Genomic DNA, 243,793 nt, shown 5'->3' with positions numbered 1-243,793 from the left:
GATTAGATTTGATGAAGAGGTGGATAGTTGTGGAGTAGTATGATTAGACAAAAGGGATATGATCCAGTGGTAATAAACCGGAGAGAACTTAGCAGGGTCTACTTGTTCAGATTCTTTGCTATGTCCCTGTGTCTTCAGAGATAAGGATGTTCCTTTCCTTCGGGTGTAGGGAGAGCATCTCTCACATGAGGATCTTATGAACTGTTTCGGGGGAGAGGGATGAGAAGGTGAGAGTGACATTTCTGCTTCTGCTGTTTTCTCAAGTGTCGAGTTGTCATAATTTGGGGTAGCGGGTCCTGAACCCCATCACCTTCATGACAAAATTAAAATATGCATAAAACTATAGTTTTTATGACAAAATATCAGATAGCTGAACTTAATGATTGTATATTGTCTAATGATATTGTTCTACGATGGCCCAGATTTGCTTGGATGAAAAATCATATTTAGATATACAATTCATAAATTATTGTATATTTATTTCATAAAATTTATTTTTCTTCCCTTCATTTCAGCAAAATCCCTATTTTTATAATCAAGATTTTCACATGACTTGTGTTCTATTGACAGTAATATCAAACCAGCCTGTCTTGGGTCATTGTAGTTCTTGGATAGAATTTTTAAATAATCTTTTCAGGTTTATTGAGGCATAATTTATATAAAGGATAGTTTTAAAATACATTTTAAATTGGTGACATTTTGCTTTGTTGAGGAAGTAGCAATTGGAATTATCAATAAAAGTTTTAAAGTAGTATTTAGATTCAGAAATGAACCATGAATTTTACCTATTGGGTTCAACTGTAATAAAGTTGCATATAGTAACATTGTTACTGCAAAAAACATTACAAAATAGTTTAAATTTGTCCTAACAATTACTATCACCTATTTTGGGATTTTTTCACCATCTCTTAAAACAGTTATCTAGATCTATAGAGTAATATAAACAATTGGTACCACACTTTACTCATGTTATATCAACACTTATTTTAAAAGAGTAATTTAAATTGCAAACTGCATCTGGAGAAGTCTCTCTGCATTATTACGGCTCTAATTAATAAGGCTATTAATGAATACAATTATTACTTCATTTAATCAATATTGGAAAACCACATGTATTTACATATGAGGGATATTCAAAAAGTTCATGGAAAGGGCCGGCCCGTGGCTCACTCGGGAGAGTACGGTGCTGATAACACCAAGGCCCTGGGTTCGGATCCCATATACGGATGGCCGGTTTGCTCACTGGCTGAGCGTGGTGCTCACAACACCAAGTCAAGGGTTAAGATCCCCTTACCAGTCATCTTTAAAAAAAAAAAAAAAAAAAAAGTTCATGGAAAGATCTGTATTATCTTTTATTTTTCCACAAAATTTTTGCAGTACCCTTGCATAACACAATTTGTCATTAAAATGATTTTAATATAAATTTAGATTATTTCCTCAGAAGTTCCTCAAAATTTTATACCTCAAATAAAAGTTCTAGATGATTTGTACAGGTATTTCCTTTCACATGTAAAATTTGATAAAGTTTGTTTTCAGGCTGTCAGTGTTCTTCTTCAACCTCTTGAAAATGTACTCAAGTTCTCATGTAAGAAAGTTCTCATGTGTTTTTTCCATCTGTAAATGCCTCTGTGATGCACCTTGATAATACTCTGACACATAATGCTTAAATAGGATTCTGAAACTACTGTTCTAGGCTGAATAATTAAATCTATCTTCATCTTCTCTTTAACCACAATATCATATGTTTATGAATGACTTGGCATACTGACCATGAGTTGTTAAAGGATTTGGGCTATAAAGCTGAATTAATATAAAAATGCACCTACTTTCAAAATATCTTTTTTATTACTAGAGCATAAATAATAGTAATGCACAATTTTTCCATAGCCTTCCCCTAGTTTTTCCAATCTCTGCAAAGTTATAATTAAACCACCTTTAAACAGATACAACTTTTAGAAAATACACCAAATGCTACTTAGGTAAAAAGTTTTATGGTGATTCAATAGACAGTCAAAATCATTTTGAAAGTTCAGTAGTGAATAAGTTTAAAAATTAGTAAAAAATTCTCAAAAAAAAGTTTTAAAAAATTGTTTCAGATTCTCATCAAATGAATAATGTGAGATGTTACATGGCAGGAAAATATGAGCTCCAGTATTTCTGTGAAAAAACCCCACATTTATTTGATGCCTAATATGTTGTTATGGGCTCGTTTCACAAAAACAGTGTGGTCTTAATTAAGTTTTTAACTAACCTGCTTTGATTATCCAGTGATGAAGAAATTTTACCAGATGAATTAATGCAGGAAGTTTCCAATTTTAGTGAAATGTCTTCAGTAAAGTGTAGTAGAGAGCTACTAGATAAAGATTAACGTTTATTTCTGTTGTCTTGTTATCTGGATCTAGAGACAAAAGTACAAGCAAGAACCTGGAACAGAATTTGGATTCTGTCTTATTATGGATTAACTTCTATTAACCTTAACAAAAATACAAGGAAGGAAAGGATTAAGTCAACATTTAGACTGTCAAAAGTAGATGGATAAAAGATTTTAATTATGAAAGGAAATAAAAGTTTTAAAAAACCCAACCTAATATATTATTTGGTTAACTACAAATGGAGATTTATGGCATATGACCATTTGCTAAGGGGAAAAAAATGTAACAATGTGTCTGAGGTGGCTTTAAAAGTCTACATGTGTTGTTTTATATGACAAAAACTGGCCAATTAATACAATATTTATCTTAGTCACACAGGATTACAGAAGAAATTCTGTTCATATGAAAAAGAAACAGTGACCAATTATTGTGGGAGCACATAGGCTTGAAAAAGAACAGGGAGTGCACAAAGGGCAAAAGTCTTAAGTGCATTTATGCAGAACTTAAGTGCTGGAAACAGCAAGTAGTTTCTGCTAGATAAGGTAAGAATATTAAGGTCATTTCTTATCCAGCTTCACTCCCTTTCCTTTGTTTCTCAAGATGTTTTCCAGAGATTGCCCCATAGCCAATTTCTTTTCATTCCTTTGATAAATGATTGGTTAAGTTGTTTTTTTCCCCTGTATTTCCTTGTCTTTATAATAAAAGCTGAAGCAAATACTGACTCGGGGCTGTACCTTGTCACTCCCTTCTTGAGGGAGTTGTCTCAGGGCAGTCCCTTTGGGCTTCTCATTGCTCTTTATATTTGTGCTCTGAGTAATCTTTGTATCTCTATCATACAGTGACAAGTGACAAATTTTCTGCTTAACAAAAACTGTATTGAATCCTTTGTCTGTGCTCGCTTCGGCAGCACATATACTAAAATTGAATCCTTTGTCTACCCAAATAACTTAGCCAAGGCCAAGTTCTAATCAGCCTCTATGAATTGAGAACTACAAATCAACTGAAGAACATAATAACATTTTTTATTTGATTCAAACACATTTTCATATATAATGCTAATTTATTATGTACAAAATAAATGTACATTCTTAAAAACTATTAGAGTACAAATTTCCAAGGGACTAAAAAAAAGTGCAAAATTTCCATTATCATCTTCAATCATGCTATACAGAAATCAAACAGCTCATATACACACACTGAATTTTTTAAAAACAGCACTTTATGTAACAAAACAAAACATACATCTTAGATTTTTAATTTTAAAAAGATGGGGAAGGAAAGAATGTATTGCACCAAACTAACAATAACTTCATTATAATGAGAATACTAATCAAAATTATTTATACATCTTTATTGTCTAAAACTTGCTCAACTTTAAAACCCTTTTTTTTTTTGGCATATAAATATCCAGTAAGTCACAGTTTGCACAGTCAATAATTAGATATAAATAAGGCTTAATATTCTTTTTCATGGTCAATTCCAGTAGAATAAATGAGAAGGAACATTGTAAGATAAATACACAACTTTTTGAATTCCTTAAATATTTAAGTAGCAGCACAATTTCCAAGTAATTTTTTTTAAAGTCATTTAAAATTTTCAGCTATGCTCCTCTGAATTGACTATGTGCACATACATGTGTTCAAGTCCCTGTTACCCTGTATAATACTGAATTGCTCCTAATTAATCTGCGTCCCAGAAAACCTGACAATACAGAAAAATCATATATGTTTGATATTTTTCTAAATGGATTCACTTCTATAGCAATGAATCTGATAGAGAATGGCTGTCTGGCCAGATATCTGATTTCTTTTTGCTAAATTTTTTGCTCCAATTCTATAAAAGCAAAAAGTTGAGGGCAGGAAAGCCATACCTGTTAAAGAGTTTCTGAATAGAACAGATCAGCTACATGGTTTTTTAATCAGTTGTCTCACATAAAGATAACATAAAATAAGTAGTAGCCACAAAAAATGTCTGGTGATGGTGTTTATGAATCAGTCTTTCAGAGTAGAAAAAACCGGACTGGAAAAAATAGTTTAAAAATAAAAGATCTTTAACAATAAGAGCTACCATAACATGCCATAATTTTGGAAGTAGTGTAGAAACTATAGTTAAATCACTAAAAAGTTATCTAAGAAAAGAAATCAAAATTCCAAAAGAAGAAAAGAGTTATTTTCTTTAATCTCTATGCGAAAAATTAAGAAGCTGAAATTTTTTTCAGCTAAGTATGACTACTTATATTTCTTTACCAGAACCATTTCTTTCTTTCTTTTTTTTTTGACCAGTAAGGGGATTGCAACCCTCAGCACGGTGTGGTGTGCACCACGCTCAGCCAGTGAGCGCACCAGCCATCCCTATATAGGATCCGAACCCACGGTCTCGGCGCTACCAGTGCTGCAATCTCCCGAGTGAGCCACAGGGCCGGCCCGAGCCATTTCTTAAAGTGTTTATTGAATAATATACTTTTAGCATTCTGAAGAGCAAAATAATCATGTCTATTACAGATAAGCATTTTTTCCTTCAAAATATAAGAGTAGAATTTATGAATTTGTAGGTTGAGCCTACTAAATCATACAACCCATTGCTTAGTGTGGGAAAATGTTACCAAAGAAAAAATATCAAAAATAGCATTTTAATGTTGACTCATACACTGACTAACAGAGAACCTTTAGTTTTAATACATCTTAAGTTGAAATATATTATTACCAAAATAAAATTTAAAGAGGACCAACTGGAATAAGACTTTTAAAAAATGATTTATATTATAATCAATAAAATAATTTTTTCAATCCCACCTAAATCCTAACTTTTCTTAGTCTCACATTACAGTAGTATATTGTAATAGCATCACAAGCACAGCTAATCATGTGATACACCAAATAGTTTAAATAATAAGAAAAAAATTTTAAATAATGAGATAGCCATCATATAAGTGGAAACACACTCACACAAACATACACCTCCACTAAGAGTCAACTTTGAAAAATGAATGGGTAGTTTTTTAAATGACAAAATTGTGGTGGTGATATCATTATTATGGTTATATTTGTAAAATATAAGCTTCCAAAGACACATATGAAAACTGTATCATGAAAAATAAATGTTTAATTAGTGACTTTCTAACTGTTCTTTTCCTGCTCAGTTTTCAGTTCATAAGATTATGAACATTAAGACAAAAGTAAATACTACTGAGTCTGTGTCCCACTTATCTATATAGCTCTTAACTCCACAGTTCCAAATCCTGCGATGTGTTTACAAATCACCCACATGTGACAAATGTCAGTGAGATAATAACCTAAAAAAATGTCTGATGAATTACCACAATCTATCAGAAAAGTATCTGTTAATATAGCCATTTTTACACAAGGTTCTTATACTGAAGAAAATCACATAACTCCTATATTTCAGACAGCCTTATATTTTAACATGGAAAACAGAATCACTTCCAATTTAGGACTAAATATCTTATATGTTAATGCTTTAATCCCTATAACACCTATGAAAAATTGAAGATTATTTCCATACAGAGGCTGTTCCTATGAAAGTCATCAGAAGTACTTAGAGAATTTATCCAATACTTTTCAACCAGGAAAATTCTATTGATTACAAGCTTCAAGGCTACAAGAGATCTAATTTTATATTTGAAACTTAGCATTTGTTACTCATGCTTTTTATTCCTTAGAATGTTACCCAATTCAAGTGTACAAAATATTCACCGATAGTCATTAGGAACTAATATTAGCAAACAGACACTTTTTTGGAGGTAAATATTAGTTAGAATTTTCAAATGTGAAAGTTCTAAAGAGGGTTCATGATAAGAATAATGCAACTGAAAAGGAAATCTGGTTATTTCTGTGGCATGCAAAACAAAGATGATAAGGTCATTCCAAGGATAATAATTAAGCCTATTTTCAAATAAGCCAGTGAATATTAGATATGTTTTAAAAATAAATGGACATAACTTCTACAGAGGAAAATATTTTAAGATATATAATAATCCTGAGACAAATTTTTTATACCAAGAATATCTAATAGATTCAGAAAGTCCAAAGTAGTGTATAGACATCTGTGTATTTATAAAACTCCATGAACAAGTCTGATCTGCAATCGCAATCAAGAATCAATGGCCTATAAAATGCTAGATTTAAATGAAAGAAATAAGGTTGTGGCCCACATTTGCCTAATGTCATCAAGAAAAGCACCACCACAACTCTGATAAACATAAGAAAACTCTACAGAACAATGATATGGATGGGGTCAAATTTGAAACAAATCAAATGTTGAGTACAAATGATATATGAATTAGGCAAAAAGAATATTCAGAATGAATATTTGCTGAGAGTGATTTGGGAAATCTTTTGGGAAAGAACAGTTTCAGTGGATGAAAGGGACAATATTTAGGACAAGCTATAAGTCTGGCTGACAAATAAAAACAACAGATTAGAATTAGAGTAAAAATAATATATTTCATTTCTTATATTGTAGTCAAAAGCTGTATCTTGGAGAGAGGTTTAAGAACCTATTTATGAAAGATAGGTTTAATAATATATTTGAGGAGGCTAACCTTTACACACACACACCCACGTACACCCACACCCCCATGATATCACATATTATATGATATTATTTAATACTATAATATTTATATTTAATATAGTCTAAGCGCTTATATCTTTTCATTGGAAAGGTGATAAATACAATGCTTATTTTATAAATATAAATACATAAAAGGAACTAACCTCTTTAAATTTAATTAAAAGATTTCGTTACTGATTTTTTGGTAATAACAATATAAAATATACTTGAAGGCAAATGCCATATATCTATCACCACTAAGTAAAAATCTGGTATTCAAATTAATTTTTCTGCCTACTCCCATTCAAGCAAACTATAAAGTCTTAGGTTAAGATTTAAATTTCAAACCTAAATTCTGAGTGCACACTTATTCCTTACAGAAGCATAAAGCTGATTTTCAAAACCAGTTCTTCGAAGGATAATTTTGATATGCCCTAAATAGAGGGAAAAAAGGAAACCTCACTGATGTTCCTTGCTAATGACAAAATGAATACTTGGCATTTTTCTCCTACAAAAGCATGCAGTGTGACCTAAGGAAATTCATAGATAGAAACTTCTTCATAGCTGACATGAGCTTCAAAGGATAAAAAGAAAAATACTAAAAACCAACTGGCCAACCTTCATTTTTACATGCTTTCCTGATATTCATGTACTGATCTATTTTTTCTTCTCTCTTGCAATTGTGTCTAAGTGATAAGATTAGGGAGAGTTGTAAAAAGTTCTGGAAAGCTGCTTTATTCTCTAAGTGTGCACACCTATTACATGTTTTAATACTTGATCTCACTTTCCAAAAGTAAAATCATTATCTTAGTATAAATCTCTCCCCATCAGCAGGATGCTAAGGTTTTTATTTCCATCAGCATCTGTGTCAAGAAACAAAAGCAGATATAAAGTTCTGTAAAGATAACAGACTTTATAACAGCCAAGTTGAAATACCATATTCATCAGCCAAAATGCCCACATGTTATTACATTCTAATGATACTGGTAATTTCTCCCATTATACAATAGAGAAATAATTTCTATGAATAACATCTACATATACCAGAATCCCCAAAAGTACATCTTTCCAGTGATTTTAAATTCAGTGGCCTATACTATTTAAATGAGGAATATATTATTCAGCTAATAGTTCTACCATATTTACTTATTTTAATAGATAAAGTTTAAGTTCCATTCTTCTAGACCGTTGCTAGTATTCTCAAAGCTTTTCCTCAAACTCTGTATTTTTGGTTTTTACTTTCTGGAAAAAGTAACATAAGGAATAATTCCACTACCCTGAACATTTAGTATTAGTCTAGGTAGAATACTTATACTGTGAACAAAGCTTCTTCTTACGTTAGCTATAAAATGAATAGTGCTTGTTCAGCTCCTCCATCTAAAAAGCAGCAGAGTAAAAAATGATAAATTTAGAAATTTTTCTGATTAAATTCTTATAACTCATAAACATCCAAAATAATTTCCAAACTCAATATCAAATGACCTTAAAAATAAAGAAAGCATCCTTATATCAAAATCTCTGGATAAATAACCAGAAGAAAAATTTACAAAGTTTTGATTTAGAAAAAGTTTATCAAAAAAACTATATATTAAAAACCAAAAATCAATCATGTTGGGTTCTACAGACTTTAAGTCTCCTAAAAAAAAAAGAAGATAAAACAAGATGGCCATTGTGGCACCATGGGTAGAGAACTGGAGTGGGAGTTAAAAAATAAAACAAAAGAATAAAGATAAACTAATGGAAGCAATAAGTCTCACTTATAAATCATAATTATCTGTATTGCCTTGTTTTGAGACTTTTTTAAACACAAATTCCTGAAGTCCTCAGAGAAGGAAAACTTCACATTTACATATGTGCTATTTTATAATTGCTGTGCCAGTTTATTTCAGTGTTATTTACCTAAAACATAGCTATTTTTTCCTGGATGAAACAGGATTTAAATTTATTGGAAAGGAAATTCTTCTATAAATTTAATTAGTCTTGACTCAAAACAAATCATTTCAAAAGTTTCCCTAAACAAAATCCTTTATTTAAAAAAAATTTTTTTTACTTACTCATAGGTTTGTATTAAAAAGGGCATTGGAAACTGTAGTCAACAGGAGAGAGAAATTACAAAGGAAAAATTTCTCCAAGATTCAATTAAGACAACTGGATGTAAGGAAATCTATAATTTGTGAAATGAAAAAGGAATATTATTATAAAAATAATAACAGAATCTGTAATTATAGTCATTCCTTTTTTTGTTTTTTTTGTTGTTGTAGACCCTTTTAAGAAAGCCATGCAACCATTTTTTCCTGCAAATGCACTTAACATACAAAATTTACACACACCCACACACATACCCACACACAGGCTGGCTGGTAAGCTCAGCTGGTTAGAGTGTGGTGCTGATAACACCAAGGTTCAGGGTTCGATACCTGTATTGGCCAGCAACCCAAAAAAAACCCCAAACAAACAAACAAACAAAACCACAAAAAAGGAAATTTCCACACAATTTCAGGGGATTCATAAAGTCTCCAAAACCCATGGAATCTCAGATTAATAACACTGGTAGTTGTAAAAGCTCTGTGACCTAAGTCAAAGTGGATCTCATAAAAGAACTAAGTTTAACAATTTTTGAATTCCAAATTAAATCAATCAGCCTTTTACTTTAAAATCCTGAATAATAAAGCATAATGTAACATTTAACCATGTATAATAAAATTAACTGTAATCCTAAAAGCTGTACATAACATGAAATAGAAACGTGTTTTTTAAAATTAGTATATCCAAAGGACTACTTTAAGTTATACATATCTTTTCAATTCATTCTTCAATCACATGGGTATCCTAGGTAAAATGTAATATATTTGGGCATTATTGCTAACTGTTCTAATTATTATAGGAAAACATAGTATTTGCTTAGTAAAGAAAGCCAAGAAATTTTGAACTTTGCAGATGCAAATTGTGCTGCAAATGCTACTTAAAGGACCCAACTGTCAAAATCACAACTAGCATTTTTGCTTAATTATACTATTAATGAAATACATCTGTAAAATATATCTCTAGTTTCTCTTTTTCCTACCAACTCTGATTATTTAAGGATAATAATGCATCTCGGTAAATTCTCATTAGTAATATGCTAAGTGTTAGTGGAATGAATCAATGTACCAGTTTCGATATTCTTATTTTAATATTACTATGCAAACCTGGAACTTTTTGTGTTTTGAAAATCCAAATGTGCATCAGATGCCCTTAAAATATTACCTTCAATCAGGAGTTCTGTAAATAAATTGATATTTATATGGTAGTCAGTAAATAGGAAAATGATTAAGTAAAGAATGTATTAAAAGCCATGTCTCTCAACGGTCCCATTATCTGTACCTTAAATTTTGCTATTAACAAGCAAACGGAACCTAATTTCTTCATTTTGAAAGTTTGTTTTTGCAAATGAATCTAATGATCTTTAGGAATAGGCCACTAAATGGAATCAAATATATTTTCTCAAATCTACTTTAGTGTGGACTAAGAATTAGATAGTAAGATGGTACTCATTAATGTGAACCAGAAATTTTAAAAGTGAATAACAGTACAACTTATGTCTTTACATATGTACTATACCAAATTGTGGTAATCTCTAAATGATTTTCAGGGATAAAAGCCTTGAAACATTTCAGGAAGTTGAGAGATGTGGTTTAAGTGACAAAGCAGTAAATCAAGTTTCAGTTATCTATGACAGAAGATGGAAATAACAATCACTTGGAATCTTGAGTATTATATTCAGTTTCTCCAGCTGAAATCTGGCTGAGCCGCTTGCTAGATCCCCATAATTTTCGAGAAAGCTGACTTGAACGCATCTGTTTAAAGTAATCCAGAGAAATAAAGAATAGATATTAAAAAAAATAATAATATTGTTATATGAAACGTTAATTTTGTAGAATGCAAAAGAAATGTTTTGTTAGCAAATTCATTAACATTTTAAAGATTTTTGATTAATAAAGAAAGGCTCTATACTGATTATGTCTTTCAGCTGAAAAAGGGCTAATGCTAATGTGTAAATTTAAAAATTAAATGTCCCAGTTATTTGAAAATTACCAGACTCCTTTATTTTATATACTAACAAAAATATGTATCACTTCATTAAAATAAGCTTCTCTAACTTAACGTAGCTAACAAGACGTATAGGTTTGGGAATTTTCTTTTCTTGCAACTGCAGTATATTAATGCCAATCATAAGGATAAAGAGAAATTAAAATGATGATTTCATGAAAAGAAATTTAAAAATATTTTGATATAAGAATTTCCAAACATAATATTTAACAATAGAATGATAAAAAGTAGTTTAGAAAATAAGAATAGCATAAGCCCTTTCAAGGTAAGGATCACAGTTTGTTCACCATTAAATTTGCACCACCTATCACTCTTCACAGCATAAAGTGGACACTAATTAAATATTAACTGAATCACTGAGTAAATGTCCTTTAAAAGTGCTTATACATCTAGATGGGGCAAAACCCCCACATGATTTGTTGTAATTACTTTCCCAACTGCAATCTACATTTTAATGATGATTCCTCTGCCGCCTTTTTTAACAGTCACTTTTCTAGGGTACATTTATTGGAGTGACAAAAGACAAGCCTCATACAGACACTAGTGGCTCTGGCATGCTTGTTTTGCATTTTCATTTCTAGATGTATTGTCTGAAACATTATTTCCATTAACCTATTACTATTTTTTCATCTAGTATAACTGACAGTAATATATAAAACTGGTATATGATTTAAAAATACACATTAATCAAGATTTTGATATTTTAGATAAAAACAGATCTTGAAATAGAAATATCTTTTCATAACTAAACATAGATCTATTTCATATTCTACTATCAAATTTATGGAATGAATTACATTTTAAATATGCAGGATGCTAAGTATCCAATTTTCTAAAGCAGATACATAATTCAGCTGATACATTCAAAGATGTAAAACAGACAATACTTTTATTCATAATTCAGATTCTATGTGTTGTAGACCTATCATTCTATATACATTTTTCAATGACGGCAAATTACCAAACTGATTTGATAAATATCACAAAATATTAATTTAGGTCTATCAAATGAAGTTGCTTAGGTGTTTTTTCCAATCAAGTTTTATAAAGGAAATGTATGCACATAATGGTCAGTTCATTAAAAAAATTCAGTAAAATCAGAAACTGACAAACTTACCTAAGGTGAGGGGAGGGCAGGCAAATTTAAAAGACACTTGAGTAAACCAAACAAAGTGAAACACACTCAAAGACCAAGTTTGAGCAGAATTCTTATGTAATCATCAGATTAACAGAGAACAGAAGGGCAGCATTTATTTGACAAATTTATTAATGAAGAATCTCAGCGTTGAATGGAAACATATGTAAAATGTCTTAAATATGAGTGAAATACTGAGATACAGAGTTATTAACATGGTTTGGGGGAATGTTACATCTGAAACTAAATTTTCCAGTCATTTAATTTAGTAAGATCTCTTTTTTGTTAAAATAATATCTTGAAAAGAGTCTAAGGACTAAAAAAAAAAATCATAAAATATTTGTAAAACAAAAACAAAAAGTCTCTTATGATCTATAATACATTTATTATAACCACTGACAGAGTGACAGTAATTTCTTCCCTTGAAAAAAATCCCTATAGATGCTATATTGCTAGATTTCTCAGGAAAAGACCAATGATGACTCTAAAAAAACTTATAATACTCTCTTAAATTCTATGTAATAAAATAAATTTTTTAAAAGAATCACTAACTTACTTGGAGAACAGCCACTAAGCTTTCCTAGGAATAAGAGTTAGATTTATGGTATCTGAATATTCAGTAATAAACCTTTAGCAAATAATTTATAGTAACGATAGGAAACTCACTGAGAATAAGCATGTTATGTGGGGATATTTGCAGTTCCAAGTAAACGGTCATGCTTTTACAAAAGGACAACTGACATACACTCATGCTAGGCACTTGTTAAAGTTACTTTTACTGTTTGTGCCTATATTTGATTTTTTTTTTTTTTTTTTTTTTTTTTTTTTTTTTTGCGTTTTTGTGACCGGTAAGGGGATCACAACCCTTGGTTTGGTGTTGCTCGCACCACGCTCAGCCAGTGAGCGCACCGGCCATCCCTACATAGGATCCGAACCCGTGGTGGGAGCGCCGCTGCGCTCCCAGCGTCGCACTCTCCCGAGTGAGCCACGGGGTCACTATATTTGATTTTTTATAAAGGCTTTTATGTATTGAAAATCCAAGCAGTGGTTTTCTTATTCATATCAAGTGGTAGACGGAAACTGCCACATGTGTGCTTTCAATTATATGATAATATAAACATCATTCTTGAATAATAGTTTTATTCTCTCTTTTCATTTACTGCCCTCTGAAAAATCAAATTTGTTTTTAAACTTGCCTATCCATAAGTGAGACTTCTGATTCAGATGGAACGAAGGAGAGCCAAAGGAATCCCCAACAGTATGGAAAATGAAATTCTTAATGCTAGGTTTTACCTCAGCTGGCTTGCCAACACCAACTACAATCAATTTGCCATCTTCTAAACCCACAAGAATATGGCTATATTCTTTGGTTACACAAACACAGTGGATAGGCAATCGCATGGCTAACGGGTTGACACTGAGATTCAAACTAGAAGAGAAATAAAAAATACATACATAATTACACAGACATATAATTCACAAAATGTTATACCTGGAAGATAACTTAATGATCATCTAGTTCTGTATTCTAATTTTACTGATGTGGGAACTTAGGTTCAGAAAGTCAAAGTGACACAAGGACTGATGTAGCATTAATTAAAATACTTGAAAAATAGATCTTCTTCTCTAGTCTCAACATGTCTCTCTTCTTTTTTTTTTTTTTTTTGTCGTTTTTCCGTGACCGGCACTCAGCCAGTGAGTGCACTGGTCGTTCTTATATAGGATCCGAAACCGCGGCGGGAGCGTTGCCGCGCTCCCAGCGCAGCACTCTACCGAGTGCGCCACGGGCTCGGCCCAACATGTCTCTCTTCTAACCATATGTAATAAAAAAAATTAATAAAGCAACCATCAACCTAATGTATAAGAATTATTTTCCTTACTCTCTTGAGAACCTTTCTTTCTTCAATTTTCCAATCCACTCTACTAATACAAATCTTTCTGATTCACTGTTTATCTAAGACAAATAGACTGTCTGTTCACTTGACAGAGGGATGTTGGTGGGATTAGAGGGAAGGTGAGAGACAAAGTATGGAAAAAAAACAGGTAGATAGGATTCTATGTGAATATTAACTAGATTCTTGTCCTTAGTGTCCTTCCTAAAACAGGTGGAAATAAAGTTCTTGCACCACAGTTCAGTCACCATTCTCTGAGCCTCATATTACCAGTGGGTATTTGTTCTAGCCTTGCCTTGACTTTATCCCGGAAATCCAGCATAGTACATACCATGCTCATTGCCATCCCTGTGTCTTTGTACTTTATTTTCTCTCATCTTGGCTACCTTCACCTCCAAAAGAAGGCCCTCCCTCTTTCTTTCTCCATTTCAATTCCTACTAATCCTTCATCAAGATTCCTCTGACTTCTCAGAGCCATAGTAATCCTTAATGTCTGTAAAATTCCTCCTGGACATATAATTAGTGCCACACAATTTAGTTTTTAAACTCTTTTAATTACTGTAAAAATACTGATATTTTCCCCTCAAAAATATCAATGTTTAAACCCTTCAAAGTCAGTTATTATGAATAAACATCAAAGTACTGAGCACACAGGCACTATCATTAAATGCTTTTCACCTTGTGGATTAGTAAGTTAAGTTTGGGTAAGAAGGCCGAAAAGCTCAAAAAGCATGGCTGTGGGGGGAAGAGAAGAGGGGAGGGAATAAGGTAACTAAAATTGGTCTATTTGCATTGTCTAATATTCCATTATGAAAAATGCCTGTGCTTGTTCACTGATTTGTGAATAAAGAATCCTACGATGCACATACTATGTTCTACGGTAAATTGCTAAAAGATCCCACTGATTTTTCTAATTTGAGATTCTCCTAACAGCACCCTGAAACCAAGGTTGTAAAAAAAATGTTGAAAAGATACGATTAGAATGGGGACTCAATGTTCTGCCATGGGACAAATAATGAAAAAATAAGAAGGAAAATACAAAAATAGGGAAGGGATTTTGGTACAGAAGTGAATCTGATATGAATGTAGAAAGAACACCCTGGACCAGAGTGATTTTTAAGAAAGGTTTTTTGGGGAGCCCAAGATAGTTTGAGCAGTATAAATAAGTCACAATAAATTTTTTTAAAAGGGAAGAAAAGACTGTATTTAGGGCACACATGTGTTTTGTGTATTTAAGCTAGGAATAATAGTGTTTTGTGTATTTAAGCTAGGAAATATGAAGAATACCAAACTAAAAACATCCAGGCTGGCCAGTTAGCACAATTGGTTAGAACGTGGTGCTGATAATACCAAGGTCCAGGGTTTGATCCCTGTACCGGCCAGCAGCCAAAACCAATAAAGCAAGCAAGCCCATTATTGAAAAGATTTTTTAAAAAAAAATCCACTAATCAAACATCCCTCTCCTTTACTGGATTAAATAACAAAAGATCCCCCTACCAATTTTATACACACATACCCACAATACACATACAAATACATTAACCTTAAAAATACTTTAGTATGTTTTACCACAATTTAAAAAGAAAAACTTTAGTTTGTAAAAATTAAATATAATTTGAACAAATTTCCAAAACCATAATCCAGGTGTGGCACTATAAAAATTTTTTTTCTGGTTCTACATACTGAAAAAAATTTTAATAGTGGTACAATATACATAACATAAAATTTCCTACATATTTTAAAATGTACATATATGTTTCATTTACTAATCCAGGAATACTTTAGCTTCCCCAATTTAAAAAATATTAGATTCCTGATTTCCGTACCAGGCTGGAAGTACTGCCACCTTAAGTGATACTTCAATAATTTTTACTATTTACCTGTGGAGATTTCTTATAGACAGGAACCCTTGTATGCTGCCTGTGACAATGTGTTCTCCAATTACACATATATCTGATACTTGTTCCTTCAGGACTTGAGTCCCTAGATACTTGCCATTTATAGAAAACAGATGTAATGCATTTTTATCCTGCAAAAAATTGATGAGGAAAATTTAATGATCTCAAATAAAAACTGAGTTTTAGTTTTTTGGTTCTTTTGGCAGCTTGCCGGTGCAGGGATCCAAACCCTTGACTCTGGTCTTACTAACACCACACTCTTAGTTTTTATATTATCAGTTAAAACTATGACTATAACAACAGAATAATCATTTAGTTTAAAATTTTGTAATAAAAATATGGTTATATTTAAAGAGAAAATGTGCAGACAATATTATTAAAGTGATTTCAAATCACCCTGCCAAGTTAATAAATATAAAAAAATCTCACCTTCACCAAAAGAATTAAAATTCCATACAGTCCAAAAAAACCCCCTACATTCTTAAAACTAAACAAAAGAAAAAGATTCTCTTAATATTTAAAAAGCTTTTGGATCCTCATCCTGACCAGCTGCCCTACCGCAAAAAAAATTAAAAAATAAAAAGAGTTTTATCACCAAAAGTAAATATAAAATTCAGGGCTTTTTTATTTATACCCTGCCTCGTGAAAAAAAAAATTCGACTTGGCTACCATTTCCACTTAAGTTTATGAAGTCCACATAATCAATAAATTATTTTTGAAATCATATATAGGCCAATAGAAATCCCCAAAATAAAATACAGATGTGAGGCCAATATTGTGAAGTCCATCTAGTGGTAAGGAATGAACAACTGAATGATGAAAGGAAAACATCTTTAAAATATGATATTCTTTCCTTCCTCAATGTGCCTCATATATAATGTGGGCAGAGAAACACACGCTATTGGTAGTCTATCTCGACTCTATAAAGTGTTATATACCTTGAGGGTGGTTTTTTCTTCAGTACTGGAGTAGACGACAATATGTCCTTCCGATGATATAGCCAGATTGGGAATGGTCAGATACAGAGAACTCTCACAAGGTGGCCGTAAAGTCCTCATGTACTGACCTTTCTGAATGGTATGTATAATCACAGTGCCATCCTACACCCAGAAAATATTAGAAAATGGAAAAGAACAGAAAAAAAGAAGAAAGTAAAGTGAGCCAGCTAAAGAAGTGAGAGAAAAAAACTGAGACAAATGATTATTCCACTAAGGATACATGTACCTTGGGAAAAATTTCAATCTTGAAATTTCAAATAATATTTTATTTCATAGAATGCCCTCTTCCCTCAACTAATAAGTCCAATAAATAAAATCCCCAAACATAATCCAGTGCTTTGAAGTTTTTTTCCTTCTGTATTATGCCACTTTTGTAAAGTCCTACACAAATATGGTATTAGATTTCTATGCTTTTACCAATTCCCCCGGAAAAGCTTCTTTAGATATAAATATTGCTACTGAATTTGTAGAAAAAATAATCAGTATTTCTTAAAGGTGAAATCTTACCCTTGATCCTGATACTGCCATGTCGAGCTCAGTGCTGATGCTGACACTCAATACCTCATCGGCATGTCCATAAAGAATCTGAAAAGGTTTAGACGCTAAGCCCACAGGAACACCTCCCTAATATTAAAACAGAAAAGCAAAGGTAAAGGTGTTTTCTTGCTGCCTATAAAAAGGTTTATAATTCTTTAAACTCTTTTTTTTTTTTTTTGTCGTTTTCGTGACCGGCACTCAGCCAGTGAGTGCACCGGCCACTCCTATATAGGATCCGAACCCCCAGCGGGAGCGTCGCCGCGCTCCCAGCGCTGCACTCTCCCAAGTGCGCCATGGGCTCGGCCCCCTTTAAACTTTCTAATCACAAACTAACATTGCAACTAGTTTTCACAAGTCTATTCATAGCAGTACTCATTCTTTCTCCTTGGATTCCTGAATTATTTTCAGTCTGTTGAAGCTCAAAAACTTGATGTGAATGGTCCCAATGTTGATTGTCTTGGATTAATTTTTCCAGGTATGTTATTTGCCCTCTTAATCTACAGATTTTTTCTTCCTAACTTCAAAGAAACATTTTGTATTATATCTCTGAATACTTTCACTTTTCCATTTATTGGAGTCTCTGCTTCAGGGACATCAATTATCTTTATGCTGATTTGGCTTTAATTTCTATATTTATCATTCTTTCTCTAATGGCTTTAATCTTTTTATCTTTTTCATTTGTATTCACTTTGATTACCTTAAATTTTTCTTCCATGACATTAATTTGGTTTGCCACCACATCAAATCTGTTTCTTGCTGTTTCTGCTTTGGGTTTATTTATATTGGTAATGGTATTGGTGTCAATCCGTTTAATTCTTTTGCAACTTCTCTTTTCTTTTTATTATACTATCTTATCATTTCATCTTTGAGTTTCTATTTTATTGAACAGCAATTCTTACTATGTTCTTCTAATAACACAATTTTATCTCAAAAATCTTAGTTTTCTTTCAGAAGAAGGAAGAGTCTCTCTTTGTGTCTTTAGCATTCTTTGTATATTACTTCATATAATATAAAATGTTTGAATAGTTGCCACGGTGTTTGTTTATTCATGATTATCCTAGACAACCCTGCCAAAACATTTTATCTGTATAGTGTGCATGACACTCCACTACATGGGACACATATCTTCCCCTACAAGTGTCAGTCTGACATATTTTAAAAATCAGGTAATTCTTGGCTTCTGGTCAAGATGGTGGAATAGACAGTTCCCAGAGTAATCCCTCCCTATTAAAAAGCAATGACAGCCCAGCTGCAGCTGCTATAGCTCAGGAGAAAAGGAGGAGAAAGTGATAGAGTTCATGAAGGCAGGAGAAGCCACAACAAGAGAAAGGATTGCTTTATTTCATGCTCCAGCTGCTTCAAGTCTGGAGCTGGTGAGCACACGGAGCAAGGGCTGGCAAAAACTGCAGCTGTGCCCTTCATATGAAGCTGCTTGGAGGTGGCAGGGGAGAAGAGGGCCTTGGTGGCCCTCAGGCCAGCAACACCACTAACAAGGTTCCTGTGGACCCACATAGGAGAAAGGAGCCACAGGCAACAGAAAAAAGGAGCCTCTCAGAGGCTGGTGAACCTTGGCAAGGTACCAGCGCATGGTCCATCCCATAGGAACTGTTTGGAGTACAGATGGTGGGGGAGATAAGCCCACCAGAGGAACACTGGGGCCCAGCATGGACAGCTGATCTGCCCTCCAATCAGCACATGACACCCAGTGGAGACTGATCAGGAATAAAGAACTGTAGGGGTGCAGTTTGCTGAAAAGACTCAGGCCCAGACCAGAGTTTCCAGACAATCCACTTGTAATGGACCTCACAAGACCTAGTAGTACATATGAGGTCAACAATTAAAACCTGAGCTGCACAAAAAGACTTCCCCAGGGAATCAGCAGTAATGAAGCAATTTAGTTTAGCTCAACTATGGATTTCAAGTGCTGGTTCCCACAGGAAGTTCCTCCACTTTAGAAGTAAGCAAAGGACAACAAATTAGTTCCAGTGCAGAGTTTAAGTGGTGGGAACAGCAAATAATCCAACACAGAACTGAAAGAAAAAACAAAACACCCAGATCAAACCACAGATCAAAGTTTGATATCAACTAGTAAAGGTCTAACACCACCAAAGAACACATATAAAACCTAGAAGGACCAGAAGCCCCCTGGGGTCCCAAGCCAGAGAGGGGGGAGGGCTGAGGGCCTCAGCCACACACCCCTGAGAGCCACAACCAGCCCAGTGACAACCACCAAACCAACACAGAAAGTGCCCTGGGCTTCTGAGGTGGGGTGGTAGGCGGCTGAGGGCTTCATCCACATCCCCCTGACATCTACATCCAGCCCAGCAATGACTGAGCCACCATTGGAAGCCCCCTGGTCTCCCCTGCCGGAATGAGGGGGGTGCTATGGGCCTCAATCATGCCCCCACTTCTTCCTCCTTTGTACACCCTATTTCCCTTCCCCTTCCCACCTCCCCCACAACTGCTCCACAACAACATCTTAGAATGAGGCATGGAGCCGGGGAAAGCCGAACCCAGACGCAATGAGGCAAGCTGCCACCACCAACCCAGGGCCCCACCAGGGTCCTGAGGTATGGAGCCAGGAGAAGCTGAACCCAGCTGCAACCACATAAAGAGCACACCAAAAACACCATTTCCAGGTGGGTAGCCCACCACAGTCACCACAATTGCCATGGCTGCTGCAAAAGCGGCTAGTCTCTACAGCAGCAGTCACAGCCACCGTGCAGATGGCATGCCAGACTCTCAACTGCACTGACACAAGGACAGGCACCAGCTGAGACCAAAAAAAAAAAAAAAAAAAAAGAAGACGAAGAGGTCTTCTTTCTCCACAAAGCACACTCCAGAATAAGAGAAGCATCATCTGATTTATGATAAGAGGGGAGGACTTGATCACACCTGTCTCAGTACTGGACAAATCATCTAGGCAACAAACCAACAAGAGGAACAGTTAATCTACCAGATGGAGAGAACAAATCAATAGTTATTAGAGGGGGGAGGGGAAGGTATTCTTAGAAAACACACACTGAAGTGATTAGGGGTAAGGGAACATGATGTTGCCAACTTTTATGGCTCAGAATAAAAAAAAGATGCTGAAGGAGAAAGACACTGGGAAAGAATGCTAAGACAAATGGTACAAAATATACTATTTTTGCAACTTTTCTATAAGTTTGAAATTTCATTAAAAAAAAAAGTTATCAAAAGAAAAAAAAAAAGATGGTAACTTCTTAAATGTAGAAAACATGACTAGTGAAACCAAGCAGCAAACACTATACTAAATGGCAAAAAAGTGAATGCACTTTCATCAAAATCAGACATAAGGCAGGGATGCTCATTATAATTTTCTTACCTTACTGCATTAGCTAATAATTGGATAGGAAAATGAAATAATTAGTATAATGAAAAAGATAATCACTTATTTTCAGATCACATGATTGTATATCCACCTTATTTTCAGAAAATCCAAGAAATACTAATAACTATGAGAGCTGGATAAGAGGACTTGGTGCAGTGCTTCAATACAAGATAACTGTACAGAAATCACTCAAATCACTGTACAGCTTTTCTTTATACTAGCAATAATCAATTAGAAATGAACATGATTTTAAAAAAATCCATCAAAATAGAAATAAAATATGATAATTAAAAGTAAACATAGTAAGGTACAGGACCTAACTGGAAAAAAGTTATAAAGAAATTTTATCAAAGGACATAAAAAAGACCCAAAACAAAAATGGGAAGACATGTCCTATTCCTGGATAAGAATAATTATAAAAATGTCAGTCCATACCAAATTAATATATAAATTAAATACAATTTCAATAAGACTAAAATAGAGTTGTTTTTTTTTTTTAGGATATGGTTAAAATATTATTAAAGTTTATATGGAAGAATAAATGCCCATATAAAACTAGCTGAGAACATTTTTAGTAAAGGAAACACAGTGTGTGTGTGTTTGTGTGTGTGTGAGAGAGAGAAAGAGAGAGAGAGAGAGAGAGCGCAACCCGCCTTACCAAATATTAAACTACCAAAATAAAGACATTTTGGTATTGTCATAAAAATAGATAAGTGTAGAAGAATGGGAAGCCTAGAGAAAGATCCATTCTAGTAGATAAAGGTTGTTTACTTAATAATTTATTCTGGCATAAATGGCTTTCTACTCAGAAGTAAACGAAGTTTTATAAAATGTAGAAACATAAAACAAGAAAAATTCTAGATAATATTTTTATAAATACGGGGTGGGAGACAGTCTGTTAAACAAGGCAGAAAACCCTGAAGCCATAAAGAGAAAACATACTTACTGAACTAATATTATGAGTGCAATAGTCAATGAAAATCATAAATCCATAGTTCCTAGTAGTTCCACCAGAAAGGTAAGTAGGAATATTAATATGCTATCAAGACAATAAAAAATAATTACTGTTTTCCTAGGAGAGAGGTTAATATGGAGGAATTTTTGGAAAGTAATAGGGGATAAGTTAATGAATCAGACAATAAACCTAGGAAAATCGTGGTGATTAGGATAGGACAGAATATGGGTAAAAGAATGTAAAGGAGCTCAAACAAGTCACTCACTGCCAGAGAAAAATTCATTATCCTATTAGTACATGTCAATAGTATTCTCAGGGTGAATCTCTGATCTAAACCAAGAACATTTAAAGTGTGACTACCTGTTGTGTTATTTGCCATATCATGCATGTTGTATCTCTTGAACCAGAAATCAAATGTATTCCACAGTAATCTGTAGCTAAGCAAGTCACAATATCTGTAAGAAAAAGGAATTAAATAAATGAAATTGGCTTGGTTTTGCCGGAGCAGAACTTTAAGAGTAATTTTAGTCAATGTTTCAACTATTACTAAATCAGTTATTCTAACAGGGAGGAATGTAGGAATGGCGTTGGAAAAGCATTGGGAAAGAGTGACACAGGAAAGCAGCAGTATCAAAATCACTTAGGAGAGCTTTATTTGAGAACACCCTTCTTTGAGTGTGAGGAGTAGAGCGGGACATAGGGAATATCTATCAGAGTCTTGGGAGGAGACGACAGCTTGAAATGGATCCCTGATTAATTCTGATAGGCTTCTCTGCTCTCTCATCCCCATTCATCTTCTACTCCCTTTGGGAATTACAATCCTATAGAATATGTGTGTCCTTAAGAAAAAACAGTACATATTATACTGTAAATTCACAATATACAATATACTTTTCCTGAACTATAAACAGCCGAGATAAGTGACATCTTAGGAGTCACTGGTACAGAAGTAGCTAGCGGCAGACTCCATTTCCCTTCCCTACCGGCTTTATTAGAGAAAACCTATTCAATGCTTTATTCTTATACTAAGAAGGATCAGGTTAAACTAGATGCAACAATTTTATCTTTCTCATGTTTTACTGTTAACATAGTAATTAGCTAGTTGATGTCTTATTTAATGACGACAGATTTTTTGTCTTAATATTCTAATTTTTAACACACAATATTTTTTTTAAAAGACTTAGCCTAACATCTTCCAGACACTATGAAGCTATATTTAATTTTTTCTTTTTTTTGTGTGTGGCTGCTCAGTACAGGGATCAAACCCTGGACCTTGGTGTTATGTATTTAATTTATATGGTGCTTTAGTATACCCAAAATACATGACAATCCTATAGAAAGCATATAATATTTACAATATTGCACTATCAAAAAGGTCACTCAGCTTCAAAAGTAAAATTTAATGCTCTTTACAAGAAGCAAGTCCTACTTTTATGGTTTTAGAAAAAACAGAAATTTTCTTTTTTTTTTTTTTTAAAGTTAATACTTACCCATATGTCTGATATTGTGTGAGATAATTTTGTCTTTTGTAAGTGACATCACTTGAATGCTATTATCCCAGTGTCCAGCACTGAAGAGTAACTTTGCATCATGTGATACTACAAACAGCTTAGAAGTGACCTCCAGCCCTGGAGCAAAAGGACCATTCATACTACGTTGGGTTCTGTAAACACAAATATTAGACTTTTCCTTAAAAGATCACTTAGGCCAATATCAACTCTTTCCTAAAATTTCTTTAAAAAAAAAAAGAAAAATAAGTCCCAAATGTTCTATTTAAAATTTCCACTAGTAAATGATGAAGACTTTCAAAAAATACATTAATCTTACTTTATTCATATTTTTTGTAAAATAAAAATATATACAACAAATAGTGTTAAGGATTAAACATAAAGAAGTTAGACCTGTGACAGTGTAAAATGGGTTTAAATCTTGACTTTCAAAGCCAATTTAATAAAATATTGGCAATTCTGTAAATGGTAGTCTCAAAGTATAAAGACAAGACAGGATATGTCAGGACCAAAAAAATGAGAAATAAACTAAAACCAGGTGTCTTCTACATAACGTGATGAATAGGAGATAAATCAGGCAGATAAACACATCTCTAACAATACTCATGTTGATTGTTTTCCATTCCAACCAAAGCAAACATGGATTTTATCTGCTTTCAATTGAAATACCTGTGAGCTTAGCCAATCTAGATTCTGTAGAAAGATACACGTGATTGCAATTTAGTGTGTGTACAGTAAGTGAAGGCTAATTCTGACACTTCAGCTCCAGAACTTTATTATTCAATTTTAATTTGCTGAGAATACGCTTTATGCAAAGTGCAACAGTACTAAGACCTATGTGGAATAACTAGAAAAAAACCACATTACACCTGATTTCATGGAGTTTTATTCTAGTTGAGGAAGACAAGAAAGATACAATAATAATATCATTTTAAATAGTTTTAAAATATATGTGCAATTTGATCCTCAAAAAACACTGAATGTGATTTAAGTAGAAAAAAATATAAACAAACATATAGCTAAGACAACTAGAGAAAGAAAAAGATCGTGTTAAATTAGAATGTAACTTTGGAGACTAAAAAAAAAACTAAGCTAAATACTAAATTCTTGTTATATAAAACACATAGGGGTTATTTATTAAAAAATAAGGTAGAATAAAACACAATTAAGTCTACTATTCCAAATGTAATTTTTGTTTCCACAGCTGATATTACAGAAATTCAGCTTTGTCTTTAAACCAATATCATGTTAGGACATAAAAAGAGGGGAGGGGAGGGAAGTGGGGGCAGGAGGAAAGGGAGGGAAGGGAATAGGGAGGGAAGAAGTGGGCAGGGAAGGCAGGGAGGAAGGGAGGGGAGGGAGAAAGGAAGAGAAAATCTGGATCTCAAAATATTTCTTTCAAAATAACATGAATCAATTAATCTAGCTGTTTTTCCTGGCAATAAGGTATTTGCTGCAGCTGTTTTGCTTTACATGTTCATTGCTTACTTTGGATTTGTCACTGTTTGATCCTTGAAGAACGTAAAGTAATTAGAAATGTTTCTGTCATAAGGCAGCCATCCATGGGTTCCGATAACGTAATTCATGCTTACTGTTATCTGGAAAAGAACATAGGAAGACTCAAATTAAGTGAAAGACTTAAAAAAGCAGCATAGAATAACCAGATGCTCACCTGATGTTAGCATTTCTCATTTAGGGAATACTATTGTGGGACTGTGTACTTAAAACATGAAACTCATTAAGACAGTCTTAAAATAATTCAAGTGGAAAAAGCTCTTTGTTTATCATAATATCAGAAAACTGTCAAATATATTATTCATCAGTAGTATTACCTTCGTCATAATTTCTCAAAGTTTGTTAGCACCCCTTAGTTGGTAGTCTGAAGAAATTCAGGGTCAAGTCTTACCATAAAAATGTGATATATTATATCATTTAAACATACATCAGAAGTAGAAATTGAAATGTTAAGATCTCCCTGCAGTGACAGTCATAGTGAATACATTCTTTTCAAAATAAACAGCTTGATTATAAAAGTAATAGGTTACCACCATCCCCCTCCCTGCCCAAATTCAGGTAACTTTAAAAAATTCAAATATTAAGATTGAAAATCACAAGAATTCCACCACTCAAAATATATTATTATTACTTTTGTATTTTTTTCCTAGACCTTTTTTCTAAGTGAACGTAATAAGCATACATATAAAAAATAAGTGTAGTTCTGGAATCTCTGCCTACTGTGCTACACTCCATTTAACATTTCCAAATTACAAAATTAAAATAAGACAGACCTAGGTTTGGTCCATGTGCCAAGGTCCTGTATCCCTTACTTGCTAGCTCTGTGACCTTGGGTAAGTTACTTCTCTGAATTTTAATTTCTTATCTGTAGAAAGGAAATAACAACAGTAGTGCCTATCTTACAGGACTGTTAGATGAAATGAAAAATTAATGTAAAATACTCATTAAAGTGCCCTGCATGTATACCTTATTACATTCTTTATTATTTCTCATTATCATTATTACAGCTTTATAATAAACTTGCATATAAGATGTTATCTTCTATTTTTCTTGTAAAACGTTTCCTAGTTGTTTTCACATATTTATTCTTTCAGATAAACTTTAGAATTAGGAGACTAAGGAGAGGGAGGGGTAAGATGGCCTACTAGAGTTGTCTGGTGTCCCCTTTCCTCCATGCAAAAAGAGACCAAAACAACAAACAACTATATTTTGACTGGAATGACTGAAGAAGTACTTTGTAGAGCACCAAGGGACAGACAAAATCCCTGTGGGGTACAGAAGACCAGGATAACACCAGACAGCAGAGCAAAGCATCCTGCCTCTGCTACACTGCCTCCCAGCAGTGACTGGCTGGAAGTCAGGGAAGATTTCTCCTTATGGAGAAAAGGTAAGCTGGAAAAACCTGGTTGTTTCCCCTGCTGCCACAAACACCAGCAATTCTTGCCAAAAGAGAGTCCCCCAGTCCTCATAGACCCCAAATCCAGTTTGGAGATGAGCTGGGAGTTTGTACAGTTGCATGGCCTCATAGTAACAGCCCAGACAGAGCAATTCCCACCTTCCTGACCTAAGCGGTTATGGCACAGACCTATCTTGAAACCTAATCCACTGCAAGAATGCATCTTGCCCTGAGGGCCAGTGGAAACTGACCTTCTCTATCTTTAAGGCCCCACCTTCATTCTACTATGTTCACACAGGTGCCTACAGGACCATGATCACAGCTGTATGGAACCTAGGAGGCCAGACAGAACAACCAAGACCCCAGCATCTGAACCCAGGCAACACCCCCACACCCCAGGAGAACAGGCAGACCTTCCCAGTGGGGAAGCCACTAATCAGCAGCAGTTCAGCACATTCACATATACCCGCCCTGAAATGCCCACTGAGTCCACAGGTGCAGGCCAGCCTGACATCCAGTTTGGTAGATGCTCAGCCTTCCCTTGGCGGTCCTCCATAGGGCTACTGGATGTTGCTGCACACAGTGCTCTCTGTGCACACCTGCTCCCTCAGGCAGTGGCTGAGCCTCTTCTGTGTAGGCTACCATGGAGCTGCTGGGCTCTGGTGAACACTTGCAGAATTGCTTCAGGCTTAACAGTCTCCTACAGAGCTGCCAGACCCTGCTGCAATGGTGCACACCTGCTCCCTGCCTGACAGTGGATCAGGTGGTGACTCTGCCTCCTCCAGCAGGTCTCCACAGAGGCACTGGGCCCAGCTGCACCTATGCAGGCTTGCAAGCTCAACAGCTGTTCTGGCAGCCCTTCACAGAGTTTCCAGGCCCTGCTGCTCTGGTGCACTTCTGCTTCCTGCTCAACAGCAAAGTAGGCAGTGGCTCCACCTCCCCCTCGCAGGCCTCTAGAGCTGCACAATCCTGCTGCACTCCTGCTGGCTTGCTCCAGGCTCAACTGCTGATCTGGTGGCCCTCCACAAAGCTGCCATGCACACCCGCTCCAGGCTTAACAGCTAAATGAGCAACAGCTCCACCCCCCTTTGGCAGACATCCACAGAGCTGCCCTACCCTGTTGCACTGGTGCATGCCTACTCCAGGCATGAGAGCTGATATGGCAGTGGCTCTGCTTTCTCCAGCAGGTCTCTGCAGAACTGCTGTGTCTTGCTGCACCTGTGCATGCCTGTTCCCTGCTTGAGAGCAGATACGGTGATGGCTTTGTCTTCCCCAGTGGGCCTCCATAAAAACACCTGGCCTTGCTACATCTACATATGCCAACTCCTGGTCAGGCAGAGGCTACACCTCCCCTAATGGGTCTTCACAGAGCCATGTGACCCCCCACCCCATGCCCAGGCTCACTTGCTTCCAGCTCAGGGAGCACCCCCTGCTCCCCTCTGAGGAGAGACAACCTCAGAGCTAAGTGCCCATGCCTGGCCTGACTGCTGGTTGGGCAGTGACTCTGCACCTCAGAGAGACTACCAAATAGCCTATTGGCCCTCTGTGCCCACACACACCTGGCCCAACAACTAGCCCAGAGTCTTTGCCTTCAGCAAAACAGTGTCAGTACTGGCACAAAGTCGCACTGTCTAAGCCACTGAGGCATTTGCAGAAATCACTGAAGAGGATTAAAACTGAAGAAACTACATGGAGACTACACTACTGAGTCTACTCAAAACCAAAGCCAATGCAACATGTCCAGCAGACACCCTAGGACCCACCTAAAGAAAAAACTCATTTCTACATAATCTACTCCATAAACTGAGAAAAGCAACTACTCCATTAGATGCACAGATATCAATGTAGGGACATAAGAAACGTGAAAAACCAAGGAAACATGATGCTTCCAAAGGACCACAAGTCTCCAGGAACAGACACAAAAGAAAAGAACAAGCATGAAATGCCTGTAAAGGAATTTCAAATAATGATCTTAAGGAAACTCAATGAGATACAAGAAAACACAGACAAACAATTCAATGATATCAGGAAAACAATTCATGATCTGAATGAGAAATTTTACACAGAGACAGATATAATAAAGAACCAAACAGAAATCTTAGAGCTGAAGAATTCAATGAATGAAATGAAAAAATACAATTTAGAGCTTCAACAATGGACTAGATCAACCAGAAGAGAGAATTTCTGAACTTGAAGACAGATCTTTTGAAATAACCTAGTCAGAGAAAAAAAGAAATAAGAATAAAAAAGAATGAAGAAGGCCTATGAGAGCTATGGGACACCGTTAAGCAAATGTTTGAATAATAGGTGTCCCAGGGGGAGAAGAGATGGAGAAAGGCACAGAAACCCTATTTAATGAAATAATAGCTAAAAACTTCTAGAGATGAGAGATATGAACATTAAGATTCAGGAAGCTTCAAGTTCCCCAATTAAACTCAACTCAAAAAGATCCTCTACAAGGCACATCATAATCAAAACTACAAAAGTCAAAAACAAAGAATTCTATAATCTGCAAGAGTAAAGTGTCAAGTCACATTTAAGGGAATTCCCATTAGATTATCAGAAGATTTCTCAAAAGAAAGCTTTCAACCAGAAGAGAATGGGATAATACATTTAAGGTGTTGAAAGAAAAAAACTGTCAACTGAGAACACTTTATCCAGCAAAACTATTCTTAAGAAATGAGGGGGAAATAAAGACCTTCCCAGACAAACAAAAGCTAAGGGAATTTATCACCACCAGACCAGCCTTACAAGAAATGCTTAGGGGAGTGCTAAAACTGAAACGGAAAAGGCAATAATTAGTACCACGAAAACTAAAAAAAGTACAAAACTCACCAGTACAGGTAAATTCATCATTCAAACACAGAATACCCCAGTGGTGCTATGTAACAACAGCTACAATTAGTGGTTAAGGAACATATAGTAGATACAAACAAATCAAGGCAAAACCCATAAATTATGTGTGGGAGGAAGCCGGAGTATTTTTCACGTGACAAAAGTTAAGTTGATATTAGCTTAAAATAGACTTTTTATGTTAGCCCCAAGGTAACCACAAAGAAGAAATTACAACAGATACACAAATGAGAAGGAAAAAGAAAACAAAGCTTATTAGCACCACAGAAAACCACTTATCGAGAGGTAAATAACAAAAGAAAAAGAAAGGAACTAAGGATCTTACAAAACAACCAGAAAACAATTAAAGAAATGGGAGGAATAAGTTCTCACATATCAATAATAACCTTGAATGTAAATGGATTAAATTCTCCAATTAAAAGATATAGAGTGGCTGAATAGATTTTAAAAAACCAGACCCAACTATTAATATACTCCCTACCAGAGACTCACCTAACTATTAAAGACAAACCTTCACTAAAAGTGAAGGTCTAGAAAAAGATATTCTAGGCAAATGAAAACTAAAAGTGAGCGGGAGTAGCCATACTTATATCAGGTAAAATAGACTTTAAATCAAAAACTGTAAAGAAAAAAAAGGGGGATTAATTCAACAAGAGGATATAACAATTGTAAATATATATGTACCCAACAGTGGAGCACCCAGATATATGAAGCAAATATTATTTGACCTAAAGGGAGAGATAGACTTCAACTATACTAGGGGACTTCAACACCCTGCTTTCAACAAAGGACAGATCATATAGACTGACAATAAACAAAGAAACATCTGACTTAAATTGCAGCACAGACCAAATGGACCTTACTGACATTTACAGAATGTTCCATCCAACAGCTGCAGTATACACATTCTTTTCAACTGCACACAGAACATTTTCCAGAATAGATCATATGTTAGCCCACAAAACAAGTCCACACAAATCTTAAAAGATAGAGATCATATCAAGTATCTTTTCGAACCACAATGGTATAAAAGTAGAAATTAACAACCAGAAAAACTTCAGAAACTTTATGAATACATGGAAATTGAACAACATGCTCCTAAACATAGGTCAATGAAGAAATTAAAAGGGAAGGGGCCAAGCCCGTGGCACACTCGGGAGAGTGTGGCGCTGGGAGCGCAGTGACGCTCCCACCGCGGGTTCGGATCCTATATAGGAATGGCCGGTGCACTCACTGGCTGAGTGCCGGTTATGAAAAAGACAAAAAAAAAAAAAAAAAGAAAAAGAAATTAAAAGGGAAATTAAAAATTCCTTGAGGCAAACAAGAATAGAAACATCATACCAAAACCTATGGGATATGGCAAAAGCAGTTCTGAACAGAAAGTTTATAGCAATACATGCCTTCATCAAAAAGATGTAGTAAAGAATCTAACAATACATCTTAAGAAACTAGAAAATCAACAACCCACTAAACCCCAAATTGGCAGAAGGAAAGAAATAATAAAGTTCAGAGCAGAAATAAATGAGATAGAAACTAAAAAAACAATTGAAAAGATTGGCAAAATGAAGAGCTGGTTTTTTGAAAAGATAAACAAAACCGATAAACCTTTAGAGCTAGACTATAATCAAGAAAAAAATAGAAAAGACTCAAATAAATATAATCAAAAAAGAAAAAGGAGACATTACAACTGATACCACAGAAATACAAAGGATCATAAGAGATTATTACGAATAACTATTCACAAACACATTTGATAACACAGAAGAAATGGATGAATTCCTGGACACATACAACCTATCAAGATTAAATTATGAAGAAATAGAAAATCTGACCAGACAAATAATGAGCAAGAAAATTGAATCAATAATACAAAGTCTTCCATCAATGAAAAGCCCAGGACCTGATGGCTCACTACTGAATTCTACCAAATATTTAAAGAAGAACTAATAACAATTCTCCTGAGAGTATTCCAGAAAATTGAGGAGGATGGCATTGCTTTCCAACTCATTTTATGAGTCCATCATTGCTCTGAGTCCAAAACCAGACAAGGATACAACAACAACAGAAAAGAAAATTACAGGACAATATCTCTCATGAACATAGGTGTAAAAATATCTCAAATGTGATATTAGCACATCAAATCCACCAGCTCATTAATAAGATCATTCACTGTGATCAAGTGGAATTTATCCAGGGATGCAAGGATGATTTAACATAAGCAAATCAGTAAATGTGACACACCACATTAACAGAAAGACAGACAAAAACCATATGATCATTTCAACTGATGCAGAAAAAGCACATGACAAAATTTAACATTCTTTCACAATAAAAAACAAACTAGGTATAGAAGGTATGTACCACAACACATTAAAGGTTACATACGACAAACTCAAAGTTAACATCATACTGAATGGGGAAAAGCTGAAAACTTTCCTCTCAGATCAGGAACAAGACAAGGATGCTCACTCTTGCCACTTAAATTCAACATAGTACTGGAAGTCATAGCCAGACAATTTATAGAAGAGAAAAATAAAAGGCATCCAAATTGGAAAGGAGAAAGTGAAACTGTCCCTATTTGCAGATGATATAATTTTATAAAAAGAAAACACTAAAGATTCCACCAAAAAAAAATTAGAATAAATGAATTTAGTAAAGCTACAGGTTACAAAATCAACATACAAAAGTCAGTAGCATTTCAATATGCTAATAGTGAACTATCTGAAAAAGAAATCACGAAAACAATTCCTTTTACAATAACTGCAGAAAAAATGATACCTAAGAATAAACTTAACCAAGGAGGTGAAAGACCTCTACACTGAAGACTATAAAACTTTGAAGAAAGAAATCAAAGAGGACACAAATAAATGGGAAGATACCCCATGTTCACAGATTGGAAGAATTAATATTGTTAAAATGGCTATTCAGCCCAAAGTGGACTACATATTTAATGCAATCTCTATCAAAATGCCAATGACATTCTTCACAGAAACAGAAAAAACAATCATAAAATTCATATGGAACCAAAAAACACCCCAAATAGTGAAAGCAATCCTGAGCAAAAAGGAACAAAGCTGGAGGCCATCACACTATCTGACTTTGAATTACACTATGAAGCTATAGTAACCAAAATTGCATGGTACTGGCACAAAAACATAGATCAATGGAAAGAATAGAGAGCCTAGGAATAAATTCACACACCTAAAAATAAATAAATAATAAATTCACACACTTATAGCCAACTGATTTTTGACAAAGGTGCTAAGAACACATATTGGGGAAAAGATGGTCTCTTCCATAAATGGTGCTGAGAAAAATGGATATACATATGCAGAAGATTGAAAGTTGACCCCTCTCTCTCACTATACCCAAAAATCAACTCAAAATGGATCAGAGACCTAAGTTTAATACCTGAAACTATGAAACTACTAGAAGAAAACATAAAGGAAGTTTCTTAGGACACTGGTCAGGGCAATGATTTTATGAATAAGACCTCAAAAGTGCAGGCAACAAAGCAAAAATAGACAAATAAGATTATATCAAAATAAAAATCTTCTGCATAGCAAAGGAAACAATCAATAGAATGAACAGACAGCCTACAGGATGGGAGAAAATATATGCAAACTGTGGATCTGACAAGGGATTAATATCCAGAATACATAAGAAATGCAAACAACTCAACAGCAAAAAACCCGATTTTAAAATGGACAAATGATCTTACCAGACATTCCTCAAAAGAAGACATACAAATAGCCAACAGGCATATGAAAAAATCCTCAACATCACCAATTATCAGGGAAATGCAAATCAAAACAATGAGATACCACCTCACTCCAGTTAGAATAGCTATTATCAAAAAGACAAAAGAGAACAAGTGTTGGTGAGGATGAGGAGAAAAGGGAACACACTGCTGGTGGGAGTGTAAACTAGTATAGACATTAGGGAAAACAGTATGGAGGTTCCTCAGAAAATTAAAAATAGAACTACCATTTGATCCAGCAATCCCACTACTGAGTATTTACTCAAAGGAACTGAAGTCAGTATGTTGAAGAGATATCTGCTCTCCCATGTTTACTAAAGCACAATTTACAACACCCAAGATATGGAATCAACCTAAGTGGCCAATAACAGATGAATGGATTAAAAAAATGTGGTAAATATATACAATGGAATACTATTCAGCTATAAAAATGATGAAATCTTGTAGCTTGTGGCTACATGAATGGACCTGGAGGACGTTATGTTAAGTGAAGTAAGCCAGGCACAGAAAGAGAAATACCATATGATCTTACTCATAAGTGAAATCTAAAAAAAAAAAGTTGATATCATACAGGCATAGAGTAGAACAGTGGTTACCAGAGAGGGGAAGGGAAAACAGAGGTTGACCAATGGGTACAAAATTACAATTAGATAGGAAGCATAAATTTTGGAGTTCTATTGCACAGTAAGCTATGGTTAACAGTTAACTTTCATCCATTACATGATAGAGAGGCTTTTGAATGTTCTCACCACAAAGAAATGATAAATGCATGATGCGATGGATATACTAACTACCCTGACTCAAGTTTTATACAATATATATATATATCAAAATCTCAGACTGTACCTCATAAATATGTACAATTATGATGTGTTAATTAAAATATATTTAAAAAATTAAAAAATAGTAACTACTTAAAAGCTGTGTAAATAGAAGATATGTTTGTGTACTTGGTCAAATTAATTTTATAAAAGTTTTCTTTATTATTTTTAAAAATGGATTTCTAAAAATGCTATTTCCTCATTTTTTTTTTTTTAAGTTGTAATGGATATATACATGGCAGTGTGAAAAAAGTATAACTTGACTTACCAGTAACTCAGGGCTGCCTTGAGACATAAAAGAACGAGTCTGATTTTTGGGGACGATGGCCTTTAACAGTGGAATACCATCACTAATTCCCTATAAAATAAAAGAGGTTTAGTGGATGGTTTGTACCTTTGTTAGGTACAAATTATTGGCAGCTTCTATTTCTTTAAGGAAGGATGAATCAATCCTGTGATACAGCATTTTATTCTACTGAAGCACTCAATCATTTAATTTAAAATGTAGGAAAGGAATCATATACCATGTTTGGATGGCATACCTGAAACTTCTAACTACTCTGCTGTTGAACAGAGATGTAGATTTCAAGGAGTAGCAATCATTTACATTGGCCAGTGATTTCAGATCTTTCCTTTTCCTTGGCTATACTAACTTGAATATAGAGTAGAAAATATAGATTATATAAGAATATATTTCTCAAGTAAGTCAAATGGTGAAATCAGTAATAATTTATAGAAATTTTCTTTTGGGCCTAACTTTCAAAAAATAGACCTATTCCATTAATTGAGGTACTCCCTGAAAGCCACAATAGGACCAGAACATAAAGACAGTTCTCAGAAAACATCTGCCATTATCTTATTACAATGTGAAAAAGAACAATGATTTGAACTCAGCTCCTTGATGTGACAATAGTTCAGAAATGATACCTAACATTTATTAGGTAAATGATAACCTAACATTATTGGGTATGTACTATGCACAAGGTGTTGTGTTCTAAGAGCTTTATAGAAACTAAATAATGAATTAAAAAATTCATTATAACTTAAAAAATTATAAAAAGTTAGTGCTTATCTCTTTACAATTAATTAATCAAAAGAATGACTTGCATTTGAACAAGGCTAAATGAAAATGGTGTCTGAAAAATATCCATCTATTAAGCCCTTGCTTTTACTACCACCTTCATTTTCTTTACCACTTTAACACCTAGGAAGGCCATCTCCTTTCATATGAATGTATCAGGAAATGCCTCTTGAGATGATGAAAAAGGATTAACAAGTTATTGTTACCCAAGGATACCTATAGTGCTTTTTATCCTACTCCACATACTGGTCCTAGGGGAAGCTACAGTGTGACATCGTGGGTACAGAGAGGGGCAAAGGTGTCACCACACTACAGACAGGACTCAGAATGTATAATCATATAAAAACAATGTCACAAATGATTACACATGGCAAAAATAGTTCTATAAGCATTACACAATAAATATAGTATTACATCTCTTTGGATTCCCTTACTGGCCAGATGCCAAAAAGTAAAAAAAAAAAAAAATAGCCTGTTTGCAAAGTTGGCTGTTATATAAAAAATATATATATACATAGTACTGCATCTCCATCAGATTAAGGGTCAAATAGGGTTTATGAGTTGCCTTATGTGCAGTAAAGAGTTAACACAGCAAGTATGAGGCTGCTATCTTTAGAAAGCCTGTTTGCAAGGTTGGCCCTTGGCTGGCATCTGGGGCTTGGCTGGCAAATAGTTCCTTACACTAACATAAAACTTTCCTTCAATGATTAATGGGGGTTCATCACATCTAGACTGTTTGCACAAACAATATGGTTTATGCAGAATACCTGCTTTTCTTCTGACATCTGGAATTTTGGTATGTGCTAGGCAGAGGGGTGCATATGCTACCAGTCTTCAATAAAAACCTTGGACACTAAGTCTGTAATGAGTTTCCGTGGTAGACAAAAATGTGTTTTCACATTTCATTACTGGAAGAATTAACCATGTCCTGTGTGACTCCACTTGCAGAGGACTTTTTAATGCTTGTGCCTGGCTTCTCCTGGACTTCATCTCATGTGCCTTTTCCCTTTGTTGATATTGCTTTGTACCCTTTCATTGTAATAAATCTCAGCAATCAGTGCAACTATATGTTGAATCCTGTGAGTCTTGCTAGCAAATCACTGAAAATGGGGGTGGTCTTGAGGACCCCCACCACATCCTGGAAATTAGTTTTCATTTCTTTTTTTTTTTCTTTTTTAATTCAATTTTATTTTTATCAAAGTAACATAGACTCTGATGTGATCATTTAGTTTTCACTTCTGAGCATTGTTTCTATGTGTTCTGAGTTCTAGACAACCAACTTAGATACTTTTGGAAAACAACCAACTTTGTAGAGTTTGTACTGGTAAACATTAAATAACTATCTCAATCAACATGAATCTAGAAAAAGCAACAGATTAATTCTGAAGTGCTTTCACAAACATGTGAAAATATATCTATACTTCTTACTATGACATTGTTCATTTGAGTAAAATTTATTACAAAGCTGTAACTGTTAGAAACCTCATAAATTTTTTTTACACTAAATTACCAGAAAAATCTGTTGCATTTTCCCATGGTATTGAACCTAAGAAACACATTACATCGATGCTCTAATGCAGGGTTTTACAAACTATGGCCTAGTGGGACCAATCTAGTCTTCTACTTGTTTTGTAGGCAGTGGGTAAGCTAAGAATGATTTTTGGATTTTTAGATGGATACGTTTAGAATGGTTATATACGTACCTACTTAACATCCTTGATTTTTCCTCCACAAAGCCCAAAATAATAACTATCTGACCCTCACAGAAAAAGTTTACCAACCCCCTGCTGTACTGCATGAGAGATTTCTTGTTCTACGCATGTCTCCAAACTATTCTTAATAACCTTTTATCTTCCTTTTTCTTTTTATGAAAAGAGTTAACATTATGTCCTAACCAAATTCATAGATATAAATGCATTTCATAATTACATTCTGAACTATTCAGAGTAATTCAATGTGTATATTTAAACGTATGAATTTTTAATTTGAATTTGAAGGTACTCTTTTTAATCACAGTATTATTTTACTTGACCATTTCTTCTGATACTATCAATTGACAATGTAATTTATTAGACTATATTTTATAGATGAACAGACATTATAATTAAAAGCTATTAAAATGTCATCTCCTTCTACATACAATCTCAACTGACAGAAAAATAATTCTCTTTATTTTAAAAAATTTTTCTTAACTTTTTTAATAGACTTTATTTTTTTGAGCAATTTTAGGTTCACAACAAATTTGAGAGGAAGGTAAAGATTTCCCTTATTCCTTCTACCCGCACACATGCATAGACTCCTTCATTATAAACATCCCGCACCAGAGTGGTACATTTGTTACGACTGACGAACCTCCTGACACATCATTATCACCTATATTCCACAGTTTACATTATTTAGGGTTCATTCTCGCTGTGCACTCTATGAGTTTGAACAAATTTATGACATGTTTCCTCCAGAGTAGTTTTGCTGCCCTAAAAATCCTCTTTGCTTTACCTATTCATCCCTCTCTCCCCGCTAATCCCTGGCAACCACTGACCTAGAAAAAGCACTTTAAATCAATTTATTTTTCCTTATCAGGAAAATGTGAAGTAGAAGAAAGCAAGCCAAAGGAACAGTCTAGATTACCACTCAGCAGCAAAAAAATCTTTCAATAAAAATGTTTTAAAAATCCAACAACAGATTACTGCAGTATAATTTACTATTTTGGATTAAATATAATCCTCCCCCTCCATTAAAGAATAAAATAAACTTTAGGGTATATAAAATTTACAGAGAAAGCTCTTCGATATTACCGCATTGAATATTACCTCTATAAAAAATGACTTGAGTTCAGGGAGGTGTTGAAATAGGTTTAGGGTTGAAGTGTCTGTTTTGGTCTGCTTCTGCACTGCTTCCTCTGCTGATAATCTAGGAGGGTGTGGTTCCTTGAAAATAATTTTAAGAAAAAATAATTCCATAATTATATTAAAACATCTCTCACTATGTTCATTCATACACATTGGGCTCTAGCAACAATGGATTGCATATCATGCACTGTTGACAACTCCAGGCCTTGGCTCAGGCTATTTCTTCAGCAGATTCACTACCCTCTTCATTTTATCAAAACCTGCTTCTACTTTAAAGTTTTTCTTATTGAGATCTCCCCTAAATTTTTAAGTCATAATTTATTATTTTCTTTTACTATTTTCATTAGCAAATTACTTTAGTATTTTATTTGGTACTCATTTCTTTCTGCATTGGATTACATATAGTTGTTTATGGTCTGTCTTCCCCAATGAGGTTATAGGTATCTTAAAGCCAGAGATAAAAATCTCATTCATTTTTGGATTCTCAACATGTAGAACAAAATCTTAAACATGGTAGATGCTTAGTAAATGTTTACCAACTTAAATGCATTAATCAAAATTCAAAATTTGAATTTGGGTGAATCTTTAATTCCTGAAATAAGAACAAAATATCAATACTGTGAGAATCAAATTATGGCTATTGCTGCATAATTTTCAAATAAATTATTATTCTTCCTTAACTTTCATGTCAGAGACACAGAACAGTACTACCCATATAAATAAGAAGAAAATGACAAATAAAATTAAAATTCCAAATTCCAATGGAACAGTTAAAATACAGTATAGAATTCTATCTAAAGGGGATTCTTTCATCTCTACCACAAAATATTACATTGTAGGCAATAGATGTGACAGCTGTAAGTACTTAAATATTTATCTTTTTTTTTTTTTGTCTTTTTCGTGACCGGCACTCAGCCAGTGAGTGCACCAGCCAGTCCTATATAGGATCCGAACCCGCGGCGGGAGCGTCGCTGCGCTCCCAGCGCCGCACTCTCCCGAGTGCGCCACGGGCTCGGCCCTTAAAATATTTATCTCTTTATATCACTTTTTATGACAATAAAAAGTTTTATACTCTTATAAAACAAAAGAAAACTAAAGGTGATGAAAAAATATTATAGAATCAATTTCAGAGCCCAAGAAAGTGTTCTGTTTTATTGTTACTTTTGCTTTCTCACTATACCAGAAGGTAAGGGATAAAACACTGATTTCCTATATGATTATTTTATAAAAACCAATTTTGGAGGTTCCAAGTAAACCATAGCTAAGGAACAGTAACGATTATAAAGCTTAGCTTGATTACTGATTTGATATAAATATATCTATAACCTAGAGCTTAGATATATATACTACTGCCATAACATCTGTGGAGATTTCTGTTCAACAAATAGTTACTGTCCACATACTACATGCAAGAAAGATGCAAAGATGATTAAGAGAAGGTTGCTGCCTTTAAGATATTTACAATTTAGTGAGGCAAATGAATAAATATACAACTAACTAAGGCAAAAAGTATAATAATTAGGTTATAAATAAAGTCCCATAAGAACACAGAATAGAGATCTAGTTTAACAGGGGGCTTACAGGTACTAATTGAGAGAAAAAATATGGCATGGTAGAAAGGCTTTGGAATTAGATGGCCGTTAATATAAATCCTATTCCAGTCACTTTCTAGTTGTGTAAACTTAGAAAAAGTATTTAATTTCTCTAAGGCATTGTAGGCTAAGATATTACTTTCTATGAGGCTTGGCTTTATCATCTAAAAAATGAGGATAATTGGATATTTACTGTTTGGGTGAGGTAAAGCAGCTCACACAGTGACAGTGATTGCATAAGAATCTACTTAATAAATGGTATATTATTGTGTATTTCTCATCTCTAAATCCATATACTAACAAAAATCAAGACAAATTAACGTTAGATTAACTTTTGTGAGTCTAAACCTGTGTGCAATCAGGAAGATTTAACTTCAGATACTAATATGGGGAAAAAAATAGTAATTTTTAATAGTTTGATTCTTCATTTTATATATTCTATCATTTCATTCTTAGGACTAGGTTTGGGCTCTGGATGGTTAAGCGCCTTTTCAGGCAGAGGTCAGCTACTAGAAGTTTTACACACAGAACAAGTCCCAATTTAAGGAGTTTTAATGGCATACTCTAATATTCAGTTTTTCCTCCCTCAGAAATAATGTATGGTGACTGGCTTTCTGAGTAAACAAAATCCTTCTATGACTTAGAGTAATTGGCTATAAATGTGGATTTGACTGTAATATTTTATTTCAAAACAGGAACAATAACTTAAGTCTATTTATTTTTAAGTGACAGTATAATTTTTTCTAAATTCTAGATGATACTTCTGAGATTTTTTGTTTGTTTGTTTTTTAAAAGATGACCAGTAAGGGGATCATAACCCTTGACTTGGTGTTGTCAGCACCACGCTCTCCCAAATGAGCTAACTGGCCATCTCTATATAAGGAGCCAAACCCTTGACCTTGGTGTTATCAGCACCATACTCTCCCACGTGAGCCATGGGCAGGCCCTGAAATAAGGTTTTAAATCATTAAAATCCTTAAAGATACTGGTAATACTATTCCTTAGCAATTCAATTCTAGACTCCTTAAATTGTCAGTAACTTATATGTTTTACCTTTAATAGCTGACAAGGTGTTTGCCCAAAATTATTAATCATCCCTTCTAAGGCTTTTCTTTCCTTTTCATCTGTTAAGGAATCCAGATCCACAGCTCCTAAAATCAGGATAGGTAGTCAAATCACTATAGAGTGAAAAAAATCAGCAATCCACACCACTAATCAATATATCAGAGACAAATTTGCATATTTCCAACAAAATATTATTCCATTCTTCAATTTATAAGAACTTTGTGAAGAGGTAATTAAAAAAAAAACAAAACAGTAAATCTTCAAACATTAAATATGTCTAAAAATATTTCCACTCATTATTTAGAACTAAAATATCTTAAGTAATTAAAAGGTATTTGGTATTCTACAAAAATTTCTCTTGGAAAAATATAAACTATACTCAAAAGTACACCTACTTGTTTTCTTCATGACAGTCAAGCTCAAACAAGAGTAATAACCACAACAATACTGTTTTAAGTTACTGCTTAAAAGGTTGGGGAAGGTGATATTCTAGTTAACTGATCACAGACAGCCACACCTAATGTGGATTTGTTACATGGTTAGTAACTGGCCAAAGTAGTTTAGCCCAAGCTCCTAACGACCATGCAAACCTACTACTTGAATGGATATGACATGGTAAAAATATGCTTGTTTGTTTACCAAAAGTCATGTGGGCTCTGCTCAAGTTCACATAACTTTACACTATTTACAAACTTTAAAACTATTAACTCGGGCCGAGCCCATGGCGCACTCGGGAGAGTGCAGAGCTGGGAGTGCAGCGACGCTCCCGCCGCGGGTTTGGATCCTATATGGGAATGGCCGGTGCACTCACTGGCTGAGTGCCGGTCACGAAAAAGACAAAAAACAAAACAAACAAAAAAAAAACTATTAACTCTACTTAAGAATTAGGAAAGAAAGAACTACTTTTCAGCCTTTCAAAGCCATCAGAACATGTCCTTGATCTGGAGCTAAATAATGTCACCTTATTTATCATTTGTAGAATCTGTTATTTGTAATTCTAAAGGCCTTCTTCTCTTTTTTCAAAGCCCACTAACAATTTAATACTGAATATTTCATGTAGGACCCTACTGAACAGGACACATATGCCAGAGATCAAAAACTTTTATAACACTAATAACTGACATTTATAATTAGATTTAAATATATACACTATTTTTATCTTACCTACTATTTCAAAAAAGTTCCCCAGCAGTTTCTTAATCTTTCAAACAGAAGGCTGTTTTTTGTGTGGGGGGGTGGCTGGCTGGTGCGGGGACCTGAATCCTTGACCTCTGTGGTTTTTTTTTTTTCTTAATGTAGTCTCTCTCATATTAAATAGTTAGGCCCAAGACACCATATGTAAACACATATTAAACAACAGTTTCAAAATAGAGCAAGAGAAAATGTATATAGACTTATACCTTCATAACTACAGTAATAGAAAACATTGAGTGCCTCCACTGCAGCTGGCCCCCTCTGTTTATAGCCAAAAATCAGATCTATCCATTCATGAAGATGAGCAGAAACATATTCAGACTCCTAGAAGAAGAACAAATTTACTAATTAATACAGAGATACCTTCCAACTACAATATAAATTCAGGTTCTTTAAAAAAGTAAGAGCAAATGAAACATTTCTATACACAAATCTTTCCCCTGTAAATAAGATTCCCTCAAAATCACACATTCAATATCTATTACATATATTAAATTCATATCTACTATAATGTAGACATATTTGTTAATATTGACATGCATCTCCTAATGGGTGAAGAAAATAATAGAAATATGCTAATATCAACAAAAAAGAGTTAATGATAGTTGTGAAATTCATCTTTGTGGTGAAATTTCTATTGAAATAGTTGTCTAGAAATTCAATTCAAGAAAAAAAAAGAAAAGAAATTCAATTGAAAGAAAAAATGAAACCACACGGGGATGGAAAAAATGGCTGCAAATCACACTCCCCCACTCTACCCACCCACCAAGAGGTAGACTCAGTGGCAGGCAGAGACCTCATAGAGCCCTGTTAGTGATGACCTGAAAGGCAGTGAAGAAATTGTTCCTGGAGACAGGAGAAAAAGGGACTCCTGTTTTAGTTACATGAAAGATAGCAAGGGTTTCTTACGAACTTGTGGATCTTGGTGTGGAGACTTCCAGACAGAACATTTTAAAGTGGCAACTGGCTTCTTTTAGCTGCCTATGATGTAATGTGGGCGGAGTAAGATTGGTGAAAAAATGAACTATAGTCATGTGTCGTTTAACAATAGGGATACTTTCTGAGAAATACGTCATTAGGCAATTGTGTCTTTGTGCCAACATCAAAGAGTGTACTTAGCTATATGGTATCGACTACTACACACCCAGGCCATATGGTATTGCCTGTTGTTCCTAGACCACAAATCTGTACAGCATGTTACTATACTGAATACTGTAGGCAACTGTAACACAATTCTAAGTATTTGTATATCTAAACATAGAAAATGTACAGTGAAAATACGATATAAAAGATAAAAAATGGTACACTTGTATGGAGCACATACCACGAATGGAGCTTGCAGGGCTAGCTGCTCTGAGTGAGTCAGTGAGTGAGTGGTGAGTGAAAGTGAAGGCCTAGGACATTACTGTATACTACAGTAGACTTTATAGCACTGTACACTTAGGCTATGCTAAATTTATATAAAAATTTTTTTCTTTCTTCAATAAGTTAACCTTACCTTACTATAATATTTTTACTTTATAAACTCTTTAATTTTTTGAAACTTTTTGATTCTTTTGTAGTAATACTTCGCTTAAAACACAAATACATTATACAGCTGTACAAAAATATTTTATGTCCTTATTTTGTAAGTTTTTTTCTGTTTCTAAAATTTTCAACTTTCTTTTTCACTTTCTAAGCTTTTTTAAAAAAACTAAGACACAAACACACACATTAGCCTAGGCCTACACAGGGTCAGGATCATAATTATCATTGCCTTCACCTCCACATCTTGTCCCACTGGAAGGTCTTCAGGGGGAATAACACACATGGAACTATCATCTTCTATGATGACAATGCCTTCTTCTGGAATACCTCCTGAAGGACCAGCCTGAGACTCTTCTTGAGATGGTGTTACTCTTTTCAGAAATATGTCCATGGTGGTTTGCTTGGTTTCTTTTTTTTTCCATCACAGATTTGCTTATAAGCAGATAATGCACCATGAACATTCCTTTGTACTAATGAGAACCTTTCGGTGTTGGGGTCCGTGTTTTCAAACTTTTAAAGGAGCTTGTTGAGGTCTGCAAAAGGTTCTGCTAAATCCTTCACTGAGAATTTTCTTGGGGGGCTCCTCTTTCTCTTCTCCTGCAGTTTCCTTTTCTCTTGTCTCTTTTTCAGCTATACATTCCCGTTCCATTTCCAACAACTCTTTAATTCTTCAGGAACCACCTCTAGGAGCTCCTTGTTGTCATCTCCACCCACACCCAGGTTAAAGTCATTTGCCATCTCAGTGACAGCTTTATTGATATTTACAACCTCCTCATCCTTAGCAAATCCTTGAAGTCCTGGACGAACTTCTCGAATGTCTTATTCCAGATGCCATGCATACACTCCTTGGAGACATCACCTCAACCCCAAGCAAGGTCTTTGATGTTGTCATAGATGTTGTAATCCTTCCAATTACATCAATGTCTTCCTCAGTTGTAGCAATAGCCTGTGTGAAAGTTCTCAGGTAGCAGTTCCTAAAAGCTGCTATAACTCCTTGATCCACTGTTTGCATCAAAGAGATGGTGTCTGGAGAGAGAAACACCATTTTGACATTGGGATGGAGAGCCCCAATAAAAGGAGGATGTGTGGGAGCATTATCAACAATAAGCAAAATCTTGAAAGATATGTTATTCTTCAAATAGTACTTCTCCATTTCACTGACAAAGCAATTCGGGAGGATATCTTGGAAGAGAAGCTGGGGAATGCATGATTTCTTGCTCCTACAGAACACTGGCAGTGTGCACTTATTTATATGTTTGTAGGCCCTGGGGATCCCACTGTGCCAGATTACAAAGGGTTTCAATCTATAGCCTGCAACACTGCCCCCAAGCAAGATTACTGTCCTGTCCTTAAAAGCCTTAAAACCTGGCACTGACTTGGCCTCCCTCTGACTGAAAGTCCTTTCAGGCATCCATTTCTAGAACAGGGAGATTTCACCCATATTGAAGATTTGCTCTGGCAAGTAATTTTCCTCCATAATCAGCTTTTCTCGAGTTTCCAAAAATTCTTCAGCTGCCTTCCCATCAGCACTCAGAGACTCACCACTCACTTTCACGTTATGTAATGAATAATGATTCTCAAATTGTTTACACCAACCAGAGCTAGCAGTAGAGTCAACATTGTAGTCTGGTCCAGCCTTTTCTTTCAACAAACTTTGCTTTGACTATGATCATCATGGTGCTGTTTGGTCTCAACCCAGAGCATTAGATGTTTCTCCATATCTGATATAGGTCCTTCTTGAATTTTTGTAGTCTTGTTGCCTTCGATGAAGCATATCCTTTAACAATTTCCATCACTTTGTTCTTGTTTTTAAAGATTATAGCTATGGTGAAACGGGACATGCCTGACTTGCAGGAAATAAGCTTCAGTGATTTTCCACCTTCATAGTCCTTGATCACTTTAAATTCATTTCCAGGGCAGTCACTCAATGTGGCCTCTGACTGGCAACATTAGCAGTGGATTTTGAACACTTAGGGGTCACGATAAAAAAAGGCATGAGATTAAATCGAGTACAAGAGAAAATGATACAAACAATAGACATGTATGAGGCTGCTGTCAGTGTAACCTGGCATACTGTTTTAGAGTTAACTTATTTTATAAGTAGTACACTCTAAAATAATGACAAAAAGTATATATAGTAAGTACGTGAAAGAGTAACATAGTAATTCATTGTCATTATCAAGTAGTATGTATTGTACATAACTGTATGTGCTATACTTTTATAGGACTGGCAGTGTAGTAGGTTTGTTTATATCAGCATTACCACAACGCATTCACTGCACTAAGAGGATGATGTTACTTTGGCTACGGAGTCATTAGGCAATAGGAATTTTTCAGCTCCATTACAATCTTATGGGACTACCATCATATATGTGGTCCATCACTGAATGAAACATTGTTATGTGGCACATGACTGCATTTGATTTTTAAGCATAATTTAAATAAAATATAAAGTACTCAGGTCTTGCTGGGCTTTAAAATCAAACAATTTCTTATTCCCAGCATCTCTAGAGAGCAAAGACTCTCAAAATCAGAAATGGCCTAAGACAATGATCAAATGTCACCATTAAAATATGGCCTCAGGCAAAAGTTGAGTTCAAGGATTTGGCTATAAAACAATCTGTTGAGACCTCAGGAAGATTTAAGGCTATGCCTCATAGACCCACTCAATTAGAATGTAGAGCATCTAAGAATCTTAAGGGCATTTTTCCATGGAAGCCTTCCATCCAGTCCAAATTAGAGAAGGGACTGTTTTTAAAGTAATCCGGTATGGCTTTTATCCAATAGAGTTGATACATAAGAAACCCATGAAGTTTTAAAAGGAATTATACGAGTTTAACTAAAAGAGAACTGTTCAAAAAAAGGAAAGACCTTTGGCTCCCAACTTACTATGGTTAGGAAAGAGACTGACAAGGCCGGCCAGTTAGCTCAGCTGGTAGAGCATGGTGCCAACAACACCAAGGTCAAGGGTTCAGATCCCCTAAGCAGCCAGCTCCCCTCAATCCACCCCCAAAAGAAAGGAGCTGACAAAGATAGTCATGTAAATGAAGTTTTTTTGTTTTTTTTTTTTAATGGAAAAGAAAGAATGACTGAGAGGGGAGAGCCAAAAGCTCAAAGGTAGAACCAAGAACCTGAGAACCACTCTTAGGAAATAAGACTGGGCACTACTAATAAAGGATCTGAGAACACGTCCCTACTGGAATTCTGAACTGTTATAAATCAGTGACTTCTAGAAGCCTTCTGTTTTTCTGCCCCTTTTCAATGGAAGTATGTATTACTGTTTTGTCCTGTTATACCACTGTTGTTATATGGGGGCAGATAATTTGCCTCTTTACTTCACAGTCTTCACATCCAAGAGGAGTGACACCTGAGTAGTTTCATCCACATGTAGACTTGATTTAGATAAAGAGATCCCGGACTTTAGGCCTTAAGCCTTAATGCAGAGGAAAGCAAACTACTCCTGTGGGTCAAATCTGACTTGCTGCCAGATTTGTAGATTAGCAGTAGAACAAAGCCACATCGATTCGCTTTTGTACTACAATGGCAGAACCGAGTAATTGTGACATAGGCCTTATGACATACAAAGCTGAAAGTATTTACTATCTGGCCCCTTATAGAAAAAGTCTGTCAGTCTCTGCCTTAATGAGATGAGACTTGTGGGGGAGGAGAGAAGTGAGTATATTTTGCACCTAGGAGGAATGTAAATAATTTGTGGACAGAGGGCAGACTGTATGGTAATTAAAGATTGCTGCAAATTCTTTCTCACTCTCATCACTGAGGTGGAGTTTACGTTCCCTCCTCTTCAATCTGCATTGATACTCTTACTCTTTAACCATTAGCAGTTGGCAGAACTGATGCTATGACAGTTCAGAACCTTAACCCTTAAGAAAGTATGGAAGCTTACACTTTTACACTTTTGGAGAGTCCTTAGTTGCTATGCTGGAAGTCTGGCTACCCAGCTGGAGAGACCATGTGGGAGGAGATATCCTGAGACTACATGGAGAAGGAGAAAAGTCTGCATCCCACTGTCTCAATGAAGCCTCTAGTTGACTCCAACCCCAGCTGCCATATGACTGCAACTGCATGAGAACCCCAGCAAGACCAACAGAATCGCTCATTAGAGACCAGTCGACCCACATGACTATGAAAGATATAAAATAGCTATACAGATGGTCCCTGATTTATGATGGCTGAACTTAATTTTTTGAGCAAGTGATATCCACTCACTCAGTGAAAACCATACTTTGAGAATGCATACAACCACTCTGTTTTTCACTTTCTGTACAATATCTAATAATTACATGAGATATTCATGCTTTACTACAAAATAGGTTTTGTGCTACATGATTTTGCCCAACCGTAGGCTAATGTTAGTGTTTTGAGAATGTTTAAGGTAGGCTAGGCTAAGCTCTGATGTTTGGTAGCTTAGGTGTATTAAATGTGTTTTCTACTTAAATATTTTCAATTCACAATGGGATTATCAGATGTAAACTCACTGTAATTTGAGGAGCATCTATACTTTAAGCCACTGAATTTTGGAATAGTTTGTTACACAGCAATACATAACTAAAACATATATTTCTAACATCTTATCAATAGGGTGCATGTCTTCCTAAAATCGTGGACTACTACCTCAGGTCTTAGACAGTATAGTAGAAAAGGTCCTGAGTGGACTGATCAGTCAGATCAGTTGGTTGGTTAGAGCATGGTGCTAATAACACCAAGGTCCAGGGTTCAATCCCTGTACCAGACAAGACAGCCACCAAAAAAAAAAAAAAAAAAGAAAAGAAAAAGAAAAAAGGAACCAAGTAGTTCCTGGCTAGCTAGCAGGTTATTTTTCAGAGTTGCTTTTATTTTTCTAATTCCTTACTTGTCAGGTCCGCTGCCAGCCGACCTGAACAGCCCTAGCCTCGTCAGTCTCTCCCTTGGTGGGTGAGTGAATTGCCCGGATTCCTCTTTCCCCGTTCTCCATTGGGAGGAGACGGGGGAAGAGAGCCGTGAGGAGAGGTGAGCACAGCCGCCGGCCCCAACCAGCCCATTAAAGAACACTCAGACGCGGCAGGGGTTCTGTCAAGCAGTTCCGTTTATTATCACACAAGTACTTGCTTTTAAAGGCAAATGGGGAAGGGAGGTTTTTTACATCCTCCAATCAGCTTAAAGATTATGAGAGCATGCATCCTGTCTCAATGCCTAGCTATTGCAATCACGCAGTGTTCATGAGCACGGAAGCACGTATTTGGCCAATAAGGGCTAAGGCAATGTTCCCACAGACACTCCCACCCTACTTCCACCCTGCGCCCTCTTAGGCTGCCACGTGAATACGCCCTTGTGGGCCCATAATGGCACCGCTTGTAATGTCACTTAAGTTGGCATTTTTTAAGGCCCAACACTTATTCATGCATAGGGTTATTGCTTGTAGATATTAAAACCCAATTCCGAATTTTGTAAATTTGGCAACCATGTACTAACTAAAGACAAGGAATGTTTCCAAGTACTGGCCTATTTCAGAGTCTGCAACATTTCAGTTTAGATAGAGAAATAACTGGGCTGCTATTGTGGGGAAAAAATAGAGCCATCAGCATCATTTGCAAGATAGTAACACAATATAAATGTTAAACTAACCTCACTGGTCCTTCAATTGCAAATTGGAAATTGAACTAAAAACTAGTAAGTTGTTTTTTTTTTTTTTTAAATATTCATATTATCTTTTAATTCTATTTTTCCACAACCTTTTTATTTTTATTTTTTGTCTTTTTTGTGACCGGTAAGGGGATCGCAACCCTTGGCTTGGTGTCGCCCACACTGCACTCAGCCAGTGAGTGCACCAGCCATCCCTATATAGGATCCGAACCTGCAGCGGGAGCGCCGCTGCGCTCCCAGCATCGCACTCTCCCGAGTGCGCCACGGGGCCGGCCCAAACTAGTAAGTTTTTTAAAGTGGCATTTAGGATATAGCTATTTTTCTTACTAGAAACTTGGTGAAATCCTTCAGAGAAAACAAAAACGTACTCATCTTTGTTAGATCTGAAATAAATGTGGGAACTGCAAAACATCAAATTATACCAGCTTGGTGACTGGGATAGTTACACATACAGCAGGCAGACATCTCATAGAACTGAAATATTTAATATTTTGCTCTATATTCATGTGACTGCACTATATTCTCACTGTATCAGAAGATTCATATCCTCAAAGTAAATTACTATATTGTACTTTCTAAAACAGCAATATCAGCCTTATCACACCAAGGTCACAGGTTTGGATCCCTGTACTGGCCAGCCACAAATAAATAAATAAATAAACATAAAAACAGCATATGTAATAGATTATAAAATAATCTAGAAAAATAATAGATATGCTTCATCCCATTCTCTGGAAAACACATCTTTAATATTATTAATCTATCTATTAACTAAACACAAAAATCTTACCAGAGCTTTCCTATGTTTATAGATGAAATCTTCAGCTGACTTTGCCCATTTGGGGAGAATGACATCATCTACTAGTTCTTTGGAAACTTGTAGACGACCCAAGTTAAATTCTAAAACACATAAAAGATAAATGTATCAAATCATTTCAGATTTAAATAAATGAAGTAAAACAAATACAAATGAGGGCATATTCCTAAGCAAAACAGATGGCTTTTTTTCTTTAATTCTTACTTATTAGAGCACATTCTATTAGTTAATTAAAAAACAAATAAAAATAAAACAGTTTAAAATTAGTTAATACAAGGTAAATCAGAATAAAAGTTAATTTTTTTGTATTGAGAAAAGTGGGAGAAACTATAGCTACAACCCTCACCTTAATCTGAACAAAAATGTAGTATGTTTATAATTTTTAGTGTAAGAATACTTAATATTGCATTTTTAAACAATTTTTAATGTAAGAAGAATACTTAATATTGCATTTTTTTTTTACAGTTTTTAGTGTAAAAATACTTAATATTGCACTTTTGTTCAGCTTAAGGTGAGGGTTATAGCTATAGCTTCCCCAACTTTTCTCAACAAAAAATTAACTGTACAGTTAATTTACAAAATATAGCTCCTTAGAGCTTTCTGGTGTAACTTATACCTTAATCTCACTCATTGGAAGAGTTGTATTTATCTAATAAAGTATAATGTATTTATATAACACTATTCTAAGTAGAAACTTGAACAATAAAAATTTGCTCATATAATTAATTAGAACATGGCATTTTGACAAATTTTCTCCAAATACAAGGTTTTTCTCCTTCATACAGTGTTGGGAGGAAAGTGCTAACACAAAAGACCTTCAAAAAAAGGTCTTAAAATACCAATCTTTAAATACCACTGTGTTCCAAGTTGGAAAGTGTCCTAGAATAACAGAATGTACAGGGTCTTTGGCTTTACATTAGCCCAATCACTGTGTAGCAGATACTGTTCGATAGACTTATCTGACATTTTGAAAATCTCCAGTTCTGCCTGCCTTACTCTGAGAATCAGATGCCCTACCTCCAACAGCCTGTTCCAGAGTGCATGATCAAAGTGACACTAAGCCCTGGATATTCTCTCCCCAGCATGACAATAATTCTACTGAGCAAGCAAAGGGTTAAACATTAACAGTACGTGTCAGGGGAGAAAAGAGCAGTTGGTAATGACCCTTTAACACTGTGGAATCTCCCTAAAGAACATCACAGAGTTAAATACAGTCTTTAAAAATATTCAGAGCAGGCTGGTTAGCTCAATTGGTTAGGGTATGGTGTTGATAACATCAATGTCAAGGGTTCAGATCCCTGTATCAACCAGCTGCCAAAAAATAAAATAAAATAAAAATAAAGAAATGATTTTTCTGTGAGGTAGTTTCACATTTATTTTTAAGCACAAATAAAGAAATTGATAAGATTTTTTACTAGAATAAATATTTTCGGCTTTGTGAGCTATATGGTTTCTGTTGCAACTACTCAAATCTGCCGTTATACTTTGAAAGTAGCCATATATATAGATGATATGTAAATGAACTGGCTAGCTGTGTGTTTTTTTTTTTTTTTTTGACTGGGAAGGGGATTGCAACCCTCAGCATGGTGTGGTCTGCACCGCACTCAGCCAGTGAGCGCACTGGCCATCCCTATATAGGATCCAAACCCGCGGCCTCAGCGCTACCAGCGCTGCACTCTCCCGAGTGAGCCACGGGGCCGGCCCATAGCTGTGTTCTAATGAAACTTCACTTATAAAAACACGGATTTCTAAAATGTGGTGCTGATAACACCAAGGTCCAGGCTTTGATCCCTGTACTGGCTAGCCACTAAAAATAAAAATAAAATAAACATGGATTTGGTCCATGAACCTGTAGTTTGCTGACCCCTGGTCTAAACTCTCATCTAACTCAAAGACTTTTACCCTAAGTAGGGTATATGACTGAAACAGCATATGGCCATTTTTGCTACTCTAGCAAACACTGAACTCTGGTAAATTCTCTTACCAATTCAAATTTCACTCATTTATGTTAGTTCCCTGTAACACTTCCCTGGAAGGTAAGACTGGTATCATCAGTTAAGCCCTGTTACTGAGTAATCCATAGACAGAATGAATCTTAAAACAGTCTACCACACTGTCCTGAAAGACATTTTTCAGACTCCTCCATTGGGACCTGCTGAATCTAATTCTGAATACCCTATTTCTTACGATTTTGATTTTCCAAAAACTCTGGGAAATAGAAAAATTCAGGAATAAGTTCTTTCACATCATATGGATTATCCATGAGAGTTTGCCAGGTAGCAGGGATGGAATGGAACTGTCGATCTGCGCAGTCAAACCTGCATGTGGAAAATGAAAGAGAACAATAAGTACTGAAGGAGAACAACAACAGGGCCTAAAATGAAAGCTTTAAACTCCCTTCAGGTTTCCAATGATTAGAGCTATTCTTTTCTTAATCTTCCTTTCTAATATCTAAAAACCAATTTGCTTTCCTTATTATGACAATCTATCTTTCACATTTTGTTGTCAGGAATTAAATATTACAATTTTAGTCACCAATATAATCTTAGTTAAGAAGTTAAAAACCAAATCACACTGGAGAAAAATTTCAAGTAAATAAACTACATATAATCTTAAAAAATAAACAAAAAAGGGCATAATTTTTGCTGAGTAAAACTTATTACAGAAAGTAAGCATTATTTGGATATTTGAAAAATCAAAGAGCTTGAATTTAACCCTCAATATTACATGTTAATATACCTGGTTAATAGATCTATAGAAACACTTCTAATTTAATCCTCAATACATCAATATCTTTACAAATATCTTAGCAGAACTTTGAATTTAATTATAGACAGACATTGTGTCATCTAAAAAGTTTAATGGTGGTATAGCCACATTCAAACAGCTCTTTAATTGAGATAAAATTAACATACCATATAATTTGCTCATTTTAAGTGGACAATTTAATGGTTTAATTTACTATATTCACAGTTGTGCAACTATCACCACAATCAATTTTAGAACATTCTCATCACTCCAAGAAGGAATGCTGTATCTATTAGTGGTCACTCTCCATTCACCCGATCCCCATCCCTGGTAACTATTAATCTACTTTCAGTCTCTACAGATTTGCCAACTTTGGACATTTCATGTAAATCATGCAATATGTAGCCTTTTGTGTCTGGCTTATTTCATTCTACATAATATTTTCAAGATTCATCTATGTTGGAGCATGTATCTATACTTCATTCCTTTTATTCATTCATGGCCAAATAATATTTCATGATATGGATATACCACATTTACTTAGTCATTTATCGGTAGATGGACACGTGGGTTGTTTTTACTTTTTGGTTATTAAAAATAATGCTGCTATACACATTTGTGTACAACTTTTTGTGTGAATATATGTCTTCAATTATCTTGGATATGTATCTAGGAGTGGAATTGCTAGGTCATACAGTAATTCTGTGTTTAACCTTTTGAGGAACTGCTAGACTGTTTTTCCACAAAGACTGCACCATTTTTCATTCCCACAAGCAGTATATAAGGAAACATGCTCATCAACACTACTTATTATCTATTTTTCTGATTATAGCTATCCTAGTGGGTGTGAAGTGATATATCGTTGTGGTATGCATTTGCATTTCCCTTTTGACTAATGATGTTGAGCATTTTTCATGTGTTTCTTGGACATTTGTATAACTTCTTTGGAGAAATGTCTATTTGGATCCTTTATTTTTAAATTATTTGTCTTTTTATTACTTTGATGCAAGCAGTATTTATATATTCTAGATACAAGTCCCTTATCAGATATATGGTTTTCACTTTCTTCATGGTATCCTTTGAAATATGAACAGAATTTATTTTTGAAGCTTTGTAAAAAATCATTTATTCAAAATATCATTAAATACTAAAAAGATCCTGTTATTCTTTACAGCTATCATGGTAAATATAACATCTAGGGATGTTTAGTGATCTTGGGCACAGAGACTGTTCTTAAAAGCCAACGTTTATTGTACTTAAGACACAAGTACGGCACCCAGGCTAATTGTTAAAGATAGGGGCTACATGGAAAGAAAAGAGAACAGGCAATGTTTACTTAACTCTTGATTGGGTGGGGAAGGCAAAATGGTAATGTTAAAGAATAAGACAACATGGAGACAAAACATGTATAAGTAGGGAGGTATCTAAAGGATATATTGAGGAACAGAGGATTCATGGAGAAGTTTCTTAGTATTATTAGGAACATGTGAAACATAGGTAATTTATAACACTCTCAGGTAATGTTAATACAGTGGTATCACAGACCTGTTTGAGCTGCTGCTATAATTTAAGAGTCCCTGATTCCCTCCTCTTTCTATTTCTCTTGATAAATATTTTTAGGAGTAATACATAGGCACTGGTTAGGTTTGGCTCTCTGGTAGATGTCTTAGATTTAACTCTAAATAAAATCTAATTCTAAATCTCTAATAGATTCCTCAAAACAGTAAGAATCACAAAGGTAAACTGGGATAACAGTGAAAAAGGAATTCTCCATAAAAGTCACTTGTGTGAGTCAGTTTGATTGACTCATTCTCAAACCTGTTGGCTATTTTTATCTGTTTTTATTTTAAAACTAATTCGAGGAGATTAAAAAAGTCATGGCCCTGTTATACACTACATGACATGAAAGCAAATAGTTTTCAACACTATCATATGGTCATAAGAAAATAGCTTATTTAACTCAAAACATACCTTCCACTCTGAAGCTGGATGTGGAGGGTGGTGAACGGTTCTACACGAATGAGATAGTGTATGACCCCCGCAGGATTTGAATAATGAGTACCATAATGAAACTTATCAATAGTTCCCATAGGGTCCTCAAAATTTTCATATCTGAAAAAACAAACTAAAGGTTGATAAACACAATAGTAAAATTACATAAGGGGGTATAAGTATGTATTATATTGCTGAAAGCCCAGTTTTTAAAGTCAGTCCTAGTGCATAGGCTTCATTATCAAACTACGTATTTGTATCATCACACCATATTAATAAATGAAAAAAGTTTTATTCCTTAATACTTTTTTTCTAAACAGTGAAATATCACTGATACTGGATTCGGAAACAGTTCTGTATTATGTAATAACAATACATGTTCACTGTGGAAAAATTAGAAAACACAGAGAATTAAAAGAAGAAACATAACATCAACTATAATTTCACTTACGGGAAATAATATTAACTTTTTGGTTAATATCTGTTCATACTGATGTAAATTAATATACAAATATCTTTTAAATAATTTTAAAAATTAAAAATAATTTTTAAAATGCTATACGTAATATAGTGTTCACAACTTCTTTTTTCTTTTTTTTTTTTTGTCTTTTTGTGACCGGCCACACTGCGCTCAGCCAGTGAGCACACGGGCCATCCTTATATAGGATCCGAACCGGTGGCGGGAGCACTGCTGCGCTCCCAGCGCCGCACTCTCCCGAGTGCGCCATGGGGTCGGCCCTAACACAACTTATTTTTTCATTTAACAATTTTCCATTCGCATATTTCCAAATGATTGCATAATCTATTTTTAATAGGTGCATGGACATTGCACTGTCTGGATCTGCCACAATATAACTATTTGTTTACTTTTAGACATTTAGGTTGTTTCCATTTTTCTGCTATTATAAGCAGTGTGATAATTAGACATCCTTTTGTGACCAAGATAATGGAAAAAAATATGGAGGACCAGTCAAAAATTGTGGAAATGAATGCCTAATAATCTAAAGGTAAAAGAAAAAGGAGGTGGTGGGTAGGAAAAAGGCCTAAACTAGATTATTAGCAAAGCGTACATAGTGATTTTTCAAGCTCTATCACTGATACACGTAAAATTGGTCTGAATGGTGACATCTGAATTAGTGTGTATAAAATCTGAATAAGAATGAATAGTTGTTTGGAGGCAATAAACACTGAATTTTTTAAACTAAAATACTAATTGGTTTATCAAGCTGGGGCCAATTTCCCTTTACACAGTAATTGTCAATTTTCAGGGGAATAAAAAAAGTTTTCAGGTCAAAGTCATTTTTATCTATAAAAAATATACCATTAAAGTATAAAACAACTTGTATCTTTGACTACCAATAAAATAGGCTATTTATATAAGTATTTCCTGTGTAACACTGTTAAAAAAAAAAAAATCTTTTTTGTTATTGCCAGAGAAAAAGCTTGACTAATGGTTGTGACAAAATACATGTATATAGAGCAAAGTTTCACTGGTAAATCAAACAAAGTATCAAGCATAGCAAAAAGTCCTGGGGAAGATTTGCAAAGAAGCAGTAAAAAAAAAAAAAAAAAAAAAAAAATTAAATATATAATCTACTTTCAAATATTTGCAAAATAGTTCTTTGTCTTCATTATTAGAAATCATAACTGAAAAGTCATCCGCAAGTTTATATGGAGAAAAAGGGAAATTAAAATCAGATTGTGAGAAGCTGATAGGGTGGATCATAAATAAACAGAACTATAAAAATGTCTTTTTCTTTTTAAAATGACATTTTCTAAATTTCCATACATTTCATTGTTCTTTATTCACATTATTGTTGAGTAATAGATCAGTATTATTAATTTTATGTCTACCAAGATATAAATATTAGATAGTTATTTTTATATGTTAGATTAGTAGGTCATGAAGTCTAAAATTTCTAGGAAGAAAATTTCAAGAACCTATTACCCTTCAGCACATACTTAATTACCATGAGGTAAAAAGAAATTCTAAGCAATATCAACTTAAATTTGGCAAAGAAAGGAAATTAACAGGCAACTAAGTCATTTTCATGAAAACTTAGTGAAGCAATTATCAGACACTGATGATCAAAAGTAGTTGTGCATTAAAAAAACCCAAAAACATTTGGTTGGCCATATTAGAAATCAAATACAAATACAAACAAACCATGGGTATCTTTAAAAGGAATAAAAAGCACTTACTTTTCTCGCATAGCTTTGGCATTTTTATCATTAACTACTCCAACTGGTTTGGAAAGATCACGAAACACAGCTGGGTTATTAAGGTCCAACTCTTCTGAAGTGTAATCTTGTAAAATCCAGGGAAACTAAAAGAGCCACAATTTACAATTTAGACATTCCTTCCTAGAGATGCTAATATCCCCATATCTAATATTAAATGCTTATCTAAAGACAAAAAAGGATAGTCTTTTAAAATATTTTCCCTGTTGCACATATTTATTCATCTTTAGTTTAATAACCAGAAGCATTATTTCCTATAAATCCCCTGTAATATTTTCAATCAAGTAAAAAAAAAAAGACTTTAATTTTTAAATTACTCTTCATGTTTATATTCTTCTTGAAAATAACAGGGTAGAAAATATACAGAAAGGCAAAAAGGATTTATATATATTTTAAATAAAAAATAAGTATCCTGCATATACTTCTGGGTATGATAAAACTATAAGACAACTGCACATTTAGGAGACTTACTTAAAACTTACCACAGGATACTGTGCAAGGTCATTATAGGTTCGTCCTGCCATTGTATTTATCTGAACGAGGTAGTCAAAATTGGATATTTCTCTGTTCACCCATTTCTAGACAGCACACAAAAAAGAGCAATATCAAAATTAATTTACATCTCTTAGAAACTGGCAACTACTACTGACAGAAACAACAGTCTTCTGTAATCATTATTACTATCATCTCCATAATCCAAGGATTGGGCAAAAAAAAAAAAAAAAAGGTTTAACAGGGAGATAAATCAATATATCTTTCCTAAATTCACTTCCTTTTAAAAACTGGTTTCTAGAAAAGGAACAGAAAAATCAAAATAATTCTTAAACTACAATCTAAAGGGTCTGGATAAGAATTAAGTCTTTCTTCAATTAAATATTTTATCTGAATACCTTAACAATTTAAATTCTAGGACTATTCCACTTTGAAAATGTTTTTATAAGTTGAGATTTTCACAAGTATACATATTAAAAAACAATACCTTAATATACTAAAACTATCCAAAAATTTTAGCAAAATATTACATTAACCATCCTTAGAGAACCATGTTTACAGAGCAATGGTGGATGGGATTTTGCTATATTAGTTACAAAATTTTCTAAAGAAAGAGATAATCATTATTTTCTATTAATCACCTCATTGTACCTAGCCTTCTAATTACTTTACATAGTGGGAGTGTGCTCCAGAATTTTGCTGAGAGATTAACATTCACCTTTAAATTTATTGTGTGCCTCAAGCAAAACATATACCTATGGGGAAGAGTGAGAAATGAAATTATATATAGATTTTATAGAAAGCTCAAATGTCTTGAGTGCCAAGTTGAAGTATCAGCACTTAATGAATAAACTTTATTGCACAGCAGCAGGGAATGTACTTGATTAAACAAAGCTTGTTTCACTAGTAACCCCAAAGAATTGTTGATGGCTCTTGAACAAGAGCAACACTTAAAAGATTACTGCATACATGGGAGGAAAGAGAAAGCCAGGAGGCAAAGACCCTGATTAAGAGACTACTAACCGTAAAACAATGACTTTCCTTTGGGTCCCAGTGGTACAAACTCAAGAGATGTTGGGATGTAAGTCAAGATATAATTCATAAGAGCATTAATTAGCTTTGACTGGGATTAGCAATTTTTTTTGCCTTTTTCCCAGGTAGCCTTTTGTATTTCCCTACTTTTTTTTTCTCCTCATGCATAGATTATTTTTATTATTAAGAAAAAAGCCACATGTTATTTTTTAAAAAGAGAAAATTATTAAAGGATATACCCAGGAACAGAATGATATGGGAGGTTGGGGGAGGGTATTGTGAGTGTGAGGGAAACAAAGGAAGATTCAATGATAACTCAAAAGATCAGACTGAATGGAAGAATAGCAGCTGTAATAACCAAAAGAAAATAATCATAAGAAGTAAATTTTACTTTTAAGCAAAAGTCAGAGATATAAAATGAACACCAAAACAGTGACTGTTAAAATTTCCTACCTGTGTCAATCCTGATGCTTTGAATAACTCCTGTGGTGATCTGGTTCCGTAACTATTTGGAGAATGAAGTGATAGAAGCCTGCTGTATACTTTGTTTCTAACCTATAAAAAACATAACATCATTTTATAGTTTAAAAATTGATCAAGACCAGCTTGGATCATGATCTTTGTAACAGCTTTATTGAGATATAATTCACCCTTTTAAAGTATACAATTCAGTGTTTTTTAGTATATCCACAGAGCTGTGCAACTATCACCATTATCTAACTTTGGAAAATTTCTGTCACTTCAAAAAGAAACCACATACTCACTAGCAGTCACTCCCCAATTCTGCCTCCTTCTCATTCCCTGACAACTACTAATCTACTTTCTGTCTCTATGGATTTGCCTATTCTGGACATTTAATATAAGCAGTGGATTATGGTTTTAACTTCTCTACTATACTTGATGAAGTCAAGCTTTGTATCTTTTGCAAAAGTTATAATGTATAATGGAAAGCTCATTAGACTTTGAATCAGAAAACTTGCTAAAATCTAGTTCAAATTTCATCCTGCTTATTAGACTTTAATGGAAAGCTCATTAGACTTTGAATCAGAAAACTTGCTAAAATCTAGTTCAAATTTCATCCTGCCGTTTACTAATCATCTTGGCAAATCAATTAATTTATTGAGTTTCATTTGTAAATTAAACATAATCTCTAGTCTTATAGTGTTGTGAATTAGCTATACAAATATAAAGTAATAAAATTCACTTGTGAATTTTAGTTTCCTCATTTATAAAAAAAATGGAATATGCCATATTTAATCTCAAGGTTATAAAGATTAGATACCATATACAAATGTGCTTTAAAAACTGCAAAGTTATACAAATGTACAGTATTCAGCAGGGGCAGACTTAGTCTAATTACATGATACAGCTTTCCATAAAATACATGATTTGTCTTTTCCTATGAAGAAAAATTTATTTTTAATAGAAAAATATCCTTTTGTAAAAACAGAAAAATGCTCTTTAAACATCTGAATTAAATCATCTAAAAGTAAACCCGGGTCCTACAGATGAACATAAAATTAGTTGTTGTCTGTGCTAATCTGGGTCCTCTATGAAGCAGATGTCAAAACAGAATTAAACATACTAGGATTTTATTAGGGCAGATGCCTATGAAAGAAAATGGGAGAGCTAGGTAAGGTGGGGAAAGCCGTCAGACTGTAATACAAGTTGGACCCCAAGTAAATGAGAGAGCAAAGGTTGGGGCCAACCGTCCTAAGTTACATGCTCAAGGTTACACAGACATGGCTAGTGGTGAAAATAGTACAATTAGCCCTCCATATGTTCACAGGTTCCAAATCCATGGACTCATCCAACTACAGATTGAAAATATTAAAAACGGAAAAAAAAGCCAAACAATAAAAAAACAATAAAAAATAATACAAATAAAAAACCTACGTTTACAAAAACAGAAAAAAAAATACAATTTAACAACTATTTACATAGCATTTGCATTATATTAGGTATTATAAGTAATGTAGAGATGATTTAAAGCACACTGGAGGATGTGTGTATGACTGTACTTGGATTCAGGTAATCTGATCTCAGAGCCTGTGCATTTAACCACTTAGACTATTTAAGAATTTACTGCATTTCTAGAATAGATGCCCCATGATTGTTGAATTTGAACCCAACCTAGTTTAATAAATTCAGTCATATCTTATATATTGCTTATTACATCACAATTGGATACTGTGAGGCACCTATTGGTTGATGCTAGACATTCTTTAACTACATATATTTTTTAATGTACACACACACACACACACACACACACACACAAACTGAAAACCACCACCCTCCAAAAACTCAAACATAAACAAATCCCAGTGAATATTCATAGACCGATTAGCCCTCAATGTATATATTTTTTCCTCTAATACTGTTTCTTAACAAAAGTCAAAATTTCCATCACAGCTCACTAGCTGGAAAATTATTTCAAGCTAATACTTCAGGATTTCCAGAAAGGTAGCATATTACATACCTCTTTTTTGAAATTGAGAAAGTAGTTGGATTGGTCAACATGAAAAATCTCAAGGGCTGATCTCCTTAAGTTGTAACGCCGTAGGTGAATCTCTCGAACTTGAGAATGAGGCCACTTGAAATCAAAGCCTACTCCTGAAAACAGAATACCATATAAAGTAACTCATGCTATTCAGAAAATATCTCCGAAATTCTGACAAAACTAGCATTTAGGGAAAAGGAATTCCATTTCTACATTATAAAAACTATTTGTTAAAATTACTGGATCTGTAAACTGTTTTAAAATTCTACAGCTATTCTACTTCCTTCCCATGAGGATAGAGAATAATTGTGCATATTGCATCTTAGAAACAGTTTTCCTTTTTCTTTATGTTGGCATCATAGATTTAATAGTCCTTTTATCATCACATAAAGGATTAGGTGAGAAGCCTATAAGAATAAGTGTACATACAAAGGTATGATAAAATTAAGACTGCATTTTATAAATTCATAGCAATCTCCTCTAGCCAAATCTCTTAAAATACATTAATATATTTAACACAATACTGAGTTTCCATTTCTCCTTTTACATGATAGACCACAACTTCACAGTCTTATCTTACTTGCTTTCTTCTTCTTCTCATTCATGACTGATAAACTGAAACTTAATTACTGAAAAAAAGAAATTATTTTCCCAGAACTCCTCACCATCTTCTTTTTCAATGCTGCCATCGTAGAAATAAATGTGTTGAGTAGTGATGTCTAATCTGCCAGGAATTACATCAATTATTGTAATGAGTTCACAGTCTTCTGTCAATATCAATTTTTCTTTTTGATCCTGTTCTTCTTTCTCATCACTGTTACAACAAAAACAAACAAAAAACAACCAACAATTTATTTGGCTTAAATGGAAAAGAATACCATATTCAAATATAAATCTCATGTCTGTAAAATTAATATCCAAGAAAGAGTATTTGAATAACCTTTGAGAAATATGTGACTCCATACTAAATTACTTAGTGTCCAAATATTTTTATTACCCAATGATTCAGTTTCTTAAAAAATATGCTTTACATTTAAATTTTATATGATCCCTTAAAACAAAACATATTGAATCTTTAATACAACTGACAGATGACAGTTAAAAAACGCAGCAATATTGGTCATGTCATTTTAGTTATAGTCTGGGAGATATGAATTGACCCAGTGAATATATGAATCTGTGGATAAAAGATTGCATTATTAGTGGTGCTCTGTAAATCACTATTAGAAGTACTAATAGATTCTTAAAACGTAAAATGAGACTTCAAGAGTGACTGAAACTAGAGCATCACAATCACAGCATCCTCATGACAATGGAACTGGAGATAATACAAAGAGCTGCTATTGCCATACTTTACTTAAAGTGAAGTCACCTTGTATTAGGAGGAATGTTATCATTTATATTTGTTGCACGGAGTAACTGGAAAAGGACAGTCTTCTTGTGGCCTAGGTGACGTTAACTGACAAACACAGAAATAGGAACTCCTACCACTCACATGATGTTATTCAAGTAAATCTTTTTAGACAGCTGCTCTCTGGTCCTAGATATTTCACATCTCCTTTATGTCCAGGATAGCAATGACTAAGTCTAATTATGTTTCCAATGGATTTCGATGAGTAAGCTCTGCAAGTAACACCAACTTAGCTGGTAATATTGCAACCCTTAAAGCTAAGCTTTAAAAAAAAAAAACAGGAATTATTGGAAAGAAGTTTTACTAAATAGAGAAATTCCAATATTTAGAGTGATAAATGTAGCGATGAGTAACCTAAGAAAAAGCTTATTTATAATCAATGATAGAATTGTTCCTTCAGTTTAAAATGAATGAGCCTAACAATCATTAAATTCATTAGTCACTGAAGAAAGGAAAAAATTTCAGTCAAAAGCCTGACTAAACAACTAGCCAAGATAGTTCCTTATATAACTACCCCTACCCCATATCCCTGAAAATAATCAAGAAAATCTAAAAAAATTTTAAAATTATATCAACAAAAATCCTGGTTATGCCAGCAAAGGATACTAGTGAACCTGGTCAATTTGTAACATTAAAGTTCGTTCTAAGGAAATAGCTACCACATGTAGTTTATGTTTAGGACATAGCTACTCACTCTTGACTGAATATGAGGCTTTACAAACACATAAAGTAAACATCAGGGCAAATATATAAATCATGAACTTTGAATGCATTCCCTAATTCACACACAGATCCATTGGCAAAGGGTGGCAGTCTTACTGGATCAAAGTGTTGAAATACAACCTCTAACCAATCATTGGCTGACTACCAAGTTATGCTGACCCAGAGATAATCCCTATTAGGCCAGGTTTTAAAACAAAAACCAAAACAAATGCCAATGAAACAGACATCACTGGTAACACACTGTAGGTAAAACAGACTCCATAGAATTAGTCTAGGAAAGTCACTAAGCAAACAAACAAAAACACAACAGCAACTACAACACAACATCAAAGGAGATCAGAAACCAGACTGGGTAAAATTTATTATCTAAAATGTATAGTTTTTACAAAAACTATGGGACATACAAAGAAATAAGAAAGTATGAACCATAAACACTAAATCAGCAAAAAGGAACTCTCTCTTTCCACTTAGCACGCAAAGACTTCAAAGTAGCTATCATAATACATCATAGGGATGAAAGAAGACTAGTTTAAAGAACTAAAGCAGGGTATTTGGAATATGGCGGTGGCTGCGGCGGTTGGCGCGGAGTAGCTGAGGTGGAAAAGGCGGCCACTGGGCCTCAGGCAGCCGGGAAACTTGTGGACCTTCCTCTTGCCATCTCTTAAGGGAGGACCGTTGCTGGTGGCCGGTCGTGGGGGCTGACCGCCACTTTGCCCTTGGCAGGAGAGGCTGCCTCATTTATAGGCAACAGCTTTGAAGTATGGAACAGGAAAAGAACTGTTTCGTAGCGGCAAAAGCGAGTCTCTAAACAGGGAACATGGCGCCAGGGCTGCTGTGGATGCTGCCAGGATCCCGGAGGCCGGGGCCGTGCTGAAGGTGGCCAGCTGCCCTATTCATGATTCAAGGTTTCAGGCTGGCATAAAAGAAGATTCCTGGGAGCCCCCAAGCCGCGCCGCGGGACTGAGCAAGCACCCCTAGGTGGCGGGAACCGAGAACGGGGAAGGCGACAAACCAGAGGCAGAGAGTGAGCGCCCGACCTGGCACAGCCCTGTGAGTGACCCCTGGCCCGGCCCTGTTCGGGGGGCCAACGCCCACCCGGCTTCCGCCTGCATCACTGGGCCACTCACTGCCCCGGGGCTGCCTCCATTTTTCTCAGGTGGTGGCAGCTCCGGCCCAGCTTGGCTCCTCACTGAGCCTTCCCACTTGCTTGCCACGGCACGGGGCTTCCCAGGGCCCGTGGGCTGGCCTCCCCTCCCACTCCCTCCATGGTTCTCTGGAGGGGCTGGTGGTGTGGGGCATCCCCACCCAGTGTCGGGAGGGCAAGGAAGTATGGGTGGGGCGGACTGTCACTCCACCACACCCTGGACTCCGGCCCCCGGTAAACTTCCTGTTACTGGGAGGCAGATACCATCTCTGCGGCCACCAGTTCGGAAAAACGCCTAACCAATTTCTGGTTGGGAATAGTATGGTAGGAGAGTTCCCAAGTCCACCTGAACCTGCCGGAGAGCTGACTGCAGGCAGGCACTGGACTCAGTTCGTGCCGGGGGGATACAAAGATGAACCGTGTGCTGCGGTCTCCTCCCCTAAGGAGCTCACACTCTGGTGTGGGAGATAAGACAAGTACACAAATAACCGCGATACCAGGAGGAAGATGATAAGTCCCGAGAAAGATCTACACAGTGCTACAAAGACACCCAGAGCGACTGGTCGTCAGTGCCTAGCAGAAACCTGGTAGACTTCCTGGGCGAGGCGGTGCCGAGCAGGGTCTTGAAGGCCCAGCTGATAGACGAGGGTTGCAGAAGACACGCCCCAGCCCAGCCCAGTACGCACAGAGCGGGGAGACGTGCAGCCAGGGAGGCGGAGACTAGAAAGAAACCACACACCCTGTGGGGTCACCACTGCACGATTCAACAGCCGGGCCAGAGCACATAGAACAGGGAGAAGTCCTGCACAGGAAGTGAAACCTCAATAGTGATCACACACCCTGTGGTACGTGATCCAGCAGCCCAGCAGAGTCCAAGCTGACCAGAAAAGTGGCACCCTGGAGAGGCCCAAGACCCGAGGCAACCATACACACAAGGCACTAGAGGCCAACTGAGCAGTCACGGAGGTAGCCATACCAAATTGGCAACCACAGCAACATCTTAGTTAGTCAATAGTATCAAACCAGTGGACTGTGAAACCCCCTGCCACAATGAATAAACATCAAAAAAAAGATACCAGAAATACAAAAAATCAAGAAAGTACACCACCAAAAGTTAATAAATCTCAAACTCCAGATCCTATAGAACAAGAAGCCCTTGAAATGACTGACAAGGAATTTCGAGTGATAATTCTAAGGAAACTGAATGAGATACAAGAAAACTCAGCTAGACATCATGATGAAATGAGGAAAAGTATACAGGATCTGAAAGAGGAAATGTACAAGGAAATCAATGTCCTGAAAAAAAATGTAGCAGAACTTACTGAACTGAAGAAGTTATTCAGCGAAATAAAAAACACAACAGAGAGTTTAACCAGCAGGCTTGTCGAAGTTGAAGAGAGAACCTCTGAACTTGAAGATGGGCTGTTTTAACACAAGCAGACAAAAAGAAAGAAAAAAGAATCAAAGACATTGAAGAAAATCTGAGAGAGATATCAGATAACCTTCAGTGCTCAAATATCCGAGTCATGGGTATTCCAGAAGGGGAGGAAAAAGGAGATTGCATTGAAAATATATTCAACAAAATACTGGCAGAAAACTTCCCAGGTATAGGAAAAATCACAGATCTTCAGATCCAGGAAGCTCAACGATCTCCAAACGTATTCAACCCAAAAAGGCCTTCTCTAAGACATGTTATACTCAAATTGGCAAAACTCAGAGACAAAGAGAGAATCTTAAAAGCTGCAAGAGAGAAGCGTCAAATCACCTATAAGGGAGCCCCAATCAGGCTAACATCAGACTTTTCATCACAAACCCTAAAAGCTAGAAAGGAATGGGATGATATACTCTGAATACTAAAAGACAAAGATTGCCAGCCAAAAATACTCTACCCTGCAAGGCTATCCTTCCGAAATGAAGGGCAAATAGTATATTTCTCAGACAAACAAAAACTGCGGGAGTTCACTACCACATGACCACCCTTACAAGAAATCCTCAAGGGAGTACGGGCTTTGGTTCCTGAAAAATAACTACCACTGCCATAAAAACCCAAGAAAAATCAAAACCCACTAGTATAATAATAATGGCATTCATGAAGAGAAAACAATCAAACAAAAACGCTATCTACAACCTAAGGAACCAACAAACACAGAAACCAAACAGTAAATCAGAAAGCAAGGAACAAAAGACACCTAAGACAACCAAACAACCAATAAAATGCTAGGAATAAATCAACACCTTTCAATAACAACTCTTAATGTAAAAGGCTTAAATTCCCCAATCAAAAGACACAGACTGGCTGACTGGATCAAAAAGGAGGACCCAACTATATGCTGCCTACAAGAGACCCACCTCACCCATAAAGATTCACACAGACTAAGAGTGAAAGGATGGAAAAAGATTTACCATGCAAACAGAAAAGAAAAACGAGCTGGAGTAGCTATTCTTATATCTGACAAAATAGACTTTAAACTAAAAACCATAAAAAGAGACAATGAGGGACACTACTTAATGATAAAAGGACTGATCCATCAAGAAGACATAACAATCATAAATATGTACGCACCCAATGTTGGAGCAGCCAGATTTATAAAACAAACTCTATTAGACCTAAAGAAGGAAATAGACACTAATACCATAATAGCAGGGGACCTGAACACCCCACTGTCAATATTAGACAGATCATCTAGGCAAAGAATAAGTAGAGAAACACAAGATCTAAACAAGACTCTAGACCAATTGGAATTGGCAGATATCTACAGAACATTCCATCCAACAACCTCAGAATATTCATTCTTCTCATCAGCACATGGATCATTCTCCAGGATAGATCACATATTAGGTCACAAATCAAGTCTCAACAAATTCAAAAAAATTGGAATTATCCCATGTATTTTCTCAGACCACAATGGATTAAAACTAGAAATTAATAAAAAACGAAACTCTGGAAACTATACAAACACATGGAAATTAAACAGCATTCTACTTAATGACATATGGGTCCAAGAAGAAATCAAGCAGGAAATCAAAAAATTTATTGAAACTAATGAAAATAATGATACATCATACCAAAACCTGTGGGATACTGCAAAAGCAGTATTAAGGGGGAAATTTATTGCATTAAATGCTCACCTCAGAAGAATGGAAAGATGGCAAGTGAACAACCTAACACTTCACCTTAAAGAACTAGAAAAACAAGAACAATCCAAACCGAAAGTTAGCAGACGGAAAGAAATCATTAAGATCAGAGCAGAACTGAATGAAATGGAAACCCAAAAACAATTCAAAAGATCAATGAATCAAAAAGCTGGTTTTTTGAAAAGATAAATAAAATTGACAGACCATTTGCATGGCTAACAAAAAAAAGAAGAGAGAAGACTCAAATAACCAAAATTAGAAATGAAAAAGGGGATGTTACAACGGATTCATCTGAAATACAAGGAATCATTCGAGACTACTATAAACAACTATACGCCAACAAATTTGAAAATCTGGAGGAAATGGATAAATTTCTGGACACACACAAGCTCCCAAAACTGAACTATGAAGATGTAGAAAATTTGAACAGACCAATAACAATAAAGGAGATTGAAGCTGTTATCAGAAGGCTCCCAACAAAGAAAAGCCCAGGACCAGATGGATTCACAGCAGAATTTTACCAAACATTCAAAGAGGAAATGACACCAATTCTTTACAAACTATTCCAAGAGATTGAAACAGACGCACATCTCCCAAACTCATTCTATGAAGCAAACATCATCCTGATACCAAAACCAGGTAAAGATATAACCAAAAAAGAAAACTACAGGCCGATATCCTTGATGAATATAGATGCAAAAATCCTCACTAAAATACTAGCAAACAGAATACAGCAACACATACGTAAAATTATTCACCACGATCAAGTGGGATTCATCCCAGGGATGCAAGGTTGGTTCAACATATGCAAATCAATAAATGTGATACACCATATTAATAAAATCAAACACAAGGACCATATGATCATCTCTATAGATGCTGAAAAAGCATTTGATAAAATTCAACACTCATTCATGACAAAGACCCTCTATAAGTTAGGTATAGAGGGAAAGTATCTCAACATAATTAAAGCCATATATGCCAAACCCACTGCCAATATCATCCTGAATGGGGAAAAGCTGAAAGCTTTTCCTTTAAGAACAGGAACTAGACAAGGATGCCCACTCTCACATGATCCTATATATTGAACAGCCTAAAACCTCTACAAAAAAAACTGTTGGAATTGATAAATGATTTCAGCACAGTAGCAGGATACAAAATCAACACAGAAAAATCAGTAGCATTTCTTTTCTCCAATACTGAACATGCAGAACGAGAAATCAAGAAAGCCTGCCCATTTACAATAGCCACCAAAAAAATAAAATACTTAGGAATTGAGTTAACCAAGGAGGTGAAAAATCTCTATAATGAGAACTACAAACCACTGCTGAGAGAAATTAGAGAGGATACAAGAAGATGGAAAGATATCCCATGCTCTTGGATTGGAATAATCAACATAGTGAAAATGTCCATACTACCCAAAGTGATATACAAATTCAATGCAATCCCCATCAAAATTCCAAAGACATTTTTCTCAGAAATGGAAAAAACTATTCAGACATTTATATGGAACAATAAAAGACCACGCATAGCCAAAGCAATGCTGAGCAAAAAAAATAAAGCTGGAGGCATAACACTACCTGACTTTAAGCTATACTACAAAGCTATAATAACCAAAACAGTATGGTACTGGCATAAAAACAGACACACTGACCAATGGAATAGAATAGAGAATCCAGAAATCAACCCACACACTTACTGCCATCTGATCTTTGACAAAGGCACCAAGCCTATTCACTGGGGAAGGGACTGCCTCTTCAGCAAATGGTGCTGGGATAACTGGATATCCATATGCAGGAGAATGAAACTAGATCCATACCTCTCACCGTATACTAAAATCAACTCAAAATGGATTAAGGATTTAAATATACACCCTGAAACAATAAAACTTCTTAAAGAAAACATAGGAGAAACACTTCAGGAAATAGGACTGGGCACAGACTTCATGAATACAACCCCAAAAGCATGGGCAACCAAAGGAACAATAAACAAATGGGATTATATCAAACTAAAAAGCTTCTGCACAGCAAAAGAAACAATTAACAGAGTTAAAAGACAACCAACAGAGTGGGAGAAAATATTTGCAAAATATGCATCTGACAAAGGATTAATATCCAGAGTATATAAGGAACTCAAACAACTTTACAAGAAGAAAACAAGCAACCCAATTAAAAAATGGGCAAAAGAGCTAAGTAGGCATTTCTCTAAGGAAGATATACAAATGGCCAAGAGACATATGAAAAAATGCTCAACATCACTCAGCATCCGGGAAATGCAAATCAAAACTACAGTGAGATACCATCTAACCCCAGTTAGGATGGCTAAAATCCAAAAGACTCTGAACGATAAATGCTGGCTAGGTTTCGGAGAAAAAGGGACTCTCATACATTGTTGGTGGGACTGCAAAATGGTGCAGCCTCTATGGAAATTGGTATGGAGTTTCCTCAAGCAATTGCAGATAGATCTACCATACGACCCAGCTATCCCACTGTTGGGAATATATCCAGAGGAATGGAAATCATCAAGTCGAAGGTATACCTGTTCCCCAATGTTCATCACAGCACTCTTTACAATAGCCAAGAGTTGGAACCAGCCCAAATGTCCATCATCGGATGAGTGGATACGGAAAATGTGGTACAGGTACACAATGGAATACTACTCAGCTATAAAAATGAATGAAATACTGCCATTTGCAAGAACATGGATGGACCTTGAGAGAATTATATTAAGTGAAACAAGTCAGGCACAGGAAGAGAAATACCACATGTTCTCACTTATTGGTGGGAGCTAAAAATTAATATATAATTCACACACACACACACACACACACACACACACACACAACCGGGGGGGGGGAGAAGATATAACAACCACAATTACTTGAAGTTGATACGACAAGCAAACAGAAAGGACATTGTTGGGGGGGGAAGGAAGAGGGAGGGCGGTTTTGGTGATGGCTAACAATAATCAGCCACAATGTATATTGACAAAATAAAATTAAAAAACAAAAATAAAAAATAAAAAATAAAAATAAATAAAAAATAAAAGAACTAAAGCAAATTATGGCAATGAAACCTAGTCAAATAGAGACTATCAATAAAGAGACAGAAATTTTATAAATTAAAATAAAAAAAAAGAAACAAATGGACATTCTAGAGTTGAAAAGTGCAATAACCAAAATGAAAAATTCACCAGAAGGAGCCAACAGCACATTTGAATCTGTAGAGAAAGAAGCAAGGCTCTTGAAGATAGATCAATAAAAAAATGGTCCAATCTGAAGAACACAAAATAAAAAGAATCAAACAGAATGAAAGAGCCTCAGAGGGTCACCATCAAGTGAAACAACATATGTGCAATGGGAATTCCAGAAGGAGAAAAGAGAAAAAAGGGCCAGAAAAAATATCTGAAGAAATAATGTTTGACAAATTCCCAAATATGATGAAAAAACTAATCTACACATCTAGAAAGGTCAATGAAGTCCAAGTAGGATAAATACAAAGATATCTACATGTGGACACATAGCCAAGGTCGAAAGCCAAGGACAAAAATAATCTGAATGTACCAAGTGAAAAAATAACTCATCACACACAGAGAATCACAGTGAGATTAACATCACACTTCTAATCGGAAACAATGTAGGCTGAATATATTCAAAATGCTGAAAGAAAAAAAAACCCTATCAACTAAGAATTCTATATCCAGCAAAACTGTCCTTTATAAATGAAGGTCATGGTGCTGGAATAACTTGATAATCTCATGCAAAAGAATGAATTTGGACCCGTACATCACACCATATATAAAAATAAGCCTCAAATGGATCAAAGGCCTAAATGTAAGAGCTAAAGTATAAAACTCCTAGAAGAAAACAAAGGAGTAAATCTGCATGACTTTGGATTAGGCATTCGTTTCTTACATCTTCACCAAAAGCCTGAGAGACCAAAAAAAAATTAGATAAATTGGATTTCATCAAAATCAGAAACTTCTGTGCATCAAAAGACATCATTAAGAAAGTGAAAGACAATCCATTCAATGGGAGATAATATTTGCAAATCATATATCTGATAAGGGACTTGTATCTATTATATATAAAAAGTAGAGCTCAATAATAAAAAGATGAATAACACAATTTAAAAATGGGCAAAAGATATGCATAGACATTTTTCCAAAGAACATATATAAATGGACAACAAGCACATGAAAAGATACTCGATATTATTAGTCATTAGGGAAATGCAAATTAGATACAACTTCAAACTCTCTAGAATGGCTACAATTTTTTTAAAACACAAGGAAAATAACAAGAGTTGGGGTATATGTAGAGAAATTAGAACCCTCACACACTGCTGGTGGGAAGGTAAAAGGGTGTGGTCATTGTAAAAAAAAGTTTGACAATTCCTCAACAGGTTAAACGGAATTACCACATGACCCAACAATTCTACTCCAAGATATATACCCAAGATAACTAAAATCATATGTTCAAACAAAAACTTGTACATGAATATTTATGGAAATAGTATTCATAATTGCCAAAAAGTGCAAACAACCTAAATACCCATTGACTAATGAATGGATAAACAAAATGTGGTATATCCATAACTAGAATATTATTCAGACATAAAAAAGAATGAAGTACTGTTAAATGTTATAACATGGATGAACCTTGAAAACATTGTGCCAAATGAAACAAGCCAGACACAAAATGCCATATATTGTAGGATTTATAGGATATGTCCAAAATAGGCAAATATGCAGAGACAGAAAGTAGATCAGTGGTTGCCAGGGCACGTGGAGGGAAGGGGTAGGATGGGATTGACTACTAAAAGGTACAGGATTTCCTTCTGGGGTGATAGAAATGTTCTGGAATTAGATAGTGATGATGGTTGCACAACCTAATGAATACATTAAAAACCCACTGAATTATACACTTTAAAACGGTAAATTTTATGCTAGGTGAAGTACATCTTGATTTAAAAAAAAAAAAAAAACCTCAGATAACAGACAGAATTTGTGGCTATCAATCCTTCCTTATAAGAAATAAGAACGGAAGTCTTTCAGGGTGAAAGGAAATGATACCAGATGGTAACTGAATGCACACAAAGAAAGTGCACAAGTATGGTAATTATGTAGGTATATATAAAAGAAAGTATAAGTAAATATATATTTTTCTCTTTTCTTCCCTTAACTAATTTAAAGACAACTGCATAAAACAGTAACAATAAAACTGCATTGTTGGGCTTATAACACATAAAGGTTTAATATACATGACAAAGTAACACAAAAGAGAGATGAGAAAATGAATATATTTTATATTTGCTTAGGAGAAGTTTTTAAACTAAAAATTCAGAATTTAAAAATCTATCTAAGGCTATTCAGGTTATTTATTCTTCAGGGAGGTTGGGTAATTTGTGTCTGTCTTTCAAGGAATTTATTTGTCCATTTCATTTACGTTGCCAAAGTTATTGGCATAAAATTGTCATTAGTGTTCCTTTTTAATCATTTTAATGTTTGTAGTTATATCTGTCCTCTTTCATTCATGATATTGGCAATTTTTGTTGTCTTTCTTTTATTCCTAATCAGTCTGGCTTGAGGTTTCTGTTTTTTGTTATTTAATAACCAGTTTTTATTTTCTTCAATCTTTCTTTCTGTTTATTGGTTTTCTCTTTCATGGATTTCTTTTATCTTTATAATTTTCTTTCTTCTGCTTAAAGGTTTATATTTCATGATGTACATTTTTATCTAAACATAGCTTCAGCTGCATCTCACAAATGTGATATAACGTTTTCTTTATGATTAGGTTCAAAATATTTTGTAATTTCAAGGTCTACCTCCAAGTTATCCCAGTTCTGAGAAGCCTTCTTCAGTAATCTCAGTTAACACTGATAGACTCCTAAAAACAGATATAGAATTAACTGTCGGACCTTGGAAATACATAGCATTAGAATTTCAAGCCAATATCTTCCACAGTTTTATAATTCTATTTCTCAGAACAAAATAATTTAAAATTCTTTCAAATACTTATACATACATATTTACTCTGGCTGTTATGTCCTCTTCTGGAAGGTCTAATTTATCCTCCTCCATATCACTAACTTTTACTTGTTTTACTACTTCCAAAAGCAGTGAATCACTGGAAGGCTGTGAGTGTTGGATACCTGTTTAACACAAAATATCTATTAAACACAAAGTAAAAAATAATGTTATAGCCCTTCTGTAATTTGACTGTTAATTATATGATAATAATAAGTGTATTATAAGTAAAGAAGGTATTTTGATTTAGAGTAATCTATGATGTTTGATGATAATTTAAAAAATTGCTATACATGTGGTAAAAGGAATAAATGTTTTAAAAATATAGATATTTAAAAATTTATATTTTTAATGATGGCATTATTTGTTTCAGAAATAGGCCAAGTACTCTCTTTAATCATATTTAATTCTAAAGCATGCTAATAATTAAGTAAGGGAAAGAATTATTCTCATCGTTTTAATGTAATAGAACTATTTTTTACTGTGCATTTGTACTAAAGAAATACTAAGAAAGAACACATGATAAGTTGTCTTTAACTGGAAGATAATACATAGACTAAGAGCTGAAGTATTACTTTCTAGAGCATATGGAATGTAATAGATAATTCTGATGTACGTGCAATAAATGTAACATATTTCATAAACTAAACATTTTGTAGGAAGGCAGGGCTGGAGTAATGGAAATGATATGGGCTGTGAAATGATAAACCTAGAGTCAATTCTGTTCTGCTATTTATTAGACATATGACTCCTCTGAATCTATGTTTTCTTAACTGTGAAATGAAGAATTCATCACAGGGTTCTTATGAAAGGTAATACATGTTAAATACCTGGTACACATTAAATAAAAACAAATGGTAGCTATCATTATCATACATTTACCCACTATCTAACTGGCATGAGAACAGTAATACAAATATATTCATAATTTATATATAGGACTGGAAAAACATTTTATATTTAACTACGAATAGACATTTCATTTATGAGAAATAAAAGTAATTCATAATAAATAACACTGCAACTGCAAATAACTATAAATAACATTATAAATATAAATAACATAACACTACAAAGATGACAAATCCTTAACTTATCAAATGGAATCAATGCTAACACATAAAATTAATCAACCTAATGTACGGGTGCATTTTTCTGTGTAAATCTGCTTTGATCACATCTTCTACAGTGGGAAGTACCAGCTCACACTTTCCCTAGAACAAGTTAGTAACTACTTTTACTGAACACCATCATTTATAAGGCGAACAGGATAAAGGTTTTAGAAAAAAAGACTAAACATTAGTATGAAAAGTAGGAGGTTACACAGCAGAGATAAGAAAGAAATACACTTACAGTGGAGGGTAACTACTAAATGCTTCAGAAACCATGGAAGTAATGGGAGAACTAAAAATAAGTGGTTAAATTTGGCAGTCAGAAAAGAGCAAGTCTAATGAAGAAGTATGGACAAAAAAATTTTCTTAAACCAAATATTTTTAATAATACATTTAAGAATATACTTTCTTTTTGACTATTCAAGGGGGTGTGTCCAAAAATACTTCACAAATCAAATGTTTAGAATTCATAATGGATTTTCCATCAAAAATAATATTATGAATAATGGTAAACTTTGTAGGTTAACCCATAATGTACACTATTCTGTATTTTTGCAATGGGTTGCTTACAAAGCAGTTCTGGGGTAAGTGAAACAAAACAAAACAAGAAAATATTTTTTTTAAAAAAATGACACCATGAATTCTAGCAGCTAATAAGAAATACTTATACAGACACACACACAAAAAGAGTAGGTACAACATTTGGCAGTTAATTCTGAAGTGAAATGCATTTCAGGGAACTTTAAAGGTTTTAAAGATTGATATCACTGTTTTTTGTTGTTTTTTTTTTACTATTTCCGATTTCACGTTGAGATGTATATATTTTTTGTTATATACAGTTTTATTATCACCATCATACTTTGGGTAAATTTTTAAAAGTGGTAATGAGAAAAACATAAAAAAAGAGAAAGGGGAGTTCCAGTCAAGATGGCAGAATAGACGGTCCCCAGCATCACTCTCTCCCACGAATCAACCAATTTACAGCTATAAAAATGTAACAACAGCCAAGCTGGGGCCGCTGGAGCTCAGCAAAAGAGGAGGAGAGACCTACAGAGTTCAGGAAGGTGGGAGAAACCATGATGAGAGAAAGAAAAAACTGCTCGGAGCCTTTTCTGCTGTGGCTGCTTTAAGGCTGGAGCTGCTGAGTGCATGGAGCAGGAGCTGGCAAAAGCCTCAGCTGTGCCCTTCAGATGGAGTTGCTTGGAGGCAGCCGGGCAGAAAAGGGCCTTAGTGGCCCTCAGGACAGCAAAATCACTAATAGTGTTCCTGTGGACCCACACAGGAGTGAGGAGCCAGAACAAATGAAAAAAGGAGCCATTCAGAGCCCAGTGAGTCATTGCAAGGGACCGGCACAGGGCCTGTCCCATGGAAACTGTTTGGAGCACAGGCCATGGTGGAGATGGGCTCACTGGGGGAACACGGGGACACAGCAAGGTCAGCTGATCCACCCCCCAGTGCAGGACCACTCAGAGGAGACTGGTCAGGAATATAGAATTGCATAAGGTGCAGTCTGATGAAAAAAAGACTCAGACCCAGATCAGAGTTTCTATACAACCCAGATGCACCGATTCTCTGGAGAGCCAGAAGTACCTATAAGGTCAACCATTAAACCCTGAGCTGCGCAAAAAGCCTTCCCTAGGGAAACAGCAGCAAAGCAGCAATTTAGCTCAACCACACAGCTCAAGTGCTGGTCCCCACAGGAAGTTCCCCCATTTTAGAAGTAAGCAAAGGAGAAAAAATTAGTTCCGGCCCAGGCACACCACTAGCACCTCAGGGCCCGCCAGGGGACCTGAGGCATGGAGCCAGGGTCTGGACCCCCTCACAACCAGGCACACCACCAGTGCCAAGGAGCATGCCAAAAACATCACCTCCACGTGGGTGGCCCACCACACCCACCGCAATAACCATGGCTGCCGTGAAAGTGGCTAGACATCACAACCACCATGCAGATGATCCACCAGCCAGTGGAGTGCTTTGACAGAAGGAGAGTCACCAGCAGAGATAAAGAAGAGGATGTCTCTCTCCACAAAGCCCATTTCAGGGTGACAGAAGAAGCATCTGCTCTATGATAATATTGGGGGACCTGAACACACCTCTCAGCATTGGACAGATCATCTAGGCAACAAATCAACAAAGTAACCATTATTCTTTCAGAGGGAGAGAAGAAATCCAGTATTATCACTGGTGGGAGGGGGGAGGAAGAGGAGGATAGGGAGAGATTGGACAAGGGGCACAAAGAATAAGTACAATTTGTAACAATATACATACTAGTAATATTGATTTGATCAACATATGTCAACATCAAATCCCCAAAATACGTATAATCAACTATGATTCAATTAAAAAAAAAAAAAAGAGAGAAAGGACATTGGTTTTCCTGGACATAAAACAATTGAGACCAAGAAAAAGAGACATAAAATTATATCTGTATGTATGTGTGGAGGGATAAGAAGGAGAGGAAGAGGGAGAGTTAATTTTCTGGAGTGGGATTTCTTGGAAAGTCAAGAAAATAATAGAGAACACTATTCCTTAATTACTAGTTTAAAGTCATTCATTAAAAGACGTTTGCTAGGTGATAAGGATAGTTAAATTTCAAGGAGGAGAAAAAGTATAAGAGTGTCAAATTACTTATAGAGAGGAGAAGCTACAAATAATTGGCTATTGCTATGCAATAAACACTCAAAGTTAGTGTTTATATTGAACAGGGCCATTATTTTGCATTAAGAAAAAAATCACTTACTGTATCTGATTTATTTTCGAATGTAACACCCTATATGGCAGGCATCATGGCTCTTTCAATTAATTTTATGGCATCAAACGCATTGACCAATATGTTAAGACAATTGAAAAAATAAGACCTAAAAGTTAGTACTCATTTTATCTATAATCTAGTCATTGAATATAAGGTGCAGAGGTGGCTATGGTATAGTAACGACAATTTAGCACACATATGACTTGCCAATGACTCTTTTTTTTTTTTTTGGCAGCTGGCCAGTAGAAGGATCAAATCCTGGACCTTGGTGTTACTAGTACCATGCTTAACCAACTGAGTTAACTGGCCTGCCCTACCAATGACTCTTGACAAACAACATTTTGGGGAATTTCACAAACCTATCTTCAAAAAGGGATAGATGACAAGTGAGATGGTTAGAAAGTAAGGGCTTCCTAAAGAGTTGTAGAAACCCCTTAAAATCTGTTTTGAAATCTTGCCAGGCTAAATATTTTAAAGTATTTTTTTCTAGAAAAAGGCATTGGCCCATTTAGGATACTAAGGATCGAGAGTTCTATAAAAATAGGTTAAAAAAGAAAGGCTCGAAGGATTGCTAAGAATTCTAATTATATCTAACATTAACATTAGCCTCAGTCTTGAATGAGCAAAAAATACTAAGGGAAAAGGACATTGTTTCACTATAAGAGACAGAGCAATTCATATGAAGTACAGTATAATTTTATAATTAAAAAAATTTTTTCCTTGCAAAATTACAATCAATGGAAATACGATGCCATCCTAGATTTGGGCCAAATGTAACAGGACTGAACACATAAAACCATTTAAATATCAAGTATAAAATGACTCCTTTCCTTCATAAGTAAACAATTTTAAAACAATTAATAAAACAACAATAACCAACCCACCCAACACCCTCACTATCTTCAACAAATAAACAATCATTGGAACTCACCTAGATTATCTCTTAAGGCGCTAGCTTCTTCATGGGTTTTGAAATTATAATTCGGCACCAGTTTAAGTTTCATGCGGGAATAATTTTCTATATTAGCTAGTTTCCAGTGAACTGGATTCTGTTTTCTAAGAATATTCATAAGCAAACAAGTAAAATTATTAAATTACAAAGACTGGTTGACTGAAATAGTGTAAGAAAGTGTCAGGTACACTACATTTTTTAGCATGATTTTATAAAAATGTTCACACTTATTATCTCATTTTATCCAAACAACTCTGAAAAAATCAAAGTGAGTACGCATAGCTGCAGTTTCTAATGAGGAATCTAAGTCAGGCCAACTTATTTGCCCAAGGTGTCACAAGGCTTATAGGTAGCTGAAATAAGATTTGAACATGAACTTTGAGACTTACGGCTTGATACCTTTACTCTAAATGGAAGTTATTAACTAGCTATACAATGAATTTATATTTCTAAACACAGTTTTCAAAATAAAATAATGATTTTACTACAAATAAAGATAACATAACTGCAAATGGATCCAAGATCTAAATATAACAGATAAAACTCTTAGAAAGACAGGGATAAATCTTCATGACTTGGACTTGAGAATGATTTCTTAAGATATGACATCAAAAACACGTGCAACAAAAGAAAAAGATAAGTTGGACTTCATCAAAATTAAAAACTTTTCTGAATTAAAGGCTACTATCAAGAAAGTGAAAAGATAACCTACATGTTTGTAAATCATATGCCTGATAAGGGTCTATTATTGAGAATATACTAAAAAAACTCTTACAACTCAATAAAAAGTCAAATAACCCAATTTAAACATGAGCAAAGGATGTGAGAGACATTTCTCCAAAGAAGTTATACAAAAGGCCAACAAGCACATGAAAAGATACTCCATATTACCAATCATTAGGAAAATGGAAAATCAAATCATAAGATATTACTTCACACCCACTAGGAGAGCCATAATAAAAAAACCAGAAAATGACAAGCAGTGGTAAGAATGTGGAGAAACTGGAACCCTCGTACATTGCTGTTGGGAATATAAAATGATGCAGCTGCTACAGAAAACCGTATGGGGATTCCTCAGCAAGTTAAACAGAATTACCACATGACCCAGAAATTCTACTCATAGGTATATACCCAAGAGAATTAAAAACAGGTGTTCATACAAACACTTGTACATAAATGTTCATAGCAGCACTGTTCACAGTAGCCAAAAAGTGAAAAATAACCTAAATGTCTATCAACAGATGAATGGATAAACAAAAGGTGTTAGGTATATCCACAACTATTATTCAGCTGTAAAAAAGAATAAAGTAACTAATACATGCTACAACATAATGAAAACATTATGCTAAGTGAAAGAAGTCAGACACAAAAGGCTACATATTGTATGATCCCATTCATATAAAATATCCAGAAAAGGCAAATCACAGAGACAGAAAGCAGATTGGTGGTTAAGGAAGGGGGTAATGTGGAGTGACTAATAGGTATAGTGTTTCCTTCTGGGGTGATAGAAATATTCTGAAGCTAGACAGTGGTAATGATTGTACAACATTATAAATGTACTTAATGCCACCAAATTGTACATTTTAAAATGGTAAATTTTATGTTATGTGTATTCTACCACATTAAAAAAGGGCTGTAAATAAAAAGACAATATCATTCAGCAAAACAGAAGTGACTTAGGATCAATTAAATAAACTGTAAAATATTTATACACACAGCATCATTAAACCTAGCTCAAAGAGGTGGTGTCGGAAAGACAGAAGTACACTGGTTCCACACTTACTAAGAGTCTAAAGGCCAATAAACTTTTTATCACAGCATAAAAGGAAGGGAAGTAACTGCATGATGAAAAACACACATAAACCGCTAATGATCCCAGACCTGTAATTCTCAAAGGACAATAAATTAATTAAAAGCAATCATAAACATTGTTAAAAATGGAACGAAGAGAGGATTGGCTCAAAAAGTCCTAGACCAGAGTTCTAAAGAAAAAAGCGTAATTAATAAATAATATTATTATTATACCTTTCAGCCCAAGGTCCCCTTTCACATGTAAGATAGAGCTTTATTGCCTTCCAGCGTCTAAGAGTGGCTAACTGTTGACTGCTAAGTTGTTTAAGCATATTATTATACCTCAAGTTCTCTTGGCGTGCTTTTCGATTAAATGGCTCTACAAAAATCTCCTGAAAGAAACAGCAATAAATAAGAACATTAAACCATATATGTACAGGTATATTTATGTTTTAATACCATAATTTAAAATATTTGACAAAGTCATGCAGTATGGGGAAGAAGCTGGTAACTAACAGGCTATTGTTATTCTATTAGAATCATTTTATTTGATAAGCATGATATAATTCTAGCTACAATCTATTTATATTTTTCAAAAATTAAAAAAACCCAACAATAAATATGAAGAACTTAAAAACAGAAAATGCCTCAACATGGGATTCTTAAACTCAGGATAATTAATTTCTTACAGTTAAGTGAAATAATTTTCCTTTGGGATCTTTTGATTTATAAGGCATCTGGAATGAGACTCAAGTTCACAGAAAGTAGAAAGGAGAGAAATCACATTGCATATTGATACTGATGGCCCAAAAAGCAATGCCAAAGACAAAAGAAATCTGTATAGGCAACTCTTTCACAATGAAAAATTTCATCATTTAGACTGCTGCTCTCTTAATGAATTCATACACTTATTCCAGTTTTCAGGATAAAACAGACTTTGATAATAGTTTCTACCAAGACATAAATTTAAGCCCTGAAATTAAAAATTTAGAGCTTTCAAAGAGACTCTTGGTAAGACTGGCTTATCTAACTCACACTGACATTCATCTATTAGGAACTAAAATGACAACATTAAACATTAAACATTTCAAACAAATCAACACTGAATACATTAAAAAGAACAGTTAAGGACACAGATTAAACAATTTTAGAGGCAGTATATAATGCATGGTTAAAAATATAAGCCTTGGAGTTAGACCGGGGTACAAATCTTGGGTAATTCTCTTAGCTAATTCCCTCTCTGAAGCTCAGTGTCTTCATCTGTAAAATGAGGTGGACAATAGCTGTCATCATAAAGATTAATATTTAAATTGCTTAATATAGTGCCAGAAAAACAGCAAGCTTTTAATAAATTGTAGCTGTTATTGTTATAATTGTTATTGAAACTATTACTAGATTTGTAGGAAAGCAATGATTTGGGATACAATGTTATCAAATATTTAAGACAGATGATTGCTGAGAAAATGAGTAAGTCATGACAGCTCCAAGATAATTAAACACCAGTTTCACAGTTTTGCAGTTCAAGCATATAAGGATATTCTTAAATTAGGTATTTCTAGAACTAGAAAACCTAAAGGTGAAGTTACAGGGTAAGTGTTCCTAAGAAAATAAACTGGTAGAACTTCCCTGAGGGCAATATAACAGTATCATAAGCACTACCTACACTTATCCTAGGGAATTCATCCTGGATAATCACAAAAATATAACTATAGGGATGTTCAATATTGCTTATAATAAGAAAAAAACTAGCACGAGGTCCAACAATGGGAAGTAGATTTAAATATGTTCTAACACATAATACAATGGAATACTATGCAGACATATAATGACATGGAAAGATGTTCACAATATACTTGAAGAAAGGAATAGCAAACGAAACTGCCCAATTTTGGCTTAATCAAATACATACATAAAAATACAGGAAAGATATATATGAAAACGTTAATAGTGTTAGAATTTCAAATATTTCTTTTTATATTTATTTTATGGAATAAGTGTTTATTTAGTAGGTGAGAAGATAAAAGATCATGTGTAGAATAAGGTCATATATCTGTCTAAACACACACACACACACACACACACACACACAAACACATACACAGAGCATAAGAGAAAAAAGATCACAAGACAGTATTCTAAAATATTAACATCATAATTACTATGGGAGTTGGATAATAAATTCTTTCACTTAATATTTTCTTTCCACACTTCTTATGAATATACATTGCTTTTATAACCAGAAAAATAATATTTTTTAAATCATATAACTTTTAACTTCTGAAATTATTTAAACTTAAGTAACTTGCCTAACAATAAAAATTAAGCAATTTTTGGACAAGAAGGGGCATTAAAGATAATCTGGTTCAAGCTCCTTGTTTTACAGATTTGGAAACAAGCCCAAAGAGATTAAGTGGTTTGCCTCCATGATTATTGAGCTAAATAAGTATGATAATGGTACTATAAATCAAATTTCCCAACTCTGTGCCTTCAAATAGACATGGGAAACATAACAGAAAAACTGAATGATAAACTATTACTTTTAAAAGCCTTAGAGACAATAAAAATAGATAAATGGCAAAGAAGATTTTCCTATTTATTTATTTATCCTGTTAGTTTTTGGACTATACCTTCTTTTTTATTTTTCAATGCATCCTACTCAACCTTAAATAAGTATTTTTACTACTTCCAAAACAATGAAAGAAACAACAGCTTAACTCCATTTATCTTTTTAATCTTAGATTTTGTGTCACTTTCATATACTTCTACAAACATTTTAACCCCACAACCCATTATTACTGTTGTATTTAACTACTGCCATTTGTTTACATCTACTTAAATACTTCTTTTCCTGAGCTCTTCCTTCCTTTTTGCAGTTCCATGCCACTATTTGGGCCTAAAGAAGGCCCTTTAATATTTCTTGTAGAACAAGTCTACTGTTAACTTCTCTCAGCTTTTCTCTGTATGAAATGACTTTGTTTTGCTATAACTTTTTTTTTTAATGCAAAATATTGCTTTATAATATAGCAATATTTAACATAAATTTAACTTTAATTGCTTATAATTACAGAAAACATTTTGGATAATGTTATTTAACTCTACTTAAGTTTGGGGAGAAAACCTTCACAAAGATGTAGGTTTGAATGTTTGAACTATATGCACATGCTTTTGATAGAGGTTGTACTTTCATTTCATAAACAGTTTCTAACTATTCTAATAAACTGGACATGCTCAAAGCCTTTTATTATCTAAATAATGAATTTCCTACTTCTCTAATACAGACTCTCACAAAATCCCTAACAATAGTTCATAATGATAAAGAGTAACTGTTTCAGGCCTAATTACTTTTGAGAGTCAAGCCACTTTTTTTTTTTTTTTTTTGTCTTTTTCGTGACCAGCACTCAGCCAGTGAGTGCACCGGCCATTCCTATATAGGATCCGAACCCGTGGTGGGAGTGTCACCGTGCTCCCAGCGCCGCACTCTCCCAAGTGCACCACGGGCTCGGCCCAAGTCTAGCCACTTTTGACAAGAAGAAACTTTATGGGGCAGCCAGACCAACCCCTAAAAACTAACTATGTCATTCAAAATGAACTTCTTTAAAGGCACTTCCAATAGTTATTTCCATTTTGAAGGCTGGATGAGAAATGAAGCCTTTAAGCTGCATGTCTTCAGCCTTAAAGTTCCCAGTTATTTCGAATACTGGAAGATTTTTAGCTTGGTCCTTGCTTAAGCACTATCCATTGTAACTCACAGAAAGACAAACACCTCCAAAGGTATATAAATGTTCACTGGCTTCATGCATGTTACTTAAAAAGTCATGTAGGTGATCTGGGAGCAGACAGTAATGTAAGGCCAATGTCTCTTAATCTCTGCTACAGCTGGTAGGACAGCTCACTGTTCACTACACAAAACTGGCAAAGGACATGGCACAGATGTGGTACCATCAAAGAAAGATATTCTGGATTCTAAACTCATGTAATGATTCTTTTGCCATTAGAGTTGATTTTGATCATGTCAATAACTTGGCAGTTGGTTTATTACTAGAATACAATAGTATGAATTCATTTTTTTGTATTCTCCCCTAGAGTATCTCCACTGAAAAGCCATAAGCTATGCCTAAATGTTCTGCTCTGAAAGAAAATAACAGGCCGGTAAAAAGGTTTCGGAACCACTGATCCTCAAGATTTTTATTCTCTTGGAAGAGCATTCTTTGGTATTTGTGGATCCCTTCATATAACAGAAAAACTCCTCCAAAATACTCTTCTAGAATATGTATCTGAATGGCAGTAAAAGCAAACAGCAACTATTCTCTCAGGTTGAAGCAAGCTTACATGCCAAGACAGAATGCTGTTACTGGCTGGATCCTCATTTTGGCAACTGCAGCAGAGGATGTACTCTATCTGCTCCATATTCTGTAGCCATGGCTGTGATATGAATCTGGTCTGCAATTGAACTGCCAGATGCCCCCGAGTCCACACACTGCTACTTGGGTGGCAGGTAGCAACAGCATAAAGGGTGGTTTGGAGCAAATGGCAGCTCCATGGTATAGGTGCTGAAGCTGCTGCTACAGCCATTGGTGGTGGGAAAGGCCTAACCTTCATTTTTGAATGTTATTTTTGCTAGGTATAGAGTTCTACATCAGCAAGGTTTTTTTTCCTTTCAGCACTGAAAGGATGCCATTCCACTGTCTTTTAACTTGCATAAATACTCTCGAAAAGTCAGTTTTACAGGATTTTACACTTGATATTATGAGTATTTTTAATATCAGCCATTCTAACAGATATGTAATGTTATATCCTCATCATCTTAATTTGTGTTTTCCTAATGACTAATAATTTGAATATCTTTTCATGGTCTTATTTGTCATCTGTATATCTTCTTTGGTGAAGTGTCATTTCAAATATTTTGCCCACTTTTTAATTGTGTTGTATTCTTATTGGTGAGTCTTTTGGATTCTTTATATATTCTGGACACAAGTCCTTTGTCCACTGTTATTTGCAAATATTTTCTCCCAGCCCATGGCTTGTTTTTTTATTCTATGATAGTGTCCTTCAAAGAGCAAAAGCTTTTTAATTTTGATGAAGTTCAATTTATAAACTTTTTTCTGTTATGGATCATAGCTTTGGTGTCTTATCTAGGAACTCTAACCTAAGATCACAGATTGATTTCTATGATTCTTTCTAAAAGATTTAAAGGTTCAGATTTTACATTTAAATTTATAATCCACTTTGAGTTAATTTTTATATGTGTTGTGAAGTGTAAGTCAAGATACTTTAAAATATAGATCAATAACCAATTGTTTCATCATCATTTGTTGAAAAGAATGTTCATTCTTCATTGAATTGCTGTTGTATGTTTATCAAATATCACTTGATCATATTTGTGTCTCTATTTCTGGATTTTCTACTTATTCCATTGGTCTATGTGTATATTCTTTGCCAATTTCACCCTGTTAGGACTAGTGAAACTTTATATTGTATCTTAAAATAGTAGTGTAAGTTCTCCAATTTTGTTCTTTCCTAAAATTGCTTTCGTTATTCTAATTCCTTTTTCTTTCCATGTAAGTTTAAAAATGAACATGTCTATATGTATAGAAAATCCTCTTAAGATTTTTATTGGACTTGCATTAATTCTTCTGATCAATTTGGGGAGAATTTATATCTTAAGATGACTTAAGACTATTGAGTCATCTACTTCATAAATGCAGTGTCTCTCCATTTATTAAGGTCTTATTTCATCAGCATTTTATAGTTTGTGGCACATACATAAGTAATACCTAAGTGTTTTACTCTTTTTAGAGCTATTCTAAATAGCACTTTTTAAAAATTTCAATTTCTAATCATTCATTGCTATTGTATAGAAACATAATTTAATTCTGTATATTGATTTTATGTCCTACAAACTTGCTAATTTCACTTATTAATTATAGGAGGTTTTTGGTAGATTCCTGGGATTTTCTACATACAGAATTATGTTATCTGAAAAGTTATACTTCTTTCTTCCCAACATGAATGCCTTTTAAAATCTTTTTCTGTTCTTATTGCATTTGCTAGGATTTACTTGTACAGTACAATAGTGACTAGGAATAGAGAGAATGGACATTCCTGCATAGTACCCTATCTTAGGGGAAAAGCACCAAGTTTTTTAACTCTAAATACAATGCCAGTTTTAGGATTTTTGTAGAAGTTGAGGTAGTTCCCTTCCCATTCATAGTATGCTGAGAGCCTTGATTATGAATAGATGTTGAATTTTGTCAAGTACTTTTTCTGTATCTACTGATATGATAATGTAGTTTTTCTTGATAAGTCTGTTAACGTGTTTCACTATGTTGATTGAATTTCAAATGATGAACCAGCCTTGCGTTCCAAGGATAAACTACATTTTTTGTGTGTGATATATTTTTCTCTATTGTCTTTCTGTTTTCAGTTTCACTGATTTCTGTTGTTTCTTACTTCTGCTTGCTATGGGTTTAGATTACTTCTCTTTTTCTACTTTCTTACAGAAGAAACTTAACATTTTTAATTTGAGGACTTTCTTCTTTTCTAACATAAGCATTCAGTGCTATAAATTTCCCTCTAAGCACTATTACATATCCAGCCTCCTTACAGGCATCTACTCATGTACTATCAGCTTAGTAGACTTTTTACATAATCACTATGCATAGAACATTTTACTATTAATATTTTTTAGTTGTTACTGATCAGCTGTTTTTCTCCCAATTCTGAAATAATCTTCAGACAAACAAGAGAAATACAAGGTTACTTCAAAAAGTTTGCAGGAAAATCGTGTTAAAAGATAATATAAACCTTTCAGTGAACTTTTTGAAGTACACTAATAATATTTATTTTCAAATTTCAGGCTGGGTATTACTCTCATTGAATACTAAGTGCTTGAAATCAACATGAAAAGCTGGATATTAAAACATTTAATACATTTTACCTGAAATTTGAGCTTGCTTTCCCCTCCTTCCCGGTCTCGTTTATGCATATTCACCATTAAGGCTTCATAACAATCCTTCCAATACAGTGCCATGTTCTCATGACCATCATAAAATGTATGGGTTTCATATTTCTTCATATAAGGTACAATCTTATAAAAAGAAGAACATACAAAATTTAATATATACTTCTACAAAAATGATGTTAGAAAAATCTTGCTCAAAAAAGACAAAACTTACATATTTTTCAATATAAACTTGCCATTCATTTGAATTACAATATTCTTGAAAATCTTCAAAAAATGAAGAGCTACCATCAGTAAAAGGTAAAGAAGGCAGGTGTAAGCTCATGAAGAGAAGCTCGTAAATTTTGGAAAGCAGGGTACGGACAAGGGGAATCAAAAATGAATAGATTTCTGTTTGTTCCTTGATTGATTGACTTAGAACATGTTCCAGCTTCCCTAAAATGTAACATGCTTCATCCTGATTTTCAATCACTTTGGTCTGAAGAAGGGTATTCAGCTTAGCTGACGCCATTGCACAAACCTGGAGGAGAAGAGTTTAGATGAGAAAGAGCAGACTAAAGCAAACATTTAGTGACAGCAAAAGTTCTGCCTGGCTCTGCAAGTTCAGAACTTCTATACAACAACTGTCAAGAACTGTGAAGGGTCTCAGATCCTACCTTACTTCCAAGCTAAGAAAGTTGTCTGCCACAGTTACATAAGATGTTGGCAGAAGACATGAGAGTCCTAAGTCACAGATAAAGATCTACAGCGATAGCAACAGACAGAGTATCACCATTTGCACTGGTTCCCCAAACTACAATTCCCACAGGGAGAGACAAAAAGGACTAAATGATGCCTCCATATGCAGTGGTTGCATTACAGATGAGGAACCCTGAGCACAGGGAACACAAATCTTTTACATTGGGCAGTAAGGGTATCTGATCTTTGCCATGGAGGGAGACATTTTTATTATACTGGACAGTAAACAAACATGCCTTTTGCTCTAGAGGGAGACATGACCTCTGTCTTCCAAAGTTGTTCACTATATAAACAACCTCAAAAAGATAGTTCATAACAAAGGCAGTCAGAGTCTCTAGTCACAAGATACACAGAAACACAAGAGACCCAATGAAAATGGTCTATCAACAATGAATGACTGTAGGAAGAAGCACTCTCTTTCTCTGGATATGAAAGAGGTAGCATATAGTCCCCGTTGCTGTTGGCAGCTATTTTGTGTCCATAAGGGAAGTCAGCTTAAGACAAGCTGACACAAGATCGAGTGGTACTGTCAGAACAGCAAACAAATGGAACTGTATCTCTGACTGAATTCTCTCTTAAACTCATCTTAACTATGGAATTCTCAATTATAGGAGCCAATAAATCTTAACTAAGTCAGTTTGAGTTGGTGTTCCTGTTATTTGGAATCAAAAGCATTCTGATACATAAAGACAGGTATATAGAATTTCAAGTCCTTGTTCAGAAACCTAACTAGTCTTTCCATGCAATCTTAATAAAGTAAACAGCACTGGGAGGAAACAATCTCTAAGATGACTCAAAGCTTTAACTTCTCTATTAGAAAGTGAAGCTTTTTCACCTTCCTCGTATCTTCCCACAACTCCTTCCCCCAACTTTAGTATTTGAATTTGACTAAAAGAATTTAATTTCAATAGAGGCTAATAAATGAAAGGAAAAAAGTCATAAAATTCCTATGTGCAGGAAATACCAATGCTAATATTCTGGTCTTTTCTGCTATATGTATTTAAAAATAGTTTATATAAAAAGTTGAATATATAGTGCTTTGCTTTTAAAACTTAATATCATGGCATTAAAGAAACTTTAAGCTTTCACATTTATTTAAAAGTATAAAGATACTTTTAATGAATACAAAGTAATTTAGTTGATCATGGCCTTAATGCTAGATACACAGATACCACATACACACATGTTCCTCCCACTGATACTGCATTAGGGTCACCTGAGGAATTACAAAAAATACAGATGCTCTAGTTCCCCATTCTGAATTAATTACTATGGGTGATGCCCTACATAGGTATTTCTGAAAAGATGATTTCATGTGCAGTCAGGGATGAAAATCAATGGCTGAGCTAAGACAACTGAGGAAGTAGGAACCAGGCAAACTGGAGACCGTAGCCTGCATCTAAATGAATGAACCATGCAGTCCTATTTTTGAGGCAAGCTGGGAAATCTTGGTTTTTATATGAAATCTCCTAACATTTAATTAAATACTGGCAATTAATTAATATGTATAGGCCAAATAAAACAAGTTGGCTAGCCAGATTCATTTTGCGGGCAGCTCTATTACAACCCCTATAAAGAAAGAGATTTCTGTCCCAGCCTTTAATGTGTACAATCTCAGGGAAATATGCTTTTATTTATAACAGAGTGAACTTAAGCAGGGTAGGGAGAAACGTTTTATGTCACTAGTTACTGGTAGAATCAGTCTTTTCTGTAGGTGCTACACTCATTCATTTATTTATTAAATGAGTATTTATAGAGCCCCTACTATGAGACGAGCACTGAATATTTAAAGATGAACTAAACAAAGAGACATTTTGTTTAGGGAAATTTCATTAAATGAAAAAACAACGAGGGTAACTATGAGTTGAACAAAAAGAGTCCTAATATTTAAAATAAGTAACTACCTGGTATGTCAGCTGAACTGCTTTAATAGTCGTTAGGCTAATGTGAACAAAAAAGCTAAAAAAGCTATCCTCTTTCTATTCCCAGGTGGAGGAAAATAAGAATACTATGATGAACATTTATGTGTATAAAGACTGTTCTGAATTTTAGATTATTATCTTAGGACATAGTTTCAGAGTAGAATTACTAGACAAAAGCTATAATGATTTTTTAAAGTTCTTAGTTCGTACATTTTCAAATTGCATTAAAAAAGCTGTACAATTCAAACTTCCACCATCTGCCTGTCTTAATGACCATTTTCTTGTTTAGCTTTTCTGTATTTTCCAAGTTTTCCACAACGTGCTCCTTTTATGACGAAGGGGGAAAAACCATATTTTTAAAAAGTTAGTAACATGGGGAAATGAATTTTATATAACAGTAAGAGAAAGAAAAGAACACAAAATTACCCAAATATATAATAATTTCAATAATCTGAAAAAATATATTCATAGAAAAAAATGACAGGAAAGAAATAATATACTAAAATACTAACAGTTGTTTTCTGTTAGTATATGGGATATTGAACAATTTTTTTTCTTTTTATGCAATTATATATTTTTTATAAGGAGCATTGTTACTTTTATGATCAAAAAGAAATATCTATTGAAAAAACAATCATAAAATTACTATTGTCTTTTAAAAATAGGTCAGCCTTACGTAAGAATTTTAACCTCACCGTGTTCTTATCAATACTATATCTACTTTATGAATACATTAGAAACCAGTTCAACCCCTGACCCTCTGCATCAAATACAAAACTTGCAACATCAAAATATAAAAAGGACCAGGTAAATAGCTGTGGGATACTTAACAGGACTAAATGCAGGTTCTTGCAAGTATCCAATGCAAATAGAAAAATGACACACTAAAATTCACATGGAACTTTCTCAACCTTCTAAAATTCTAATTTAAAATAGAAATAATCAATATTCCTTGCAACCATATTTTATTTTTATTTATAAAACCCACCACAATGCTTAGTACTTAGTAAGTAAGGAGTTAGGTGAATGAAAAAAAATGAGATAGAATGTAAAACTGTGGATTAGTAAAGTAGCAGAAAAAAAATTTCTTTTTGGCTGCTGGCCAGTAGAGGGATCTGAACACATTACCGAGAAAAAAATTTTGAAAGAAACAATTTAAAAAGTAATTTTCCTAAAAATAAGCTCTAAAATGCACATATATGAATAATCTATGCAGGTTGTCTAGCACCTAGCTAGCTACAATGAATATAGATAACATGAGTAATATTTTTAACATAAGTTATGTGTAAATACCCTGAAAGGAAATCTTAAAATTATAGTCATAAATATCAGGAAGAAATAATTAATTAGCTGCCTCTCAGGCTCCCTTTTGATCTCACAAAACTTCAATTTCAAGTGAAATGACGGATATTTTTTTGGAACTATTAAAAAAAATTCAAATACCAAAAAGGCATTAGGCATTATCATTTTAGTTATTACATAAATAATATCTATGCTGCATGCAAAAATAGAAAATAATGTAAAAGAATTGACAAACCTGCAGATTACCCCTTCCAATGAATCCTAGAAGCAACTGGATCTGAATTTGAGAGAGTTTCACCCATACTGTACTTTCAGAATACCAGACTGACAGACAGTCAAAGAGCAGCACCATATCCTCTAAAAGCTATCACAAAGGAAAAATTGAGAAATAAAAACACTCAGTTTTATAATTTACTCATGATGAACTTTCTCCAACACTAATACAAATCATAAATACTTCAAAACTAGTGCAATGTTCAGTGCAAAAGCCAAAAGAATCATCCTAGTAATAGCTAACAAAATCTGTGACTATTTTCCACATCTTATCCTTGTTTATTGCATCTGATTAAGTATTAATGCTCTAAACGAGGGGGGGGGCAAAATTTCTTTCCTTGAATAAAGTCCTTAACTACCTAAAACATACTTTCAAAGGAATATTACTGTACCTTCTCAGTCCACATGTTTGAATTAACTAGTCCTTCTGACTGCAGAAAGTCCTGTATGATCAGCATGAGTCGGAAGGCGTTTTCAGCAGTTATTGGATTAGTTTTTGCTTCTCTGTTTTCTGTGACTGCCCATTCTAACATCTTCTGTAGTAAACTAAGTATAAAACAAAGTCCTCTTAAAACCATTGTAAGCTTAGAAAGATAGTAAGACATGGAAAAAAAATACGAAAACAGCTATTTATTAGTAGCATTGTATCTCCAAAGATATGCTATCACTGGCAGGTATCACTAAGACATTATGGATGGAATTTAATAACAATAGAGCAACTTTTTAATGTTTGGAGTATCTCTCTTTAATATATCTGATACTAAAAGTCAAAGTAAGAGTTACCTATTTTACTTGATTATAAAAAAGCTGGGACAATGACTCATATTCCATTCTCCCTGAGACACTTAAAATAGTTTCTTTAAAACTGGAAATTGGGAAGGTTAGGGAGAAAGCCTTATTATGCCTTATAGAGGGCCTAGCTCTGTGGAAAAACAGGTAATTTTTCCCTCATATGCTATTGCTTTAGGGTCCTATCATCTATAGAGAACCTTAAATGACTTAGAGAAGCAACATTCACGAAAATACTACTCCTTTCCCTTAGCGTGTGCCTTGAGTTGAATGTCCCCCCAAAACTCAATTCCCACTGTAACTGTGTTGAGGATGGGAAATCCTATTATGGTAATTGAAAGGTGGGGCCTTGAAGAGGTGTTTAGATTAGAGGACCGTGCAGTAGTGAATGGATTAATAATGGTGGTCAGGGGTGTGGTTCTGAGGGCTTTAAAAGGAGAGTAGTGATTCTCTCTCTCTCTCTCTCTCTCTCTGCTCTGCCATTTTGCAATTGTGATACTCTGCCGTCACTGAAGCCACCACCGAACAAAGCTTTCACTAGATGTGTTCCCTGGACTTTGGACTTCCAGCCTCTGAAACTGTAAGCAACAAATTTCATTTTCTTACAAATCACCCATTTCCATGTATTTTGTTATAAGCAATAATAACAGACTAATACAGCATGGAAATACCCAAATTTGGACAAGCCTGTACAATACAATGCATTGAATCCTCAGATAACAGCAAAAAACAGTTTTAAAAAGGAATCTGTAATCATTTACTTTTATTTTTTATTTTTATTTTTATTTATTTTTTTTTGTCGTTTTCATGACCGGCACTCAGCCAGTGAGTGCACCGGCCATTCCTATATAGGATCCGAACCCACGGCAGGAGCATCTCTGCACTCCCAGCGCTGCACTCTCCCAAGTGTGCCACAGGCTCGGCCCTCTGTAATCATTTAAAACCCCAATTTATTTAAGATTTAAATCTCACATTGGAGTTACTTTTGGATTTCTCTCCAGATCCTACTAAAATGGCAAAAGATTGGAAAATAAACTGAACACAAAAATTCTCCTTTTCTCCCTCTATACCCACTGAATACCGAGTAAGTGTTCAATAACTAATATTATTTCAGAATCCTGCCCACTCCAAAAGGAGGGTGGAAAATCACTTACATTAATTTTATTTCATCTGATGGTCGAAGTAGCTCACTGGATATTCCTGGTTTGGTTAGCGCCGAAAATACTTGTCCTCGTTCAATCCAAGTATCATCATCAGCCTTTTCCAGTCCCTTACACATGACATAATTCAAAATATTCGTCAGTAACTGAAGAAGCTCCTCCTCACATCTCTACAAAAAAGATAAAATAATAATAAATTGCAGGGAGGAGTTGTCAAAAGGCCATCATAAGAACCAACACATAAACTGGAAGAGCTGAGAAGCAGCCTCAGAACCATGGTCTCTCTGACTTCCTCCTGGCCTCCTGCCTCTTGCTCCTCGTTCTACCCCAAAGCAAGTCATAGAAACGGAATTCCTCTTCCCCAAGCCTGATCATAGAAACTAAACCCCTCTCCCCTGAAGCCAGCCATTAAAACTAGAATTATTACTTTAATTATTATCCGCTTTTCTGTCTAGGAGCTGGCCATAAATTCTGTGACCTATTCTTATCTGATAGTAGGTCATAAGACCCTCATTCCAGAGGGGTCCTGCTCTGTATCCCAGAGGAAAGAATGATACACAGAGAGGCCAAGAGAATATAAACAGACAGGCCTTGCTGAGTTTCCCTACCTCAGTCTACTAGCATTAGCTTAGACGCTTTTTGTCCAATCATATTTCTACATGGCTGTCCATTCTTCATCGAGCCCAAGCATAAAAATAGACAGTTTTCCCTGTATCTGTGGGTCTTCATTCTGAAAGGTCCCACATCATGCAAAACTCTTATTAAATAAATTTGTTATACTTTTCTTAATTTGTCATCTTTGTTATAGGAGTGTCAGTTGTGACCCTTATGATGGGGGAGGAAAGGTATTACACCCTTTCTTCTCTCACTTTCTCAAGATACTCAAAATCTAGTGACTTCTAGGTTTCCAAACAAGATCACAAGAGTTAGAATATGGATATAATATGAAACTGTTAACAAATGCTCCCAGAATTCTAAGGATTATAAGTATATAACAGCCATATGAAAATAAAAACAACATTTGGAAAAATAAGGAATTTACCTCTTGGTTTTCAAATAAAGAGATATCATCACTAAAGCCCATATCATTTGTGATGCTGCTTTCTTTGTCAGACTGCACAGAAAATGACTTAGTAGACTCTATTGGGGATGGCGTACTAGGCAGGCTATCCGGCATCTGACTCCCACTATCACTCAGTTCACATGAGTCAATTCCACTGAGATCTAAACTCAAATGTGAAGGGTTACTATGCCAGAATTCTTCTTGATTCTCTGATTTGAAAGACAATTCTCCCACAGAGCTATCTTCTTGAAAGAATGCTGTGTTTGAGTCTAGAGAGTGTCTATCTTCCAAACTCCACTGATCTGAAGACGCGTTAGCTGAGGCAAAAGAGTTGATTTTTTCCTCATCTGTCTTTTCATCGAAATTCCTCTTAGTATCTTCAGTTGACATATTTTTATCATTGTCTTTCATTAAAATAGCCCTACTATGCTTTGGAAGAATATTTCCATTTCCAAAATTTGCTTTTAAAAAAAGCCTAACTAAGGTATCTTGCCAACCCACTTGTTGTGATATTTGATGTGCTGCATCTGGCTGGGACTGCAAAATCTGTAAAATCTGCAGAGATTAAGAATACAAAATTCATCAAAAAGCACATAGTACTTCACATCAAAAATAGCCTCTTTTCAGTTATTTTAATGACAAAGTAATTTAATGAGTAACTGTGGAAAGATACTTTCAAAATATTATGTTCTTAAATAAATTATAAACTATTTGGAGAACTGACATTGTGTTTCCAACTAATCTGCATATTACTCACTGTACAGATTTGGATGTACTAAAATATTTGCTGAGAGATATAAAAGGGAAACTAAAATGACCCTCCACATTCCAAGACACACATTATTAATTTAATTTGGTCAGACCAAAATATAAATAGAATGATGGTATATATAAAATGTAATAAAGCGATGTCATCTCAACTAAATACTTTCCACGAGCCTACTACATTTGTTCAGCAAATATTACTGAACACCTACCATGTGCCAGGCATTGTTCTAAGGACTAGTGTTACAGGAGCAAATAGGACACACAAGACACTTTGATAAAACCTGGGTATACCAAGAATAATGTTTCCCGTCTTTTTTTTTTTTCAGGCAAAGTTAATGACTGCTTTTGCAAAAACATTTTTTTTTTACATATGTCTACATTGTACAAACAAAACTAAAATTTGATTCCAAAAAATGAATTCCAAAAAGATAGATGCCTCTGCTTAGCTGGAATAAGAAGTAGAAATTAAAGAGTAGACATTGACATGGTGATGTGTATGACCTCTATTATTCAACTGATTTCAATCATTTTGGACAAAAACAAGTTCTTAAAAACTGTCAGAAATTCAGTTAAGATCTTTAAGACATTTTTATCACAAAGCCAATAAAATTCTACATAGGTGAAAACAACTTGGGCTCCCAGGGTTTTGAGTATCTCTCTTAACAAAAGTTATATCTTGGACAAATTTCATAGCAGGAGACAAATGATATAGTAGAAACTTCAATGTTAATAGTGTTGATGTATGCAGATATAAAAACAATGAGTCACAATACATGTGAAGTTTTTTCTTCACTAACGATATCAATCAGTGACTTACCCTTACTCTATTGGTACAGAATATCAATTTTGTCTCCTTCCAGATTAATCTTTGCTTGACAAAGAAACATTTCATTTCATAACTTTAAAGTTTTCATAAAATAAGACTTATTTTATCTTTATTTTACACACATAAAATGGATAAAAACCAAGCTGCACTGAGACACTGTTTCTACATAATTGCACACTGAAGGGAAAGGATCAATTTACATGATCTGCTTCAAATTCTCAGGGTTGGGTATGCAGGGAATGAGTCACTGTCACACACTTTTTGTAGAAACGTAAACTGGTACAGTTATTTTGATGGACAATATGGCAAAAATCACCAAAATGTAAAATGTGAATACCCTTTGACATAGCCATTCTATTTCATGGAGAATGCCCTATAAATAACCACAAATAAGCAAAGATATACATAAAAAGATGTTCTTCGCAGTAGAAACAGTGTAAATATCAATAAATGTCTATCAAATAACCAGATAAAGGTTAAATGTGTACTTAAGACAGACCATTTTAAAAATACTCATAAACAAATTATTGAAAAAAAATTTCCACAAAGCTCAAAAGATTCAGAAATTCAAAAATATGCTATATGAAGTAGAAATGTCACAATCACTGAAGGTTCCTGATAAAGTAACTATTTTCTGGTAATAAATTTTTGACTCCGGAAAGGGTTTATTTCCAGGAGACCATGTAGGGCTACAAAGAACAAATTCACATGCTGATTTCTTGGGATTACATGAAGTTAACTTCAAAAGGAAATTGTTTATAAAATTATGTCATTTTTAAAATAAGAAAAATTAAAACTTCTATCTGCTGCAAAATACTCAGTACAAAAGTTATTCACCATATAATGATGAAGCCACGTTAAAATATATCTTAGACTTTCAGCCAAGATGGTGGAAGTCACTCTCTCCACAAATCAACCAATTTACAACTATAAAAAAGCAATGACAGGTAAGCTGGGGCCACTCAGAGCTCAGGGTAAGAGGAGAGACCTATAGAGTGCATGAAGGCAGGAGAAGCCATGATGAGAGAAAAAGAAAAGACCACTCTGACCATTTCGAACCCCAGCCACTTCCAGGCTGGAGCTGCCGAGCGCATGGAGCAGGAGCTGGCAAAAGCTGCAGCTGTGCCCTTTGGATAAAGTTGCTTGGAGGCGGCAGGGGAGAAGAGGCCCTTGATGGCCCACAGGCCAGCAAGACCATTAATAGGGTTCCTGTGGACCCACATAGGAGCAAGGATCCACAACAACTGAAAAAAAGGAGCCCCTCAGAGACCAGTGATTATCGCAAGAGACTGGTGCACAGCCTGTCCCATGGGAAGTGTTTGCAGGATGGGCAGCGGAGCAGGTGGGCCCATTGGGAGAACACTGGGGCACGGCAAGGACAGCTGATCTGCTCCCCAATCAGCACAGGACTGCTCAGAGGTCAGGAATATAGAATTGCATGGGGTGCAGTTTGATGAAAAGACTCAGGCCCAGACCAGAGTTTCTACACAACCCATGTGCACTGGATTTAACCAGACCCAGAAATACCTATAAAGTCAATCACTAAAACCTGAGTTGCACAGAAAGCCTTCCCTAGAGAATCAACAGCAAAGCAGCAATTTAGCTCAACCACACAGCTCAAGTACTGTTCCACACAGGAGGTTCCCCCATTTTAGAAATAAGCAAAGGAGGACAAATTAGTTACTGTGCAGAGCTTAAGTGGTGGGAACAGCAAATAATCCAACGCAGAACTGAAAGAAAAAAGAAAGTACCTGAAACCAGAGACAAACTTTGATATTAACTAGTAAAGGTCTCATTTCACCAAAGAACACCTGTAACACCTAGAAGGATCGGAAGTCCCCTGAGCTACCAAGCCAGAAAGCAGGGAGGGCCAGGAGCCTCAGCCAAGCCCCCAGACAGTCCTGAGGGTGGGGAATGAGGGCCTCAGCCATACACCCCCAACATGTGAAGCCAGCCCAGCGGTGATCACCAAGCCACCACAGGAAGTGCCCCGGGCTCTCTGGAGCCAGGGCAGTAGAGGACTGAGAGCCTTGGCCATGCCCCCCTGACATGTGCAACCAGCCCAGTGGACGACCACCAAGCTAAAGCAAGAAGGGCCCTAGGTTCCCAAGCTGGGTTGGTAGCAGGCAAGGGCTTTTGCCACCCCCCCCTGCCATCTGCACCCAGCCTGGCAATGACAAAGCCACTACTGGAAGTCCCTCAGTCTCCCCTGTGGGAATGAGGGGGTGCCACAGGCCTCAATCCTGCCCCTCCTTCTTCTTCCTTCTTCCATCTCTCTCCCAACTGCTCCACAACAACATCCTAGAATGTAAAAAAATAATATTAATAAAATAAAAAAGCAATTAAAAAAAGTTTACTAACCTTTCTGCAGATGACAACTCTAACATTTACAGATGCTCTGTGAGATATATATACCACAGATAACAGATCTTTAAAATTAATAACAGGATCTATAGTGGGGAAAAAACAAAAAGTTAAAATTAAACTCCAGAGATAACCAAAGAAAGAACTATGGGTATTACACAGGTTCAGTATCCCTTATCTGAAATGGTTTGGACCAAAAGGATTTTGGAATACTTGCATGCACATAATGAGATATTTTGGGGATGAGTCAAGTCTAAACATGAAATTCATTTATGTTTCATATATGTCTTACACATAGCCTGAAGGTAATTTTATACAATCTTTTAAATAATATTGTGAATGAAACAAATGAGGTCAGGTGTGGAATTTTCCATGTGTAGCCTCATGTCGGCACTCAGAAAGTTTTGGATGCTGGAGCATTTCAGACTTTGGATTTTCATATTAGGGATGTTCAACCTGTACTTGTAGAAATGCTGAAAAAAACTGTTTTGTTTTAAAATAAAAAATACAAATATGTTCAAATTTAAAAAAAAAGGTTTAGAATGTTTGACATCCTCCTGAAGCAAATTAAATAAGTGCTCATTTCTTTTGACTGCCTGAACGTACTGTGCATTCTGCATGGTTCTTACACATTACTTATCTTTTCATGTACATGTCTTGTTTTATCAATGAGACTGTAAACCACTCAAGACAAAGGACCTTATCTTATACCCCAAAACTCCCAGCATCTGGCACAAATTCTACAGTTTGTAGTAAGTACTGGAAAAAAAAAAAAAAAGAAATAAAAAAGAATATCTGAAATTAGTTTTAATTTTGCCTTTAAGAATTTAAGCTCTTTAAAGAAAAAGAATCATTTGTACATATTTTCTCTAACATCCTTTTCTTTTTATGTAGACTCAGTTATTAACTTAATCACTCAGTACATAAACATTTACTGAGTACGGCACTGTGCTATGCCCCAGGGCAGACAAAAAAACCAAAAGTACATAAGACAACACCCCCCAAAAGCCCTGTTAAACCAAATAACAGGTAGTTTAAAAAGCAACGTGAGAAAGGAGGGGAAAAAAACTTCCTAGAAAAAACATTTCTTAAATGTATAAATGTATTAGTACTATCAGCCGTAATCATACCTGTATTTATAATTTGATTGGTGAGGTTTTCAATGAGAGAAGTATTAACAGGTGCTTCATTTAGAAGGAGTCCCAATCCTGAGTAGCCAACTTCTCTGAGTCGAATACGTTGTTTATTACGTTCATAAACGTTGGTACATTTCAACATTTGTTCCATAACCTGGTCATGACAAGTAATATATTCTTCTCAGTACAGACAACTAAGAACAGTATGACACTTAGGTTAATACTGAATAAAATATTATTGTATATTGCTTTTGGAGCATCATTTAATTCTGTAAGTATTAAAAAAAAAAACAACCCAGCACTAATAGGAAGGAGCATTCCATATTATACTATCAAAAAATGGATTAAAGAACAAATTAGACTAAAGTGCATCTGAATTTGATTAATTAATATGCTTAAAACTCAGTTTAAATATGACAAATGAAAGAGAAATAACTGAAGTTTTTCTTTCTTAATAGATAAGGCTACAAACCATGTAGCTTCCAAGAGGAATAAAAGTGTGTTAAGACCCCTCTGGATCAATCTAGTAATCCATTTATGTAACTGTTTTCAAAACAATTTTCAAGGACAAGGAAACATTTGTGAAGCAACCCATCCATATACTAAAACTGGGGACTGAATTAGTAACCCCATGCTTCTTGAAGTGAGATCAACATTTTTCGAGCAAAATACTGAAACCTTATATGGGAACGGTAATCTTGGCAGGATAATATCATGAACAATCCCTGCAAGGTCATTTTTAAAGAAATAACATTTTGGTTTATTATTATTATTATTATTATATTTTTGTGTCTGCCTGGTGCAGGGATAGAACTCTGGACCTTCGTGTTATCAGCACCACAATCTAACAAACAGAGCTAACCAGCTCCACAAAGGAACCCTTGTGAGGGCAGATGCTTTAAAGAGCAGCCTCAAGCCGCCAACATAATCAAATAAAGAGAGAGACCATGCAAGACCATTTTTACTGCATCTTTGCTTTCCAGAGTTTAGGGATTAAAAACACAGGGACTCCTAACATACTTGGACTTTATATGTAACTCTAGCAATATAAGAACAAGAACTGTCACCAGCCAAATAAATAGGCATAATAAACAGGAGAATACCTTGTGAAAACAAAACGTATTTGGCAGTTGAAATATGACTGACTCCTCTACTTTTAGTTAACAAAAAGATGGAGTGGGTGCTTCAGCAAAAATTCAAAGTTTTGAGTATTTAGGATAGCTTAATAAAATATATTTTATATCCTTTGATACGTTACTAATCTCTCTGGCCTCAGTTTCTTCATTTGTAAAATAGGGAAACTAATAATACCCACTTCATAAAGATGTTGCAAGTATTAAGGAAGCTAATATATGAGCAGAACCTAGTGCCTGACATACAGTGGGTGATGCACAAGGTTAGCTATTATTATTCACTGTCGAAGTGTTCTGAATTGCCACATAGACCCGCCATAAATCAAAAAGGAGATGAAAGGTTTTATACTGAGGATAGTATGACAAAGCGGATATTCCACTGAGATGATTTATCAGGTTACAATATAATTAATTTTTTAAATGTGCAACCAACTAAAACATTAAAAATATATAAAAATAAACCGAATAACTTAAAATTAGAAATAGATATGAAAAAATAATTTACAGTCATAGAATGTATGTTGCAAGCAAATTCATATACCCACAAATGCCCCCAAATATCAAGATGCTTAAGAAATGTTTGTACCTTAAAAATGATTTCTCTTAGCCTGTCAGAGTACTTCTGATTTAAGAGCAAGGCATAAAGTATGTCAGCATTTCCTGGTTCAAACAGCAGTAAGAAAAGCTGACCCCTAGTTGGGCTAGTACGTAGGAGACTCAAGAGTACATCCAAAATTCCAAAGAGCTTTTAAAAATAAACAACACAATAAAAACAAATAAATAAATAAAATTAAACAACACAAAACGAACTATACACACTCATATATACAAGCACAAATAAAGTCATAAGCCATAAAACAGTTATTTAACTAAATCCTACATACGCTAATGTTTTAGTTTAACTGCATTATCTGATGTCTTCTGAACCAGTCCTGCTTTTTCCCTCTGACATGCTTTTGACTTATTCCACTTCCTTCTGTATATCCTCTCACTAACCATATTCGCTTACTGAAACCATACCTACCCGGCTTTGTCCATATGAAAAGGCATCTCTTCCATAAAGCCTTTCCTGGTCTCCTCAACTGGTAAAACCCTCCTACGAAAAACCTCATAGAATTCTATCTCTCTTATAGATATTATCATACTCTTCTTGATTTCATAGTTATTTGTAAACCTCTCTGACTGACCCCGGCCCTCATTAGGCTACATTCATTCATCAATGTATTACCTGCAATATCTAATATTATTCTGTGTGTATAGTAAGTTCTCAAAAAATAACACTTTGACTGAACTAAGAAAATATCTTTGGCAATGAATCTTAGACACAGCTATCATGAAATAAGAGAGCTATTCATCATTCTAAATAAAGAGAAGCCTTTAAAGCAGTACAACCTAACAGGACAATAGCTTAAGTTAACTCATCTATATAATACCCATTATGAAGTCATGTTCCATCAAATCACAATGAATACTGCATATAGAAGGCAAAATATTTTAGCCAAAATAAATTAAAGCTGCTCAAATTTGTGGTATTCACAGCATTACACAGAAAGCACAGAAACAGCGGTAAATACATTCGGGTTCTTGTTCTGTGTTTATCAGCTGTGTGATGTTTTAAGTTAAGTCACCTAATCTCTCTGAACATGTATTTCCAAAAGTATAAATGGGAACAGTAACTCCTAGTCCGAATACTTTATAATGGTGTTTCTCAAATTTTATCATGCGCACCAGAATCACGTGGAGGGCTTGATTCAATAGGTGAACCAGTAATATGTTTGCCTTTCTAGCAAGTTCCTAGGTAAAGCTAGTCAGGAACCATACATTAGAACCATTTCCTTTAAAGAGTACTTCTGAGGATTAAATGGGATAATGTGTATAAAAGTATTTTTAAAATAAAAACATATTCACAATTTACTCTTTATGCAACATTTTTACGAACCTATGTTATGTTAAAATTTGTTAGAAATCTACCCAGTAAAAAAAAAAAAAAAAAAAAAAAAAAAGAAATCTACCCAGTAGGGCCGACCCCATGGCTCATTCGGGAGAGTGCTGCACTGGGAGCGCAGCGGTACTCCGGCCGCGGGTTCGGATCCTATATAGGGATGGCCAGTGCGCTCACTGGCTGAGCGCGGTGCGGGCGACCCTGAGCCAAGGGTTGCGATCCCCTTACCGGTCACACACACAAAAGAAGAAATCTACCCAGTAACTTTGATGGTAAGTAAATACACACCATGAAGTCTTCAGAAGTGCCAAAGAAACTATTTCCACATGCTACATTTTCCAGCTAACTAAAAAATTAAATTACACTGCCATCTATTTTATTAAACTTTCAGTTAGAAGATAAAATTTACTTCTTTAACTGCACAATATTGTATGTGACACTACACTCATTTTACTCTTAAAATGTTTAATTATACAAATACGTAAGTTTATAAGAAGACGTTATAGCAACTTAAATGTTAAAAGGAAAAAATAGATTTATCTCAGGCATAATACCTGTTCTTCTTCATTAGTAGCAGCTACGTAACCCACAATACTTTGTATCTCTTCATGAGTTCCACCTTTGCACAGAAAATATTTAATTAGTCCATACAAAGAAGTCCTTATTGTGCGAATATCATCTAGAGATAGCTCATTATATTTACAACCACTCCTGAAAGAAGAAAACAAAGGTGCAAGAAATAAAATTTGAATTTTTACATTTTTATATTTTTTATGTAAAAGAATTCATAGTTTTAAAAAATCTTACAATGTAATTATTAGAATTCATAGTAACTTTGGCTTCTTTTAAGAAAAATCTCATGAAGTGTTTCAGTGACAAAAATTAAAAATATTAAAACAGATTATTTATACAATCCTCACTATGTAGCAGTGCTTTAAACATTACTACTCATTTAATTTAATACTCAAAATCACCATGAGGTGATAGTTTTATTATCTCCTTTACACAGACGAGGAAACTCAAACACAGAGAAGTTGAGTAATCTGCCTACAGCTGCACAATTAATGAAACCAAGTTTCGAACCCAATATATGTGATCCATTGTTCATCACTTTAACCTCCACACTATCCTGCCTCTCTGAAGTTAAAGTATAGTAGAATTGTTGTAAAGAGAAAATCTACACGTTCCAATCAAGTAGCAGACAGAAAACAACATATCAAATAGAAGGAGCAAGTACACCATACCCGTAATAAATCCTAAGTGTATCTAGGAGAAACTGTACACCATACTTCTTTCGGAAAAATCTCCTGCTGTCTTTAATGATGGTCGAAAGATACTGTATATGACCTAAAATGTAAAGTTCACTCATAAATAATATATCTAAAATAAATTTGCATAGGTTGTTAGAAATGTCTAAAATGACTATAAAATTTTATCTAACAGACTGCTCTCACCAATTCGGAAGGGAAAATCTCCACGGTTCCAAATACGGAAGTCAAAGAGTAAATACTGATACATTTGTTGCAGAAGCTGCATATTTTTCTCTAATGATACCTGTTCAATTAGTAATTGAATTGCCATCAATACGTTAACATCCATCAAAGTGCTTGGCAACTGAAATCAAACAGAAGAGGGTTCCACACAGTTCAGTTTTAATAATTGTCACTAAGCTATCTTTTCAAATCTTTAATTCAGAACATTTACTAAATATAAAAATATAAAAATCTAGGTCAGAAAAATATAAACAAACTAAACACTAATTTTTCTGATGTAAAACTAGAACATATTCTCCTTATGTCATATTCCTAAAACTGAGTCTTACATTTCTCAAATATCCCAAATGCCAAAGCTAATAAACAACGTCATATACATCCAAAATTATACACTCTTACATAAAATAAGTAATTCTTGTATAAGATGATTCCATAAAAGTTTTTAAAGCTGCCTGTGAAACAAATTATATCCATTAATATAACTGAAACTGTAAGAAGGAAATCTTTAAAAATACATTTATTTAATAGGAAAAGAAAAACCCCAACACCAACTGCTAATTACAATCATTAGCTACAACAACACAATGTTAGACTGGCTCACCTTCTGAAGTAAGGCACCAAGAGTAGCAACTCCATGGGAGTGAACAAGATTGTCCTGGTTGACAGGATGTCTCTGAATAAAGTGTTTCACAATTAAGATAAATGTTGCAACCAGATTTCTCTCTAGTCTTGACTCTGTGGGATCCGGAACATGTCATTATCATAACAACTCTAATCACTTTTAAATCACATTTTCTATGTATTAATGCATATTGTAACAAAGAAGGAAATCTGGTTCAGCAGCGTGCTTCCAAGGCTCACTTGTACAGCAGAATCAGAAAAAGCAGCAATTGCATATTGTATACTTATATGCACATGTAAATATTTTCTCTACCACAAATTTAACAATGTGGTCATATTTCCACTAAGGTTATAAAGTAAGGATAGTCAAGAGTAAAACCAACATGTTTAGTTTTGGGACCAAGGTATTATAAACTTTCTGAAATATATTAGTGAAATTAGAGATAGCTGCTATAGCTACAAATAATTTTCTTCCTAACTGTGGTAAGACACTTTATTTTTCAATTAAGTCTCAAAATTTTCAATGACTATTTTGTGTTAATTTCATCTTAATACCTGATGCCTTTGTGGAGGTCAATACCATCCAATCTCCTTCTACAGGTGTTATCAATTCTGGAACTGTGTTTTCATTTATTCCTTCATGAATCTGTCCTTCACTAGAGTGGCTGATTTGTTCCAATAAAGGAAAGAGTACATTTAATCCACCTATGCAGTTTATGATATCCTGAAAAGAAAATTATAATTTTTTTATCTTTTAAAACAAGGGCAATTTTGTCATTTAATATCCGCAGAGCATGTATAAAGTTACAGTCTGCTAAATAAACCTTTAAGCAATGTATAGGACAGCTGAAGTTGAAGGAAGCATTTTACATGGGAAGATGCTTGCGTGGGAACAGCAGCCTCAAGTGTCACCATAATCAATACTCAGGAGAGACTATGCAAGACCATTTCTACCACACCTTTGTTTCCCAAAGGTTAGGGATTAAAAACATAGGCAATCCAAACATATTTAGACTTTGTAATATAACTCTAACGGTATAAGAACAAACAACTGTCACCAGCTAATTAGGCATAATAAACAGAATACCTTGTGAAAACAAAATGTATTTGGCAGTTGAAATATGACTGACGACTCTACATGTAGTTAACAAAATGATGGAGTGGGTGCTTCAGCAAAAATTCAGTGTTTTGAATATTTTGGATAGCTTAATAAAATACATTCTATATTCTTTGATAAGTTGCTAATCTCTCTGGCTTCAGTTTCTTCATCTGTAAAATAGGGATACTAATAATACCCACTTCATAAAGTTGTTACAAGTATTAAGTAAGCTAATATATGAAAGGTGCTTAGTGCCTGACATACAGTGGATGCTGTACAAGATTAGCTATTATTATTCACTGTTGAAATGTTCTCAACAGCCACGTGCACCCAACTTAAGTCTGTAAACAATCTCTTCATATTCTTAGCCTGTTTTTTTAAAAATAAAATTTACTGTGTATATTTGAGGATCAAAACATGATGTTATGGGTTACATAACACACAGTAAAATGGTTATGATAGTGAAGCAGATTAACATTCATTACCTCACAGTTACTTTTTTGTATGTTATGAGCAGCTAAAATCTAATTTAGCAAAAATCCCTAATAAAATTTTATTAACTATAGTCCTCATGTTGTACATTATTAGGTCTCTAGACTTTTCATCCTTCGTATCTGCAACTTTGTTCTGCCTGTTTTTCATACTGATTTTTAAGAGCTCTTTGTATAGTAAGTAAATTAACTTTTTGATGACAAATATTTTTTCCCAGTTATCATTTTATTTAATTTTCTTGTCTTTGATTTTGAGCAGTATAAAAATATAATTGTCTTTCTCTTGATAATTCTGTTCCTTGTTTATTTCCACATCAGGCAAAAGTTTAACTAGTTAATCCACATAGCTGTAACCCAAGGCACCAAACACTGCTTTGATTTTTAGGTATGTATGGCACAAATAATCAGGTTTCTATGTATAATATGGTAGTTCCCCCTTATCAAAGGTTTCACTTTCTGTGGCTTCAGGTACTCATGGGTCAACCATGGCCTGAAAATATTAAATAAAAATTTTAATATTTAAAATTTAATAACCTGGAGGAAATGGATAAACTTCTGTATACATACAATCTACCAAGACTGAACCTCAAAGAAATAGAAAACCTTAACAAACCAATAGCAAGCAACGAGACTGAAGCAGTAATCATCTGCAGTCTCCCAACAAAGAAAAGCCCAGGACAGGATAGCTTTACTGTTGAATTCTACAAACCTTGAAAAAGGAATTAATACCAATTCTCTTCAAGCTTTTCCAAATAATTCAGAGGCTACTCTCCCAAACTCATTCTATGAGGCCAGCATTACCTTCATACCAAAACCAGACAAAGATACAACAAAATATGAAAACTACAGGCCAAAATCTATGATAAAAATGGATGCAAAACTCTTCAACAAAATACTAGCAAACAGAATATAGCAACACATCAAAAAAATTATACACCAGGATCAAAAGGGATTCATCCCAGGGAGACATGGATGGTTCATCATACGCAGGTCAATAAATGTGACACACCACAACAACAAAATCAAGGACAAAAACTATATGATTATCTTAATAGACAGAAAAAGCATTCAACAAAGTTCGACATCCCTTCATGACAAAGGCTCTTAGCAAAGTAGGTGTAGAAAGAAAGTATCTCAACACAATAAAAGCCATATATGATAAACCCACTTCCAATATAATCCTGAATGGGGAAAAACTTTCAGCTTAAAAGCAGGAACAAGACAAGGATGTACACTATCATCACTCCTATTTAACATAGAATTGGAAGTACTAGCCAGAACAATCACGTAAGAGAAAAAAATAAAGGGCATCCAGATTGGAAAAGATGAAGTAAAACTGTCCCTGTTTGCAGATGACACAATTATATATATGGAAAAACTTAAAAAACGCTACCAAAAAATTCTTAGAGCTGATTAACAATTTCAATAATTCTGCAGATACAAAATCAATGCCCCCAAATCAGTAGCATTTATATTCTCCAATAACAAACTAGCAGAAAAAGAAATAAAGAAAGTAAGCCCACTTACAATAACCACCAAAAAAATACAATACCTAGGAATCAATTTAGCCAAGGAAGTGAAAGATTTCTACAATGAGAACCACAAATCACTACTGAAAGAAATAAAAAAAGGCACAAAAAGGTGGAAAGACATTCCATGCTCTTGGATTGGAAGAATCAACATTGTGAAAATGTCCATACTATCCAAAGTGATCTACAGGTCCAATGCAATCCCCATCAAAATAACAATGACATTCTTCACAGAAATAGAAAAAACAATACTAACATTCATAGGGAACAACAAAATTCCCCAAACAGCTAAAGCAATCCTGAGCAAAAAAAAAATAAAGCTGGAGGCATAATGCTACCTGACTTCAAATTATATTACAAAGCTATAGTTACCAAAACAGCATGGTACTAGCATAAAAACAGACACTTGGACCATTGGAACAGAATAGAGAACCCAGAAATCAACCCATATACTTAAAGCCAACTCATCTTTGACAAAGGCAATAAGAACATACACTGGGGAAAAAGTGCTTCTTCAATAAATGGTGCTGGGAAAAGTGGACATCCATATGCAAAAGATTAAAACTAGACAAGCACCTCTTGCCATACCCCCAAATCAACTCAAAATGGATTAAAGACTTATATAAGACCTGTCACTATAAAAATACTAAAGGAAACATCATGGGGAAACACTTCAGGAAGCAGGACTAGGCAAAGACTCTATGAATAAGATCCCAAAAGCACAAGAGCTAAAGAAAAAATAAATAAATGGGATTATATCAAACTAAAAAGCTTCTGTAAGCAATGGAAACAGTCAACAGAGCAGAAAGACAACTTACAGAATGGGAGAAAATATCTGCAAACTATACATCCATCAAGAGATTAATACACAGAATATACAAGGAACTCAATTACACAGTAAGAAAACAAATAATCTAATTAAAAAATGGGCAAAGGAGCTGAACAGACATTTCTCAAAGGAAGACATACAATTGGCCAGCAGGTACTTGATAAAAAGCTCAACATCACTAGTCATCAGGGAAATGCAAATTAAAATCACATTGAGATACCATCTCACTCCAGTTAGACTGGATATGACTGAAAAGATGGAGGATAACAAATGCTGGAAAGGATGCAGAGAAAGGGGAACTCTCCTACACTGTCTGTAAATTAGTACAGCCACTATGGAAAACAGTATGGAGGTTCTTCAAACAGCTACAGATAAATCTACCATACAATCCAGCAATCCCACTTCTGGGTATATACCCAAAGTAATGGAAATCATCATATCGAAGGGATTATATGCACTCCAATGTTCATTGCAGCTCTATTTACAATAGCCAAGATATGGAATCAACCTAAATGTCTATCAGTGGACAACTAGATAAGGAAAATGTTGTAGATATACACAACGGAATACTATAGCCATAAAAAGGAATGAAATTCCTCCATTCATAGTCACATGATGTGCTTGGAAAAAATTACATTAAGTGAAATAAGCCAGGCACAGGAGGAGAAATATCGCACATCCTCACTCATAAATGGGAGCTAAGAGAGAAAGAAGGAAGAAAAGAAAGACTACAGTGGTGCATTGGACTTGCAGAGGGAAAGAACAGAGCTAGGGTTGCTGGGCCAGGGTTGGGGGAGGGGGGTTGGGAGGTGGATATAGGGAATAATTGCAGTCTGAGGTGGTGGGCATGCTGATAATGGTGATCTGATCATCACATCTTGGGCATAGGTGCTGACAGTCAGCTATATGCCCCAGGAGTATGTATTATAAATCAATCAATAAAATAAAACGAAAATAAAAGATGCTCATTTGATAATAAATAAATTAATAAATAACTTAAAAGTAGAGCAATGAAGTAAGACAACATATTTTTCCTAAGGGGATTGTTAGGCTGATGCATAACTTACAAAGGTAACTAAGTTTCAAGCAAATCAGTTATTCGACTACTGTAGTTGGTCAGCTACTTGTTCATCCTTCAAATTGTGTATCTGCATAACATTTTAACTGAAACCTGTTATTCAGATTAATCTGGTGGTACTTAAAAGACAAAATCTTTAAGAGGATCAGTAAACTTACATAATATGTTGCCGATCATTTATTATTCATTTACCTTAATGTCCCAGTTCACTACTTTGTTTCCTGTTAATCTTCCATGCAAACAATTAGTAGATAAATCAAGACAGATTGAATTCTTACAGGCCTAACAATAAAAGAAAAATATGGTAAACTAAGTGCAATGAGAACAAAACATAACTTTACCCATATATGGAACATTTTGCCATAACTTAAACATGTATATAGTATAGTAAATGATATGACGCCCACCACATGAATTTTAGTATTATTATTCTGATTGTCTCTTAAAAGAAAAAATCAAGGACTAGATTCTAAAGCACTCATTCATCAAAAGCAGGTCACTGCTATATGTCATTTGACAAATGAACTATAGATAGAATTTATTCTCCAGTCTCAGAGTTTTAAATTTTTTCTCTTTTAAACCTATATACGCAAACAGATTTTTGGCCTTTTTAAAAACTTCGATGTTTTACTTCTGTTAGTACTACCCTACACACAATTACATGATACACTCAAAATGTGTGATTAAAGTGAAATAGAGACATCACAGAACAGAAAAATATATAATAATATGAAAATCCAATTACAGGCATAAAACACTATTTTCCCTCATGTTTCTGACAGACAATTTTGGCTTTATTCAGATTAAGAGCTTACTCTGCAACTCTAGAAATAGGTGAAGTTGTTAGTTAACCTCCATTCCTAAACTTCACACCTAGGTTGTGAATTTACAGGTAATGAAGCATCCTTGAATCTAATACTTATTCCAAATGAAAATAAAGATATTAGCACACATTATGCAGCTATTGCTTTCCTCTTAAAACAATTGAGAAAAATTGCTTTAATAAAACAAAAGATATTTAACTTAATGTAAATTATATCAGTCTCAGAGACAGAAATGTCTTCTTCAGCTTGGGCACTGTGTTTCTATGACCTGTCCTAACACAGCAATCTGCTAATGGTATGACTGCCTCCAGTCTCCTACCTCTCCAATCCAAGTTTCATACTGCAGCTTGAGAACCTTATTTAGCCTGGCATAGGAGGTTTGCTATAATCTGGCCTCTACTTGCTCTCTAATGTCATTTCCTGTCATCATCTCTTCCTGCTCAGTGCCCTACCCAAATACATGTAGAATCCAGTTTCACAGTCTATGCCTTTGTAGATGCTGTTCACTGTGCATTCCTCCTCAACCCTGCCTTTTAAAACACAAATCAAACCATCTTCTCTATGGTCTTCCAACAAGCTGGGTTCTAACTCCAACATTACCATTCACTAGAATTATTAGGCTAGGCAAGTTACTTATTTTTACTGAGCCTCAGAAAACTAAAGCTTAGAAAAGATACAGATAATACTGTGTACATCTCAGAGCTTTTGTGAAGATTAAGTGAAATAAAATACATGAAGAACTTAACATAGTGCTTAATATATTGCAAACATCCAATAGAAGCTAAAAAGAGAAATAAATGCTTATAAAATTATACTCTACTTTTTTTTTTACATATTTATTTTACTTTAGATTATAAGCTTCTTAAAACTAGACTTTAATTTATTCATCTTTGTATCTCAAGAGTTTAGCACAATTCTTGGCACAAAGAAGATAATAAATTTTAAACAAATGTATGACCAAATACCTCCTACAAATGAGTACAAAAATGAAAAACTGTTGACTGTAAAAAAAAAAAAATCCTCACAGCAGCTTTTTCCAATCTAGTATTTGTTAAACATAGAACAAAATGTGTTCTATGCTCAAAAAACTGGTGAAACAGTAGGATAAAACAAAAGTAAACTAGTTTCTTTATAGTAGGATTTTTAAAGTGTATGAATCTCCAAGGGGAATATAAAGAATGCAACAGTCCCCCAAACTTATTTAACCACAGAACCCTTGTATCATGACATACCACCAAGAAACATTCCTTCAGTAAACTGTTTTATTGTATATTTTGATCCTATTGGTTTCCTGGGGAAAATCAATAAGGCAATAGCTATTTTTTTTAATAGTACAGGATTTTTTAAGTTCAGTAGTAAAAAAAAAAATCGAAACTTAATGTTATGAAGTTCAAACTAACTTTGTAAAAAGAATATGATGACCATAATGTCAAAAAGACCAGTTGGCCACCACATGTCTAAAACATGCCACTAAATATATTATTTGGATTAAATCCAATTATTTCCTAATTACCATTCTACATAGTGGAGAATGAAAATAAGTATAAGATACAGTGCTTGCCAAGAAATAATATAAAATATAGTTGAATAAACATATATCTTAGGAAAGAAAAGTTATGAAAACACAGAGACACTATAACATGCAATGCATGAACACTGACTGAATCCAGTGTAAGTTTTTAAAGGGCTAGATAATATTTTTGAAAAACTTTGAATATACATTATATATTACACGAATTATGGATCATTTTCCTAGGTAGGTAAACATATAGAAATATTTAGAGATGAAGTCTCTTGATAGCTACATCAGTCTGCTTTCACAAATGATTTGATAAAGTCAGCAAGTAAGGCAAAATGTTAATAATTGATGCATTTAGGTGAAGAGTATACAAGACATTACTTTATAATTCTTTTGACTTCTCCCTAGGTTTGGAATTGTTTTATTAAGCTAATTTAATTAACATTTTCACATATGGGTAAATAAAAGGTGAATCTCTGGCATGATTCTTAAAAGATGCATTGTGGGCTTATCAAAATAAAAAGTTGAGGAAAAATAAAACTGATAAGTAAATTTTATTAGGTAAGATACAGCAAATAAATATTCAAAAGTAATAAGTTATGATCATGTACCTTCTGGCTAAACTAGAAAAACATATTCTAACGAATAATCTCACACAATCAAAGCAATACATGTCACAAGCCAAATGAGTCAATCATTGTAACATTAACCATAATGAAGACAACTGATACACAGGCCACTTCTCCTTGTTCTTCCTCTTATTTATTTATTTATTTATTTTTATTTTTTTTCATTTTTTCGTGACCGGTCAGTCCTATATAGGATCCGAACCCACGGCGGGAGCGTCGCTGCGCTCCCAGCGCAGCACTCTACCGAGTGCGCCACGGGCTCAGCTCCTTGTTCTTCCTCTTAGTTCTACCTTTCATCATCTTTCTCTCAGTTTTTGCTGACCACAATTACTTTCACTAGATAGGTCCTTTCTATCTAGGAAAAAGGTCTGAGCCTGAGATGCATATAGGTAGCTTCTTTTTTCTCCCTCTGAAGCAAACATTTTTCTTTCTTTTCTCTTCTTGCTACATCATATTTTAAAAACAAACATAAGGTTGAGCACAATCCTGTTTGACCTCTCCTTCCAGTAAACTAGGAGAACACAAGTTCAAATAGTTTCATTCACTGAAGTCAATTCATTAGTACAAATTCCAACAACTATTTCTATTCATACAATTGGGATGACATAATGACAACATGTGAACACTAGTTGAGGAGGTGCATATCTTAAATTTTTACTGCTTCTCACTTTCCTTTGAAAATTCATAATTTTTTAAAATGGCAATTCAAGACCCTCCTTTTCAATTACCCACTGAAATGACAAAAGGGATAGAAAAGGAATTTTAGTTCACAGCATAGTAATAACTAGATGGACAGTCCATGCATTTACTCTGACCTTTGCTGTGTAGTGAAGAAGGACGTTACCAGGCAGGTCGGCCATGTCAGACTCTTGACATTTCCAAGGGTGTAAACAATTTGGACCTGAAAATTATTTATACACATACACACACATCATTGAATACATATGGCTTCCTTGGTTCTGTGTTATCAGAACAAAATTTAAAATTAAGCTGTTTCAAGCTACTCAAATAACACAGTTGAAACATACTAGCTAAAATGTACATTAGTTTTTATATCACCTCTGATTTATCCAAAACCTATAAAAGTTGGGGAACAGATCGATTTCTACTAAAGAAAGAAAATTTTATACGTGGGAGCACATAGGCTTGACAAAGAACAGAGAGTGCACCAAGTGCAAAAGTCCTAAATGAACTTATGCAGAACCTAAAGTGCTGAAAACAACATGTACTAGAAACAGCAAATAGTTTGTGCTAGATTAGATAAGAACATTAAGGTCATTTCTTATCCAGCTTTACTCTTTCCTTTGTTTCTCAAGACGTTTTCCAGAGATTGCCCCATAACCAATTTCTTTTCATTCCTTTGATAAATGATTGATTAAGTTGTTTTTTCTCTTGTATTTCCTTGTCTTTACAATAAAAGCTGAAGCAAATACCAACTTGGGGCTGTGCCTTGTTTCTCCCTTATGGGGGAATTTTCTCAGTGCAGTCCCTTCAGGCTTCTCACTGCTCTTAATATTTGGGCTCTGAGTAATCTTTGTGTCTCCATCACACAGTGAGAAGTGACATTTATATAGCATTAAAAAACTGCTATCAAATTTAACAGTCTATTTGTTTATCTAATAAAAACCAATTAAAATGTACAAGATAAAATAGCAAAACATTCAATCAATAATATGAATAGACATCACAGAAATGGAATAACAAACGGGTAGGAAAAAATTCTTGACTTTACTAAAAATCAAAAAAACACAAATTAAAACAAGGTTCCATCCTACATCTAATAATGGAGGAAACATCATTGACTATTCCATATTATTGAGTCTGTGGTGACACTGGTACACTTACATGTTACTGGTAGGCATTGTGAATTGGTATATTCCTTTTGGAAACTGATTAGGCAACATGTATTGAGAGCCACAAAAATATTCACACACTTCAAATATTTATCCTGGGAATTTATCATTAAATCCATCAAAGTAAGAAAAATTGTAAATTCAAACATTTCATATTTAAAATTTGAAGTTTATATCAACATCAAAAATTGAAAACAACCTAAGTTTTGAATCCAGGGAAATATTATGCATCCATTGGAAATGATCATTTATGAAGACTATATTTATAAGAGAATTACAAGTAGGAAAAATTGTAGGAACAAAACCTAAACTACATAGCTGTAATGTAATGACTACACTAATTGACTTATGGTTAACTTGGAATTTATTTAGATTACAGATCACTTTCAAATGCTTTGGTGAATTTCAAAGAAATGATAATGTTCTAATATAAGCTTGGAAAGTCTGGACAGTCCCATTCATCTCAAAATCCCTAATCTAGAACAGATATCTTGACAAATGATAAGCTATACTGCTGAGTTAGTGTACATGACTCCTGAACATCCTGCTAGAATACAGATATAATTTTGAAAGTAGTTAGGATCCAATAATAACAATCAGTGTGTATGTTTAAAATCAGAGCCAAAAGAAAAAGCCAAAATAAAAAAGTTTGCAGTCTTCCCAAGTTCTCCTAATTCTACTGCCTTCATGAATTCTTCAGGAATATTAATATATCAATTGTAAAAATGACAAATTTTGGAATAAGAATCATGATTTTGGAATCAGTTATACAATTTCTTATGGAGACAGGCTTATATTTTGTTTCATCAATTCATTAAAATCTGTCAAAGTACTGGAGGTTGTATGGACTGAATGAACTGTGTCGCCCTATAATTCTTATGTTAAAGCCATAACTCCCAAAGTGACTATATTTTGAAACAGGGCCTTTAAGGGGGTAATTAAGATTAATAATGTCATAAGGATGGGGTTCTAATCTAATAGGGCCCCTTATAAGAAGAGGAAGAAACACCAAAATCTCTTTCTCTGTCCATGTGCACAAAGAGGAAAGATCATGTGAAGACACAGAGAGAAGGCAGCCATCTACAAGCCGGGAAGAGAAGCCTTACTAGAAACCAATCCTGATGGCACCTTGATCTTGGACATCTAGCTCCCAGAACAGTGAAAAAATAAATTTCTGTTGTTAAGGGCACTCAGTCTGTGGTATTTTGTTATAGCGGCCCTATCAGACTAATATAGACAGTATTATGGATGATATTTGAAATACTTCCCAAAGGCTTGCTTTATTTATGCCTACAAAAAATGTATGACATGTGGTGGTCTTTATCTTTCCTTTTACCTTCAATTGAAACAAATACAGTCATCCCTTGGCATCCATGAGGGATTGTTCCAGGACCCCCCCAGATACCAAAATCTGCTCATGCTCAAGACTTTTATATAAAAAGGCACAGTATTTGCATATAACCTAGCACATCCTCCTGTATACTTTAAACCATCTCGAAGGTATTTGTAAAACCTAACAATGTAAATGCTATGTAAATAGTTATTATACTGTATTTTTTCCTTTGTAATATTTTTTATTGTTTTTTTTCCCTCAAATATTTCTGATCTACAGTTGGTTGAATCTGCAGATGTGGAACCCATGAATATGGAGGGTCCACTGTCACTCTTCAGATCAAATTTATTTTTCAAAATATATTTATCTACTTTTTTTCAGAATATATGTAGACAACAGAAAAAACTCTAAACTTAATTAAACATTATGACTGTACATGCTTACCTGCTAAATATAATGCCTTCACCTGAGGAGGCTGTAGTGCTTCATAGAAGATGACAACAGACCCTAGCTGACCCTCCAGAGATGTGGGACATCCCCATTCACTGTCTTGGGTTCCAGCTGATATCAATTTGGTAATCAATTTTGATTTTTCGATTATTCCTCCCCAGGAGGCCGATGATAGAATTCCACCAAATGATGTCCGATGAGGGGTAACGGGAGAAGAAAAAGGTGGATCTGGGATTTGGGATGGTGGAGGAGTTGTGGTTCTCTGCCCAGCTGAACCAATACAACAGGAAGTAAAAGGCTAAAAATTAAGGGAAAAAAATTACACCATTTTAGTTAAATATCTGTCCTCATACTTAAATGAAAGGGCAGGGCTGGCAAGCTAGCTCAGCTGGGTGGGGCACAGGTTTATAACACCAAGGCCATAGGTTCAGATTCCCCCTACTGGCTAGCAGCCAAAAAAAAAATAAGAAGAAATTATTAGTGAAGGTACTTTTGGCCAATAAAATTTGGAGGTGTTACTGTTATAACTCACTTTATATCCTTTTTTAAATTCTGAATTTTTAAATGAGCATATACTATAAAAACTTAGTATAAAATAAAATTTTTTTTAAACTTATTGCTTTATAAAGTTGAGAAAACTACTTTTCTCCCTTAAAATCTATAAACAGAAATTTACGCATTAGAATAATGTTAATTACAGGCAATCCTAAAATGACCATGAAAAGCAACAAGAAATTACTCGAATATTAGGACTTCAGAAATAACCTACTCGATTCCATTATTTTCAGGAAAAGCCCTCTCAAAATTACCCCAAAATTCTCAAAGAACTTTTACACCTCAGTAAATAAATTCTATCTCATACCCAACTACAATGTGAGGATTTTGAGTGTATTCATTATTATTTCAAATTTAATAGAAATGGAAAAGGGTCCATCATAATATTCTAAGTATTTCAAATACTTGACGAGCTTTATTAAACGATACTTTGGTCTGCTCTATTCATTTCTTTGGCTTTCCTTTTATAAGTCTTCTTTTCCAAGACTTTAATAACATTTGTTTCTTCCTTGAGTTTTCTTTTTCACACACTGTCTGACTTCATCTAATAATGACAGACTAACAGAACTGAATATTAACTTACTGTGTCTTAGTATATAAAACGCACTTTAAAAATTTGAGGCACATATTTAGAGTAAATAGAACTTTCCACATTAACTGAAAATTTTCAACAGTTCTCAATCAACTGGGCCTGTAAAGAGTAGGTTAGATATGCTTACTTCATTCGTGGCAGGAAATCTGAGAGGGGCAGAGACCTTCTGTTGTCCATTGTCGTAGATACAGACAAGGCTCTGACCAAAGGGCCTTTTTCCAGGCATGTGAACAATGGTTATGTTGTGCTGATGAAGTAAAACATACATTAAAAGGCTAAAATTACATTGTCTTTGGAATGACAAATCTTTTCAGCGTATTAATCTATAACTAGTTTATGAAGAGTAGAATACTAAGATTAAGCATAAATGCTGATTAAAATGATGTTCTCAAAGTAACAAACTTTTCTGTAGTATTACAAAAGCACTGAAGCCTATTCTAAAAAACTTACACAAATCAACACAGTATCTCTTCTGCATTTTCCAAGGCTATGAGCATTCTTTAGAATCAATTCTTCTAACAAGAAGCATTTTATATTTTAGAAAAGCAATAGAAATGCATTGTTTTTAATAACCTATCATTTCATTTGAAATTGAAATTCAAAATCAAGTTTGTTGCTTCTACAAAGCCTTAAAAGAAATCATAACATTTCATTTTTATTTCTTAGCAGAAAAATAATTACTGCTGAATTTGTGATGACAATGGTAAACAGTATTAACCTCCTTACAGATAAACTTCAATATGAACAGAGAGCTTTAAAGTGAAAATTAATTGATTCTCAAAAAGCATTATGAAAACTGCTCGTGTACATACACCAAACTGTGTGTTTTTTAATGGAAAGAACCAAGAATTTAAATGTGATGCCATAAGGCCTTACCCAAAGGGAATCACAGAAACTGTGGTCAGGAAGCATAACTGTTGCATATTCTCTTTTTGTGCACACTGCCACAACCAACATACCTGAATGGGTAATAAAAGCTTCAAAACCCATGCCACTTCCTGTAAAAAAGCTAACAAAAATATATATTATCAGAACTTTTGAAGTCATTTGTGCAACTTCATCATCACTGAAGCACACAAAACCATAAAGCCATCATGAATATCTTTACCAACAACACTATGGCTTAAATTTTATTGCCACAAATCAGTGCAACCTTGTTTCAAGGACACTTTTTAAAACCTTCTTGGGCATAAGAGTTTAAAAAATGATAAAAGACAGACTTATAAGTGGAATTCCATTAGCAAACTATAGTAAAACTATAAATTCTCAATGGAATAATACATTCAAAATGCTAACAGAAAAAAACTGCCAGCCAAGAATACTGTACTCAGCAAGGCTATCCTTCAGAAATGAGGGAAAAATAGTGTTTGCCAGACAAACAAAAACTGTGGGAGTTCACCACCACATGACCAGCCCTGCAAGAAATCCTCAAGGAAACCGAAAAATGATAATCACTCATCTTACCAGCTATAGTTCTGTTCAAACTTTTTTTTTTTTTTCATAAGACAATCTGGGTAGGTGCTGTGTTTCTAGGAATTTATTCATTTCATCTAGATGATCTAATTTGTTGACCAACAATTATTCATAGTATTCTCTTACAACCCTTTTGATTTCTGTATTGGTTGAAATGACCCCTCTTTCACTTCTGATTTTAGTTGTTTGAGTCTTTTTTTTTCTTAGCCCATCTAGGTAAAGGTTTGTCAATTTTGTGGATCCATCAAAGTACCAACTTTTGGTTTCACTGATTTTTTTCTATTTCTTTTATCTATGCTCTAATTTATATTATTCACTCCCGTTGCTAGGTCTGGGCTTAGTTTGCTCTTCACTTTCTAATTTCATAAGGTGCAAAGGTGATTGCTGATCTGAGATCTTCCTTTTTTAATGTATACATTTACATTAAATAAAACTCCCTTTTAGAAAAAAAATTATTTAAAAAAATTTTGTTTTAGTCTTTTTTTGGAGGTATACCTGGAGTTTAAACATGCCTAGTTATTTTTAGTGCAGTTTTTCATCCTGCTTTATTGCTTAATATTACATCTTGAAAATTTGTGTTAAATACTCTACAAAATTATGATTTTAATAACTGCATTTTATTACATTTTATGGAGGTCCATAATTTAGCCATTCTCATATTGTTGGACATTCAATTTATTCCCAATTTTTTACCTTTATAAAACTGCCTTTCACATTTAAAAAATATATATTTTCTTTAATTATTTGCTTACAATTTCAATAAGTTAGATAATTGGTTGAAAGTGTATGAACATTTTAAAGACTTTTTTTTGTGAATCCAATCTGCTCTTCAAAAAAGTTTTACCAATTTATACTTATACTAGAAGATTTTGACATTGTTTCTCTCAAAGCACCAGTGTTATACGGTATCGTATTTTTTCAGTTTGAGAAATAAAAAATGTCATTTTTCTGTTTTAATTTCCATTTCTATGAACATCTTAGAATAGTCACTTGTGTTTCTTTCAGGTGTATGATTTGTCTACTCATGCCCTTTACCAAATTTCTGTTAAGATTTTTCTAATTCATTTTTAAGAGCTTTTTATGCATTAAGGATGTTAATCTTTGTATGTTAAATCTGTTCCTTATCAATTGACTTTAAATTCAATCTGTGATGTTTTCCTGAGTTTGTATGTTGAGAAAATAATTTTCTATCTAAACATTAAATAAAAAAAATTTTTAAAAATCACACATTTTTGTGGTCAAAGGACACAAAGAATGATTGCATATTGTAATGATGAATAAGCTAACTATACTGATCTAACCACCACACATTCTACACAATTATTGAAACAATTATTGAAAATCAACATTGTACCCACATGTATGTATAATAAAAATATACATATATTTTCAAATCTTCAACATTCTTCCAAATGAGATTCAGAAAGCACAAATAAGGGTGTTAAAAATCACATGGTATATTAAAAATTATTAGCTACTGAAGTCTGGACGTATATACACATAAGTTTCTGGCACTTCACATAAGCATATGGCACCTCCAATGGAACACAGAGATCATCATTCATTTTCAAGTTTATTATCCCTTTTCTTCCCACTTCTACATTACTCTTAAGAAGGAACCTTATTTCCAAACTAGCCTCAGAATTTAACCAGCAAAATATTTGAGATATACAATTATTATTATGAAAGCAATAAAACACTTATAATTAAACTGTGTGCAGTCTAAGGATGAAGAGGCTTCAGATAAATTGTTAGACACTTAAAAACTAGGGCTGGCTGGTAGCTCAGTTGGTTAGAGTGCCACCTTGTAACACTAGGTCGAGGGTTTGGGTCTCCTTATGGGCCGGCTGCTAAAAAAACTCCACAAAATTATCAGAGGCCATTTAGGATTTAGCAGTCCTTTCTTGGACTGATAGCCAAAAAATAAAAAAATAAAAATTAGATGCTTGAAAAGGCTTTGTCCTGTTTAAAAATCATAGCATATATCGTTATAACAGTATTCATTTATATTCCATAACTTATACCAGTACCTGTACAGCTGTTTTCTTTTTCCTCCTTTGTTAGCAACGTCAAGAGTCAACTGATCCTGATCTAAGCAAAACCAAGCACTAAAAGAAAAAGCAGACCCCGGCCATTTCTGTATGGGAGGCACAGAAATTCCTGCCATACTATGTGACAAATCAAAATATTGCAATGCACTCTCTAGACTTAATTTTCGAGCCATTGTCAGGATTGCTCGAGTCACAGGAGTGGTATAAGGGTGAATATACTCAGATTCATCTACTCTAAGCAATCTTAGCAGTCGACGGATTTCTTCTGAGCTCACCGACTGACTACCCAAGGAACCATGGATTGCAATCAAGTTCTCAGCACAAGTTCGATGGAGGGAAGAATGGGAATGAAGGGTATCAATTATTCTAATTCCCATGTCTGCATTGACACAAGTAGTTCGACTCTGCCTATTAATACAACAAATTCTTTTCAGCCAATCAGAGGTGAAGATTTGCAGGTCATGGGATTCTAGCTCTGGAAGCCACTGGATAAGCAGCAAGAGAGGCTGGACATTACTAATGCCCAAAATCCCAACTGAAGTGTGGTCACCCTCTACAGCCTAGAAAGCAAAATAAAAGGTAAAAGGTTAGTTACTATTTTTGAAATGAATATAATGGATCTTTTTTAAATACAGATTGAAATCTCACCATATTCATAAGTTCTTTAAGTAGTTCCAGTGGTGGCTGACCCAGGGATTTTAATACTTCAAACATATGTGTATAACCAATTCTTTCTTTAAATACTTCCTACGGGAAGGAAAAACAATATATCAAAGTACATTTTCAAAGAATGAATTTGTTGGAATATTAAAAGTATTGAATAATGCCCATTTAAGCTAATTAACTTGATATTAAACAAAGAAAAAATTATGAATTGAATGTTTTTTAAAATCACGTAGCTTCACCTTAAAGTAGATTCCATATGCCTTCTGGAATAATAAAGTTACAATAATCTATCAAAATGCAAAATATGTAAAATTAGCAATGTGTATTATAGAATTATTATATTATTTGCAGATTAAGGCATATGTCACTTCCTTTACTTTTTTCACCTGACTTGTAACAAGTAGAATATTAGGTGAAACCAAAACAAAAATAGAGAAAAAATGAGGAGGCTTTGAGGGTACGAAGAGTCAGACATCAGTCTCAAAGGACTAGATTTAAAAGTCCTGGCAATTTTTGAGTAGTGGCCTGGAGAAAACTGAGTACAAAGAGTTTTCTCTCTGCTCTTTATATCTAAATGGTCTGAATTATCTGGAGCATCAAGCTCATTTTAGGAAGTTCTAAGTCACAGGTATTTTTGAACCAACAGGCACCCAACGCCATAAAGTAAAATATAAAGACAACCAAAAAAACCTAGAACAAAGTAAATTGGTCCATTAAAGTAGGCAGAAATATATACACTCATTATAAAATCAAAAGATTTAAACAAAACCAGTAAAATTGGTCATCTCTGAAGAGGGGAAATAATCGACTGTGGGCCAAGGATAAGAAGGGTATCTTTTTTCAAAAGATATATTTGTTATATAACCTTTTGAATTTTAAACCATGCTAGGTACTACATAGTTTAAAAATAATCTCTTAAAAAGACTAAACACATTTTTAGTGTTGAATTTCACCACATAGTACAGGCAACCTGTTATACTCATAAACCAATTACCCAGACCTTAAAGTGATTTCCTCCTCAACGAAATTATTATTAAATGGAGATTAAAGTCTAATTAGAGAGTGTAAAAGCCTGTTAGATAGGAACCTAACTCTGACTTATAGCAACACTTCTAGGGCAAAAGTTAAGAGACTCCTACACAAACCAATGGAAACTAAGGAATACACCTAAAGCATGGGTAGGGAACAGGGAGTAATTAATTCATTTCTTGTACCAAAAAGATGAGGCAGGAAGTATATTAGGGATGGCAGATAAGAACGTAAAGTGGTAATAATAGTAATAGCCACTGACCTTAGCAGCTGGAGATTTGTTCATCACTGCTGTCAAAGCCTGAATGGTTGATACAGCCAAACAATCCAATTGCCCCTGAAACACCTACCAGGGAAAAAAACAAAGCAAGAACTTAACAAATGTGCTTAAGATTTTTACTTAGTTAGGAAACCTTTGTTCTGAAAACCTGAAAAAATAATTACTTAACATGCATTACATTCCTCTTCCAATGAAATGGATTTCTGAAATCCTATAACCTGCAAGAAAAGTTACCTACTTTTAACAGAAAATAGCCATGTGCCAAGAAAGATAAGGCAACATTCAGTCATTACATCAAAATGTTCTGAGAAGAAAACACCAAGCTTAATACATGCTTTCTGTAAATAATGGACAATCTCAAGAGGAAGGGAGAAAGGTCTATCGTTGGAAATTCTATTATGTTTTAATTTCCCTTCAAAAATATATTTAAATTTTTGAGGCTTAAATTCCATTAGCATGTATAATAGCATAGCTAAAATAATCTTATTTACTTAGTTTCCAAACCCTGTGTTAAAACTAAAATGGTATGTGCATACACATCAATTAATCATTATACTTGTAAACAATAAGGTGTATCTATTTTTACAGAAAATGCAAAACTTGAGACACAGCAAATGAAATATGTATTTACAAGCACTGTCATGTTTTTGAGAAGCAGCCTTTAATGCCAAAAGTTTTAAGAAAAAATAAAAACTAGCTCCATTTTGTCTATGACTGTTTATGCTTCATCATAAAGAAGAGATGTGTTAAATTTAAAGGCAGTGCATTTATAGCAAAACCCAAAAACTAATGTCAACAATGTTAAAAAACTGAACATGACTTGTTTTATCAGGCTTAGTCAATCATGAAAGCATAGAGTGAGGACCAGGAAGTAGTAGAATCAAACAATCCTGAAAAATATGCTTTCAGGAATATATCACTATGATAAGAAGCTAGTCACTCCACAAATAGGATTTCCCTTTCCTTCCCAGCAAAACAGATTTGAATACAAAGGGAACTGCTTATATCTTTGTAGTAAACTAAGTTCTACCACTTTTATGCAAGTTATTTAATCTAGGGTACCGGTTTTTGTTGATACTGCTTGTTAAATATTACATAGAATAAACATATTACATATGTAATAAACATATTAAAATATGCATTAAACATTCTGCATACAGCAGAATTTCATACAAATAAGATCTGTCCTAGACTTTAACCAAAAGAAGTAGGCCAAAAAGGCCTCACTTCATCTACGATTTGGAATTGTAACATAAACCTATAAGAGACTATTATAATTGTTTGATTAATCTACATAAGTAGGCCTTAAGAGGACTAATACTTATAGAGATCTAAAACAGTTCTCTGTAAATTTGTATTTCACATCCAGAATAGAAAATAATAGATTACAATGTCTCTTTTTATACCACAGCTCTATTTATAAACCTGGCCATTAAGATAATGTTATAAAAGATGTCATGTAAATTCTCTCACAAGCATTTTAAGAAAGAAAAATAACAAAGCAATTTTTATAGATTTTTTTAAACCAAATTACCTAAGGTATTGTGAAAAGCAATATAAATTACATTTCTTGCTTTATTATATGCATATAGAGTTCAATTTTTAGAATAGAAAAAGTTACATGTTATGCTAAATTAACACTCAAAGAGTTCAGCATCTTCTTCCCTTCCTCCAAGATTCATGTTGTCCATTGAATTATAATCATTTCTTTTCAATAAAGAAGCAAAGAATCAAGATATTAACAATGACCATACATATTCACAGAGCCCTAAGGTTCCAATACATCACAGTGCTTAGAAAAGGAAGCCCCCAAAATATGAAGTCATCACCAGGTGGACAGCATTGATATTGGGATCCCATTCCTGTACTTTGTATCTAGCCAAACTGAAAATAATACATATACAAAGATGGAATTCTATTGATTGTTTATATCAACCACCAAAATACTTATCTCTTAGATGAAGGCAAATTTTTTAATTTTAATTTTTTAATGATTTTTCAAAAGTTAATGAATATTAGAATTAGATGATATTTACGTATTTTAAGACATAAGAAAAGTACAGGAATAGTTATTCCCATTGACTGATTTTGGACGTCAGCTGAAACAAGATGCAGGCTTTGTAGATACCTGGTCCTCATTCATTTCTGTCAGTAATTTGTTGGCAAGGTCTTTCTCGTTCTTGTCTGCCACTTTATTGTTAGCATTTAAAAATAGCTGTTAAAAACAGAGACAAGAATAATGGAGAAAGAACATTAAATTGTTACCTATAAGCAGCAATGAATCTTAAATGGATTTCCATGTCTCTTGAAAATAAATCCAAGAATCCACTTGTGAAGTATACCACTTTTAAAAATTGAAGATTATTTGCTTTTTGGATTACAAATTAATACTAGTTTATATACATACTGTATAATTAATTATTACATATTTCCCTCTTGGAACTCAAAGTTACTAAAATAAGAAACAACAGCAACAATTAGGATTAGTTATGATTCCCAGATTCTTACAGAATCCGCAAAGAATGTCTCACAGAAAAGAAGGAAATCTGCTACTGAGATAGACTAAAGATACTGTAGTAAATAATATACAATAAAGGTTCTGTAGTCAAGTAAATTTGTGAAATGCTATTAAACTAACTTTAAAAAGGGTTCTTTCCAGAAATACTTTTCAGAGTCTCAAATATGCTAATGTGCACTTTGACAAGGAAGGTCAGTATGCATTTCCCAAATTTATCTGAACACCCATTTTAAAACACGATATAATGGTATTCTCCAAAGTCATCAGGAGTTGAGCTTAATTTATAACATTAGTTTGTATTCTGGAAAGGGAGATTGGGATTATCTCTAACATACATGGAGATTACCCTCTTCTGAATAAAATGAAGGAATCAAGTATTTTAGTTTCAGTATACAAAACTCAGTATCATAAAAGCCTTGGCCTCAGCCACAGTTTTGGTAAAGAGAAAGATAATTCAAATGAGAATGAAAGTGAGAAAAAGTTAGATTTGTAAAGGAATTTATTGAGAACATCCTAAGAAGAAAGTTCTTAGGAAGTTCTATAGTTTCAGAAATTAAAAGACAAAGGTTCACTTATGTGCTGAAATAATGCAATACAAAATAAACTGGATAGAGGAATGGTATAATATGGTGTGTAAGAGTATATGTAAAGCTTAACACAACAATATATTAGTGTATACAATATAGCTTTGGAAACAAAAACCTAGGTTTGAATCTTCATTCAGCTACTGATTAGCTGTCTGATTTTAAGGAAAGCTACTTAATTTCCTAATTAAGTAGCTTGTTTTCTCAAAAATGGGAAGAATAACACTTCAACAAATAGCTGTGCAGATTAAATGACACAGTCCATACTAGTTTATTAGCACAGTTCAGTATCTGGCACATAACAAGTACTTAACAAAATCTAGTATTATTATTATCAGCAAAGATTTAAAAATTAATAATAATTCATATTATCTAAGTATAGGGAAACAAATGTTTGGACAAAGCTGACGAAACTAAAAACGAGCAAAGCCTTTCTAGAAAATAACATAACAATCCATATGAAGAATCTTTAAAAAGTTCTTATTCTTTAAACTGGTAATTATATTCCTAAAAATCCACCCTATGAAACAGAAAACACCAACATTTTAGCGGAGTCCTAAAGTCAATGTAATGATTTTGAATCTCTCTCCTTCTGACTAAAGAAACTTTGTTTTTCTTCTCATATATCTTTGGACAGCTTTTTAAAATTTTGCATTAATTCAAATAATATCCCTGAAATACAGTAAAACAAAATAACTGTTAAATGTTTAAGATTCATCATACCTATCATAAAAGTTTGTATGATTCTGTGGAATCATATTTTAAGTACTGTATAGTATGAAGAAACTCATTTTGCCAAGCCCAGAAGCCTTTACAAAAATACTTAATGAAATTAATGCATACTTAAAGTGGTTATTGAATCTCATACAGAAATAAAGAATGGAAAGTGCAGCAGTCAGCTTAAGGTTTTCCCATTTGATTCATAAATTGTTTACCACACTTCAAGCTTTAGCTGCCAATGTTTCCAAAGAGTTTGAATGTTTAAACAGCAAAATTGTCTTGAGTCTGTAGTACTGTATAAAATGCAATTTCATTCCTTACTAACAAAAAATAATTTAAACAGAAAGTAATCATAGACATCCGTGGCACCATGCAATACATATGGGGACTTAAGTTTTCAGAAGATTCCAAAGATTTTTATATCACAAATCTATCAACTATGTTCATTAAATATGTTTGTATATCAATAAGACCTTAAATTCACTTATATTTAATGAAGAGAAACATTTTTTCTATTGATTAAACAGTGACCTTACTAGATACCTTACAGATAATAAAACTAGAAAACTACATATTACAATGGACTTAGGGTAAGAAAACCTGGGTAAGAAATCCTAGTTCCATTAATTATTAGTACTGACCTTGGGTTAATCATTTAATCCCTCGGGACATTTTTCCTCATCTGTATAATGAAGAAGTTGGGAAGCTTATTTTAAAGGTTCTCTCTTGTTTTAAAGACTTAATGACTCTAATGTACAGTGATGAATCTACAGTGACTCTAACAAAAATATTCCTGAAATAAGAAAGACTACTGCCAGCAGGAATGTCCCAGGTCCCAAAGTCTGGTATCCTCCCCTGAAATGGGTTTCTTCTCTACCATTTCCGGCTTCAAAACAAAATGAGATAAGTGGTATCACATAATTAACTTTGTTTTGTTTTGGATGGCTGGCTGGTACAGGGATCCAAACCCTTGACCTTAATGTTAATCACACCATGTCTAACCAACTGAACTAACTGAACTAAATATTTCTAACCATTATATTTTATTCTTTTTAAAGTTAAAATAGAAAATGGAAGGAATCACTTTCAGAAAAGAGACAAAAGCAGAGATGTCAGTTAATTTATACATCTGAACACAAGCATTTCATCTATTGTAACATCCATGATGTCCTAAAGAAAAATGTAGAAAACATTTGATTCTGCAAACGGAAGTAACGATCTTAAAAGAGGTGATATCAAATTATAACATATGACTGACCCCAGACTCTTAAGACCTGAAAAGCTCAAAGTACTTCTTTTGAATTTTAGAGCTTAGGTTTGTTAATATGATCCCTTATTTTCAAATTAATCATGTTCCAATACACATCATACTAGGCAATTCAAAATTTGTCACATATTTATACTTAAAAGGAGGATAGTTTCCAATTGCCAATTCCAGTTTATATCATTTAACATATGATGTAGCTATTTTAATACTTTTTAAATACCTTGAGTTTTAGTAGTTGAGAGTTATGTACTACAATGGTGAGGATGAAAAAGGAGGAAAAGCATTTCTGTACTCCTTTTTGGCAGTTATGCAGCCAGGCAAAATTTCAAACTAAATACACTTTGTTTCTGTTATTTATGCTGTTCCCCCACCCTAGTGTAACCCTGCTGTTCTAGGTCCCCAATTGTAAAATTAATCAATGTAACTTTATTTATTAAGCTTCTACTGTGTGCCAAGGACCTTGTAATGGGAAAGAAGAAATTAAAGTCAGTATGCATGCCTTCAATAGTCCAGTGTTTAGTATGAAATACAAAAAGTCTAAGTGTTGCCCCATGGACTCGTAAAAAATATTATGGGGGCCAAAAATATGTATCTATCTGAATCTGGCAGAACCAGCCCCCCCGCCCCCCAAAAAGGAAAGAAAGTCCAAACATTTCAAGTAGCTATAAAAGCATCAAGTAGACAAAGAACCAAGAATAAACAAGGCTGTGACTGGTCGTAAGACAGACTTAAGAGGTAGGATTGAGCCTGAGCCAGATTTCTTAGAGCCCTGTACAAGTTATGGTAAAGAGATTTAAAGATCACTAGAATATTTTAATGTTTTGGAGAGGACATTTTAAACAAAGAATTGATATAATGACATTGATGTTTTAAAAAATGGTTTTGGATTCAGTGTGAAGGGAATAAGATTGAAAAATGAAAACAGAGTTAAGAAAATATTGCAATAATCTGGCAAGAAATTAGACCCTGAAATAAAGTAGTGACACTGGGAATAAAAGGTATTTGAGAGATGATTAAAAAGCAGACCTGCAGAACTTGCTAGGATAAGCAGATGTGGAGGATGAGATAGCTGGAAAAGTCTAGATTGATTTCCAAGTTTCTCCCTTGAGAAACCAGGTAGATAATGGTGCCTCTGACTTACACTGGAAATATACGGAAAGCAGTTGCAGGGATGAGACAGGAGAGGGAAGACGATAGTGAGGGATGATCTGTTCCATTTTAGATGTAGTAAATTTGAGATTTCTGAGACATTCAGGTGGAATTCCTCAAGACAGATCTGTACTAGAATCAAGAAATGGGATTACAGATGATATCAAAAGCCACACATATAGTTGAGACTATTCAAAGGGATAAGCAAATCAAAAAGAAAAAAAAGCCTAGGACCAAACAGGGAATGTCAGCATTTTAGAGAGGGGAATATGCCAGAGACTAAAGAGTGGCCACAATGGAAGATAGAAAAAAAGATGAGTGTGGAAAACAAGATTAGTGTGTTGATATTTCAGAAACAAAATATTTTTAAATGTTTCAAGAGGGGAATGATCAATAGAAAATGCCAGCCAAGATAAAAACTAGTGTGCATTACACCTAGAAATATAACCTTGATTAAAGACAGTTTCAATGGAGGTGCAGAGGCAGAAGCCAGGTATAGACTGAAATTAAGGAACTCCATCTACCCTACCTTTCAAAATGCTCCAGACCCAATAACCACACATATTATCATACTCTTGTAGCTACAGTAGACCTTACCACACTTAAGAATTAGGAAGAGAGCAATCTCAGTTAGGTCTTACCCATTATCTCATAGTTCCATATATTTTAAGAGCACCTTTGGTTGAAAGCACAAATGAATTTCTATTTGGAGGAAACTGCGCCAGTATGAGAAAACCAAGAGCAAAAAACAAGAAACCCGGAGAAGGAACACTTCAGAATAAAGAGCCCAACAGCGTCAGAGTTGGCTTCTGGAGTGCCTGAGTATTTTTCATTGCCTTTCTTTTTGCTTCTAGTTGATTTATATAACTGGGTGCTCTGGAGTTGGGTGTGTATATATTTGTAATTGTTACAGCCTCTTGTTGAATTGATTCCTTTATCATTATATAATAACCTTTCTTGTCTTTTTTTAATTTCTTTGGCTTCAGGTCTATTGTATCCGATATAAATATAGCTACTCCTGCTCTTTTTTGTTTTCCATTTGCATGAAATATCTATTTCCATCCCTTCACTTTTAGTCAGTGTGTGTCTTCATTCATGAATTAAATTTTTTACAGGCAGCGTGTTCTTGGTTCTTATTTTATAATCTATTGAGCCAGTCTGTGTCTTTTAATTTGGGCATTTAGTCCATTTACATTTAGAGTTATTATTAATAAATAGGGACTTGTTAATGCCATTTTGTTCTATTTATTCTGGTTGTTTTGTTAATCCTTTTTTTCTTTTTTCTGATCTTACTATCTTCCTTTGTGATTGAGTGATTCTCTTTAGCAGTATATTTTAATTTCTCACTATTGTCTCTCAAAAGTTTTTGTGTTATGGTTACCATGAGGTTAAACAAAAAACTTCTTACTATTATAATAGCTTATTTTAGAATGATAACAACTTAACTTTGATATATAAGAAAAAAGAACCAAAGCCAACTCTATGCTTTGGTGTTGTTCCCTCTGCCCCTCCCAGCCCCCGCTTTTTAACGTTTTATTGTTACATCTTTTAATATTGCTTATATCTTACACAGTTGGATTTGTTGTTGTCTTGTTAGGTTTGTCCTTTAGTCTTCATACTAAAGATGTAAATGGTTTATTTGCCACCCTTGCAACATAGGAATATTCTGAGTTTGTCTGTGAACTTACTTTACTAAAGAGTTGTGTACCTTCAGATGTTTTCTTCCTGCTCCTCAGCGTCATCTTCTTTCAGGTTGAAGAACTCCCTTTAGAATTTCTTGTAATGTGGGTCCAATGTTGGTGAATTCTCTTGGCTTTTGTTGTCTGGGAAAGACTTTATTTCTCCATCATATTTGAAGGTTAGTTTTGCAGAATAGAGAATTCTTGGTTGACAGTCTTCTTCTTTCATCATTCCAAGTACATCATCTCATTCTCTTCTGGTGTGTGGGGTTTCTACTCAGAAATCCACTGAGAGACATATTGGGGTACCACGGAATGTTATGTTTCTTTTGCTGTTTTCAGTATCCTTTCTTTGTCTTTGGTTTTTGATAATTTGATTATGATGTGCCTTGGGGTGTTCCTCTTTGGGTTGAATTTGATTGGTGACCTCTGAGCTTCCTGTACCTGGATGCTGTCATCTTTGTCCATACTTGGGCAATTTTCACCCATTATTTCCTTCACTATGCTTTCTACATGTTTTCCTTTTTCTTCTCCTTTGGGCATACCAATTGGGAGGTTATTTTGCTTGAAGGAGTTCCACATTTGCTGTATTTCTGTTCCATTTTCTCTTTTTCTTTTTGCTCCTCTGAGTTGATCATTTCACATCTTTTATCTTTGAGTTCATGGTTCTTTTCTCAGTTTGATTAAATCTGCTGTTGAACCTTTCTATTAAGTTTTTCAGTTCAGATAAGGTATTTCTTATTTCTAGAATTTTTTTAAAAAAATAGATTCCATTCTTTTGTCAAGTTTTTCATTTTTCTCCTGGATTGTTTTCCACATATCATTTAATTTTCTATCTGTATTTTCTTGTGACTCTGTGAACATCCTTAAGAGAGTTATTCTGATTCTCTATCAGACATTTCATAAATCTGCTGTTCTTTTAGATCCATTATTGGTGGTTGCTTTATTTCCTTTGTTGGTGGCATGTTTATCTATTCTTTCTTGATCTTTTTTTTTTTTTTAAATTTTATTTTGACGATATACATTGTGGCTGATTATTGCTCCCCATCACCAAATCCTCCCTCCCTTCTCCCTCCCCCCTCCCCCCAACAATGTCCTTTCTGTTTGCTTGACGTATCAACTTCAAATAATTGTGGTTGTTATATCTTCTTCTCCCCCCCCAGTTTGTGTGTGTGTGTGTGTGTGTGTGTGTGTGTGTGAATTTATATATTAATTTTTAGCTCCCACCAATAAGTGAGAACATGTGGTATTTCTCTTTCTGTGCCTGACTTGTTTCACTTAATATAATGCTCTCAAGGTCCATCCATGTTGTTGCAAATGGCAGTATTTCATTCGTTTTTATAGCTGAGTAGTATTCCATTGTGTAGATGTACCACATTTTCCGAATCCACTCATCTGATGATGGGCATTTGGGCTGGTTCCAACTCTTGGCTATTGTAAAGAGTGCTGCGATAAACATTGGGAAACAGGTATACCTTCGACTTGATGATTTCCATTCCTCTGGGTATATTCCCAACAGTGGGATAGCTGGGTCGTATGGTAGATCTATCTGCAATTGTTTGAGGAACCTCCATACCATTTTCCATAGAGGCTGCACCATTTTGCAGTCCCACCAACAATGTATGAGAGTTCCTTTTTCTCCGCAGCCTCGCCAGCATTTATCCTTCAGAGTCTTTTGGATTTTAGCCATCCTAACTGGGGTTAGATGTTATCTCAATGTGGTTTTGATTTGCATTTCCCAGATGCTGAGTGATGTTGAGCATTTTTTCATATGTCTGTTGGCCATTTGGATATCTTCCTTAGAGAAATGCCTATTTAGCTCTTTTGCCCATTTTTTAATTGGGTTGCTTGTTTTCTTCTTGTACAGTTGTTTGAGTTCCTTATATATTCTGGATATTAATCCTTTGTCAGATATATATTTTGCAAATATTTTCTCCCACTCTGTTGGTTGTCTTTTAACTCTTTTAATTGTTTCTTTTGCTGTGCAGAAGCTTTTTAGTTTGATATAATCCCATTTGTTTATTTTTCCTTTGGTTGCCCGTGCTTTTGGGGTCGTATTCATGAAGTCTGTGCCCAGTCCTATTTCCTGAAGTGTTTCTCCTATGTTTTCTTTAAGAAGTTTTATTGTTTCAGGGTGTATATTTAAATCCTTAATCCATTTTGAGTTGATTTTAGTATACGGCGAGAGGTATGGATCTAGTTTCATTCTCTTGCATATAGATATACAGTTATCCGAGCACCATTTGCTGAAGAGGCAGTCCCTTTGCCACTGAATAGGCTTGGTGCCTTTGTCAAAGATCAGCTGACAGTAAGTGTGTGGGTTGATTTCTGGATTCTCTATTCTATTCCATTGGTCAGTGTGTCTGTTTTTATGCCAGTACCATACTGTTTTGGTTATTATAGCTTTGTAGTATAGCTTAAAGTCAGGTAGTGTTATGCCTCCAGCTTTATTTTTTTTGCTCAGCATTGCTTTGGCTATGCGTGGTCTTTTATTGTTCCATATAAATGTCTGGATAGTTTTTTCCATTTCTGAGAAAAATGTCTTTGGAATTTTGATGGGGATTGCATTGAATTTGTCTATCACTTTGGGTAGTATGGACATTTTCACTAGGTTGATTCTTCCAATCCAAGAGCATGGGATATCTTTCCATCTTCTTGTATCCTCTCTAATTTCTCTCAGCAGTGGTTTGTAGTTCTCATTATAGAGATTTTTCACCTCCTTGGTTAACTCAATTCCTAAGTATTTTGTTTTTTCGGTGGCTATTGTAAATGGGCAGGCTTTCTTGATTTCTCATTCTGCATGTTCACTATTGGAGAAAAGAAATGCTACTGATTTTTCTGTGTTGATTTTGTATCCTGCTACTGTGCTGAAATCATTTATCAATTCCAACAGTTTTTTTGTAGAGGTTTTAGGCTGTTCGATATATAGGATCATGTCATCTGCAAACAGGGACAGTTTGACTTCATCTTTTCCAATCTGAATGCCCTTTATTTCCTTCTCTTCTCTGATTGCTCTGGCTAGTACTTCCAACACTATGTTGAATAGGAGTGGTGAGAGTGGGCATCCTTGTCTAGTTCCTGTTCTTAAAGGAAAATCCCCATTCAGGATGATATTGGCTGTGGTTTGGCACATATGGCTTTAATTATGTTGAGATACTTTCCCTCTATACCTAACTTATAGAGGGTCTTTGTCATGAATGAGTGCTGAACTTTATCAAATGCTTTTTCAGCATCTATAGAGATGATCATATGCTCCTTGTGTTTGAGTTTATTAATATGGTGTATCACATTTATTGATTTGCGTATGTTGAACCAACCTTGCATCCCTGGGATGAATCCCACTAGATCGTGATGAATAATTTTTCATATGTGTTGCTGTATTCTGTTTGCTAGTATTTTAGTGAGGATTTTAGCATCTATATTCATCAAGGATATTGGCCCGTAGTTTTCTTTTTTGGTTATATCTTTACCTGGTTTTGGTATCAGGATGATGTTTTCTTCATAGAATGAGTTTGGGAGAGTTGCGTCCGTTTCAATCTTTTGGAATAGTTTGTAAAGAATCGGTGTCAATTCCTCTTTGAATGTTTGGTAAATTCTGCTGTGAATCCATCTGGTCCTGGGCTTTTCTTTGTTGGGAGCCTTCTGATAACAGCTTCAATCTCCTTTATTGTTATTGGTCTGTTCAAATTTTCTACGTCTTCACGGTTCAGTTTTGGGAGCTTGTGTGTGTCCAGAAATTTATCCATTTCCTCCAGATTTTCAAATTTGTTGGCGTATAGTTGTTTATAGTAGTCTCGAATGATTCCTTGTATTTCAGATGAATCAGTTGTAATATCGCCTTTTTCATTTCAAATTTTTGTTATTTGAGTCTTCTCTCTTCTTTTTTTTGTTAGCCATGCTAATGGTTTGTCAATTTTATTTATCTTTTCAAAAAACCAACTTTTTGATTCGTTGATCTTTTGAATTGTTTTTTGGTTTTCAATTTCATTCAGTTCTGCTCTGATCTTAATGATTTCTTTCCGTCTGCTAACTTTAGGATTGGATCGTTCTTGTTTTTCTAGTTCTTTAAGGTGAAGTGTTAGGTTGTTCACTTGCCATCTTTCTATTCTTCTGAAGTGAGCATTTAATGCAATAAATTTTCCCCTCAATACTGCTTTTGCAGTATCCCACAGGTTTTGGTATTATGTATCATTGTTTTCGTTAGTTTCAATAAATTTTTTGATTTCCTGCTTGATTTCTTCTTGGACCCATATGTCATTAAGTAGAATGCTGTTTAATTTCCATGTGTTTGTATAGTTTCCAGAGTTTCGTTTGTTATTAATTTCTAGTTTTAATCCATTGTGGTCTGAGAAGATACATGGGATAATTCCAATTTTTTTGAATTTATTGAGACTTGATTTGTGACCTAATATGTGATCTATCCTGGAGAATGATCCATGTGCTGATGAGAAGAATGAATATTCTGAGGTTGTTGGATGGAATGTTCTGTAGATATCTGCCAATTCCAATTGGTCTAGAGTCTTGTTTAGATCTTGTGTTTCTCTACTGATTCTTCGCCTAGATGATCTGTCTAATATTGACAGTGGGGTGTTCAGGTCCCCTGCTATTATGGTATTAGTGTCTATTTCCTTCTTTAGGTCTAATAGAGTTTGTTTAATAAATCTGGCTGCTCCAACATTGGGTGCGTACATATTTATGATTGTTATGTCTTCTTGATGGATTCGTCCTTTTCTCATTAAGTAGTGTCCCTCATTGTCTCTTTTTATGGTTTTTAGTTTAAAGTCTATTTTGTCAGATATAAGAATAGCTACTCCAGCTCGTTTTTCTTTTCTGTTTGCATGGTAAATCTTTTTCCATCCTTTCACTCTTAGTCTGTGTGAATCTTTATGGGTGAGGTGGGTCTCTTGTAGGCAGCATATAGTTGGGTCCTGCTTTTTGATCCAGTCAGCCAGTCTGTGTCTTTTGATTGGGGAATTTAAGCCTTTTACATTAAGAGTTGTTATTGAGAGGTGTTGATTTATTCCTAGCATTTTACTGGTTGTTTGGTTGTCTTAGGTGTCTTTTGTTCCTTGCTTTCTGATTTACTGTTTGTTTTCTGTGTTTGTTGGTTCCTTAGGTTGTAGATAGTGTTTTTGTTAGCTTGTTTTCTCTTCATGAATGCCATTTTTATTATACTAGCGGGTTTAGATTTTTCTTGGGTTTTTATGGCAGTGGTAGTTATTTTTCAGGAACCAAACCCAGTACTCCCTTGAGGATTTCTTCTAAGGGTGGTCTTGTGGTAGTGAACTCCCGCAGTTTTTGTTTGTCTGAGAAATATACTATTTGCCCCTCATTTCGGAAGGATAGACTTGCAGGGTAGAGTATTCTTGGCTGGCAATCTTTGTCTTTTAGTATTTTGAAAATATCATCCCATTCCTTTCTAGCTTTTAGGGTTTGTGATGAAAAGTCTGATGTTAACCTGATTGGGGCTCCCTTATAGGTGATTTGACGCTTCTCTGTTGCAGCTTTTAAGATTCTCTGTTTATCTCTGAGTTTTGCCAATTTGACTATGACATGTCTTGGAGAAGGTCTTTTTGGGTTGAATACATTTGGAGATCGTTGAGCTTCCTGGATCTGAAGATCTGTGATTTTTCCTATACCTGGGAAGTTTTCTGCCACTATTTTGTTGAATATGTTTTCAATGGAATCTCCATTTTCCTCCCCTTCTGGAATACCCATGACTCGGATATTTGATCGCTTATGGTTGTCTGATATCTCTCTCAGATTTTCTTCCATGTCCTTGATTCTTTTTTCTTTCTTTTTGTCTGCTTGTGTTATTTCAAACAGCCCATCTTCAAGTTCAGAGGTTCTCTCTTCAACTTCGACAAGCCTGCTGGTTAAACTCTCCGTTGTGTTTTTTATTTCGTTGAATAACTTCTTCAGTTCAGCAAGTTCTGCTACATTTTTTTTCAGGACATTGATTTCCTTGTACATTTCCTCTTTCAGATCCTGTATACTTTTCCTCATTTCATCATGATGTCTAGCTGAGTTTTCTTGTATCTCATTCAGTTTCCTTAGAATTATCACTCGAAATTTCTTGTCAGTCATTTCAAGGGCTTCTTGTTCTATAGGATCTAGAGTTTGAGATTTATTAACTTTTGGTGGTGTACTTTCTTGATTTTTTGTATTTCTGGTATCTTTTTTGGTGTTTATTCATTGTGGCAGGGCGTTTCACAGTTCACCGGTTTGAGACTAATGACTAACTAGGATGTTGCTGTGGTTGCCAATTTCGTATGGCTCCCTCCATGACTGCTCAGTTGGCCTCTAGTGCCTTGTGTGTGTGGTTGCCTCGGGTCTTGGGCTTCTCCGGGGATCCACCTTTCTGGTCAGCTTGGACTCTGCTGGGCTGGTGGATCACGTACCACAGGGTGTGTGATCCCTGTTGAGCTTTCCCTTCCTGTGCAGGACTTCTCCCTGTTCCGTGTGCTCTGGCCCAGGCTGTTAGATCGTGCAGTGGCGACCCCACCGGGTGTGTGGTTTCTGTCGAGTCTCCGACTCCCTGGCTGCACGTCTCCCCACTCTGTGCGCACTGTGGTGGGCTGGGGCGTGTCTTCTGCACCCCTCGTCTATCAGCTGGGCCTTCAAGACCCTGCTCAGCACCGCCTCGCCCAGGAAGTCTACCAGGTTTCTGCTAGGAACAGACGACCGGTCTCTCTGGGTGCCTTTGTAGCACTATGTAGATCTTTCTCGGGTCTTGTTCACCTTTGTATCCCCCCGGTATAAACCGAGTCTAGCGCCCACCTGCAGCCTGGTCTCCGGCAGGTTCAAGCGGACCTGGGAACTCTCCTACCACACTATTCCCAACCAGAAATTTGTTAGGCTTTTTTCCAAACTGGTGGCCACAGAGATGGTATCTGCCTCCCAGTAACAGGGAGTTTACCTGGGGCTGGAGTCCAGGGTATGGTGGAGTGACAGTCGGCCCGCCCGTACTTCCTTGCCCTCCCGACACTGGCCGGGGATGCCCCCCACCACCAGCCCCGCCAGAGAACCGTGGAGGGAGTGGGAGTGGAGGCCGGTCCGCAGGCTCCGGAAAGCCCGGCGCCAGGCCAAGCAAGTGGGAGGGCTCAGTGATGGCCGAGCAGGGCGGAGATGCCCGCACCTGGGACAATGGAGGCAGCACCGGGCGGTGAGTGGCCTGGTGGTGCAGGCGGGAGCCGCGTGGGCATCCACCCCCCCGAACAGAGCTGTGCCAGGAGTCACTCACAGTGCTGTGCCAGGTCGGGTGCTCGCTCTCTGTCTCTGGTTTGCCGCCTTTCCCAGTTCTCGGCTGCTGCCGCCTCGGGCTGTTCAGTCGTGGCGCGGCTCAGGCGCTCCCAGGAATCTTCTTTAATGCAGGCCTGAAACCTCGAATCCTGAATAGGGCAGCTGGCCGCCTTCAGCGCGGCCCCGGCCTCCAGGATCCTGGCTGCATCCACAGCAGCCCTGGCGCCGTGTTCCCTGTTTCGCGACTCGCTTTTGCAGCTAAGATACAGTTCTTTTCCTGCTCCACACTTCAAAGCTGTTGCCTGTAAATGAGGCAGCCTCTCCTGCCGGGGGCAAAGTGGCGGTCACCCCCCATGACCGGTCAGCAGCAGCAGTCCTCCCTTAAGAGATGGCGAGAGGAAGGTCCACAGGTTTCCCGGCTGCCTGAGGCCCAGTGGCCACCTTTTCCACCTCAGCTACTCCGCGCCAGCCGCCGCAGCCGCCGCCATCTTGAAAAACTCCAAATTTGTATTTCTGAATCAACTTTGCCATAGAAAAAGTTGCATACATGGTGGCAAAGTTCCATGTTTCTTGTGCATTACTATCTGCCTCAGGGACATAAAAGGTTAAGTAGGCTTTCATGAGCTCATTTGAGAAACTGGTGAAGAAATGTACTATTTTATCTACGAAAAAGTGAGGCCTGAGTTTCAAGCAACCAGTTCACCAGGCACTTGTGAGACACAGACCCTTTCTTGATCTTTATGTCTTTACATTGATGCTTTGGCATTTGAAGAGACTTCTACCTCTTCCAGGATTTATAGGTGTTCTTTGGTGGTGTTAGATCTTTACTGGTTAATATCTAATTACTATTAGACCTAACATGAGAGATAGACTCCAACACAATAATAGTTGGGAAATTTTAACACCTCACTTTCAGCAAAGGACAGATAGAAAATTAATCAGGTAAGATCAGAATTAATCTCTACTCTAGACTGATTAGACCTAACACATATATAAAACACTTCATCCAACAGCTGCAAAATACACATTTTTCTCAGCAGCACATATAACATTCTATAAAATAGATCATATGTTATGTCACAAAAGAAGGCTCAACAAATTTTAAAAAACTGAGATCATGTCAACTACCTTGTCTGACCACAATGGAATAAAAAATAGAAATCGACAACAAAAGGGACACTAGAAACTGTACAAATACATAGAAATTAAACAACATGCTCCTAAAGAATGAATGGGTCAAAGAAGGAAATTAGAACACTCCTGGAAACAAATGAAAATGAAAACACAACATAGCAGAACCTATGGAATACAGCAAAAGCTGTCCTGAGAGAAGTTTACAGCAATAAATGCCTACAACAACAACAACAAAAAGCAAAACTTCAAAGAAACAACCTAACATTACACTGTGAGAAACTGGAAAAACAATAAACCAAAGCCTAAATCAGTAGAAGGACAGAAATAAAGATAAAAGCAGAAATAAATGAATTAGAGATTTTTTAAAAATACCAAAGATTGATGAAATAAACAGTTGTCTTTTTAAAAGATAAACAAAATCAATAAATCTTTAGCTAGACTAATGAAGGGAAAATAGAGAAGACTCCAATAAATAAATGATAAATGAAAAAGGAGACATTACAACAGATACCACAGAAATACAAAGGATAAGAGACTACTACCAACAGCATGTGAAAAAACTGGAAAACCTATACGAAATGGATAAATTCCTGGACAATTAAAACTTACCAAGGTTGAATCATGAAGAACTAGAAAACCTAAACATACCAATAATGAGTAATGAGACTGAAGCAGTAATTAAAAGTCCCCCAACAAAGAAAACTCCAGGACCAGAAGGTTTTACTGCTGAATTCTATCAAACATTTACAGAACAACTAATACCAATTCTTCTCAAACTCTTCCAAAAAATTGAAGGGGAGAGAATACTTCCAAACTCATGTTACGAGGCCAACATTAACCTTATACCAAAACTGGAAAAAGATAAAACAGAAAAAGAAAACTACAGATCATTATCCCAAATGAACACAGAAGTGAATATCCTCAATAAAATACTAGCAACCAGATTCCAACCACATGTTAAAAAGATCATTCACTATGATCAAGTGGGATTCATCCCAGGGATGCAAGCATGGTTCAATATACACAAGTGAACAAATGTGATACATTATGTCAACAGAATGAAGGGCAAAAAACCATATGATCACATCAGTAGATGAAGAAAAAAAGCATGTGATAAAATCCAACACACCTTCATGATAAAAACACTCAACAAACTAGGTATAGAAGGAACATACCTCAACACAATAAAGGCCATATATGACAAACCCACAGCTAGTATCATACTGAATGGACAAAAATTGGAGGTTTTTCCTCTTAGAATGAGAACAAGACAAGGAGGCCCACTTTCCCCACTCTTATTTGACATGGTACTGGCAGTTCTAGCCAGCAAAAATAAGGCAAGAGAAAGCAGTAAAGAGCATTCAAGTTGGAAAGGAAGTCAAACTATCCCTATTTGCAGATGACATGATCATACACACAGAAAACCCTAAAGACTCCACCAAAAAATTACTAGAACTAATAAATGAATTCAGTATAATGGCAGGATACAAAATCAATGCACAAAAACCAATAGCCTTCCTATACACCACTAGTGAAATAGCTAAAGAAGAAATCAAGGAAGTAATCCCATTCACAATAGCTACCGAAAAAAAAAAAAAAAGAAATACCTACAGGTAAATTTAACCCAGGAGGAGAAAGACCTCTAAAGTGAAAACTATAAAACATTGGTGAAAAAAACTGAAGAGGACATAAATAAATGGAAAGATATACCATATTCATGGGTTAGAAGAATTAACATCATTAACATATCCATATTACCCAAAGCAATCTACTCAATACAATCTCTATCAAAATAACAATGACATTCTTCACAGAAATAGAAAAAATTATCTTAAATTTTGTATGGAACCACAAAAGATCCCATACAGCTAGAGCAATCTTGAATGAAAAGAACAAAGTTGGTGGCATCACACTTCCTGACTTCAGAATATACTATAAAGTTATAGTAACCAAAGCATGGTACTGGCATAAAAATAGACAAATAGATCAATGGAACAGAATACAAGAGCCCAGAAACAAACCCACAAATACATTTACAGCCAACTGATTCTAACAAAGGAGCCAAGAATATACAGTGGAGAAAGGACAGTCTCTTCAATAAATGGTGCAGGGAAAACTGGATATCCACATGCAGAAGACTGAAACTAGACCCCTATGTATCACCTCAAAAATCAGCTCAAAAGGGATTAAAGACCTGAAACTATGAAACTACTAGGAAAAAACATAGCAGAAATGCTATATGAAACGGGAGTGAGCAGTGCTTTTTTGAGCAAGACTGCAAAGGCATAGGCAACTAAAGCAAAAACATACAAATGTAACTACATCAAACTATAAAGCATCTGCACAGCAAGGGACACTATCAACAAAGCAAAGACACAACCAACATAATGGGAGAAAGTATCTGTAAACTACACATCAGACAAGGGGTTAATATCCAGAATATATAGGGAACTCAAACAACTCGACAGCAAAAAAACAAACCCAATTAAAAAATGGGCAAAAGACTTGAACAGACATTTCTCAAAATAAAAGACATACAAATGGCCAACAAGTACATGAAAAAATGCTCAAAAGCACTGATTATCAGGGAAATGCAAATTAAAACCACAATGAAATATCATCTTACCCCAGTTAGAATAGCTATTATCAACAAGACAGAAAATAACAAATGTTGGAGAGGATGAGGAGAAAAGGGAACCTTCCTACATTGTTGGTGGGAGTGTAAATTGGTATAGCCATTGAGGAAAACAGTATGGAGGTTACTCAGATAACTAAAAACATATCTACATTATGATCCAGCTATCCCACTACTAAGTATATACTCAAAGGAAATGAAATCAATTTATCAAAGACACCTGCACTCCCATGTTCACTGCAATGCTATTCCCAATAGCCGAGATGCTTTTGTGCCCTAAACGCCCATCAACATATGGATTAAAAAAAACTGTGGTATATATATGCAATGGAATACTATTCAGCTATAAAAAGAAATGATATCCTATCATTTGCAGTAACACGTATGGAACTGGAAACCATCATGTTAAGTTAAAACAGTCAGGCACCTAAAGACAAATGCCACATGGTCTCATTCAGATGTGAAAACTGAAGAAAAACTGGTTCTCCTAGAAGTAGAGTAGAATAATGGTTACCAGAAACAGGGAGGGGAGGGATATGGCAGGGAGGAGAAGGGGTGGACTAACGGGTACAAAACTATTCTACCTACCCTAAGTGATGCACTGTGTAATATATGCATGTATTGAAACAACACACTGTACCCCACAAAAATAAATAGAAATAGAAATGAAAACAAAAAAGAAAATATTATTAGATATCTCATCTCAAAAAATAAAATAAAATAAAAATTTTCAGCTAGACAATATGTCAAAAGCCATTATAAAATGCAAAACTTAAAAAAATTATCCTCACCAAACCCTTTCCTTTTTTATTAACTAAGTATTTGTATAAAGCATTTCCAATCTGGTTTTAAAGTAAACCAAGTAAAAGGTAAGCAATATTTCTATTTTATTTAACTAATTAATTTACTTTTTTGGCTGGCTGGCTGGCTGGTAGGGGGATCCAAATCCTTGACCTTAGAATATTTGTATTTTAGTAAAGTTGAAATTCTGACTTGGAAAAAAAAAAAAGTTCATCTGAGGAACAACTTTCAGAATAACCCAGAGGTCTACCATTATTGATGGAACTTAAGATAAAAGCTCTTTCAGAATTACAGTAAGAATGATGAAACAAGTGCTAATTTTAAAACAGCACATATAGCTAACCCAATGGCACAAAAAATTGAGTAAAAAGTGAGGGAAGGATAAGGCAGAGGAAATCTTCTTAGAAAAAAAGTAATTATTTTCTTAGTGATGCTACACTATACAGGTTTCTTGTAAAAATGTTATTAAAAGTGTATTTGGGGGAGTTCCAGTCAAGATGGCAGAACAGACGGTCCCTAGCGTCACTCTCTCCCCCAAATCAACCGATCTACAACTATAAAAATGTAACATCAGCCAAGCTGGGGCCACTGGAGCTCAGGAGAAGAGGAGGAGAAACCTATGGAATTCATGAAGGCGGGAGAAACCACAATGAGAAAAAGAAAAAACTGCTTGAAGTGTTCCAGGCCATGGCAACTTTAATGCTGGAGTTGCTGAGCGCATGAAGCAGGAGCCTGCAGAAGCCACAGCTATGCCCTTCAGATGGAGTGACTTGGAGGTGGCAGGGGAGAAGAGGATGTTGGTGGCCCCCAGGACAGCGAGACCAATAATAGGGTTCCCATGGACCCACGCAGGGGCAAGAGCCAAAACAGCTGAAAAAGAGGAGCCATTCAGAGGCCAGTGAGTCAAAGCAATGGACCAGTGCAGGACCCATCCCATGGAAAGTGTTCTAGTACAAGCAGTGGGGGAGACAGACCCACCGGGAGAACACTGGGACACAGCAAGGACAGCCGATCTGCCCCCCATTCAGTGCAGGACCAATCAGAGAAGACTGGTCGGGAATGCAGAATTGCATGATGCGCAGTTTGATGAAAAGACTCAGGCCCAGATCAGAGTTTCTACGCAACACAGGTGCACCGAGTCTCTGGAGAGCCAGAAGTACCTATAAGGTTGACCATTAAACCTGGAGCTGTACAAAAAGCCTTCCCTAGGAAAACAGCAGAAAAGCAGCAATTTAGCTCAACCACACAGCTCAAGTACTGGTTCCCACAGGAAGTTACCCCATGTGAGAAGTAAGCAAAGGAGAAAAAATTAGTTCTGACCCAGGCACACCACCAGTACCTTGGGGCCACCAGGGGACATGAGGCATGGAGCTGGAGACAGCACTCCCATCCACAACCAGGCACACCGCCAGCACCTCAGAGCCCACCCAGGGACCTGAGGCATGGATGGACAGGACCCCCCCACCCACAACCATGCACACTGCACCAACGCCTCAGGGCCCGCCCAGGGACCTGAGGCATGGAGGAGGGGACCAGACCCCCCCCAACCAGGCACACTGTGCCAGCACCTTTGGGCCCACCCAGGGACCTGAGGTATGGAGCCAGGGACCAGACACTCTCCACAACCAGGCACACCACCAGCACCAAGGAGCATGCCAAAAAAATCACCTCCGTGTGGGTGGCCCAGCACAGCCACCACAATAACTACAGCTGCCGCAAAAGCGGCTAGACACCACAACCACCTTGCAGATGGTCTGCCAGCCACTGGAGTGCATTGACACAAGGAGAGTCACCAGCAGAGATAAAGAACAGAAAAGGATGTTGTTGGGTGGCAGCTACCTTCCTGGCACAGATGGTTGCTACACCTAATGACGACTGCTTGTTCCCTTCTTTGTTTTTCACACATGTTCAGGATGGCGCCTGGAGGATGTAAAGGGGGAGTGACTATGGTGTCGGGTAAAACCTCACCCCATTTATGGGGCTTAGCATCATTGGTGCAGAGAGCCTTCCAGGCTCGTGGACACTTCATGATCTTTACTATAAGCATAGGCAGGAGCCGTGCATGCACGCATGACCTATAGGGTGATTGGCTTGTTAGGTGGAGACCCCCGCCAGAATCCCCCACCCATTTAGCCCATTTATGAATAAATATGTAGGCTTTGAGTTGAATAAAGGGAACTACTTGACAGAACCCCCACCGCGTCTGAGTGTTCCTTTGCAAGCCGGTTGGGGCCGGTGGCTGCACTTACCTATCTCTTGGGCTCTCCCGCCCTGCTCCCTCTCGCACAGGGAGGAGGAGGCAGGGAGTAATCTTCAGCCTCATTCCCTTGAGCCGAGTGCGGTTTAGCTAACTGTCGGGGCGCTAGCGTGGGCACCGACTCCCCCCCCACCCTGACAGGATGTCTCTCTCTACAAAGCCCATTCCGGAGTGACAGAAGAAGCATCTGCTCTATGATAATACTGGGGGACCTGATCACACCTCTCAGCATGGGACAGATCATCTAGGCAACAAATCAACCGAGTAACCATTAGTCTTTCAGAAGGAGAGAAGAAATCTAGGATTATCAGAGCAGGGAGGGCAGAGGGAGAGGGGAATGGGGAGAGATTGGACAAGGGGCATAAAGAATAATTACGATTTATAACAATATATACGCTAGTAGTGTTGATTTGATCAACAAATCTCAAAGTTGAACCCCCAAAATATGTATAATGAGTTTTGATTCAATAAAAATAAAAAAATTTTTTTAAAAAAGTGTATTTTGGGAAGAGAGAACACCTAGAACCCTAGACAAATCAATGGAATCTCTATGAGCCAGAAACAATTTTCTAAAGGAGTTTAAACTCAGAAATATATTTACATAACTTCTTAACCCATTTATATACTTTAAATAAGCAAGAAGTACACTGATAAAATTATATGGAATCAATATAAAACTTATATTTATCAGAAACTGCTAGCAAGATAACAGACATAGTCAAAGCCACTACCAATTCTGGCCTAAATTTTCCATTAGTTTCCTAACTGGTCTCTCTTCTTCTATACAATAGCCAAAGTAATCCTTTAATCACAATGAATATTTGTGAAACACAATAAATATAAATAATATTTGTTAAACACAATAAATATTTGTTAAATTAATCTATTTAGTTAATAAAAATAAAGCCATTTCTTATACAAAATCATCATTCAGCCAATGACATACAATTTGAGCTGGAATAATAGGTTTGCACCGAGCAATCCACATATTTTATCTAATACACTCTACAGTCAATGGCATACATTTATAGGATAGATAACTTGCAATTGGGTTTATAGACTGTGATAGAAGACTGAGTTTCCATGAGAAACTGAATTGTTTTGCAAAGAATTAAAGGCAAAATCTTGATTGTTTAAGTATGCTCTTACACACATAGCTAGAAAAGATCAAAAGCAATTAATGACTTTAAAGGGCCTCCAAGATATTTCTAGATGGAACTGAAAATAAAACACTTAATGAACTAAAATGCTCATCACACAAAAAAATTAGTTTCCAGTTTGACTACCTTTAAGGTTTTTAGACAGTTAGAAATATATAATACTAGTTTCAATTCAAGATAAAACTTAGTTACATAATTAAATGCAAACACAAATTAACTATAAAAATTTAGTAATATGCTCAATTTTGAATCAAAACATAAACAAAACAATAGCTTCTTAAAATCAAAGACAATAATCATAATAGAAAAATACCTTGCAGTTCTGTAGCAGTCGTATCAAATGTTCAAAGCAATTACTGTTAAGAAAAATGGCCTGAAGAACAGGCCTATCTGTGCAATCTAACATGGCTGTGATGGTATCTAGGAAAATAAAACCAAAATCATCCATGTAAAATGGAAAATTTAAGATAATACAAGCATTTAATCATATTTTTAATTTAGGCTTTTCAATTGACAAAAAAATGCAAATTAATTGGGACATAATACGGGTGAGGAGTAGAAAACAAAATCCGCAATTATTGCTTGTTAGGAAAGTGAACATTTTTACATGTTATTATTTGAAATATTTAAATTTTTATATGTATTTCCCACAGATTATTTAGTTGTTCTTCCATTATAAGGCTCAAGTCCAACCAAATATTGTGCCCAACTTGCTATTAATAAGCAACAACTGGTTATATTTGGTAACAATCCCATTTATATATTATAAAATTAACATATGGCCATTATGAAAGTGAGACTTAGGTAATTAATCCATTTGTGAAGATGTTTTGTTCTTGTTTCCTACTGATAGGATATCCCCATCCAGAAATCAAAGGACATCTGGCATGGGTAATACCGTATTTCCTAACAAAAAAGAAGTCCATTCAATATAGACTCAAACTTACTTATAAACTTACTATTTATAATAATTTAAAAACATGACATGTTATAACACATAAAATAATTAAAACTATATAAGATGAATCTTAATTTCCTATAGAAACAAATATTGTAATGAATCATTTTTCAAGAGATTTCGATGTCCAATATTTTTAAGTTGAAGTCTCGCGCGCACACACATAAACACATAAAAACATTTTTGTCTCTAAAAGCTATACACCAAACCATTAATGCTGGGTTATGTGTGGGTAGTAGGATATAAAGAACTTTTATTTTCTTCTTATTTATCTGAATTTCCTAGTTTAGCTGTACTGAAAATATTTTATTTCTATAATAAGGAGAGGCTCTGAGGAAAAGCAAAAACAAAAAAAAACAGAGGCCCTCTAGAGGAAGGAGAGATGTTGAAGTGACCTCTGCAAAAATCTTATAGAGACATAACAATAGTGACTATAACACACGGTTACTTTCTGAAAATTTATTTTTCCTAGAATTTCAAAGCCATAGTTGATTTTCTTTTTAACACTGATGCTTTTAATGAATTACACTTTCAAAAAAAGAATACAGAGACTCAACTTAGTCACTGTTAAAGCAAAGATATGTAAACAAACAAATCTATATTAATTATTTGGAAGTCAAAATCTAAACAATCACACAATCTATGAATTAAACAATCAATACTTTCTGTACAATGGCCTTGTATTTCAAAAGAAAGTGGGAATTATCAAAGTAAAAAAAAGATTCAGAGTAAACTATCTTTATGTAATACTTACTCAGCATTTTGATCTGTAGAGATATAAACCGGCTTTCCCACTGTCTGGACTTCCTTTGATTAGGTACAGCTGAATGATCAGAATTTAGCAATTTAAAATAGTTCTCCAGAATAGTACTGGTTTCCACTTGACGTTTGTCAGAGCTGCTACTGAGAAGGATATGTACCACTTCTGTAAGGCACTTCAGAGTTAATTCTACCTTCCTACCCACTTCTTCAGGATCACCGTCCTCCCCAGAATCACAATCTGCCAAAACTTGCATAAGAACTTCCATGGTGGCTGGAGAAATTGCTTGCAAAGCATTCCTCTGAAACATTAGACACAATAAAAATGAAACTCAAACCTAACAGAAGTTCTGAATGTTTACAACAGCAAAGAGAATTTAATAAATCTATAGAAAACTTTTTATTTTAATAAATCAACATAAAAAATTTTTTTAGCAGACACTTTGACAGACACTGCTAAGTGTTTTGCACATTAAGTCTTCCCTTCTTCTACTGTACTATCAGAAAACTCACTTTCTAACCTCTCTTGCAGATAGGGGTAGTCATGCGACATAGTTCTGGTCAAGCATATAAGGCAGTAGACTATGGAGAGGGTATCACTTTACAAATCACAAGGTTAGGACTTCGGCTCTTTCACCTTCCTGCCCGGAATGCAGGCATAGTGCTAGGAGCTACCTTTCTTTCATGTGAAAAGCCCCGTAATTAAAGTGGCAGGCTACAGAGAGCAGAAATCAAAGGACCTTAGTCCTTGGTGTCATCGTTATGCTCCTGTACCAACTCAGAACTGCCTTCATCTGGATTTCTAATGCAAGAATAAAGTAATAACAATAACAATGACAATCTTGATTTGGTTAAGCCTCTCTCAGATTTTCTGTTACAGCAAATCCATCTCAACTGATTTAGATATATAAGATGACTGCCTTGGCTCTGATTCTACAAACATATTTCTGAAACTCCACATACTAAGTTATTGGTAGCTATTAGGTGACCTGGGAAATGTGAAAAAAAATCCAACATACTTTGCCCTAAATTATTAAACTGAAATATAATGAAACAGAACATGTTATGCCAAATCATCTGAAAGTAACAGTATGTTGGCCATTAGGACTTGTTATTATCAATCATTATTAATATAATAAAGAATATCAATAATAACAAGTACTACTATGAAAGAAACTGCTAAAGGCCCATCCAATATTCAGTCTCCCCAACCTTCCTTATTAATAGAGCCCCTAATGTTTTCCTGGTCACATAACCACCCAGGATAAAAATCACATTTCGTAATCTTCCCTCCTGCTAAGGAGGCTGAGGAAGCAAGTTTTATTAAATTTTTTATCTGGACATATTTGCTTTCTTTGAAGTCATATGACCAAGTTCAACAAATGAGATAAAAAGACAGTAAGTGTCAGCTTTTCAAGTATTTCTTTAAAAGACAGGTGGTACATACTGTTTGTCTCCTCCTACTTCATAATCCCCCCCATCTTTGTGCCCAAAATGCAAACATGATGGCCAGAACTCCAGAAGCTATCTTGCTGCATGAGACAGAATAGTAAGGATAGTTACACATTCAAAAGAACCTGAGTCCCTGAAGATCCTAGAACCAACCAAATTAACTCTGGATAGTTTATTACTTTTTTTTTTTCCTAAAGAGAGGGAAAAGTAAACTAACTTAAACTGCTACTTACACCAAATCATAAATCTGATACAACTGTAGTTTACTTAGTTTTTATAAGTGCTGGTACTTTATTAAATGCTTTACATATGTTATGTGTCATTTAGTCTTCACAATTATCCTATAACTGTTATTATTCTGAATAAAGAAACTAAAACACGTGCAAATAGTTTACCCAAGGTTGTACAACTAGTTAGAGATGGACATGGGACTCAAACCTAGGTCAGTCTGGCTCCAAAGCCCTTGCTCTTAACATAACACAAAACAAAACAACTGTATTTTTTATTCACAGGTCTATGCCAACAGGAAGCCCAGGCACAATGCTTTGGAAAAGGAGGTCCAGTCACTAGACTTCAATTTTTCTGTTTTTTATGACAACATCACTTTTATGCCTTTAGATATTTAATTCATCTAAATACCCTTGGTAATGCTATATTCAACAATTAATCTTCTTCTTTGATATAAATCTAACTATAGCTATGCCCTGATCATAAGGATCTTGAGTATCTTCAGTACATAAAATAGTAAATTGGGCCTATTCTAGTATCTACTTGATTTTCATGTCAGTTTTCATTATGGAAATCTCTCGGGCTAAATTATCCCTGGGCATTAACAAGTCTCTGTGTGTTCAAAAAGAGAATGGGATCCAATCAGCTTCTCCAATAGTCAATAACGACGCCACTTCCATTTTCATTCATATGTACTTATTAACTCTTATCTGCAGTAGTATAGAAATGATGGAAATGGGGAGATACTGACCCAAAAGAAGGATATCAGCTAATACAGAAATATGATTAAGCAAATTTATACTGGTTAAAGCAAATTAAAATTAGATTCCAGTTACCATCCCTCTTATTACAAGGTGACTCTTATCTTCCACAGAGTGCAGAGGAGAAGCCCACATAGCCTACCAGTAAACCTAAGTAGGGATTCCAGCTAGGTACCAAAAAGGGGATAGGATAAATAAAACAAAAGAGAAGAAATGTTCAGTACTGTTCTGGAAGCTAACAGGGTGCTAGGTATGAGGGGGGAAAAATAGCTAAAACAAACAAAAAAATGACCCACAAGGGCCATTTGATGAAAAAATGGTAATACAGAGAGAAAACAAAAACAGAACAAGATAAGGAGGAAAGAGAAATTACAGCAGCACCAACAGACAGGAAACTCTTAATCTCAGGGTGGTATTTACAAGATTAATATCCAAAATATATTTAAATTGGGCACATTAAATAAAAGAGATTACCTAAATATTTAAAATCATTTGTTTATGATGCTCACGTGAAAAATGAAAATTACACTCTCTCAAATCTCCAAACAGAATAGGAAATGATAAAATTATCAAATAAATGACAATTGCCTACTCCTATAAGATTAAAGATTCCCTACTGCTATAAGATAAAAAGAACCTCATGAGAAGCACTTGAACTCAAATGTCTAAATATTAACCTCCATGATGTCTCCCTGAATGTAGAAAAGAATTTCTTCCTAATGCCCAAAAAAAGTAATATGCCTAGTTTATTACTGGCTTAATTTTATATCTTTAAATAAAATTTTATTGAGGTTTTTAAAATATAACACAAAACAAACATTACACAAACATAAAAAATGTAAGTGTTCCTAAGTTTTTAAATAAAATTGTAATTTAAACACATGATTTGGTATAACAATATAAAGAACATAGTACATTAATGTTAGTAAAAGAATGTTTCATGTGAAAGAAAAAGCTAATAGCTAAAAAAAAAAGGAAGATAAGAACTTTCAACCTAAGAGAGAGAAAGAAAGAGGGGCAGAGAAAAAGGGAAAAGGAAGGAATTCAAGAGATCTATAAATTTGGATGGAAAAATATCTTTATTTTTACTAACCTCTAACTGAAATTTAGTATTTCCTTCAAATTTAAATGTAAGCAATAAAGCATAGTAGCATAAGTAATTCTGGTGAATTTGTCATACATCTATGCATTTTCAAATATTAGTTTGTTGCAGTATCTCAAAACATCTCTTTTTTGAAAGATGAACATATGTTCATCTCTTTGAAATTACATTAGTTACTAGACTTGCTGCTGTATCTTTTTATTTCATGTGTTCTACAGAAGCACATATTACTATGTCACAAATTTGTTTCATTAATATTTTAGTAACTGCATTTCAGTATAATTGGTTTCCTCTGTGACCTTATATATTTTATTTCAGGCATTTAAAAACATTCCGATTCTGATAAAGGGCTTTATCAGACTGCCAAAAGGATATGTGGTACAAAAAGTGTTAGGAACTTCTAATCCAAGCTGTGTGGTTTAAGAAAACATGTAGGATGTTGTTTCTGAACTGTAATCCTGTTGTCAACTAGTATTTATATTCAAAGTTTGCCACAGACAGCCTTTAAGATGGTCAACTTAAAAAAAAATTACTAGAAATTTGTTCTTTTAAATAATAAGAAACTAGTTGGGTTTGTTGACAAAATGCATATAAACTTGTATATATGCATTAGGTAATTCTAAGTAGACAAGAGTGACTAAATTCATATATCTCTGGAAACCAAACTGCTAGAGTTTGAGTTCATCAAGTGGACTAATAGGGCTGACTTCCTCAACAAGCTAAAGTAAGAACTAGCAGCTGAAAGTCAACACAAATTAGAACTTACAGTATCTAAGTTAAATCTGGTTACTTATCCAATAATTTTACTGCAAGTGCTACTTAGATTTTTTGGAAGACAATAAATGAAAGAACTAAGTAGATTAGTTTTAAATAAGATATACACTCAGCAATATTTGTATGGTTCATGAAATTATAAAAAGACAAAGAATATATTAAATAATCCATAGAAAGCTTTTTGGACTATTAACTATTATTTTATATATTAACTTTCAACACTTTCCTCACCTGCCCACCAGCTACAATGGCTCCAAAGAGATGCAATAAGCAACACTTAAGACTTTCCTTGAGATGTTCGCTTTCCTGAAAACATTCTGTGAATATAATACACAAATAAACAAATCAATAAGATTTCTCTTTCACAATATGACTTATCTCTAAGGAATGTCAGACACTGAAACATGAACTATTTGTAAAAAGGCTACAATGTGTTAAAAGGCAAGGGTGATATGCACTTTGTCATAGGAAAAGAAAGGAGGAACCATCTCTCAGGTACCATTTTAAGTACTTTATGTTATCTCATTTAATTTTCGTAATACTCCATATAAAGATGGTATTTTGCCCCCATTTATAAATGAGCAAATAGAAGGTCAGAAGTTAATATCTCGCCTGAAGATGGCTCCTAAGTGACAGAGCTAGAAATTAATCCAAACCTGACAAAATTAGAGGTCTCTTTACTACTACTAATGCCTCTTATTACTATAATTGATTATAGTTAGTCAGTTATAAAATAAAAGAGTTAGACAAAAAGATTTCATGGGCCACTCCAGGGCCAATATTCTATAATTTTAATACCAATAGTAATCTTTCTTTTAACATCATAAACTATTTTATTGTTTTTAAAAGGTGATACACACACATGACAAAGAAAAATTAAAACAGAATAAAAGAGCTAAAAGGAAAAATAAGTCTCGCTCTGACTAACCTATTCTTCATTCTAGCACATTACCACCAGCTTAAAAAAAAGAAAAAGCTATACATATACTACTGCATCATGCATATTTTTTTTTTTTTTACAATATATCCTGGATATTTTTACATCTTAACAGATACATCTGACTTATTCATTTTATGAATAGAAACCATACACCACTACAATGACATATCTTTATTTAATCAGTTCTCTACTGATAACCGCTACACTTGTACCTTTCTTTTGATGCTGATAATTCTGTAATGAATATCCTCTTGCATACATTATTAGAGACTTAAACAAGACTATAATGACAGAATTATTTTCAGTATTATACATAACAAACATTACCCAAAAGAATGGGTAATGGTAATGATAGAATTATTTTCAGTATTATACATAACAAACCATTCTTTACCCAAAGAATTTGAGGTAAAATGTATTGAAAGAATTTATAATTAAAAAATTAAGTCACTCCAGCTATGTTGGAATAACTGGCACTATACATGGCTTCTTGCTACAAACAACTACAACAACTGGACAAAATAGGTTCTAAAAACTGGGTCACAGAACTGTGAAATACAAAAGAAGGAAAACAAAGTGGGCTCAAAGGTCACCTCAGATTCCAATTTGGAGATACTTTCTGGACTACTGCACAGAAAGGGGTTAATCTTAAAAGAACACGCTATTTGCTGAGTTGAGGAGCCAGAGATCAAAGTTTGGTGAGGCCTAGCCAACTGGAATTTGTGAAGCAGAGTACTGGAGTAAAAGAAGCTATACAAAGAAAGGACTTCAGAAATATGCATAGGGCTCACTTTGTGTCTTAGTATCAATTCTCACATGACAGTGTGAAATTCCACAAGACAAGCAAAAAACTGCTAAGAAGCTCTAAGCTGAATAATTCTTTGATTTCACACAGAGCTGGAAGAAGACAGAGTTCCATTCAGCCACAGTGGACACACAAGAAAGGTAACACATATAAAGGATGTAAAAAGATGTACCAAGTAAACTCTAATGATAAAATTGCTGGGGTGGTTATATTATTATCCAATAAAGTAGGCAAAGAATATTACCATGGCTAAAGAGGAACACTTCGTTATCAAAAATAGTCCATGCAGACACAACTCAGTAAATTTAAATTGACTAAAGTCATGAAGAGTATACTCTCACTGTAATGGAATTATATTAGAAAGTCACAGAAAAAAAATATCTGGAGACTCTTTTCATGAAGATAGCACCAAAAGCAAAGGAAGCCACTGACGCCAAAGCCAAAGCAAAGGCTCTGAAGGCCAAGAAAGCAGTGCTAAAAGGTGTCCATGGCTACAAAGAAAAGACAACCCACATGCCACCCATCTTCTGGTGGCCCAAGACACTGTGGCTCCAAAAGCAATCTAAATATCCTCAGAAGAGCATTTGCAGAAGAAACAAGCTTGACCACTATGCCATCATGACAATCCCCCTAACAACTGAGTAGGCTATAAAAAAGACAGAAGATAACACATTTGTGTTCACTGCGGACGTCAAGGCCAATAAGCATCAGATCAAATAGGCTGTGAAGAAGCTCTATGACACTGACGTGGCCAAAGTTAACACTCTGATCAGGTCTGATAGAAAGAAGAAGGCAATATGTTTGACTGGCTCTTGATATGAGGCTTTGGATGTTGTCAACAAAATTGGGGATCATCTAAACTGAGTCCAGCAGACTAATTCTCAATATAAATTTATTCACTGTAAAGAAAAAAGGATTTGAAAACTCCCCAAACATTTGGAGATTAAACAACACATTTCCTTTTTTAAATTTAAATTAATTATTTTTTAATTGGCAAATACAAATTGTATATATTTATGGTGTACAAAATGATTTTTGAATATGTATACATTGTCGAATAGCTAAATCAAGCTAATCAGCATATGCATTACCTCACATACATATTTTCTGGTGGTGAAAACATAAAAATTACTATTTTTTTAGCAATCTTCAAGTATATAATACATTTAGTCACCACATTGTATGATAAATCTCTTGAACTAATTGAAATTTTGTGACCAAATTCTCCCTAGTCGCCCCTCAACACCACCTTTCTCAATAACCATTGTGTTAAAAAAGGAATAACAAAAAAAATTAGAAATTATTTTAAATCAAATGAAAATTAAGATGAACATATAGAAATCTGTGTGACATAGCTAAAGCAATGCTTTGTGAAAAATGTATAGCTTAAAATGTTTCATATTAGAAAAGAAGATCAAAAAACAGAAGGTCTAATTAAAAATCAAAGGTTCCACTCTAAGAAGCTAGAAAAAGAAGAGCAAATTAAACTGGAAGTAAAAAGGAGGCAAAGACAATAAGGGAAGACATAATCGAGATGGCTGACTAGAGGTGCCCAACACTCATCTCCTTCACAAAGAAAGACCAAAACAACATAACTACATGTCAAGTCGGTGCAGTTAAAGTATGTGGAAAAAATCAACATCCATTAATAAAAACTATTGGAAAATTAGAATTAGAATGAAACTTCCTCTACTTAATGAAGGGAATCTATAAAAAAAAAATCTATAGTTAGCATCACACTTACTGGAGAAAGACTAAAATTTTTCCCTCTACATGTTGGAACAAGGCATGAATGTTCTCTCTCACCATGTCTATACCAAAGTATAAAAAGGTATATACCTTGGAAAGGAAAAAGTAAGACTTTTTTATAGACAAGATGATTGTATGCAGTACATATAAAACCCTAAGGAATAATATATATAAGGGCTATTACAATTTATGGGTGAATTTAGCAAGGTCACAGGATACAAGATCAATATACAAAAATAAATTGTATTTCTACATTCTAGCAATAACCAATTGAAAAATACAATGTAAACAAATCATTTACAAAACATAAAAAATATAAAATACTTTGGGATAAATTAACGAAATATGTGCAATGACCTTTATATGCAAGATACAAAAGCTTCTATGGGGTATTCTGCTTCAGAGCCAGGGTGGCTCCCACACCCACCAATTTGATCTCATAACCTCACTTGGAGTACCAAAGAATCACCTGTGAACTGCTATGAGGTCTCCTGCTCAACAGAAACACCTTACACTGTTCCACCAGCACACAGGGTCTAGTGTTCTGAATCCTCTAAGTGAGGTTAGTTCCAGGCATGGGCTGTCTTGAATACATGAGTTTAATTATCTAGCTAAAGTCAGTATCATGACCGGTGGTCAAGCAGAGTGGGTACTGTAATCATCTTCACCAAGCAATCAAACAAAGGACTATTTCTGCCTTCTTTTATTTCATAGGAAAAAAAAAAAAGAGAGAGAGAGAGAAATGAAGCAAATATGGCAAAATATTGAGATCTGACAAATCTGAGTGGGAAACACACTCAAGAATACACACAGTGCTCCTTTTCCTTTTATATTCTGCAAATTTTTCTACATTCTTGAAAGATAGTGTAATCCTTTTTTAAGAAAGAAAACTAGGGCTCCTATAAGTCACATATATAATAGCCAACTCTCTTAAATTTCCTATTTTCAGTAAAAATTCTGAAGTTTCAAAATATACTACTATCATTAAAATATTCAGCTCTTCTCAAAAGAAAAACACTTTGAGAATAGTAAATTAAATAAAACAGAACAATAATCACAGCCAAACATAAATCAAGTACTACAGTTACAGGTTCTTCCAACTTTTATCTTATAAATTAACAGAGCTGAATCAAGGTCAGAATCAGAGTAAGAATAAAAAATAATCATAGGAAGATGAAAATCAAAGTAAGAGAATTACAGATGTTACTTACGATAGAAGAAAGGGACAAACTCCACTGTGAGAGAAGCTGGTTTATATTTCTGTCTGCTCTTTTCCACAGTACTAAGGATTCGTCTATGATTAAAAAGAAGTGAATAACGAATTATAACATGGTCAAACAGAGATGGCACAATTATAAGAACAATTAAAAGCAAACTTAATATTTTACTTTTGATTTGTATATTAAACAATACATTTCCAGGAAAAGTCTAATCACCTGATTAACATAATGAAAATGTATTTCTGCAATTTGTGATTAATGACTTATTCTAAAGTCCCTGCATTAGATGTACCATATGAACATAAATAATTTCCATCACATTTGTAGTAAAAACAATATAAAACATAAAGAAAAGGAGAGAGAACTATTATATATATTGAAACACAAAAATTAAAGTATAAGTAGTTTGCACTGCATGTTAGTAGAGCTAAAAATGAACTTCAGTCTTGTATCATTTTCGAACATAGAATATTTGATTGCTCGAATATTATTTGCTTTTTTTTTTTTTTTCCTGGAGTATTTTATTTATTTATTTTTAACCATTTCATTATTTTTATTTATTTTTTAATTTACCGATATACACTGTAGTTGATTTTCATTTCCCTTTACCAGTTGTTCCTTTCCCTCCTCTCTCTCTCACCCCCATCAACATTCCAATATTATTTGACATTTGAGCTGAGCATCTAGAACTTAGCAGATGCTAATACATATCAGCTGGTTTCTGATAGAGCTGCAAATTGTTTGCATCAAAGTTTTCTAAGTTCACGTACTCTGGTTAATTTTAGTCATGCTTTTTTGTACTCCCATCATGCTCCCATCATTCCTAGGACATAATGGTTTTTCTTGATTTTTTAACTTTGTATTTGGAAATAAGTTGAAGCTTTCACAAAAGTTGCAATAAGAACAACACAAAGAACATCAAATATGGTTTACCCAGGCTCACTGTTAACATTTTATACCAAACCATCATTTGTTCACTTTCTTTCCATATCTAGTACACATATATTTACATACACACATACAATATTTTTCAGCAGATTTAAGGGAAAATGACATATATCATGTCCCTTTACCTCTTAATACTTTATCGAGTAGTTACTAAGAATAGGGATATTGTCTTACATAACACCACAGTATACTTATAAATATCAATATATAAGTGATATAATACTCTTATATCTAATCTACCATTCATATTCCAGATTTGTCAATTCAATCAATAACATTCTTTACAGCATTTCCCCTCTTTCCAGTACAACTTCCTGTCCAGGGGCAGATACTGAATTTAGTGTCTCCTTAACCTCCTTTAAATCTTAAACATTTCCACCTCTCTGACATTTTTAAAGAACGCCGAACCCCATCCCCTCCTTTTTTTTTTATGAGAATGTTCAGCATTTTAGATTTGCTTGATGTTTCCTCACACTTAGATTCAGACTATGCATTCTTGGCTGGAATACACATAAGTAAAGACATATCCTTCTCAGGGTATCAAATGTGGAGTCACATGATGTCCATCTGCTTCTTACTACTGATGTTAATTTTGATCACCCAGTTGAGTGGTTATTTGGTCCAGTACTGTCCAAAATAATTACTAATTTTTCATTTACAAGTGATAAGCAATCTGAGGAGACATTTTAAAACCATGCACATACCATGATCCTTATCAAAACATCCCCCTGGATTTAGCAACCATTAATAATTCTTGCCTGATCCAATCTTTGTTCTGTTTTGTTTTGGGAAGCTGGCTGGTATAGGGATCTGAACCCTTGATTTTGATGTTACAAGGCTGTGCTCTAACCAATTGAGCAAATCAGCCAGCCCCTGCCTGATCCAATTTTTACTATGATGTGTGCAAAATGCTGATTTTTTTTTCCCAACTCCAGCATTCCCTCTCCATTTACTAATTGACACCTGACTTTCTACTGCAAGCAAGAGCCTTCACTTCTCCCTTCTCTGTCTATCACTGGTACAGCCTCATGATTTCCCTTTTTTCTTGAGTAGTTTATAATTCCTTGTTGTAATTATTTTTGTGCATATATTGTCCCAGATTTGGCAAGTAGGAGCCCCAGGACATAATTTAACACAATTAAATTATCTTTGTGGGCAGGCAATGAGTCCTATTAAACTTTGACTGGCACAAAGTAGAAATTTAAAACATATGTTTTTGAATAAATGTTGAAATAAATGAGCAAGTCATTCTGAGGAAAGATTTCCTTCCCTATATTTAGTTCCACTTGATGAAATCTGAGAGATTCTGCAAATAGAATCAAAATTGAGCTAATAGAATAATCAAATCTTTTAAAGAAATTATATTATATATGGAGTTATGAAAAGCATCTATTTGTTTCATCAAACAAAAAAAAGAAATATAATTTTAAATAGCTCTGTATTTGTAATTATGCTAATTTTAATTAAATCTGTTCTAAACTGGTTTAGCTGTTTTGGTAAACAAGCACAAACAATGAATAAGAAAATATATTCTAAATTTCCATTTAACTTCAGAATCAGATTAATAAACGGTGTTATTGCTACGGATCCTTTGTACAGGTCATCCATGAGCGGTGGATTTCTCCTAATTCCATGATTTAATCTCCCTGTCAAAGTCAAAGTAACCCAAGTTTGAATCCCTTGTCTTAACATCTACCTCTGAAGCATTTTTACATTACTGGCAAGATTATTATACACATTAGAGATAATACACAGACAGCTTCTAGCATAATTCCTGGCAAATATATCACACTCATTTACTAAGTGCCAGTACTCATCCTCTACTCCGTTGTCCTTCCTGTTGCCATCTTACATATGTAGAAAACTCTTCCTATGATATAGTATTTAAGTATTTCCTTCATGTTTTTGGCTCTCAAAAGTTTGGTTTGTTTTCAATTACCAATTTCATTTAATTTGTTATTAGATTATCTTTTTATAAATCTTCTCTCCTTCCCCCATTTTTAAATTCATTTTGCTCTTATTATTAAGGATTCCTTAAAACGCCTCTCCTCTGTCATTTTTAGACAGATTTTATGTTCCTCCTTTTGTATCTGTCTTGCTGTCTATAAAGAAAAATTCTATGTCATTGTTTCAAAATTTAAAATGTTCTCTTAGATTTGCCATTTCTGACAAGTCTAAGGTGGAGGATAGAGAAGTAGCAAGAGTGGGAGGAAGAGAAATCTCTGGCATACATGTCAAAATAGAGGGAACATTGATTAGATGGGAACCAAAGTATTAAATGAGTAAGTATAAAGGCTATAAATGAAGCACTGTTACATGCCTCTTTGTATTTTTAAAGAGTCATAAGCAGTGCACAGGCACAGGCAAAAAGTAGTCACTGTGCTGTCTGCCAATGATTTCCATTTCTACCCCTTCTAGTCACATGGTAGAATGAACTTCTTGGCCCCACTGTGGTAGATTGGGACATGTGATTAGTTCTGGCCAATAACTTCAGAATGAAAATATGTCATGTGGCATGACCAAACAAAAGCATTAAATTGCCAATGTGAGACCTTTAGAACTTTCCTCTCTCTCACATGCTAACTAGCAAAGCCTAAGATGCTCTGTCATCTTGGGACCTTGCATGACTATGATAAGTAGAAGCTCCCTGCCTACCCACAGTAGACAGCCAGCATGAACAAGAAATAAACCTTTGTTATTCTAAGCCCTTTGTTTGTTATTGCAGCGTAGTTTTGCCCATCCTGAGTGACACAACATCTTTGCAAAGAAAAATTCAGAGATTTTTCTTCCTGGAAAAATGGACATATTAAAGGTCAATAGAAAAGGAAGTATTCAGAGATCATTAGTACCTTCTCATTAATATACAGTCAAGAAGTCTTAGAACAATGTGATGGATAATTTTATATTAAGTTGGAGGGTGTTTTTGGAAGAGATTAACTGGTAAACTGATAAGCTTTGCTTAAAGCAGATTGCTTTCTGTAATGTGAGCAAGCCTCATCCAATTGACTGAAAGCCTGAACAGAACAAAAAGCCTGGCCTCCCTGAGCAAAGGAGAATTCTCTAGTCGACTGTATTTGGACTTCATCAGTACCATCAGTTCTCCTGGGTCTTGGACCTGCCCGCCTTCTTGCTGGACTGGAACAGAAATTTCCTGGATCTCTGTCTGCAGGCCTTCAGACTGGAACTGTACCATCAGCTCTCCTGGGTCTCCGGCCTGCCAGCCTTCTTACTGGACTGGAATATCAGGTCTCCTGGGTCTCTGGCCTGCCAGCCTTCTTACTGTACTGGAATATCACTTCTCCTGGATCTCTGTCTGCAGGCCTTCATACTGTAACTGTACCATCAACTTTCCTGGGCGCCTGCCTGTCACCCTTTGGAATGGAACTGTATCATTAGCTTTCCTGGGTCACTAATGATACTGACCCACACTGTAGAGTTGGACTTGCCAACCTCCATAATCACGTGACCCAATTCCTTATAATAATTTAATCTCTCTCTCTACATACACACACCATACACATCCTGTTGGTTTTGTTTCTCTGGAGAATCTCAACTAATACACACAATTTCTCTCAAAGTATAAAGGAAAGTAAAAGCATAAATAAACAGATAGGATTGTTACATTTAATAATTGGGATACACATTCCTATTATTTCTATTTCTTACTTCTTGCCTTAACTAAAGGACTTGTTTTTTAATTGACAAATAAGAATTACGTATATTTTATGGTGTACAACATGATGTTTTAAAATATGTATATATTAGAGGAATGGCTAAATGAAGCTAATATATATATTACCTCACATACTTTTCTTTTTGTGATGAGAAAATTTAAAAACTGCTACTCTTAGCAATTTTCAAGCACAATACACTATTATTAACTATAGTCACCATGTCGTACAATTAGATGTCTTGATCTTATTCCTCCTGTCTAAATGAAATTTTGTATCCTTTGACCAACATCTTCCCCATCTCTCCCTGCCCCCAGGATGTATTCTTATTGCAATAAATATTATATGACTATATAGAACATACAAAGTGTATTACCACATAGTCTACATAAATGTTCTCTTCATTATCAGTTCCTCACCATCATGTAATGGTGGCTATTCAAAGTGAAGGTACACTACCCTGGAAACCCTGAAAGGCCTATAAAAACCATTTGGTAATGAAATGTTGATTTTAGCAATAAAATGTTGCAATAATGTTGCAAAAAGTGGGAATTATTTATAAGTGGGTCAGGTTAAATTGAAAATGGAAAATCTTGAGCAGATCTGAGAGACCTAATAAGTGACTGACAGTGATGACACAACTCTTCCCATTCTGTGCCCAAAGTTAAGAATTACATGTGAGTTTAAAACTCTTCTCTTTCAACTCTGTACTAGAAATTAAGCTACTGTCACTAAGCTACAAACCTACCCTTCTATATTTTCTCTGCTTTGTGATGCTGAGGCAGGTACTCTGCAAGCTGCATTTTTCTTTTTCTTTTTTTTTTTTTTTTTTTTTTTTTTTAAATTTTATTTTGTCGATATACATTGTAGCTGATTAATGCTCCCCATCACCAAAACCTCCCTCCCTTCTCCCTCCCCCCCTCCCCCCCAACAATGTCCTTTCTGTTTGTTTGTTGTATCAACTTCAAATAATTGTGGTTGTTATATCTTCTTCCCCCCCCCCCCCGCCAGTTTGTGTGTGTATGTGTGTATGTGTGTGTGTGAATTTATATATTAATTTTTAGCTCCCTCCAATAAGTGAGAACATGTGGTATTTCTCTTTCTGTGCCTGACTTGTTTCACTTAATATAATTCTCTCGAGGTCCATCCATGTTGTTGCAAATGGCAGTATTTCATTCGTTTTTATAGCTGAGTAGTATTCCATTGTGTAGATGTACCACATTTTCCGTATCCACTCATCCGATGATGGGCATTTGGGCTGGTTCCAACTCTTGGCTATTGTAAAGAGTGCTGCGATGAACATTGGGGAACAGGTATACCTTCGACTTGATGATTTCCATTCCTCTGGGTATATTCCCAACAGTGGGATGGCTGGGTCGTATGGTAGATCTATTTGCAATTGTTTAAGGAACCTCCATACCATTTTCCATAGAGGCTGCACCATTTTGCAGTCCCACCAACAATGTATGAGAGTTCCTTTTTCTCCGCAACCTCGCCAGCATTTATCGTTCATAGTCTTTTGGATTTTAGCCATCCTAACTGGGGTTAGATGGTATCTCAATGTGGTTTTGATTTGCATTTCCCGGATGCTGAGTGATGTTGAGCATTTTTTCATATGTCTGTTGGCCATTTGGATATCTTCCTTAGAGAAATGCCTACTTAGCTCTTTTGCCCATTTTTTAATTGGGTTGCTTGTTTTCTTCTTGTACAGTTGTTTGAGTTCCTTATATATTCTGGATATTAATCCTTTGTCAGATGTATATTTTGCAAATATTTTCTCCCACTCTGTTGGTTGTCTTTTAACTCTTTTAATTGTTTCTTTTGCTGTGCAGAAGCTTTTTAGTTTGATATAATCCCATTTGTTTATTTTTCCTTTGGTTGCCCGTGCTTTTGGGGTCGTATTCATAAAGTCTGTGCCCAGTCCTATTTCCTGAAGTGTTTCCCCTATGTTTTCTTTAAGAAGTTTTATTGTCTCAGGGTGTATATTTAAATCCTTAATCCATTTTGAGTTGATTTTAGTATACGGCGAGAGGTATGGATCTAGTTTCATTCTCCTGCATATGGATATCCAGTTATCCCAGCACCATTTGCTGAAGAGGCAGTCCCTTCCCCAGTGAATAGGCTTGGTGCCTTTGTCAAAGATCAGATGGCACGTGTGTGTGGGTTGATTTCTGGATTCTCTATTCTATTCCATTGGCCAGTGTGTCTGTTTTTATGCCTGTACCATACTGTTTTGGTTATTATAGCTTTGTAGTATAGCTTAAAGTCAGGTAGTGTTATGCCTACAGCTTTATTTTTTTTGCTCAGCATTGCTTTGGCTATGTGTGGTCTTTTATTGTTCCATATAAATGTCTGGATAGTTTTTTCCATTTCTGAGAAAAATGTCTTTGGAATTTTGATGGGGATTGCATTGAATTTGTATATCACTTTGGGTAGTATGGACATTTTCACTATGTTGATTCTTCCAATCCAAGAGCATGGGATATCTTTCCATCTTCTTGTATCCTCTCTAATTTCTCTCAGCAGTGGTTTGTAGTTCTCATTATAGAGATTTTTCACCTCCTTGGTTAACTCAATTCCTAAGTATTTTATTTTTTTGGTGGCTATTGTAAATGGGCAGGCTTTCTTGATTTCTCGTTCTGCATGTTCACTATTGGAGAAAAGAAATGCTACTGATTTTTGTGTGTTGATTTTGTATCCTGCTACTGTGCTGAAATCATTTATCAATTCAAACAGTTGTTTTGCAGAGGTTTTAGGCTGTTCGATATATAAGATCATGTCATCTGCAAACAGGGAAAGTTTGAATTCATCTTTTCCAATCTGGATGCCCTTTATTTCCTTCTCTTCTCTGATTGCTCTGGCTAGTATTTCCAACACTATGTTGAATAGGAGTGGTGAGAGTGGGCATCCTTGTCTAGTTCCTGTTCTTAAAGGAAAAGCTTTCAGCTTTTCCCCATTCAGGATGATATTGGCTGTGGGTTTGGCATATATGGCTTTAATTATGTTGAGACACTTTCCCTCTATACCTAACTTATAGAGGGTCTTTGTCATGAATGAGTGCTGAACTTTATCAAATGCTTTTTCAGCATCTATAGAGATGATCATATGGTCCTTGTGTTTGATTTTATTAATATGGTGTATCACATTTATTGATTTGCGTATGTTGAACCAACCTTGCATCCCTGGGATGAATCCCACTTGATCGTGATGAATAATTTTACGTATGTGTTGCTGTATTCTGTTTGCTAGTATTTTAGTGAGGATTTTTGCATCTATATTCATCAAGGATATTGGCCTGTAGTTTTCTTTTTTGGTTATATCTTTACCTGGTTTTGGTATCAGGATGATGTTTGCTTCATAGAATGAGTTTGGGAGATTTGCATCCATTTCAAACTTTTGGAATAGTTTGTAAAGAATCGGTGTCAATTCCTCTTTGAATGTTTGGTAAAATTCTGCTGTGAATCCATCTGGTCCTGGGCTTTTCTTTGTTGGGAGCCTTCTGATAACAGCTTCAATCTCCTTTATTGTTATTGGTCTGTTCAAATTTTCTACGTCTTCATGGTTCAGTTTTGGGAGCTTGTGTGTGTCCAGAAATTTATCCATTCCCTCCAGATTTTCAAATTTGTTGGCATATAGTTGTATTGATTCCTTGTATTTCAGATGAATCAGTTGTAATATCGCCTTTTTCATTTCAAATTTTTGTTATTTGAGTCTTCTCTCTTCTTTTTTTTTTCTTAGCCATGTTAATGGTTTGTCAATTTTATTTATCTTTTCAAAAAACCAACTTTTTGATTCGTTGATCTTTTGAATTGTTTTTTGGGTTTCCATTTCATTCAGTTCTGCTCTGATCTTAATGATTTCTTTCCGTCTGCTAACTTTAGGTTTGGATTGTTCTTCTTTTTCTAGTTCTTTAAGGTGAAGTGTTAGATTGTTCACTTGCCATCTTTCCATTCTTCTGAAGTGAGCGTTTAATGCAATAAATTTCCCCCTCAATACTGCTTTTGCAGTATCCCACAGGTTTTGGTATGATGTATCATTGTTTTCATTAGTTTCAATAAATTTTTTGATTTCCTCTTGGACCCATATGTCATTAAGTAGAATGCTGTTTAATTTCCATGTGTTTGTATAGTTTCCAGAGTTTTGTTTGTTATTAATTTCTAGTTTTAATCCATTGTGGTCTGAGAAGATACATGGGATAATTCCAATTTTTTTGAATTTATTGAGACTTGATTTGTGACCTAATATTTGATCTATTCTGGAGAATGATCCTTGTGCTGATGAGAAGAATGAATATTCTGAGGTTGTTGGATGGAATGTTCTGTAGATATCTGCCAATTCCAATTGGTCTAGAGTCTTGTTTAGATCTTGTGTTTCTCTACTGATTCTTTGCCTAGATGATCTGTCTAATATTGACAGTGGGGTGTTCAGGTCCCCTGCTATTATGGTATTAGTGTCTATTTCCTTCTTTAGGTCTAATAGAGTTTGTTTTATAAATCTGGCTGCTCCAACATTGGGTGCGTACATATTTATCATTGTTATGTCTTCTTGATGGATCAGTCCTTTTCTCATTAAGTAGTGTCCCTCATTGTCTCTTTTTATGGTTTTTAGTTTAAAGTCTATTTTATCAGATATAAGAATAGCTAATCCAGCTTGTTTTTCTTTTCTGTTTGCATGGTAAATCTTTTTCCATCCTTTCACTCTTAGTCTGTGTGAATCTTTATGGGTGAGGTGGGTCTCTTGTAGGCAGCATATAGTTGGGTCTTCCTTGTTGATACAGTCAGCCAGTCTGTGTCTTTTGTTTTTTTTTTTTTTTTTTTATACATTTCTTTTGATGTTAAATTTTTTTTTTTATTTTTTTATTTATTTTTTTTTTTTAAATTTTATTTTGTCGATATACATTGTAGCTGATTAATGCTCCCCATCACCAAAACCTCCCTCCCTTCTCCCTCCCCCCCTCCCCCCAACAATGTCCTTTCTGTTTGTTTGTTGTATCAACTTCAAATAATTGTGGTTGCTATATCTTCTTCCTCCCCGCCTCCCGGTTTGTGTGTGTATGTGTGTATGTGTGTGTGTGAATTTATATATTAATTTTTAGCTCCCTCCAATAAGTGAGAACATGTGGTATTTCTCTTTCTGTGCCTGACTTGTTTCACTTAATATAATTCTCTCAAGGTCCATCCATGTTGTTGCAAATGGCAGTATTTCATTCGTTTTTATAGCTGAGTAGTATTCCATTGTGTAGATGTACCACATTTTCCGTATCCACTCATCTGATGATGGGCATTTGGGCTGGTTCCAACTCTTGGCTATTGTAAAGAGTGCTGCGATGAACATTGGGGAACAGGTATACCTTCGACTTGATGATTTCCATTCCTCTGGGTATATTCCCAACAGTGGGATGGCTGGGTCGTATGGTAGATCTATTTGCAATTGTTTAAGGAACCTCCATACCATTTTCCATAGAGGCTGCACCATTTTGCAGTCCCACCAACAATGTATGAGAGTTCCTTTTTCTCCGCAGCCTCGCCAGCATTTATCGTTCATAGTCTTTTGGATTTTAGCCATCCTAACTGGGGTTAGATGGTATCTCAATGTGGTTTTGATTTGCATTTCCCGGATGCTGAGTGATGTTGAGCATTTTTTCATATGTCTGTTGGCCATTTGGATATCTTCCTTAGAGAAATGCCTACTTAGCTCTTTTGCCCATTTTTTAATTGGGTTGCTTGTTTTCTTCTTGTAAAGTTGTTTGAGTTCCTTATATATTCTGGATATTAATCCTTTGTCAGATGTATATTTTGCAAATATTTTCTCCCACTCTGTTGGTTGTCTTTTAACTCTTTTAATTGTTTCTTTTGCTGTGCAGAAGCTTTTTAGTTTGATATAATCCCATTTGTTTATTTTTCCTTTGGTTGCCCGTGCTTTTGGGGTCGTATTCATGAAGTCTGTGCCCAGTCCTATTTCCTGAAGTGTTTCCCCTATGTTTTCTTTAAGAAGTTTTATTGTCTCAGGGTGTATATTTAAATCCTTAATCCATTTTGAGTTGATTTTAGTATACGGTGAGAGGTATGGATCTAGTTTCATTCTCCTGCATATCGATATCCAGTTATCCCAGCACCACTTGCTGAAGAGGCAGTCCCTTCCCCAGTGAATAGGTTTGGTGCCTTTGTCAAAGACCAGATGGCAGTAAGTGTGTGGGTTGATTTCTGGATTCTCTATTCTATTCCATTGGTCAGTGTGTCTGTTTTTATGCCAGTACCATACTGTTTTGGTTATTATAGCTTTGTAGTATAGCTTAAAGTCAGGTAGTGTTATGCCTACAGCTTTATTTTTCTTGCTGAGCATTGCTTTGGCTATTCGTGGTCTTTTATTGTTCCATATAAATGTCTGAATAGTTTTTTCCATTTCTGAGAAAAATGTCTTTGGAATTTTGATGGGGATTGCATTGAATTTGTATATCACTTTGGGTAGTATGGACATTTTCACTATGTTGATTCTTCCAATCCAAGAGCATGGAATATCTTTCCATCTTCTTGTATCCTCTCTAATTTCTCTCAGCAGTGGTTTGTAGTTCTCATTATAGAGATTTTTCACCTCCTTGGTTAACTCAATTCCTAAGTATTTTATTTTTTGGTGGCTATTGTAAATGGGCAGGCTTTCTTGATTTCTCCTTCTGCATGTTCACTATTGGAGAAAAGAAATGCTACTGATTTTTGTGTGTTGATTTTGTATCCTGCTACTGTGCTGAAATCATTTATCAATTCCAACAGTTTTTTTGTAGAGGTTTTAGGCTGTTCGATATATAGGATCATGTCATCTGCAAACAGGGACAGTTTGACTTCATCTTTTCCAATCTGGATGCCCTTTATTTCCTTCTCTTCTCTGATTGCTCTGGCTAGTACTTCCAACACTATGTTGAATAGGAGTGGTGAGAGTGGGCATCCTTGAATAGTGCCTGTTCTTAAAGGAAAAGCTTTCAGCTTCTCCCCATTCAGGATGATATTGGCAGTGGGTTTGGCATATATGGCTTTAATTATGTTGAGATACTTTCCCTCTATACCTAACTTATAGAGGGTCTTTGTCATGAATGAGTGCTGAACTTTATCAAATGCTTTTTCAGCATCTATAGAGATGATCATATGGTCCTTGTGTTTGAGTTTATTAATATGGTGTATCACATTTATTGATTTGCGTATGTTGAACCAACCTTGCATCCCTGGGATGAATCCCACTTGATCGTGATGAATAATTTTTCGTATGTGTTGCTGTATTCTGTTTGCTAGTATTTTAGTGAGGATTTTTGCATCTATATTCATCAAGGATATCGGCCTGTAGTTTTCTTTTTTGGTTATATCTTTACCTGGTTTTGGTATCAGGATGATGTTTGCTTCATAGAATGAGTTTGGGAGATTTGCGTCCGTTTCAATCTTTTGGAATAGTTTGTAAAGAATCGGTGTCAATTCCTCTTTGAATGTTTGGTAAAATTCTGCTGTGAATCCATCTGGTCCTGGGCTTTTCTTTGTTGGGAGCCTTCTGATAACAGCTTCAATCTCCTTTATTGTTATTGGTCTGTTCAGATTTTCTACGTCTTCACGGTTCAGTTTTGGGAGCTTGTGTGTGTCCAGAAATTTATCCATTTCCTCCAGATTTTCAAATTTGTTGGCGTACAGTTGTTTATAGTAGTCTCGAATGATTCCTTGTATTTCAGATGAATCAGTTGTAATATCGCCTTTTTCATTTCTAATTTTTGTTATTTGAGTCTTCTCTCTTCTTTTTTTTGTTAGCCATGCTAATGGTTTGTCAATTTTATTTATCTTTTCAAAAAACCAACTTTTTGATTCGTTGATCTTTTGAATTGTTTTTTGGTTTTCAATTTCATTCAGTTCTGCTCTGATCTTAATGATTTCTTTCCGTCTGCTAACTTTAGGATTGGATTGTTCTTGTTTTTCTAGTTCTTTAAGGTGAAGTGTTAGGTTGTTCACTTGCCATCTTTCCATTCTTCTGAAGTGAGCATTTAATGCAATAAATTTTCCCCTCAATACTGCTTTTGCAGTATCCCACAGGTTTTGGTATGATGTATCATTGTTTTCATTAGTTTCAATAAACTTTTTGATTTCCTGCTTGATTTCTTCTTGGACCCATATGTCATTAAGTAGAATGCTGTTTAATTTCCATGTGTTTGTATAGTTTCCAGAGTTTTGTTTGTTATTAATTTCTAGTTTTAATCCATTGTGGTCTGAGAAGATACATGGGATAATTCCAATTTTTTTGAATTTACTGAGACTTGATTTGTGACCTAATATGTGATCTATCCTGGAGAATGATCCATGTGCTGATGAGAAGAATGAATATTCTGAGGTTGTTGGGTGGAATGTTCTGTAGATATCTGCCAATTCCAATTGGTCTAGAGTCTTGTTTAGATCTTGTGTTTCTCTACTGATTCTTTGCCTAGATGATCTGTCTAATATTGACAGTGGAGTGTTCAGGTCCCCTGCTATTATGGTATTAGTGTCTATTTCCTTCTTTAGGTCTAATAGAGTTTGTTTTATAAATCTGGCTGCTCCAACATTGGGTGCGTACATATTTATGATTGTTATGTCTTCTTGATGGATCAGTCCTTTTCTCATTAAGTAGTGTCCCTCATTGTCTCTTTTTATGGTTTTTAGTTTAAAGTCTATTTTGTCAGATACAAGAATAGCCACTCCAGCTCGTTTTTCTTTTCTGTTTGCATGGTAAATCTTTTTCCATCCTTTCACTCTTAGTCTGTGTGAATCTTTATGGGTGAGGTGGGTCTCTTGTAGGCAGCATATAGTTGGGTCCTGTTTTTTGATCCAGTCAGCCAGTCTGTGTCTTTTAATTGGGGAATTTAAGCCTTTAACATTAAGAGTTGTTATTGAAAGGTGTTGATTTATTCCTAGCATTTTATTGGTTGTTTGGTTGTCTTAGGTGTCTTTTGTTCCTTGCTTTCTGATTTACTGTTTGGTTTCTTTGTTTGTTGGTTCCTTAGGTTGTAGATAGTGTTTTTGTTAGCTTGTTTTCTCTTCATGAATGCCATTTTTATTGTACTAGCGGGTTTAGATTTTTCTTAGGTTTTTATGGCAGTGGTAGTTATTTTTCAGGAACCAAACCCAGTACTCCCTTGAGGATTTCTTGTAAGGGTGGTCTTGTGGTAGTGAACTCCCGCAGTTTTTGTTTGTCTGAGAAATATACTATTTGCCCCTCATTTCGGAACGATAGCCTTGCAGGGTAGAGTATTCTTGGCTGGCAATCTTTGTCTTTTAGTATTTTGAAAATATCATCCCATTCCTTTCTAGCTTTTAGGGTTTGTGATGAAAAGTCTGATGTTAACCTGATTGGGGCTCCCTTATAGGTGATTTGACGCTTCTCTCTTGCAGCTTTTAAGATTCTCTCTTTGTCTCTGAGTTTTGCCAATTTGACTATGACATGTCTTGGAGAAGGCCTTTTTGGGTTGAATACGTTTGGAGATCGTTGAGCTTCCTGGATCTGAAGATCTGTGATTTTTCCTATACCTGGGAAGTTTTCTGCCACTATTTTTTTGAATATGTTTTCAATGGAATCTCCATTTTCCTCCCCTTCTGGAATACCCATGACTTGGATATTTGAGCGCTTGAGGTTGTCTGATATCTCTCTCAGATTTTCTTCCATGTCCTTGATTCTTTTTTCTTTCTTTTTGTCTGCTTGTGTTATTTCAAACAGCCCATCTTCAAGTTCAGAGGTTCTCTCTTCAACTTCGACAAGCCTGCTGGTTAAACTCTCCGTTGTGTTTTTTATTTCGCTGAATAACTTCTTCAGTTCAGCAAGTTCTGCTACATTTTTTTTCAGGACATTGATTTCCTTGTATATTTCCTCTTTCAGATCCTGTATACTTTTCCTCATTTCATCATGATGTCTAGCTGAGTTTTCTTGTATCTCATTCAGTTTCCTTAGAATTATCACTCGAAATTCCTTGTCAGTTATTTCAAGGGCTTCTTGTTCTATAGGATCTAGAGTATGAGATTTATTAACTTTTGGTGGTGTACTTTCTTGATTTTTTGTATTTCTGGTGTCTTTTTTTTGGTGTTTATTCATTGTGGCAGGGGGTTTCACAGTCCACCGGTTTAAGACTAATGACTAACTAGGATGTTGCTGTGGTTGCCAATTTGGTATGGCTCCCGCCGTGACTGCTCAGTTGGCCTCTAGTGTCTTGTGTGTGTGGTTGCCTCGGGTCTTGGGCTTCTCCGGGGATCCACCTTTCTGGTCAGCTTGTACTCTGCTGGGCTGGTGGATCACGTACCACAGGGTGTGTGATCTCTGTTGAGCTTTCACGTTCTGTACAGGACTTCTCCCCGTTCCGTGTGCTCTGGCCCAGGCTGTTAGATCGTGCAGTGGCGACCCCACCGGGTGTGTGGTTTCTGTCGAGACTCCGCCTCCCTGGCCGCACGTCTGCCCCCTCTGTGCACACTGTGCTGGGCTGGGGCGTGTCTTCTGCACCCCTCGTCTATCAGCTGGGCCTTCAAGACCCTGCTCAGCACCGCCTCGCCCAGGAAGTCTACCAGGTTTCTGCTAGGCACAGACGACCGGTCTCTCTGGGTGCCTTTGTAGCACTGTGTAGATCTTTCTCGGGTCTTGTTCACCTTTGTATCCCCCCGGTATAAACCGAGTCTAGTGCCCGCCTGCAGCCTGCTCTCCGGCAGGTTCAAGCGGACCTGGGAACTCTCCTACCGCACTATTCCCAACCAGAAATTCGTTAGGCTTTTTTCCAAACTGGTGGTCGCAGAGATGGTATCTGCCTCCCAGTAACAGGAAGTTTACCGGGGCCGGAGTCCAGGGTGTGGTGGAGTGACAGTCGGCCCGCCCGTACTTCCTAGCCCTCCCAAAACTGGTCGGGACGCCCCACACCCCCAGTCCTGCCAGAGAACCGCGGAGGGAGTGGGAGAGGAGGTCGGCCCGCAGGGTCCGGAAAGCCCCGCGCCAGGCCAAGCAAATGGGCTCAGTGATGGCCGAGCAGGGCGGAGCTGCCCGCACCTGGGAAAATGGAGGCAGCACCGGGGCAGTGAGTGGCCTGGTGGTGCAGGCGGAAGCCGCGTGGGCATTCACCCCCCGAACAGAGCTGTGCCAGGGATCACTCACAGTGCTGTGCCAGGTCGGGCGCTCGCTCTGTCTCTGGTTTGTTGCCTTCCGTGTTCTCGGCGCTGCCGCCTCGGGCTGTTCAGTCGCGGCGCCGCTCGGGCGCTCCCAGGAATCTTCTTTAATGCCGGCCTGAAACCTCGAATCCTGAATAGGGCAGCTGGCCGCCTTCAGTGCGGCCCCAGCCTCCGGGATCCTGGCTGCATCCACAGCAGCCCTGGCGCCGTGTTCCCTGTTTCAAGACTCACTTTTGCAGCTAAGAATCAGTTCTTTTCCTGCTCCACACTTCAAAGCTGTTGCCTGTAAATGAGGCAGCCTCTCCTGCCGGGGGCAAAGTGGCGTTGAGCCCCCACAACCGGCCAGCAGCAGCAGTCCTCCCTTAAGAGATGGCCAGAGGAAGGTCCACAAGTTTCCCGGCTGCCTGAGGCCCAGTGGCCACCTTTTCCACCTCAGCTACTCCGCGCCAGCCGCCGCAGCCGCCGCCATCTTGAAACTCCAGTCTGTGTCTTTTGATTGGGGAATTTAAGCCTTTTACATTGAGTTGTTATTGAAAGGTGTTGATTTATTCCTAGCATTTTATTGGTTGTTTGGTTGTCTTAGGTGTCTTTTGTTCCTTGCTTTCTGATTTACTGTTTGGTTTCTGTGTTTGTTGGTTCCTTAGGTTGTAGATAGCGTTTTCGTTTGCTTGTTTTCTCTTCATGAATGCCATTTTTATTATACTAGTGGGTTTTGATTTTTCTTGGGTTTTTATGGCAGTGGTAGTTATTTTTCAGGAACCAAACCCAGTACTCCCTTGAGGATTTCTTGTAAGGGTGGTCGTGTGGTAGTGAACTCCCGCAGTTTTTGTTTGTCTGAGAAATATACTTTTTGTCCTTCATTTCGGAAGGATAGCCTTGCAGGGTAGAGTATTCTTGGCTGGCAATCTTGGTCTTTTAGTATTTTGAATATATCATCCCATTCCTTTCTAGCTTTTAGGGTTTGTGATGAAAAGTCTGATGTTAGCCTGATTGGGGCTCCCTTATAGGTGATTTGACGCTTCTCTCTTGCAGCTTTTAAGATTCTCTCTTTGTCTTTGAGTTTTGCCAATTTGACTATGACATGTCTTGGAGAAGGCCTTTTTGGGTTGAATATGTTTGGAGATCGTTGAGCTTCCTAGATCTGAAGATCTGTGATTTTTCCTATACTTGGGAAGTTTTCTGCCACTATTTTGTTGAATATGTTTTCAATGGAATCTCCATTTTCCTCCCCTTCTGGAATACCCATGACTTGGATATTTGAGCGCTTAAGGTTGTCTGATATCTCTCTCAGATTTTCTTCCATGTCCTTGATTCTTTTTTCTTTCTTTTTGTCTGCTTGTGTTATTTCAAACAGCCCATCTTCAAGTTCAGAGGTTCTCTCTTCAACTTCGACAAGCCTGCTGGTTAAACTCTCCGTTGTGTTTTTTATTTCGCTGAATAACTTCTTCAGTTCAGCAAGTTCTGCTACATTTTTTTTCAGGACATTGATTTCCTTGTACATTTCCTCTTTCAGATCCTGTATACTTTTCCTCATTTCATCATGATGTCTAGCTGAGTTTTCTTGTATCTCATTCAGTTTCCTTAGAATTATCACTCGAAATTCCTTGTCAGTCATTTCAAGGGCTTCTTGTTCTATAGGATCTAGAGTTTGAGATTTATTAACTTTTGGTGGTGTACTTTCTTGATTTTTTGTATTTCTGGTATCTTTTTTTTGGTGTTTATTCATTGTGGCAGGGGGTTTCACAGTCCACCGGTTTGAGACTAATGACTAACTAGGATGTTGCTGTGGTTGCCAATTTGGTATGGCTCCCGCCGTGACTGCTCAGTTGGCCTCTAGTGTCTTGTGTGTGTGGTTGCCTCGGGTCTTGGGCTTCTCCGGGGATCCACCTTTCTGGTCAGCTTGTACTCTGCTGGGCTGGTGGATCACGTACCACAGGGTGTGTGATCTCTGTTGAGCTTTCACGTTCTGTACAGGACTTCTCCCCGTTCCGTGTGCTCTGGCCCAGGCTGTTAGATCGTGCAGTGGCGACCCCACCGGGTGTGTGGTTTCTGTCGAGACTCCGCCTCCCTGGCCGCACGTCTGCCCCCTCTGTGCACACTGTGCTGGGCTGGGGCGTGTCTTCTGCACCCCTCGTCTATCAGCTGGGCCTTCAAGACCCTGCTCAGCACCGCCTCGCCCAGGAAGTCTACCAGGTTTCTGCTAGGCACAGACGACCGGTCTCTCTGGGTGCCTTTGTAGCACTGTGTAGATCTTTCTCGGGTCTTGTTCACCTTTGTATCCCCCCGGTATAAACCGAGTCTAGTGCCCGCCTGCAGCCTGCTCTCCGGCAGGTTCAAGCGGACCTGGGAACTCTCCTACCGCACTATTCCCAACCAGAAATTCGTTAGGCTTTTTTCCAAACTGGTGGTCGCAGAGATGGTATCTGCCTCCCAGTAACAGGAAGTTTACCGGGGCCGGAGTCCAGGGTGTGGTGGAGTGACAGTCGGCCCGCCCGTACTTCCTAGCCCTCCCAAAACTGGTCGGGACGCCCCACACCCCCAGTCCTGCCAGAGAACCGCGGAGGGAGTGGGAGAGGAGGTCGGCCCGCAGGGTCCGGAAAGCCCCGCGCCAGGCCAAGCAAATGGGCTCAGTGATGGCCGAGCAGGGCGGAGCTGCCCGCACCTGGGAAAATGGAGGCAGCACCGGGGCAGTGAGTGGCCTGGTGGTGCAGGCGGAAGCCGCGTGGGCATTCACCCCCCGAACAGAGCTGTGCCAGGGATCACTCACAGTGCTGTGCCAGGTCGGGCGCTCGCTCTGTCTCTGGTTTGTTGCCTTCCGTGTTCTCGGCGCTGCCGCCTCGGGCTGTTCAGTCGCGGCGCCGCTCGGGCGCTCCCAGGAATCTTCTTTAATGCCGGCCTGAAACCTCGAATCCTGAATAGGGCAGCTGGCCGCCTTCAGTGCGGCCCCAGCCTCCGGGATCCTGGCTGCATCCACAGCAGCCCTGGCGCCGTGTTCCCTGTTTCAAGACTCACTTTTGCAGCTAAGAATCAGTTCTTTTCCTGCTCCACACTTCAAAGCTGTTGCCTGTAAATGAGGCAGCCTCTCCTGCCGGGGGCAAAGTGGCGTTGAGCCCCCACAACCGGCCAGCAGCAGCAGTCCTCCCTTAAGAGATGGCCAGAGGAAGGTCCACAAGTTTCCCGGCTGCCTGAGGCCCAGTGGCCACCTTTTCCACCTCAGCTACTCCGCGCCAGCCGCCGCAGCCGCCGCCATCTTGAAACTCCAGTCTGTGTCTTTTGATTGGGGAATTTAAGCCTTTTACATTGAGTTGTTATTGAAAGGTGTTGATTTATTCCTAGCATTTTATTGGTTGTTTGGTTGTCTTAGGTGTCTTTTGTTCCTTGCTTTCTGATTTACTGTTTGGTTTCTGTGTTTGTTGGTTCCTTAGGTTGTAGATAGCGTTTTCGTTTGCTTGTTTTCTCTTCATGAATGCCATTTTTATTATACTAGTGGGTTTTGATTTTTCTTGGGTTTTTATGGCAGTGGTAGTTATTTTTCAGGAACCAAACCCAGTACTCCCTTGAGGATTTCTTGTAAGGGTGGTCGTGTGGTAGTGAACTCCCGCAGTTTTTGTTTGTCTGAGAAATATACTTTTTGTCCTTCATTTCGGAAGGATAGCCTTGCAGGGTAGAGTATTCTTGGCTGGCAATCTTGGTCTTTTAGTATTTTGAATATATCATCCCATTCCTTTCTAGCTTTTAGGGTTTGTGATGAAAAGTCTGATGTTAGCCTGATTGGGGCTCCCTTATAGGTGATTTGACGCTTCTCTCTTGCAGCTTTTAAGATTCTCTCTTTGTCTTTGAGTTTTGCCAATTTGACTATGACATGTCTTGGAGAAGGCCTTTTTGGGTTGAATATGTTTGGAGATCGTTGAGCTTCCTAGATCTGAAGATCTGTGATTTTTCCTATACTTGGGAAGTTTTCTGCCACTATTTTGTTGAATATGTTTTCAATGGAATCTCCATTTTCCTCCCCTTCTGGAATACCCATGACTTGGATATTTGAGCGCTTAAGGTTGTCTGATATCTCTCTCAGATTTTCTTCCATGTCCTTGATTCTTTTTTCTTTCTTTTTGTCTGCTTGTGTTATTTCAAACAGCCCATCTTCAAGTTCAGAGGTTCTCTCTTCAACTTCGACAAGCCTGCTGGTTAAACTCTCCGTTGTGTTTTTTATTTCGCTGAATAACTTCTTCAGTTCAGCAAGTTCTGCTACATTTTTTTTCAGGACATTGATTTCCTTGTACATTTCCTCTTTCAGATCCTGTATACTTTTCCTCATTTCATCATGATGTCTAGCTGAGTTTTCTTGTATCTCATTCAGTTTCCTTAGAATTATCACTCGAAATTCCTTGTCAGTCATTTCAAGGGCTTCTTGTTCTATAGGATCTAGAGTTTGAGATTTATTAACTTTTGGTGGTGTACTTTCTTGATTTTTTGTATTTCTGGTATCTTTTTTTTGGTGTTTATTCATTGTGGCAGGGGGTTTCACAGTCCACCGGTTTGAGACTAATGACTAACTAGGATGTTGCTGTGGTTGCCAATTTTGTATGGATCCCTCTGTGATTGCTCAGTTGGCTTCTAGTGCCTTGTGTGTGTGGTTGCCTCGGGTCTTGGGCTTCTCCAGGGAGCCACCTTTCTGGTCAGCTTGGACTCTGCTGGGGTGGTGGATAACGTACCACAGGGTGTGTGATCTCTGTTGAGCTTTCACTTCCTGTGCAGGACTTCTCCCTGTTCCGTGTGCTCTGGCCCAGGCTGTTGGATCGTGCAGTGGCGACCCCACAGGGTGTGTGGTTTCTGTCGAGTCTCCGCCTCCCTGGCCGCACGTCTCCCCACTCTGTGCGCACTGTGCTGGGCTGGGGCGTGTCTTCTGCAACCCTTGTCTATCAGCTGGGTCTTCAAGACCCTGCTCGGCACCGCCTCGCCCAGGAAGTCTGCCAGGTTTCTGGTAGCACAGACGACTGGTCGCTCTGGGTGCCTTTGTAGCACTGTGTAGATCTTTCTCGGGACCTGTTCACCTTTGTATCCCCCCGGCGTAGACTGAATCTAGCGCCCACCTGCAGCCAGCTCTCTGGCAGGTTCAAGCGGACCTGGGAACTCTCCTACCACACTATTCCCAACCAGAAATTTGTTAGGCTTTTTTCCGAACTGGTGGCCGCAGAGATGGTATCTGCCTCCCAGTAACAGGAAGTTTACTGGGGGCTGGAGTCCAGGGTGTGGTGGAGTGACAGTCGGCCCACCTGTACTTCCTTGCCCTCCCGACACTGGCTGGGGACGCCCCACGCCACCAGCCCCACCAGAGAACCACGGAGGGAGTGGGAGGGGAGGCCAGCCCACAGGCTCCGGAAAGCCCCGCACCGGGCCAAGCAAGTGGGAAGGCTCAGTGACAGCCGAGCCAGGCGGAGCTGCGAGCACCTGGGAAAATGGAGGCAGCCCTGGGGCGGTGAGTGAACTGGTGATGCAGGCGGGAGCCGGGTGGGCGTCAGCCCCCTGAACAGAGCTGGGCCAGGGGTCACTCACAGGGTTGTGCCAGGTCGGGTGCTCACCCTCTGCCTCTGGTTTGTCGCCTTCTCCGTTCTCGGCCGCTGCCGCCTCGGGCTGTTATGTCGCGGCCTCAAATCCTGAATAGGGCAGCTGGCCGCCTTCAGCGCGGCCCTGGCCTCCGGGATCCTGGCTGCATCCACAGCAGTCCTGGCGCCGTGTTCCCTGTTTCGAGGCTCGCTTTTGCAGCTAAGATACAGTTCTTTTCCTGCTCCACACTTCAAAGCTGTTGCCTGTAAGTGAGGCAGCCTCTCCTGCCGGGGGCAAAGTGGTGGTCAGCCCCCACGACCGGCCAGCAGCTGCGGTCCTCCCTTAAGAGATGGCAAGAGGAAGGTCCACAAGTTTCCCAGCTGCCTGAGGCCCAGTGGCCGCCTTTTCCACCTCAGCTACTCCGCGCCAGCCGCCGCAGCCACCGCCATCTTGAAACCCCCTCCGTTTGCTTTTGCAGTTGTCTAATACCTGTTTAACAATTTCCTTGTATTATATTCTCTCTCTCCTATTTTTTGTTTTTTGGCCTCTGGCCCATACAGGGATGGAACCCTGCACCTTGGTATTATCAGCACAATGCTCTAACCAAGGGAGCTAACTGGCCAGCTACATTTTCTCTTTTTTTAATAATTAGTATGGTTTTAATTTTCCTGACTGAACCCTGACTGACACAAGCTCCACAATTAAAAAAAGATAAAATATTGCTAAAAGCATTTTCAAATATAAAATGTTTTTAAAAAAGAGAACTTTTCTTGAAAAATATGTACACTGTCTTTGATGTTACTGTGTTTTTAATATTTATTATCGTGTTATTCGTATTCAACTGCATTGGAAAATACAAGTTCAAAGTACGTACAATTATCTGGAACAGGTATTTACTAATAATTCATTACCTCCAACATATTTTTCTATCTCAGAGATAAACTTTGTGTCTTGTACACATCTTTCCAATTGCTTTCATAGAAAAGATGACTTGCTTTGAAGATCACATACACTATGACACTCTGGTTTTAAATGAATATTATAATTTATAAGACATACCCTGAAATTCTATGCCTCCAATTCCGATACGGATCATATAAACTTTCACAAAATGCCAATGCATGGATCACAAATTCTTCAATAGATGTCTGATCTGCCATTTCCTTCTCTTTTTTTTTGCTTTTTAACTGAGAATAAACATAAAATTAAAGACATGTTTCATTCATCATCTAACAATAAATTGTTTTTATTCAAATAAGGCTAACTTCACTTTTGAGTCTAAAAAAGTCATTTAATCATATGGACTGAATATGCCATCTCAACTTTTATGTTTTAATTTATTTTTTATTTTTTAAATTAAAAAACAAATTTTATCAATATACAATGTAGTTGGTTTTCATGTCCCTTTATCGATTCCTCCCTCCCCCCCTCAATTTTTAAATATTTGCTAGAATAGGTTTAAAATAGCTAGTGAAACATTTTTTGAGAAAGCAGTATTTTTTTAGTAAGAGGGATATATGATGACTAAAAAATAAATACATAAAACCAGTAACTGTTTCATTTTAAAAAGCCATTTATAGAACATCTTTTTATTTACTTACTTATTTTGGTGGCTGGCCAGTATGGGGATCCAAACCCATGACCTTGGTGTTACAAGGCTGTGCTCTAATCAACTGAGCTAACCAGCCAGCCCTTTAAAATATCTTTTAAAATTAAAATAACATATATTAATAACTTGCCTACTTTTAGATAATATATAAGATTTATGAAATATATATTATCTAAAGATAATTTTAATTATCATCTCCTTTATTACCTTTTCTGAAAATATTTAACTATACTCAATATGATATAAAAAAACTGAAATCTAGTCACTCTCAGTAAAGCAACAAAAAGGAATATATTAGTTCACACCTACTTGCTGAATATAGAGTGTTGTCATGGTGATGACATGATTAATATACGAGCAAGTCCCAATTTCTTCCACATTTGATAGATTTCTATGAGAAAACAAAAAAGAGTAACCATATATTTATTACATATGAATAGTGAACAAAATGTATACTCATGTATTCAGCTTGAATTTTGAGAACACACTGGCATATAAAATGCAAATGACATTTATTAAAACATAAAATCAATATAGGTATATCATTCTTTTCCCACTGAGAATGCTAAATACATCTTATGCACCACTTACTATAAAAAGAGGATGTTAAAGTACATGCTGATTGCCATCTATTTATAATAGAAAAATTAGAAAATATCACAAAGTAGAAACAAGACAAAAAAAAAATTACCGATATTCTTACAACCCAAATCTAAGCAATTATTTATATCTAGATTACTTCCTGATAGGGTTTTTGCATACACTATTGCCATTATACCACACATATAGTTTTATAGTTTTCATTTTGCTTTTTAAAATTTATTTGCATATTCATTATTACAAATTGTAATTATTCTTTATGCTCTTTACCTGACCAATCATTCCTCAACCCTCCTCCTTCCCTCCCCCTCATCTCCAGTAGCCTTAGGTTTATTCTCTCGTTTTGAATGTTTAAACTATTATTGTAGTTCTTTCTTTTCTTTCTTTTTCTTTCTTCCTTCTTTTCTTTCTTTCTTCCTCTTTCTCTCTTTTTCTTTCTTTGCACCCAGATATGAGTGAGGACGTGGTACTTCTCTTTCTGTGTCTGGCTTATTTCACTTAACATAATTTTCTCCAGGCTCATCCGTGTTGCTCATTTTGTTTTTGCAATTATAGTTTCCTTTTTAGACTTATGTCATATCTACTCAACTATATTAAAAGTCCTTGATAGAAGGGCTGCCAGCATACTCTACTTTATATACTCTAAATAGGGCATAATATCACATCCTATTTAAAGCAGTGGGTCAATAAGTACTTGGTGTTTAAAATATGGCTGTCATTTTTATAAGACTGAGGCATGAAATGTAATATGCTAATATTTACTACATTTAAAGTCTTTCTTGGCATAATAATAAAGTAAAGTTTATTAATTTTCCATTCTGAGACATTGTGACATTAGAAAAAACTTAAAATCCAGTAGATGCTAAGAGCGCAGGAAAAATTAACTGAATTAACATAATGTAAGATGACTTCATAATGTATGACATCTTGGAGAAAACAGAGTAAAGGCTGAGGTAAATTAAAAGCCTCTGCAAGAGTTCTGTTTCCAGTAACGGTGAAGTAGAATCAATATTCTACCTAAGAACAACTAGAAAGGTAAACAAAACTTAAAAAAAAAAAATCTTTTAAAGGAATCAGAAAGCCAACAAGGCAGTGGAAAATTTACACATGCATGATACAGAAAAAGGACACCCAGAAAGAGATAAGACCTGCACTTAGATACATTACTGTGTTCATTACTTCTAATCCTGACAGAGATAGATAAAACAATGAGAAGCAAATGAGTGCTTTTGACAGTCTCACAGTGCTGAAAAGGGACCAAAAACTGGAATTTAGAGCCCCCAAATGATAGTCTCTAAGGCTTTGGTTTGTGACCCCAAAGATACAGTTGTATCTCAGTTATCCACAGGGGATTGATTCCAGGACACCCTGAGGCCACCAAAATCCACAGATTCTCAAGTCCCTTAAATAAAATGGCAGAGTATTTGCACTTAACCTACACAAATCCTCCTGAATACCTTAATCATCTCTACTTTACTTATAATACCTAATACAATGTAAATGCTATATAGTTTTTTCCTGTACTGTTTTTATTTGTATTATTTTCTGTCATACTATTATTTTTTATTGGTTTTTTAAAAAAGTATTTTTAGTCTGCAGTTGGTTAAATCTGCAGATGCAGAACCCACAGACACAGACAGCTGACCATATACAAAAAGTAAAGGTAAAATGGAAAAAATCAATAGTCACAGAGACTGAAGTCCAAATCATCTCAATCACTGACTGTATCAAAGAGATCCTACTTTTCCTAAAGCCAATGTTAATTATCTTGGAAGAAAGACAATTATTATCCTAGGCCTGAAATTATCTCTACGATTTTTCAAAAGCAATGCCCAACACTCAATCAAAAGTAACTATTCACATGAGAAGGCAACACAACTTTGAAAATCAAAAGGAAAAATACACAAAAGAAACAGACCCACAAGTTGAGCAAAGAAAAAGAAAAAGCCAGGTATAAAACAATAGAAAGTATATGACTGATTCCATTTATATGAAGTTAAAAACTAGGCAAAATTAATCCATGGTATTACATGTCAGCATAATAGTCACCTTTGGGGAGCAGTGAGGGGGCAGCAATTAGGAAAGGTCATAGGATGGGCTCTCTGGGTACTAATAATATTCTATTTCTTGACCTGAATGGTGATGACACAGTGTATTCATTTTATAAGAATTTATTGAGCTATATACTTATGTTCTGATCACTTTATTTATATTATACTCTAATAAAAAATAGTGCCATACCAAAGATGAGGCACTATGAACAGTTTGCCCTGGATGCAGGTAATAAAGGAATATACTAACTGTAGTGAATTTTAAGACAGTAATAAAACTGATGAAAAGTCAGGCTGCTTTTTAGTATCACCAAGTATGAGGAATTAAAAATATTCTCTCCTGAGGACTGGCCTATAAGCTCACTCAGTTAGAATTTGGTGCTGATGACAAGAAGATCAAGGGTTTGGATCCCTATACCAGCCAGCTGTCAAAAAACAAAACCAAACCAAATATTCTCTCCTGAAAAATATCTTTTGCTGATTTAAACTCTAAAACAATTGCTGCAGTTGTTGACATTTTAAAAATACAGGCTTCAAATAAGCAGATTTTTATTACTTATCCTTTCATAAACATTGTATTCTACATAAGTTAATTCACAGAACTTTTAGTTACAGTATCAGCCCCTGACAACCACGGACCCAGTTACATTTGTATATTTGTATACATACAAATATAACTGGGTCCAAATTTGAGAGTAAATTTGTAATGGTTTGGAATTGCTCAAGTTTATTTCATGTTCCCAACAACTATGGCACTATTTATTTCCGCATTTATAGAGAAGATTTGTAATAGACAATGAAAGCTCAATGATTAGAAAGACAAAGAAACTAAACTTGAACCACTTGAATTCTATCATACATGACCACTCAAAGTTTTTGTGTTTAAGATTTAAAACAATGACACAGTGTGAACTGTTAGGAATAAAATTTTTGCTTGATAATATAAAATTTCAGTTCATGAATAAAATATATTTTTTATTTCATAATTATTAACAGAAATAATTCTGCTGTGCAGAAGAAAGGAACATTAAAATATGGCCTGTTCCAGGTGTCAAATACACTGGGTACACCACAGAGGGAAAAAACAACTTTTTTAAATTAAATAAAAAACTTGGTAAGAAAATGACCAAAGATGACTTCATAGTGTGAAGCAGGAAGACTATACACATGAAAAACCAGATTAAGATTCTTCTGAGATGTAAATGAATCTCTTTAAACATTTTGGGGAAATTATTTGTCCACAATTAACACCGATATTTATTTGTGTTTGTCCCATCAAGTAAAGAGTCTAAAACAAAAATGAGAGAAAAATAACTTTAACTGAATGTCTTCTCTATATCCATCCCCGCGCTGGCTGTTTGTATATGCTAAACCGTCTTATTTAAAACTCATAACATAATTCAAAAGATAATCCTTATTTGACAGCTAAAATACAACTTTCTAAACTATGGTTTAGAAAATGTATATTTTACCACAATAAAAAAATTTTGCTAAAATACAACTTTCTAAACTATGGTTTAGAAAATGTATATTTTACCACAATAAAAAAATTTTTAAATAAATAAATAAAAGCAAAATAACAGACACTTCCCTCTAGACTTCTACTATCCAACATGATAGCCACTAGCTGTAAGTGGCTATTAAGGACTTGTAAAGTGGCTAGTCAGATCGAAGATACGCTATAAGTATAAAATAGACATCTAATTTTTAAGATTTTATACCATAAAAATACAAAGTATCTCATCAATAATTTTTTACATGATAAAATAGTAATATTATGGATATATTGGATACATAAAATACATTATTAAAAATAATTTTACCTGTTTCTTTCTCCCCTTTTTTAGTACTAGAAAATTTTAATTATACATGTAGCTCACATTATTATTTCTACTGCATATATCATCAATAGTATGTAAGATTTATAAGGTCAGGAACTTTATTTATTTTTACCCCTCGTAACCAGAGCACTAAATATAGTAGGCACACATTAAACACACTTACTATTAAATACTTTTATTTATTAAATGCTATGGTTTTAATGTGTCCCCCAAACTTCATGTATCGGAAACTTAATCCTCAATGCAACAATTCTGAGAGGTAGGACCTTTAAGAGGTGATTAGGTCATAAGTGGATTAATGCTGTTATGGCAGGAGTGGATTCCCAATAAAAGGACGAGTTTGGCTCACTTCTCCTCTTTCTCATGCTATCTTGCCCTTTAGCCTTCCACCACAGGATGATTCAGCAAGATGGCCCTTGCCAGATGCCAACCCTATAATCTTGGACTTCCCAGTTTCCAGACTGTAAGAAATAAATCTGTGTTCTTTATATATTACCCAGTCTCAAGTAATCTGTTATAGCAGCACAAAATGGACTAAGACATTGAATAAATAAATAAATGAACGAACAAGGAAAAAAAAAGAAATTAAGGCCAATAATCACAGGAAAAAATGTTCAAGATCATCAGCTATGAGAATCACAAGCAAACCAAAATCACAATGAAATACCATTTCATGCCCACTAATAAGGCTATAATGAAAACGACAATCAGTATTGGCAAGGTTGTGCAAAAAATGAAATAAAAAGAAAAAATGGGAATGTAAAATAGTACAGCTGCTTTGAAAAACAGTGTGGCAATTTCTCAGGAGGTTCAACATTGAGTTACCACATGGCCCAGCAATTCTGTTTCTAGATATACACCCAAGAGAAAAGAAAATATATGTCCATACAAAAACTTATATGTGAGTGTTCACAGCAGAATTATTCATGATAGCCAAATGTCCATCAATGGATGAAAGGATAAAATGTGGTATATCTATACAATAAAGTATTATTCAGCCATAATAAGGAATGAAGTTTGGATACGTTCTATAACATGAATGAACCTTGAAAACATTATGCCAAGTGAAAGATACCAGTCACAAAGGACCACATAGTGTATTATTTCATTTCTATGAAATATCCAGAATAGAATATAGATTAGTGGTTGACAGGGGATGGAGGTAGGATAAATGGGTGGTGACTGATAATGAGTACAAACTTCTTTTATGAGGTAAAGAAAATGTTCTAAAATCAAGTGTGGTGATGGTTGCATAGTTCTGTAAAGATATTAATAACCACTGAATAATACACTTCAAATGTGTGAATTGTATGGTATGTGAGTTATCTCTCAATAAAGTTTATACATTTTAAAAAATTATGACACAAAGTTAAACTTGAATTAGTAGAAAAAGAAGACATAATATAACTCCAAATGAAAGGAAAGTACAGTCAAATTGATTAATATAAATTTAGAATTAAATTAATTAGTCAGAGGTTATTTGGTTTCATTAGAGTCCTACAAATGGCAGGGTTATCTTTATATACTTAGTAAGGAAATACCTATAACTTCATAACTGTCCCTTACAGCTATGCTTCTCAAATGCAGAAAGGGGAAGAGCTGAGTGTAAATTACATTAAAATTTCAAAAACATCTTTACAGTGGTAAAATGTAATCCATGAAGTGGCAAAACTGCAAAATATTAAAACTACCAGTTTTGAAAGAATATGGCTCCAGGCCTGCCTATATTTCTATCAGAATTCTCTTTTTTTCTTTTATCTAAACGCCTAACTTTGGATTTTCATAAACTAAGTGGTACTTTCAGCTTCCCCTCTAACATGCAAAGAGTTTTTGGAAGCCATCACTCCCATTCCATAACAAGAAAAAAGCTAAACAAATTGAAAATCAAGAATTCTTCTTAGAGCCATTAAGACTACATAAAGAAAGGAAGAACATTTCAAAACAGAATAAACGAAGACAAAATACAATCTTTTATTTTCCTTACTCTTAATAGATCTAACATAACAGTTTGTTCAAAATAATAATACCAACTGTATATTGGGTGATTATCGTTTATGGACAAGTGAAATGAATAACAGCAATATAAGAGTACACAAGAGGAAATCTAAGTGACCTTCAGTTTGCTGATAACTTTTTAGATACAAAAGCATGATTCATTAAAGAAAAAAGTGATAGTTGGACTTCATTAAAATTTAAAACTTTTGCTCTGCCTGCTAAATGAATTATATCTCAAAATATTCAAAGACCTCTTAAAATTTCCAAAGAAAACAACCCAGTTTTTAAAATGGGCAAAAGACCAAAATAGACACTTCACCAGAGAAAGTACAGATGGCAAATAACCATATGAAAAGATATGGAACATCTTATGTCATTAGAGAATTGCAAATGGAAACAACAATGAGCTACTATTACACACCTATTAGAATGGCCCAAATCTAAAAGAATGGCATCACCCAGCACTGGAGAGTATGGGGAACAACAGGAATTCTCATTCACTGCTGGCAGAAATGCAAAATGGTACAGCCACTTTGAAAGACAATTTCTCAGTTTCTATCACAGCTAAACATAAGCTTACCACATGATATAGCAATTATACTCCTAGGTATTTACCTAAATGAGTTGAAAACTTATGTCCATGCAAAACCTGCACACAAATGTTTATAGCAGCTTTATTCATAATTACCAAAAATTGGAAGTAACCAAGATGTCCTTCAATAGGTGAATGAATAAACAAATTGTGGTCTTTAAGTGGAATATTATTCAGTAATAAAAAGAAATGTTATATCAAGCCACAAAAAGAAACGGAGGAGCCTTAAATGATACAGCTAAGTGAAAGAAGCCAGTCTGAAAAGCCTACGTACTGATTCCAAATACATGACATCCTGGAAAAGGGGGGAAGGGAGTATATGGGAATTCTCTGCACTTCACAATTGTTATATAAACTTAAATTGCTCTAAAACACAGTCTATTAGAATTTTTTAAAGGAGCTTAAAAAAAAGTAAAGTGAGGTCTCTAGAAATAGAAACATGTTCTGTGATTTGCAGCTATTGCACATTAAATTTATCATCAAAGAATTATCTCCTACTAAAAAAAAATTCAACCAAAAAATGTGTTGAGCATTATAGCGCTTCTGTCTATTATCAAGACCTAAACTTAATGGATATTAAAACAATCATCTATAGGATTTTTGATTTCAGCAAAATTATAGTATAGGTAGTTAATAGGAGAATATATAGCAAATTAACTATCACAGAGGCCAACTCATGACTTACCACCTGAGTGAACCCTTTTCCCTCAACCCTTATAATTCTTATATTATTTTTCTAAATTTTAAGGATGAGGAAGAGAACAAAAATGCCTAAGGTTCTAGAAGAGCTTAAATTAAAGGTGAAATATTTTAACAATCGTTGCTCAATCATTCCATAATTTCTGTAATCAAAGGCAATGAGCAATTAAGTTAAAGGTTACTATGAGCTAAATTCAGTCCCTATTCATCTACTAATTAATTATAAAATATTTGTAAAATAGCGTATATTACTATAGAAAGTGGATTCCGAAAAGAAGGCAGACTTCAAAAGGCATTTGATGCCCTAACCCAACAGTTCTAAAATTTGTAAAACCAGATTTATGTGAAATTTTTGAAAAATCCAGATGTTTGAGCCCTTTTGAATCAGAATCTCCCTAAGTCAGTCTTAAGCTCTGTATTTCTACTAAGCCCAGTTGATACTTAATGCACACCAAAATTTAAGTACCACAGACCTAGTCAATAAAATATAACTTGCAGAATGAGTATACTTTATTTGATAAAATGATAAATTGAAAGATATGGAAAATACATTTTCACAAATAATAATGCAGAGTAATAAAAATGTGTATACATTTACAGGTGAGAACCATATAGAAAATACTGGGATAATAATTTTTTCTGAAGAAAAAACTCCATTGTCTTTAATTTTTTAAAATCTTGGCTGAATGTCTCTATAACTAGGTATAGTAACAAAAAGGCATTCTAATATATTAACAAACCACAAGGCTATTGCAAAAGGTACATTTACTCTTTAAAACTCCATATGAACAACACACACCAGTAAAAATCAATAAATGCATTATTATTTTGGTAATAATTACTTTAAAATAGATAAATACTTTTTTTGTGTGTGCAAGATACCTGCAAAGAATAATGAAGAACTTGACAAGTAAAATTGACAAGGCTTGTTGTTGTTCCTCTAACCCATCTGCTGTTTTCTGAACACACTGTAGAAGCTGGATCCTCAAAACCTGCAGAATATTATCAGGAAGCAGAGATATTCCTGGAGGCACATCGTCTACTCTACAATATAGGGGGAAGAAAATAAGGAGCATGTTGAAATATAGTAAGAAAATCTCTAGCACTTTAAATGGACTGCATTTTCAGTTCAAATCCTAAAGAAACTCTTTATTCTTTCCAGACACTGAGCCTTCCTGTCTGCAAGGCCTTACAAGATGATTAGTGACTGGAAGATTATTAGAGCACAATGGTTAGTCTTACTTCAGAGGCAGCTTACTGGGGAAAGAGTGGGTAGAAGGGAGAGGGAGAAGGAGAGAGAGAGGGAGGGAGGAGGGGGGGGAGAGGAGAGGGAGATAAGCTAATTAATTTTTTCAGTTATACTGTTTTAATAAAAATATTTAGAACATAAATTAATTCACTTTCTACTAAGAAATACCATCTATGTGTATGTCTGTGTAGGTACCATTTCTAAATTAAACAATAGCTAGCAAATAAAAATGGAGTACTTAATAACTAGTTTAATAATTGTCAAGTGTGATCAGAAGAGGAAGAAAAGACAACTAGCAAAAGTAAAGGGGAAAGATAAAGAGGTAAATGTAGAACCCCAAGTATGAGCATCAATAGAAGATTTTTTTTAAGTAACATATCAATATTTTGTGGCAATGGTTTCTGTGTAAGACTATGGTTTCTGTGTAATGCTTTCTGTGTAAGAAGTCAACATCAGACCTGAGTTGCTCCTCTGGTGTGTCTCTCACAATATAAACCCAAAGGTCTTCAAAGTTTGAAGACCTAGGTACTAACCTCTGTAACAGGGAGCTGGTCATTTAATATCTGAAGTTCCATAATCAATAAAATTTTAATATCATCTGCCCTACTGCACAGTGCTCTGAAACCAGACAGCCAATATGTATTTTCAGCTCTGAAATATGTAAAAATGTAATATATTTTCAAAATACTATTGAGATAATACGTGCTCAGTTTCACTAGGTTTGGTTTACGGGACACACCTCTGGGTTTCAAGCTACTCCCCAAGGTCTCAGGCCCCTCCTCTAGCCCCTCCCTTAGAATAAGGTTACTGTTGCTTATTGGACCTATTTTCGGCACCAACACCAAGAGATTGAGACCACAAGGGGAAGACATATGCAAATCAAGTAGCTGAGCATGCTCAGTAAGAAGAATTTATACAGGCTCAAGAGCACAGAATACTCTTTGAATGTGTTTGGTAAATGACAGAATTTGACCAGTGAACACGCTCCAAAAAGAAACCAACTGAGTATGTGCAAGACTATGTTACATAACAGGGAAACCCCCCCTTAATTGAATATTCATTAGATATCATAAATATGTATTTGATAGCGAAAATTATAAAAGCTGAATCCCAGGAGAAGGCAGGGTTGTTGCTCATTTTTCTGGGGCCAACCCACACTTCACTGGCTGAGGCATATATGCTTTACTTTTGTAAAACCTTTAGCAGCTGGCTACTTTGTGTTAATCTTACTTTTAGCAGGTAGCTGCTCACTCCTTTGAGTCAGCCTGCACTCTACTAAACTTTAAGTATGTATTTCTTATTTTTGTATTAAACTTGGTGTGGGCCCTGCTCAGTCTCTGGAGTTAGTCTGCACTCTCTCTGAAGTCTGTATCTCTTATTCATTATATTAATAAATCTGCTATCACTTTCTACTGTGACTCTGCTCTTGAATTCTTTCCTCTGGCAGAGTCAAGAACCTGCTAAGAGGATGGGGTGGGTTGAGGCTGACTGTCAGGCCTCCCAGACCCTCTCCTCTGGCATCACTGTCACTAAAACCTAAGAATCTTTTCATAAGCCACGTATACTAATTCCCCTACTCCTAATAAGAAAAATACCCAAATCGGAAGGGAGCATCCTAAAGAGCTCCTATGATTAAATGACAATTATACTTTATAGTAGTCTCTTCAGATAATGCTTAATATGAAGTATTACTAGTATTTTTACACTGATTAAAAGGCTATTTGAGTCACTACGAACAGAAAAATTTGAAGCATATTACCAATAGTTACAGAAATACATACGATAGATATAACCAGCTTCTTTCTGAACCATCCTACAACAAAAGGAAGTGTTTTATAAAATCAATACCTGAGGGCTGGCCTTAGTTAGCTCAGTTGGTGAGTGTGGTGCTGACAGCACCAAAGACAAGGTTTCAATCCCTGTACGAGCCAGCCACAAAAACAAAAACTTAAAATGAACAAGTGATTTTAATTAAACTACACAGAAAATAAGCCACAAACACCTTACAAAGTTGTTAAATTCTATATAACCAAGTTACAAAAATACCATGTTGCACTTTAATTTGGGCACCACTTCACTTGTAGCTTTGGGTTCTTTCAACCTCTCTTATTTATAGGTGGTACCAGAAAAATTCACATTTTTATGTATACTTTTCTCCTGCTAAAGAGCTAAAAATAGGTGATTAGGAAAACCAGAGTAAATTCTAAATAATAAAGATTTAAATATAACTAATTTTCAAGACTAAACTAAACTATTCCTCCTTACTTTTCCAAAAACATATGTCAACAAGAAAGAAAACATTAGATTTTCCAATATTGCATCATAGTTATTTAAGAGTATTTCCCTTTGTACTTGGTCATTCCATTCTCTATTGGTACATTTTTTATATAAATAACTAGACAGTCAAAATAAATCTTTTTTTTTTTTAAACTAATTCTTATAAAATTAGGGCTTGGTTAGAATATGCCCTTAAGTAAAGATGAAATTTTTTATAATGTTCCTAACGGATGAGCATTTAAGAATTTGGAAGCATTCTCTCATCTCTACCACTTCACTGTCCAAAATCCTATGTTCCTTTTCCTGAAATTTCCCAAACTCCAGAAATCTGTTCCACTCCTATTTTGCTATTAAATGTCTACTGTAAAACAGCTGCCAACAGTTGTCTCTGTCTAATGCAGGAAGAAGTCTAGCTTAAAGTTCAAGGCTTTAAATTGTGGGAAAAGCAATCTCTGCATAATAAATTCTCTAACTTGGAAATTACATAAGGTCAGTTTACTTTAAATGAGGATTATCCAAGAATTTCTCACCTTTAAAGTGACTCAGCTAATTTTATACATCTTGGATATGGCATGTACTTGAAAAACTGAATGTTTTCTATTAGCAAAATCTAAATTCATGGTTCAGTTTTTTGACAAAGATATGAAACACATTTTAAATAAACCATTTACATCACAAATAAAACAATGCTCCTGGCAATTTTCAGTTTACTTTAAACATAGTGGCAATATAAATCTACATTATGTTTTTGGAAATGATCTCTGAAGAAAAGAGACATTTATAATGTATGATGATAACAACTGCACCTTAGAAACTTTAGAAGACTTCATTCCCATATTACAAACATTCAAAGGCCCAAATCTTAATTCCATGATATCCTTAGGCCCGTTGCGTACAGTGAGCTACAAATTATTAAAATAAAAGTATTCCTAAGCACAAACTATAAGAATACTCTTTTATTAGTAGAAATCCATACACCACCAACTTTTTTTGAGGATAGGTCAAAATTTAATACTTTTCAACCTTTATAAATCTATCACAAATTATACTCTAATGAGGAAGAAATCTGAAACTGCGTATTGATAAATAATGAAGTACTAGTCCTTTCTTAGCAAACCATGCCCAATATCTTGGTCGAAAGCTCTAATAGTTTCTGGATTATCACAATTACCTCTTAATTAGGCTTCTGGCTTTCAATCCAATCTCTATAATGCCACCAAAGAGACTTTTTTTGTGTGTGTGGCTGACCAGTACAGGGATCCAAACCCTTAACCTGGGTGTTCATAACATTGTACTCTAACCAACCAAGCTAACCGGCCGGCCCTAAAGAGACTTTTGAAAAACAAACTTGACCATGACACTTTTACACAGAAAAACTTTTAGTAGCACTCATAAATTCCATAACAAAAAATTCGAAGTCCATTAGCACTACATGAAAGGCATTTCATGATCTGGCCCATATTTGATTTTCCAGACTCAATTCTCCTGTACCTATCCTCTGACTGCCTACCTCCATCCCCAAACTGCTAACACTTTCCTCCTTGAAGATTTTTAATTCTCCAGATACTCTTTCTCATAATCAAGCACCATCCATTCCTCCCTTCTCCCCTTCAACAACTATCTATAACTGGAGTTCCTTTTGTGACTAAAAGCCTCTCCTCATTTCTTCTGCTTTTCCCCCCAGCCAACCTCTCTTACCTAACAAACTATGAGGGTACTTCAAAAAGTTCAAGGAAAGAATCACATTATCTTTTTGCTGCTGTTGTTGGCTGTTGTTTGGCAGCTGACCTGATTATGGGTATCCAGACCCTTGACCTTGGTGTTACCAAAACCTTGCTATAACCAACTGAGCTAAATGGCCAGCCCTATCTTTTAATTCTATTTTTCCATGAACTGTTTGAAGTACCCTTGTACTAGGTCTTCAGGATAGCTTGAAATACAGAAAAGAACCTTATTTGGGAAGCGAGCTTGGGAACTGTGATAATGGGGAAAGGTGGTAGGTGAAGAATGGAAGGTTTGTACTTTCAGTTGTGCCTTTCCATAAAATGTGAATTCCTCCCCCATTTTATGATTTTTAAAGCTACTTTTAAAAAATCTGAACAATTCATCTTCTCTAAGATGTTTTCTAAGCCCCATTCTAAGGCTGGGAATAAAAATAAGTGCCTATGGTACTAACATGCCTATGGTATTAACAAAGAATACGTACGCATCTTGCCTTTGTCCCAGTTTCTTGGTACAGAGCTTTAAAAACCCTTTGACCTGAGTGACGGGAATGTCTTTTGTTACTCATAACAAGCCCCTTTGGACTACATCTGAGTTTATGTAAATGAAGTGACTTTTGGTGGGCCTTAGATGGTTTCAGTGGAGGGGCTGGCTGGCCACATCAGAAAGACCAAGCATTAGAGGGTTGGAACTTTCAGACTCACCCCCCACAACCTCCTAGGAAGGGAGAGGGGCAGAGACTGATCTCAACCACATGGTCAATGATGTAATAAGACCCCAATAAAACTCTGGACACCCAAAACTTTAAGAGTTTTCTGGTTGGTGAATACACTAATGTCCAGGAAGGGCAATATGCCCTGACTCCATGGGAAGAAGGCATGGAACGTCTGCATCTAGAACCCTTCCAGACCTTGTCCCATGTGTATACTTAATAAAAAAACTGTAATCACAAGTATAGTACTTTCTGTGAGTTGAGTCAGTCTAGCAAATTACCGAACCTGAGGGGGGTGTGAGAACTCCAGATTTATAGCCAGTTGGTTAGAGGTATAGGTGGCCCCCAAGACTTGGAACTAAAGTTTGAAGTAAGAGCACTCTTATGGAAGACTCCCTTATTTTTGGGATCTAGTGCTAATGCTGATAGTGTCAGAAATGAAGCTATAGGACACCCAGTGGTTAGTGTCTCAACAAGGCAGAGAAGAGGCTTCTAGAAGTCAAGTCTAGTATCACCAAGAAAGACTGCTGTGATCAATTAGCAATGTCTGCCATGAGAACAGGGTTATGCAGACATATCAAGAGGGCAACATAATTGCCATCTTGTAATATGTCATCAGTGAAATCTTTGTGCCAAAAAATGAATTCATTCAAGGGTAAGAAATTAGTATTTCTACATACCTGGTAGGCAGCTTTTCAAAATCAACATCTAAGAATTGTTCATAGCTAGAAACGAAAGTGTCCAACCATAGCTTCAAGTAATCTGGATCTTTCTGAAATAAGAAAAACATTACACTAGTAAGTATACCTGTCAGGAAAAAACATGCTTTCATATCTATTAAGCAGGTACCCAAAGCAATAATGTAAAACCTCTAAGTGATATTCAGGAAGACATATGTGCTATATTAAAATGTATATTAAGTATAGTGAACAATCAAATGGCTTCCCATGTCACTCAAAAGAGCTAAAGTCTTAACAATGTACTAAAATATTCTCAACAGTTTGCCCTCCCACATCACTCTAACCTTATCCACTGTTACTCTGTACTACACTGGCCTCTTGGCTATCCCTGAAACATGCCAAACATGTTCCCAGCCTACAGCCTTTGCACCAGCTGTTTTCTCTACCCAGAACATTCTTCTCTCAGATACCCGAATGGCCAACTCCCTTATCTTCTTCAAGTCATTCTTTAAATGACATACTCTCAATGAGGCCTACTTTTACCCCCTTCTTAAAATTATAAACCTTCTCACTGCTCTTTACCTTACCCTATTCTGTTTCCAGACCCATGGTCCTTTATCACCTTGCATCATACTCTATAATTTACTTATTTATTAGTTTATTGTCTGTCACTTCCCCTAGAATATAGGTTTTGCAAATGCAGGGACTTTTATCTTTTTGTTTACTGATGGATATCAAGCGCAGGGGGGGGAAAACAGTGCCTGGCCCTGAGAAGGTGCTCAATAAATATCTGTTCAATGAATTAATGGGAAGTGTAAAATGAATAAATAAAATAAAATTGGAAATGGATCATTAAGCTAAACATAAAAACTTAAACCAAAATCTTCAAGAAGAAAACAAGAAAATCTTTGCTACTAGTAACAAAGATTCTTTAGTTAAGACACAAAAATCATGAACTAAAAAAGAAAAAACAAATAATTGGTGTAATCAAAATTAGTAAGTTTCTACTCATTAAAACACACCATTAAGAACATGGGAAGTCAAGCTGAAAATATTCTCAAGGACTTGTATCAAGAATATGTAAAGATCTCCTATAAATCAGTAACAAAAGGACAAACAACTCAATTTTTTTTTTTTTTTTAGCAGCTGGCCAGTATGTACAACACGATTTTTAAAATGGACAAAAGGCTTGGATTCTCCAAAAAAGGGGATACACAAATGGCCAAACAGCATACAAAAATGGGTACAATATCATTAGTTATCCAGGGAAATGCAAATTAAAACCAAATGAGATACCATTACATACCTACTAGAATGGCTAAAAGTAAAAAGACTGACCTTACCGCATGTTAGTGAAGATGTGGAGTACTTGTAACTCTCATACATTACTGTAAGGGCATAAAATGGTATAATCACTTGGAAAAGAGTTTGAAGTTAAATATACACATACACAGGACCCAGCCATTCCTCTCCCAGAGAAATAAAACATATATCCACAAATACACATGTACAAAAATGTTCATAGGGGCTTTTTAATACCCAAAGCTAAAAAGAAACAAAAAATTCTATTAACAGGTTAATGGATAAACAAATTGTGATATATTCATGCAATGGAATACTATTCAGGAATAGAAATGAACTATTATTGATACTTGCAGCAACAAATATAAGTTTCAAAAACCTATCAAGCAAAAAATGTCAGGCATCAAAATATACACACTGTATGATTTCACTTATATGAAATCCTGGAGCAGGCTGTGGTGACAGAAATTATAGATCAATGGCTGCTTTGGGGAAGATTAACTGCAAAGTGGCACAAAGGAAACTTTCTTAGCAGATAGAAATTTTACATTTTTTGATTAAGGTAGTGGTTACACAAATGTTTGCAAGTATCCAAATTCATCACATTTGACATTTACAAATGTGCACATTTTATGGTCTATAAGTAACATCGCAATAAAGCTGAGTTGTAAAAAATTATGATCCCTCAGAAAAAAAAATTTTTAAACATTATCTTAAAAATGGTGCTCAACTTTTTTCCTTTGCTTCCTCAACACTTCTTTACGCCAGTTAAATTTCAACATGTGATTCAGGAGTCTTAGTTACTTAGTCATTAAATATCATTGCTTAAGCACTGCTCTTGGATAAAGGGAACTCAAGTAACTTATTTCTCTAAAATAAAAGCATTACACTATAAATCAGAACCTAAAAGAATGTTCCCAGAATATGTAAGGACTGCTGACCTTTTGTGTATTTGTTTTTTTCTATTAATATACTGCTCCAAAATCGGCTTGTAAACTACCACTATCTACATTATCACTGAGAAAACAGAAGATGGAAATATTTTAGAAAAAGAACTTGTAAAAATTTTCTCAAGAGTTTCATTACTTGCTTTTTACATTTCCAACTAGAATACCATTCATTCATTTATCTATTCAGGATAAAACATCAGAAATACAAGTATCTGGTGTTTTCCTTATTATTGTTTCTAATAAAGCAGTAAAAGACACAAAACAGTCACACAACACCATAAAGAATTAATGAATTTCTCTTCATATTTTATTTAGGAACTCTATAGTATTTAGTTCAATTCTAAAGGTCAGGGCTATCAAATGTTTGGCAAGCACAGAATTCTCCTAGGAAATAGTACTTAAATTGGAAATGTTTCATTTACTAAGTAAAACACAATTTTTTTGAGCATCTGCCATGTCCTAAGGAGTATAGCAGGCATTTTTTAAAATACATCATCCCATTTACTCCATACAACTATCCACAGGTTTAATTTTCTCCATTTTACAGTTTAGAAAAAAGATGTCCTAAAGATATATAAGTTGCCCAAAGTCATACAGTTAGAATTGACAGTCTGGGATTCATATGAATCCGATATGTGCTCCTTCCTCTACACAACTCCATTTTTGAACATTGTGCATGAATAAAATGGAACTCTGGGGGCAAAAAGAGGAAAGGGGAGTTCAGTAAGGATCAGTAAACTCAAGGCCATAAAGAATTTAACACTCATAACAGCCACATTCCATACAGCCTGAAACAGCCTTTAGAGGAGCTATACTGTGCTGCCAAAGGCCATAAAAAAAAGAATCTCCACATACCCAGAAACATTATTAACTGAATCTCAAGCTTAGTAACTTTCATGGTTAACACGAGTTTAGTATATTGAAATACCACAGTGTGGTCTAGCTCCACATTTTTACAATATTTATTTATTAACACAATACACAAATGTATTCAGTAGTGCATGAGCACTAGGGACAAATTACCTGGATTCTAATCCCTGCTCTGTCACATTCCTGAACAAGTCACTCTATGTTTGCATGTCAGTTTCTTCCTCTATGAAAACGAACATAACAATAATACCTACCTTACAGGACTGTTGTGAAAATTAAACAATGTAATATGTTAAGGGCTTAGAACAATGCCTAGCTTATAGTATATGTTCAACAAGTATTATTATTTTCATAACCTACTACGTGCCAAAATCAGGGAACTCCCACACAAAAAAAGGAATGTTCTATGCTATACATATTTTAACATTTCATGATCCCCATTGCCACCTGATTTTAATTTTATTATTTTCCTCTCAAATCTCTTTGCATGTACTAGCTGTTACTTCACTCTGAGCTATTCTTCATCTATAAAATGAAGATAACACTTCCTACCTTATAGGATTGTTGAGAGCACTAAATGAAATAAGATACAAGGCAGTCACCAGTACCAGGCATTCAGCAAATGCTCAACACATGCTGGACATCACTATTATTATTACACACACCAAGTTGGTCATGGTCCAATAGAAGAAAATAAGCAAAATAACTACAAAATCAAGTTTACTGATTCTGCACTCAAATATTCATCCAGTCATGCCATCTGCCATTGTTTAAGATAGATAGTCCTCCTTTTGGAAACCTCCTGGTCTCTGTAAGCTTCAATTTCTCCCCACACAGCTCCTAATGGGATTTGTCAAATTTAAATCCAATCATCTCCTCTCTCTTGCTTAAACACCTTCAATAGCTCCCTATTAGCAATGGATGAAGTCTAAACATTCAGACCTGTGCTGTCCAAAACGGTGGCCACTAGCCACATGTGATTATTTAAATTACGTTAACACACAGAGGGACTTTTATAACATCCACTCCCCTTTGGGGAGGCGTTAGAGGATAACGGTTTTAAGGGATCCATGAAATTTCACCCAGTTCTTAAGGTTACAGGATTTTTAGAGTCACAGGTAAGAATAGGGGGAACACATTACTTCCTCTGTGCAATGGTATTTGGATTATAGTATTCCTTCAGGTTTTAAAACTGTAAACTTTTAGATACATACATATATTTCAATCATATGTTGGGCAGCTCCCAACTTACATGTGAGTTGTAAAAGTTTAAAAGTTCATTTAAGTCACATATATTCATAATATATTTTCTAACACCCTACCAAAGAAATAAATTCCTCCCCCACACAAACATTATTATTAATGTCAATTAGTCTTTTAGCCCTCGAGTTTTTCTGATAGAACCTAGCAATTATAAAAAACACATAATAAGTACATGCCAACCATGTACCACCACAGACCATGCTAGACTCTATGGATATGAAGACAGATAAAATACAATTGTGTCCTCAAAGTGCTCAATGTTCAATATAAAAGAAAGTCAGAAGCAAGTAAATGTAAGACAGCACGAGAAGTAAAATAGTCGTGAAAAGTACCAAAATAATAAAAAGAAGGATGTTATTGATTCTGTCAAGGGTGGGGATAATAGAGCAGCAGAAGCCCTCAAAAAGTTTTCACAGAATTATAAACCAATATTCTCAAGGTGAGAGGGGTGTAGAGGGGGAATTCCAAACAGACAGAAAACAGCAAGACATGTTCAAAGATGTACAATACTAGTATTGTTCCAGCATGGAAATAACAGAAAGCAGTGGGACAGTTATGTAGGACTACAAGACTAGAGAAGTCAGCATTTCCTAAGCAAGTATCTTACCAAACACTGTTCAGTTGGATAATATGATTTGAAAAGAAAAAAAAAAAAAAAGAAAGAAAGAAAAATCTGGTCAGTTAAGTTTGAGAACCACTAGATAAGAAAAATTAAACAAGATTTTTAATAATATATAGTTTTTAAAATGAAACATGTGTGTGAAGGGGACTGAAAAGGGTGGATATAGTATGAAATTTCCCAAACACATATAACCACAAACATTTTCATCCTAACTCAAGTTCATAAGCCTTATCAAAGAATTAACTTTTTATTTGGTTGATCCTTTCCATTATGTTTATTTCATTAATTTCTGCTCTTTCTAAAAACATTTTAGAAAAAAAATTTCAAACATACATAAAAGTAGAGAATGGTATGATGACTCAGCTTCAACAATAATCAAATCATGACCAATCTTCTTTCACCTATATCCCCTATCCTCAATTGTGTTATTTTGAAGAACACCTAGATATCATATCACCTCATCTGCAAATATTTCAGTATATATCCCTAAATGTACCTTCTTAAAATATAACAATCTTATCACATCTGAAATAATTAGCAGGTTCTCAACATCTGCCAAATTTTGCTGATTTGCTCATAAATGCCTTTCTTTTTCAACAGTTTAATCAGATCAGGACACAAAGTCAATATATTGCAACTGGTTGATATATTTTTAACTCTTTTTAAATCTATAGGTTACCATTACATCTCTTCCCCCCACCCCACCCCCAATCTATTTGTTAAGGACTTGTGATGTAGAAATTCTCACATTAGGGATTTTGCTGACTGCATATCCTTGCATCATTTAACACATTCCTAGGTCCTCTGTATTTCCCATGAACTATTAGATTTAGAGGCTTAATTCAGGTTCAATTTTTTGGAAAAATACTACAGAGGTGTTATTATACATGTTCTTCAGAAGGTATATAATATCTGGTTATCTCTTTTTTGTGATGTTAGAAGCTAGTGATCATTACCTAGATCCAGTATTTTATTATAAATTATTTCTGCAAAAAACCCCTTACAACTTCCTTACAATATCACCATGATTACTAGAAAGATTTGCAAAAGGAAGAGCTATTTGTTTTCAGTCTCACTTCCAGATTCTCAAAGTATATTCAGATACAGACTGTTTATGTCATTCATCCCAAGATGTTATATAATGGATAGATTTATTAAATTTAAACCTATTCCTTATACATGCCAACCTTCTGATATAAGTATATTTCCCGGAACAACTGAAAATAAATAAAATAGAGAATTTTCACATTAAAAAAACTACAACAATTTTCAGATGACTGAAATAAGAAAATGTGTTGTAGTCATTGTAGTTTTTTTAATGTGAAAATAGAATTTTGTAGTTTTTTTAATGTGAAGATAGAATTTTGTTCTTATCTTCTTAAATGGATCATGTATTTGTCATATATTCCTGCATAACAAATTACCCTAAAATTCAAAAGCTTAAAACAACAAACATTTATTATTTAACTGTTCCTTAGGGTCAAGAATTCAAGAGCATATAGATAGGTGGTTCTGGCTCAGCATTTCTCATAAACCTGTAATGAATATATCAACTGAGGCTGCAGTCATATCAAAGCTTGACTGGGCTGGAGGAACCACTTAAGAGCTGACCCACATGGTAGCTGGCAAGAGGCTTCAGTTCCTTACAAGATAGGCCTCTCCACAGAGCTATTCACAACAAAGCAGCTGGCTTCCTTCCTGAGTGATTAAAAACAAAAAGAAACAACAAAAAACAGGTGGAAACAACAGTGTCTTTTACAACCTAATTTTAGAAACGACATATTATCATTTTGCCCAAATTCTATTGATCACACTGACCTATCCTGGCACAATGTGGGAGGGAACAAATAATACTGTAAATACAAGAGGCGGGGATCTTGGATGCTGACTAGTCACAAATGACTACTTTCAGCCTTTTTTCATTTCTAACTGTAAAGTCATAAATTTTCCCAAGTAATGCTATAGATGCCCCCCATTCTAAAATGTACTTTCATCCTTCAATTCAAAAAATTAATTCTAATTTTCCTTTATTACTTGTTCTTCAACCAAGGTTTATTTTTAAAGTGTATTTCTTGCTTTCCAAACATATATATGTATTTAATCTTCTTGCTATCAATTTCTTCCTTAACTATATTCTGGTCAAAAACAATTTTCAGTCATCTGAAAATTGTTGAAACTTGCTTTTAAGGTCTATTATATTATTTTTTATAAATGTCTGTATGTGCTTGAAAGGAATTATTTTGGGTAAGAACGTATTACATCAAGTTTGTTAATACTATTGTTTAAATCTGCATCTTTACTGATTTTTTTTCTGCTCTATTAACTACTGACAAATGTGTGTTTTAAAAAATGACTAAAATTTTTTTGAATAGAAAAAAACCTATTACTTGCATATGTTCATTTCTCTGTAGTTCTGTCAATGCATGCTTTATTTACTTTGAGACTTATAAAACGCAAATTTAAAATTGTTCTATTTTCCCAGTGAATTGAACTCTGTTTTGCTAAAAATGGCTTTATTTTACCCTCATTTTGGAAAATATTTTCACTTGGGTGGAAATTCTAGATAGGCAAGTCTTTCCTTTATGATGTCAATCCACTATCCTTTCTCTTCCATCACTACTGAAAAAACAACTATTTATTTAACTGCCGCATTTTTGAAGACAACCTTTTATTTCTGTCAGTTTTAAGATTTTCCTTCTCTTTGGTGTTCTGCAAAACCAGTAAGGTTTCACTATGATGTATCCAGGTATGGATTTTGTTTCATTTATCCCCCTCGACATTCACTGGAATTGTCATATCTATCAATTGTTTTGCATCAGTTCTGAAAAGCTCTCACCTGTTATCTCAAGTATTACCTTTGTTCCATTCTTTATTCTCTCTGAGTCCCATTCTTTATTCTCTCTGAGTCCCATTAAACCTTTTCACACTACCCTCCATATATCTCTTACCTTCCTCCCATATTTCCCATCTCTATGACTTCCCAGGATGAATGTATTCAGAAAGACTTCTTGTGACCTGTCTTCTAATTCTCTAATTCTCTTCAGCTGTCTAAATTAATATCAACTCCATTCAATAGTTTTTAATTAACATTTTTGGTTTGGGGTTTTTTCCCCAGATCTAGACATTCTTTTTCTTATGTTTAAATGTCAGGTCTCTCTTTTCACATTTCTATGATTCTAAGATACACTGTTAACATTTTAACACCTTTGAAATTAAAATGCATCTTACAATTACCCTTAGAAAAGTAGCTGACATATTTGTCATTGCCCATGCATGTGCAAACCTGGTAATACGTGCTCATATTGATGTCCCTTCTCTAGATGTACATGCATATTTGTTAGTATACATGTTGAGTTTAACTGCTGTTCAAAATGTTTTCAAAAAAATTATACTATAACTAGGCAATAAAAATGAAGTTATTGTGTACACAGAAAGGCATGAAAACAGAGCAGCAGGGTATAATTTGACATTAATGAAGCAAATATTTATTATTGTAAGAATATTCACAACTGTATGTTTTCCTGTAAAAAACAGATAAGTGTTTTACAAACTTGAGAATGGGAGATACTCTCAAATCGATGAAACTAAAGTACACGCAAAGGATTATCTATCATATGACAAGCAGTGCAAACGGAAATAAGAGAAACTGCCAAATCCCTAGGAAAAGATGAGAGAAATTTCAAAACAATGAGAAATGATCATTGGTATAGTTAATGACCATTCCTGATATGGTCAATTCATACAATTCATATATCATGAATTATTAAGTAGCAGTTAAATTGTCAGCATTTTTTCTATGTGTTACAGAAAGAAATCATACATCTTATAATTAATGTCTCAGATTCTATGAAATATAGAATCTTCAAGTAATCTGAAATATGTTTACTTTATAATCTGTGCCTTCTAAGATCAAGTATGAAGACTTTCCTTATTTATTTTGTTTATTGCTGCTGGTTCCCACTCACAGCACTTTTCCCTGAAGTCCCATAGTGGAGAGGGAGAGTGAAGTGGGCTTGCTTCTAGTTCATCCTTATGCCAAAGGTGTAAGCATTAGGGTTTATACGGAATATCTATTAGACTTCTCATTCTAGTTAGTCCCTTGTCTTTGACTTCTGTCATCCATTAGGCCATGAAAATTCAAGTTCACCCAGCAAAAGTGCCTTCCATTTACCTTTGGCATGCCTAATGATTGCCTAAAACATCTGTTTCTACTTATCTACCATCCATTCTTTAAAACTTTGATCAATGCTACCTCTTCCACTACCATCCCTGATGACTTCATCCATCCATCTTGCCTTCATTTTCTTGTATCTGGGGCTACAACCTAAGTGGGAAACTGACTCCAGGTGGAAAAGAATACCCTGGATCAAGTCACAGTCAATCATATAGATCAAAGCAAGAATTTTGAGGGAAGGAAAGCCTGTCACATCCAGGAAAGGTTTGGAAGCCACTTTAACACAAAAGAAGCAATATTTATGTATAAAAATAAGATTATGTATAAAAATAAGAGATTTATGTATAAAAATAAGCTTAGAATACACCAATTCCTAGTAAGAAAGATTTCAAATTTTACTTTAGATATTCCTTAAATTTTAAATAACCATCCTTTTAGACAACTAATGAAGTTTGAAGTCTGATGAATATAGTGTAGAAAAATCACACAGGACTTGAAAAGGCCAACATCTGCAATGTTAGGTAAAATATGTCTTGTTGCATAAATATTGTATTCATCTTAGAGTTTCACACAGGGTGGCCTGGTAAAGAAATTTCTGGTTCAAGTGTTTTGGGGAAGTCAGACAAGTGATCAAAGGTACCATTGTGATGCAGGATATTAATGGTGGGGGAGGTTATACACGTGCGAAGACAGGGGGTATATGAGAACTCTCTGTACTTTCTACTCAATCTTGCTGTGAACCTAAAACTGCTCTAAAAAAAAAAGTTTATTAATTTAAAAAGATTAACCAAATGAACAAAGTAGGAAAACATAAAATTCAAGTGATGAAATGACAGTAAATAATATGTGCACACAACAGGTACTCAATAAAAACTAGGTGAATTGAACTAAAGGGAATTCTTTAGAAAATAAAAACATATCACTATGTATGTATTAATTAAATTAAATGTATTAATATGTATATATTAATATACATATATAAATTGACACTTATTGAAAGGAGTTTAAAAATTTATAATGTTCAAGTTTCATGTGAGGTTAAAGTTTTTCAAATTTAATATCTAAATGATTTGTTGTAGTAAATGCAATTAATTTACAGTCTTTTTAACCACACCCATAAAGTACTTTAAACTAAAAGTCTCCAAATAATGAGATTTTGAGATACTGACTTTTTGCTTATCTATGTCTTCTAAATTTACTACAATGAATTTGTATATCTTAAATAACAACAAAAAAAGCTCAGCATAAAAGTAAAACATCATTACTACTTTTTCTTATAACAAATCTAATTAGAAAGTCCATATATTTTCCTCCCTAAAATGAAGTTCATTCACTAGAGAGGATAAATTTTAAATTTGAACTGACAAAAATCCAAAGTCCAAATTACTCAATAAAAAAGAGGTATCAATTCACCACATAATGACATCATAAATTAAAACAATACACAACTTTCCTACTGTTCAAATGTTTAACATCAGGAAAGATTATGTAGTCATTAAATTAAATGCATCGGACAAACTTACTTTTTTTTTTTTTTTTTTTTACAAAGGCAAACAGTTTGTTTTGAAAGGCTTGATTGACTTTTGTGTGAAATGCACGTATCAGGTAATGCTTTGGTTCAACCTGAGGAGATATCTCTACCAGTTTTAATCTAAGTTGAAAGACATAAATTAAAGGAAAGTGTTGATACCCCTTACATATAGGTAAGAACAAGTTATTTTTTCATATTTTAAAACACAAAGACACACAAAATATATGAGCAGAGCTCCCCATTTCCTTTACTGAAAAGGAAGTGGTACATTATGAGGTGAATTCTATTCTTTTTAATAAAAACTGATGAGGGATGAGGAAGCAAGTGTTGCTAATCTTTGCCTGAATTCTGATACCTTCAAAGGATTCCATATATGGCTATGGCAGATTTCATAATTACTCTACATAGTTCCTCATATCTTAATAGATTTTCGGTGACCAGAATAAAATTGTCACAAAAAATGAGTTGTATTTTCACAAAAGAAATCAAGTTTTTGTCAACACCAAGGCCTCTGAGTATAAACAGAGAAAAAGCAAGTTAGTCAGGCTGAACACTAATATTCAGACACTACAAGACATTAAACCCTGATCTATAAGCATTTTATGTACATCTTTAACAGTGAATTAAGTGCATAAGACTGGCAGGTTAGCTCAGTTGGTTAAAGCACAGTGTTATAACACCAAGGTCAAGAGTTTGGATCCCCATACCAGCTAGCTGCCAAAAAAAAAAGAAAGAAAAGAAAATTAAGTATAGCATCTGATTCCAAATGTACCTACTTAAAATCCATAATGAGGATTCTAATAAAGGAGATTGAAAATTGTAACTACAAAATACTGTACCAATAATTAAGGCAAGTAATGACTGGTTCTTTGCAATTATGTAAAGTCTTAATAATATCATTTTTCTGGAACTTAAAAATAGTCTAACTATCCACATCTTAACAAGTACATATATAAAATTATTCTTAGCAATTGTATAATATATTCTAATAGTGTAAAGCATGCAATATTAGAAATATCATGAGTAGACCTAGAAAAAAATCAATAAAGAAATAAAATATATACCACTATAAATTACATTGGGCTGGCTGGTTAGTTTACTCAGTAGAGTGTGGTGCTGATAACAACAAGGTCAAGGTACTGGCCAGCCGCCAAAAAAAAAAAAAAAAATAAGAACATAAACTACATTGATCTATGACAAAGTGTTTATACATAAAAATATACATGAGGTCTTTTTCCTACTAAAATCAGGAGCAAGACAAGCATGTCCCTTATTTTCACTACTACAGAATATCATGTTGGGAGTTAGACAATATAACTACACAAAAGAGAAACATAAGCAGAATTAGAAGGAAAGAGGAGCCCCCACTTTCTATAGGGGACTTTCTAATGCAGAAAACAGGCTGAGGGAGCTGCTCAGTCACAAAAAAAGTACGTAGTCTCTGATTCCCTTTTCAGATGTAGCAAAAGGAAAATTATAAAAAAGGAAGAAACTCCAAGAGCAAGAGTGGCCTGGGTAGCTATTCCCAAGGAACAGAACTGAATCAAATCAAGCAACAGTCCTTCCCTGAGGGTAGAGGGCACCGTTTGCCCAGAGTTTTCAGAACTGTTATGAACCAGTGGGTCCTCTGTGCCTCTCACTCTTCCCCATTCTAGAGAGTCTTTATTGTGGCATTTCTCAGTTTCACCACTATATGTTGGGTTTGTGTGGGACAGATACGGAATAGTGTCTTCTGAGTTCACAGGTCTCAGTATCAAAAGAAACCACAATTGGACTTGATGTATATCATAAGCTCCTGTGTTTTAAGAATGATTATCATGATTGGATGCGAGTTTTGGAGTTCTTGAGATGGACATCAAGTATGAGGGTACTTCAAAAAGTTCGTGGAAAAACAGAATTAAAAGATAATATGGGGCCAGCCAGTTACCACAGTTGGTTAGACCACGACGTTACAACACCAATGTCAGGGGTTGGGGGGGGGAAATAGATAATATGAATCTTTCCATGATCTTTCTGAGGACTCCTCATGTATTCTGCATATGTAAGGAATATGAATGATTACGACAAACAAAGCACACTGTGACAGATTGGATAGAACTGGTCCCAATTCTTCACTCCCTTGCAGTAAATTTGCCATGTAATTTTGCAAATGGGAAAAGGAAGCTGTAGAAAACGCAGAGTAACAGCAATATCTCAGATATAATAATTGATCAGGGCTTGTGATTCTGAACCCTAGGAGTTATAAGAAATATTTTCAGTGGTCCATGAGTTCCATATAGAATTTTTAAAGCTTGTATTCTTATTTCTATTAATTTTTAAATTACTTTAAGTATATTAGGGATGACTACCCTGCAACCAGTATTGTTATTCTATTTCAGAGGTCATATTTGCATTGGTGCCAAGTGATCATCAGTGACTGCTCAATTTGTAGAGCAGAATTTTTCAAATTACAGATCTCTGGAGTTAGAGATGAATTCCTGGAATCTTAGAATTTTCAGATGCTCTACAGCAGTGCCACACAAAATCTGGTACACAGACCAATAAAGGTTCTTGAGCAGTTTAATACAAAAATCTAGAGGAAACATTTAAAAACTTTAATAGCAGTTTATTTTAAGTCTGTTGAATTTAATAATTTTAAAAATTAATAAAATGGGGACTTGTATTTTTAACATCTTTTCCCATTCTTTTCAGAACTGCCTTTGCCAAAGCCATCAATAATTTCTGAACTGTCAAATCCAATGTATGTTCTCAAATGTTTTTCCTGACTGCTATGCTGAATCTGACATTGCACACTACTCCCTTCTTTATAACATCCCTCTGCCTTCTGAGGCAATCACTCATTCCTGGTTCTTCTCAAACTCCTTACAAACTCTTCCTCTATCTTCTTAGGATAACGCTCTCTAGGACTTCCTGACTTTTACCTTCTTCTCTTCTTAGACTCATATAACTCTCCCATAACTGCCAAGATAATTACTCTCAAATCTTAATTTCCAACATTGACCTCTCCTCTGAACTCCAGACCCATATATATGGGGTATTTGCACTTAAATTTCCCTCAGGACTGAAAACTCAGCATGTTTAACTGAAAACCTAGTGATCTTGTACTAGCTAACTCAATGAATGGAATGTCTAAGTATCAGCTTCCAAAACAAAAAAACCTGAAAATTATTTTAGACTCTTCCACATCTACACATTATGCTCCATGTCTATACATCAAATGCTATTGATTCTACTTTCTACAGGGAAATTTAAATTTTGATACCCAAAAGGAAAGACTAATAAGACATTTTCACACATCTTAACTTCTCAGAGTAGTACGTAAACTCCTCAAGTCGAACCACAAAGGTAATATTTATTTTCTAAGGGATATGCCCAGGTCATTGATATAAAATGTGCATTTTTTGCTTTCATACCTAACTTCCTAAAACAAACATGTAATTGGTAACCACTACTGTTAGACTGTAAATTACTTAAAGTCAAAGAACATTACCTTCTTACATACAAAGTCATTACTAAGCCATAGATAATCAAGAGCCATTTTCACACTTTGCATATACCAAAGACTTATTAACTGTCAGTTAAATCATAGCGGTTGATGTGTATTGGTCCATCTTACTAAAAGCCTTAGGATTAAAATCAAAATTGAACCAGTAAATTGATAATTTTCTAATTAAAAGAATATTCATTCACTCCATTTTTTTGTACTTGCCTTATCTGAATAAAATATCTCTAAATTCTATTTTATTTATGAAGCAAAACTTAAATTCTAAAAAGGAAGTTTACTTTGAGCTCACTGCAAAACTATCTATTTCAGTCATATTCCAGATTTAGCAGGACAAAGGGCAACGGCAGGAAATGGAGCATCACCAAGGTCCAAAACAAACTTGGTTTAGAATAGGGGGGGAGCCCTCAAATCATTTTAAGATAATTAAGCACTATGCCTGAAAGCAAAAATAAACAAGTACAGATTAAAAATTATTTAAGCCATTCATGAGCACAGCTTCATTACTCCTGGTAAAAAGAGAATATTGTTCTCAATTTTTATAGGATGTAAAGGCAAAATGGAAGTAATCTTGACACATACCCCCTAACACACATATATTTACAAAACACCAATAAAAACTACATTTTTATATTTCTTACTCTTAAGGTACATTTAAATACAATCAATTCATTGTTTTTCTCAACAACTTTGAGAGATATGTAAAATAGCAATTTTTTCCATTTGACAGATGAAAAAACTGATAATATAAAAAAACTAGGTAACCTGTGTTCAGGTCCTTAAGATCAGAAACAGAACTGGGACTTAAAAAAAAAAAAAGTTAATGGCAAAAATGAACTTTGAATTTCAACCTACATTGCCACATTTCAAAACGCCTTGCTTTTGAGTCACTTTGTATCTTTTTACTCAGTTAATGCATTTGATACTTTACGACAGACAGTACAAAAATAGCTTAATCTTATCTGAGAATTTTACTCTTCTACTTATTCTGGCAACCAACTGCAGCACTCCCAAAAGACTAAATGTCTAACAGAAATACATTCTTATGCCTGTCCATGGGCAGCAGTTGAGATAGCTAGCTTACGATACATGTCTTTTTTTATGCAAATATATGAATTCCAAAAAGTAGTGTGATAACATAGAAACAAAATTGTTCTCAGCACTGTTTCTCTTACCTTAAGTATGTTAAAGAAATAATGTCAAAATATACAGTGAGTAACACTGTACCTACTATGATAAACTAAAATCTCTAGACATTAAAAAAAGCCATTTTGCCTTCAATACTTAAGAAAAATATGCTCGGACAAGTAGTCGTTAACTACTGAACTAAAATCCAAATACAAGAGTAAACCTTTCAAATTAATGTTTAACTTATAAGAGCTATATGAAATAATGCACTGTTAAATCCTTGACCCTGGGTGGGAATGACCATTTGGAAGCAGAAAAGTTCAGACTACATCATTTGAATTAGGAGTCTTAGACTCTGGTAAAAGAATATACACAGCAGAAATTTTAGGTGATCAAAAGTTATCTTGCCTGTATTATGTAATAACTACGTAAGGTTAAGAATATAACCTACATAAGGTTAAGAATAACCTATTAGAAAGATACATGTTTCTAACAATGCAATTAAAGCCTATTCCTAGAAGGAGAAAGCAAAAACTTAGACCTGAAAAGTTTGGTAACAAAACAAGTTGCATGCCACAAAGAAATGATAAGTATGTGAAGTGATGGATATGTTAATTAGCCTGATTTGACCATTCCACAATGTGTACATACATCAAAACATTACATTGTACCTCAAAAAAATAGACAATTATTATTTGTCAATTAAAAATTAAATTAAATTAAAAAACAAATCAGCAAAGTTTTCTACCCAAATTCTTTTCAAGTACTGAGTTCAATATGTAGGAATTCATCTGCTAAAAACTGAAACTAGCAATTTATTGTAATTCTACATAAAGAATTTTAATCACTAGTATTCAGGCTTGCAACCGAACCCAGACTAAATAGGTGGAAAACATACTCATATATTCCATTAACATTCCTTTGACCAAGCAGTTTACACAAGAGTTATTTCTTAAGTAATCTTGCTACCTATTACACCTAATAAATTTCTATAATGTTCTGTGGCAACTTTTAAAATATTACATTACATAGAAACACTGTGATGGTACATTAATACCGACCTATTGTTAATACATTGTGGAATACTTGTGCCAAGGTTAGGCAAAAATGGTGGATATCTTAACTTTACCGCCCTGAAGCAGATCTTCCAAGTTCAAATCTTCAAAGTAGTGTTCTTTAAACAGGTATGTACACAATGTTTTGTGTAGACAGCAAACCAAGTAAGGCAGCAAAACGGTAGACAGTTTAAATTTTAATCACTAAAGAGGAATTCAATACTCAATAAAAACAATTGGTCACCTCAGGAGGATGCTAGTAAATCAAGACATTGTTCTGAAAACGGACAAAGAATCAAACATGTACTCTGCCTGTCTTCCCTTTTAGGAACTGTCATCAAAGACTGATGAAAGGACATTTCTCTATGTGTTCTACTAATAAATTAAGAAATGACAGAATTAGAATATTATAGTTTTGCAAAATCCTAATGAAATAATTAATGCTTATAGGCAAAAATCACTGATGGCCACAACACTTATAATTATTCTAGCCTTCCTCACCCAAAATAGAAGATGAATCAGTCAAGCCTCTAGATCTGCCACTTCATAGTCACCGGAGGAGAGAAACAATGAAATAAAATCAAGGCAATTCAATTAGAAAAATTCAGACTATAGAAAACTCTAAGGTCAAAAACTGGTTTCTTCAAGGAATAAAATAGAATGGTGAGGGGGAATCTACAAATTAAAAGGTTTAACACACATTTTAAACAAACTACAATGTATATACTTTGTTTAAATATTAAGTCAAATAAACAGTGGGAAAATAAGAATATTATGACACTAGCAGTAAAATTTGAACACTGACCACATATTTGATAATTTAAAGAACTGTGTTCTGATTGTTTTTAAGATTTCTTATTTTATAGATATACTTTAAAATATTTATGAATAAATCATAAGTTGTCTGTGATTTGCTTTAAAATAATTCAGGAGTAGAGATGGGGAAATGGAGGGGTATAGATGAAACATGACTAAACATGAACTGACAACTGTTGAAGCTGGGTGACAGACACAAACGGGTTCACCATAATATCTTCTCTACTTTGTTCATGCTTGAAATTTTCCATAATAAAAGCTTAAAAAGAAGAACCAAAATGTTCTATACAACAGTCCATGGAATAATGCCAAAAATTTACTTATATCTCAGAGGCCAAAATAAACAAACAAATCTTAATGTTAAATTAGACAAGCATTCTCTCTATATACATGCACAGACACACACTCTTACTCAAAAAATGAGAAAACAGACCCAAAGAGGTAAGTCTTGTTCAAAGTCACAAAACAAAACAGCAGCACAGCCAAAACTAGACTCTACAATTGCAAGCCCAAAGAGAGGTCTAAGAACTCTTGGAACTAAGTCATAGAAAACATTTTTATAAGATCTGAGCAGTCCTGAAGTAGTCTAAAAGCTCATCGAAAGTGTTTTTAAAGAAAGGTCTTAAGGTTTGTCAGTCTTGTGGGGGTGGGAAGGAAGTCAGATGGTTTGAAGGGTTAAATGGTAGAGTGGGAGCAATAAGGCTAGAAAGTATAGAGAACTGGGTATTTGGTAACCATCCTCACTAGGGAGAAGAGTTAAATCTGTCAGCTATATTTGGTAGCTACCTGATTCAAGGTGTCTGCAGAAGACAAAGTTGTCTAGCTTACCTACAAACTGATGAAACATAAACTCACGATTTTAAATAACTAATGATTGAAAACAATTGAAAAAAATTTCAATCTTACTAAAAGCACAAATTATTTAAATCTTAAACATAAAAATAGGATTTATCTTCCTGTCCAAGAAGAGATCCAGTGTCTTTCAATACGCACTATGTCTCTTAAATAATATATTAAATCTACCTAGAAACAACATAACTAATTAATAAGACAATGTAACTCCATTTACCTTTGTCATTTTAAAAACAGTGAAAGCTAGTATGTTTGATGTATTTTTTAAGAAATCATTTTCAAACTCCTGGTGATTCATGATAAAAATTCACTTTAATTTTTGGCTAACGTGTTAGTAACTATTTTCAAGTGTCTGGTGAATTGGATTCCTTTCTCTATTGGAAGAGTTGTCTATTTTTAAAAAGACATTTCGCATTAAATTACACAGGACCAAAAGCTATTTTAAAAATCCATATTATACACTTCAAAGTATATGTCCTTTAGTAATTACAATAAATATCAAACCAAGAATTCAAAAAAAATTCCAATGTTATCTCTAAAATGTAATACTATGGATAAATGAGATCATTATTAAAGAATAATTCGCTTTTAAAAGAGCTGAAAGTATAAAAAAGGAGCCTGAAGGAATAACGCAGAAACAGAGGCTATGACTTGAGAACCTCACCACGTAGACTTAAATTAACTTAAATAGTAGATTAGGGGTGTTTCTCCCACCCTTGCCAATATCTTCAAAGTAGTAATGCAGCTTCTCACTTGAAAAACATGTTTTGTAGTATCCTCCTCAATAACCAGAAACCAAAGCTATCATGTAAAAATTCACATAAAAACAAGGAGGGAAAAGAAAATTATTTTTGAACGACAAAAACAAAAATATTAAGGAGTCATACGGAAAAAAGCAAGGACTTGAGTCATGCAGTGCTGAGTTCCATGCTTAGCTCTGCCACTCACTATTCATTTAACCCCTGCATCAGTTTTCTCATAAGTAAAAGGAGATAATTACAATGAGCACCTCACAGAATTGTAGTGAGGATCATGAGACAATGCTCATAAAGTGCTAACAACAGTGGCAACCACATAGTAAGCACCTCAATCAATAGCCTTTTTATATAATTTAAAATCTTAATTATGAGAAAAATCCTTAATACCCTTCACAAAAATGTTTTTATCCTACTCCCACTTCGTGGGAGAAAAAGAAAAGCATAAACAAAAATAAAAATATTTTATTTTTTTCTTAAGGGCACAATTTTACTTAAATAACTTTGGGATCACTGAAGATAAGTATCAAATAAAAACCACACCCTACAGTTTTTAACAGTATGCCATTATTTGTGTATGTGTTCAAACCCAAAAAAGTAGAAACAGAAAATCCCTTAAGAGTTAAGTTCGGGGCTATTAGTATAAATAATACATTATCCATTAAATAAAGTGATAAAAAGGTTGATCACAAAATTTTATAATAAAGTATTTTTAAACATAGAAATAAAAACAGAAGCAGTTACCTTTGTACAATAAAGCATCCAAAGTTCAAAGAGCCTTTCTCTGGATGCCATTCTGGCTTTCACTCTGGCACTTTAATTTTTCCTCAAAAAAATTATGTTCAAGACCACAGCATGTTCATTTTATTTTCCAAGTTTTTCAGCTGTTACAGTAAAGCTCAAAGCAGTAGGAAAAAGAAAAAGAAGTGAAACAAATGGGCTGTCTTCAGGTCAATAAAAGGCAGTTTCAGCAGTTACCATATCTTCATCATTGGTAGTTGGGCAATCAAGTAAATCTGTGAAAAATACCCAAAACTTGTTAGAAAAAAAAGGCCGTATGAAAAAATCTAGACTTATCAAAAAAGAGGTTTATCTGCTTCACCACAAACAACTTGGCCAGACTTTTACATTGACTAGATTTCAGAGAAACTTGTGTTTCGGGGAACACATCACAGCTAACAACACAATGTCACATCAATATAAAGTCAGAGAATCCTCTAGAGCAGACTCATAAAGATGAATACTGTACTGAACCAAAAAGGTGTCCGATGTAATAAAGAGCAAGACTCCCCTCCCACTCTCATTTTCTATAGACATAAAGAAAAAGCACATATTTCGAGGACATATTTTAAAATCTCTTAGAATGTTCTAGTCTGCTCCTTAAAAGTAGTTGGGAGTGTTTGTGGTGTTGCAGGGTAGGGCGTGGGGGGAGGGAGAGAGGCATTCCTGGTTTGTTTAACAATCCTCAGGGTGAAAGTCAACCTGCCTACCTGGCCTCTCTACCTCTCCATCCAGGAAGAAGGAAGGAGCCCGCACACACCAGCAAGGAAAACCACCCGGGAAATCCTCCAAAGTGTTTTTAGGGATCTTTACGTTCCCTCCTCGCATCCCAGACAAGCGAAACCGAGGAAAACTTAAGGTGGGCCAAGCTGACAAGAAAAGCCTCAGAAAAGGGGCAACGCAAGCGTGGCGTCTCCCGCCCGACCTGCGATCCACGCCATCCCGACCGCACCGGGACACGCCCGGGACCGCCTCGCCCCCTCACACCCACCCCTCACTCCACGGCCCCTCCACCACCCAGGCCCCCGGACCCTCCCACTTCTCGCCACGCGGCGCCCTCTACCACCCGCTTACCCTCACCAGGCTCACACTGGGGGCCGCGCCACCACCCGGCCGCAGCCCAACTTGCTTCCCTCGCCCCCTTCCCTAGGTGAAGCCGGGTGTCACCCCGCAGGCAGGCAGGCGGGCGGCAGAGGGAGGCGGGGCACAGGGGCCGGGCGGAGCCAGGGGCGGGACTGCCCCCTTGGCTAATCATCCCGGACGCTGAAGATTTACCCAGCCCTCCGGCAGCAGCTGTTCAATGGCCGCGCAGCTGGGGAGGGCGGGGTAAGCTGAAGCCCCGCCCCACCATGCTTGCGCAGCCGCAGTGGGCCAGGCTTCGGGAGACCTTTGCGACCGGCTCCCGGCGGGGCGGTTCGGGGTAGCCTTCCCCCAGCTGGACGTGGAGGAGGACGGATGTGTTGACGTCTACGCCCCACCCCTGCTGGGAACGGGCCGAGGGAGCTTTAGGCTGGTGGCGTCATTTCCGCGAATCATCTGAGGGCGGGAACCCTTTGGGGATAACTGAAGGGGATTTCGTTTTGATTTATTTATAGAAGTGGGATTGATCCTGGGAGATTACGGTTTAGTAAAAATACAACACACACACCCGCCAAGAAAAAATTCTTTTTCCTAATCGTGTTTGTGCCTCGTAATTTCGCCGTCGCCGAATGTCAAGTACAAATATCTTATTCTGCCATCACTGAAGGCTTCAAAAGGGTTTTGCTCTTTCAGGAAACGAAACAAAAGGCAGGCGACAACATTTACTAACTATGGACAAATTTCAGAGGGTTTTTGTTTTGTTTAAAGGAGGAAAAATGCATAAGATTAGTCACTATTGTTAAACCTAGACATTTAAAAAAATTTTATTGTGAAAATTTTCAAGCATGTATAAAAGTAAACTAGTATAATGCCTCATATAGCATCACTCAGCTTCAAAAATGATCAATTGGTGTCCCATTTTCTTTCATCTACAACAGTCCGTAAACTTTTCCTGTAAAGACCCAGATAGCTAGTGTTTCAGGCTTTGTAGACCATCCTGCTTGCAACTTGCTTAACAAAAATCAAAATAAGAAATATTTTGTGATATGTAAAACTTACACGAAATTCAAGTTTCAGGGTTCTAAAGTTTTATTGGAACACAACCATACCCATTTCTTTACTATTGACAATAGCTGCTTTTGCCCCACCATGGCAGAACTGAGTAGTTGCTTACAAACTATGCCTTTAATGTTTTTATATTTTTACATTCAACATTTCTCGTTGGTTGCCTAGCAGGCATGTGAAATTTAACATGTCAAAACTTGGCAGGGGGCCGGGGGGGATACTCTTCTGTGGGATGCCCAACTTTAGTCATTAGCAACTTCACTTTTCCAGTTGCTCAGTCCAAGAACCTAGGAAGTGTACTTACCATCTTTCTCATGTACTTCACATCCAATTAATCTTTTCAGCTGTATCTTCAAAATATATCCAGAATCAGACCATTTCTACACATCACCATGACCACCCTGGTGTGAGTTACCATTAAATCTTTTCTGGATTATTGTAATAGCCTTCCAAGTTGTTTCCCTGCCTCTGGCTGTGTACTCTCCACCACTCACGGATTATTCTCAACAAATCAAAGAGAGTGATCTTTTAACACAGAAATAAGATGTCACTTGCCTGCTAAAAACCCTCCAATGGTTTCCCATCCCACTTTAAAAAGCCTGCAAGGACCTACTGCATTTTCTTTCCACACTTTTCTCTCTCATATCTCCAACTATTCTGGCTTTCTCTTATTTCACTCAAGACATATGACTTCCTTCTTGCCTCTCAAATGCACAAAGCACTCCATACACAGGAATATTCATATGCTGGAATGCTCTTTCCTCAGATGTCCGACATAATCTTCAAGTCTCTGCTCAAGAATCACCTTATCCATAAAGCATTCTCTGACCCTTCCTTATAAAACAGCAACATCTCTTCCTCCTTACTTTATTTTTCACTGTAGCACTCATCAGCTGACATATAATTTGTCTGTTGTGTGTTCCCTCCTAGTAAAATGTAAGTGCCATGAAAACAAGGAATATATAGTTCACTACTATATCTTCAGGTCCTCGAACAGTGTCTTACACACAGTAGGAACTCAATAAATATCTGCAGACTATATAAATGAAAGAAACCACCTATTTCATTATACGTCTTTATATTGTTTCATCTCCAGTTTTCCTAAAAACTGTTACTTCACAGCATGTTGGACTCTTCATAAAACTAGCATTGTAAGACATCAATTTAATCAATCTATAAATTACAGCAAAAAGTAATAAATGTGTTGTCTGTAAACAAAGGTTGATAATATTGTACACATTGATTCTAAAACTTTCAAGTACATACTGATCACCTAGAGGTCTTGTTAAAATGCTGATTTTGGTTCTGTAGGGCTGGGATTCAGTGGGTTAGCAGTGTATCAAGCTCCCAAGTGATGCCAATGCATCAGCAGATTCACAGTCCACACTTTGGACATTAAGGTTCCTACAGGTATTAGAAAATACATTTTGCTTTTTTTGGAGGTAGTACGGATAGATTTTCATTTTCTAGTCCTCTTGTGACTAGTGACACAGATATTGATCAGATGTAGTCTGTGGCTGTGACACAAAACCAAACCAATTGCTGACTGTAGGCACTGAATCCCCAAGCAAGGCATTATTGGAGTTATAGCTAGAAAGAGATGAATACATCATCTAAAATGTCTCATGGCTGCCGCTACTGGGATTCAAAGGATGGCAGTGTTTTGCTTTGGAATAGGCCTCAGCTGTGCCCCTAGGTAGGTCCCTCCTTTCTGTCTCATGGGAGATCTCAAACTATGCACCGAGAAAGAGAAAATCAGGGAACTTGTTCATATTGTCTCTGGGGAGTCTGCTAGTTGATTCTCTTTTCCATCTAATAATTCTACTAAGGCTAGTGCCCATCAAACTTCTGTTAATCGAGGGAAAAATACCACACGTCCTCACACATAATGGGAGCTAAGAGAGAAGGAAGGAAGGCAAGACCACAGTGGTGCATTGGATTTGTAAAGAGAGAAAACAGACCTAGAGTTGCAGGGAGGCGGGGGGATGGACGAGGGGAATTGGGGAGAGGACGAGTGGCGGACATGGGGAACAATTGCATTTTGAGGTGTTAAGCATGCTGATAATATTGATCTGATCACCACATCTTGGGCACAGGTGTTGACCGTCAGCTCTGTGCCCCATAATATCTCCTTTCCCTTTTCCTCAGACAAATACACACTGGATTTACAGTAGAGGATTGAGCAGTTCTTTTGCTGAAGGGTTCAAGTCCTCCGAAGCTACAAAGAATAAGGAGAGATCAGGAGTTATACCTTCATGTAGTTCATTCTTTCCCTTGTACCACATACAAGGCAACTATCACAGTACCTCACTGCATGGATTTAAATAAGATGTCTCTCTCCTGGACAATCCCTAGTTTCCTAACTCTCCCAATTCTGTTTTCCTTCTGCCCCTCCCCAGAGTCCTATCTTTAAGCCTTTCCCCTCCATTATCCTCACAGGATATGTAGTTTATATATATACACACACATAATTGAATATCCTGTTGCTGTTATTATTTTGAACCAATTGTTATCTATCAATTAAGAATAAGAAAAATACGTTTTTTTATTTGACCTTCACTATTCCTTCTCTGATGCTCTTGCTTTCTTTAGGTAGATCTGAGTTTCTGACCTACTTATTTTCCTATTCTCTGAAGAACTTCTTTTAACATTTCTCACAAGACAGGTCTAATGGCAACAAATTCCCTCAGTTTTTGTTTGAGAAAGTCTTTATTTCTACTTCATTTTTAAAGGATATTCTTATAGGGTAAAGAATTCTTGGTCGGTGGGGATTTTTACTCAACACTTTAAATGTTTCACTCCACTCTCTTCTTGATTGCATGGTTTCTGATGAGAAATAGGATATAATTTTTATTTTTGCTCTTTTACAGGTAAGCTGTTTTATTCCCTCTGGCTTCCTTCAGGATTTTTTCTTTGTCTTTGATTTTCTGTAGTTTGGAAATGATAGCCTAGGTATAGATTTTTTTTTTTAGCATTTATTGGTGTTCTCTGGGCTTCCTGAATCTTTGGTTTGGTGTCTTTCATCAACCTGGGGAGATTCTCAGTCATTACTGCTTCAAATAATTTTCTTTTTCTCTTCTCCTTTGGCATTCCCATTACATGTTATACCTTTTGTAATTATTACATAGTTCTTGGATATTCTGATCCTTTACTCCATCTGTTTTCTCTCTGCTTTTTCATTTTGAAAGATTCTTTTGACATATCCTGAAGCTCAGAAATTGTTTCCTCAGGCATATCCAGATATCCAGTCTACTAATGAGCCTTTCTTCAGTCTACTAATGAACATTATTTCTGTTACAGTGTTTTTTGATGTGTAGCATTTCTTTTTGATTCTTTCTTAGAATTTCCATCTCTCTGTTTACATTGCCCATTTGTTCTTACATGATGTTTACTTCATCCACTAGAGCCTTAGCATGTTAATCATAGTAGTTTTAAATTCCCATTCTGATAATTCAAACATCCCTATCATATATGAGTCTGGTTCTGATCCTTGCTCTGTCTCTTCAAATTGTGTTTTTTACCTTTTAGTATGCCTTGTAATTTTGTACTGGGTAAAAGGAACTGCAGTAAATAGGCCTTCAGTAATGTAGTGGTAAGGTGTGGGGGGAGGAGAAGCTTTTATGGTCCCATTATTAGATCTCAGTTTTTTAGTGAGCCTATTCCTCTGAACTGTGAATATCATAAATGGTTCTGTTTTTCCCACCTTAGGTGGGACAGAATGACCAAAATGGGCTAGACTTAAGTATTTCTCTCCTCCCATATGATAGTTTAGAGCTGGCTGAAATTGGTGTATCCCTTTGCCCATGTTGTTTAGGCTCTGATAAAACTCCAATAGCTTAGGCTCTGTGTAAAACATTTTTTCTTGAGGGCAGACCTTGTTAAAAAAAATGGAATGCCCTGGTTATCTCAAAATGGTTTCTTTTTCTCCTCCCCCCGCTGGAAGCAAGAGAGGATTCTCCTTTAATACTCACTGTAAGAATCTGGTCAATCTCCTGGAGGTAAAACTCACAAAAGAGGGCTGGGGAGGGGTAGGACTCTATAACTAGGCCCCCCTGGAGTTTTAAATTCTAAGACATGTCTACATTGAGCCTCTAGCAATTCATCAATTACAATTCCAGTTCTGGTTCCTGTGGAGTTTCTGCTCTGATAAGTTGTGATTCTCTGTATTTGCCTTTCTCTCTCCAATTCTGGTGGCAGTGGTTTGACCTGTGACCTCAATTCTCTGAGGGAGCTAAGAAGCATTACTGATTTTTCAGTTTGTTCAACTTTTTATTTGTTGTTAGGCTAGAGTCTTCCAAGCTTCTGGACACTAGAAGTGCTGTCCATACCTGTTTAGTAGGTAAAAAACAGTTGTCTAAACTACACTGTCAGACACGCTAATGAAAACACTCTGATTATGGTTACATCAATTAGAATGTGGGTGTTACCAAAACTCCTCAGCCACCCATATACAGATCCTTTTAAATAAGTAGATTACTTTATATACTCTCCTTTAGAATCACAGACCTAAAGAACTGAAACTAGAGATCACATAATTCAATGCCTCCATTTTAAATATTAGAAAATCAAGATCTGAATCTGAATCTAAACAAGCCTCCAGACCAGTGCTATCCAACATAACTTTCTACAATGACGGAAATACTGCACATCTGTGCTGTTCAATACAGTAAGAACTAGCTATATGTAGCTATTGAACAATTGAAATGTGTCTTGAGCAACTGAGAAACTAATTTTTCAGTTTTTAAAATTTTAATAGTCACATGTGGCTAATGGCTACTGTATTGGACAGTCAGCTACAGAGCTTATTTGCATTATAGGAAACATGGGATAAAGGAATAAGTTAAATGACTATTTAAAATAAGTTAAGGTCCAGAGAGGTTGACTTGCCCAGTAGTACATGCTTGTGGTTGACAAAACTGGAACTAGAACCCAGAACTCCTTATTCCTAGGTTTTTTTAAACTAAATTGTGCTGCTTTTTCAGAGTCCATAGGATGATGACTTTAGAGCAGGATTTCTCAAATTCAGCACTATTGACATTTTGGATTGGATAAGTCTTTGTTGTGGGGAGCTGTCCTGTGCACTACAGAGTGTTCAGCAGTGTCCTTAGCCTCTATGCAGTAAATGCCAGTGGGATCTTCCAGTTGGGACAACCAAAAATGTTTCCAGACATGGCTACATGTCCTTAGGAGGGGGAGGGGTGCAAATTGCAAATTGTCCCCAATTGAGAACCTCTGGTTTAGAATCTCTGGTTCCCAGGACATCATAGTCATGTAAAATGTCCTTCGAGACCCCCATGAGAGGCAAGGTAGATCCAACTTACTTGATGTTGTAATGAAAACTTCAAGAATGAGATCTAGTTTTAAAAGTGCAAATTAACTCAACACAGGCCTGCCGATTGGTGGCCTGTGAAAGGGGACAAAATAGAAAGGGTGACCAATAGGGGACAAAAAATCAAGCATGCATTAAAATTTGTGGAGCACCTACTATGTACATAGTACTACGTGCTTTACATCTTTTATCTCTAATTCTCAAACCAACACTGCAAGGCACATGGAATTATCCTCATTTTACAGAAAAGAAAACTGTGTTCAGAAAATTTAAGTTAACTGGCACAAAGTCACACAGTAACTAGCAAAAGAGAGAAGCAAAATTCATACCAGCTAGCCATATTTGATTTTAATACACATGTACTTTTTACTCGGATACCCACTAGCAACTTCTTTACCTCTCAAGATTCAAGAGGCAGATCTGAAGCATAAAATAAAGAAAGGATGAGAAGTGAATAAAGAAGAGAATTCTTACAAGGCAAAAAGTTTCAGTTAATGGGGAGAGTTGTGGAAAGATGCCACCAAATAACAACTATGGTTAGGGAAGGTTTCCAGCGGAGAGGGCACCTGAGGTAGGCCTTGAAAAAATGTTAGAATTTTAATGTCCAGAAAGAAAGAAGAGAATTCTGAAAAGATAATGCCTTGGGTTAAAAAAAAAAAAAAAAAAAAACGCTCCTGAGAAAGTTCTGCTCCACATTTTGAGGAGGCCATGACTTTCTTCATCGGTCTATCTGGGGTAGAAGCATCAAGGAAGTGAGGTTGGGAGGATATAGGTTACAACCAGCTCACAATGTGTCCCTGAGTGCCAGCTCAACGATTTAAATTTCATTCTGTGTAAAATTAGAGTTTATGAGCAGGGATGTAACAAGATTAAAACTATATTTGTTGTCCTAGACCTTGTGTTATGTACCACAAGGCAACATGTAATCACATACACGCATAGAATACAGTAATTAAAGTTAAGTTGAAACATGAAAGAAAACTACTTCGCTTTCATCTGTTATGAACTTTCCATAGTGGCTGGGAAGTTAATTACAGGTTAAGACTTCCACATTCTACAGAAGAGAAAAATTCTTTAATCAGGAAGGAAAAGGAAATTACAAAAAAATTTTGTTTAAAAGTTAGCATTTTCATGCTCGCTTCAGCAGCACAAGTACTAAAATTGGAATGATACAGAGATTAGCATGGCCCCTGCATGAGGATGACACACAAATTCATGAAGTGTTCCATAACTTTGGACAACTAGATAAGGAAAATGTGGTATATATCCACAATGGAATTCTACTCAGCCAGAAAAAATAATGAAACTCTGCCATTCACAGCAATATGGATGAGCTTGAAGGAAATTATATTAAGTGAAATAAGCCAGGCACAGAAAGAGAAATACCACATGTCCTCATTCATAAGTGAGAGGGAGGGAAGGAGGGAAAGAAGGACGGAAGGAAGGCAGGCCGGCAGGCAGACCACAATAAAAAAAAGATGAACTTTCAGAAGGAGAGAACAGACCAATAATTACCAGAGGTGGAAAAGGCAGAGGTGGGGGCAGGGGGGTTAGAGAGTAACTGAGCAAGGGACACAAAGATTCGTAATTATGAACATGCTAATTATATTGATTTGATCATCACATACTGCACACAGATAATGATAGTCAACTCTGTACCCCATAAATATGTATAATCCATTACATTTCAGTTCAAAAATTAAATTTAAAAAATAAATAAAAGTTAGCATTTTCTCTTTTTAAATTCTTTCCTTTTACTTAAGTGAGAAGAAAAGAAAATTTTGAGACTAGGAGACATTTCTTGTTCTAAGAAAGCAGCTTTACTGATGTTCAATTGCTCTAATCCAAATTCAAGTTTATTAATATCTGAGATATCTTTATTTGTTATGTATCAAGAAACATTTTTCTTACAGCAATACTATGGAAATTTAAAAACAAAAACAAAAACACCTTTGTGTAATCCCTACCTCTGTGTCTGCTGTATTATCACACATCTCAGTTTTTCCTTACATTGTCCATAGTAAGAATCAAAAAATGCATGATATTTCTCAATGTTAATGTGTTAGCATTCGAAGGAAATATATCTGGCACTGTGTTTTTAGTTTTTTAGATACTTGTTTTGACATCTATTTTCACTTGATTTATTAGCTGCTTTTGAGTAATACGGTCAATCAATAATTATCAATATTTTGGAATTAAAATGATGAGATCTAGAATTTCAGGGGTACGTGGCCGTAAGTATGGCCATAAGTATGACTCACAAGACTTTATTTTTTCATATTACATCAAAATTTTAATAGTTATATAATAGGTAACACTTTAAAACTTTTTCTTAATTACTATGTTTATCATTACACAATGTAATCATTTTTTGTGGCCCTTTACCGATTTCTCACTAACTCCCCCTTCTCCTCCTCTTTTCCCACCTCTGGTGGCCTCAGTTCTGTTCTCTCCTTTTGAAAGGTCAACAAATTTTTGTGACTGTTCTATCTTCCTTTTTTTTTTTCAGCTTCCACTTGTTAGTGAGGAGCACGTGGTGTTTCTTTTTCTATGCCAGGCTTACTTCACTTAACGTAATTTTCTTTAACCTCATCCATGTTGCTGTGAATGGCAGAATTTCATTCCTTTTTAGGGCAGAGTACTATTCCATTGTGTATATGTACCACATATTCCTTATCCAGTCATCTGTCAATGAACACGTAGGTTGGTTCCAACTCTTAGCTATTGTAAATAGAGCTGTGATAAACAAGGGAATGCAGGTATCCCTTTAACATGATGATTTCCATTCCTTTGGGTATACACCCAGCAGTGGGACTGCTGGATTGTATGGCATTTCTATCTGTAGTTGTTTGAGAACTTCCATACTGTTTTCCATAAAGGCTGCATTAATTTACAGTCCCACCACCAGTGTAGGAGGTTCCCCTTTCTCCCCAACCTCGCTAGGATATTACTCTTTGTCTTTTTCATAATGACCAGTCTAACTGGCCTGAGATAATATCTCAATGTGGTTTTGATTTATATTTCCCTGATGCTGAGTGATGTTGAGCATTTTTTCACCTGTCTCTTGGCCATTTGTATATCTCCCTTTGAGAAATGTTTATTCAACTACTTTGCCCATTTTTTAATTGGGTTACTTTTTTTTTTTACTGTTAACTTGTTTGAGTTCCTTCTACATTCTATATATATTTATCCCTTCTTGGATGCACAGTTTGAGAATATTTTCTTCTATTCTTTAGGTTGTCTTTTTGCTCTGTCAACTGTTTATTTTGCTGTGCAGAAGCTTTTTAGTTTGGTTAATTACATTTATTTTTTGTTCTCTTGTCTGTGCTTTTGGAATCTTATTCATAAAGTCTTTGCTCAGTCCTACTTCGTGATGTGTTTCCAGTAGGTTTTCTTTAAATAGTTTTATAGTTTCAGGACTTATATATGTTTTTAATCCATTTTGAGTTGAATTTGGTATATTGCTGATTTCTGGGTTCTCTATTCTGTTCCATTGGTACAAGAGTCTGTTTTTATGCCAGTATCATGTTGTTTTGGTTACTATGGCTTTGTAGTATAATTTGAAGTCAGGTAGTGTAATACCTCTGGCTTTATTTATTTTTTGCTCAGAATTTCTTTGGCTCTTTGGGGTCTTTTGTTGTTCCATATGAATGTTAGGGTTGTTTTTTCCGTTTCTGTGAAGAACATCATTGGTATTTTCATTGGGATTGCACTGAATCTGTAGATCGCTTTGGGTAGTATTGACATTTTCACATTAGTTATTCCAATCCAAGAACATGAAGTGTCTTTTCATCTTTTTTTATCCTCTTTAATTTTCTTGAGCAGTGATTTGTAGTTCTCATTGTAGAGATCTTTCACATCCTAGGTTAAATGTATTCCTAGGTATTTTTATTTCTATTTTTTTTGATGACTATTGTAAATGGGCTTGCTCTTGATTTCTTTTTCTGCTAGTTCTTTTTAGAGTATAAAAACACTACAGGGCTTTTCAAGATGGCGGCGGCTGCGGCGGCTGGCGCGGAGTAGCTGAGGTGGAAAAGGTGGCCACTGGGCCTCAGGCAGCCGGGAAACTTGTGGACCTTCCTCTCGCCATCTCTTAAGGGAGGACTGCTGCTGCTGACCGGTCATGGGGCGTGACCGCCACTTTGCCCCCGGCAGGAGAGGCTGCCTCATTTACAGGCAACAGCTTTGAAGTGTGGAGCAGGAAAAGAACTGTTTCTTAGCTGCAAAAGCGAGTCTCGAAACAGGGAACACGGCGCCAGGGCTGCTGTGGATGCAGCCAGGATCCCGGAGGCCGGGGCCGTGCTGAAGGCGGCCAGCTGCCCTATTCAGGATTCGAGGTTTCAGGCCTGCATTAAAGAAGATTCCTGGGAGCGCCCAAGCCGCGCCGCGACTGAACAGCCCGAGGCGGCAGCAGCCGAGAACTGGGAAAGGCGGCAAACCAGAGACAGAGAGCGAGCACCCGACCTGGCACAGCACTGTGAGTGATCCCTGGCACAGCTCTGTTCAGGGGTTGGATGCCCACGCGGCTCCCGCCTGCACCACCAGGCCTCTCACCGCCCGGTGCTGCCTCCATTTTCCCAGGTGCGGGCAGCTCCGCCCTGCTCGGCCATCACTGAGCCCTCCCACTTGCTTGGCCTGGCGCCGGGCTTTCCGGAGCCTGCAGACCGGCCTCCGCTCCCACTCCCTCCGCGGTTCTCTGGTGGGGCTGGTGGCGGGGGGTGTCCCGGGCCAGTGTTGGGAGGGCAAGGAAGTACGGGCGGGCCGACTGTCACTCCACCATACCCTGGACTCCGGCCCCAGGTAAACTCCCTGTTACTGGGAGGCAGATACCATCTCTGCGGCCACCAGTTTGGAAAAAAGCCTAACGAATTTCTGGTTGGGAATAGTGTGGTAGGAGAGTTCCCAGGTCCGCTTGAACCTGCCGGAGACCAGGCTGCAGGTGGGCGCTAGACTCGGTTTATACTGGGGAGATACAAAGGTGAACAAGACCCGAGAAAGATCTACATAGTGCTACAAAGGCACCCAGAGAGACCGGTCGTCTGTGCCCAGCAGAAACCTGGTAGACTTCCTGGGCGAGGCGGTGCCGAGCAGGGTCTTGAAGGCCCAGCTGATAGACGAGGGGTGCAGAAGACACGCCCCAGCCCAGCACAGTGCACACAGAGTGGGGAGACGTGCGGCCAGGGAGGCGGAGACTCGACAGAAACCACACACCCGGTGGGGTCGCCACTGCACGATCTAACAGCCTGGGCCAGAGCACACGGAACAGGGAGAAGTCCTGCACAGGAAGTGAAAGCTCAACAGAGATCACACACCCTGTGGTACGTGATCCACCAGCCCAGCAGAGTCCAAGCTGACCAGAAAGGTGGATCCCCGGAGAAGCCCAAGACCCGAGGCAACCACACACACAAGGCACTAGAGGCCAACTGAGCAATCACGGAGGGAGCCATACGAAATTGGCAACCACAGCAACATCCTAGTTAGTCATTAGTCTCAAACCGGTGAACTGTGAAACCCCCTGCCACAATGAATAAACACCAAAAAAGATACCAGAAATACAAAAAATCAAGAAAGTACACCACCAAAAGTTAATAAATCTCAAACTCTAGATCCTATAGAACAAGAAGCCCTTGAAATGACTGACAAGGAATTTCGAGTGATAATTCTAAGGAAACTGAATGAGATACAAGAAAACTCAGCTAGACATCATGATGAAATGAGGAAAAGTATACAGGATCTGAAAGAGGAAATGTACAAGGAAATCAATGTCCTGAAAAAAAATGTAGCAGAACTTGCTGAACTGAAGAAGTTATTCAACGAAATAAAAAACACAACAGAGAGTTTAACCAGCAGGCTTGTCGAAGTTGAAGAGAGAACCTCTGAACTTGAAGATGGGCTGTTTGAAATAACACAAGCAGACAAAAAGAAAGAAAAAAGAATCAAGGACATGGAAGAAAATCTGAGAGAGATATCAGACAACCATAAGCGATCAAATATCCGAGTCAGGGGTATTCCAGAAGGGGAGGAAAATGGAGATTCCATTGAAAACATATTCAACAAAATAGTGGCAGAAAACTTCCCAGGTATAGGAAAAATCACAGATCTTCAGATCCAGGAAGCACAACGATCTCCAAACGTATTCAACCCAAAAAGACCTTCTCCAAGACATGTCATAGTCAAATTGGCAAAACTCAGAGATAAAGAGAGAATCTTAAAAGCTGCAAGAGAGAAGCGTCAAATCATCTATAAGGGAGCCCCAATCAGGTTAACATCAGACTTTTCATCACAAACCCTAAAAGCTAGAAAGGAATGGGATGATATTTTCAAAATACAAAAAGACAAAGATTGCCAGCCAAGAATACTCTACCCTGCAAGGCTATCCTTCCGAAATGAGGGGCAAATAGTATATTTCTCAACAAACAAAAACTGCGGGAGTTCACTACCACAAGACCACCCTTACAAGAAATCCTCAAGGGAGTACTGGGTTTGGTTCCTGAAAAATAACTACCACTGCCATAAAAACCCAAGAAAAATCTAAACCCGCTAGTATAATAAAAATGGCATTCATGAAGAGAAAACAAGCTAACAAAAACACTATCTACAACCTAAGGAACCAACAAACACAGAAAACAAACAGTAAATCAGAAAGCAAGGAACAAAAGACACCTAAGACAACCAAACAACCAATAAAATGCTAGGAATAAATCAACACCTTTCAATAACAACTCTTAATGTAAAAGGCTTAAATTCCCCAATTAAAGACAGACTGGCTGACTGGATCAAAAAGCAGGACCCAACTATATGCTGCCTACAAGAGACCCACCTCACCCATAAAGATTCACACAGACTAAGAGTGAAAGGATGGAAAAAGATTTACCATGCAAACAGAAAAGAAAAACGAGCTGGAGTAGCTATTCTTATATCGGACAAAATAGACTTTAAACTAAAAACCATAAAAAGAGACAATGACGGACACTACTTAATGATAAAAGGACGGATCCATCAAGAAGACATAACAATCATAAATATGTATGCACCCAATGTTGGAGCAGCCAGATTTATAAAACAAACTCTATTAGACCTAAAGAAGGAAATAGACACTAATACCATAATAGCAGGGGACCTGAACACTCCACTGTCAATATTAGACAGATCATCTAGGCAAAGAATCAGTAGAGAAACACAAGATCTAAACAAGACTCTAGACCAATTGGAATTGGCAGATATCTACAGAACATTCCACCCAACAACCTCAGAATATTCATTCTTCTCAGCAGCACATAGATCATTCTGCAGGATCGATCACATATTAGGTCACAAATCAAGTCTCAATAAATTCAAAAAAATTGGAATTATCCCATGTATCTTCTCAGACCACAATGGATTAAAACTAGAAATTAATAACAAACGAAACTCTGGAAACTATACAAACACATGGAAATTAAACAGCATTCTACTTAATGACATATGGGTCCAAGAAGAAATCAAGCAGGAAATCAAAAAATTTCTTGAAACTAATGAAAACAATGATACATCATACCAAAACCTGTGGGATACTGCAAAAGCAGTATTGAGGGGAAAATTTATTGCATTAAACGCTCACTTCAAAAGAATAGAAAGATGGCAAGTGAACAACCTAACACTTCACCTTAAAGAACTAGAAAAACAAGAACAATCCAAACCTAAAGTTAGCAGACGGAAAGAAATCATTAAGATCAGAGCAGAACTGAATGAAATTGAAAACCAAAAATCAATTCAAAAGATCAACGAATCAAAAAGTTGGTTTTTTGAAAAGATAAATAAAATTGACAAACCATTAGCATGGCTAACAAAAAAAAGAAGAGAGAAGACTCAAATAACAAAAATTAGAAATGAAAAAGGCGATATTACAACTGATTCATCTGAAATACAAGGAATCATTCGAGACTACTATAAACAACTATACGCCAACAAATTTGAAAATCTGGAGGAAATGGATAAATTTCTGGACACACACAAGCTCCCCAAACTTAACCGTGAAGACGTAGACAATTTGAACAGACCAATAACAATAAAGGAGATTGAAGCTGTTATCAGAAGGCTCCCAACAAAGAAAAGCCCAGGACCAGATGGATTCACAGCAGAATTTTACCAAACATTCAAAGAGGAATTGACACCGATTCTTTACAAACTATTCCAAAAGATTGAAACGGACGCAAATCTCCCAAACTCATTCTATGAAGCAAACATCATCCTGATACCAAAACCAGGTAAAGATATAACCAAAAAAGAAAACTACAGGCCAATATCCTTGATGAATATAGATGCAAAAATCCTCACTAAATTACTAGCAAACAGAATACAGCAACACATACGTAAAATTATTCATCACGATCAAGTGGGATTCATCCCAGGGATGCAAGGTTGGTTCAACATACGCAAATCAATAAATGTGATACACCATATTAATAAAATCAAACACAAGGACCATATGATCATCTCTATAGATGCTGAAAAAGCATTTGAAAAGTTCAGCACTCATTCATGACAAAGACCCTCTATAAGTTAGGTATAGAGGGAAAGTATCTCAACATAATTAAAGCCATATATGCCAAACCCACAGCCAATATCATCCTGAATGGGGAAAAGCTGAAAGCTTTTCCTTTAAGAACAGGAACTAGACAAGGATGCCCTCTCACCACTCCTATTCAACATAGTGTTGGAAGTACTAGCCAGAGCAATCAGAGAAGAGAAGGAAATAAAGCGCATTCAGATTGGAAAAGATGAAGTCAAACTGTCCCTGTTTGCAGATGACATGATCCTATATATCGAACAGCCTAAAACCTCTACAAAAAAACTGCTGGAATTGATAAATGATTTCAGCACAGTAGCAGGATACAAAATCAACACACAAAAAACAGTAGCATTTCTTTTCTCCAATAGTGAACATGCAGAAAGAGAAATCAAGAAAGCCTGCCCATTTACAATAGCCACCAAAAAAAAAAAAAACTTAGGAATTGAGTTAACCAAGGAGGTGAAAAATCTCTATAATGAGAACTACAAACCACTGCTGAGAGAAATTAGAGAGGATACAAGAAGATGGAAAGATATCCCATGCTCTTGGATTGGAAGAATCAACATAGTGAAAATGTCCATACTACCCAAAGTGATATACAAATTCAATGCAATCCCCATCAAAATTCCAAAGACATTTTTCTCAGAAATGGAAGAAACTATCCAGACATTTATATGGAACAATAAAAGACCACGCATAGCCAAAGCAATGCTGAGCAAAAAAAATAAAGCTGGAGGCATAACACTACCTGACTTTAAGCTATACTACAAAGCTATAATAACCAAAACAGTATGGTACTGGCATAAAAACAGACACACTGACCAATGGAATAGAATAGAGAATCCAGAAATCAACCCACACACTTACTGCCATCTGATCTTTGACAAAGGCACCAAGCCTATTCACTGGGGAAGGGACTGCCTCTTCAGCAAATGGTGCTGGGATAACTGGATATCCATATGCAGGAGAATGAAACTAGATCCATACCTCTTGCCGTATACTAAAATCAACTCAAAATGGATTAAGGATTTAAATATACACCCTGAAACAATAAAACTTCTTAAAGAAAACATAGGAGAAACACTTCAGGAAATAGGACTGGGCACAGACTTCATGAATACGACCCGAAAAGCACGGGCAACCAAAGGAAAAATAAACAAATGGGATTATATCAAACTAAAAAGCTTCTGCACAGCAAAAGAAACAATTAAAAGAGTTAGAAGACAACCAACAGAGTGGGAGAAAATATTTGCAAAATATATATCTGACAAAGGATTAATTTCCAGAATATATAAGGAACTCAAACAACTGTACAAGAAGAAAACAAGCAACCCAATTAAAAAATGGGCAAAAGAGCTAAGTAGGCATTTCTCTAAGGAAGATATCCAAATGGCCAACAGACATATGAAAAAATGCTCAACATCACTCAGCATCCGGGAAATGCAAATCAAAACCACATTGAGATACCATCTAACCCCAGTTAGGATGGCTAAAATCCAAAAGACTATGAACGATAAATGCTGGCGAGGCTGTGGAGAAAAAGGAACTCTCATACATTGTTGGTGGGACTGCAAAATGGTGCAGCCTCTATGGAAAATGGTATGGAGGTTCCTCAAACAATTGCAGATAGATCTACCATACGACCCAGCTATCCCACTGTTGGGAATATACCCAGAGGAATGGAAATCATCAAGTCGAAGGTATACCTGTTTCCCAATGTTTATCGCAGCACTCTTTACAATAGCCAAGAGTTGGAACCAGCCCAAATGCCCATCATCGGATGAGTGGATACGGAAAATGTGGTACATCTACACAATGGAATACTACTCAGCTATAAAAACGAATGAAATACTGCCATTTGCAACAACATGGATGGACCTTGAGAGCATTATATTAAGTGAAACAAGTCAGGCACAGAAAGAGAAATACCACATGTTCTCACTTATTGGTGGGAGCTAAAAATTAATATATAAATTCACACACACACACACACACACACACAAACCGGGGGGGGGGGGAGAAGATATAACAACCACAATTATTTGAAGTTGATACGACAATCAAACAGAAAGAACATTGTTGGGGGGGAGGGGGGAGGGAGAAGGGAGGGAGGTTTTGGTGATGGGGAGCAATAATCAGCCACAATGTATATTGACAAAATAAAATTTAAAAAAAAAAAGAAAAAAAAAAACCACTACAGATTTTTTCTCTATATAAGATCATATCATCTGCAAGCAGGGACAGTCTGTCTTTTCCAATCTGGATGCCCTTAATTTCTTTCTCTTGCCTATTGCTTTTGCTAGTACTCCTAATACTATGTGAAAGAGGAGTTCCTGTTCTTAGGAACAATATCAGGATATTGGTGGTGGGTTTCTCATATATGGCTTTTATTGCGTTGAGATATTTTCCTTCTATATCTAACTTGCTGAGAGTCTTTATCATGAAGTTATGTTGTTTTGTCAAATGCTTTTTCTGCATCTATGATTATTATTGTGATTATTATTGTTGAATCATCCTTGCATCCTTAGGATGAATCCCACTTGATCATGTTGTATAATTTTTTTGATGTGTTGTTGTATTCTGATTGCTAACATTTTGTTGAGAATTTTTGTGTCTATGTTCATCAGAGATATTGGCCTGTACTTTTTTTTTTTTAAATCTTTGTCTGGGTTTGGTATCAGGGTGATGCTAGCCTCATAGAATGAGTTTGGGAGAATGGCCTCTGTTTCAATTCTTTGCAATAGTTTGAAGAGAATTAGTATTAATTCCTCTCTAAAGATTTGGTAGAATTCAGCAGTAAAGCCATCTGGCCCTGGTCTTTTCTTTCTTGGGAGGCTGCTGCTTACTGCTTCAATCCTGTTGCTTGCTGTTGGTCTGTTCAGATTTTCTATTTCTTCTTGATTCCGCCTTGGTAGTTTGTATATATCCGGAAATTTATTTGTTTCCTCCAGATTTTCAAAGTGTTCATGTAAAGTTGTTTATAATAGTCTCTAATGATTCTTCGTATTTCTGTGGGATCAACTGTTATGTCCCTCTTTCATTTCTGATTTTTGTTATTTGAGTGTTCTTTTTTTAGTTAGCCTAGCTTATGGTTTGCTTATTTTGTTTATCTTCTCAAAAAACCAACTTTTTGTTTTGTTGATTTTTTGTATCTCTATTTCATTTAATTCTGCTCTAATATTATTTCTTGCTATCTACTATTTTGGGGATTGGATTGTTTTAGTTTTTCCCGTTCTTTGAGATGTAGCATTAGGTTATTCATTCAAAATCTTTCTATTCTTTTGACATAGCATTTATTGCAATAAACTTCCCTCTTAGTACTGCTTTTGCAATATCTTATAGGTTTGGTATGATTTGTCTTTACTTTGATTAGTTTCAAGAAATTTTTTGATTTCCTGTTTAATTTCTTCTTGGACCTTGGGTCATACAGGAGCATGTTGTTTAATTTTCATGTGTTTGTATAGTTTCCAGAGTTTTGCTTGTTATTGATTTCTAGTGTTAATCCATTGTGGTATGAAAAGATACTTGAAATTATTTCAGTTTTTAAAATTTGTTGATACTGATTTGTGATTGATCCTGGAGAATGTTCCATATGCTGATGAGAAGAATGTAGACTCTATAATTTTTGGATGAAATGTTCTGTAGAAATCTGTCAGGTCCAATTGGTCTAAAGTGTCATCTAAATCCTGTGTTTCTCTGTTGATCTAATGCCTACATGATCTGTCTAGTGCTGAGAAAAGGGTGTTCAGGTCCCCTACTATTATTGTATTGAAGTCTATCTCTTTCTCTAGGCCTACAGTGTTTGCTTCATATATCTGGGTGTTCCAGTGTTGGGTGCATATATATTTATGATTGTTATGTCTTCTTGCTGGTAGATCCTTTATCATTATATAGTGGCCTTCTTTGTCTCTTTTTATGGTTTCTGGTTGAAAGTCTATTTTATCAGGTGTAAGAATAGCTACTCCATCTTGTTTTGGGTTTCTATTTGCACAGTATATGTTTTTCCATTCCTTCACTATTAGTCTGTGTGTGTCTTTACAGGTGAGGTGAGTCTTCTGAAGACAGCATATAGTTGGGCCTAGCTTTTTAATTCACTCACTCAGTCTGTGTCTTTTGAGTGGGCAGTTTAATCTATTCACATTTAAGATTGTTATTGAAAGGTACTGTCTTACTCCTGGCATTTTATCAATTTTCATTTGGATGTTTTAAATATCTTTTGTTCCTTTCTTCCATTTTTATTGTTTTTCTTTTATATTTGTTGTTTTTTTAGGTGGTAAAATTAAATTTCTTTCTCTTTCTCATTTGCATTTTTGTTCTAGCAAGGGGTTTTATTTTTTCTTGTGTACTTGTGGTAGCGATTATCATTTTTTTGGATTCCAGATGTAGGACTCCCTTGAGGATTTGTTGCAGAGCTGGTCATGTAGTGGTGAACTCCCACAGTTTTTGTCTGGAAAATAGACTATTTCTTTCTCATTTCTGAAGGACAGACTTGCTGGGTATAGAATTCTTGGCTGGCAATTTCTTTCTTTTAGTATTTTGAAAATGTCATCCTATTTTCTTCTGGTCTGTAGAGTTTTTGTTGAGAATTCTACTGTTTTTCTGATAGGGACTCCCTTATAGGTAACTTGATGCTTTTCTCTTGCTGATTTTAGGATTCTCTCTTTGTTTGAGCTTTGCCAATTTGACTACAGTGTGTCTCAGAGAGGATCTTTTTGGATTGAATCTGCTTGGGGATCTTTGAGCCTCCTGGATCTGAAGGTCCATGTCTCTCCCTAAACTGGGAAAGTTTTCCATTATTATTTCGCTGAATAGGTTTTCAATGCTTTTTCTTTTCTCCTTCCCTTTGGGAACACCCATGATCTGGATGTTTGTGTACTTAAGTTGTCTGCTAGCTCTCTTAGATTTTCTTCATTTTTTACAATTCTTTTTTTTTTTTTTTTTTTGTCTGCCTGGGTTATTTCGAAAAGACTTTCTTCAAGATCAGATATCCATTCTTCTGCTTGCTCTAACCTGCTGCTTAAGCTCTTAGTTTTTTATTTTTTTGATGACTTCTTCAGTTACAGGATTTCTGCTATGTTCTTTTTTAAGGTATTAATCTCTTTCTAAATTTCCTCCTTCATATCCTGAATTTTTTTTCTTGTTTCATTATGATGTCTGGGTCTTCTCATATCTCAGTGAGTTTCTTTAAGATTGTCATTTGGAATTCTTTTTCAGTTATTTCTAGGGTTTCCTGCTCTATAGGGTCCGGTTTTTAAGAATTACTGTATTCTTTTGGTGTTGTCATGTATTCTTGGGTTTTCATATTTCTAGTATCTCTACATTAATATCTGGTAATCTGGTAGGGCAGTTGTTTCTTCTATTACTCTGGAGTGGGTTTTGAGGAGAGAGATGTCCTCTTCTTTTTCTGGTCTCTGCTGGTGACTGTCGTTGTTCCAATGCAGTCAAGTAGGCAGCAGGCCACCTGTATGGTGGCTGTGGCTGCTAATGTGGCAATGAGCCACACTTGCAATGCCAGTGGCTGTGGCAGTGGCTATGGTGGACCACCTGCATGGAGGTGGTGTTTTCAGCATAGTTCTGCCTAGGACCCTGGGCATGCTCCTGCCTTCTGCTGGGTCGTGGGGGTGTCAATGGCTCCTGCCTAAGATCCTAGTGTGTTCCTGCCTTCTCAGGTAACACTTTTTTAAAAAAAGATAAGATCCAGTAGTTCCTACTTAAATTGACATTTGACACATATTAAATAAAGGCAGACAACTCAACATTGATTAAAATAGCAAATGCTTCACAATTTTTTGAAGACATTTCTGAAAAAAGTTACATATTTCATTTTTCCTATTTTATTATAATGAGATTAATGTGGGGGTAAGGTCTTTGTTTATTAAGTATTCCATTTCCATATTTATTTCCTACCAAAAGGATCACTAGATTTTGTTTGTCACATGATGTATCACTGTAAAACGGATCAGTAGGTCAAGAAGACTATTGTTTCTAGCTGTGAACAAGCAGATGAAAAATAGTGCCCTAAAGAAATAAGTATGAATGAAACAAATGCTTACTTCCATATAAATTTAGAGAGAAGTATAAAAAATTAAAGAAAAAAATCGTTTTTTAAATTTATTTTTTGTTTCCAAATGAGAAAGTAAGCAGTCTCTGTAAAAGATATACCCTTAGTTTAATAATTTTTAGAAACAGAAATGGCATCACAAAAACCTAGTTCCTAATTATATCTTAATGTTTGCAGTTACCCACTCTATCCCATTAAAGGCTTTCTGATGTTTTAGTGGATATTGAAATATCATTTTATTATATATGTATATAAAAAAGGGAATCACTGGTATGATGGTAGAATGAGGAATTATTGTTTAATGGGTACAGAGTTTCAGTTTGGGATGATGATGAAGTTCTGGAGATGGATAATGGTGATAGTTGCACAACAATGTAAATGTATAAAATCCCAATGAACTGTATGCTTAAAAATGGCTTAAATGAAACATTTCATATTATGTATAGTTTACTACAATAAAAAAGAGAGATAGAGTGAGAGGGAACCAGTTGTTCCATTTGACCAGGTTATGGCAAAAAGCTAAGAAACTCTGAAAGCCAAATAAAACATTTTGTGTAAAAATATTACATTATAAATTTTCTCTTCAATTAGTTGTAATGGCTATTAAAAATAATAGAGGTTAGGGCTAGCTGGTTAGCTCAGTTGGTTAGAGCACAGTGTTATAACACCAAAGTCAAGGGTTCGGATCCCCATACTGGCCAGCCTCCAGAAAAATAGAAGAAAAAAAGTGATAATAGAGGTTATGAAATGAATTACAAATTCCACGTATCTGAGTGATAATTAACTGGCCAGCTGAATCAGCATATGGATAATAAAAAAAAAAGAAACTTCCTTTCCCATTTGGGTTCCAGATTCATCCCTCACAGATTTTGCTTTAAGTTGTTATTATGGTCATCACCAACCTTGCCAGTTTCCTAAGCAGTGTCCCTAGAAATCTTATTATCTTTCTATCTCTCCAGTCCTGTTCCTAACTACCTGTATAAATTAAGGGGGAAGTTAAGCTAATGTAAAAAGAAATAAATTTGTGTATACCAATAAATATAGTGAATTAAATAAGAAATTTATTTCTTTTCTTATAACAGTCTAAAGGTAGATAAGTTGTTCAGGTGGTAGGGCAACTCTGTTCCACAATCAGATTCAGGGACCCCAGTTTCTCCCTTCTCATTGTTCTTTGATCCCCTAATATGTTGTTCTTGTCAACCAGCTCACAGGAAGGGAGAAAGAGTGGAAATGAAGGGCAGTTTCTTTTTAAGCAAGTGATGTAGAAGCTGCCCGTCATTTCTTCCCATATTCCACGGGCAGGACCTTAATCGGTATCTACATCCAGCTGGAAAATATACTGAAAAATATTATTTCTCACTAGAATCCACATGTCTAGCTAATACTATGGAAAAATGGATGGGGAGGGATAATTTACCTTCTGCCACATTACCCCACTCCCACTATTATCTGGATGATTGAATTTGGATTTAAGTTCTCTTTATAGTATCACTATCTCCAGAGACCAAAAACTGTGAAGTTCTATCTATCTATCACAACATTCTTCTAAAAGTTCCCATAGTCTTCTCATTCCAGATACTTTTCCTGTATAATAAACCACTTCAAAACTTAGTGGTGTAAAACCATCATTTTATTGTGCTCTTAGATTCTGTGGACCAGGAATTTGGGCATGGCGAAGAAAGGATGAGTTGTTTCTGCTCCACAACGTCTGGGGCCTGTGCTGGAAGACTCAAAGCCGGAGGGTAACTCACTGGCTGAGGGCTGAAATAATATGGAGATATCTTCATTTACATGTGCAGAGGTTGACGCTGGCTGGTGACTGGGACTTCAGCTGGATTGTCAACATCAAACACCTACCTGTAGCATTTACATATGGTCTATCTGCATATAGACCATATGGTTGTTGGGTTCCAAGAGCAAATATTCCAAGACAGCAAAGTGGAAGTGCTTGATATTTTCATAATCTAGCCTTAAAGATCACACAACATAACTTCTGCCATACTCTATTGGTCGATGCAGTCACAGGGTCTGCACAGTTTTAAATGGAGGAACATAGACTCCACCACTTGATGGGATGAGTGCCAAGGTTACATTGTAAGAAAAGCATGTGGAATAGGAGATATTGTTGTGGCCATCACTGGAAAATGCAATTGTCCACAATTCTCTTAAAGTATTTTAAATACATACAACCAATATGGGAGTAGTTAAATTAATTGTGGCACATGCATAGAGAGGCAAACTATACAGCTAGCATAAGTCATTAAAATCACATATAAAGAATATGGGAAGATGTTTAGAATATATTGGTAGGTGTATCACTTAGGAATTCATTTACCTGCTAGCAACACAGCAGGCCTAAAGAGGGTAGCTTTAAAAAGTTAGAGGCTTATTTTCTCTCAGGTAACTTCAAGTACAGAGATAGGTAGTTGTTTGGCATTTGTTCAGTAGTTCATGGATGTCAATGATGCAATTCTCTTGGGCTTTTCCTCATGATCCCCAGATGGCTTCCTGGGCTCTAGTGATAACACTTGAATTCCTGGCAGAGCAAAGGAGGAAAGAGAAAAAGAGAAAAGGAACTTGCTTCCAGGCTGAGGAGGAACCCTTTAAAGATATTTTGTAGATATTCAATGGCTTCCACTTACATCTCAGGAGCAGCCAACCCAATGACAACCACTGAGCCACCGCAAGATGCACCATGTTCTCCCGAGCTGGGGCAGTGAGGGGCCAAGGGCTTCAGCAACTCCCCCCGACACATGCCCCCAGCCCAGCAGAAGCCACCAAGCCACTGCAGGAAGCGCCCTGGGCTCTAGCATGCTGGGGCAGTGGGTAGACTCAGGCCTTGGCTATGGCCCCCCTGACACATGCAGCCAGCCCAGCAGCGACCACCAAACTGCTGCAGGAAGTGCCCTGGGCTCTCCTGAGTTGGGGTGGGGGTGGGGCCAAAGGCCTCGGTCATGCCCCCCTGATACATGCAACCAGCCCAGCTATAACCTCCAAACCGCAGCAAGAAGGGCCCTGGATTCCCAAGCTGGGATGGTGAGGGGCGAGGGCTTCTGCCACACCCCCTTGACTTTTGCACCCAACCTGGCAATGACCAAGCCAACACTGGAAGCCCTCTGGTCTCCCCTATGGGAATGAGCGGGATGCCATAGGCCTGAATCCCTCCCCTCCTCCTTCCTTCTTCTTCCATCCCATTTCCTCTCCCCCTCCCTCCCAACTGCTCTGCAATACCATCCTAGAATGTAAAAAATATTAATAAAATTACATTTTCTTTAACAACAACAAAAGAATAAGTATGATTTGTACTAATGTATATGTTAATAATATTGATTTGATCTACATATGTCAACATTGAACCCCCAAAATATGTATAATCAATTATGATTCAATAAAAAAATAAATAAAAGAAATCTGAGACCAAAATAGACATCCACAATTTTAAAAGAGAACAACAAAACTGTATACTACACTACTGTGTAATAAAGAACCTGGCTTTTCTTTGTCCCTGGTTCCCGGGAGTATATCTAAATTCTTGAAATTTCACAAGTAATAGGAGTGTCTGTTATTCATGAGCACCTTGCATCATACCTGAGGTTATACAAATGCATTGTGGGCCTCTAAAAAGCTTCAGGATGGGGCTGGTCATGCCAGAAGGACCAACCATGTGATTTGAGTGTTAGGGCTTTGAGTTACATGATATCAATCCAATCTCCTGACCACCGGGAAAGTAAGGGGGACTGGAGAATGAGTTCAATCATGGGCCAATGATTCAATAAATCATGCCTATGTAATAAAACCCTAATTAAAACTCTGGACATGAAGCTCAGTGGAGCTTCGTGGGTGGCAATACATTGATATGACAAGAGGGGGATGTGCCCTAATTCCATGAGAAGAGGGCACAGAAGTTCTGCGTTCAGCACACTTACAGACCTCACCCTATATGTCTTCTCATTTGGTTCTTTCTGATTTGTGTCCTAATAAAAGTGTACATATAGCACATTCCTGAGTTCTGTGAGTTGCTCTAGGGAATTATGAAACCTGAAGGGGGTTGTGGGAACCTCCCAGATTTGTAGTTAGTTGGAAGTGCAGGTGGCCTGGGGTCCCCACTTGTGAACGGTGTCTGAAGTGGGTTTAGTCTTGTTGGAGACCATGCCCTTTCATTTGTGTGGCCTGTGCTAACTCTAGATGATTAGTGCCAGAACTGAACTGCAGTATACTAGTTGCTATTTGAATAAATATCAATTATATAAAATGTGTTAAGAAATGCATGAAAGAAAAGTTGCCAAAATATTAGCAGTGGTTATTTATGGAGAGATTTCAGGTGAGTTTTATTGTTTTAAAAACATCTTTTATATCTTGATCAAATTTTTTATAATGACCATGTGCCATGCGTATATCAACTTACATTGTGGAAGGTGAAAAAGAAAGCTCTCCAAAATATACTACTAAGTGAAGAAAATAAGATACTGAATAGTTGGTATTATATGACCCATTTATATATATACATATACATACATATATAAAGATTATGGAGATATACATATTAATAAAGACAGGGATAATAAACTCTAAAATACTGTTGACAGTAGTTATCTATAAGAAAGAGTGTAGGGGAGGGAGTCATGTGCTATGTATATTTCTATATTGTTTGAATTTTTTACAACTAGAATATTTATGTTACTCAAATAATAAAAGACATAAAAGATCCCAAAGATATATTTTAAAAACCCATGAAGACCACAGAAATTGACTTTATGAAAAAAATAGATTGCAATATAAAAATGGGTTAACTGAATAAAATATTTCACATAAGAAAAAAATATCAAAAAGATCTTAGTAACAAATGTTAATTTTAACAAAAGTGAAATATCACTTCAAATTAGAAAAGTCTTTAAATTATCGTATTTAATTTCAATATTGCACAATAAACTACTTTGAGATAGAGTAAAATATAAATTTACAAAAAGAAATTTGATATTAACATCAAGAGTATGAAAAATGATTATGCCCTTTAACAGCAATTCCATGTCTAGAAATCTAAACTAAGAAATATAGTAGTCAGAGATGCAAAAAAAAAGAGATCTTTATACAAAAATATTTGTCATAAAAAATTAGAAATAATGTAAATGTCTACCAATATGGGGTATGGATAAATAGATGTAATACACTTATATTATGCAACATTACACATTCTTTAAAAATTACAATTTTGAAGAAACTTTAAGACAATGAAAAATTCAATGAAATATTCAGTTCTAAAAAAGCACGATTTATAACATTTATAATTTATGACCCAAATTATGTTTAAAGAAGACAAATAACCACTAGGTTTTACATATAATTATTTTTCTATCATTTTCAAGTTTCCCCAATGGGAGCTTACTACTTTCAAAAATTTTTTAAATTTTTTATTGAATCATAATTGATTATACATATTTTGGGGGTTCAACATTGACATATGTTGATCAAATCAATATTACTTGCATATATATTATTACAAATCATACTTATTCTTTATGCCCCTTGTCCAATCTGTCCCCATCCCCCTCTTCTTCCCCCCTTCCCCCTCTAATTACCCTAGTTTTCTTCTCTCCTTCTGAAAGAATAATGGTTACTCTGTTGATTTGTTGCCTAGATGATCTGTCCAGTGCTGAGAGATGTGTTCAGGTCCCCCACTATTATCATAGAACAGATACTCCTTCTGTCACTCTGGATTGGGCTTTGTGGAGAGAAACATCCTCTTCCTTTCTTTGGTCTCTGCTGGTGACTCTCCTTATGACAATGCACTCCAGTGGCTGGCAGACCATCAGCGTGGAGGTTGTGGTATCTAGCCACTTTTGTGGCAGCTGTGGTTATTGTGGTGGCTGTGGAGGACCACCCACATGGAGGTGATGTTTTTGGCATGCTCTTTGGTGCTGGCAGTGTGCCTGGTTGTGTGTGGGGGGTCTGGTCCCCTGGATCCATGCCTCAGGACCCCAGGGGGGCCCCAAGGCACTGGTGGTGTGCCTGGGCTAGAACTAATTTTTTGTCCTTTGCTTACTTCTAAAATGGCAGAACTTCTTGTGGGGACCAGTACTTTAGCTGTGTGGTTGAGCTAAATTGCTGTTTTGCTGCTGTTTCCCTAGGGAAGGCTTTTTGTGGAGCTCAGGTTTTAATGGTTGACTTTATTAGATACTTCTGGCTCTCCAGAGACCTGGTGCACCTGTGTTGTGTAGAAACTCTGATCTGGATATGAGTCTTTTCATCAAACTGCACCTCCTGCAATTCTGTATTCCTGATCTGTTTCCTCTGAGTGGTCCTTTGCTGACTGGGGTGTCAGTCAGCTGTCCTTGCTGTGCCACAGTGATCCCCTGGTGGTCCTGTCTCCCCCACTGCCCATGCTCCAAACACTTCCCATGGGGCGAGTTGTATACCAGCCTCTGAGTGGCTCCTTTTTTTCAGTTGTTCTGGCTCCTCACTCCTATGTGGGTCCACAGGAACCCTATTAGTGGTCTTGCTTTTCTGGAGGCCACCAAGGTCCTCTTCTCCCCTGCCACCTTCAAGCAACTTCAACTGAAGGGCACAGCTGCGGCTTCTGCTGGCTCTTGCCCCATGCACTCAGCAGCCCCAGCCTTAAAGTGGCTGTGGCACAAAATGGTTAGAGCATTTTTTTTTTTTCTCTCATTGTGGCTTCTCTGGCCTTCATGCACTCCATAGGTCTCTCCTCCTCTTCCCCTGAGCTCTAGCAGCCCCAGCTTGGCTGTTGTTGCTTTTTTATAGTTGTAAATTGGTTGATTTGTGAGAGAGAGTGATGCTGGGGACTGTCTATTCCACCATCTTGACCAGAAACTTTTACTTTCATAATTTTTTTATTAAATTTACTGAGTAGTACTTCTCAAACAATGTTTCAGACAAAGCAGTTATCTGTTTAATCTTTAGTTTTCTGATAGACACCTAAGTCAATAAATAAAAACTATTTTAATTTACTGGATAAAGCACTGAACCTTTTAAAGTATACCTGGGTTAAAGTGGCCCAAACTCTGATGGTAATTGTATGACTCTGGGAAAATTATTTATCCCCTCTGAGTCACTCACATTCACTCACCCATGGTGGATACGAGTCATTATACATTTTCCCAAATCCATAGAATGTACAACATTAAGAATATACCCTAATGCAAACTGAAAAAATAAAAACAAAACCAAAAATTACTGGACCAGATTTCCAAGATTTGTTTTACATCTAAAAGTGTTTACAATCCCCTATTATTTATTCACATCTCTGAGTACAAATCTCTTAGTTCTACTCTAAGTTGATAGTTTGTTCAAATGTACTGGATTAATTCAAGATTGTCAGTAAAGTTGAGGAGGGCTGAATTAGGATTTTAAACTTTATTAACCATCTGCTATTGTACAATAGTACAAACTGAGAACAGGGATATTAGATAACTACCCATTGTCACAAAAGAGAAAAACTGAAAACCAAGCACCAACAGTGAAAAAACTCCCAGAGTTAATTATTAAGATCAGTGATTTCCCAAACTGCTCTTTCTACACATCAAAACATTTCATTGATTGAGACATTCTTTGAACAAAAAAAAAGCATATGCCATGAAATTAGTAATACTTTCAAATTAATGTATATTCTTATTAATGCATTGGAACAAACAGTCATATTATATATTTGTTTAGAGACAATGTTAGATTCTTAGATCTCTCTGCAATTACTCTACAACCTCTCAGGGGTCTCAACGTGTAGGGATCTACTGACCATAGAAAACTAGCAAATACAAATAGGAAAGAAGTTAAATTTCACTTCACAGTGAAAGTTCAAAGTGATACTTTAAATTGTGTCTTCAAATGTTGAATGGCACTTGACAGAATTACTCCCTTAGAGTCTCAATTTCTCATTTATAAAATAAGAATAGTAATTGCTGCTCATAGGATTGCTATAAAGATATGAAGATAATTATGTAAAAACACATGCATAATTTATAGGAGATATTCAATAAATGTCAGTTCCTTTCCTTTGTCCCTTGCACTCAGAAAATTACCATAATCAAATAGAAACAGAACTGGTAAAACTTATATATCAGGAAATTTAATGATAAAGAAGAAGGAAAAATAAAAATAAAAAAGATTCTCCAGCTATAAAATCTGCATCAGACCCACTTAGTGAACAATTTGTTCCATTTAATAGCTGTTTATCATTGAAGAAAGAACAGAACTGTGGTTAGTAGAGGTGGGAAAGGGGAAGAGGAGGGAGAATATTGAGAGGTTAGTTAATGGACACAAAATAGCTAGATAAGGGGCTGGTTAGTTAGCTCAGTTGGTAATAGCTCAGTGTTACAACAGCAAGGTCAAGGGTTTGGATCCCTGTATCTGCCAGCTGCCAAAAACCAAAACCCAAAACAAAACAGCTGGATAGGAAAAATAAGTTCTACTGGTGTATAGTCAAGCTAGGCATCTAAAATTAATAATAACTTATTGCATGTTATCAAATGGCTAGAAGAGAGAAGATTGAATGTCCTTATCACAAAAAAATGATTAAGGTTTGTAATGACGAATATGCTAATTACTCTCATTTGATCATCACACACTGTATACATGTATTGAAATATAACTCTGTACCCCACAAATATGTATAATAAATATGTTT

At 35.7% G+C, this 243,793-nt stretch overlaps 1 protein-coding gene and 1 non-coding gene across 9 annotated transcripts; one reads left to right on the top strand and one right to left on the bottom strand.

The window, feature by feature from the left end:
• Positions 1 to 9,695: 9,695 nt before the first annotated feature.
• On the bottom strand, positions 9,696 to 214,321 carry NBEAL1 (neurobeachin like 1). Of its 8 annotated transcripts, none has more exons than XM_063093907.1 (55): positions 214,144 to 214,321; positions 213,034 to 213,305; positions 193,470 to 193,561; positions 187,712 to 187,873; positions 179,361 to 179,442; positions 178,502 to 178,629; positions 156,130 to 156,212; positions 151,656 to 151,741; positions 147,103 to 147,409; positions 145,704 to 145,810; positions 122,227 to 122,310; positions 120,918 to 121,016; positions 120,249 to 120,829; positions 117,622 to 117,754; positions 116,873 to 116,992; positions 115,593 to 115,896; positions 112,778 to 112,863; positions 109,183 to 109,272; positions 104,520 to 104,688; positions 103,945 to 104,078; positions 103,305 to 103,464; positions 103,095 to 103,197; positions 102,405 to 102,561; positions 100,495 to 100,653; positions 98,770 to 98,929; positions 97,637 to 97,725; positions 93,661 to 94,236; positions 92,613 to 92,788; positions 91,062 to 91,215; positions 90,632 to 90,760; positions 86,649 to 86,954; positions 86,411 to 86,560; positions 79,708 to 79,865; positions 77,662 to 77,786; positions 72,865 to 72,991; positions 61,092 to 61,240; positions 60,406 to 60,539; positions 58,377 to 58,478; positions 56,882 to 56,977; positions 56,361 to 56,485; positions 54,138 to 54,278; positions 51,606 to 51,736; positions 49,392 to 49,501; positions 41,641 to 41,758; positions 40,229 to 40,326; positions 37,545 to 37,661; positions 33,922 to 34,011; positions 24,797 to 24,906; positions 23,291 to 23,463; positions 22,161 to 22,255; positions 17,464 to 17,580; positions 16,897 to 17,058; positions 15,941 to 16,089; positions 13,462 to 13,597; positions 9,696 to 10,780 (listed from the first exon to the last, which is right to left on the bottom strand). In XM_063093907.1, the coding sequence occupies exons 2-55, from the start codon at positions 213,082 to 213,084 to the stop codon at positions 10,679 to 10,681; spliced, it is 8,082 nt and encodes a 2,693-aa protein (XP_062949977.1). In that variant the 5' UTR covers positions 213,085 to 213,305; positions 214,144 to 214,321; the 3' UTR covers positions 9,696 to 10,678. The 8 variants fall into 8 exon arrangements, with proteins under 8 accessions (XP_062949977.1, XP_062950003.1, XP_062949985.1 ...); XM_063093933.1 differs by having other exon boundaries at positions 187,712 to 187,868; XM_063093915.1 differs by having other exon boundaries at positions 214,150 to 214,321.
• Positions 214,322 to 221,674: 7,353 nt separating this feature from the next.
• Positions 221,675 to 221,778, top strand: LOC134365257 (U6 spliceosomal RNA). Its single transcript, XR_010021975.1, has one exon. It is a non-coding gene; the product is annotated as a U6 spliceosomal RNA (small nuclear RNA).
• Positions 221,779 to 243,793: the final 22,015 nt, after the last annotated feature.

This window comes from Cynocephalus volans, chromosome 1, assembly GCF_027409185.1.
Source record: "Cynocephalus volans isolate mCynVol1 chromosome 1, mCynVol1.pri, whole genome shotgun sequence".
NCBI classification, from domain to species: domain Eukaryota; kingdom Metazoa; phylum Chordata; class Mammalia; order Dermoptera; family Cynocephalidae; genus Cynocephalus; species Cynocephalus volans.
The sequence above is the reverse complement of the archived record's forward strand: the minus strand, read 5'-3'. Positions and strand labels throughout refer to the sequence as shown.

What these genes read in the sequence shown, in the direction of transcription:
- NBEAL1 (XM_063093907.1), bottom strand. Translation starts at nt 213,084, where the DNA reads ATGGCATCCAGAGAAAGGCTCTTTGAACTTTGGATGCTTTATTGTACA. An exon ending in TTTGAAAAGCTGCCTACCAG is followed by an intron (nt 187,874 to 193,469) that starts GTATGTAGAAAT and finishes CCTATATTGTAG; the next exon opens with AGTAGACGATGTGCCTCCAG. An exon ending in GAAGGCATTATATTTAGCAG is followed by an intron (nt 112,864 to 115,592) that starts GTAAGCATGTAC and finishes AATAATTTTCAG; the next exon opens with GTCCAAATTGTTTACACCCT.